At 45.7% G+C, this 288,358-nt stretch overlaps 1 protein-coding gene across 1 annotated transcript; it reads right to left on the reverse strand.

Annotated features, from left to right (window-relative positions):
• Positions 1–89,767: 89,767 nt before the first annotated feature.
• On the reverse strand, positions 89,768–215,790 carry SLC6A3 (solute carrier family 6 member 3). The gene is made up of 15 exons (XM_083188114.1): positions 215,543–215,790; positions 188,826–189,169; positions 174,946–175,077; positions 169,971–170,208; positions 155,311–155,449; positions 148,221–148,355; positions 146,317–146,420; positions 132,760–132,884; positions 123,312–123,424; positions 120,635–120,763; positions 113,479–113,578; positions 111,742–111,842; positions 107,666–107,833; positions 105,336–105,407; positions 89,768–94,788 (listed from the first exon to the last, which is right to left on the reverse strand). Exons 2-15 carry the CDS (start codon positions 189,109–189,111, stop codon positions 94,765–94,767), a joined length of 1,866 nt encoding a protein of 621 aa, XP_083044240.1. The 5' UTR covers positions 189,112–189,169; positions 215,543–215,790; the 3' UTR covers positions 89,768–94,764.
• Between the last annotated feature and the right edge of the window lie 72,568 nt (positions 215,791–288,358).

Consider the following 288,358-nt stretch of genomic DNA (forward strand, 5'->3'; position numbering starts at 1 on the left):
ACTGGATATATGTCGTCACACTGGACAATGGATATATGTCGTCTCACTGGACAATGGATATATGTCACGCTGGACACAGGATATATGCCGGCACACATTACATGTCACACTGGACACAGGATATATGTTGTGACTTGTGACACTTGACACAGGATATATTGTCGTCACACTGGCTACTGGATATATGTCGTCACACTGGACACAGGATATATGTCGTCACACTGGACACAGGATATATGTCGTCACACTGGACACAGGATATATGTCGTCACACTGGACACAGGATATGTGTCGTCACACTGGAGACTGGATATATGTCGTCACACTGGACACAGGATATATGTCGTCACACTGGACACAGGATATATGTCGTCACACTGGACACTGGATATATGTTGTCACAGTGGACACAGGATATATATCGTCACACTGGACAATGGATATATGTCACGCTGGACACAGGATATATGCCGGCATACATTACATGTCACACTGGACACAGGATATATGTTGTGACACTGGACACAGGATATATTGTCATCACACTGGACACTGGATATATGTCGTCACACTGGACACATGATATATGTCGTCACACTGGACACTGGATATATGTCGTCACACTGGACAATGGATATATGTCACGCTGGACACAGGATATATGCCGGCACACATTACATGTCACACTGGACACAGAATATATGTTGTGACTTGTGACACTGGACACAGGATATATGTCATCACACTGGACACAGGATATATGTCGTCACACTGGACACAGGATATATGTCTTCACACTGGACACAGGATATGTCGTCAGTCGTCACACAGGACAGGACACAGTATATATGTCGTGAGTGACTCGTGACACTGGACAATGGATAAGATATAGGCCGTCACACTGGACACAGCCCCTTGTATTACTGCAGCCCCTGTACACAGTGTACTACTCAGCAGCACTGCAGCCCCTGCGTGTGAGCACTGCAGCACTGAGTTAGTTAGTTAAATCACAAAAAACACAGGGTTCAGGGCTAAATAAATCACAACACAGGGCTTAGGGCTAAATAAATCACAACAGGGCACGGGCCACAGGACAGCCCCTGGACAGTGGACACTGCAGCCCCTGCGTGTGAGCACTGCAGCACCTAGTTAGTTAAATCACACTACAGGGCTCAGGCCTATAAACAGTCACTGACTCTCAAGTCTACAACACAGGGCAGTGAGGGCAGGTCACGGAGCACAGCACAGCACGGAGCACATGGCACGGAGCACAGCACAGGGCAGTGAGGGCACAGGTCAGGTCACGGAGCACATGGCACAGAGCACAGCACGGAGCACACGGAGCTTCCCAACCACCCTCTTCCTTTTCCAAGATTGGAATGAAGATGGCGGGGCGCGCGTGCGTCTTTTATAAGATCCCGCTCCCGCGAGAATCCGACAGCGCGATGACGACGTTCGGCCTCGTTATTGGTCCGGAATTCAGGCGGGAACTCCCGAGCCGGCTCGGATCTGGCCCGGATCCCCGATATTCGGATCTGTCGGATCTCAGGGATCCGGACCTGCTCATCTCTAATTTGGAGGGCCGGTGTTGCCCAGCCCTGTTCAAGACCTTTTACTAGCTTAGTCGTCCTTCTCTGTACCTGTTCCAAATCATTTATGTGCTTTTTAAGGTGCGACGCCCAGAACTGAACACAACCACAACATAAAGGTGCATCGCAACATAAATACTGTCACTGATACATCTTAACGTACATAGCAGCTTGGCAATAATCTGTACTCAAAATACAATTTCAAGGTATAGATTACTAAAATGCTGGTTTACAGAGGTGGAGATGTTGGCAACTAATTCGATTCTAGATACCGTAATATATTCTAAAAGGTACAAGATTAATAACTTGAATCTGATTGGTTGCTATGGGCAACATCTCCACTTCTATAAAATCGCAGTTTAATAAAAAATACCCAATAAGGTGTGTGATCTTAATAACTTACAAAGCAATCCTGAAAGCTGAGGGTCCCCTCTTTCCATGGGTACAAGAATTAAAAAAATCGGCCCTTGGAAACCGGAGATATCTGACTTCAAATCAATGGTCCCCATCCAAGCCTGTTACTTGCTCTTCCCAGTCAGATATTTCAGGTTCTGTCTGACTTAGAGTTTTTCTAAATGTATATTCCAAAAGCTGGGACTCTCCCATTTTGATGAACACTAGTAGCTTGTCTCTACTGTGCCCAGAACCAGAGATATCAGCCTTCCAGCAGCTGGTTACTGCTCCAGCTCCACATACCTGGTATGTAGTTTTATATTCTCGTTGGCGGATTGCTCTGCCTCCTGAACTCTGATCCCCTAGTCCATAATACCATTTGGTAGGTGGGATTCTCTAGTTTTTAATTTCATTAAAATCTAAGAAATATCTGCAGTCAAGCAAGCTGTCCTCCCACCAGAAAATTATGAATAATAAGCCCACTCCACTATACACCCCTCCTTTGCGTATTAAACATCCTCTACCACACTGGAAGTTATGTATCAGGGCCCCTTCATTCAGCCCAATGCCCCCTTCTCCCACCCCATATCCCACCATCTGTACAGTAAAGGGGTAATTAGTGGAAATCACTGATTCAGGCAATACATGCTGAGTGGTTGATATAATACCCCCTACCACCCGGGGGACATCAAAGCTTCCCCCACCCCCTACCGCTGGAGGATCGGTAGGGGACCTAATACATTGCTATGCCCAGGGGTCTACACTGCTGTTGACACCCCTGTATGTGTATATATATATATATATATGTATGTATGTATATGTGTGTGTATATGTGTGTGTGTGTGTGTATATATATAGCCTCCAGAAACACGGGCGTCACTCCGGGACTTGTGTACCAAAAGGTGAAGTTTATTTTCTTCTAAACGGTCTATGCCGTTTCGGGTATTAACCCTTCGTAAGGACCAGAAGAATTCAAAAGTGCAACAACAAAGTGTAAAGACAAAATGAACTTACATATAGGGGACCCGCCGTGTAGCATCCTCCTCCGTCTGGGACTCCTGATGACGACTTCCGGGATCTCCCGGAAGTGACCCGTCCGTCCTGGCAGGAGGCCACACTAGGGAAAAGTGATAACATGCCAGTACAATTATTAAAGTGCTTAGTGCTTGTCAATAAGTAAATACAATAATATACAGTGCTAGTATACATGTGAATTTGTGACAAAACAACAATTATTAAAATATCTTTTGTGGATGACTTCCGGTGGGTGGTGCATCTAAGATGGCCGCATTTTAACACAGCTTCGCTGCCCCAGAGAACATCCATTGCCATCCTAGCCTCTGAGCATCCATATCCCTCATAACACCACAAGCACCAACCTCCTCTTACCTAGGGGAACGTGCAGGTGTTTTTATTTTGAGCTGATACCTTGCCTTTAACCCCGGAGTCGGGCTCTATAGCTGGAGCCGTGTGGTGCGACTATTGTGGCGTGCCGTTAATTGACCTGCTCGACCAGGCACAGAGAGAATATCTGGGACAACCAGCACCCCACTGGAACTATAGCTGGTAATCCGACGGAGTAGAGGGAGAGCGGGGAAACCCGTTTCCGCCTTGACGCATCACTACCCCTGAAGGGGTGAGGGTGCTGGAAGCGCCATAGCCCTACCGTGCTCCCTGCCCTGGTGTTCGGTCGGGTGGTGGGGAGACCCGCGTCCTCTTGCTCACCTGCTTGTTGCGGAGGAAGTGAAACCGCCGTGAAGCCTGGACACCCTGCTGAGCGGCTGTGAGGCGGGGAGGGAAGCGCCTTCCTATATCAAGGCCGCGGAGAAACCCCTGCTGGAATCGCGCTGCCTGGAACCTGCTGAGCGGCTGTGAGGTGGGGAGGGAAGCGCCTCTCTACATTGCCGCTGCGGAGGAACGCCAACCTTGGCCGCAGGGAGCCATCCGGAGGAGACAGCAATGACCCACTGATCGGCAGAGTGACGGGGGGATTGGGGGCTCCCAGCGCGGGGTGCCTGTGTTGAATCCCGGACGCCGACTGCTGACCCGCTGTGCTGGGTACTCTGGGGAGTATTCCCCCCCCTCTTGTGTCTACTGTGGAGCCGCGCCTGGCACTCTACAACACCTGCCACAGCTGGGAAACCAGAGTTTGCCTGTGTGCGCTGCGAGCCAGCCACTGCCACTGCAGGAGGGCTGGTGAACTCTCTCAGTGCCTACACGACCGGGCATCTGTAGCACCTGAAGACAGGAGGATGTGCCCACCGTACTGAAGGCTAAGGTGGTCGTGAGTATTTCCTCCTCAAGAACACTGCTGGTCATCTCCCATACATTACTCTGCCCATACTCCCCCCCACATCCAGGTACACTGTCCTTTGTTGCCCCCCCCTTGTGTAGCCCTAGCGGAGGCTCTTAAACATGTACTATTGTTGAACACTCCCTTGCTATATGGCTACTGCTTCTTGCTGTGGACACACTCACTACTTGTGAGAACCCCTTTTGCCCACCAGGCTCAGTATACTCCTTTAGGGAGCACTGACAATGACCTTGATCACTCAGGAGCTCTTAGGGATAATAGGAGGTACTGGCACCCCAAATCTTGATACTGATTGGGTATTGTGGAACTTTGGAGTGGGTCCCTGCTCCTCATTATAGTTATTTCAAATCCACCTGTTAATGTGGAGGTCACTTAGCCCTCTTCTCTCATGGGGATCATCTCCTCATAATATTGCAACTCTCTGGACAACTGAACGTCTTAAGGATCACTGTGGCTCTAATGATTTGCCTCCAATTCTGATAAACCAGTGCCGCCTTCTGGCTTCATTACGCAGAACTGTAGCTTACAGTTTTATTACGTCTGTATCGCTGATACTTTACTTGTCATACTTACAGTACATTGTTTTATTGTAAATCCTCCCGTTAATAATTACCTCACTGTTGATTGTACTGCAGCTGCACTGGCTAGTGACCTCCATTGCTAGGGGTTGCCGTGGAAACCGTTATTTTTACACTTATAACACTATTGTGCTAAGAAACAGAGCAACATTCCTTATCCCTCTGTATGTGTTGCTTGCCACTTAGGGTTAATGGTAACTTGTACACATATCTAAATCCATAAGATTCCACCTATCGCTCGCTAACAGATTAATCTGCCTGCATCGTACTACAATTACCTAGTCTACTACTGCATACCTGGTGAATTTCTGCTTTATTGGACAGAAGTATGCTACATTATACTTTTACACGTCAATTACTCATTGCTACACCTTTAGAAGGTTTGACATGTCATCTTAAAAATGTAACTTCTCTTTCTTCGGTACTCCGGGGGAATTTATTACCCTACAACCTAGGATTGTTTACTTAACCTTTGTAACTCTTGGGAGACTCACTTTGTATGGAAAAATTTATCAACAGGGCCTTATCTCCATTGCCCCCTAGGTCTTCAGCCCGTAACATGGTTAAACCATCCAAAACACCGGCCAAGGGAGGCCCCTCCCCATCCTCCTCACAGGGATCACCAACACGGGAGGGCCCAGATATGTGTAGAGGAGATACCCACCCAGACCGCCATGACATGGCGGCAGCATTATTAAATGCCATAATGCCAAAAATTTGAATCCCTCAGGCCCCTGATTGATGAAAAACTTCAATCATTCCTGCCTAGAATTGAGGAGAATCTTGATCAGTTGGTACCCAGAATTGATAAGAGACTGGATAAGTTACAGACCTCGTTAGATTCAGCACTGACTCGGCTGACTGACCATGCCAAAAGGCTAGATGAGGTAGAACAAAAGGTTAGCGATGTCGAGGATATTGTGCTCGCTATACAGGCGGCATGCACATCCAACACCGCTTCCTGTCAATCCCTGCTTTACAAAGTGGATGATTTGGAAAATCGTCATAGACGGAACAATTTACGCTTTGTCGCCATACCTGAACAAATTAGAGGGCCAGCCTTGATAGATTTTTTGAGTAAGCAATTGGTTGAATCTCTCCTCCTCTCAGAGGATATAGGTATACCAAATATTGAAAGGGCCCACAGATTGGGTCCTGAGCGTGATAGACCCAATAGTAGCCCCCGCCCAGTGATTGCGAAGTTTTTGGACTACCGCGACAAGGAGAGGATCCTGACGGCATTTAAAAGACAGAGAGAGCTACTCATTGACGAACGCCGTATTCTCATCTTTCAGGATTACTCTGCCGTGGTGGCCCAAAAGAGAAAAGAATTCTCACCGCTTTGCAAATACCTGGTCGATAATAACAAGAGGTTTGCACTTTTGTACCCGGCTAGATTAAAGCTTACTGATAATGGGCAAACATTCTTATTTGACAGCCCGGAGGCTGCACGGGCACATGTCATGTCAAGAGGTACACCCAGGGGCTCTCCTGCCCGCATTCCGTCAAGTTCCCCCCCCCCCACAACATGAGTCTCCCTGACTCTCTAGTTTGATATAACTTCTCACTAAACCTCCCCCCGGAGTTGTATTTGATTTCTGTACAGCTATTTATGTACGGAACGTTCAATTGTTATTACAAATCTCAACTACTTGTTTTATGTGTTATAACTGTTTTGAAACATTTGTCACTCACTCCCTGAGATACAAACCAGGGACTGGCACAAAATCTTTTTGGTAAGGAAAATTTCTGAAAATGTGTTGAAGCATGTGATTTTTCATTCGTCTTGTTTATGTAATGTGTTATCTATTGTTGTTGACTTGGATCCGCGTCTGTTAAGAGTAACTTTTGGGTTTGCCCCTGCTAGCTGGGACTGTGGTACACCCATCTCCACTGCACATACTGTTGCACGCCGTCCGGGTGTCCCTGCACCCGGACGGATGGCAAGCACAGGGTCATCTGACGCTGCAGACGCAGCGTCATCTGACGCGGCGGGGGACGCTGCCGAGCAGCGTCCCAAGCCTCGCTCGGAGGCTAAGCGTTGGGGCGTTGCTAGGCAACGTCCCCGAGCTTCCGCCCGGCAGCCAGCAATGCGCGCGCCTGACGTCAGTCAGGCGGCGCGAGATTTGAATAAATAGCCGGCGTCTGCTGGGCACAGACGCCGGTTATAGCTTTGTGCATTTGTTGCTATCTGCTTCTTCCCTCCGGTCCCCTGGGTCCTTGGTCCCAGTCCTCCTGGCTGCAAATCTCCATTGCAGCCTGTTTTGTCTCCCAGCCTGTCAGCTGTGTGTTCCTGTGGATCCCTTGTTTCCAGCACTTCACCGGACTCCCCTGCTGTATTCCTCCATCAGCCTGTGAGCCTGCAGCGGACCCACTGTCTCCATCTTTCGTGGGTCATGTAAGTGCTCCAGTGGAGCTCTGGTCTTTATCTTCCTTGGTTCTCTGGCCCTCCGTGGCTAGCCCCTCCGTGGGACTGTCCTTTGTTATCTTCTTTGTTTCCTTGTCCCCGTCCTTTTGTATGTGTTCCCTGGCCCCCCGTCTGCCATTAGTGTTCTGTTTAGGCAGGAGTGTCACCGTTCTTCCAGATCCCTGCTTTGGGAGTCACGGTCCCTTTGGAGTATTCTTGGGGACTCCCTTCTATCCGCTGGTGTCTGCGACTAGGTCGCACTCCCCGTCTTGGCCTGGTGCCGGCAGTTAGGGGCCAGTTTCCAGTTAGGTCCAGTAGTCAGCTTATCCTCTTGAGTGTTCCCCGTGGCGGTCGCTTACCCCTTGTCACCACATAAGACCTGGCTGCATCGGGGTCGGAGCGGGCTTAACTCGCTCCTTCGAACGCGGCGGCCACAGGTGAAGCCTAGCTCCGCAGGGGTTTGCCACCTGCCTCGGGGACTCAACAGAGAGAGTGCAGGACCCGCTGTAGCCGTCCTAACCGGCGGTCCCGGCTGTGGGCTCACGCCTTATCATCTCTCCGTCTGGAACCCGTATTGTCCCTGGTGCCCAGGCCAGGGCAACGTAACATTATAACCGGCCAGAATAAAGACAGGTCTCCCCTGTCAAATACTTGGAGGGGTAGTTGTTTGTGTCGTTGGATATTATGAGTACCCCTTCTCAGACGTTTTCTGATCAGCTTCAAGGGCTTACTCAGATGGTTCGGGAATTGTCCTTGAAGGTAGCGTCCCAAGAGCAGAGGTCGCGACCTCCAGACTCAGGGGGTTCTGATCCCAAAATGAACTTGCCTGATCGGTTCTCTGGAGACCGCAAAACCTTCTTTAATTTTCGTGAGAGTTGCAAATTGTATTTTCGGCTCAAAACACGCTCCTTCTTATCCGAGGCCCAGCGTATTGGACTAGTTATCTCGTTGCTCCAGGGTGACCCCCAGACCTGGGCCTTTGGATTGCCTTCGGATAGCCCAGCCCTGGCTTCCGTAGACAGCTTCTTTAGTTCCCTAGGGTTGTTGTATGATGATCCTGACCGCGAAGCCTCAGCAGAGACCCATCTTAGAGCCCTTAGGCAAGGGAAAGACCCAGCCGAGGTTTATTGTACCGAGTTCCGCCGATGGGCGAATGATTGCGGGTGGAACGACCCTGCATTACGCAGTCAGTTTCGTTGTGGTCTTTCCGATGAGATCAAGGATTGCCTCATCCAATACCCGGCACCTAAAACATTGGACAAGTTAATGGAATTAGCCATTAAAATTGACCGTCGCCTCTGTGAGCGGAGGTCGGAGCGGGGCTCGCTCACTCGGGTGGTTCCCTATGTTCCGATGACCCCTGAGGAAAGTGAGGAGCCCATGCAACTTGGGGCAGCTCGCATTTCCCCGGAGGAAAGGGCTCGTCGATTAACTTCAGGTCTGTGTTTATACTGTGGCTGTAAAGGTCACATCTTGAGAAATTGCCCCAATAGGCCAGTAAAAGGCCGGGCCAAGTGAACGAAGAGAGGGTTCACTTTGGCCTCCAGCTCTTTTCCTCTCTAGATTCATTACTTATCCCGGGGCATATTTCCTTTCAAGGGGGTAATTTTTCGGGGTCAGTATTTATTGACAGCGGCGCGGCTAGTAATTTCTTGGACTCTTCCCTCGCCCAGAGCTTGGGGATTCCGCAACTCCAGCTACCTATCCCCATTACCTTACGGGGCTTAGATGGTGGGGTTCTGTCCAATGGGGCCGTTACTTTTCAGACTCCACCCATACAGTTGACCATTGGTCTATTTTACCAGGAGGAGATCACTTTCTTGTTAACCTCATGTCCTTCGGTACCCATCGTGTTGGGTTTCCCCTGGTTGAGAAAACACAATCCCATCATTGATTGGCGCCTTGGGGAGATTACCCAGTGGAACCCCAATTGTCAGCAGAAGTGCCTTCATATTTCGCTCCCTGTGAAATCCACCTCTTTAGCGGGGATTCCCATTCCCTACCGGGATTACGCAGACGTGTTTTCTAAAGGTAAGGCCGACAGTTTACCTCCACATCGGCCATACGACTGTGCCATACAATTGGTCCCCAACGCGCCATTGCCCAAGAGTAGACTTTATGCATTGTCTCTCCCGGAGACAAAGGCCATGGATGACTACATCCAAGAAAGTTTGGCCAAGGGGTTTATTCGGCCCTCTAAATCTCCGCTCAGCGCTGGCTTCTTCTTTGTGGAAAAGAAGGATGGTTCTTTGAGGCCGTGCATAGATTTCCGTGCCCTTAATAAAATTACGGTGAAAAACACCTATCCCCTGCCTTTAATTACGGTTCTGTTTGACCAACTGCGTTCCGCTACCATTTTTTCTAAAATAGACCTTAGGGGGGCTTATAACCTCATAAGAATCCTGGAATGGGACGAGTGGAAAACGGCATTCAGTACTCAGACGGGGCACTATGAGTACCTGGTAATGCCGTTCGGGTTATCCAATGCCCCAGCCGTTTTTCAGGATTTTATTAACGATGTCCTTCGGGAATTCTTGGGAAAATTCGTAGTTGTCTATTTAGATGATATTTTAATTTTTTCCCAAGACTTGGACTCGAATAGGACACAAGTTCGTCAGGTTCTGCAAAAATTACGCGAGAATCAGTTATTCGCTAAATTAGAGAAATGCGAATTTGAGGTGACCCAGGTGTCTTTCTTGGGATATATAATTTCTTCACAAGGGTTCCAAATGGACCCCAAGAAATTACAAGCCATTTTAGATTGGGTGCGACCCACCAATTTAAAAGCAGTCCAGCGATTTCTTGGGTTCGCCAATTATTATAGGCGATTCATTCATGCCTTTTCTTCAATTGTGGCACCCTTGGTGGCGTTGACCAAGAAAGGTGCGGATCCATCAGCATGGTCTCCTCAGGTAGAACAAGCTTTCAAGACCTTAAAGCAAGCCTTCATCTCGGCTCCAGTTCTTAGACATCCCAACCCTGAGCTGCCATTTGTGGTAGAAGTCGACGCCTCCGAAGTTGGGGCCGGGGCGGTTCTCTCTCAGAGAGACCCGGAGTCTTCACAATTCCACCCCTGTGCCTACATGTCCAGAAAATTTTCTCAAGCTGAGTCCAATTATGATGTGGGCAACAGGGAGTTACTTGCCATCAAGTGGGCCTTTGATGAATGGCGTCAGTGGCTGGAAGGAGCTGTTCATCAGATTCTGGTCTTAACCGATCATAAGAATCTACAATACATTGAGTCAGCCAAAAGACTGAACGCTCGCCAAGCCCGGTGGGCACTCTTCTTTATGAGATTTAATTTCATTATTTCTTATGTCCCTGGATCAAAAAACATTAAGGCAGACGCCCTTTCCAGATGTTTTGTTCCTCAACAAGAAGGTGGGATCAAGTCTGGGTCCATCATTCCTTCATCCTGTATCCATGCCGGAGTTAGCCAGACCTTGGAGGGTCTTCTCCGGCAAGCTCAAGGGCAAGCTCCAGCCCAAACTCCGGAGAATAAACTGTTTGTTCCGCCTTCATTGAGACGCAGAGTGTTGGCAGAATGCCATGATACTAAGATTTCGGGTCACCCAGGAGTATATAAAACCCTTGCTTTATTATCCCGAGTGGTCTGGTGGCCAGGGATGGCCAGGGACAGCAAGGACTTTGTCTTGTCTTGTCCGGAGTGTGCCCGACATAAAGTTCCTCGTTCTCGACCATGGGGAGAGTTGTTGCCTTTGTCCGTCCCAGGCAGGCCTTGGTCCCATCTGGCCATGGATTTTATTGTGGGTCTTCCAGTCTCATCACACTGTCAAGTCATTTGGGTCGTCATCGATAGATTTTCTAAGATGGCTCATTTCGTGGCTTTAAGGCAGTTACCCTCGGCTAAAGAGCTGGCCACGCTATTCCTTCAACACATTTTTCGTCTGCACGGATTTCCCAGTGATATTGTGTCCGACCGGGGTCCACAGTTTGTGGCTCAGTTTTGGAGAATGTTCTGTGCTGCCTTAAAGGTGAAGATCAGCCTTACTTCTGCATTCCATCCACGCCTTAATCAGTCTCTTAAACAATATCTGAGGATTTTTGTTTCCAAACTTCAAAATGACTGGGTTAGTTTCTTGCCGTTAGCCGAATTTGCGTATAATAACGCACATCATTCGGCCTCTAAGATGTCGCCCTTTTTTGCAGTCTACGGATTCCATCCACGGGCTAATTCTCTGGGACCGAATGCCTCTGGCTCTTCTTCGTCAGCTGCCTCTCGCCTCAAAGTCGTATGGAGGAAAGTCCACTTGGCCCTTAAAGAAGCTGCTTTCAGAGAGAAGGTATTCTCTGACAAATCCAGACGGCCTTGCTCTTTCAAAGTTGGTGACTGGGTGTGGCTATCCACCCGTAATATAAAGCTTCACCAACCATCAGCAAGGTTAGGGCCTCGGTTCATTGGGCCTTTTCGGATTGTCAGGAGGGTTAATCCGGTAGCATTCCGTCTTGCTTTACCTAAGTCCCTCAGGATTTCGAGTACCTTTCATGCTTCGCTTCTTAAGCCGGTGGTATTTTCACAGAGATTTCCTCGCAGACTGAGGAATGGCTCCGCCCCAGTGATGGTGCAGGGGCAACAGGAGTTCCGCGTGGAAAAGATCCTCGATTCTAGACTTGTGAGAGGTTCCTTGCAGTTTCTGGTACACTGGAGGGGATTTGGTCCCGAAGAGAGGTCCTGGGTTTCCGATGTAGATTTGCATTCACCCAATCTTAGGAGGGCCTTTTTTCGTCAATTCCCGGATAAACCTGGTGGGAAAGGGTTGTTAACCCTTCCTCAAGGGGGGGGTACTGTTGCACGCCGTCCGGGTGTCCCTGCACCCGGACGGACGGCGAGCACAGGGTCATCTGACGCTGCAGACGCAGCGTCATCTGACGCGGCGGGGGACGCTGCCGAGCAGCGTCCCAAGCCTCGCTCGGAGGCTAAGCGTTGGGGCGTTGCTAGGCAACGTCCCCGAGCTTCCGCCCGGCAGCCAGCAATGCGCGCGCCTGACGTCAGTCAGGCGGCGCGAGATTTGAATAAATAGCCGGCGTCTGCTGGGCACAGACGCCGGTTATAGCTTTGTGCATTTGTTGCTATCTGCTTCTTCCCTCCGGTCCCCTGGGTCCTTGGTCCCAGTCCTCCTGGCTGCAAATCTCCATTGCAGCCTGTTTTGTCTCCCAGCCTGTCAGCTGTGTGTTCCTGTGGATCCCTTGTTTCCAGCACTTCACCGGACTCCTCTGCTGTATTCCTCCATCAGCCTGTGAGCCTGCAGCGGACCCACTGTCTCCATCTTTCGTGGGTCACGTAAGTGCTCCAGTGGAGCTCTGGTCTTTATCTTCCTTGGTTCTCTGGCCCTCCGTGGCTAGCCCCTCCGTGGGACTGTCCTTTGTTATCTTCTTTGTTTCCTTGTCCCCGTCCTTTTGTATGTGTTCCCTGGCCCCCCGTCTGCCATTAGTGTTCTGTTTAGGCAGGAGTGTCACCGTTCTTCCAGATCCCTGCTTTGGGAGTCACGGTCCCTTTGGAGTATTCTTGGGGACTCCCTTCTATCCGCTGGTGTCTGCGACTAGGTCGCACTCCCCGTCTTGGCCTGGTGCTGGCAGTTAGGGGCCAGTTTCCAGTTAGGTCCAGTAGTCAGCTTATCCTCTTGAGTGTTCCCCATGGCGGTCGCTTACCCCTTGTCACCACATAAGACCTGGCTGCATCGGGGTCGGAGCGGGCTTAACTCGCTCCTTCGAACGCGGCGGCCACAGGTGAAGCCTAGCTCCGCAGGGGTTTGCCACCTGCCTCGGGGACTCAACAGAGAGAGTGTAGGACCCGCTGTGGCCATCCTAACCGGCGGTCCCGGCTGTGGGCTCACGCCTTATCATCTCTCCGTCTGGAACCCGTATTGTCCCTGGTGCCCAGGCCAGGGCAACGTAACACATACTCTAGTACTGAAATTCCCATTGACAGGTATAGGATGACATCAGTAGCCCAATTGCCCTGCAGTCCTGACTCACAATTATTACCCACACTAAAAATAGTCACTTGGAACGCAGGTGGCCTGAATACACCAATTAAGCGCAAGAGAATCACTTCATCTCTTAAAAAGCTTCAACCCGACATAGTTTACTTGTAGGAAACTCATTGGAAGCGGGAGGACAACTCCACACTACGTGAAGGCTGGATTGGCAACTGTGTATCGGCTTCTTATTATTCTAAATCACGAGGTGTGGCAATCCTTTTTGCACGCCGCCTACCATACACTATCCTGGATACTGTTCTTGATCCAGGGGGTCGATACATATTGATAGATGTCCAAATTCATGACACTAAATTCACATTACTAAATATTTATGCACCAAATAACGAACAACAAGCTTTTTACCAATCTATCTCCCAACTCCTACTTAGTAGACACAATTATAACCTAATACTTGGAGGTGATTTCAACACTGTTTTGGACCCTTCTAAAGATAAATCCCTTACACCCACGAATATACATAGTCCTCATTGGCAATATATTTCTAATCTGCTGGCCGACCATTCCTTGGTGGATCCATGGAGACTTTTTAATCCCACTGACCGTTCCTACACATTCCATTCCGCGGTCCATGGGTCCTTCTCACGCATCGATTATTTACTACTTTCGTCCACACTTCTCTCAAATGTTACAAAAACTCTCCTCGGAGATATAGTCGTCTCTGACCATGCCCCTGTGTCTGTTACCCTGAACATAGGCTCAGCCGGACCTCACCCTGTATCTTGGCGTTTCCCGTCATATCTTTATTGGTCTGAACAATTTAAAACATTTCTCAAACAAAAATGGGCAGAATTCTCTAATGATAACCTGGAGCATTGGGACAACCCTGTCTTGTTTTGGGAAACCTCAAAAGTGGTTATGAGGGGACATATCATTTCATACGTAGCGAAGCGAAACAGGGACATAAACTCTCAGTATAGAACACTACAAAGTACCATGCAAACTCACTTAACGGATTATATCAACAACCCTACTGACGACACCCATAACAAATACATCGACTCCAGACGCCTATTAGATAGTTTCTTAGCAACCCAAGCCCAGACGAAACTCGATTATACCAAAGAAAAATACTTTAGATGGGGAAACAAAACCGGGACACTACTGGCCAACATGACTAAAAGTTTTAAAAGACGACACCACATAGCCGCCGTCACAGATAATCGCTCCAATGTTTTACACACTAGGACTGTAGACATTGCTAAAACTTTCCAGGATTATTTTCGCCAGCTGTACACAGCTACCCCTAGTGACCCCATCTTAATGACAAAATTATTGGATGAAGCACATCTCCCGTGCATTACAACCTCACAACGTGAAATGCTAGAATCTGAAATTTCTGAGGAGGAGATTGCTAAAGCGATAACTTCCATGCACCTAAACAAGGCACCGGGGCCGGATGGTTACTCCATAGAATATTACAAAATCCAGCACCATGATATAGTACCGACACTTCATACCCTTTACACTGACATAACAACAAACCACCCTGTGTATCCTGATTTTAACCGAGCATTCACTACACTCATACCTAAGACGGACAGGGACCTGACTCAAACATCATCTTACTGCCCTATTACATTATTAAATGTAGATTTCAAATTGCTTGCCAAAGTACTGGCAGATAGGCTCCAAACTTTCCTAGCTACCATGTTAACGGACCACCAACTAGGCTTCACTAAGGGCAGACACTCCGTAAAGGGGATACATACAGCAATAGTGGCTGTGATGGGGCCAGCCTCCAATCCACTACTCAAAACATGCTTTTGAGACTCAAAGGCATTTGATATGGTGTCTTGGCCATACTTTTATGAAATATTGGAGAGGAGAGGATTTGGCTCAAAATTCCAGAACACTATCAAGTTCTTTTATTGTCTGTACCATTCACCAACAGAGCTGTAGATGGCTGTCGGGGAGAGGATCGTAATGACTAGGGGAACAAGACAGGGTTGTCTCCTCTCACCTTTGCTCTTTAACTTGGCATTAGACCCCATGCTTCGAGTATTACAGAGCTGGACACAATTTAAGGGCATTAACTTGGGGGATAAAGAGATTAAGATATCGGCTTTTGCAGACAATGTTCTTTTATTTATTTCCAGACCTAGGAGGGCCCTTGGACCGTTGATGGACCGTATCAGGGAATTTGGATCGGTATCCGGGTTCGAGGTTAACTTTGATAAATCCACCGCTATTTATTTAAAACCGGGCTACAAATTCCCCACATGGCATAGGGACACTCCCATTAAATGGGCGACTAAAGCCATCACTTATCTAGGGATACAGCTCCCCAAAAACCTGGCTTCCCTGTACACTCTTAATTTAAAAAACATAATACGCATTATGCGGGAAGACACAGAATGCTGGCGACACTTAACCCTCTCGTATTTAGGACGAGCAAATTTGGTCAAAATGATCCTGTTTCCCAGAATATTATACCCATTACAATCCCTTCCAATTTTGCTAACCAAAAAAGACGCCTTAGAGATTAATAAAATTATCCGCACATTCATTTGGAATGGTAAAAGGGCTAGAATTAGTATGGTCAAATTACAACAGCAAAGATCCAATGGTGGTGTTAACTTGCCTAACATAAGTGAATATAGTTATGCCTCTCACCTACGTTACCTCCACGACTGGATACATGGAGAAAACATCTACTCCAATACGGCTCTAGAGGGTGCTTTCCTGACTGGTATCAATATAATCTCTTTTTTACATCTTCTTGATGAAGAAATTCCTGTACACTCTTAATGACCACCCGAAAAGTGTGGCACATATTACGTCATAAACATACAATAAACTCACATACATCATTATTCCTCCCCTTTGTATGTAACCCTTCTTTCCAAAATGGGCTTGCTTGCCACCCCTTCTCATTATGGGACAGACAGGGTTTGAAAACTGTCAGGCAACTAATGGATTGTGAGACTAAAAAACCGCTACAGTTTGCGCAGGCTGTGGAGAAATTCCCAATGCTAGAACCTTTCCCCATGGCTTATTTACAAGCCCAACACTATGTAGCTAGCCTCTCCAGGACACTTTCCCCGAAAGATTATAACAACCCACTGGATACATTATTAGCGACACCGAACCCTTCTTTCAAGGCGATTTCTGTGCATTACCTATTCCTCCATGTCCCCATCAATTACGAGACCTAGCAAACAGGATTAGCACAATGGAAAAGCCAATTCCCATCCCTTACCTTTAAAAAAATATTGTGAATATTTGATATGTCGGTTAAGCTAGTATCAGCAACATCCTATACAGAGTTATTTTTAAATGTACTCCACAAAACATATTTATCACCACACCGTAGATATCTTATGGGAACACTAGCGAATCATTCCTGTCCTAGATGTGGCTCCCCAAGGGCAGACATATTCCACTGCTTGTGGGACTGCCCGATAATAAGGAGGTTTTGGATCCAGGTTTGGAGATTCGTTACTCAACATCTAGTAAATTGCCTACCTCTGACACCTGAATGGGCGATATTCGGCATAACACCGGAACGTACTCGAATAGCATTGGGGGTCAAAAAGTTACTAATAATAATATCTGCAGCTGCAAAAAAATGCATCCTCCAATTATGGATTCAACCCACTGCCCCCCCCCCCCCTGTTTTCAATGTTTTTGGATAAATTGTCCCATATTTTTAGAATTTTAGAATGGAGTGGTTGGAGGCTTCATTACAAAAAGAAAAATTTACGGAGAAATTTTTCGAAACGTGGGAAAGCTACATAGAGACCCTGTCAGATTCTATGAAGGAACAAATATGGAAGTGTTTCAAGAACACCCTGTGGTATGAAACACAAGTGTGTGTTCAGGACCCCCCAATATTACTTGCTGTACATGATGTGCTCCCTTAGTTGGGACTAGGAAGGGTATAGGCACGGATCCAAAAGTACTACCTTACCTTTTCTGCGTTATGTCGATTGTATGTAACAAAAGACACTACTGCTAAATGTTTGTAACAACTTGTTTATTCTCTTTATGTAAAAATATATGTGATTGCAGATCATGATATACACAATGGAAACGCATTTACGATGCACATTTATTGTATGTCATGCTTCAATAAAGAAAAATATTGTTAAAATATCTTTTGTATGAATCGGGTGCACTTTCCCTAGACTTGTTTCAGAGCGGCCACCAGATGGCAGTGTGGCACAACATATTCCGAATATAGGGGGAAATTTACCAATATGAAAAACCTAGTTTTTCGTATTGGTATTTCCCCTACGGCTGCATACGACTGTTTGAGTCGTATGCAAAGTCGTGTTCCGGAGGGGAAATTACAAAGCAGTCAGATACGACTGCTTTGTAACCCTCCGATGGTGTAACCATTCGTATTAGCTGGCCATATATACGGCCGCTAATACAAATTTTTCTAGCAGTCTGCACGGATCAGTCAGATCCGTGCAGGCTGCAGTGTGTAAAAAAAAAATAGAAAAAAAAAAAAAAATCGGCGTGGGGTCCCCCCCACAGCAGTAACCAGCACCAGGCTGAAGGAGCCGGGGCCGGTAATTAAAAATCAGGGAACCCGACAAATAGGGGTTCCCCAATTTTTAACAACCAGCCCCAGGCTCCAGGTCCGGGGCTGGTTCCCAAAATACGGGGGACAAAATGACTAGGGGTCCCCCGTATTTCAAGAACCAGCCCCAGGCACAACCAGCCAGCAGGGTAATGTCACAGGCGGGGGACACTTATGATATAAGGTCCCGCGGCCAAAACATTAACCCCCTGACCGGTCAGCCTGGCCAGGGGCCCTGGGGGAGTGGGGACCCCCCCCAATGAAGGGGTCCCCCCCCTCCAGGACTTACCTGACCAGGCTGAAGCCTGGTACTGTCCCCGATGCCCCTGGGCGGTGGGCATCGGGCTGATTATGGTGTAAAAAATAGATTAAACTATTGTTTTTTACTGTGGCACTACAAGTGCCAGCAAGCCTCCCAGCAAGCTGGGACTTGGAGAACCACAAGTCCCAGCCTGCTGGGCATTAAAGGGGGTGCTGGCACTTGTAGTTCCACAGTTAAAAAAAATAGTACACAAAACACACTGACACATTTAAAATAAAAATTTAATACATACAAAGCCCACACATACTAATACTTACCTATCTTCTTTCCGTAGGTAGCCCTGGTCCTGATGTCCTGCAGTCCTGTGTCATCTTCGGGATCCATGTCGACGTCCTTCTTCATGTCGACGTCACTGTCGGCGATGGCGTCCCCGTCCGGATCCGACAAAATCCATGGAGGAAGCTGTGGAAGGAAACCATACTCACCTGTCCCAGCGCGACGTAGTCCAGGTAAGGGTCTTGGCAAAAAAACAAACCGACACCAAAAAACAGCCGGACAGAGAGCCGCACGGTGTTTGTTTACATCGTGCGGCTACGCCTCCCGAATGCCGCTATTGGCCGCCTTGCGGCCTAGTGGCCAATTAGGAGCCGCTAGGCCGCAAGGCGGCCAATAGCGGCATTCGGGAGCCGGAGCCGCACGATGTACACAAACACTGTGCGGCTCTCTGTCCGGCTGGTTTCGGGTGTCGGTTTGTTTTTTTGCCAAGACCCTTACCTGGACTACGTCGCGCTGGGACAGGTGAGTATGGTTTCCTTCTACAGCTTCCTCCATGGATTTAGTTGGATCCGGACTGGGACGCCATCGCCGACAGCGACGTCGACATGAAGAAGGACGTCAACATGGATCCCGAAGACGACACAGGACTGCAGGACATCAGGACCAGGGCTACCTACGGAAAGAAGATAGGTAAGTATTAGTATGTGTGGGCTTTGTATGTATTAAAGTTTTATTTTAAATGTGTGTCAGTGTGTTTTGTGTACTATTTTTTTAACTGTGGAACTACAAGTGCCAGCGGGCCCTTTAATGCCCAGCAGGCTGGGACTTGTGGTTCTCCAAGTCCCAGCTTGCTGGCACTTATAGTGCCACAGTAAAAAACAATAGTTTAATCTATTTTTTACACTTGAATCAGCCCGATGCCCACCGCCCAGGGGCATCGGGGACAGTACCAGGCTTCAGCCTGGTCAGGTAAGTCCTGGAGGGGGGGGACCGCTTCATTGGGGGGGTCCCCACTCCCCCAGGGCCCCTGGCCAGGCTGACTGGTCGGTAGGGTTAATGCTTTGGCCGGGGGGACTTGTATAAAAAGTCTCCCCCCGGCTGTGGCATTACCCTGCTGGCTGGTTGTGCCTGGGGCTGGTTCTTGAAATACGGGGGACCCCTAGTCATTTTGTCCCCCGTATTTTGGGAACCAGCCCCGGACCTGGAGCTGGTTGTTAAAAATCGGGGAACCCCTATTTGTCGGGTTCCCTGATTTTTAATTACCGGCCCCGGCTCCTTCAGCCTGGTGCTGGTTACAGCTGTGGGGGGGACCCCACGCCGATTTTTTTTTTTATTTATTTAATTTTTCTATTTTTTTACACTGAAGCCTGCACAGATCTGACTGATCCGTGCAGGCTTAAAGCAAATACGACAGGGAAAGCAAGGTGTATTTTCCTGTCGTATTTGCGTGCCTATTTCACACCACTTAGCAGCCGTATTATCAGTACGGCTGCTTAGTACATCAGGAACCACCATTCTTTTGAATGGTGATTTCTGTCGTATTCTATCGATGGTGTAGACATTCGTATTTGTAAATACAAATACAAATGTTCCATCTTTAGGAATACGAATTGTTGTATTTTCGGGATTGTAAATCCCGAAAATACAAATTCGGAAAAAAAAAAGGTGTATTTCTCCCTACGAATACACCTTTTTTCTACGAATCCATTTTGGTAAATGTCCCCCATACTGTCAATTCTGCATTTTAACCCCTTCCCGACATATGACGTACATTTACGTCATATGTCGGGTGCGGGGGAATCAAGCCAGCTCACGGAGTGAGCTGGCTTGACAGAGAGCAGGTAATGGCTGTATATTACAGCCAGGCACCTGCTCTCACGGCCACGAGCGGCGAGTTCGCCGATCGTGGCCGTTTAACCCTTTAAGCACCGCGGGCAAAGCGACCGCAGTGCTTAAATAGCTGATCGGAGGGGGGGCGCCCCCCTCCGGCGCCGATCGGGGCCCCCCGCAGCGAGATCGGAGGGTGCCGATCGGTTGCCATGGTAGCCAGGGGTCTAATGTAGACCCCTGTGCTGGCCGTGTATGCATACCTATTACATCCTGCCTCAGGCAGGATGTAATAGGAAGTGCATAAAATCACTACGTTCGGCCATAGATCTATGGCTGAACCTAGTACAGGCGATCGCGCCCCCTAGTGGTCAAGTACACTAGGGGGCCTTGTAGTAAAAGTAAAAAAAAAAAAAAAATAAAGTTTAAAAATAAAAAAAAATAAAAAAATATTAAAAGTTCAAATCACCCCCCTTTCCCCATTTCACAAATAAAAATAAATAAAAAAAAAAAAAAAAACATATTTGGTATCGCCGCGTTCCTAAAAGTCCGATCTATTAAAATATAACATTAGTTATCCCGCACGGTTAAAGGCGTAAACGGAAAATAATTCCAAACGCCAAAACTACGTTTTTTGGTCGCATCGCGTACCCAAAAAAAAATAACTAAAAGAGATCAGAAAGTCGCCCATATCCCATAATTAAATTAATTAAAAAGTACACTTCAGCCCGCAAAAAATGAGCCCTCACCCAGGTCCGTAGGTGGAAAAATAAAAAAGTTATAAGCCGCAGAACATGGTGACGCAACGCAAATTAGAAAAAACGTAAAAGTTGCGATTTTTTTTTTTAGTGGTAAAACATAACGAAAACTATATAAGTTTGGTATCACCAGAATCGTAAGGACCCATAGAATAAAGATAACCCATCATTTTAAACGAACTATGAACTCCAAAAAAACCGTAACCAGCGCAAAATTGTGGAATGGCGTTTTTTTTTTTTTTTACCCCACATTGAATTATTTCCTGATTCCCCAGAATATTATACGGTATAGTAAATGGTACCATTACAAAGTACAACTTGTCCCGCAAAAAAAAAGCCCTCATGTGTCTATATAGCCGGAAAATTAAAAAAGTTACGCTTATTTGAACGCAAGGAGGAAAAAAAAAAAAAAATTAGCATAAAAGGCAATGTCGGGAAGGGGTTAATAGCTCTGTAAGCTAATTTTATCGGATCTATAAGTCAGGGATTGTATGTGGACATATGAAACACTGTTCCTACTGATATTCGGCATAGACTAACATATATATATATATGCCCGAACATATGTATTTCTATGTCCCCCAATGTTCCTTTGTTTTTCTCAATTAATTGACACACACTACAAGAAGCTACCCAAATTCATGGTTTCATTGAGGCCTCCAGGTTTTAAGGTCCCCAGTGTATGGATCCACTGAGATGGCCATTACATATTATGGTACATAAGTGCAGCTTACCTACATGCTCATTGCTAGTGGCAGGGCCGGCGCTACCCACTCAGCAGCTCCTGCAAAGCAGGGAGGCGCCATGCTGGAAAGCCGCTGTCTCCCTCCCTGCTCTGCTAAAGCTGCCTCAGCCCTCACTGTCACTGCCTCCTGCACGCCGCCCACGGGCGGGCGGCAGTATAAAGATTTGCTCCCTGCACCGCGAGTGCACACAGCCTGCATGCCGCCCGCAGTGCATGTCTGACAGCGGGCGGCAGTATGGAGAGACTGAGCAGCTCCCTGCACCGCGCACACACTGTCCTCCTCCTGCGACCTGCCCCCTCTTGCTCACGGACACTTGCGCTGAGGCATGTAGTGCTGTCTGTGAATGCCTGGATCTCATGTCCGGATCCACCCCCTACCCATTGCTCCCTGCGCCACTCAACTGTCAATCAAATGACGAACAGGCAGCAGCGCCGCCTCCACCTTCATTCCCACTTCTCAGTGTGCTGTGCCAGTGCCACTGCCAGTCCTCAACACTCCAACCCCTCTATCTCCTCCCCTCTTCTTTCATCTCCTCCTTCTTTCCCCTCCTTTCCCCCTCAGTCACGAGTACTGCTTTCGGATCGCATTGCGCACACATTGCATGCATGTCGTGCAATGCGATCTACCCCATAACGTATGCGATTCTCGCAGCGCATATGGGCACCTTTAGTGCCAGCAACATTTTGCGGACACAGCACTGAGATGGTGTATGCATACATGTACCCGAGATCCTCCATAGGATTACGCTCCCACAATCGGGCTGCAGCTTGTTGCAATGGCAATGTGAAAGGGCGCAAAATGTATGGTTTGCAGGAGGGCGCCGGACACCCTAGCTACCAAGGGGTAGCAAGCTGACAGCCAGGCAGAGACTGGTGGGCTGCCCGGCTGTCTTCAGAGCAGGTCTGCAGTGGCAGCACTGAAACAGTGTGACAGTCGGGCAGGAGCAGTAGGCTGCCCGGCTGGCTTTAGAGCAGGTCCATGGCTGTTTGAAATCTCGCACCAGGTCGCCAGCCAACACTGCTCCTGATTAGCTGCCAGGCTGCGAGCTCTTATTGGCTGGAAGCCCGTGCAAGTTTTCAAACAGCCATTGAGTGGACCCACTCTGAAGACAGTCGGGTAGCCCACCGCATCTGTCCAGCTGTCACACTGTTTTAGTGCTGCTGCAGTGCAGACAATAAAATTAAATTCCGGGGGGGGGGGGGGGGTTAATGTACAGTCACGCTACCGAGAGGCTGTGTCTCAGCAGCCCAACCGTCCATTACCCCCAGGAATTTTATTTTTACACCATTTTAATTAATTTACCCCTGTTCCCCGACACTGCTTTAAAAACACATCTTGAAACCAATTATTTCTAGTATATAGAACTGCCTGGTAATCAGGGGCGGGCTGGGCCGGGGGGCAGAGTGCCATTTGCCCCCCGGGCCGCTTACCCACCCACTGGCTGCGGGCCGCACTGGATTAGCTCCTCCAGCGCTGGCCGCGGCTTCCTGAACACGGCCGCGGCTTCCTGAACACGGCCGCGGCTACAGGAAAATGGCCGCCGGCCTCCTGCACAGAGGATGTCCTCAGTGCAGGAGGCCGGCGGCCATTTTCCTGTAGCCGCGGCCGTGTTCTGGAAGCCACGGCCAGCGCAGGAACCAGGAAGCCGCGGCCAGCGCTGGAGGAGCTGATCCAGCGCGGCCCGCAGCCAGTGGGTGGGTAAGCGCTCCCCCCCCCTCCCCGCAGCATATGTGTTTCTGGCACTCTGTGGGGGCATATGTGCCTCTGGCACTCTCTGGGGGCATATGTGCTTCTGGCACTCTGTGGGGGCATATGTGCCTCTGGCACTCTGTGGGGGCATATGTGCCTCTGGCACTCTGTGGGGGCATATGTGCCTCTGGCACTCTGTGGGGGCATATGTGCCTCTGGCACTCTGTGGGGGCATATGTGCCTCTGGCACTCTGTGGGGGCATATGTGCCTCTGGCACTCTGTGGGGGCATATGTGCCTCTGGCACTCTGTGGGGGCATATGTGGCTCTGGCACTCTGTGGGGGCATATGTGGCTCTGGCACTCTGGGGGCATATCTGGCACTGTGGAGGAATATGTGTATTTGGCACTGTGGCGGAATATCTGGCACTGTGGGGGCATATCTGGCACTGTGGGGGCATATCTGGCACTGTGGGGGCATATCTGGCACTGTGGGGGCATATGTGTATTTGGCACTGTGGCGGAATATCTGGCACTGTGGGGGCATATCTGGCACTGTGGACATCACATTGTGCGGTGTAATGGGCATCATGGTATGGGGCGTAATGGGCATTACGGTGTGGAGAGCATTGGGTAATTGCCATCACAGTATGGGGTGTAATGGGCATCAAGGTGTGCGGCATAATGTGTAATTAAGCATCACAGTGTGCGGTGTATTGAATAATTAGCATCGCAGTTTTGGGCGTAATGTGTAACTGGCATCATGGTGTTCAGCATAATGTGTAATTGGCATTACGGCATGTGGCTTTATGTGTAATGGGTATTACAAGGTTCGCTAAAATGTGCAATCTGCAGGTAGACAATATAATCATGGTACAGGCCACGTCCCCTTATGATAGGCCTCGCCCCTAATTTTCCAGCGCGCCTTCGGCGCGCAAAAGCATTCCGTCTGCCGTAAAGTTGGCAGATTATGGGCCAGTGCTCTGGACTTGCCCCCTAGGCTAAAAGTTGCCAGCCAGCCCCTGCTGGTAATAATCCTTACTGCAGAACTTGCTAAAATGTGTACATTAGGGATGGATTGTGCATAAATATTTGATACTGTTTGATAGAAATAGCTCACACACAAAATCCTTCCAATTTATTCATGAATAATAACAAAGCTCACTTTTAATTAAAAAGTTTATTTTTCATTTCTTCAATAGAACTTTATTTATTTTTCTCTGTTTTAAATGTTTATTAACCCATCAAGGGTGTATTAAACTTTTTCTGCACTTGCAATCGAGAACACAAGCAATAAAGAGCATATTATTTATAAAATCTTCTCTACTCTTAGTGGACGAATGCCAGCACTCACAAGCTACGCTGGGCTCATCGTGTCTGCAGCACGCCGCGCCGACCGGCTTGGAGCCGTCCTCATCTACACCCTGAGTCTCCCTCCCCTCCTTTTGTCATCACTTCCATTACCTCTCTTGTATGCCGACTCTTGTGTTCCGGATTGTGTGGAATAAAGTGTCAAGTTATTTGTACATCTGGCTGTTCATCATTGACAAAGAAACCTTTGAGGGAACACGTGACAGAATTCTCAAGTAAGTTGAGTGCCTGTCATATGCCATAACTGCTATTTGAGGGAAGCGCAAACTCTACACAGGAATGGTGGTAAAGAAACCGTTATGTGCATGCGAGAATAGTATACTAATGTGAGTTCACTGCCAGTAAGACTCCGGTCCTGCTTAGACGGTGGAGATCACACTCACTTTTTAAGATAGAGTTTATTCTCTATCCCATATCAGCGCTGGTTACCTTATTCTATTTCTATATATCTGTAAAATTGAAGTTGGGCGTTCTTTCTTCCAAGGGATACCAGCTGCTACCTATTGGTGCAAGGATTAGGATTAACCCTATCCTCACAGTTGGAAGTGAACCACGGCTTTTGCCTGGCATTCTAGCCACATAACTCCCATTCTCTACTCCGTTCACTGGCTGCCCATAAAACCGTGAATCATTTTCAAGATCAACTTAGTGAGTTTCAAAGCTCTACATGACCAAGACCCAATCAGCTTCTGATTCTATACTGTCCCATCCAATTACTGCGATCTGTAGATAAAGGACTTTTAGCAGTTCCTAGGATTTCACTTAATTCATCTGGGGGTCGAACTTTTAGCCATGTGGCTCAGACTTTATGGAACTCACTTTGCGGCACAGTTCGAGAGGCCCCCAGAATGCTTAAAAAACAGACTCAATATTTTCCTGTTTACTCAATCATACCTTCATTCCCTTAAGTATAGTTTTTTTTTAAACGCTTTTCTGTACCTCATTGTTCCTGTACTGTATTACATTCATTCTATCTGTTAATCACATTGAGTCCTATTGGAGAAAGAACACTATATAAATACAATTATTATTATTATTATTATTATTATTATTAATAAAATATGGGCAGACACACAGGAATTCCCAAATACCCAGCATCTTGCAGGTCATAATATTTCACTTATGATATGGTGCTGACACTATAATCTTAAAGTCTTGTTCAAACTATCATATTTCTTTCAAATATAAGACAATGGGGGAAATTTAGTTAAATGTGTATTCAACTTCACATGTGCTGTTGATATGGTCAAACAAACAGAATCTACTTCTTATTTATTTAGCACCCTCTAGAACTGGGGTAGCCAACTCCAGTCCTCGAGAGCTACCAACAGTTAATCTCCTCACAGAATCACAAGTGATTAGCTCCACCTGTGGATCTTTGAAAATGTTTCAGCTAGTAATGAGTGCATCTGTGCAGCAGCTAGGTTGTCTGGAAAATGTGAACTGTTGGTAGCTCTCGAGGAGGGGAGTTGGCTACCACTGCTCTAGAAGATAGTAGACAGGATTTTATTGGTTGCCCATAGCAACATCACATGTGAAGTAGAATTCACATTTTAGTAAATTTCCCCCAATGTGTTTAGATTAAGCACTTGATACTGTGGAGATAGAATGGAGGCATTTGCCTCCCTGATGTAGTCATTTATCAACATTCATTTCTGTTTGGAGTAGTAGATTGGCTGTTGGGCCATAACATTTTTACACAACCATAACCAGTGGCGGCTCGTACCTTATTGGGGGCGGAGGGCTGCCTCTAGCCGCAGCGGAGGTACCACGATTCAGGCACCCCCTCCCCCTGTCACCGCTGCTGCCTCTGCCGCTACCTCCTCTCCTCCTGGCGCCTGTGCTATGATGACAGGTGCAAGGACTGGTGCATGCGCAGTACTACCATGTGTAATGCGCATGGGGCCAGCTTCTATGGGCTGCTTGGGTGCGTAACCTCAACTGGTGCTCTGGTGGTCCAGTCTGCACCTAATGAGATGTATCAGAACCTGTACAAAGATAAACCTGTACAATAACATTTAGAAGCTGATAGGATGGGACTTTATCGCTTTTCACTTTATCTTACTCCAAGCTTTGATACATTTCCCCCTTTGATACATCTCCCCCTATTATTATATTTTATTAATATATATTATATTAACACTGGGTCCCTGAAGCGATGCATGTGCATTGTATTTAAAAGGAAGCAGTCCCTTTTTTCACTGCCCTGGCTGATGTTTTCATAAATCCAGCACACAAAGTGTTAATGATAACATAACTGATAAATGTATGTACTGGTGCTACTGGACAAGGTTCCAATACACTTTCTTAAAATGTAAATAGCAGACAAGGTCTCAAGAGAAGCTAAGTCCATAGTCGGGCTCATGAGTTTGAAGGTCACCGTGATGTTCAGCCTTATGATTCTGAAATACAATAAGGATCACATTCACTTCTGTAAACATTCTCCTGTAAAAAAAAATATGTTTAATTTTAGATACTATGGAAGTCGAGTTACACACACGCCATTTTAGGATAGTATGGCCGCCATTTTGGTTCGCAGAGTTGCGCAAATAAAGTTTCCATACCCGAGTATGCGTGGCAAAGTGGACCAGAAGAGTAGCCATACTATCACACATAAATTCATATATACATACTGACACCAAGTAAAATATAGTTAAAGGTTTAGAACGCCACACATAGCCTAGTTAGCCCTGCATACATCTGTCTGTATCGTGTTTAGTACCGTTCCGTTCAGCTCATTATGCGAAGTATTCCGGTCATTGCGAATATTTCGCAATGTACACTGCCCGATAGTTATGGACATATTCCATATTCCAGAGACAGTTTCTGTTGAAAGTAGTTAACAAAGGAAACTTGATAAAACCGGTTCTTATCCTTGCTGACGCCGAAACCACCAAACAAAGGACTCTTAAAGTTCACTCCCCTGCACCTGGTCAGACCAGGTACAACGTCTAATCTCCAATCACAGTGGACCGGACATATGATCTCTGACCAATGAGAATGGCCTTTGACCTCCCCTTTCTGACCCTATAAGAAAGGTGACCCGGAGCAAGCTCGGTCACTTCGGCACATCTACTTTCCCTGGACCTTCCTACCGGACTATAGTTCATTCCTGAACGATAGTGAGCTCTGACCGGATCGCGCTTCGCATACTTGATGAGACGGGTAACGGTTGCATTTTCACGATATTTATTCTTATTGTATTGTTGGCTGATTGTGTCTTGTATCTGTATTCTTTCCCCTTAGCAGAGTCTGTTTAGCGTTCATTGTTAGTATATTGTATTACTTGTTATACCTGTTTATTCTTATTTCTGTAACCCCCTTTTGTCCATTAGGGACTCAAATACAACCTTTTTACGGAGCTCTTATCTCCATATTTCTATACAGTGGTCGTTGTCTGTTTATTCGCATAATAGCGATAAGGTATATTGCGGACACAGTCCGATAAGGTATATTCGCAGATTAGAGACAAAGTACTGCGAAGGAATCTCTGATTAAGGTATTGGTTCTTGGTATACATAATACAATAAAAGGTACGCTACGCTGCGCTACGCTTTGTTCACACGTAGCTAGGTATAAAGGGTACGTTGGTTGCGGACTTATTACGTAATCAAGGCTTTTCACTTATTGTCACTCTGGTTATATTTTAATCACCATTAACAATTGAGGGCTCGTCCGTCCGCTCCACAGTCCAGAACTCAGTACCAGGCGTGCGACCCGACCTATACCAGCAAAAGGGTGGAAGTATTTATTTGTTTCCATTGCTGGATAGGCCGAGTCCGCGGCGGTGCGGGGTTCGGGAAGTGCTAGCGCTGAACCCGGAGTACAATAAGTGAAAGCCACGTGTTTTAAAGCATATCATACCTAAGTGTTTAGTAAACTGTACTTCTGCCTGCCACAAGTAGTTTAACGGGGTATAGTGTCTTGGGCTGCTTGTTTATTATAGTATATGTACCACGTGCGATAAGGTTCGCACACGTGGAGTCTGTGTTTATTATAGTACATAGAGGATCCCCTCTGTGCAAAGCTATAACATTTTGTTAGTTACTGCAAAACCAGGGACTCAGCCACGTGGCGACAAGTCCTGGGCCTTTTGCAGTAACGTAAAGCGTCTATTGTGTATTACGCAAGGTGCGCGCGCACGTGCCCATATCGGGAAATTTTCGCATCTTTGTACGTGATTTACGGATTAAGTGCGGGATTTATTTCGCATCTTGATACGTAACTTTCGGACGGAGTTAAGGGATTTATTCCACATTTAAGCGCAATTACTGCGTATAGCGAAACCCGAGTGCAACCTTGCAAATACACTATAGAACACGTGGGTGGCCGATTCATCGGCGGCCTGTGAACAGTGCATGTACACACGTGGCTGTTCATTGGTACTGCACATGCAGCACACATAGGAACTCAAAGGTGAACAGTATTTAACCACTAGCTTTATTTACACAGTATAGCAATATACTGCGAATGAGGCGGTGATTAATAAAAGAAAATAAGTTTTTTTTTCTTTTTGTTCATTTTTTTTAAACAAGCAACTCAAGCATTATTTTAATAGATTCCTATAGAGTGTTATAAGGGATTTATACCTGCATAAGTATCTAGTGAAAAGCTACCGGCCTGGGAAAACTTTCTGTACAGAAATATTTCAAATATATGCATAAGACCAAGGTGTAACCAGCGCCCAGTGTGAAAAATAACTGAGGCGAACGGGTGTGTGACGACACGACTCAAGCGCAGTGTAGTCCAGTGTAGGACAGTCCAGGTAGGACAAGGTTAGGGTTCACGTGACGACGTGCCCATAGGAACTGCCCCTTCAGTGGAATTGATTCCGCTAGGAGGGTACAAGAAGATATATCGGAACGCACTTGTTTCCGATTAGCTACTTTAGAAATCCCATTTTTGGGGGTATAGGAAAACAAGTTTGTTATACCCTGGAAAAATTGTGCCGCATCAAGCAAGTTGGCTAGAAGTTCGCTGCTAGTCGAAAGACTTGGTGATTGAGTACGTTACCTCGCATTGTGGGCTCTTCGCTTGATTGCGTTGAAGTGTCGCTGTGTGGAGAAGTGAGTGGTTGGGGAGCTCTCAGATAAGTAATAACCCACCGATTATCTATTAAGCTGTGAACGCTTATTCCTGTAACTATGGGTAATAACGGGTCACGCTGTGATAACGTGCAGGATAGGGAGGAAGCAAGCCGACCAAGAGGATCGGCTGCTTTTATTATGTGCAGGAAGCACGGTGAACTCGCAGTTGTTTACCAAAGTAAATGGAGAAAAATGACACAAGGCAGCAAGTTAGAATTTCCCAGTGTTGGTAGCTTCGATCCGGAAATCTTATCAGCAGTAAAAGATGAAATATGCCTACTCTCCAGTCGTAAGGAGAGAGTGAAGCATATAAATATTCTTAAATTGTGGCAGAAGGAAGGACAGGAACAATGGGGAACCAGAGGTCTGGCAATATCGGATGCAATCAGCCACAATAAAAATGCAAATGCAACCGCTACCACAATAGAATCAGCTCCCCCACCCCCATATGTGCCGAAGGGGTTAATGACTCATAAGAAAGACTTGAGTAATAATGTATCTGTTACTAACTTGTACCCTGTCTTATCCCCTTATAAGGAAACCCGAGAGGAGAATGAGCAGCTGTTGGCACTGGCCGTCTCCCATGCAATTAATATGATTGAGGGAAAAGCTCAACCCGCTGTTGAAGCCCCAGCACAGGAGGAGGAGACGGCTGATGCCAACAGCATAGTATTGGACTCAGGTAATGATGCACCACACAGCACAGACACAAATGACTCCCAAGCAGGTCCCAGTAATGCGAATGTGGTACAAACATACCCTGTACGCACACTGGAGGTTCCCTATGGTAAGGCAGACAGAGAGGGTGTGATACCTACCAGAAAGATGACCATGCTAAACCCATGGACACGGTTAGAGCTGCGGTCCATCATTACAGATTTCCCTGACCCAAGGAAAGATCTAGCATCGTGCCGGAAATTTGTAAGGGATCTGGGAAACTCTGATGAGCCCACCAACAAGGATTGGAGAATCATGTTGAGGGCCTGTCTCCCCACTCACATTGACATCCCGAAATTCATTCAGGATAGTGGATTGAAAGTGGACAAGGAGATAAATGATGAGATCAACCAGGAGAATATACGCCTGATTAACTTACAGTTGGGAGTGTATTTTCCTGCAGCAGTGGAATATAGCAAGATATTCACTATCAAACAACAAGATGGTGAAGTAGCTAGCGAATATTTCAACCGGGGTTTGATGGCGGTATCAAAGTACACTGGTGTCTCCGAGCCTAAGGACGATCCCCACCTGAGGGAGCTGATTGTCTCTGTGCTGGTGGAAGGGCTTAACGAAAACCTGAGAGCCAGAGTCCAAACTTCTTTTCCAAATTGGCGTGGAATGACAGTGGATGCTCTACGGGAATCTGCTGTAGACCACGACCGTAACATCAAGAAACGCAGAGAACTGCAAACTGACAAACTGATGATGGTTAGCATCCAAGCCCTTACTAATGCCCCAAACAAAGCTGCATACCAACGAAACACCAGGGACACAGGTAGAAAGCCAGTTATCTGTTACAACTGCAATCAGGAGGGACACATTGCAGCTCATTGTAGGTTAGGAAACCACAGGAATTATCAGACACATAAGCGAGAATGGGAATCTCACAAAGGTGAGACACGGAGATACCCAGCCCCTAGACAATGGGAGGAGACAGACAGGTCACGCAACATGCCTCCTCCCCATCTGATGGCTGACACTGTGCTAAGGGCAACCCAGGTCAGACCATAGGAAACAGGTCACACCTGTATCCTACAGCCAGTTAGACTAACACAACACCTTGGAGAGGAACCTCAGGTGAAGGTTGATATAGCTGGAGTAAGGCAAACCTTTTTGGTTGATACAGGGGCGGCCAGATCTGTTCTCAACACTTCTCTTCACTTGGGTTTCACTAACCAATCAGTAGCGGCAATTGGGGTAACAGGAAAAATACAACATTACCCACTGACGAAACCAGCGGAGGTTACAATCGGGCCTCTGCATACCAAACACTCTTTTCTGTTGGCTGCAGCGGCCCCGACTAACCTCCTGGGTAGAGATTTACTATGTAAAATGGGATGTGTCATCTATTGTACTCCCGATGGGGTATTCCTAGATACTCCTAAAAATCTTACACAAGAAGTGCAAGATATGCTGGACAGTCCTCAGAGGCTAATGTTGTATTCCACTGTTGTAGAATCAAATCCATCTAGGGTAGCTGAAATTACAGCACAAATACCGAGTTCCCTTTGGACTAAAGATGGACAGGATGCTGGGCTGATGGCAAATGTAGCTCCAGTAGAGATCCGTTTAAAAGAAGGCAGGATAGCCCCAAAAATACCGCAATACCCTTTAAAACCTGAAGTTGAGCTAGGAATATTTCCAGTGATCCAACGATTGCTCCAACAGGAAATCCTAGTTCGAACTTCCAGCACGGCCAATAGTCCCATCTTTCCTGTGAAAAAGAGCGGGGGGAGGGGCTACAGACTAGTGCAGGATTTAAGAGGGGTAAACAAGGTAGTTGAGAGCCAATTCCCCGTAGTGCCAAACCCAGCTGTCATCCTAATGCAAATCCCACCTCACTGTACTCATTTCACAGTCATTGATTTGTGTTCAGCGTTCTTCTCCGTCCCTTTGCACCCCGACAGCCAGTATCTGTTCGCCTTTACATACAGAGGAGTACAGTATACCTGGACACGACTCCCCCAGGGATTCATAGACAGCCCCAGCATCTTCTCCCAGGCCTTGCATGATTGTTTACAATCTTTTCAACCCATGAGTGGTTCGATACTGATACAATATGTTGATGACTTATTGTTGTGTTCTGAGTCACTGGAGTCATCAGTGGATGACACTAGACAGCTACTGATGCATCTCTCAGAGACAGGACATAAAGTATCAAAGGATAAGCTGCAATTATGCCAGACCAGGGTTAAGTATCTGGGACACTGCCTTACCCAAGGGCTGAGACACCTCACCGACGACAGAATCCAAGCGATTCAGAACATGGTACTGCCACAGACCCAGCATCAGATCCGTACGTTCCTAGGCATGTGTGGATACTGTCGCAATTGGATCCCAGGATTCTCTATTCTGGCATTACCACTGCAAGAGATGGTTTCCTCAACTAAGCCTGATCGGGTCTCTCATACTGAGGAATCTGAACTGGCTTTCGAGGAACTAAAGGTGAGCCTAACCAAGGCCCCAGCACTGGGAATGCCAGATTATGGGAAACCCTTTGAACTGTACGGAACTGAATCAGGTGGGTGTGCGGCAGGAGTGCTTGTACAAAAACATGGTGATGCCAACCGACCAATAGCGTACTACAGTGGCCAGCTGGACACAGTAGCACGCTCACTCCCAACTTGCTTACGAAGTGTGGCTGCAATAGCACAACTAGTAAGTAAGAGTGAGGACGTAGTGTTGGGACACGATTTAACTGTTCATGCTCCCCATGCTGTCTCTGCCCTCCTAAATTCTGCCCAAACACGTCATGTGTCCTCAGCACGGCTCACTAAGTGGGAACTGGCGCTGATGGCCCCAGTAAATATTACCATCAAAAGATGCAACACACTAAACCCAGCCACATTCCTTCCTCATGTGCCTTCCAAGGCACAAAGGGTGGAGGGTGATGGGAATGTTGCTGAATATGGTAAAGCAGAGTTTAGTGAGAGTGAGGACAAACATGATTGCATGTCCTACCTGAATCAGACCTTCACAGCACGTCCTGACATAAGCGACAGCCCATTAAGTGAGGTAGACATAACCTTATTCACAGATGGTAGCTGTCATAGACAGACGGACACGGGAGAGCTGTGCACAGGTTACGCAGTAGTAGATGGAGAAGGTATTGTGGAAGCTGAACCCTTGGGACCACCTCACTCAGCACAAGTAGCGGAATTGGTGGCACTGACCAGAGCATGTGAACTGGCCCAAGGAAAATCAGTCAACATATATACCGACTCCAGATATGCTTTCGGAGTAGTCCATGATTTTGGAGCCCTATGGCGCCTCCGAAATTTCATGACGGCGGCTGGCACACCAGTGGCGCATGCGACATATATTAGGAGACTTCTGGGAGCTATTCAGCTTCCAGACAGAGTGGCTGTTATCAAGTGCAAAGCTCACACATCAGAGAAGGACCCGGTGTCATTCGGTAACAGCCGCGCTGATGAGGCAGCGAAAAGGGCCGCATGCCCTGTAAATATTTTCACCCATCCTACCAACCTTTGTACACTGAACATAGTATCCACATCCAAACTGATAGACATGCAGAATTTGTGTTCCCCACAGGAAAGAGCAGTATAGAAGTCGAAGGGATGTGGCCAAGAGTCTACCGGACTTTGGAGAGATGGACAAGGGAAACCAGTGGCCCCCAGAGCATACCTTCCTAGTCTAGCCGAGGCGGCCCATGGGCTGACACATCTTGGGAAGGAAGGTATGTGCAAGCTGGTAAAGGCCTACTGGTGTGCACCAGGGTTCGCTTCTCAAGCAGGTAGAGTGGCAATGTCATGCCTCACCTGTTTGAGGAAGAACGTTGGAAAAGCCATCCCAACAGAGCCATCCCACATCCCTCCTACAGAAGGCCCTTTCCAGGTAATACAAATCGACTTCATACAGTTACCACCCTGTAGGAATTTGAAATATGTATTAGTTTGTGTTGACATGTTTTCTAGCTGGGTGGAGGCTTTCCCCGCTGCCTCCAACACTGCTACCTTTACAGCAAAGAAAATATGTCAGGAGTTTGTCTGTAGGTATGGTATCCCAAAGGTCATTGAGAGTGACAGAGGCACTCATTTCACAGGAGAGGTCTTCCAAATCATGTGTAAACTCCTGGGGATTAATAGTAAACTTCATACTCCATATCGTCCCCAGGCGAGCGCCAAAGTTGAGAGAATGAATGGTACTATTAAGAACAAATTGGGTAAAGTGATGGCTGAAACAGGGTTGTTATGGCCAGAGGCACTGCCTATTGTGTTGTATAGCATTAGGACCACTCCCAGGACTCCGCTCAACTTGTCCCCCTTCGAGATATTGTTTGGTCGGCAGCCACACATCATGATAGACCCACAGGATGATCTCAAATGTAACAATGAGCTAACTGTACAGTATCTCCTAAAGCTAAACAAACAGCTAAGGGAGCAACAAAAGCAGCTGAAATTACTGAACCCTGATATGCCTACAGAGAATTGTCATAATCTTAAACCAGGAGACTTTGTTATGATCCGAAATTTTTTACGCTCAGGTTGTTTGATAGACCGTTGGGAAGGACCGTACCAAGTTTTGTTGACCAGCACTACATCAATTAAAGTCGCAGAGAGAGAGACTTGGATACATTCGTCCCACTGCAAGAAAGCCAGTAACCCAGAGTCCCAGTGTGCAGAGAGCGAAAGAGAAGAAGTGTCGCTAGAAGCATTGTTTCGGGAACACTGAGAAGCAGCCAAGGTCGAGCAACCTGAGCGAACAAAGGTCTAAGAGCAGAGCAAAATAAAAGTCCCCTGGTAGAGATGATGGAAGGACTCCAAGCAAAAGGTTCACAGCTATGCATATATGTCTTTGTTTTCTTTCTGTGTTCTTTTATTCACCCAAAGATACTCGGTGGCTGCCACATCCTAGAGCGATCGGAGCGGAGTTCTGACAGTGTAATAATGGACCCAGATATGGGTGAGGTAGAATCCCTAAACCAGCTTGACACTTTGCCCATGACAGGAGAAGGTAAAAGGTATGAGGGAAACGTAGTTCAAGGGCTATGTGATGAGTTATTGTCTGGTGAATACTGTGTCTGTAGATATTGTCAACCTAAAATGGAAGAAGAATGCATCCAGCGATGTCAGTCGACAAGTAAGGCAACTACCGGCCGACATCCCTTGAGTGATTACCACTCACTAGTGGGTAAGGTCTTAAACCAAACAGAATGCTGGGTGTGTTCACAAGTGTTACATAAAAGGAGTAGTGTAGGCCTAGTCCCATACCCGCTTAATATTTCAGAGATAAGCGTATTAAATAAGGGGAGGCCATTGGATAAGAGATACCTGTATACCAGGTCCCCTAGTCTTAGATTACACCCATACCAAGTGGATAAGTCCCTGGTATGTATGAACTTCTCGAGTTCCAGAGCGATTGGTACTTGGGAAGTGACATGGCATAACCAGACAATAACTTACTCCCAGCGTCCAGATGGAGAGCCTATTGATAAAGAATTGTTGTTAAAGATCCGAACCAGTGGGAGACATTATAAATATGTTTACACGGTGAAGAAAAGTAAGATGATGGCCGGCAGAGTATCAGCCGGCTACTGTAATGTAACCCTACAGCCAGAAACATGTGAGGAACGAGTCAGGGAGTAGGGGACGGGGATGTTCTTATGGATAATGTGTGACAAGATCATGAAATACTCTGTCCCCTATTTTCTCCCTGACGATGTTTATTATATTTGTGGTAGGAGGGTGTACAAATGGCTCTCCATGAACTACGTTGGTATTTGTTATCTAGGCAGAGTGTTACCGGAAGTGATGACCCTCACACATGATGAGATGATGAACATACACAGAGGTATTTCTCCTCCTTACACTCATACCCATTATGACCAAATCCATAAAAGGGATTTAACCATCAGGAAAGAACCCCTAGCTTCCGAAATGATACACGAGTCGTTCGGTATCCAACTCCTCATTGCTTTAGATATTACCCATACCGCCAGAGGAGTCATAAATTTTAAATATATACAGGCATTAGCCAGCTTGGTAGATAACATCACTGAGATTTATGATGACACCTTTAGATACACTGGGAAGGAGTTGCAAGCGTATAAAAGAGAGCTAGTCCAACATCGAATGGTGTTGAACTATCTGACAGCTATGACAGGAGGATATTGTGTCACCCTTTCTACACAGTTTGGGGTGAAATGTTGTACATATATCACCAACAATACTGAAGACCCAGAAGAAATCATCGATCACCGGATGGATGAGATTCTTCAGCTTAAATGGGAATTTAGAAGGGAACATAATATCAGCCTGGCAGAAATAGGTAACAAAGTTAGTGAATGGACCTCCTGGTTGAATCCAATGCACTGGTTCTCTGGTTTAGGAGAATGGGCGCAGGGGATCATAGCTAACATAGGAAAACTCCTCCTCTGTATCGGTGGTGCCATCATAGTCTTTGTGCTATTGTTCAAATGTTTAAAGGTGGTGACCCGGGGAAAGACAAAACGTACCGAAATCATGAGTGTAAGAACGAGAGATACAGAGGAAGACCAGGGTTTGGTATATGACCCTAAAATCGAAACCACCTCCCTTTAAAGAAACCATATTTGTGAACGTGTATATGTTGTAACCACCCCTGTTTTTATTTTTATCCCTAAATTGTACATTATCCTTCGTGACCCTGAGTAGATTGTTCGATAAATGCGGCCCATCGTTTATCCATGATCCTGGATCGGCCGAGAGCAGATGGTTTACTCCCCTTATATGTTTAATTCATGTATCCCAATTTCTCTGTTAGGATTATGAATTTCTGTATTGTCGTGTGAAATGTTTTGTATTGTAACAGTTTTATAATTACTGTTAAAGGGTGGACTATGGAAGTCGAGTTACACACACGCCATTTTAGGATAGTATGGCCGCCATTTTGGTTCGCAGAGTTGCGCAAATAAAGTTTCCATACCCGAGTATGCGTGGCAAAGTGGACCAGAAGAGTAGCCATACTATCACACATAAATTCATATATACATACTGACACCAAGTAAAATATAGTTAAAGGTTTAGAACGCCACACATAGCCTAGTTAGCCCTGCATACATCTGTCTGTATCGTGTTTAGTACCGTTCCGTTCAGCTCATTATGCGAAGTATTCCGGTCATTGCGAATATTTCGCAATGTACACTGCCCGATAGTTATGGACATATTCCATATTCCAGAGACAGTTTCTGTTGAAAGTAGTTAACAAAGGAAACTTGATAAAACCGGTTCTTATCCTTGCTGACGCCGAAACCACCAAACAAAGGACTCTTAAAGTTCACTCCCCTGCACCTGGTCAGACCAGGTACAACGTCTAATCTCCAATCACAGTGGACCGGACATATGATCTCTGACCAATGAGAATGGCCTTTGACCTCCCCTTTCTGACCCTATAAGAAAGGTGACCCGGAGCAAGCTCGGTCACTTCGGCACATCTACTTTCCCTGGACCTTCCTACCGGACTATAGTTCATTCCTGAACGATAGTGAGCTCTGACCGGATCGCGCTTCGCATACTTGATGAGACGGGTAACGGTTGCATTTTCACGATATTTATTCTTATTGTATTGTTGGCTGATTGTGTCTTGTATCTGTATTCTTTCCCCTTAGCAGAGTCTGTTTAGCGTTCATTGTTAGTATATTGTATTACTTGTTATACCTGTTTATTCTTATTTCTGTAACCCCCTTTTGTCCATTAGGGACTCAAATACAACCTTTTTACGGAGCTCTTATCTCCATATTTCTATACAGTGGTCGTTGTCTGTTTATTCGCATAATAGCGATAAGGTATATTGCGGACACAGTCCGATAAGGTATATTCGCAGATTAGAGACAAAGTACTGCGAAGGAATCTCTGATTAAGGTATTGGTTCTTGGTATACATAATACAATAAAAGGTACGCTACGCTGCGCTACGCTTTGTTCACACGTAGCTAGGTATAAAGGGTACGTTGGTTGCGGACTTATTACGTAATCAAGGCTTTTCACTTATTGTCACTCTGGTTATATTTTAATCACCATTAACAATACATACAATAAAATGTAAGAATAACAAGTAACAGAAACTATGCAGCCTGGAATAAAGTGACGGAATATATTTGCGTAGGATGTTTTCAGAATAATAACAATTTTCTTGGTATGTTCGCACAATGGCCCTTATTCTGATCGGTGCGGCCGGATCCGAATATGCGGCCAGGACCGTGCGTCCTAAACCCCGCCTTCCATTCGGATCGCCAACTCCGTCCGAACGCGGTAAGAAGCTGTCCGAACGGACCGCACGTGTATTTCTCATGAATACACCTCCTCCATCTCAGGGATGGTCGCAGAACATCGAATGCAGGACCGAGTGGTCCGTCAGCTCCCGCAACCTCAGACCACTCGGGCATTTCTCTGTTCAAAAGCAGGGATCTGGGCGGGCAGCTGACATCCGGGCAATGTCATATGTCCGCCCCCTACACGTGCGTCACGGCCGCATTACCATACGGGGCGTATGCATATGGTAATGAGCCCAAATAGCCCTTCACACCCCTCTCCACCCCCTGTTCGTAGTGTACACTTTTCATGCGGAATTTGGCCGTGCATCCCGTTCGCACATGCGCAGAGACGCCTCTGCACATGCGCAGACACAAAACATCGGCGGCACGAACGCACGCGGACATTACCGCACCAACCAGAATAAGGGCCAATATGATCCGTGCCACGGTATTGTTCATCCTGATTCATTTGCTATGTCTTCAAGCTCTTCACTGGAAGGACTACATGCAAAATATAACATATATACAGGTCTCCCATGTATGAATATTTCTATATTTTGGAATATTTGCACACCATAACCTGAAATCTTGGAGATGAGATGGTAGTCTAAACAGGAAATGCATTTATGTTTTATATACACCTTATACAAATAGCCTAAGTACTTTTATGCAATATGTTTTTTAGCAACAAGGGGGAGAGTATCGCAAAACGAAATTGCGCTCTTGTGGTGGAGCTGCCCAGTAGGTGAGGAATTGACTGGAAGGTTTTGCTATAAGCAAAAGTGGGTACTCGGCGCTTGTTAATGATACGGGATAATAAAGGAGCACAATACAAATAATTAGATAAAAAGATTGAGATAAAATGAGTAAAGAAATAAGGAGAAACTAAAACTAAATAAATAAAAATAAATAAAAATACAAAATAAAAAATTAAAATAGAAATAATAAAATAAAAATAATAAGGTTTAAAAATTATATTGCAAAATATGTTTTACAACTCTTTCTAGAGATCTTTGTGAGGACACAAGTCCAGATAAGAGACTGACTAGCTAACCCTAACGTCTTCCTGAGTTCTGATGTCAGGAGGCTGAGTGCGGCAGCGTGTTTGTCGATCAGCGGCTTCAGCACGTAGCCGCTTCTGGTGACATCACTCGTTTTCAGCGGCTTCTTGCCTTGCATTGGCGTCATGCAGTGGCGGGCGGTGTTGTCTCTTCTGGAGTCCCTCTATGTCAAACCAACGCATTTCGCATCCGTGGGATGCTTTATCAAATATCCTTGATAAAGCATCCCACAGACCCAATGACTGTATCCCTTGTGCATATCACTGAAAGTGAATGCACACTGTACGATACGTTCACCAACCAATTTTGTCAATAACTTCCCTTAGACAGCTGGGTGTGCCATATTCTGCTTACTTGCTAAACGGTATTGTTAACAATATCGTTCAGTGATGTCTTTGGGTCCCTGATGACATCACTGAAAAATTTTAATGGGATTTTGCTGAAATCATAATCTGGTAAACTTCAAAATCAAGTAAATTCAGCTCAATTCGACTTTATCGTCAATGACCACATATATGGACATGTAGTCATTGACGGTAAAATCAAATTGAGCTAAATTTAATTGATTTAGCAGTTTACAAGAGTATGATTTCAGCAAATGACTGTATAAATATTTTTCTAAACTAAAAAGTAACATATAATTGTGACAGATGCATGTTTCAGAAAAATCCGTCATTGAGCATCTGTTCCGACTGCATATGTGCACTTCTAATGAAAGCTAAAAGAAAAAACCCTTTTCCTTTTCTCTGATAGGTGTCCTTTCATTCACGTAACATCATTCACATGGCATGACCTTTAATACAATTTTACATTTTTATAGCAAGCATTGGTCTCATCCTAGGGATACAGGACATGTAGCCAGGTAATTCCTTTTTTATTAAATATGCTACATGACAGAAGCTATATTAAACAAAGTAAAGTACATGAATACTTAGCAGGATGTTACTGTTTAACAACCCATTCTCTCAGGAAAACACTACTTCTATTCTAGGAATCAAAGGTCAGTGAAATCCATACACACTAACTGCTGGTGTCATATGGAATGTGCGCACACTTGTATGTATATAGTGCCGGCAAGTCATGAATCATATGCAGTTACAGCCTGCAGGGCATGCACACCCTTCTAACGAAAGATCATAGAAATAGTCTAATAAGTAAAGATCATTTTTAATCCCTACATTTAATCTAATTATTTCATGAATTTCCATGACAATGACCATGGGACATTGCTGCACGCAGGTGGGACAGCAAGACAGGCACAAAAAAGTGCCTATACCGAGAAAATCGTGATAGCGGGGAAGTACTGTACGCCCACACACTCTTTCCACTTACCTAACAAATGAGCTTATTCAGACCTGAACGCGGGGCTGCTAACTTGTAGAGCCCTGAAATCACCACCCTGGAATCCCGCCCTGTGCAAGCCTGGGATATGCTTTTGAAAGTTTTGCACCCCTGCGATTAGCTGCAATTCCATTTGCAACTCACTCACAACAAGTGATTTTTCCACTGTGTGCAGTCAACCAGGTCTAAATGGGTGGCTGCGATAAAAGCAGAAAAATCGGGGCCAGAGCTGACTTCGTACGCCTTCCCCTCAAATGCCTGGGCATGGCTGCGGTTTCCCTGACACTCCCAGAACACAACCGATTACCACCCATAAACACGATCAACATGCGTACAGCAACTGATAAAAGTAGCAGGATTTAATCGCAGGATGGCTTCACGCATGCACATCATTCGATTATCAGCGGCCCTGCAAATTCGCAGTCGTGCGATCAGGTAAAATTTTGGCTGACCAGGTCTGTAGCAGCTCCTCCTCTCCCTCTGTCATACATCAGCATTGCTCACTCAAACCATGTAGCTCCACCCCCTTTTCAGCTCTGATCATTGATGCTTTCACAGGGGGTGGGGCCAGTTGCCTGCACCGCTGGCTGTCATATAGTTTGACAGGCGCAGTGGCAGCTACCAGCAACAATGGACAGCAGTGAGGTACCAGAGTGGAGAGAATGTATATCCAGCCAAAACCCTCTCTGCTTTGCATACTCTGTAGAGGGTGTTGCGCCGCCCCTGAATGGGATTATATCTTCTTTTTCTAGTGGGTATGGCTATATCCTGATGCTGAAAAGGTGTATGCAAATAAGAAAAATGCTGTAAAGTCACCACTGACTGACAACTGCAACAAATGTGGATAAAGGATGTTTTAAATTCTGTCTGGTTCTCTGTTCTTTTCTCTTTAATTTTTTTGACGGTTGATATTTTTTTATTCTTGCAATTTCAATCCTATTAGGATATTGATGTCTACAATCTGGGATATAAAAACAATGCCACAGATCAATTGTAAGAGCATAAAGTACATTAGACATTTGACAAATATGGTAGACCTGGGAACAAGAAGATTGAGTATGTGCTGAACCTGTATTGACATTGAGTTATGAAAACCAGCAACTCAAATTGAAATGTTTGTTTACTCAAAGAAGAAAAAAAAAATCAATTTTGTTTGCTATGTATTATTTACCGTGTTTCCCTAGCTATTGCTGTCTGTGCTCTGTCTTTTCTTTTGTTACTTATAGTCAGAAATTGCCTATAATTGCTTTAGTTTACACGGCGCAGTAATAGCTGCCCTTGGTTCTGCAAATTATTGGGCATAGAGTGCTGTGTAATTGGCTTGCCTGTCAACTCAGCTGTGAACCAAACAGGTTCCCAAACAATGGCGTACCAGCGCCACACTTTCAATGTAATACTGTAGGTTAGGTAGCGGGCCCATGATAACATTAAACGGTACTTGTGAGTTATCCGGGCTGCCGATTTTTTCATCGCGCCCGAAATCGTGGGCATCGCGTCGGTCGTGGCCGTTATAAGGAGCCGCGACGCGATGCCCGCGATTTCCCATAGACAGTAATGTTAAAAGACACGATGGACACGATTTCCGACACGATTTCCCATAGACAGTAATGTTAAAAGACGCGATGGACCCGATTTCCCATAGACAACAATGTTAAAATAAAATGACAATGTGAAATTGGCCAATATGGGCATTTCACATTGGATATGTTTTGAAATAAAATGTTTCATGGCCCCCACCACCGTTAACGCCACCCCGCTATTGACGCCAACCCGAAGCGTGGCGAGCGCAGCGAGCCCGCGAGGGGCGGCGGTACGCGTCCTCCGACCTTTTTTTATACCCCTACTATCCACTAGGGCGTGGAGTGAGAATAGAATAGTGTGGCGAGCGCAGCGAGCCACCGAGCCCGTAGCGTGGCGAGGGGACGCGGACACCTGTGAAGCCCACAAGGGCACGTGGATACCTTCTCTGCGCTCGCCACGCTTCGGGCTCGGTGGCTCGCTGCGCTCGCCACACTATTCTATTCTCACTCCACGCCCTAGTGGATAGTAGGGGTATGAAAAGGTCGGAGGACGCGTACCGCCGCCCCTCGCGGGCTCGCTGCGCTCGCCACGCTTCGGGTTGGCGTCAATAGCGGGGTGGCGTTAACGGTGGTGGGGGGCCATGAAACATTTTTTTTTAAAACATATCCAATGTGAAATCGCCATATTGGCCAATTTCACATTGTCATTTTATTTTAACATTGTTGTCTATGGGAAATCGGGTCCATCGCGTCTTTTAACATTACTGTCTATGGGAAATCGTGTCGGAAATCGTGTCCATCGTGTCTTTTAACATTACTGTCTATGGGAAATCGCGGGCATCGCGTCGCGGCTACTTATAACGGCCACGACCGACGCGATGCCCCCGATTTCGGCTAAATCGCGGGCATCGCGTCGGTCGGGTGTCCTTAAGTTAAGGACAAAATCGGCAGCCCGGATAACTCACAAGTACCCATTAAACAAATGAGAACCTGTGTATCCACAGGTGATGTAGAGCCACTTCCATCATGGTCTGTCAGTGACTGGATTATAACAACTGAATCTTAGAGCTGATTCATAGGTGGAGGCTAATGGAACAGCAACTATGTCTTTGTATGCAACTGAGTGAGCATCAGACATCTGATGCTGGGGCCACACATAGCGACCAAGTTGGACCCACTTGGCAGCAAGTCATACACAGCGGTGTGGCTGGATCAAGCGCTGCTGGTTGGATTTCAGGGATGCATTCAGCAGTAGGACCAGGCAGATGCAGCCCCACCACAACTGTGTGGGCGGCCACATAGGCAGAGGCGCTGGAACGTTTTTAGGTTGGGGGGGCAAGATATAATCTCATTTTGGCGCCCCCTAAATTGCTATATGTTACCCCCGGGCACTATACACACTGGCAGCGGCATATATGCATGGGCATTATACACAGGGCAGCGGCATATATGCGTGGGCATTATACACAAGGCAGCGGCATTTACGTATGGGCATTATACACAGGGCAGCGGCATATACACGTGGGCATTATACACCGGGCAGCGGCATATATGCGTGGGCATTATACACAGGGCAGCGGCATATACACATGGGCATTATACACAGGGCAGCGGCATATACACGTGGGCACTATACACACTGGCAGCGGCATATATGCGTGGGCATTATACACAGGGCAGCGGCATATATGCATGGGCATTATACACAGGGCAGCGGCATATACACGTGGGCATTATACACCGGGCAGCGGCATATACATGTGGCCAGAGACACCAGGACTGACATTAATCCAGGGGTTGTCATTTACTCGTAAAAAGTGGAAAAAGTGGCAGTGTCACCCCCAAACAGATTTATGTGATTATGTCTGATTATGATAATCAGACATAATTACATAAACCTGTTTGGGTGTGAATCCAGGGGTAAATGACAACCCCTGGATGTGTCAGTCACTGGGGAAGGGAGGGTGAGAGAAGCAGCATTGGCAGGCGCACATCTTCCCTGCCACCCGCCCGGCTATATTACTGATTAATCAGCTGCCCACCCGCCCGCCAGGCTATATAACTGATTTATTATCAGCCGCCCGCCCGCCCCTATATTACTTATGTATTATCATCCGCCCGCCCGCCCGCCCTCCTATATTACATACCAGGCGCCGGGGATGGCTGCTGCTGCTGCCGCCGGGGAGATGTGTAGAAGACGCGCCCGCCAATCACAGTGTATGTGGAGGGGATGCGCCGGCAGTGATTGGCTGGCGCGTCTTATGCACATCTCCCCGGCGGCAGCAGCAGCAGCCATCCCCGGCGGCTGGTATGAAATATAGGCGGCCCGGCGGATGATACTTCTTTAATATAGGCGGGCGGGCGGCTGTAATATAGGCGGGCGGGCCGGACATACTGGCGCCTCAGTAATTTTGGGGGGGGCAAGCTGCCCCCTCGCCCCCCCCGTTCCGGCGCCACTGCACATAGGCACCTGTTTGCAGGGAGGTGGGGAGCTCCCCCCAAAATAAAGAATGTCCTCCAGCTCGAGGGCACCTCAGGCCTGGGCTAAAGCCCGGGGCTATCCCCCGCACCCCAGGGCGGAGGGTGCGGGGCTGATAGCTGGTTTTAAACTGTAATACTGTCGTTTACAGTAGGACTACAGGTCCCAGCAAGCCTGTCCCACATGCTGGTACTTGGGAGAACCACAGGTACCAGCATGTGGTACATTAAATGCCCGCTGGTACCTATACCCCCGTAAAGAAAATATAGAATATAGATAGCCGCCGCATATGTGTAAACTGCCACATACAGATGGAACCCCCTTCATTCTTGCAGTGGCTGGCGGTAGATTCGCCAGCCGTTAGCCCCCTGCCAGCCACCAAAATGGGACATGTGCGCACGAGACACATGTTCGTCCCCTTACTATGGAGCTCCCCACCGGTCCTAACTGCTTTGCCGCCAGTCCCTGATGCCCGATCCCACCTCCCCGCCCCCTAACCCCTCCGACGGGCATAGACATTAAGAGCAGCACGGATTGGTGTATAAAGTCTCAAGGGGGTGGAGAGGGAGGAACGGGAAGCCTAGCCAATAGGGAAAAGCAATTGGTAAAGCCAATAAGTAAAAATATCCGTACACACGGGGCCATTTCAGCCAGGGATATGGTCGCTGAGCGTGCTCCCACAACCAGCCCTGGGGTGGTCCCCACCACGGGTATCCCTGCTGTCATCCTGTTATAGAAGCACTCAGCCCTTATTGGCTGTAGGCGTCTCAATGGAGATGCTTTCAGCTGTCACGGTGAACATGGTATGGCCGGGGACCTTACTTGAAAAGTGGCCCCCAGTTTTTTGTCCCCCGAAGAGTCTGGGGCTGTTTTCAGAAATACGGAGGATCCCTACGCTTTTTGCCCCCATATTTTTTAAACCAATGAGCCCGGAGCTGGTTATGCTCAGGAGGGGGGACCCCATGCCATTATTTATTTTTACTTTTACACATTTTTAAGACAGAACCATGCACAGATCACACTAGTCTGTACATGGTTCTGTCAAATTCATCTGTCAGAACCTGGTCTGTTTATGATGCGATTTTTGGTAACATTTTTCCAAAATCGCATCCTATTACATTTGCAAGTTGTATACTTTTTAAGGGGAAAACATCTGGATGCGAATTAATGTAGGGGCCGGACTTGAGGCAAAGCCTAGAGGTAGGCCTTCCCTGACAGGGTTTGTAGGGAGCTGATTAGTGGGGAAGTTATAGAAGGGGTTTCAAAAGAAAGGGTCATAGTGGGAGGGGTTTAACAGGGTGTTGGAGGGGTTTATAAGCAGGGTTCAGGCGGGAAAAGGGGACACTGGGAGTTTTTACAGCAGCTTGCAGCTTCCATGGCTTCCCCAGGCGCTGCTGACTTGGAGGTATCCGCTGCGCTGGCTGCGCTTAGGGAAGCAGCGGGCACCAGAGGGGCGGAATGGCTGCAGCAGCAGATGTCCGGTCTGCTGGGGGGACTGGGAGCAGCGGCGCGAGAGGCTGCTCCAGCGGGCGCATGGCCTCGGAGGTCCCGGCCTCCGGAGCGCTTCAGCCCATCTGTGTCCCCCAGGGTTCAGCGCCGTTCACGGAGCCCCGCCAGGGACCCTCCAGGCCGGGCTGCGGGACGGGCACCTTCCGCCCGCAGGACCCGGTCTGGGAGGAATCCGGCCAGGAGGCGGAACTCTCTGCGCGGGGGGGATCCACCCCCCGTGCAAGAAGATCCGGCGGTGCGGGGTACGGGACCTGGAGCGGTGGGGCATGCGGAACATGCTGCTGCCCGGCGCGCGGTGGGCCGTGCCAGGGGGGCAAAAGAGCGTGCAGATGGGAGCAGGACTGGTGTCCGGAACGAGCAGCGCCCAGCGGGCTCCGCCTCCGATGATGTCACGCCGGCTGGCGCTGTCCCTGATGGTTGTGATGCCAGGGGAAGCGGGATGCCACCTACAGTGGGTGATGGAGAGGTACCTGGTCCTTCCACTGATGTCGTGGCTCGTCGGGACGCTGGAACTGCGGCTGCTGGGTCCACAGCCCCCAGGCAGCCTGGTGAGTCTGTCTCTATGTCTGTTAATACCTTAGCGCAGAGTCAGGGGGGGGGGGGGGTCAGATGAGCAGAGGTTTTACTGATTTATTGAGTGGTTTTGCAGATTGGTTGGCTGGTTTGCGGCAGGGGGCGGGGCCGTCCCCGGCGGCGGCGTGGGTTCCGCAGAATGCGAGCACGCCAGTTAGCAGTAGTGTGTCAGTTAGCAGCGGGGTGCCTGTGGCCAGTAGTGTACCAGTTAGCAGTAGTGTAGGGGCTCAAGGGAGCAGTGGGGAGACACAGGAGGAGGTAGGGAGGCTCAGTGACACTGCGAAAGGGGAGGTGTATGTCTGTTTTGAGGGGCCTTTGGGGGCCCACTTAAAGCAGGAAGTGAAGGAGAGGATTTGGAAAGGGGAGTATGTTGATATATTTTCATTGCTCCCTTTGGAGCGTTTTAATCTGGATAGGCCCCGTAAGGAGGAGAAGAAAGAGGAGGAGGAGCGGCGGCGGTATCGGCTGATACCGCGGTCGTTCACGAACTGGTTGCAAGCATTTGCTATTTTGGCTAGTGTGATTGGGGAAAAAGCACCTGAAAATTGTTCGGCTTTGTTTTGTTACATGGATGCGGTAGGGGAGGCGTACCGGGTTTATGGGGGCCTGGCCTGGCTGCGGTACGATGAGCAGTTTAGGCAGAGGAAGGCGGTGCATCCCAATTTGCGCTCGGACCATAAGGACATTGCTTTGTGGTTAAAGGTTACGGCGCCCATCAAAATGGGGCAGCCCTTTCGTGGGGATGGGGGGGGGCCGAGAGAGGCTACAAATGGTACGGCCATGCAGAAGGGACTCTGTTTTGCCTTCAACGACGGGTCGTGCCGGTTTGGGGCAAAATGTAAATTTAAGCATGAATGTTCCTCGTGTGGGGGTACCCATGGTGCAAATAAATGCTTTAGGGGGAAGTCACGGGATGGTACTTCAAAAGGGGGAGACGCCGGTGCGGCTGGAAAGAATGCTGGGGTACCTGCGTAGATACCCTGACCAGCGGACAGCCACGTTGTTGGAAGAGGGTTTTAGGGAAGGTTTCAAGATACCTTCCGAGGTGCGGGTGTCATTGACACCGAGAATATGGAGTGCCGTTTGCCCGAGGATAAATTGCTGGGGCTGAAGGCTGAGGTGGGGAGGGCTTTGCTGTTGAAGAAAATTAGATTGCAGGAGTTGCAGTCCTTGCTGGGTAAATTGAATTTCGCATGTCGCATTATGCCTATGGGCCGCATATTCAGCAGGAGGCTGGCGGCAGCGACAGCGGGGGTGGTTCTTCCTCATCATTTTGTCAGACTGGGCAGAGAATTGAAAGGGGACTTGCGAGTCTGGGCAGCATTTTTGGAGGCTTTTAATGGCAGAGCGTTGTGGATGTCAGACGCGTGTGTGGCCACGGAGCTAGACCTCTTCACGGACGCGGCTGGGAGTGTCGGTTTTGGGGCGTATTTCCAAGGACATTGGTGTGCGGGCCGGTGGCCGGAGTCTTGGGTACAGAGAGGCATGGTGAAAAACCTGGCATTGTTGGAGTTGTTTCCTATTCTAGTTGCAGTGGTGATTTGGGGGAAGTTGTTCCGCAACAGGAAGGTATGTTTTCATTGTGATAACTTAGGAGTCGTCATGGGCATCAACCAATTGTCGGCATCTTCCCCGCCGGTGGTCACGATTTTGCAGCAGTTAGTGTTGGAATGTCTGGCGTTGAATTTGTGGGTGGTGGCGAGGCATGTCTCTGGTGTCTCTAACGGTGTTGCGGATTCTTTTTCTCGTTCACAGTGGGAGCGTTTTCGGGATTTGGCGCCAGACGCGGACAGGGAGGGGACCGCGTGCCCGAGCCAGCTCTGGGATCTGCTGGACGGGTAGTTGACCAGCTCATCAGGGAATCTCTGGCCCCGAACACATGGTCGGCGTATAATCAGGACTGGCGGAATTGGTTGGAATGGCGTGAGGTAGCAGGTTTGCCGGAGGATGATGATGAGTTGGCTGTCCTGTTATATATTGGCCATTGTAAGGAGGTTGGTTGGTCAGTTGCAAAAATTACTCGCTGCATGGCGGGTTTGGCTTTTGGGTTTCGTTCATGTGGTAGGTCTGATGTCACAAAGAATTTTCTGATTTCGCAAGCATTGAAGGGGTGGAGGAGAGGTCATGTGGTCCAGGATCAGAGAAGGCCGGTTTCTTTTCAGTTATTGCAGAGTATGGGCAAGAAGTTAGGGGCGGTTTGCAGCTCCAATTTTGAGGAAAGGTTGTTTGGTGTAGCCTTTTCTCTTGCGTTTTTCGGGGCATTGCGGATAGGGGAGCTTGTGAGTCCAAGCGTGTCCAGGCCGGGGGGCTTGTTAGAAGAGGATGTGGATTTATACTCGGATAGGTTGGAGCTGTTGGTTAGGAGGTCAAAGACGGATCAGTTGGGAAGGGGGAAGCGGGTGGTCCTCTTCTCTGTACCAGGGTCGGATATGTGCCCGGTGGCACGACTAAGGAAGTTTAGGGAAATCAGAGTTGGCAGGGGAGGTGATCCTTTGTTGTTGCATGCAAATGGGTCTTTTCTGTCGCGATTCCAGTTCATAAGTGTGTTCAGGGCAGTGCTGCGGACGTTGGGCCTAAAGGGGGAGGAATATGCTGGTCACTCTTTCCGGATTGGGGCCGCAACTGAGGCTGCTAGGATGGGGTTTGGTGATGAGTTGATTAAGCGTATTGGGCGGTGGGAGTCGTCTCGTTTTCGTTCTTATGTTCGCTTAGGGGATTGTTGATGTTTGATTGCGTGTTTTTTCTGTTTTAGGGCAGCCTCCGTGCCTGATTTGGATTTTAGGACATTCATATGTCTTTTGGGGAGCGTTACGGGCGGATGTGAGACCGAATGGCCGCCAGCTGGGTTTGGCTAGAGAGGAGGCGTTGGTCCGCTGGCTGGGGAAGCGCGGTATGGTATGGAGCGGAGTATTGCGGGAGTTCCACCGCTTTGTTTGGCTCGATAGGGCACCCGATATATTGGTTTTACACGTTGGGGGAAATGACCTTGGGGGCAGACCATTTAGGGAACTGATACGGGATATCAAGTTTGATCTCCTGCGTTTGTGGGCTATGTTCCTGAGGTGATCACGGTATGGTCGGATATTGTGCCACGTCAATTTTGGAGGGATGCAAGGTCGGCTGACAAGATCAATAAGGCAAGGATTAAGGTCAACAGGGCGATTGGGCGTTTTATGGCCAGGAATGGGGCAGTGGTGGTGAGGCACAGGGAGCTTGAATCCGGTGCTGGTGCGTTTTGGAGAGGGGACGGTGTACATCTGAATGCTGTAGGGATAGATATTTGGTCTTTGGGTCTACAAGAGGGAGTGGAAACAGCGGTCCGGATGTGGGGAGGGGGGCGCACGGGGTTAAGGGATTAATCCCGTGCTTAGTGGCGGAGGGGGGTCCTCGAGGTTAGTGGCATTGAGGCTTAATTATGTGGCGGGGAGGGCCCCATGAGGGGGCTGGACTCCCCTGGGTGAGGTTAAGTAATGAGCACTGGGTGTTGACAATTGGTGCCCCCGAGCCAATCGCTATCGGCTGGGGGTAAGAACTCCTGGAAGTGCTTGAATGTGTGGATAGGTTTATTGGGGCCTCGGGGACCACCTCCGTTGGGAATGTTTTTGGTTATTGTTAAAATTGTATTGTTTTAATAAAGATGGCCGCTGTGGCCAATTTTATCCAACAGGAAGTGTTGTGTCATTTTTGGGTAAGCGGGGTCAAGGAAGTATGGGTCACAGCGATTAGACAATACCCTGTCATGTAGGGGCCGGACTTGAGGCAAAGCCTAGAGGTAGGCCTTCCCTGACAGGGTTTGTAGGGAGCTGATTAGTGGGGAAGTTATAGAAGGGGTTTCAAAAGAAAGGGTCATAGTGGGAGGGGTTTAACAGGGTGTTGGAGGGGTTTATAAGCAGGGTTCAGGCGGGAAAAGGGGACACTGGGAGTTTTTACAGCAGCTCCCACCCACCCTCCCTGTTTTATAGGGATTAGGTAGATGATTGTAATATTATGTCCTTTTTGTCACAGTGGCCTGTGCGGAGGGGGGTCCTCGAGGTTAGTGGCATTGAGGCTTAATTATGTGGCGGGGAGGGCCCCATGAGGGGGCTGGACTCCCCTGGGTGAGGTTAAGTAATGAGCACTGGGTGTTGACAATTGGTGCCCCCGAGCCAATCGCTATCGGCTGGGGGTAAGAACTCCTGGAAGTGCTTGAATGTGTGGATAGGTTTATTGGGGCCTCGGGGACCACCTCCGTTGGGAATGTTTTTGGTTATTGTTAAAATTGTATTGTTTTAATAAAGATGGCCGCTGTGGCCAATTTTATCCAACAGGAGGTGTTGTGTCATTTTTGGGTAAGCGGGGTCAAGGAAGTATGGGTCACAGCGATTAGACAATACCCTGTCAAGTGTGTTAAAAAATCGACAGTTCAGAATGAGTGATTTTCACCGCGATTTCGGATAAATGTGCGAATTCGGATGTTTTTTGACAAATAATCGAGATTTCTTATATCATTAAATTTCACCCGAGATGTCAGTTTTGGGGTGAAATAGTGCTGAGTGATAAAAATGTGGATAAAATGTATGGAACAGGTTTATTTGAGTGTTTTTTAGGTTTGCAGGTGGGACTAATCAGTCTTTTTTGCAAGGTTTTTGAATGTGCCTTTCAAATTAACCAAATATATACTTACTAGTAAGCAGTGGCATGCGGTAGGGTGAGGCAGGTGAGGCACAGCCTTTCCTGTCATACTAACGTATATGCCGGTGTTTTTTAAAGATCCTTTTTATTCAATTTCTTATGCATATAAAAATAACATAGACATTATACATTTCACAATAAAATAACATAGACATTATACATTTCACAATAAAATAACATAGACATTATACATTATACATTTCACAATTAAATAACAATACATTATCACTGGGAAGTTGCGCCTGGTCACGTTATATCACTCATTTTGTTAATTCTATCCCGCTATTCCAAGTGAAACAACATCATACAACATAAAACATCACAATACTAACAACAATAATTGCCCGCTCATACCCACCCTTTCCCATTCCCTTCCTATGTACCTATTTGGCCCTTTTCCATTTCATACTGCTTTGCCGAGTTTATACATTCCTTTTAAAGCCATGCTTGATCAAAAGGAAATCTGATGTTTACTATGCTTTGGTCACCCGGCTCGTTTTATTTTCACTTTCCTTTAATAAGTTTATGCTGTCCTTCATTCATTGTGCCTTTATGGCCTTGTTTCTTGACCTGGCAGGATATCTATGGGCAGTATTCAATGAGCATTTTGGCGATGTGCAGCGAATCCTGTTTAGGATTCGCTGCACATTCGCCACTGCTCGCCGCGTTCCGGAGCCTCGCCGGTTCCAGTATTCAACGAGTCAGGAGCTCGCTGCCCCTGACCGGCGAATTTTAACTCCTGCGGCGATGCCGCAGGGAGCCTGAGGATGGCGGCAGGCAGGGAGATGGAAGTCTCCCTGCCTGCCCCAGAATGTTTGTGGGGGGGGGGGGGGGGGAGGTGCCTGCAGGGGACCGGGTATATTCACTACACCCGATCATGCATATGTAATGATCGGGTGCAGTGAATATATCTAATGAGCGGCTCGGCTCCGGGCCCCCTGCTGGCTGGTCTGTGTAAAAAAAAAATATATATATATTTTTTAAATTAAATATATATTCATGTGCTTACAGCACATGAATAAAAATAGCATGCCCCTCCTCAGAATAAAATTCCTGATTTTTTGACACCAAATGTAAAAAACAAAACACTTTGGGCGAAATGTAATAGGGTGGGATTTTTTAGACTTTTGCGATTTTTGATTCTAAAAATTGCACATGTAATAGGGTGCGTTTCGCGGGAAAAATCGCATTTTTTCCAGTGAATTCGCACATTTAAAAGATGCGATTTTCAGTCACACTGAAAATCGCATCCAGATGTTTTCCCATAGGAAACTATAGAACTCGCATATGTAATAGGATGCGAGTTCTATAGTCGCATATGGGACATTACCAAAAAGCGCAAAAAAAATAGACCAGCTTCTTGCTGGCGATTTTTACAGAAACATGCACAGATCATTGAGATCTGTGCATGCTTCTGTTGTAAAAAAAATAGTTAAAACAAAAAAGAAAAAGAAAAAATGGCGTGCGGTCCCCCCTCCTAATCATAACCAGCCCCGGGCTCAAAAAGCCGGTGCTGGTATAATAAAATCAAAGGAACAATCAAGTTGGGGTTCCCTGGATTTTATAAAACCAGCACCAGACTCAAGGTCCGGCGCTGGTTCCCAAAATACGGGGGACAAAATGACTAGGGGTCCCCCGTATTTTAAGAACCAGCACCAGACCCAACCAGCCAGCAGGGTAATGCCACAGCCGGGGGACACTTATTATATAAGGTCCCGCGGCCAAAGCATTAACCCCCTGGCTGGTCAGTATGGGCAGGGGTCCTGGGGAAGTGGGGACCCCCCCAAAGAAGGGGTCCCCCCCTCCAGGACTTACCAGCCCATGCTGAAAGTCCGGGGCTGTCCCCGATGCCCCTGGGCGGTGGGCATCGGGCTGATGTAAAGTGTAAAAAAAAGAATATAGCCTACCCCGCATGCGGGGCATTAAAGGGCCCGCTGGCACTTGTAGTTCTACAGTACAAAAAATAGTTAAATAAAACACACTGACACCCTGAAAAATAAAAGTTTAATACATACACAGCCCACACATACTGATACTTACCTACCTTGAGCCCGGAAGTCGGTCCCTGGATCCTTGGTCCGGGCTCCGGGGCTCCAGGGCAGAAGAGTCCGGTTCCGGGGCCTTGGTCCTGGTTCCGGGGCTGGTCCGTGCTCCGGGGCTCCAGGGCTGAAGAGTCCGGTTCCGGGGCCTTGGTCCTGGTTCCGGGGCTGGTCCGGGCTCCGGGGCTCCAGGGCTGAAGAGTCCGGTTCCGGGGCCTTGGTCCTGGTTCCGGGGCTGGTCCGGGGTTCCGGGGCTCCTGGGCTGAAGAATCCGGGGTCCAGGATCCGAAGTAGTCCACAGGGGTACCTGAGGAAGGAAATCCTACTCACCTGGTCCCCGGCGACGACCTCGGCATCTTCTCCGGCAGACGCGCTGCTCCCGGCTGGTACCCGCTCACGGACTGGAGAGGCGCAGAGATTTTCATCTTCCGCGCCTTTCCTCCGGATGATTCCATTGGCCGCCTAGCAGCCAATCAGGAGCCGACTTTCTGACCTAGGCGGCCAATGAAATCATTCTGAGGAGAGGCGCGGAAGATGAAACATCTCTGCGCCTCTCCAGTCCGTGAGCGGGTACCACAGCAGCCGGGGACCAGGTGAGTAGGATTTCCTTCCTCAGGTACCCCTGTGGACTACTTCGGATCCTGGACCCCGGATTCTTCAGCCCAGGAGCCCCGGAACCCCGGACCAGCCCCGGAACCAGGACCAAGGCCCCGGAACCGGACTCTTCAGCCCTGGAGCCCCGGAGCCCGGACCAGCCCCGGAACCAGGACCAAGGCCCCGGAACCGGACTCTTCAGCCCTGGAGCCCCGGAGCCCGAACCAGCCCCGGAACCAGGACCAAGGCTCCCGGAACCGGACTCTTCTGCCCTGGAGCCCGGACCCAGGATCCAGGGACCGACCTACGGGCTCAAGGTAGGTAAGTATCAGTATGTGTGGGCTGTGTATGTTTTAAACTTTTATTTTTCAGGGTGTCAGTGTGTTTTATTTAACTATTTTTTGTACTGTAGAACTACAAGTGCCAGCGGGCCCTTTAATGCCCCACATGCTGGGACTTGTGGTTCTCCAAGTCCCAGCATGCGGGGTAGGCTTGCTGGGACTCATAGTTCTACAGTAGAAAACAATAGTTTATATTCTTTTTTTTACACTTTACATCAGCCCGATGCCCACCACCCAGGGGCATCGGGGACAGCCCCGGACTTTCAGCATGGGCTGGTAAGTCCTGGAGGGGGGGGACCCCTTCTTTGGTGGGGTCCCCACTTCCCCAGGACCCCTGCCCATGCTGACCAGCCAGGGGGTTAATGCTTTGGCCGCGGGACCTTATATAATATGTGCTTCCCCCGGCTGTGGCATTACCCTGCTGGCTGGTTGGGTCTGGTGCTGTTCTTAAAATACGGGAGACCCCTAGTCAATTTGTCCCCCGTATTTTGGGAACCAGCGCCGGACCTTGAGCCTGGTGCTGGTTTTATAAAATCCAGGGAACCCCAACTTGATTGTTCCTTTGATTTTATTATACCAGCACCGGCTTTTTGAGCCCGGGGCTGGTTATGCTTAGGGGGGGGGGACCGCACGCCGTTTTTTTTTCTTTTTTTTTTTTTACAACACAGCGCACTGTACTGAAAATGTACCGATTTTCATGACTGAAAATCGCACATTTTCAGGACTAAAAAAGCGCCCGAAATCTCACCATATCGCACTTTTTTGCCGCAAATTCGCATCTCATTACATATGCGAATTCGCTGCAAAAAATGCGATTTTTAAAGGTGCGATTTGGTGCGATTTTTTTCTTGCGAAAAAAATCGCACCCTATTACATTTCGCCCCCTATTTTAAAAGTTCACATTCCACTTCACCATAAAAAGATAGCGATTGCTACTCGGTGAATTATGGCGAAAAAACCTTGAAATGTATTTGCCATCTGGTCATTGAATAGGGTGATTCACCGTTTTAGTCAAAAATTCGCCTTACAGCACAAAATCGCCATAAAAACCTGGCGAATCAGCCTCATTGAATACCGCCCTATATCTCACTATGTGTATCCAGTGCTTTTTAGTGAATGCGATTTCTATTTTTCATCTAATAATAATAGGGGAAGAAAAGAAAAAAAAAAGGGGGAAGGGGGAAGTCAGTGTTTTCTTTTATTTGTGTAATCTATATTTTCCATTTATGTAATTCCATTATGGTTTATCCATTGGTACTTATGTAATATCTGGGCTCCCATTTTTCTTATGAGACCGCGTCCCCTCGCCACGCTTCGGGCACGGTGGCTCGCTGTGCTCGCCACACTATATAAAATCAACTCCATGCGTAGTTGGATAGTAGGGGTATGAAAAAATGGGGTGCATTTAACATGGGAGCCCAGATAATACATAAGTACCTATCCATTTGCTCCGTACTTTATTAATTTTACTTATCGTGTCTCTGTGTATGTGAGTACATTTTTCATATGTGACTGTGTTTTCTACCTATGCATATTCATCTATATTTTCCGTTTATGTGATTCCATTCTGGTTTATCCATTTACTCCATACTTTATTAAATTTACTTATCGTGTTTCTATGTATGTGAATATATTTTTCATGTGTAACTGTATATTCTACCAGTCTTTTCCACCCTTCAAACTCCGGGCCAGTGTCTACCAGCCAGGTCCTAGCAATCATTACCTTGGCCAGAGCACATATATTAATAATAAAGGACTTATCCTCCCTACCCATACTTCCATCCCCTATCATATTCAAAAGACAGCTTTTAGATGTCAGGCTCTCCCTGTTAACCCCCATATCTACCAGAGTTTGTTTAACTTTTTCCCAAAATTCCTGTACCATTGGGCACTCCCAGGCCAGATGGTAAAATGAGCCCGTAGCTCTTAGGCACTTTGGACATTTATCACAGGACCTACCACCAAACTTACTCAATCATGTTGTTGTTAAATACGCCCTGTGTACCATGAACAGTTGTATTTGCTGTACTCTAATTGAGTTTGTAGCTTTTGGTACTGATGACATCGCGTTGGCCCATTCTTCGCTCTCTATTGGCCCTATATCGCTCTCCCATTTCTCCCTCAGCTCATCCAATCCACCCCCGTCCGACTACATTAGTTGGTTATATATTTTCAAAGTTAATTTAGTTTTTTTTACAGATTGGAGCAGTTTTTTAATTGGGGATGTCCCAAGTCTTGGAGGGGTTCCCAAAAAGTGAGTCTCCAAAGCACTCCTCAGCTGGAGGTATCTGAAGAAGTGCGTAGTAGGCACTGAGAACTCCTCCTGCAGCTGTTTAAATGATTTTAATATATCGCCACTATAAATCTGACCCAGCGTGCTTACCCCATACTGTTCCCATACCTTGGTTACTTGGAGATGCTTTATCTCTTTCATTCCCTGAGGGTCATTTAAGGGGTGTTCCAGATCTACTTCAGAGAATTTCATCAGTTTATTGGCTTCCCTCCATATTTTCACTGCTTGTGTTACCACTGGGGTATCCCCCTTATGCACTCGACCCTTTAACAATTTGTGCAGTGGGGTGGTCCCGCTCCCTCATTCATGCAGCTAGGCCCCAGCCATTCCACCAGTAATGTCAGCTGGCTCGCCATGTAGTACAATTTAAGATTGGGAAACGCCAATCACCCCTCATCCTTCCTTCTTATTAAGGTCTGTAGTCAGACCTTGGGGCGTGCATGGTTCCAAATGAAGGTGGAAAACGTACTATTTATTTTCCTAAAAAAGGAATCGGGGAAATATTGTGGAGCCTGTTGCAGTGCATATAAAAACTTAGGGAGCACAATCATCTTTATCATATTTACTCTACCCGTGCTTGTTAGTGGTAGCTTCCGCCACATTTTTATTTTCTGGTTAAGATATGATATTAATGGTTCCAGGTTCAGAGTCTTATATTCGGCGGGATCCCGGGAGACCCATATCCCCAGATATTTAAAGGATTGTACACACTTAAGGGGTGTATTCACTAATGGGGTTCCGGAGTCCCGGGGTCTCACCGACAGGATGCTTGATTTGCTCCAGTTTACTCTAAACCCAGAATAATCCCCAAATCTCCTAATCTCCTCCATCACTATCGGGGCTGCCCTCCCACCGTTGGATAGAAATATCAAATCGTCGGCATATAATGCCACCGCGTCTGTTGTGGCACCTGTCTTGAATCCTACTATCTCTGGGTGTCCACGCAAAATGCAAGCCAGAGGCTCGATGGCCAGTGCAAACAGGGATGGCGAAAGTGGGCACCCCTGTCTCGTACCTCTGTGAAGAGCGAATGGTTTTGAAACAAGCCCATTTATGGCCATTCTAGCACTCGGGGTCGCAGAGAGCAATTGCAGCCATTTTATAAATTTTGGCCCGATCCCCAATACTCTCATTGCCTCCCATAAGTAATGCCACTCGATGGCATCGAGTGACATCACCACAGGCAAGGGGTCCTTTGTATGCGGGGCTTGCAAATGCATGTGGAGTTTCCATAAATTAATTGATGTTGATTTTCCCGGCATGAAGCCGGTTTGGTCAGCATGAACCACTTTACAGATAGTTCAGTCTAGCAGCTAGGACCTTCGCGATAATTTTCGCTTCTGTAGCTATCAGAGAGATTGGTCTATACGATACTAATAATAGCGTGTCTTTTTCTGCATTCAGTAGTACAATTATTTTTGCTTCTGGCACGGAGTTGGGAAAACTACAATTTTTATAGCTCGCATTAAATGTCTCCATTAAGATGGGGGCCAGAATTTCTGAGTATCGCTTATATATCTCAGCTGGGATGCTGTCGAGGCCAGGAGACTTACCGCCTGGGAGGGAACTAATTGCCACTTTTAATTCTTGCAAATTAAGTGGTTCCTCAAGCTCTAACATGGCTTCCAATGGTAGGGTTGGTATGTCTATGTTGCCCAATAGCTCCCTTATTTCACTCTGGTTATATTTTACTCTGGACTCATAAATCCCCTTAAAATAATCACTAAACGTATTCACAATTTCCATATTCTCATATACCACTCTCCCGGTCATGTCTGTGATTTTTATGATAGTATTCGGGGGGCTATCTGCTTGGGCTAGATTGGCTAGTAATCTACCAGTTCTATCTGCAGTCGCATATCTGATCTAGGAACTATGGAGCATCATCCTGGAGTTCTTCTCCTTTACGGAGTTCAGCCACTTCCCCTGTGCTTCTATCCATTCTCCTTTTGACGCCTCATCTCCATTTACTAAATATATGCCGGTGTTTTGAATTTTTATGTAAAAAATACAAAGAATATATTTAAAAAATCTTATTTTTCTTATTCTAATAATTTTTATAGTCAAAACTGGAGTAAAAAGTCTATGGCAGGTGAGGCAGTGCCTCGCCTGGCTACCTTTTCTGCACATCTCTTATCAAAACTCATTGAATCTTCAGCAATGTATACTGCTGCACATGTGTATAATGCTGCATGTACCCCATGGCTCATATATTGTATACAAATCTGGCTCTGATACTTGCCAGGGACTCCTCAGCCATTAACGTCACTGCACGTCCCTGCTAGTAAGCCCGCTCGAAGCAAATGTTTCAAAAGTTAGTCTGCTATCTTGCCATTGCCCAATTTACATACACTTGCGCAAGGAAATCGCATTGCATGTCCCGTTTTTGTGCCGTGTGATCCATGCGATGCAATCTCAGTAGTTTATATGGATGGAGTATGGATGGACGTTTGTCAGTTACCATAGCTATGCTTTCAGAATAATCTTAAGCAGGGCCGGTGCTAGGGTGTCCGGCGCCCTCCTGCAAACCGTAAAATTTGCGCCCTCTTACAAATACTGATGTGGTCAGTCTCATCTGCATTGTGCTTATGCCTAGCCATGGTCTGGGAGCATACTCACCATGTGATCTTATGAATTGTGGGTGCATGGGTGTGCTTATCGAGGCAAACAAGTCAGGTTTGCTGCAATAAGCATTTAAGTTGAGAAGGGGAGAGGGAGAAAGAGTCAGAGGGTGACAGGAGAGAGGGTTGACAGGCAGTCAGTGGGTGAGAGGAGAAAGAAGAGAAGGGGAGAGAGTCAGCAGTTTACAGGAGAGAGAGGTGACAGAGTGGGTGAGAGGGAGAGTCAGCAGGTGACAGGGAGAGAGTCAGTGGGTGACAGGAAAGAGATAGAGGTGTTAGGGAGAGAGTCAGCAGGTGACAGGAGAGAGAGGTGAAATGGAGAGAGTCAGCTCATCACAGGAAAGAGGTGACAGGGAGAGTCAGCAGGTGACAGGAGAGGCAAAGAGTTAGAAGGTGACAAGAGAAAGGTGACGGGGAGAGGGACAAAGAGTCAGAGGGTGACAAGAGAGAGAGTGGTGACGGGAGAGAGTCAGTGGGTCACAGGAGAGAGAGGTGACAGGGAGAGAGTCAGCAGGTGACAGGGAGAGAGTCAGTGGGTGACAGGAGAGAGATGTAAAAGGGAGAGCCAGTGGGAGACAGGATAGAGGTCATTGGGTGACAAACAGAGCTATGCCCCCCCCCCCCAACAAAAAAATAGCAATATAACATTGACTCCCCCACACATTGTTAGTATGGCATTACCCTCCTTCTTCCTCCCTGTTTATTTGCAGCAGAACTGACCTGAGGCATGACCTGACCTGAGGCATTGCTAAGCAGCTGCTCTTCTGTGTGCAGGTGGTGTGGGAGCTCCTGCTGCAGGGGGCTGCTACACTGTCCGGGCTGCTCAGCTCCCCTAATGCCTGCCTGCTGGTTCCTCCAGTACAGTCATGTGACTTCCTGTTCTCGTCACACCAGGAAGTAGAACACGCAGCACAGCATTAGGACAGGAGGAGCTGCCCGGTGTCTGCTGTGCTGTTAGAGCAGAATAGGGCTTCAAAAGAGGTAGAGTAGTCACAGCTTCCCCTCCCCCCTCACCAATCTGCCACTGATGGGGGGTTGCCGCGGTGCTGCTGCCCGTTTTGTAGTTTGACAGGACAGCAGGGTGGGTATGGAGCAAAGGGAAGCGGAGGACACAGCATCGGACTAAAGAACTTAGAAGCCTTCATGCTTTTTGTCACAGTGTATCAGGCGCAGCAGCAGGGATGCAGAGGAGGGAGAGGCGCCTCTAGGGCCCGGCGCCTACCTGCTTTGCAGGTCTTGCTGAGCGGGTAGCGCCGGCCCTGATCTTAAGCTACGGAAATAGCGTAGTCAGTCAGAACTTGCGTAAGTGTTCCCGGTCACTGTCAGAATCATTCTGAGGTGAATAGCTGACAGAAATGGCTGCTTCTCTGAGTTCTCCGAATGTGACAGAGGTGACAAGCGTGGCAGGTGAACAACTGACCATGTTCACCTTGCCTAATTCTGAGGAGGAGGAGGTGCTGTTTTTTCAGCGACACAAGTTGCTGCCCATCACGCAGAATTGGGTGAACGGCCATCCAATGCGTCTGTACATGAAGGAGAGCATGTGGCGCTGCCACATTAAGTCATGCAGGAAAAAGGTCAGTCTTCGAGCGTCCCACTGTTTCCCGGGGTGCCGGTTACCCTTCGTGACCCTGGTCCAGTTCATATACTCATGGGCAGAGGAGATGACCAGTGTGCAGTACTGCGAAAGGGAACTGCACATGTCCATAAAAACAACTGTGCAGTACAACAGTTTGATGAGGGAGGCATGTGCAATGGATCTGCTGTCCCAGCCACAGAGGCAAATTGGCAGCCCTGGCATGGTGGTAGAGGTTGACAAAGCCTCTTCGCCAAGAGAAAAAAACATGTGGGGAGGATGCTGCCTCAGCATTGGGTTTTTGGCGGGATCTGCAGGGAGACAGGTGCCTGCTTTCTAACTGCAGTGGAAAGGAGAGACGCCACTACGCTGATGGCTGCGATCAACTCACATGTCGCTCCCAGATCTATCATGTTCTCTGATTGCTGGAGGGCATACCGTACAGACCAACTCCAGCAGGCAGGTTATGACCATGCAAGGATCAACAAACGGCATAGAGGAACCTCCAAGCAACATTTGCAATCATATCTCCAAGAGTTTATGTGGAGGAAGAGTTTGGGCCCTGCCTATCCCTTTGGCCGTATTCTTTACCCTCTGACAGTCCTGCCAAAGGCAAATTCACTGCCTTCACAGTGACTGATTATTTTTGTTCTTTCTTCTTTCATTATAATTATTATTGTTACTTATCTTGATTATTGTTTATATATGTAATTATTGTCTTTCATTGATTAATCATGACTAAGTAAATTTACAGTTTACCGTTAACACATGTCCTCATTACTGTGTCAGATGTATTGTATGGCTGGTGTGAATGTGTTCCTAAACCCCCCCCCCCCACTATCCACGCCACCCCGAAGTGTGCTGAGGGGTGGCGGAATGTGTCCTCCCGACCATTTCATACCCCCACTATCAACGTCGGCGTGGAGTTGTTTTTATATAGTGTGGCGAGCGCAGCGAGCCCCGCGAGGGGATGCGGAAAACATGTAATCTGGGTACTGTCGCCAGGCTTCGGGCTCGGTGGCTCGCCACATTATATATGATCAACTCCACGTCGACGTGGATAGTGGGGGTATGAAAAGGTCGGGAGGACGCGTTCCGCCGCCGCTTGCCTCGCTTCGGGGTGGCGTGGATAGTGGGGTCTCGCTGCGCTCTCAACACTTTGGGGTGGTGGCTAAAAATGGTAGTACATTTAATGCCATCGCACCCTAAAAAATCGCATGCAATTGCTTGCGATTTTACATGAGATACAATGGCATGCGATGCGATAAGCCCACGGCAAAAGAGCAGTGAATAAATTACTTAGTAAGATCGCATCGCACGCATCGTATGGCACTAAATCGTGTCATGCGATGCGATCTCCGTACACAGAATAGCCCACTAAGCAAACACCCGGGTACTACATAAGTACCAAGAGATGTAGTTTCTCTCACTACCGACAGATGGCAGTGTTTTGGAGACACACAATCAGACACTAGCCATATATAAGATTATACTACTTTTCATGTACCCAAATTTAATGAGAGCATTTTATTTTTCAAAAAAAATTACTTTTTTAACATTTTATTCAGTGGTTTTTAAAAAATGCATGTTGCAGCTATTTAGCACATTTTAGGTCTCCAAAATGTTTTGATTATGCCCACTAATATACTTCTATACTGTTATACTAGGTTACTTTGCCATTTTTGGGGGTATAGGATGAATCCCCCATTTTCACCTGTACTTTTCACTGACCATTTTTGACCTGTGATAAATTGCTGCCCTCTGTCTACTTAAGTTGTTATTATTGTTTACGAAAAAGCTGCGTTTCATAATAAATATGAATAGTAGGTTCTTGTGTAATAGGACGGCGCCCGGCAACGCTATGTTTTCAGCATAGGCTAAGCTACGCTGTCAGCCTAGTCCAATGGCTGCCTAGCATAGTTAGCGTAGTGACTCCGCAGCAGCCCAACGGCTGCCTAGCGTAGTTAACGTACTTAGCGTAGTGACTCTGCAGTAGCCCGGCTCTGTCCCCGGCGTCCATGGCACTGTCCCCGGCACCCATGGCAAGCCTCATGGTGCGTCTCAGGCGCTCTTGCGTCTCAATAATTATTGCGGCAGGGTATGGCAACCCTGCCCGTGTCCACTTCAGGGAGACGGGGTTAGGGGGTTTGGTAGCACGTCCGTCTCGTGCACAAAGGGGGAATGCGGGCGCAAGTGCGTCTTATGCACAATGAAGGAGGCATTGGTAGTGCTCCATGTTACATACTGGCAAATCCCTCCTTTTCAAAACCCCCACTATCAACGCCAGCCCGAAGCATGGCGAGCGGACGTCTCACGCTTCCCCCCGACCTGTTCATATCCCCACTATCCAAGTCGGTGTGGAGTTAATTTTATAAAGTGTAGCAAACGCAGCGAGCCACCAAGCCTGAAGCGTGGTGAGCGGACGCGGAATACATGTAAAGTAATCCGCACCCGCTCGCCACACTTTATAAAATCAAATCCATGCCGACGTGGATAGTGGGGGTATGAACAAGTCGGGGAGACGCATAATGCGTCCCCTCGCCGGGCTCGCTGTGCTCGCCGTGCTTCGGGCTGCTGTGGATTGTGGGGGTGTTTCAGGAACACATTCACACCTGCCATATCATACATCTGAGACAATAATGACGACATGTGTTACCAGGTAACTGGATTTTAGTGAATAAAAAGGAAGAAAAAAAACACTTAACAAAGTCCAATAATATGAAATAACAAGACCAAAGGAAATAATAAAACAGTTACTCTTCAGCTTCGGTAACTGCGTAACACTGATTACGCTGGCCGCGCGAACACTACGCTACTTCTGACAGGGACGCTGACTACGCTGGCCGTGGAAACACTACGCTACTTTTGACTGGCTATGCTAACTACGCTGGCCGTACGAACACTACGCTGATTCTGACAGAGACGCTACGCTAACTACGTAACGGGCGCCGTACTATTACACAAGTACCGAATAGTATAGTGATAAAACTGTAACAATAAACAATAACAACTAATATTTTATTATTATTTATTATTTTATGAAAACCTATTTGACTTGTTTATTTGTTTGTTTGTTTGGTTTATAGATCATTATGGTTTGATTCCCATGGAGCATTATATGTTTATAAACTCTAAATTGGGAAATAGATTTCTAACATATTGCCTCTAGTGTTTTGAAGTTCAAATCTAATGTCTAAAATTGGCCTAGGTGTCACCCTCCACAAAACATACTGTAAATACCATACAATTAATGAAAGCAATGTATTCAGTATCATGACTGCTATTTGTACTTATCTCAAGCTTATTGTGATGAAATTGGCTATGCACTTGGATGTTAGGACAGCTTGTATTAGACTGCAGGTATTTACATTTGCAGCATTTTCAGACAAAGGTAAATTAATATTATAGAAAATCTTTGTATTGCAAAATGCTTTCCTCCAGATGATGTAATCGTGGCTTACAGTTTAAACCAGGAGATGATGGGGACATTTACTAATTTACTAATTTATTTGAATAAAAATGTTTGCTTGCCAATTTTCTCACCTATTTTGTCAAATTCACTTGACACTCAAAGGGTTAAAGGAAGGTGTGCAACTATGATTTGTTTGTACACCTGTTTTTTGCAGACTCATCGGGGGAAATTTACTAAGACATGGTTTTGTCCATCTAAGAAGGAATTTGTCAGGAGTGAACCAGAATAACCCCCAATGTCTCCAATATGAGACTAAGCATTCTTTGTCACTATACAATAGAGGAGAGAGAATAAATATACCTCAACATTTGTTGTGAGCTATAATAATACCCATGGTCTAGTGGGCTAATGCCCCCCATTAGTATATAGGGAGACATAAACACACAGAAGTCATTCTATTACAAGCGGGAGACTTGCCCACCTTCTCGGCCATTCTGGGACGGTAGGCAAGCCTGGCTAAAACTATGGCAAGGCATGCTGGGATGTGTAGTTTCACAACAGCTCTTGGGCCATACAGCTCTATGTGAAATCACATCTGCTTTCTCATTGTCCAAAAAATCTGTTCTGTAATTAAACTTTTTACAGCCTAAACTGATGTAACTTAAACCTGTATCACCGGCCCTATTTCTGTTTGACAGCTTATATTACTGAGGTTTCAAGTCAGGAGAAATCTGCTAGAAAGTGCAATTAGATTTTAATTGCAACATATGGCTTAGCCACAGCTGTACATTTTCTTCAATTGATTATTCCATCTTCAAAACCTTTAACAATCCAGACAAATCTCTTCAAAAGGTGGATGTGTAGAGTTCCCCACCTCTATATTTTATTTCACTTTAAGTGTTATCACTACATTATTTGCACAGGCATGCTGGCTTTCAAGAAATCAGATAATCACTTTGCACTGAAGCCAGAAGGCATACACTGTTTTCTGGCAGACTCAACAAATACATCTTTGGCTAATAACCGCAGCGAGACTGGACTTTAAGTACAAAATAAAACTGAAATCACATTACAGACTATTAATCTTCATTGAACTGTGCATCATTTCTGTATAGCACGCTGAGCCTATTGATCAGTAAGGTTGAGCACTTGAATGAAAAAATATTTATTTTATATATCAGAAAAAATTCCCTCGCTCAGTTTTACCCATATCATACATGGTATCAGTTGGGAACAGTTATATAATAGATAGGTATTCCTTTTAAATTGTAAACGGGGCCTGATTAAAGGTACCAGGTGCCCTAGGCTAACACATATGTAACTGCCCTTACTTGGAGGAGCATGGCAGGCGGCAGTGGTGCAGCAGGTGGAGGCAGTCGTCAGGTGTGGCTCTGAGCGGCAGTGCTGCTGAAGTAGTAGGGGTGGAGCTGCTGAAGTGGTGGTGTGAGCAGGTAGTGAGAGGTTTCCAGTAACTGAGATAAAGCGGTGTGGCCTGTGCAGCGTGATCTATGACCTAGCCACGCTGCGCAGGCCACACACCGGGATCAGGAACAGCCGGGCATTAGACTAGGATTGGATTGTCCAATCCTGGTTTCCAAATCCCAGACATTTTGGACCAAGTCCCGGGATCTTGCTGATATCGATCCCTGATTGGCCACCTTAATACTGTCCATGATCATGTAACAAAGATAGAACTCGCTTGTAGGATCTAATGCTTGTGGTGTGAGAAGACGTTTGCTGTAGGCTACAAAGCAGGTGTTGATGCACAATGTACACAAAGTAATAATTTAATCAGTAAGTTACAATGGCACAGCCATCTGGCAGTCACCTTAAGAACTTTAACTCTCCTCCGCACAGTAGATCGGGACTGGTGATAGCTAAAGGGACAAACATACATTGATGTGTACTAAGCGATTTAGACTATGCAATTTGCCATGAAATCACCGGTGTCTGGATCTCCCATACACACATAGCAATGTGTGCTAAGCGATCTGTGCTAACTAATGTTTTGTATGCACTTACTAGACGATCTATCTAGATTTTGCCTGCATGTGCTAAAGATCTGAGCCGGCTATGGCAACGCATGGGACCATGCATTGTCATTGCTATGAGGTGTACACACTGAGCGATTTGTGCTTGATTTCTAAGCGATCTAGACAGCATGCTTGAAAATAGGCAAAAATTGCCCCATGTGTATGCCCCAGACCCTTTTTTTTTTGGTAAGCAAACATAGATTTTAGCGCCCCTCATAGTGTATAGCTACAATGTGGGTGAAGTATCAATTGATATAGGGACAGTGCGCATAGGAGGCGAGCGGCAAAAAAAAATGGGATGTGGCCACATAATAGTACCAATTCACATTACATCATACAGTAGTGCCCCTTAGACACACTGCGCCAGCTAGAGCCACTTAGACAGAGGCGTAGCTAAGGTGGAGCCGGCGGAGCTTGTGCTCCGGGCGGCAGCACCTCGCATTGGCGCACACAGGGGATTTCAATTAATGTTGTGGCTGCCTGCAGCCACAAGAAAGCCCCATTATGTCCCTTAAAACCCAGCACAGCCAGTCAGTGTTATACTAGACACTGAGCTAGCGCTGGCTGTCATCGCAGCTTACCCACAGTGGAAGTTATCCAAGCTCAGCCCGGCTACTGCCTGACTGTACGGCTGTCACTCAGCGCTTCCGTGTCAGGTGGCTTCCTTTAGCAAACCACCTGATGCGGAGCAGTGACAGGCAGTAGCCGGGCTGAGCTTACTGACTTCCCCTGTTGAGCTGAGATGAAATCCAGCGCCCCCCCCCCCCCCCCAGAGACGAGACAGGTTGGGGAGACCTCTGCGGCACATATACACTGCGAGAGAACAGCTGACTGCTGCTCCTCTCTGCAGTGAGTTCATTTCCGGGTGACACAGCAGGGAGAGAGCTACTGAGTAACAGCTACAGAAACCTCACCCTGTCCTCATCATCTGCTGGTGGTATGTGCTTTGTTTATGTTGTTTGTGTATGCTTATTTGTAAGCTATGTATGTATGCTGTGTGTATCATATATGTGTGCTATGTATGTATGTATGTATGTTGTGTGTTTGTATGATGTGTGTTATGTATGCATCATGCTGTGTGTATGTGTGTATATGTCTTATGCATGTACTGTATGTATGTATGTATGTATTTATTTGTTGTGTGTGTGTGTGTGTGTGTGTATGTCAGGGACGTGCAGTCAGGGGAGGCAGTGGGAGGGATTGGGCAGCCGGCTGCACAAGCCCATTTAAAAAAGGTGCATATACGGCACCTATAGAGATGCCTCAGTGACAGGGACGTGCTATCTGCCTACATGAAAGCACGCCCCTGTCACTGAGGCAGATGTGATTGGGGTCAGTGGTGCCTCCTCAGTGACAGGGGCGTGCTTTCATGTAAGCAGAAAACACGTCTCTTACTGTCACAGAGCGGGGCTCTATCTATAAAGTAAGTGCCGCTTATATTGCACTTGTATTGCTGTGATGGGGGGGGGGGAGGGGCGCGCGGAGCCAGGCTGCTAGCTCCCACTGTTATCTGGGCACCGGCACCGCTTATATAGGCGGACGAGCCGCACGGGGTGCCGTTGGGGGGGGGGGGGTGGGCACGCGGAGCTTGGCTGTGGCTGATAGCGCCAGCTATTATCTGCCCACCGGCACACACGCGATCTCTCAGCCGGCACCATCCCCTGTCCTATTTCTGTCTCACTGCTGCCCAGGGACGTGTTGTGCTGCTTAGGTAAGCAGTATCTGTGAAAAAGGGTGCTGTGTGTGGCAATTGTGGAGGGTGTGAGCTGTGTATATGTTAAGTGAAAGAGGTGTGTGTATGTGTAAAGTAATAGAGGTGTGTGTATGTTTAAAGTAATAGAGGTGTGTATATGTGTAAAGTAATAGAAGTGTGTGTATGTGTAACGTAATAGAGGTGTGTGTATGTGTAAAGTAATAGAGGTGTGTGTATGTGTAAAGTAATAGAGGTGTGTGTATGTGTAAAGTAATAGAGGTGTGTGTATGTGTAAAGTAATAGAGGTGTGTGTATGTGTAAAGTAATAGAGGTGTGTGTATGTGTAAAGTAATAGAGTTGTGCACTGTATCTATGTGTTTCTGTAAAATAAGTGAAGTATATGGGCCAAATGTACTAGCCTCTGCGTTCAGTAGTTGTGCAGGATGCCGGCTGAACTCGAGGTTCTTTTAAAGAGGCAGACATTTACAAGGCAAACCCATCCCTTGTAAATGATTGCCCTCTTAAAAAAACCTAGGAGTTCAGTCGGCATCTTCACAATCACTGAACACAGTCTAGTACATTTGGCCACAAGTGTGTTTTTTTTTTTTTTTTAAGTAGAAGAGGTATGTGGGCAGACCAATGGGCAGACCCTGTGACAGCTTGGTGGAGCCAGCGATGAGGGGGTATGTGGCAAGTGCTGGGTCCGGGTTGCTTCTGTGCTGTCAGGCAGGAGCTGCTCTGCCGGTCTCTCTGCTGCTTATGCAGACGGCAGCTCCCACACCTGCCTGTCAGCACAGAAGCAACCCGGACCCAGCTCTCCCCACAGACACCCTCGTCAATGACTCCACCAAGCCAGCGCCTCACCAACCCCTAACCTCACCGCACGTCACTGGTATATGTATCTATGTATGCTGTGTGTTGGGTATGTATAAATAAATTATGTTGTGCACCTGATATTATTAAAAAGTGACTTATGCAAAAAACAATGACCCTTTAATTTTTAGAATTTAATATGATCTTGGATCTAGGCTGTGGGGAGGTTCAGGAACTTAAAAGAGGGGGGCTATGGATTAGACAGTGGGGCATTAGGGTTAAGTACTAGCAGTTAGGGAGGGATAGCTTGCAGGGGGGAGGGTTAAGGTGCGTACACACAGGGGCGATTTTGTGCAAGATCGCGGGAAATATGGTCGCTGAGCGACCATATTGCCCGCAATGGGAGTGTGCACCGGCGATATATCGCCGGGTGCGCGCTCCCGTTTTTGCCCCTGTGGTTATCGCTGGTCGCAGGAACATGCTCCTGCGACCAGCTGATTACCTCTGCGGCTCCCCCGGCAGTTTCTTTTTCAACAGCGACCATCTCTGGTCGCTGATGTAAAGGAGAAACTGAGCAATATATCTCCCCCGTGTGTACACAGTATTAGTGTTAGGCTGCTTAGGGGGAAGTTGAGTATACTTACCTGACCCCTGCCTGTATTCCCTCCTTTGAGAAGGGATATATATATGTGTGTGTGTGTGTTATATATATATATATATACAGTATATATTACACACATACATATGGAAACTCCCCTATAAAATTCCTGCATTTGCCCCTGGGTGCTGGCACCACGCATGAAAATATGGAAGGGGGGGCGGGCGCCATGACATGAGCTTGCTGCGGGTGCTATAGCTTCATGCTACACCACTGCACTTAGACACACAGGTATGTCCAAAGTCTGGCCCGTTGGCCAATTGTGGCCCATGATGTCACTTCAAGCGGCCCGCAGCCTCCAGCCAGAAGCGGGTGGCTGGAGGCTGACGTGGGACGCACAGCACAGGACCCTGGTGAGCGCGCCTTTACCTTGCTGGCTTGCTGGCTTGCTGTCTGCATTGGTGAGGGGGTGCCGGCTGCCACTGTGAGTCCTGTTTGCTGCCTTTCATATGAGTATGTGTCCAACTCCTGCTGCTGCAATTATATATCACCCTCCACTGCGAACACAGTGACAGCAGTGTGCGGGGAGGGGGGAGCAGCAAAGGGGAAGCTTGCTCCTGCAATATGCGGAACAGAAAAGGGCAATGGCGGGAGCCCAAGCATCTGTCTCCTGCAGGGGAATATACAGTGAAGGGAGGCAGTATGTGGTACATTCAGAGAAGGGTGGGCAGGCTGGGAGACATAGTGAATGGGGGCAGAGTTGGTGGCATACAGTGAATGGGGTACATACAGCGAAGGAGGGGCAGTTTATGGGAATATACAGTGAATATACAGTGAATGGGGCAGGCTGTGGGACATACAGTGAATAGGTGCAGGCTGGGGGACATACAGTGAATGGGGGCATGCTGGGGCACACACAGTGAATGGGGGCACGCTGGGGGACACACAGTGAATGGGGGCACGCTGGGGCACATACAGTGAATGGGGGCAGGCTGGGGGAAATACAGAGAAAGGCGGTCAGGCAGGGGAATAGACAGTGAAGGAGGGGCATGCTGGGGGGGATACAGTGAATGGGGGAAGATTGGGGGGCATACAGTGAATGGGGTAGAGTGGGGGGCATACAGTGAATGGTGCAGAGTGGGGGGCATACAGTGAATGGGGGCATGCTGTGGGACATACAGTGAATGGGTGCAGGCTGTGGGACATACAGTGAATGGGGGCAGCCTGGGGGAAATACAGAGAAAGGCGGTCAGGCAGGGGAATATACAGTGTAGGAGGGGCATGCTGGGGGGGATACAGTGAATGGGGCAGAGTGAATGGGGGCAGAGTGGGGGACATGCAGTGAATGGGGCAGAGTGGGGGCATACAGTGAATGGGGGCAGAGTGGGGGACATAAAGGGAATGGGGGCAGGCTGGGGGAAATATGGAGAAGGGGGGTCAGGCGGGGAATATACAGTGAGTCAGGGAACGGTGGGGGACATAGAGTGAATGGGGGCAGAGTGGGGGACCATTCTGATGTGATTAATGGTTCAAAGAATGTCAGGCTGAATGGTCAGCCCCCACACATTTTCACGTCACCATATCTGGCCCTCGTCGCAAAAAGTTTGGACCCTGCCTTAGACACACTGCGCCAGCTGGAGCCCCTTAGACACACTGCACCATTACAAATTGTGCCACACATCGTAATGCCATTACATATTGTGCCACACACCGAAAAGATGATTACACATTGTGCCACACACCATAATGCCCATTACTCATTGTGCTACACACCATAATGCCCATTAAACATTGAGCAACACACCATGATGCTCATTATATATTATGCCACAGAAATGCCTCTTACCTATTTGCTCATTGCTAGAGGTTTCTTGCTCAATGATAGGGGTTACATACCCGATGCCAGGAGCTTCATGCTCAATGCCAAGGGGGTTTTATGCTTGTTGCCAAGTTGGAGTGAAATGATCATTGCCAAGGGGGAGTGAAATGCTCATTGCCAAGGGGGAGTGAAATGTTCATTGCCATGGGGGGGGGGGGGGGGGGGAGTGAAATGTTGACACTCAGGGTAACAGGGACAGCCACCAACCGGGCAGAATTGAAAGCAGTGACAGCCAGGGCAGAGAGTGGTGGGCTGTCCGGCTGTATTCAGAGCAGGTACGTGGCTATTTGCACTGGCTTGCGAGCCAATCAGAGCTTGCGGTCTGGCACCCACTCAGGAGCGGCAGTGGTGGCTCCAGATTGGCTGCCAGACAGCTAGCTCTGATTGGCTCGTGAGCCGGCAGCACACAGTAAGGCGTTATAGTAATCAGGGTGCTGACAGCAATGAAGGAGACACTGTCAGCGCCCTAATTACTATGCCTGCGTACTCTGAGTAATGGGCAAGCTGACCCTGGTATGCCCATATTAAGCATGGAATAAATTAGGCCTACATTTTAAGGCCCCTATACACTACTCCGATTTGAGCTGATTTGACCTGATGATTACGAGAAATCGCCCCAAGTCAGATGTGTTTGACATCCGATCCGAAGGTCCCAGGTGGCTCAAGGGAGTTTGGATGGCAATACACTGCTGCAATACATCGCAGTAGTGTATGACCAGCTTTATTCCTCAGCTGTCACCTGCAAAGCACCCCCCAATCCAGGCTCCATAGGCTGCAACCTAATCAAACAACAAGAATTGGGCAGCCCTGTTTAGTAAATTATCAAGAATATCAAGGGATTGCCTGAAAATATTACATTTATTAATAAAACATAATTAATATGATAAAACACATTAAAAAACATATATTTAAGAAAACAAGTAGGTAACCCTCTCTGGCAAATAATAGGTTCACTGGTATGGCAATTCGCCTTTGGATAAATGCAATGTATGGCAATAGTATAATTGATGTAAAGTCTCACCACTTAGGAAAGAAATTATTTCTGGGGTTGGGTCCTTGATCCTCACTATTCTGCGGAAACACAGGTATTAGGAGTAGAGCCGCTGGAGGAGTAACGGGCCTTGTGGAGCTTACCAAGATTGGGTCCGTAATCCTCGCTATTCCGCGGAGACACAAGTGTTGAAAAATGGAGCCGCTGGAGGAAATTCGGGGACCTTGTAAAGCTTCCCATTGGGTGGTGTCCTTTACCTTGTAAGGCTTTTCAGTTTGGTGGTGTCCTTTTGTGGATGAAACAAGGCTGGATAACAATTGGCAATTGAGATTTAAGCTGCTAAACGCTGGTTTGCTCCTGAAATGCCAATGGAGTCACTGCCAGTTCTCTTTAGGCCAGATGAGGGGTATTTGTGGGTCCTACCGACGCGTTTCGCTCAGTATATCAGCTTTTTCAAGGTGCAACCTAATCAGCCTGTTGGTTAATCAGGTACTGGTTGTCATCTGAGACTTTGCTATAACGACCTCCTGTTCCTCAGCTGAAATAGTAGCAGGGCAAACTACATTAAGCTGCTCAACTGACAATGACAGCTCCCTTAGGCCCTTATTCTGGTTCACTCGCAAAGGCAAATTCCTTCTCAAATGGACAAAACCATGTGCACTGTGTTGTTTTAATGGCTTATACTGTGTTTCTATGCCACTACTTGCAGTACTTGCAGTACTAGGGAGCATGTGCAATATTGTTGGGAGATCTATCCCAAAAGCAGAAAACTGAAATGCACAAAACTGAAGAATGTACAAGTGTCAAACTCAAAATTTTCCATCCTGCATTATTTGTTTAAGGCTTAAAAAAAGGGATTTGCTGCACTAATAATAATGGTTTAGGAATGGAAGAATATCGCGCCCAGATCCTGCAGCCATCCCAGCTGCCTTTAAAAAACCTGATCTCTTTAATAATAATCTACAGTGTGCGCAATTGTTGGTAATAATGGCCCTTCACATTGTCATAAATTGATTATATAACCACACCCTAACAAAGAACTAGGTTTAACATACTGTACCTTCGAATAATATTTCATTAGATGTAGTAGCATCAAGAAATCATATTTTACACAGAGACATTGATGATGTCTTGATATGTTGCTGGATCTTTGTTAACAGCTGTAGATTTAATAGTGTGTTCACATGGTAAGATTTGGCTTCCGATGTTCCCGATATAGTGAACATCGGAAGCTGCAAATCGCATGCTTTTTTAGGGCTTGCGAGCCCGATGCGCTGACGATGCGCGCTCCCGTGTGAGCGCAAATCGGCAGCCAGATAAAGATGGCAGCCAAGACTATATAGTGCAGATCTGCCCTATATAGTGTAAATTGTGCCTCTCTAGCATGCCGTGGGATGTGTGTCCCGATGCAATCTGATCGCATCGGGACTCGCATCTCATGGCAGGATCTGCCGTGTGTACACACTTTAAGTGTGATCACAATACTGTTATTTTGCTTCTAATCATCTTTCATGCAATTAAACCTAAAGCATTACCTGGATTGTGGCAACATCAGACATTTCTGGAATAAGACTACAGTATTCATTTTTTATCCACACACCTACAAATCAGGCTATCGCCCGATCACCTTGCCTGTTTATGTGCAGATTTCTCTAACTGGCAATTAGGTCTGAATAAATCTTCACTGACCCCATTATTAACCATCATTGTCACAGTAGCCAAGAAATTGATCTTGACCCACTGGGTGGCCAAAACCTCACCTTCACTAACCGAATTACAGCTCAAAATCCTACAAATTATGTATTTTGACAGGAAATCGGCCATGCTAACGGCAGAGTTGGGCGTATTGAGGTTTTACAAAAAATGGGGGGCCTACATTGACTCTCTACCTCAAAATATTCAATCCCAGATCTTCTCAGTCTTTGATGCCACCGAATGGTTCCTCCATAGACAACTGATAACAGCCCAAATTTGATTCACGTGCTGAGGAATGACCCGCTTTTGTATATTTAATCCATGAAATTTATACTTACATGCATGGAATCAACCCCCCCCCCTGTCCTCGTGTCTCTTTCTCACTCATTATTATTATTAATGTTACCATAATTATGGTTTTTCGTTATTCTTAACTCTGATAATGTTCTACTTCAAGTCATGGATCTATTTCTTTTAGACCAACAAGATGAGTCATGGAAAGCGCACGCTCTTTTTTCAAAAAGATCGCACTTTACTTTGTTATTACCGGTTGTTTTTGATGTCTCCAAACCTGTTATCAGACATGACTCTCATTATTGGAGAATATTGTTAATTAATAAAAAAAAAAAAAAATCTTTATAGAATGTGAATTATCTACAGAAAGCACATTAGGCTGAGTCATGCAATTTATTATCTGCTGAATTTATGGTCTGTAATAATTTATAATTGGTATTGACTTGACCTGTGTGATGTTGTTAACCAATAAAAAGATTTTTTTTTTTAAAACAAACCCTAAAGCATTACCTGATGAGCAATACTACAAGTGGTGCTGATAACTGGCATAGCACAAGCCAAGTGAATTTGCCAAGCAAACATTTTTGTTCATCATCATTTGGTACTTGTTTCCTAGCACAGCCACAATCTTGTCCATCGTGTACCTTAAAGTTAAGGTACACGATGGACGCGATGAACCCGATTTCCTTTGAAATCAGGTCCATTTTGCCGGCAAAGGCAAAATCGGGGCATCGCGTCGGTCGCGTGCATTAACATGGCCACCGACGCGACCGACGCGATGGACGCGATTTTGCCATAGGCTTCAATGTTAAAATATTTTTAACATTGAAATCGGGAGCATCGCGTCGGTCTTGTGCCATTATAATGGCACAAGATGAGATGGACTTGATTAAGTCCATTTTACACAGGAAACAATGTGAAATGGGCTAATATGACCCATTTCACATTGTATATGGCCCTGTCATGGTTAAAAAGTTACGCAACCCCATTGTGAGCGTCACTCCACGATTGACGCCAACCCGAAGCGTGGCGAGCGCAGCGGTGCGCGTCCTCCGACCTTTTCATACCCCTACTATCCACGTCGGTGCCTACTCTCTCTGTCAGGTGCCTTGCTGGGACTGGCAGCACTCCCCACATGTGCTGTGAGGGGCTCTCACAGAGGCTGCATTCTCCTCATATTTCTCTGCAGCCCACCCACATGTGCTGCCGCTCTCTCCATAGAAGGGGTGCAACTCATGACTGCTGTTTCCAAAGCTGGGGACCATGGAAATGACAGCTAGCCATTCCATGGTCCCAGCAACCATCCATGCACCTTCTCCTTCACTCCAGACTTGTCCTGAATCTGCTTGCTAACTAATACGACCTACACACATGCCGATATTAAGGCATTTTCTAAGCGATTTTGCTTAGTTTGGCAAAGTCGCTTAGAAAATGGGGGGTCAGTGGTTTTAATGAATAAAACAGATTATGTTGCAGAAATTTGTAGACAAATAAATGTCGGTGTGACATATAAAAAGTTGAAGTCAGATCCAACGTCCAAAATAGAGAAAGCACTTCTTGTATTGACACAGAAAGCTTTGGAAGACAAGGTCATAAGTAAAAAAGGATTTGATTTTATAAATATTAAAAACCCCTCTACACCCACGATGTAAATCTTACCAAAGATACATAAAAATCCCACGCACCCACCGGGAAGGCCACTTATATCGGGTTGCAATAGTATTACCTCCAATTTATCCGCTTTTATTGATTTTTATTTACAACCCCTAGTGCGTAAAACAAGAGCCTTTTTAAAAGATACCGATGACATGTTAAGAAAAATTTCGGAGATTGAATGGGAAGAAGGGATGTTTTTAGTCAGTGCTGATGTAAGCACTCTTTATACCATTATAAACAAGGAAAAGGGTATAAATGCTGTTTCATTCTTTTTAACTCAATCGGACCTATCTCCCATTTTACAAGCTTTTATTATCGATGGCATAAACTCGACAACAATTATTTTGTTTTTAATGGGAGTTTTTACCTACAAGTGGTTGGAACAGCTATGGGTACCAGGTTAACCCCTAGTTATGCAAATCTGTTCATGGCGCATTGGGAGGAGGAACAGATTTGGACTGGGGGCAACATGGGGGCGAACCTGGTATCCTGGCAACATTTTATAGATGATGTTTTATTTATTTGGAGTGGTTCCCAAATTGAATTGGATGTCTTTTGCCAACAACTTAACATTAATGACCGTTCTATTAAATTGTTTTTTTAATATCAGTCAGATGGAATTATCCTTTTTAGATTTATTAATTTATATTGACAACAACCAAATATGTACTAAGTGCTTTCGTAAACCGACTGATTCAAATGGTTTTATCAATTGCTCCAGTGAACACCATGCAAACTGGCTGGAGGGAATCCCTTTCAGCCAGTTTGCAAGGATAAAAAGAAATTGTAGTGATGTCACTGTATGTGATAATCAGATACAAGAACTAACAGAGAGATTTGTTAGCAAAGGATATGAGCCATCAACCATTGGAAAAGCAAAGGACAAACTCCAACAAATTGAGAGGTGCAGACCTTTTAGTAGAAAAGCCAAAAAGGGATACCAGTGATAATTTTAAGTGGTCTTTTATATCACAATACAGCTCCTCTTTTAAAATTATTGAAAAGATATTTAGAAGTAACTGGAAATTACTCCTACAGGACCCTGTTCTTATCTACCATATCCCTGAGCGTCCAAATTTCATATATAACGAAGAGCACCCTCCCTCAGGGACAAACTAGTGAAAAGTAGTATAGAAGAAGAACCCCGACAAAGCATTCATACCAAGGGTTTTCATAGGTGCTGTAACGATCAGATCAGGTGATCGATCAAATTAACGTATGCCTCCTGTTATGATTATCTGTCCGGTGAATGTATGTCTGATATTGGTGTAATAGTTATGTCTCCTGTAAGTATTGGAATCAGGACATGTCTTGTATGTAAACTGTAGGTGACCCTGGTCTAAGTTTGAGGCCTGTATTTCCTCAGTGTGACATCTGTGGGCTCCTCCGGAGTCAGGATGTAAGATAAGATCTGAGCCCTCATAAACCATGGTCCAGAAGAAGAGGTTAGAGTTTGTCCCCGTCCTTAACATCTCTTATCAGTGGGTCTGCTATGCAAGGAAAGAGGATCAATCACTTTGAAAACAGCAGACTGTACATTGCCAGGGACCTTCCACACTCCTTCAGCATGGAAAGAGTGGAATCCCAAGGGTGGGAGGGATGAGGGAGTCTGCAAGGTATAACTAAGACCTTCTCCCTATAGTCAGTGTCACTACCTGGGGGTCTAGCAAAACAGGCTGTAGGCGACGAGAGATTTCTTGTGGAGGACCCCCCCACTTCAGGATCTGTATTTAAGTGTAAGATAGGTTCTGTCTTTTTTCCCTTTTTATTTTTGAAATTGCATTTAAAACTTGTGTGTACTTTTAAAATCATTGTAAAATCTTGTAATTATTTTCTAAAGCTCTGTAGTATTTCTAGGAATAAATAATACATATTCCCAGTTCTGGCTCTGTGTTCCTAAGACTCATTAGCCTCAGAAGAGAAAGGCTGGAAAGCGTTACCATTGTTATATTGTATTGTGTGGTCAGGGGCGAGCCAAGCCGCCCCTTGCGCAGTTTCAGGCGCTAAAATCAGGTTTTGGCTGGTGGCAGTGTACCTCAAGGAAAGGACCCGAGTGTCCTGAGTGAACCCCAGTCACGGCCGGCGCTGCTCAGATTGACGTATCGGAGCAGGCGACCGGTGGGTCCGTGACATTTGGTGGCAAGCGGTGGGGTGGAGAATTCATTTTTCTCTTTAAGAACTTAAGTGAGTGTGGGTAGAATTTTGTGAGAAATACCCACATCACCAGAATCAGAACTCAGAGCTTTACTATAGTTTTAAAAGTCACACAGTGGATGCAATTTCTGTTCCCTCCCTTCTCTTGTTTTTCTTTCCTATCATTTTATTTGACAAGTGTGAGACTCAGGATGGCTGATTACCAGCAGATGAGGAGAGATGACCTGGCGGTCGTGTGTGTGCAGAGGAATATCCCTTGGTCTGGCCAGAGTAGAAAACGTATGATTCAGGCACTAGTGGATGCCGATCGGACTCTAGCTGCTGGAGGAAACCAGTCCATGGACAATCCTACCCCAGGGGCTCCGTCAGCACTGGACAGTACAAACGATTCCGCGCCAGGGTCAAACACTTCTGCTGGACCCAGCAAGTCTACACTGCAGAGCGACCTTCTAGCTGCTAGCAGGCAATTGAAGGATGTGAACCCCGTATTCGCTTTGCAGCTGGTGCAGTTCTGCCAAGGCATTGTCGACAGAGAGGCTGCGGAGCGCAAAGCCATTGTCGACAGAGAGGCTGCGGAGTGCAAAGCCAGACGAGAGGCTGAGGAGCGCAAAGCCGTACGAGAGGCTGCAGAGCGTCATGCCGAGCGTGTGTACCAGTTGGAACTGGTGAGGCTCAGGGGGCTGATCGCTGTTGGTGAACCAGTGGAGGATGATACAGGGCATCATGATGGCGAACCTTTACGTGAGACTTTATCTGCCGTGGCTACTGAGTTAGCAGGAGATGGGCTTCGTACTGAACTTTTACTGTCTGCGGAAGTAAATAATGTGTTGGATCATGGTGTGGACTCTGTTATCAATCATGGGGAGCCTAACAAGGGACAGAGGTCCCAAATGACCGCTGACGCGAATTTCACCGGACCGCGTCATGCACAGTTCCCTGTCTTGGAAGCAGACAGAGGAAGCCAAGTGAGTGTCAGCTTGGTTGTGAGTAATGAGCTGGCCCTGGACACTACAGCCGATGCTCAGAGAGCTGACATCTCTGCTAGCACCAGGGAGACTGTAGGATGTGTGGCAGTCAGGGAGACTGCAGAGTACCAATCCCCTACAGCACCAGAAGAGCCCAGTGGGTATATTGACCCAGTGGAGGATGATGATGTGTTTACCCTACTGAGCACAGAGGAACTAACGGAAGAATGCCAGCTGCAAGGTATCTCCTGCCACAACCATACTCGTGGGGAGATGATCATGCAGCTCATCCAGGCCAGTTATGATGAGTGCAATGCCTTCAGCCAGTATCGTGCAGCATTTCGTTTCTGGGGTCCATCCGCGTCTCCTTGGGTGCTGCTGAGAGAACTGGGACAATGTTACAAATTTGCGCAGCAGGAGGTCGATGCTTGGAGAAAGCTGGATACCCCATTTTGGGGGGATCAGTGCCGCCGGATAGGTGTGGAGTGGCGTCGCCTAGAACAGCTGTTGCTACCAGCTCTGGAAGCAGAGTTCCAGTTTAAACGGTTGGGAGAAGCAGAATCTGAGGATGTCAGCAGCTTGCTCTCACCAGGGGTGCCCCACCAGGGCAAGGTGCCTCTGCCTACTACAGCAATCGGTGTGGAACCTGTTCCAGAGACCTCACATCACAAGGTCCAGTTTAAACTGCTGGAAGATGTGAGCAGCATGTTCCCTCCCGTTGCTCCAGATTTGTTGCCGGAAGCGGCTGGCTGCATAGTGAAAGTATGCATGGGAGAGACTATGTCGGAAATAGGAATGGGACTTTCTGACTGTATGCACACAAGTATGTGTGGGACTACTGATGTGGGACTTTTATTAACTCCACACATATCTGTCGCTAACCCTTCTGAACCATATGATGCATCTCAGGTAGTATGTAACCATGCTGAACATTGCAATGTTGTTATTTTGTGTGAAGCCCCTGGGATGATCTGCGATAGTGCCGTACCTTCGGTACAGGTGGAGGGTGAGTTAGAGACAGGTATAGTGGGTAATCCTTGCCAGTTTGTGGGGTTAAATGAATGCCCTAATCTAGTTGGGAATGAGACACCCTCACTCACCAGTGGTAGGAGTGCTGATGGTGATGTCATTAAGGTTGCTGTGCTAGAAGTTAACCCTGTTCCTCCAGTGATGTCTGGTTGTGACATCGGGCATGGGGTCGCTAACTGCACAAATGGGACCGATCTGAGTTGGTTGCAGGCAGCGCATGTACCTGCCAATAAGTTAGTGGTGACAACATGCTCAGATAACCCCATTCCTACTCAGAGACAATGGGACCCAGATATAGAGTTTTTGCCACGGTGCAATTGTAAGCCAGCAGGATGGGCCCCATGTGTTGTGGAAGATGCACAGGCTAATTTGCAGGTATTGCAGGATGTCTCCCCAGGTTATGATATTGATGTTACTGTTGATAATGTGATGTCTTGCGCTACTGTGGGAAATGTGGTACCAGGTATAATAAGTGACCCGGTGGGTCCTGTGTGCACTGTAGAACTGTCAGATAGGGAGAGAGTGTCCCTTACTGCAGCTTTCCCCTCAAACCCCCCTCCTTACTGTAGCCACACAAGAACAGATACAGGAACACAGCAGGAGTTCCCTCCAGACACTGAGAACCCTCCAGAGAGTGCATTTTTCCAGCATCACTGGATAACGGATGCCTCTCCTGAGAACCTCAGTGGCACCACCCCAGCCACAGAACCTGCGGGTCTGGGAGGGAAGGTCAGGCTCAGGAAGGTGTCCTGGACTGCCATGGAAAGCTTGGCTTTCCACGCAGAACTGAGAATCGACCCTGCACAGGCTGCCCCATACCTGGGAAGTGGGAAAGATACCCCTGGGTACAGTGAGAGGGTTGTGTCAGGAATAGAGCCAGTGGCTAGTAGGGAAGCTGCTGTGTGTAACCAGAAGGGTGGGAGGGCCCGTGAAGCACAGGTAAACTCAGCTCCATTAACCTCAGAAAAGCTGAGCTGGGATGTTCCCAAGACAGGGGACAATGACCTGCTGGTATTCCCCCTTGCAGAAACGTGCCCCCCTTCACAATTCACACACACAGACAAAGAGGGAGAATCTCCTCACAAAAGGATGAGGTGTGAGGTGTTGAGTGAGTGGACCTTCCCCCCAGTGAAGGGGAGGGGGGGTCAGTCAGCTCAGGAGAGGTGCTGGGAAGACATGTTTAAGTCTGTATATAGTGCTGGGAGAATGCCCCACACCTGTGGTATAGTTAAACGTGCCGAGTTACGAGTCCCAGGGGGATGGCCGTTTGGGGTGTGGCGGAATGGTCTGGTACTGATCTCAGTGAGTAAGGCCAAACTGCCAGCTGCAGGGGAGAATCCGTGCCCAGGAGTCCGACGCACAGCTGTGGTGGGCTGTGTCAATATCAGCCGGGATGGACACAGCTCCCACTGTATCAGTGTGCTCACAGACTATGGGTTCGAGGACACTTGTGTGCTTTTAGTTTGCCATCTCCTGCGAGAGGGACAGGGACTATGCCCATTGCCCACCCTAGCCACGGCTATGGCGTCAGGTGGTGCCAGGACAGACGTCAAGTATAGTGAAGTGTTAGTACAGATCCCGCAGAATCAGTGGCAGTCTGTCTCAGCACAGAGACCACTGCTACCTGTCCAGGTGATGTAGTGAATAGCGCACTGAGGAGATGGTGACGTGGGTCACCACCTCTGTGCGCCATTTTAAAAGGGGGAGGTGTAACGATCAGATCAGGTGATCGATCAAATTAACGTATGCCTCCTGTTATGATTATCTGTCCGGTGAATGTATGTCTGATATTGGTGTAATAGTTATGTCTCCTGTAAGTATTGGAATCAGGACATGTCTTGTATGTAAACTGTAGGTGACCCTGGTCTAAGTTTGAGGCCTGTATTTCCTCAGTGTGACATCTGTGGACTCCTCCGGAGTCAGGATGTAAGATAAGATCTGAGCCCTCATAAACCATGGTCCAGAAGAAGAGGTTAGAGTTTGTCCCCGTCCTTAACATCTCTTATCAGTGGGTCTGCTATGCAAGGAAAGAGGATCAATCACTTTGAAAACAGCAGACTGTACATTGCCAGGGACCTTCCACACTCCTTCAGCATGGAAAGAGTGGAATCCCAAGGGTGGGAGGGATGAGGGAGTCTGCAAGGTATAACTAAGACCTTCTCCCTATAGTCAGTGTCACTACCTGGGGGTCTAGCAAAACAGGCTGTAGGCGACGAGAGATTTCTTGTGGAGGACCCCCCCACTTCAGGATCTGTATTTAAGTGTAAGATAGGTTCTGTCTTTTTTCCCTTTTTATTTTTGAAATTGCATTTAAAACTTGTGTGTACTTTTAAAATCATTGTAAAATCTTGTAATTATTTTCTAAAGCTCTGTAGTATTTCTAGGAATAAATAATACATATTCCCAGTTCTGGCTCTGTGTTCCTAAGACTCATTAGCCTCAGAAGAGAAAGGCTGGAAAGCGTTACCATTGTTATATTGTATTGTGTGGTCAGGGGCGAGCCAAGCCGCCCCTTGCGCAGTTTCAGGCGCTAAAATCAGGTTTTGGCTGGTGGCAGTGTACCTCAAGGAAAGGACCCGAGTGTCCTGAGTGAACCCCAGTCACGGCCGGCGCTGCTCAGATTGACGTATCGGAGCAGGCGACCGGTGGGTCCGTGACAGGTGCGGGTCCTGTTTAATGTGCAGAACTGTAAAGAGTGACACATCCAAATTTTCAACCTTTAATGTAAAAGGGACTAATTATAAGATTAACAATTTTATCACGTGCAATTCCAGGAATGTTATACATGTGCTGGAATGCACTTGTAATCTTTTTTATGTGGGTAAGACATCCAGAAATATGAAAGTACGGATGTCTGAACATGTTTACAATATCAGAAAAGGAGTTGAAACACATTCTGTTTCCTCCCATTTTAAACAGACCCACAACAAGAATGAATGTTTTATTAAAACATTTTGGGGCATTGTACAAATCCTTCCAAAGTCCAGAACCAGAGATATTGAAAAGAGACTTTCAAAAACTGAGATGGAATGGATTTTTAAACTTAAAACTTTAGCCCCATCTGGTCTTAACACTGAGTTTGAACTCAAATGCTTTTTAGAATAAATTGTCACTCATTGCAGATCTTAATTTTTTATGTAAATTAATGTTCTTATTAGTGTATTTATTGATATGTTATTACTGTTTTATATCCCCATGTATCTGATTACTGCACATTTTTTCTGCTAAATAATTTATAGATATTTATTATGGACATGGACAGTTCATTATAACCCATTGAGGCTTCAACAAAATGGTGGATTCAATAAGGAGTAATGGCCTCTTTGTAGCTACACGGAGTTTCGGTCGCCATGGTGACCGACAAACGCTGTTGTCACCTCCGGCGGAAGGAAAGTTGAAGCTGGGACTTGGCCTCTGTGTAGTTCCACGGAGCTCTGGTTACCATGACGACTACCAAACATTGGCGTCACCTCCGGCAGAAGGAGAAGCCGGGATCTGGCAGCATCATCATAAAAGACACGGAGGTGCGGACGGAAGTGACGCGGACCGCTACTTCCGGTTATCGCGGCCAGGACACCGTGAGAACGATGTTTCATTTAGTTTATTGCGGACACATGGTAACCATTTTGAACTACCAATGGGGTTAGTGCATTTGTAACTGGCCGGGGGATATAAGGACTTCCTATACCAGCATGCTTCACACTTCTGACGAAGGACAAAGGAGTCCGAAATGCATTAAGTGTGATACATGCTGTAAATACCCTGTGGCAGAGCTGCGACCCTCCAGTGATTCTGGGCTTGCTGAGGACTGGGGATACCGGTGCCTGGACCCTCTATCAGAACAACTAAAGTCCTGGATCTGACTGGATGGACGTTTCTGCAGCCGTGCCATAAGGATGTGATTATATGCCTTTTTTTCAATTATTCTTGTGAGTTTCCTGTATATAAATAAAAATTGATGTTCATTTTGGATACTGCACAATGAGCTGTTTTTGGTGATATACCCCGACCTCCAAAAAATCCCATTCAATTGGGATCAGGGGATATCATTACTATCATTTCAGGTGCCCAGAGAACTGTGAAAAATCTTTGGATCATCGCTTCAATATAAGTTATGTGATTTTATCAAACATACAAGGGTAGCGCTATATGGTTTCACCGTTTTTTATCTTTGCACAAATTGTCACAACCTTTGAGTGTCTATTTGACAGGACACTTGGTGTTTATCATAAGCTGCTGTATCTTGGTAATCTGCGCTTTTTTGGATAATAACCCTCTTCTGGAACTAATACGACCTACACACATGCCGATATTAAGGCATTTTCTAAGCGATTTTGCTTAGTTTGGCAAAGTCGCTTAGAAAATGCCCTCACATCGGTGTGTGTGTGGGGGCTATATCGACAGCAATGCACGTCCCCCGCGCGTCTTTGTTGCTGGCCGAGATTGATGAACAGTGTCCATCAATATCGGCATCGGCAGGGTTCTCCCACCGGAGAACACTGTCGCTGTCTGCTCGCTTAGCACACAGAGCTGACCGCTCGCTCTGTGTGTGGGCTGTCAGCTCTGTGTGCTGAGCAGAACGGCCCGACATAGCACAGATTGGTCACCCTACACACATCGGCATGTGAGTAGGGCCCATTACACTTCCTGTCTTCCCCCTCTGCAGGAGGCTTCCATGTGATCACTGCCTGATCTCCAAACTTCTCCCAATTAGTGCACAGGAAATAGCCCTTTTGTCAACCATGACCCTGTGCATGTCAACCTAGACATGTACTGTAAGCCATTCGGATACCCACACAATTTACAGCTTATTACATTTTAGTCATAACAAATAGAGCATTCAATTATTTAAAAAAAAAAAATACATGCATATTAAGTTAAAATTAAGTTATAATTGAAATTAGAAGGTGCTACTAAAAATACATGCTCACATAATGGCTCTTATTCAGATCTGATTGCAGTACACATTTGTGAAAATGGGCAAAACCATGTGCACTGCAGGTGGGGCAGATGTAAAAGGTGCAGAGAGAGTTAAATTTGGATGGGGTGTGTTGAAACTGAAATCTAAATTGCAGTGTAAAAATAATGCAGCCAGTATTTACCCTGCACAGAAACAAAATAACTCATAAAAATCTAACTCTATTTGCACATGTTACATCTGCCCCACCTGCATGTGCACATGGTTTTGCCCATTTTCCAAACAAATTTGTACAGCAATCAGATCTGAATAAAGGCCAATGTACCTAGATGTCTTTATTTTATGTCAATTAGTTGACTATATCAAAATGTCGACATTGAAAAAATAAGCATTTATATATTTTTCATGTCGACATTTTGATTGTCTGTATTTGATAGGGTCAAAATGTGAACATGTAAAATATAGACATGCCTATATTATGAGTGTTTCTCTTGTAGTTCATGTTAAGAAAATAATGCATGGTAGCAGTGGTGTAAGTTCGTTACAGTTAGAATAAGGGCCACAGTTCCTGCTAGAGCCTGCACAAAAATAGCCCTGCATATTGGTGCCCCCCCCCCACACACACACACATACGCACACACAACCCTATATAACCTTATATAAATTATATATTTCTGTTAAGAAATATAGATAGATAGATAACACATTTATCTTTAAGAACTCAGCCACAGAAGCAATATTGGTGGCTTTTAAATAACGGATTTAAACTTGCAGGGGGATTAGAGGTGCCCCCTTGGGAGCAGGAGCCTGGCGGCAGATGACTCCATTGCCTCCCAGAGTTCTGCCATTGCATGGTAGCTATCAATGGCAATAGTGCAACTAGCTATCGATAGTGGCATACTATGCAATGGATGACCATCAATGTTTTTACCTATCGATGGTCATCCATTTTCTTTGACTGATTAGTCAGTGGGCCAATCAAAACATGGGGGTGGGGTTTCACAGGTGTTGGGGGCAGAGTTATGCGCCGTGTCCCGGTCCCTTGGGGAAAAAAAGGGAAACCATCTATCAAAACTATTCTACATCAACCGTAAACCATCAATGATTTTGAATCAACGATGGTCGATGACCATCCCTACCTTAGTGTCCCTGCTCCCCCACAGCTCCTGCATAGTTGTGGCCGGTGAGCTCTCACCGCTGCTCCGACATCACACTGCTGCTGCCTCCCCAGGCACCATTCCTCCTCATCTCCCAGACAGTGCTTTCATGCACTGCTCCCTGCAGCTGCACTCTTTGGCTCCTGCATTTACAGGTACTGTGGATGGGTTATTAACTATATGCAACACTGCTGGTCCTGCCATCACACAACAATAATCCTCCTGCTCCCTATAAAGCAGGTGCTTTGGTCCTGACATGATGGGCCCTAACTTGTGGTTCCACAAGTGCCATGATGCTGGGGCAGGCTTGAAGGCCACCTTTAAAAAACAATATCATTAACTTTATCAACCAGTACCACGGCACACACTGCCAATCAGGGTGCAGGAGCAGAATGGGATGGAAAACCAGACTGGGACGTTTCAGGAAGCAGCCTCCAGGGAGACAGGTCTGTTGAGGGGGTGAAATCTCTCTCTTCATAGGGCCTGATTCTGAGTTTTATGCAGTTGCAGTCATCCTTTTGTCCTTTTCTGCAGTTGTGTCTGTGTCTTTATGTTAATTCCATTATAATAACCTTCCCTGGTATCATCAGGGCCGGCTCTACCATTAGGCAGCTTTAGGCATTTGCCTAGGGCGCCGGGATCTGGGGGGGCGCCACCAAGTCTGCAAATCAAAAAATCAAGGATGTCTATGAGAATCCTTGTTGTACTTAATGCAGGTTGCGACTGTGGAACGTCTAAGACCTCACCTCCATACTTTCCCTTGAGTCATACTTCCCTACATTGCTGCCCCCCCCCCCTCCTTGTACTCTGTTGTGGGTGGCAAAGGGGAGGGCGCAGATGGCCTCTAGGGAAAGCAGGGTACTTGCCCACCTTCCCGGTTGGGGATGAGAAGACCGCATGATTTTAAAAAAATAATAATTTGGGGGGGGGGGGGGGGGGGGAGTAGGTTGAAGTTTTGCCTAGGGTGTTGAGAAGCCTTACACCGGCCCTGGGTATCATGGGTGGACTGGTAATTTAAAGTGGCCTGGAAAAATTTCCAAAATTTCCCTCACATGACCACATTGCCAACCTGACACCTTCAACCCCAAACACACCTACACCAGCATGTTAGCCTCTGCCTCCTAATACAACCACAAAATTGGTCTGTGACCCGCTACCCTCCCCCAGCCACAGGTAGCCTCGCAGGTGCATCGGCCCAATGGTTATCTTCTCTGTGGCTTTTATTACTAATCCGCCTCTGCCCAGGTGCAAAGAAGAGCTTTTAGTTCCGGTCTGGATACTCATCCGGAAGGGGAACCCAGGGCCAGGGCCGGTCCACAGGTGGATAGAGGGAAACCCCCTTGTGGGCCCCACTGCCTGTGGCCTTACTTCCTCTCATGACCAGGATCCATATTCAATACTATTACTATTGCACCTGAATTATACATTATACATATGTTACATGACAATGCAGAGGACTATGGTGTATTTTCTACACTGTATTTAATAATAAACACTTATGCACACTACACTCACATATATACACACACTTACATGTACTTACCTACATCCCCTTTACACCGAAGAAGACCAATCTATACTGAATTAGATGGGTATGTTTTTTTTTAAAGGTGCCTGTAATGTTTTGCACAGTGACTCTCACTTAGAGCCACATTGCAGTTCTCCCCCCATGCAGCTCGGTGGCTGCTATCCCCCGTTGTGAGTTTCAGCGGTTTCCTAGCAACTGGGACATTGCACCGGCATCTTGCTGGGACTGCTGTGTGCCACCTGCTAATGGCAACGGAGACCCCACAGCGGGTCCGCGTCCCTGGTTGCCGGCAAACTCAGCAGCCAAATACAGATTAAAACACCACTGGAAAACACAAATCCTACAGGCTTAGTAACATATCAGAATAAAGAAAAATGACTGGCAGTCAGAAAACGAAGGAGGAAATCCTGACAGGGGTCAGGTAATTATACTTACTTACTTACCCCTTCCCACCAACACTTGCTCCCTGCAGCCTAACCCTACCCATACACACACCCCTCTGCAGCCAGACCCTAGCCCTCCCTGTTAGTGCCTAGCTTCCTAACACACATGCCCTACAGCCTGACCCTTTATGTGCCTAAACCCAGGGCTATTTTTGTGCAGGCTCCAGCAGGAACTGTGGCCCTTATTCTAGCTCACTCTTTCTGACAAAATATTTCTTAGATGGACAAAACCATGTGCACTGCAGGTGAGGCAGGTGTTACTTGTGCAGAGATAATTAGATTTGGGTGGGGTTTTACATCTGCCTCACCTGCAGTGCACATGGTTTTGTCCATCTAAGAAATATTTTGTCAGAAAGAGTGAGCTAGAATAAGGGCCACAGTTCCTGCTGGAGCCTGCACAAAAATAGCCCTGCCTAAACCTAACCCTTCCTCCCCGCAGCTTAACCCTTAACCCCTCCCTAGTGTTTAATCCTATCCCACCCCCTTCTCGGCCTAATCATAACCTGCCCCAGCATACTTACTTTTGGCATCCCGGCTGCCGTGCCCTCATCGATGTTGGGATTCTGGCGCCAGTCTCCTAATGGCAATCAGCATACTGGCATTGGTATTGAGAACACTGGCATCCCAACCACTGCAAATTACTGGCACAGTTTCAAAATCACCCAGCAAGTCGTGTGTTGCATGCCAGCCAGCACGTGCACCAACTGTCTCAATGGTGATGCATTGTGATTGGCTGGTAGATGTTTTGCCACATAACTCCGCATTAAGCAGTCAATTACAACACCAATATAATTCTGTAAATCTACGGACAAGACCTACAGTATAACTTGGTACGTGACAACGGCTCAGACATCGGCATCATAGAAATACATTACTCATCCTTCTGATATTTATATCTAGCCGTTCAGATATTAATTAGGAACATACTCACAAATAGTGACAGCTGACAGATTGCATAAAACAAGAATTTTATTTGATATTTCATTTAAAAGTACAGTCTTTTTTCAGAACAATGCATTTAAACAACATTTAATTAATTGATTTAAAAATACAAATATGAAATAAATTGGTAAATGTAATTATATGTTATATTTTAAGAGAGATAAAATATAAAATGATACTTTTAAATATGCAAATAAGCTGATTCCTCTGACTCCATAATATTTTGGTCTATTTCCTTGCACTGGACTTACATCTTATTTTGCAAGTACAGGTTGAGTATCCCGTATCCAAAATGCTCAGGACCAGGAGAATTTTGGATAACGGATTATTCCGTATTTGGGAAAATTTTAATATTTCAATTATGTATTTTGAAGTATCTTGCATGTATGCTGTATAAACACATAAATACACACAAATATATTTTATTACCACATAAAATACACACAAATATATTTTATTTGTTCAAAAAAACAAGGTTTCAAAACATGAAACAAAATTTGTGTACTATCTCAGATATTGAATTTGAATGCCAAGCAATCATTTTCTTGCACATATATAGTGCCAGATACATATCATGTCACCTTTAGTGCTGTTACAAATGTCCCCAGTGAGTTTTTAGCAAAAAAAATATTTTTTTTTCACTTTCTGGAATGTATGGTTTTCGGAATAATTCGGATAACGGATACTCGGATACGGGATACTCAACCTGTACTGACTGCTTATATTAGACAGATCCAATAATATACCCCAAACATATCCAAACTAACTGCAAATATTTTTGTTTAACATACATTTAATATATCATTTGTGAGTTACCAGTGGATCCTGGTTACTGCAGGTTTCACATTTTACTCACGTCTCTAATCTCCAGTCTAAAACATAAAAAAAAGTCGCATTGTACAGTGTTATCAAAGCAATAGCAGTTCTATTACACTGTAGTTGATTAACATTAACATTTTCCTTTTATAGGAACTGAGTTTCGCTGCACATAAGAGCTTACGTGTTATCCGTACATACAGCACTATATCAAATATAAACAAGTTGTCATGAATTATATAATGTGATGTTCACGTATAAGTAAAGAACAAGACAAAGACAAGACAACGATATGCTATATATTTATTCAAAATTAACAGTCAGTTATGCAACAGTTCAATATGAATGTTTGGGTTTCCAGACTACTGTGTGAAACAGCATGGCAACCTTTATCAGCAGCACTTACATCATTGTTGCATTGCATGGTATGTTTAACTTTTTTAAATTGAGCTTTATAAACTTCTATTATCTCCAATAAAATAAGGTAATCATAAACCTTTATGTAATACACATTTCAGGTGTTCAGATATACATGGTGCAGGAGCCTTTTCATAATGGCAACTTTTTTCACCCTAGCAAGGTGTCTGCTCTGACTTGTAGTCAGCCACCTCCGTACTTGTCTAACTATCCACGAGCACTTAATCAGCATCAATAGAAAGGTCAAATATTTCCACCCAAAAACATAATAGGCCATAATGTTTTGATACTATGCATACCTCCCAAAATCTGTGCTCCTGGAAACGAGACACTGGCATGCCCGAGAAGGGGGCGTGACCTATAAAAAGGGGATGTGGCCCAGCAGGGTGATGCATCCTCAGGCCACGCCCCCATTTTCCGCCCTTCTACAGCTCTGAAAAAACACTGCATGCGCACAGCGTCTATTCCTTCAGGCTAGGGGCACTCCCAATTGTCCCCCACACCGTGGGATCCCCAAAAACCGGAATGTTCCTGCGGAAAGCGGGAAAGTTGGGAGGTATGCTATGTTTTTATGCAAATCTAGCATGATCATTCATAAGGCTTGACGAGATTCAGAATAGTATATATATTGGGAAACGGTAACCTGCTAAATAACTAAGGACAATGGGCCGAATTCAGCATGGATCGCTAATAAAAGAATTCTAGGTGGACTGCGGAGAGAAAGCCACTGTTCAGTATGAAAGAACAAACACCCCATGTAAAATTCTAAATGATTTGCAAATGGATCGCCAACCGCTATCCACTCGCTGATTCATATGAAAATTCAAAACATCGAAGAATATTTGCTGTCTAAGCAAATCTGAATAGGTCTAAGGCTGCCACTAATCTGCAACTGAGACTGGAAGTGGTCATCGCTGACGGCAGAGTCCCTTCCTAAAATCGCCTGGGCAAGTCTTCGACACACTCAGACCGCCCCCAAAAAACAGCTTCTTGTCAGTCAAACTGCAGCTACATTGCAATTACAATCCATTGTCAGTTGCTATTTACCCTCAATTTGCAAATCCTCTAATTAACGATCCAATGTTTGAAATTCATGATGCACTAGATATTGACCCCATTAAGTCTAAATCAACGGTTCAGAACAGTAATTCCCCCTACTTATACCACCTTCAGACAGAATAGCCCCAAGATCCTGGCTTTTACTTGGCATTTGAGTGCCGGTTTGTTTTGTGGTCCAAGCCTGACCCCCTCTTTTTACCTCTTTTTTAAAATTACTAGGTCAAGCATTTCTATTTGGTAAATTTCTGATTAACATGGGTATTTCTTCTGTGTGAAAAAATCAAAATATACCTGTGTAGAAGACCTGGGAATTGACCATTTGGACACAAGAAAAGAGCATATGTTGAATGGCACAATATTGGTTAGAACAGTTTGACCCAGTAATTTGCTTTTCTGTGTGAAAGGTGTATTAGTTGCAATTAGGAATATGTGGCAGTTCCACCATCGGGGGTTGGTTGGATACAATTATAATGGGCCTGGCTAGGGAAGGAACCCATTGGTGCAGATGATCCTGGCCACAAACTGCTATAAATTAGAAGCAGTTTACAGCTGACTTACACACAGAGTGGCCAGGCAGCTTTCACTACCTTCCGGCTAGCCTGCAGCCAGACAGTGGGGTATATTCAATGCTTTTTGTGAGCTGTTACAGTGAGCAGCACTGACTGCTCACTGTCACAGTTTGCACAGTCAGTATTCAACTGACCCCCTGCACATGCCATTTCCCCGCCGCTAGGTTTTTGCAGTGACGTGGAAACAGCGTGTGCGGCCGCTAAAACAGCGAGGCTCATGGCTAAATGCAGCAGGCTCCCTACATTAGCCACAAGCCTCGCTGTTTTGGGGGAATCCTCGCCATCCTCGGACAGTGAGGATTCACCAACAATGTTGAATAGGGTGAGTGGCCGGTGTGGGGATAAGGACCCATAAGTAGCTGTCTGCATTCTGATTGTTGCATGGATGGAGCTATCCCCCAGCCAGAGCGCTGACAGCCATTAGACATAAATGAAGCATGTGGAGAGATGGAGCAGGAGAGGTAATTTATTTTAATTTATTCCTGTGGATGGGGCCCTTATAACAGATGTGCCCTCATGCAACTACTATAGTATCTGTATGCCATAAAATACGAAGCACCCAATGTTACTGAGATTCCCAAGAGGAGTATTGCACCATCATTTTCTTTCAATTTTGCAGCTTGCTTTAATCGCAGGTGCAGCGAAACATCAGTCACAATGTTCTAGGTACTAATGGAGTTTTAGTCGCAGATGTAACACAATGGAACTTGGAAACCAATAGAGTACTCCTTACACAGATGTAGACTACTGTAGATGTCAGATGCATACAGATGTACATTGCTGCACACCAAATTGATAATAATAATCTAGGAATGTCATTTTGTCAACCTTATCCTCTAACTTGATTCTGATTGTTTAACACCTCTCCTGACCTAATGACTTTCTACTGACACGGTCTTTACCTGAAATGTTGTGCTAAATGACCTTGCATTTTATGACCTGAATTACTTGCCTATTTCTTTCTACTTCCTGCTGGCTGCCAAAAGTCTCATAATCTCCTTTATCTGCCCTATTATCATCACTGTTTGCATGGTTGTTAAATGCAGACAAAACAGGTCATTATTAGAGAGAATACCATCTTTTCCTGAGGCATATACACATATTTCTTCATTCTGAAAATCAATGTGTATTAAGGGGACTATCTGACTATAAACCATATTTCTTAACTGCAATATACTATAGCTATAGCAGCTATGCAATTATTAAGTAACAGCAAAGCCATTGCTGCAGAACCCGTGCCAGTTTTTTCGGCACTTAGACAAAAGCTCAGCTTGCAGCTTCCACCTCCACCTACAAACCAAAACTGACTTTTCAGAACCTCAGGTGAAAGTCTGTAGGTGGCAATTTTACCACCTGCTGTTTGCATTAAGTGTAACAAGAGTCACCTTTAATTTTGTGACTCTAGGATGCCCCCCAGATTCCAGAGCTGTCTGAGTGTATTGTATAAAAACATTGTTGGTCGAGTCAATAATGTGCCATAGAAACAAAAGTAAGATTTTTTTTTTTTTTAAATAAAACAAAAGAAAAAGAAAATATCAGAGGAGGTCACTCAGCTATGAATAGTATTATAGAGGACATTAGGAGGACCTCAGTTATTGTCTCCACATGTAAACTGATACTTATATATCTGTTATAATTTTATATCTATAAAACAGTCTGTAATAGTCATTAGAACATTTACCATATAACATATAATATCACTGTAGACCATAATTTCAATTGTTTCTGTAACACGTCTAATACTAATATTCTTACATTTAAATCAATAAATATAAGTAACAGACTTTTTGGTGAAAAAAATATATTTGTAGTTCTTAAGTTTACTAGAACCACATTTACTGTATTTATTTTAGAGTTTACTGCGGAAAAGAGTAGAGAAAATATAGTTCCCAAAAAAATCCTAGCTGAGGTGAAGTTATGTCTGTATGTCTCATGGTTATCAGTAAACATAGCGTGATATTTATTCTTTTTGGGTTTTGATATACTGGAAGTTTCTTTCTGTATCTAAACATTTAAGTCTGAATACTTTGATTAACACTTTATACTATAAAAAGGTTCCGATTACCAAAAACAGGACATTACCAAAACAAGACAGTAATAATACTGATATGCTTTCCCGCATACACTGTGGAAACAATTTGAAGAGGAACACTGTTTCTGGCAGGTACAATAAAGCCACTCCACATATAATAATGCTTTTCTTTTCTTCTTCACTTCACTTCACTTGTGAACCTTCTGTAAATGTGTCAGACATCTTTTATCTTGTTTCTTATACACTTAGCCAATGATGAAGCTGGAGGAAAAAATAATAGAGATCATTTTAATTAGCACAGACAAAATGTCATCAATGATGCTGGGAATACATTGAAAGGGGTAAGGGTGATTGGCTCGGCCCAATGTAGGTCGACATACATTGGGTCGATAGACCAAAGGTCAACACCTATAAAAGGTCAAAATGGCTTAGGTCAACATAGACTATAGGTCAACAGGGACCTTAGATCAACATGTGCAAAGGTCGACATGAAAAAGGTCAGCATGGTAAATTTTTTGGGTGTCTATGTGGATCTACATCGACATGGACACCGTATAAGTGTACGGCACACTATTTTATTCTCTGTATACATCCTAGTGGATGGTAGGGTATGAAAAACCACCTTTTGGAAAAAAAATAATGTTAAAAACCATGTTGATTCTTTTCATGTCGACCTTGGCATGTCGCTCTTTTATAGGTTGATCTTTTATAGGTATCGACCTAAGGGTGTCGAACAAATGTATATGGTCAAAATATAGGTCGACCCAATGACCACAATTTCCAGTGAAAGTGCCTATATTTCAGTTCAAATTGGAGGGAACAAATTAGTTTGTTTCGTCTGAGGGATGAGTACCCAAAGCTATTCATCTACCTGCTTCACACCCAAAGTTGGAGATGAGGCTTTAACTGTGCCTTATGCCTAATGGGCTTACTAAAGCTTTCAAAAATTTAAAGTGGTGATGTTGCACACAGCAACCAATAACATTCTGTATATCATATCTCTATTGTATCCAAGAAAATCATAAACAAAGTCTTATTGGTTGCTATGGGAAACATCACTTGTTTTCATTTTAAGAAGATAAAGTACAACCCTTAGGGTGGGAACACATCAGGCTGATATCGAAACGACTAAGGGGGATATTCAATCTCCGGCGAGCACCTCCCGTTGGGGGTATGCCCACCGGGCCCTATTCAATGGCCGTCTTCCCCAACAGCATTGAGCAGGGTATCTCGGCAGAACGAGCCCGACATCACTAGCTGTCGGGCACGTTCTGCCGAGAACAGCCGGGAAGTGGCGGCCACGCCCCCTTCAAGCTCCCCGGCAGGCGGGACATTGAATCCCGCCTGCATGTTCTTGGTTGTGGTGACCGAGAACGGGACTGGGTCACGGCGGTCGAGCAAGCTCGACTGCCATGACCCTAACATTGAATATCCCCCTTAACCTGCAATTTGTTCTGATATGAACTCTCAATTGCATTCCACTGCAGAACGTATGTGACATACGACCTGCAGTAGAATGCAATGGAGAGTTCATATCAGAACAAATTGCAGACGCCTTCCGATTGCCCATGCTTTAAGCTTCCAGGTTGGCATAAGGCTGTGCATGTGCTAACTGGGATCTGGATGGTAGTTCAGCAATGTCTAGGTTGAAACCATGCTTGACATACATTTCGCTGACATGGTCAAAATGACAACACAAACAAAAAAGTCTACATACTGTGGTGGACACATGAAAAGGTTGACATTGTATTTTTACATTTTGGAACTTTGTCCTATATTAACCTCCACATGGACTATGATTGGAAATGGTAAAGCGTAGCAGATGTAGAGCAAGATGGACCATGTGCTCAGGTGTAGACATTGACACCGAACATACCTGAAAAACTTGTGTTAACCTTTTCATGGGTCAACCTATCCCATCTTGACCTTTTGCTTATGTCAAACTTTTTCATTGTAGACGTTGTGCACATTGTCGGAAGATCCCTCTATGGCCAGGCTTCCCCATTAGAGAAGACTTAGGGGCATTTTCTAAGCGCTCTCACTAGAATGCTTAGAAAATGCCGCTACATCACTCCATGTGTATTGATAGCGATGCGCGACCCCCGCGCGTCACTACCATCCGACAATTAATATCCAGCATGCTGGTTATTAATCGGTTAGGGCCAGTGTTCTCTCCGGAGAACACTGGCCGCAACACATCGTTGTGTGCTGAGCGATCTAGTATCGCTCAAAAAGCTCAGCCCATCTCCACGTGTGTAGGCCCCTTAACACATCAGTCCACAGCAATAAGGGATATTTCAGATTAAGTTTCTAAAAGGTAAGGTGGCAAATGATTGTTTGTATTGATATGAACTTAAATACTTTAATTTTTTATTTGCTTGTTGCTTTCATTTTTGTGGTGTATATATTAAATGAGACTTTACATTGTCCAGCCAGGTTCTCTATTGTGAATACATTTTGAATGTAATTTTACCATTGAATATTCCACATCTCCTGGAGTAACCCAGGCACATAACCAACTGTTAGTTCAAGGAATAAACCAGGAGCATATGCTGACCACACCAAGCTCAAACAGCGTAGCTATAGTAGGTGCAGGGGGTGTGGCTTCTATATCTTCCTTTCCCCCTACACTCAATGGTACCGCCTGCAGCTTCTCAATGTCTCCTGTCCTCACCGCCTCCCAGCATCACTGATTGACTACAGAAATATAGCAAAGGAGAAGAAAATAATTCCTACAAGGGGCACACAAAGCTGATGATTTTGGCTTGTTCAGCAATCAATTGATTCGTTATAGTGTCCCAAGAAAATGTTAAAATTTAACTTTTATTATTCCAGTTTATAAATATTAAAAACATTGTGAAAAAAGTGCATGATAAGTGATAATACATGTAAAATAGAACTGACCGTTGTGTGTGTATTATTATAGTACAATGACTATTTGGCCTCTGTGTGTTAATATAGTTGTAGTGTGTGTACGAAGTACCTGTTATCCACCACACTGATACTGTAGGTCAGTTCTATTTTAAACACACAGAGGCCAAATAGTCATTGTACTATAATAATACACACACAACGGTCAGTTCTATTTTTAATTTAATTTATTATCACTTTTTTCACAATGTTTTTAATATTTCGCAGCTTTTTAAACTGGAAAAATACAAGTAAAATTTTAACATTTTCTTGGGACACTATAACGAATCAATTGATTGCTGAACAAGCCAAAATCATCAGCTTTGAGTGCCCCTTGTAGGAATTCTTTTCTTCTCCTTTGCTATATGAATATACCAATTCCTGGGTAGCACCTCCCTACATATACCTTGCCACCACAAGGCAATATATTATAAATAATAGGGAACAGTTGTTAAATTATCATTGTTATCTACAGATTGTGCGGATTATTTCTCTATGTTCGAATGACTACAGAAATAGACAGAGCAGCAACAGATCTAAGGGGGTTGGGGGAGGGACGCAATCACATACACACGGATGACAGCCTTACATTAATGTATATGTAGCATCAGTATGCCTTACAGTGTATTTATGAGGCCAGATTAACAATGGGTCGGGAGCCGCAGGTGTGTGCTTTTTTGCAAGAGATGCTGGTGTGTGCTTTTTGTGGGAGCCGCGGGATTGCCTATTGTGGGAGCAGAGAGCTGGAAGGTCTTGCACGGCATAGAATGCAGCTGTGTAACCCACACACACCAGGAGCTGCAGCGCCTCCAAGGGACAGTGGGACCCTTAACATTATCTTCTCCCCTTTCTCTCATGAACAGCGCACATGAAGTTATGATTTTTTTTTTACTTAAGTAGGGGCCAAAATGCCGTTAAGGCGGTACTGGGTGGGGTCAATGACATCGAGCATTTGCTCTAAAAGAGGCATGTCAAATGCATTTTGTAGGTGTGCTGAGGCCATTATCTGCGTCTTCCATTGCAGATTTACTGTCCTCTGCGACGCAGTTCTGGTTTCCTGTCTGGGTAACTGAGATTGCCGATGCCTGCCCAATGCTTCCGACAGATACTGTACAGCAGTGGCTATTACTAGCCAGCAGTGGGTGTCTTTACTTTTGCTTAATACTATCTATTATCTTCTATTGTCCCGTTGTGCCTCCTGCGGGATGGACAATGGGACAGTCTCCACATAGTGGGACTGCCCAGCTGTAATCAGGGCAGTTGAGAGGTATGCTAACACCTGCAATAGGGGACAGGACAACTCCCACCAGGGCCGCCGATAAGTAAGCAAGGCCCTGGTAAAATGTGAGGGTGTGGCCTAATCGCGGGATGCATGACCACCTCCCACGATTAGGCCACACCCACTAAATGTTTAGGGGGTGAAAAACACTATAAAGTCAAAGGGGGGCGTGTTATTGTTCCCCCCTCCCCGCGGCAGCAGCAGCACGCACATACAGCATGTGCTGACAGCAGGCTCAGCATGAGCTGTCACGCAATCAGTGAGATGCTCATGCTGAGCCTGCTGTCAGCAGAGCACATGGTGTAGGTGTGTGCTGCTGCTGCCTGGGAGGAACAAAGGGGGAAGGGGGTCGGTCCATGGCCGCCGCCAGGCCCCTCCAGCAAGCCCGGGTAATTATTACCCCCCCCCCCCATCTCAGCGGCCCTGCTCCCTCCTGGTACTGTACCACTGCAGTCACTGAATCTTGTGAGTTTGACCCTGACCCGCTGGCCATTGTAACACAGCGTAACTGAAGCCCTGCAAATTCACTGTGGGCTCTGGTCCCTGTAAACTGGCTGAAAGTGCTATCTATATAATTCTGGTTTTGATTTGTTTAAGAGAAGGGGGGGGGGGGGGCGACACCCAGTGGCACTACTGTAAGGCAGCCCCAGCTGCTGCTTGGGGGAGCAAGCAGCAGTGGGGTTTGTGTGGGTGACGGCACCCGCTCGACACACTGACATGCTATTGCCTGCCACTGCCCACTGACTGAGCACCGGAGGCGAGCCATCCGCAGTACGGGTGCAGCCATGGCAGAGACGACAAATCCCCCCACTGATTCAATTGACTGTACACAGAGCCGGCTATCGGCTACTGTGTACAGGATGATGGGCGGGCAGGTGGGCGTGCTAGGGTGGCCTGGGATGCGTTGAAGCCAAGGGAAGCAGCAGTGTCTGCTGGTCTCTCTTCCTCTCTCCTGCTTCAGCTTCTCTGTTATGCGTGTAATGTCATCACTTCACACGCTGGGGAGGAGCCCGAGGGGGACAAACTTTTTGGCAGGGGGGAGAAAAATTTATAGTTACGCCACTGGCGACACCAAACTACAACTTTCCACTGAGCAACTAGGATGAATTTACGCCTCATACTATAAGAAAATCATAAACAGTATGTGCCAAGATTACAAACGTCTGCTCTGTTGTTTCTAATTTAGCTAGTTAGTTAATGAAATATTCCACCCTCTATACATTATTATATAGTCTTCACTGGTCACATATCTCTACTCAGATGCACACATTTAGCCTTATTTATCTGTTATGGTCAGTAATCCCATATAAAGTGGTACAGTGTTTATTCTCCATAATAGTCAGAGCCATGGTAAGCATCTATTTATCTCTTATACTGATCTCCCAAATATATTTGATGTATGCTGAGTAGCTCTGGATGTGACATTATTTAAGCTATCAAATGTGGCATAAATGAAGGCAATAACAGGGTTGAATGTCCAGATTAGGCATGTGGCCGGCAGTAGCATGCTCTCCTAATTATACTGTCAGACCTATTATTTGCATGCTCCACTGCGTCACTAAATAGCACAGCAACAATAATGACAGAACAAACAAAAGTCACTCGCATTTGCTATTTCCTCTTCAATACATTTAGTGCAATAATAATGTGTTTCTGGTATAACATTAAAATTAACACAAATGGGAAATCTCATTTCACATGTAAATTAATAATTAGTTTTGTTAGAACTCTTGTTTTCATGATGTTTGATTTCATAAATGGAAATGTTTTATTTTTCATTAATAACAGATTGTAAATTGACTGATAACTGATTATAAATAACTGAGTGTAAATTGACTGATGAGTAAATAATTAGTTAACTAATGCTGCTTTCACATTGCAAAATGAAGGTTCGCACCGTGACTTTAAAACGGTTCAGTCCCGGCACAAACCTGCATTTTGGGACGTTCACATCCCCAGAGCGAACTGGCAACGGCTGACGTCATCCAGGGGCACGGTGGGGAGTCGGCGCATCATTGGGGTGGGGGCTTGCGCTGCTCCAAGCTCTGCCACCTTCATAGTGTGAATGGGAATTGGGTCGCTCAACCCTTTCACACTGCCAAGCAACACAGCAACGAACTAGTCAGAACTGCTTTCTTACCGGTCTTATTGTCGTGTTGCTACCCGTTTAAGGAACACCAGGGATGTGCGGTGAGGTAAATGGCTCAAGAGTTCCTGGCAAGTACCAGAGCCAGATATGCACACAATATATGAGCCATGGGGTACATGCCGGCATTATACACATGTGCAGCAGTATACACTGCTGGAGTTTTGATAAGAGATGTGCAGAAAAGGTAGCCAGGTGAGGCACTGCCTCACCTGCCATAGACTTTTTACTCCAGAGTTTTGACTATAAAAATGATTAGAATAATAAAAATAAGATTTTTTTTTATAAATTAGTTGTATTTTTGACATACTTTATCAATTCAAAATGCCGGTAGATACGCTAGTATGACAGGAAAGGCTGTGCCTCACCTGCCTCACCCCACCGCACGCCACTCAGGGACACACTAGCCCCTTTCACATCGCACTAAGTACCGGATCAAATCGGCTTGTACCCGGTAATTAGCTGCGATGTGAAAGGGTTATTAAGGCCTATACACGCACTGGGAGATTTTGAACTGAAAGCAGCTCAGTTTTGCTGTTTGAGCTGCTTTCAGATCAGAAGCCGCCCAGTGTGTAAAGGGCAGTAATAAGTGGTGAGCACTGATGCACATCCTGCTATGGAAAGCTGCCCACCCCCAGGAAAATCGCTTAGACAAAAATTGCTCACTGTGTATGCACCCTAAGGTAATGTGTTTGATTCCCACAATGGCCAAATCTGTGTGGAATCTTCATGATCTTTCTGTGTTTGTGTAGGTTTCCCCAAGAGCTCAGATTTCCTTCCTTAATCTCTAATGACATACTACTAGGTTAGTACAGTATATAGAATAAAGAGCGCTAAATGAGTAAATATGATATTATCATAGATTATCATATTTATTCCTTTAGCTCTCTTTTTTATATATACTAAATATTTCCAATTATAAGAGCTGCTTATCTTTAGCACGGGACCATTATACCTTCTCCAAAACTGCTATATACAATACTAGGTTAATTGACTTCTGATGAAAATCTACCTTATATCCCTTTCACATTGATTAGCCGGATACAAAGCAGTGGGTGTGGTTTTATTTGGGTTTTGCATGTATTAAAAACACACATACAGAACAATAACTCACCTATTTCTGAATAGCAAATTATTTCCATTATCTAAAACAGAAAATCACTACCACATTAATTATATATACCCCCTTTGGTCACTATGGGGGAAATTTACTAAGCAAAACATGCCTATTTTAGGCCTATTCATATTCTCTTGCGGTATTTATAGGAATGGATCCACTCATTGCCCATTCATTAATTTACCCTAAGTGTTAAAGGTGCCTTGTGCTTTTCATGGTTTACTGTGCTATTTTTATAATATTAAACTATTGTTTAAAAAAAAAAAAAATGTACTACTTATTTCCCATTTTGTATCTTTGTTGTTTGAGGGATCACTCCCTCCCTCTAAGTAGCTGCTCCATAACTCATGCCCTTCCAGTACCCAGTTTTGTTCCCTAGGAAACTATATATCTATTTATAAACATACACAAGCTATAGACACTCACATAGCACACATACACAGCAAACATGCACATGACATGACGTATACTTACAGTGCATTCATACACAAAGCATAATTTCAAACGACTTTATTAAAGCAAAGAGTGCAACAGGGACTTTGCTTGGCATAACGTCTAATTGGGACTTTGCCTGGCATAATGTGTAGCGGGGGTCTGCATGTCGTAATGTGTGTAACGGGGGTCTGCATGCCGTAATGTGTGTAACGGGGGCATTGCATGTCATAATAAGTGTAACAGGGACTGTACCTAGCGTTATATGTCTAAGGGTCTCTAGCTGGTGCAGCGTGTCTAAGGGGCTCCACCTGGTGCAGTGTGTCTAAAGGGCTCCACCTGGTGCAGTGTGTCTAAAGGGCTCCACCTGGTACAGTGTGTCTAAAGGGCTCTACCTTGGCCAGTGTGTCTAAGGGGCTCTACCTGGTGCAATGTACATAAGGGGCTTTACCTGGTGCAATGTACATAAGGGGCTCTACCTGGTCCAGTGTTTCTATGGGGCTCTACTTGGCACAAAATCCCCAAGAGGCTCTACCTGGAACAGTGTGTACAAGTGGCATGCCCCATCACCATGAAGCTACACCCCTAAATTTTTGGTGTGTGCATACAGAGCGAACTGTCCTTATTTTCCGTAAGAGGGGGGGGGGGGGGGGTGACCAATTCCCTATCTTGCACAGGGCACCAAAATGTCTAGCTACTGCACTGCCAGGCAGCATTCCTGAAAACTTGGGAATGTCCCTCCTGTTTTTTTGGGGAGTGTCAACTACAGATCTGAGATGTTCCCATAACCATAAGCAATCTTATGCTGCTTCTTTGTAGGCAGCTAGCTGCGGATCACAGAAGCCAGCAAGAGGCATCCATGTACACAAGCACAATTTAGCAGTAGCAGCAACCCAACAGCATATACTTAAGCCTCTCTTTCCAGCAGGTTTTTCCTCACATGCCCATATGCCTGGCTGCTTTTATGTTACATCCCACTTTATAAGCTTTTCATCACATGCCCCTCTGTCAGCTAACGTTTCCCCATGAGTTTTCCTCTCTTCCCACACATCACACACATACTGGGCACATTTAAAAGTGTGCATGTGCAAATTGAAAATGTTTATCATTTATGATATATGGTGATATACCCATTCCTCTACTGTGTCAGTCATCCTTACCACTATATATGTACCATAAAGGCACACACACCAACATCTGACCTACTGGGCACACTTAGCTACCCCTCCCCCAACTGGCACAGGTACCTCCTGCATCATCTATCCCCTCTCTTGTGCACTTGGCACTAAACAACCCCTTATAGCATAAACCAATGGGAGTAATTCAGCTATAGCTGCAATGTTGCGAAGATTTGGCTGCCTCGCGATTTAATCGCTACATTTTTCAATAGCATTGCTGCTATAGTATATAGTGAAGTGCTTGCATGTTATTGGTAGCCCCTTGGTTGCCCACACTAGCTGAAAAGCCAAACGGTCTGTACACACTTGCGTTGTCCGGAATGTATCCACACAACACCGAGCCAATGCTCCCTGCAATACCGAGTCAACACTATCGTGCCAGCCCTTAGACTGCGGTCTCATTCTTCTCAATGCGAACGCAGTTCCAGGCTTGCACATACCAGTTCCAAACATTGCAGGTAAATTATTTCCTACAATAAGTGTGGCCTACTGAATTACTGGACACACAGCACCAGAAAACCCTGTCTGGGTGCACTTACTATCAGCAAACCCAAGCCCCCCACTGGGCCTCCTAATGGCACTTTGTGCATCCCCCCTCATACTGGTATACACCCACATAAAGATGGAAATTTACTAAGATGGAAGTTCTATTTCAGATGGGATGTTGCTATGGGCAACCAATCAGAGACTATTATCTTCTAGAAGGTGCTAAATAATTATATTCTGATTGGTTGCCCCATAGCAACTTCCCCTGCGAAATAGAACTCCTATCTTAGTAAATTTCCCCCAAAGTATTTACTTGGCACTAGGAACCCCCCTTCTTACTGGACACACTTACCACATACCCCTACTGGGCACACTGAGCATTCACACCCATACAAGACCACCCTTGTGTCACTACTTGCCAGACAGACTTAGCACACCCAGACCTTCCCTTACTGGGCTCACTTAGCATCTCTTCCCCTTTTGCCAAGCAAACTTTGTACCCCACCCCATCTTGTGTTCACTAAGGTTAACTCCCCACCATACTGGAAACACAAGACTAGTTTCCTTTTTCACATGGGGCACCCGCCAGCTGCTATCAATGGTGGTCATTGGGGCACCATATGGTTAGCACCACTGGCCGCACCATACCCTCCGCAGCTACAGTACTCATCTTCAGGGGAGCGCAGGCTTCCCGCGGCCCTCAGCAATTTGAAATGCAGCGATGTCTCATGATCCAATAATAGCTCATGTACCAGCACTGTTAATGATGCAAGCGCCTGGGCATCTTTAACGACCCCCCTCCCTTGTCCTGCATGTTCTGATTAAGCAGGTCCTCGCATCATGGCCCTTGCTTCAACCATCGCCCACCCTCGCTCCTTTCTCTGCCAGCATCAGCAAGTTTCTAGGTACTTGCCAATGCTGGCAACCCGCTGGGTACCCAGGCGTCGGCGGAGATGGTCATGTGAGTATGAGGCTTATCGTGGCAGAGATTGATTGGCACTTTATTACTCTAATTTATCGCTTTTGAAGCTTAGTACATCTGTCCCTGTGCATGCTCTAAATCTATATACATGTGTATATGGGCAACGCTGTCTCATACACAAGGGCATGAAAGTTTAGTGAGAGTGCACCAATGCATTAGATGTGTACATCTCAGCAAACAGGCTAATATAATGTGGGTATTCTTTTAACTGCTGCCATCTTGTTTTTGATTATGCACCAGCCCCTTTGTGTTCAAATATAAGATAAAGAAAAACTTACAGTAAATTGACGCACTTCTCCACTTTCTATCAGGTGGTATTCTTTTTCAGGTGTTATTGCATATGCAATTTTCTGAAATGCAAACATTACACATTGTATACAGGAAAGTATATGTTAGTCGTAAGTCCACAAACATGTAACATACATAAGTGGAGATGTGTCAAGCCTTGGAGAGAAATAAAGTTGCCTGGGCTGTGTCTCTACAGCAGTAGGTGGAACATCCCTTTCCCATATCTCCCTCTAAATCTTAGCAGCAGCCTGTGTTTGTATTATTCCTCCCCCCACCATCAGAGCTAACTATTTGGTTGGGCTCAATGTACAGTTTCCCAACGGCCCTACTATCCCTGGACACCGGGCCATGTTAACCAGTAAACCACCCCCAAGCTTGTACCTTTATGAGTTTATGCTTGAAACCCCTACTGCCATGGGCAGCAGTGGAGTGGTGTAACAATAGCCCTTCCTATTCAGAGTTTGTTTACTGGCAGCCACAACTTAGTGATTGGTTGCCAGATCGCAAGCTCTGATTGGCTCACAAATTGGCACCATATTTTAAATGGTTACCGGACTCAGTGAGGGACAGGAGTGTCGAGCTGCACTCTCTTCCCAACAGAGATGGATGGCGCCAACATCAACAGTAACAGCAGCAGTATCCCAGCAGCAGCAGAGGTGAGTGATACTAAGGGCATTATAAGTTCATGGTACTATTAGGGGCATTATGTGTATAGGTGGCACTAATGGGGACATTATGTGTATAGCTGGCACTACTGGGGGCATTATGTTTAGAGGCGTTACTACTGGGGACATTAACAGGAGATTTACTAAGATGGGAATTAGACTTCACATGTGATGTGGCTATGGGGAACCAAACTCCCATCTTAGTAAATTTCCCTCTATGTGTATAGGCAACATAGGCACACCCTATGTTCAAGGCACTCTCAGGTAAAGAAGAAAAAAAAAAGGGTACTTGTTTCCTAGCACGGCGCCCATCGCATCGCATACCATAAGCCATACAATGATATAAGATGCGATGTTACGCGATGTTATACAATTTTAAATCGTATACCATCGCATTGTATGCCATATACAAATGGTATATGATTTAAAATTGTATAAGCACCCTAATGGGTGTTTTCAATGGTAAATGGGCCCCCTATAAGATTATTAATTGTATAAGCACCGTAAGGGGTACTTACAATGTTAAAAGCACCCCCACTTGCAATGCCAACCCGAAGCGTGGCGAGCCCACGAGGGGCAGCGGTACGTGTCCTCCGACCTTTTCATACCCCCACTATCCACGTCGACGTGGATTTGATTTTAGATAGTGTGGCGAGCGTAGTGAGCCACCGAGCCCGAAGCGTGGCGAGCCCCACGAAGGGACGCGGAAAACATGTAAAGTAATACGCGTCCGCTTGCCACACTATCTAAAATCAACTCCACGCCGACGTGGATAGTGGGGGTATTAAAAGGTCGGAAGACGCATACCGCTGCGCTTCGGGTTGGCGTTGATAGTGGGGGTGCATTTAACATTGTAAGCACCCATTAGGGTGCTTATACAATAAAAAATCGTATAAGGTGCTTAAATCGCATCGCATGCGGCTATATGGCATGCTATGCGATACAATGCATAAGATGCCATACGACTGAAAATCGTGGGTGCCGTGCTAGGAAACAAGTACCAAAAAAAAAAACTGTAGAAAATAAATATTAAATTAATTTGATTGTGTTTATATGTCATACTTCAGTTCAATTTATGTGGTGATGGGCAGGGCTGTGTTTCTGTTTGTACACATTTTATGGTTGGCAACAACAAGCACTAGTTTTGTCTATTATATTGACCATAAATCATTTTAATTGGTTCTGGACCACCAACCCAGTGCACCCCTGCAAGGATTCCAAGCCACTTTTTCTTTGTTTACATATTTCAGGTTTGACCAACCTGAAACCCCAGCAGCTGCTTAGTGAGACACCTCTCCCTCTCCCCTACCCCCTCGGTAAGTATTTTTCTTATATCTGATATCTGGTCACAAGCCTACTGTACCTTTACTATAGCATGCTTCCAACTCATCTGGAGTCTCCTACTTCCAACTCATTTAGGGTCTCCTGTCTCTGACCATATTGAGGTCTGCACAAATCTGGCACCTGGGAAATGTGCCCACCCAGTTGCCCAAATCAGCTTCCGTCATTTATCTAGCACAGTCTATGAAATGCCAGTTAGAAACTAATTATTTGCTATTAGCAACATCTCCATGTTATCTTTTTCAAAGGTTTGATACATCTTCATCATGAGTATAAAAATAAAAACATTTGAAATGTAACATTTTTACACGCACCTGTCGAAAGGACCCAGGAATTGTGCAAAATTTATAAATGGCATAAATAGGTACCATAGCCATGGATGATATGGCAATCAACCAGCCAATGACATTTGCCCATTCTGGGAATGTGTAATTTCCATATTTTGGAGACCTGTAAGTTACAATGCTAACAACAACCACAAACTGAAAGAAAGGAAGACAAATGTATATTAAGTTATAGTGTGTTTTAATTAGTAAACTGAATAAATAAACACAATTAGGAGAAATATAGTTTGCACATTGAAAAAACAGTAATAGCATCAGTTGACATTACGGTCATAAAAAATGGAATTCAAATTTAGTTTAAGCATTGGTGCCCCTACCTGGGCTGACACCTGATGTGAAGGTATCGTCCATTGGTGGCAAAGAAAGGTGTGGCCTTGCAGGTAGGGGGTGTCATTATTTTAGGTCTTAAACAAATGTTACTTTTTGCAAAGGACTATAGTGACTTTTTACAAAGGACTGTAGTGATCAGGTCTCAGATTACATTATAACTGGACATCATTTTTCTTGTATTTTTTTCCAGTGCTAGAGGTGTTTATGCAAAAATGATAATCGTCACAAAAAGACTATTGTTGATTAACAATTCAATGTGTAATTATAAAAAAAAGTGTTAATAAAGGATGACATTGATTCAACAGAACAGCTATTCACAAATTATTTCGAGAGTCTAAAAATGAAAATGAAACAGACACGACTACAGAAAAAAAATTATATTTCTGGGACGCGAAGACGGCAGCGACATGTTCTGTTTGGAAAAATTACAGTGTTTATGGTGATTGGAAGAGGCCAGCAGGGCGGTGTAAGGCTTCTCAGCACCCTAGGCAAAACTTAAACCTACTCCCCCCCCCCCCCCCCCATACTGCCACCTATACCCACTTTCCAACCCCTTAAGGCACACTTCCCTAACATTCCGGAATGCCAGGAAGGCTCCCATAAATTGGGTGGTCCACCCAGCCCCTTGGGGAGGTGGGCATCCCCTGCTTTCCCGGGAGGCCCCCATTTGCCATTCACATGGAGGAAGAGGCAGCAAAGTAGGGAAGTATGCCTCAAGGGAAAGTATGGAGGTGAGGTCTTAGAAGTTCCACAGCAGCCACTTTCATTAAGTACAACAAGGATCTTCATAGACATACTTGATTTTTTGATGGGTAGATTTTGTGGTGTCCCCCCAAACCCTGGCAACCTAGGCAGCTGCCTAAAGTTGCCTGGTAGAGCCAGCCCTGGGGGCCAGAGATAGCAATGTATGTAAATGCAGCAGGAGGCGTGTATTACATGCAGACACCACCTGCTGCACTAGAGATGTGCCCTAGGCAGCAGCATCAGATCCAAGCGTGTGGCTTGTGGGATCCATTGTGCTGCCCAAGCTATTCATCACTGAGGCGAGAAAATCTTGGTCCTTCACGCTATCCACAAAACTGTCCGCACATGAATGACCAAGACTATGGGGGGTATTCAATCTGTGCCGATATTTCCCAACAGGGCACTCACCTATTCAATGCTGCTGTTAATGACAGCATTGGAAGGTGTCAGATTCGGCTATTTTTAAAGTCAGATCTGTTATGTCGGAAACGGCTGCAGATTGTAAAGTTCACAGCCGTTTTCCGACAATTTACGGATTTTCGGGCATTCTGAACATTGATTTCGGACTGTCAAGTTAGTGTCAGATCAGATAAAAACTGCTGGGATTCCGACTATCAGGATGCCCCGAATGAATCCCAGATTAAATGCCCCCCATATGACTATTGGGCATGATTTATAAAAATATTTTCTAAATAAAGTTTCCTCATCCATTAAAAAAAATAAACTTTTAACTGATTAGTAATCCTAAATTAGAAAGGTTGAGAAAGATGGCTGCTCGAGCAGATACAATCACTGTAGGATTTCCTTCCTATATAACTAAACACTATTTGGCACACTGAGTTTCTGCTCTTTTATCCAGATAACCAGGGCTATTTTTCTGCAGGCTCCAGCAGGAACTGAGGCCCTTATTCTAGTTCACCCTTTCTGACAAAATATTTCTTAGATGGACAAAACCATGTGCACTGCAGGTGAGGCAGGTGTTACTTGTGCAGAGATAATTAGATTTGGGTGGGGTTTTACACCTGCCTCACCTGCAGTGCACATGGTTTTGTCCATCTAAGAAATATTTTGTCAGAAAGAGTGAACTAGAATAAGGGCCACAGTTCCTGCTGGAGCCTGCAGAGAAATAGCCCTGCAGATAACTTGTGATTGAATCCATTACAGAAAAAAAAAATATTCATTACAATGAGTGGTTTTTATTTTTTAACCCTTTCAAGTCTAACGTCTAGTCAGGCCTCACAGCCCTAGCGCTAGAAGAAGATCCAATAGTGAGCCACTTTAAAATAAGAACGTTAACATACTGTAGTTCAACATTTAATGTAGACCATTTTTGAATGAAAACAAAATTACAATTAATTTAAACATTTAGACTATTTGAATTGTAAAAAATTTTGAACTGCAAAAGGTTAAAAGTTTTTAGTTTGTTAAAGGAGAAAAGGCTAATACAGTTTATACATTATTGAAGAAACATCCTTTATGATATACATTACAATGCATCCGTCGTCAGGGCAGGCGACAGGGGGGGTCAAGGGGGACAAGTGTGATGGGCCCCAGCGATCTGAAGGGCCCCAGAGCTTCCATGCCCCATCACGGCCACCGTTTGTTCTAGCTGGCCTGTCAGTGACCCTCGCAGCCCGGCCGTCTACTGTGCACCATCTGTGTGTGGCTGAGTCTGATTGACACTGTGTGCCACTGTTGTCTACTGTGTATGTGCGCCCTGCCGTTCGGTGCTCAGAGCCATCTACTCTGTGTGTGCACATGGCCTGTGGCCGCAGGTGCACAGCCATACCCGCCGCTGGCACTGTAGCCTCAGTCTCTGGCTCCTGTACTTTAATGCACATGCGCGGGTCATCTGTTCTATGCCTGCTTGTAGTGCTTGGCGTTCTTTTGTGAAAGTGACAGGCCAGCAGAAGGCAGCAGCCAGGAGCCAGGCCAACAGGACTGAGAACAAGAGAAGTCTGCACCTGAAAGCAGGATCTGGGGCAGCGAAAGGTTAAATGAGGCTCGTGCAGAAGAGGGTTGTGTGGATTTGGGATTAGGTGGGGGCCGCAGAAATATAATTGTACAGGGCCCCAAGATTTCCGTTGCCAGCCCTGTCCGTCGTGAGGCTTTATACTGTATTTGGAATATTTTATGACAACTGTGCTTAAAGCAGGCATGTCCAAAGTCAGGCCCAGGGGCCAATTGTGGCCCGTGCTGTCATTTCAAGCGGCCCACAGCCTCCAGTTGGAAGCGGGCAGAGCATCAGATGTGGGAAGCACAGCACAGGACACTTAAGGTGGGGCCCCGGCGAGCGCGCCTTTACCTTGCTGTCTGCTGCAGTGAGGAGGTGGCAGCCGCCACAGTCAGATGTGTTTGGTGTCCTACCCGTGCTGCTGCAATCGTATATCACCCTTTTTCACAATCACAGTGACAGCAGTGTTTGGGGAGGGGTGCAGCAAGGGGAAGCTTGCTCCCGTAACATGCAGAGTGGAGAAGGGCAGCAGTGGGAGCCCAAGCATCTCCTGTCCTGGCAGTGCCTGCTTTGCCTCTCCTTCCTCTGGCTCACACAAGGGGCTGGGAAACATACAGAGAATGGAGGGGGCAGAGTGGGGGACATACAGTGAAGGAGGGTCAGGCTGGGGTACATACAGTGAATAGAAGCAGTGATGGCCATTCAGAGAAGGGGGGCAGGCTGGGGGACAGAGTGAATGGGTGCAGCGTGGGGAACATACAGTGAATGGGGTACATACAGTGAATGGGGGCAGAGTGGGGGACCATTCTGATGTGATTAATGATTCAAATAATGTCAGGCTGAATGGTCGGCCCCCACACATTTACACCTCACCAAATCTGGCCCTCGTCGCAAAAAGTTTGGACACCCCTGGCTTAAAGTGTTTTACTGTCCACCCAAGTACAGTTTACGCCATTTTAATAATTAGAAATTGCGGTTTAGGATAGTATAGATAACTTTATTAACTAGACCAATTTACCAGGAGAAAGCAAGGACTGACAAACTTCCAGCACAGTCTCCAGTACAATCCTGGTCGTTTTCCAATCATCTGCTCAATGTCATCACTAAACCGACCAACACCTGGTAAAAACATGAGCACTCATTATGCAACTTTTGTAAAATTCTAAATAAAATCTAAATATAGCAAGTAAAGATACAGTAAAGGCCCATACACACTGGGTGATTTTGAACTGAATATCGCTCAAAACACCCAATTTGAGCAGCTTTAAACTCAAAGCCACCCAGTGTGTGTGCCCCAGCGGCGAGCACTGCTGCGCGCTCCCGCATCATCGCTGGGAAAGCCGCTCATCTGCTGGTAATACACATACGTGTGTGTGTATGCACTGAGCGGCTTTTACCCCAGCGATGATAGCGATGTTCATACATGCTGGGCATAGTCGCCCAGTGTGTATGGACCTTTATGCGGTGTACACACGGGGGCGATAGGGGCTGAAATCGCTGGGAATATGGTCGCTGAGCGACCATATTGCCAGTGATTGGAGTGTGCACCAGCGATAAATCGCCGGGTGCGCGCTCCCGTTTTCAACCCTTGAATGGTCGCTGGTCGGAGGAGCATGCTCCTCCGACCAGCGACATCCCCTGCCTCTTCACCCAGCAGTGTTTACATTTTCATCTGCGACCATCTCTGGTCGCAGATGAAAACGGGACACGGGGCAATATGATTGCTGAGCAATATATTGCTAGCAATATATTGCCAGCGATTATATTGCCCCGTGTGTACGCACCGTTAGGCATCAATTTACTCAGTTTTCATGATAACTATATTGACAAATAGCAACTACAATGTCCTTTGTACAATAAATAGTTTACAAACAACTTTAATAGTTGTTTGGATATATTACTAGATGGCTTCATAAAGTGTAACTTATCAGTTGGGGGCCATGAAATTTGTTTATTGCGTGGAATTATAGTTTATTCGTCCTTGTATTTTTTAGTTTAGAACGTTTATTAAATACAAAATTAAACTAATTAAAAATGAATCTCACAAATTGAAACTAAATGAATTTTGAGGCATTGTTCTTTGGGAGAGAGTTTGGATGTGGCTGTGGACTCTAATACCCCTTTTCTACTGCCTGAGCTTGCTGAAAAAGGGTCCTTAAATGATAACCTGGATTCAGTTACCTGGGACACTAACTCAGCTGCTATGGTCAAACCCGGGTAGCCTTCTGTGTAAATGCCGCGACCTATTGTAGGTCATACAATCCAGGCAATACCGGCCCTCCAGATGTTGAGGAACTACACATCCCAGCATGCCTTGCATCAGTTTCAGCATGGCCACATAGCAAAACTAATGCAAAGCATCCTGGGATGTGTAGTTCCTCAACATCTGGAGGGCCGCAATTGGCCAGCCCTGCTCCAGAGAGAGCTGGATCACCAGTACTTGGAGATGATGTCATCTTCAAGCATCAGCAGAACAGTAAAAATGCACACAGGTGCAGTCTGAAAGGGGTCCACCCGCTAATATGTTGCGTTGCACCAAGAAAAAAAAATGGAATCAAATTGCAAATTCAATTTGCGCTGATTTGCAGGACACAACTCTCTCCTAATCTAAATTACTCCATATTGTCTACTGTTAGTTAAAACAAAGTGAACCAATAGCTCCTACTACTTTTCAATCAATCAATCTACCTTAAGGTAAGATGCAGAGCACATAGATATAATATTATAGTGTGTTATAGATACAATTTATCCTTACCATAAAACCATGCAATTCCAATTGCTTCAATGAGAACTCCAAATAAAATTGATGTACCTGCAGCAAAATGGTCAAGCAAAGTGAAAACATAGATTCCACCCTGCAATGAAAGTTAGACAATAATGAGTATAAAGAGTGTCTTATTGATATAAACATACTCATTTGTGCCTTATACATGGGGTATTGGTCTTAGAGTCTACAGCACTAAGGTAGACATGCATTGGGTTGACCACTGAAGGCCTACATGAGCCTAGGTGAACATATGGGAAGGTTGACATGGGCTTAGGTTGACATGTCATTGGGTCGACACAATCATTATATCGACATGGGCTAGGTCGACAGTCAAAATGTCGACATGGGGTTTTCACATTTCTCAATTTTTTTCTTCCAAATGTTGACATAGTCGACATGGACACCATATCAGTGCACCACGTTCCCTTCTTCGGGAGCAGTGTCTCGCTACACTCAAACTATTTTATTCTTCCATCATGCCCTATTGGATGGTAGGGCATAAAATGCAAGTTGTCACATGTCAGCTCAAAAACAAAGTGAAAAACTCCATGTTCATTTTTGACTGACGACCTAGCACATGTTGACCTAATGCTTGTGTTGACTTAATGAAATGTTGACCTAAGCTCATGTTGACCTTCCCATGTGACAACCTTGCCTCAAATCGACCTTCATTGGCAACCCAATTCATGTCAACCTAACGACCATATACCCATACATTACATCTGTTTCAATACCAAGTAGGTCATGTGGTCAGTATCGGATTAATAAATAAGCAGTGTAGGCACCAGCCTGTCACTGATCAAGATAATGTTAATTTAATGTTGAAAGAAAATTACAAATCAAGCGTTCTTAAATTATTTCCAAAAGATATAGAAAATGAATCCACTCAAAGAAAAAAATACTTAACATTAAACACTCTATAGAGAAAATACTATATTGTTGTTTTATTACAGCTGATTATTTTCACTTAAATTACAGTAGAATAAATGTAAATAATAAGTATCATACATAGGGAGGATTGGCAAGTGGGGCTGGAAATCAATTGGCCCTGGTCCCCACTGGGGCTACAGTTTCAGCCAGGGCAAGCCATAACGGGTGTGGTATGGGACTCCAACAGTCGGGATCCTGACAGTCATTATCACGACTGCCCGGAGTCAGATAGCATGGCGAGCACAAAAAAGCCCCTTGTGGCCTTGCTGCGCTCGCCACGCTGCAGGCTTTGCAGGAAAGACTACCTTACACACGGTCTTTCAACCCACACACCCAGCATCCACATAAAACACATTCAAAAAGCGAAATCCACGTAAAAAAAAACCAACATATTGACAAGAGGACATTATACCTCCAGGGTACCCTCCTAATCCCTAACAGTCAGGCATTTGGTGGCAGGGCAGTGCTGGCTAGGTGAGTTCCTGCCATCAGACCCTCCGGCTGAGTAGCTTCATCAGTCAATAGTAGTGACAATGATGAGCTCACTGCCAGTATTCACCAGTGCCCAGATCATCCAACATTCCAATTGTACCTGCACCCAGAACAGAGAGGTCTCTGCTTGGGATACCCCCGCAGCCACCATGCTGCATTTTTCCGCGACTGCAATACATCGGCTTTCCCTGTTTCTGGCAGTCCTGTCGCACATGACCAGGCTTGCCGCACTCCTGTCTTTCAGCCAGTTGCTGCTGACTGGCAGCCATCTTCTGCTGCCCCTCATACAGTACATCTAAGAACCTGAGCCTGCTCTTGTGTGTTTGCAGTGCATAAGCCGCAGTGCATAAGCCATATTCTGCTGCCTAGCTGTCAGTTCAGCAAACTTTTTGAGTACTGTAATTCCTCCATTGTACCCTGCTCTTCCCCTTTAAGGGCCAACTTAGGAGGCCCAATATATGTGCCAGACTTATCAAACAGACCCAGCTGACACCCACCTGTTTTTCTGGATATTTAATACACAGCAGAAAACAATCTGCCAATAATTAGATAGCCCTTTAAGCATACCTCCCAACATAACCCTCTCCAGGAGGGACACGTTGCTCTGTTTCTGGACTTCTCTCTTAATTTATGATTACCATCACCTCTGTTGAAACACCTTTCTTCTCAAATAACCTGTTTAAAACAGGTGATGGCAATCATTAATTAAGAGTTAAGTCCAGAAACAGAGCATTCTGTCCCTCCTGGAGAGGGTCATGTTGGGAGGTATGCTTTAAGACTGCCTCTTGCACTGCATAACCAGAGAGAGAGAGAAAAAAAAGAGAGAGAGAGAGAGAGAAAAAAGAGAGAGAGAGAGAGAGAGAGAGAGAGAGAGAGAGAGAGAGAGAGAGAGAGAGAGAAAAAAAAGAGAGAGAAAAGAGAGAGAGAGAGAGAGAGAGAAAAAAAAGAGAGAGAAAAAAAAGAGAGAGAAAAAAGAGAGAGAGAGAGAGAAAAAGAGAGAGAAAAAAGAGAGAGAGAGAGAGAGAGAGAGAGAGAGAGAGAGAGAGAGAAAAGAGAGAGAGAAAAAAAAACCTTGCAGTTTAAACACCGGTAGCTTACCCAAGGTTTATGGTGGGTATATTCTTTGATTGCATTCTCCACCACTTGTGACAATGATCACAAACACATGGACTCAGAGGAAGGCTTTGTTGTTTAATTTGAACAGCAGGTCACAGCATCTCAGGTAAATCCATTTACAATCGTTATTACAGGCAGTAGCATACAGGCAATCTCAGCATCACAGAGTTTTGCAAAGACTTCAGTGGTCCCCATAATAGCCCACACCCCCAACCTATCACTTGGGTGCAGGGCCGGTGCTAGCTATCACAACGCCCCAGGCGGGGGGGACTGCTCCGACGCTAACCCGACCCCCACCCGCCGCTCACCCGCCGGGGGGGGGGGGGTGATGCGTCCACCGCCGCTGCCGGGTCACTCCAGGGGGGGAGATTCTCCTGGGTGGCAATTGACAGCGGGGGCTCAGGAAGCGCTGCTCTGCTATGATGGTGAGACAGCGCAAGTTCAGTGTCCCCACGCGCTGTGTGTCCGATGGCACCATCATAGCACAGCAGCGCTTCCTGATCCCTTGCTGTCAATCACCGCCCGGGAGAGTTCCTGCACAAAGCCGCCAGGGATAGCCACCTTGGTCCAGCAGGGTGGAAAGGGGGGGTACACTCTGTCACCTGCTCCGTCAAAGTGCCGCCCTCCAGTGGCCGGTGCCCTAGGCAAATGCCTAGAGCTGCCTAGTGGTGGCGCCGGCCCTGCTTGGGTGGCTAATCCACCATCAGAGGTGACTCTGCCCTGCAAACCTTTATATCAAGAAATCCCAGGTGCTGCTGATTACTTACCTGGGATTCTGCTACTGCTTCCAAAACCTGGTCTGAATCCTCCACATAATGCTGCTTTCACATTGCCTAAACCAGGGCTGGGCAACACCTAGGGTTTAATTCCGGACACATATTAATTACACAGGTTCTGTGGCTGGCTGACTTCAAGACTCCATTTCATGGTTTTAAAGTTCCACAAAACCTGTGTAATTAATATGTGTCCGGAATTAAAGGGGAAAGGTGGTAACCCTAGCAACACCTGCCCTCCAGATGTTGATGAACTACACATCCCAGCATGCCTTGCATCAGTTTCAGCATGGCCACATAGCAAAACTAATGCAAAGCATCCTGGGATGTGTAGTTCATTAACATCTGGAGGGCCGGTGTTGCCCAGCCCTGGCCTAAACATTTGAGACCTGGTATTGTGAAATGGTATTTAAAACGGTATATGAACGTTTTAAACCCCTTCACACTGCACATAAATACTGGGTCTCAAGCAGGTTTACAGTGTGAAAGCAGGACAGACAGAAGCTATAAGACAGCGTAGGGCTGGGTTAGCCAACCCTAGTCCTCGAGAGCTACCAACAGTGCATGTTTTGCAGGTCTCCTCACAGAATCACAAGTGAGCTAATTAGCTCCATCTGTGTATCTTTTAAAATGTGTCAGTGATTAATGAGTGCAGCTGTGCAGCAGCTAGGTTGTCTGGAAAATGTGAACTGTTGGTAGCTCTCGAGGGCTAGGGTTGGCTACCACTGGCGTAGGGCATATGTAATGAGCCACTCATTACATATGCGCATATGTAATGAGTGCAGTGCATATGAATGAGATGCTCATTACATATGTGCATATGTAATGAACAGCTCATTATACATGCACTGCACTCATTACATTGAGTGGCTCATTACATATGCACTGCGCTCTCATAGCTACTGCCTGAGTCCTATATTCCGATTCAGAGCCATTCACACTGCGTAAAAAAACATCTCTGAACCGTGTAGGACCTTGCTTTTTACCCGTTTGCAAATACCGGTTATTTGTAACCGGTAAATGAAGACTGGAGCTTTCACACTGCAGCTCTAACCATTTTAATAGGCTAAAAAATCAGCAATATACCGGTTAAGAGCTGCAGTGTGAAAGGGGTATTAGTTTCATGTGGGGAGATGCTGTCTCTGTCACAGTTTTTAGAAAATATGATGAATATATAAAATTTGCTCATCTAAATTTCAGGGAGACTCGGTGAAATGGTAGCAATCTCCCAGACTCCCTGAAAAGTCCGGCAATCTCCCTGATTGTACCTTACCCACATTATGTTATATGCTTGAACATTGATTACAGTATATGCCCATTGATCCCTATGGCCACATGGGGAAGAGGCCTGGACAGTGTGTGCATATGGGCCCCTTTTCTTTTAAAACTTCCAAAGTACACACCCACTTTAACACAGTGCTTATACAAGCTCAGATGTTGCTTATACAAGCTCCCTGAATTGCTTTTTCAAAAGAAGGCAAGTGTGGCTTTATTTGCTTCATGTTCTATCAAACCAGTGCATTAATCCCACATTTTTAAGGTGCCATCTTAGGGGCCGTTTCAGATACCCACACAGGGCTACGAATTTGCAGCCCTGCCAATTAATGTTTTGCAGTGCGCATGCGTGAGCCCTACGTGTGCCACAGACAGTGACGGCCTGTGAGCGCAGGATGATTGACAGCCAGCCGGCATTTGTGGGCGGCACTTCAACATTTTCTGGGGGTGCCGCAAAAACAAAAAACACAGATGGGCCCTGTCGCTGGGAGGAGGGAGATCTCCCCAGGGCCATCGCATCCCAGTTTATGCAGCATTGAACGAGGGGGGTAGGGGGAAATTGATTTGATGGTGAGTCATTGTGAATCCATTTCCACCTCTCCGCACGGCTGAGAAGCAATTTAAAAATGGCAACTCTACATACAGAAGTCTCGTTTGAAGTAAGGATTGGAATTTGAAAACAAATATTAGATACGTTCTATAAAAACACAAAAAACACAAGAACACACATTTATATCATTTTCAAAGGATTAAATGAAGTATTCTATTTAATAAAACATTTCTGATTTGAAGCACTGAAACTGTTAGCAATATACCACTCAACAAATTGCTGCTGTGGCAGGGTCAGCATACTACCAAATGAAGGTATTGTGGAAGAACCAGCTCAGGATTTAGAAAAGCAGCAGCAGCAATAGGGCTGCCGCTAGAGAGATCCAGTCTGGATTTTTTAAGATGTACAGTATTGTGAATCGATCTCTGGTGCTTAACAGCATCTGCGTTATTTACTGTTATCTGTTTGTCCAGAGCAAGGGGTCATTGCTCCCAATGCCTAAAAGAGGCTGGGTGATAGGTTGGGAATATGGGGATTATATTAGGTGTTCTCTGGAGAGTATTTTTACTTTATAAAACCTGCGATGCTGTAACTGAACAATTGCCATGCTGTTACCTTGTATGCTGTTTTTCTGCTGCAAATAATGAACAAGACTTTGGTTCTCTACAAGAATAAGGGGGATATTCAATCTGTGCCTATATTTCCCAACAGGCAGTGCTACTTTGGTACTCTTTACCTAGCACGGCGCCCACGATGTCCATCGCGGTCATCGGGGGTAAAAAATCGCGGGCATCCTGAACCTCTAATTCAATATTACATCATCAGGAACTGGTTCTGGGCCATTTTCCATAAGATAAGATTTATTTTAAAGTCCCCTGTGAGTCCCAACGTTTCTAAATAATATATATATATATATATATATATATATATATATATATTAACAGGGGCGTAACTTCAAATTTTGCGCCCCCAAGCCAAAAAATCTGTGGCGCTCCCCCTCCACCCCATCACACCCCCGGCCACGGCACACAGCCCTCCACCCCATCACACCCCCAGCCATGGCACACAGCCGCCATGGTACCTGGTCACAGGGCTCCTTCTCCAAGATCCAGCGACTTCCTGCGGCGAAAGTAGCTCCAAGCCTGGACCAGCTGCTCCATGTCCAGCCCGTTGCGTATCCCTGGCAACGGTTCCGGCGTTTTCTCGATGCGACAGTGAGGTCCTCCGGGAGGGAAGGGTTTCGCCCCTGCTTCCTGCTGCTGGTGCTGCTGCCTGTCAGTGTGAGAAGTGCAGAGGCGGCCGGCTGCAAGATCAACAAGGTCCCTCTCTGCACCTTGCTGATCTTGCCGCCGGCCGCCTCTACACTTCTCACACTGACAGCACCTGTACTGCATCGAACCCGGCACCCCCAGCAGCGCTTGCTCCTCCAAGCAGTGGCGGGGGCTGCCACACGGTGGCTACGCCACTGATATGTAAGCTGTTTTGAAAAAAGCCTTGATAAAGGCTGAAACGTCAACTACTAAGAGCTGGTTGTTGTGTGAGTTATTTACCAGTCCCCAGTGCCGCAGACGATCGAGTATACACACACATCTCTCTCTCTCTCTCTCTCTCTCTCTCTCTCTCTCTCTCTCTATATATATATATATATATATATATATATATATATATATATATATATACAGTATATATATATATATTTATTTATTTTTTATGTCATCGACTCACCCCAACGACAGCATTGAAGGCTGTCAGATCTGACTTTTATTAAAGTCGGATCTGTTTTGTCGGAAATGGCTGCGGATTGTCTAATTCACAGTCATTTTCCGACAATCTGCAGGCGTGAATTCGTCAATCCATGCAGTTTCCAAAATGACTATCGGAATCCTGGATTGTATAAGACCATTTGTAAAAACTGATGATGTGCTGAATTACAGTATATCAAAATGAGTCTGATATTGCTCTTTGTTCAATTTTAGACCAAAAAAGCATTAAAGATAAAAAAACTTACATTGGTTACACAAGAGAGGGATATGAAGAATGTACAAAGTACAATGAAAAGCGTAAAGAGCTCTCGATGTTTGTGTAAGAATTTGAATTCATCAATAAGACCTGTGATTACAGATTCCATTCCGCCCATCTGGAAATAAAAACAAAACATTAATTTAGACCACAGGTGCTAAAAGTTGGTCCTCAGGACCCCACACAGTGCATGTTTTGCAGGTCTCCTCACAGAATCAAGGAAAATAATTAGCTCCACCTGTGTATCTTTTAAAATGTGTCTGTCAGTAATAAGTGCACCTGCCGGGTGACCTGAGGACCAAGTTTGAGAACCTCTGCTTTAGAGTATTGATAAGGAAATTCTAAAAGTCACTCACATCATAGCATACCTCCCAATGTGACACAATGACCTGTTCCTGGACTTCCCTGTTAATGGATGATTGCCATTACCTGTGTTGAAACACCTTTCTTATCAAATAACCTGTTTAAAACAGGTGATGAGAATCCTAAATGAATAGGGAAGTCCAGAAACAGAACATTCTGTCCATTCTGGAGAAGATTATGTTGGGAGGTATTTCATAGACTTCCGAAAAAACCCAGCTTGTAAAAGAAAGGACTAGAAGAAAAGATAATCTAGAACTGGTGAATGGATTGCACTACAGTACATCACACAAACATACTGTGATTAAATGCACAATAGCTCATACATTGAATGTAAAAATCACAATCTTTTATCTGTTGTCTATTCTCACAAATACCTATCACAGTTGTGTATAAATGCTAAAGAGACACTATAATGAATAAAATGACTTGTGATCACTGTGTTTAATTCAGGGTTGCCTACCCTCCCAGAATGGCTGGGAGGCTCCCAAAAACCCTCCTGGATTCTGGGGGACCCCCACTCCGTCCCCCAATCGCAGCATCTTCCCCCCGACCTCTGCATTTAAATGCCACAATCCGCGGGTCTCAGGGGATGGGGCAGAGCTAAAATGTCACAATCATGTCATTTTAGCCCCGCCCCCTCCACAGAGATCCGTGAATTAGGTTATTTTACATCCTGGAGCGGGGCTTAATGATGTCACGCTAAAGCCCCACCGCCCAAACTGTTGCTGAAAGTCTCATCTCTGGGCTTCTCCCAGAGAGGAGACTGGAAAAGATGTCAACCCTGGTTTAATTTACAGTATAAAGTCCTTTAGTCAGTAATATAACAATAATGTGTTTCGATCCTTTTTTTCTTTGTTTTACAGATCTGCAATCACACTCAAGATCAAGGCTGGTGGGGGCCCAGGGACATTGACTTTGTGAGGGCCCCACAAGTGACAGTCAGCCCTGTCCCCATTTTCCTCAGTGTCAGCCCTGTCCCAATTCCCACAGTAATATAAACCTCTGAACACCTCACAGCTCTCAGTATTATTTTAGGCAAAAAGGTTGCACTGCAGTAACTGGATGACTAAAAGCCAGGGCCAGATTAACAATGGGGCCCTGGCCTTTAGTCAGGCCTGGCTGCAGTACCTAAAAATAGGCCCATCACCATGACAACATAATCCTCTCCAGCTGGTCACATGGTTAGGCCATTATCATGAGTATTAAAATTGCATTACTATTTTACACATTTAGTACTTTTATATATTTAGTGAGACATTGTGTTGTGTAGTGTATGGGTTCTACATGCATCGGCCTCACCTCCACCACATCTCATAATAGGCCCATGACACCCTTAATCCGGCCCAGCTAAAGGCCATCGCTCCCCCCACCACCCCCCTGCTATCGCTCACCTCGGAACTGGCATCAGAAAGTGTGCATGCAGAATTTACACACAAATGTCAATGTACAGTATGTGTTCTGTTAAGTGGAGTATGAGTATGGAGATCTTTGTAGCAACGATACACTTTACATAGAAATCAGTCATCTCAGTCCAATCAAGTATAACTCTTCCAGGTACTTATATGTTAGTTGGGCGCCCACTATAGTTAATACGCTCATACCCCCACTATCCATGTCGGCATGGAGTTGATTTTATATAGTGTGGCGAGCCACCAAGCCCGAAGCATGGCGAGCCCCGCGAGGGGACGCGGAAAACTAAGCAAATAGATTAGTGGGCGCCCAACTAACATATAAGTACCCTCTTCCATTTGACAAGTCAAATGCAGAACAGAGAAAATATGGAAAGACAGATTTCCATGTGCACAAACCCTAACACTAATAGAGCATACACACGGTGAGATATGCACTCTTTTTCTATTCGATTTTCTTATAGAAGCAAAATCGAACAGAAAATTGATTGGGCATTGAATGGTTTTTCTACATTTAATGCACATTCGATCCCAATGCGCGCTCCAGTGTAGTGTAAATTGAATAGAAAAATAGTTTTGGCAGCCAAGACTATATAATGGAAATCTAATAATCTAATAGTAGATAGAGCAAATCTAATGTGTTCACTGCAGCATTCGATTCGATGTCCATCTACTGTCTGAAGCCAGTGTTGATCTAATAGCAAATTGAATAGCAAATCGAATGAACATCGAATAGAAAAGGAGTAGAAAAAACTTCAGAGCAGGTCAAATACTCCATCTATAATAGAAATCATATCGAAAATCTAATCGAACCATGTTTACACACCTTGATTCTACCAAGGCATAGAAGAAAAAGTAACCTTAGAAATAGAAATAATTCGCAATGTTACTTACAGCACTGTCAATTCCAAGAGTAAGGAGCATAATAAAAAATATGACAGCCCACACTGAAGAAAGTGGAAGTGTAGCAATAGCTTCTGGATATATGATAAATATTAGTCCAGGCCCTGAAAATAAATAAACAATATATGGCAGCATTGTAGATCATAAAATAGCATAAACATTATGATGCAGCCCATACACGGTCCGTTTAACGGATCCGCTTGGGACTTAATTAGCACACATCGGATCGGATCGGATCCCAAATGCATGCAGTGTGCATGCACTGCGATCCGATCCGATGTGTACCTAGTACAAAAAGTATGTGCAGCACATACTTTTTGTACCGTACTATGTGATGCGCGGGAGCGCGCATCGCATAGTACAGAACGGAGCCATACACAACGGACCGTGTATAGGCTCCTTGAGTCTGATTCTGAGTGGCATGCTAGTTTCAATGAACATGGATCTTGCAGATTTGAGAATACTATACATGATCCATATAAAGAAATTTGCACATGGTCTGGATCTGTTATTTACATATGGACCAAAATTTCTAGTGTGTACAGATTGATGGGATACGGTCATTGGGTCACCAGCATGTTGGTCGACAGCCATTAGGTAGACACCATTAGGTCGACATGTATTTAGGTCGACATGACTCTAGGTCGACATGGGTTAGGTCAACAGGGTCATTAGGTCGGCAGGGTCATTAGGTCGACATGGGTTAGGTTCATATGGAGTCAAAGTTTCCAGTCATCACAATAACCTATTGTGATGACTGGAAACTTTGACTCCATATGAATTACTGAATGAAACAACGCTGTGATTTGTTTTAATAAATTGTTTAATCATCTTGTAATACTCAAACGAGTGATTGATTGCCCTCTAAATCAAAGGTGGTGGTGGTGACACATAAGAAGGCGCACTCTATATCCTTGTTGTCTAGACTCATGTCAACCTTCCTGCATGTCCACCTAATGGTGTCGACATAATGACTGTAGCCTAACATGCTTGTAACCTAATGATCCCCACCCAGATTGATCAGCCCATCAATGGCACACAATTTCCATAAAATGGGCATTTCTGAGTGGTAAAGGGGCAGCAACAGCCATGGATCTCTTGTGTATCATGGGAGCAGTGGTGTAACTCCTGTAGACAGGAGAAGTACTGGGCAATGGGCTCCAACTGTCAGTGGAGCACCAAGTGTGACATCCCAGAAATGCATAAATATTATAATAAGTATGTACAATTATTTATTTGATGAATATCCCTCACAGAGGGAACATATAGGGATTAAATCCCCTCATAGGGTGGAAGTTTAGTAATATATAAGAAACCACTTCTGGAGGGGAGGTGGGTGAATCTCAAACTGTCTTGATGGATAAACTTCAACACCACAAGGCGGCAGACTGTGCAAATCTCCTAAAGGGAGAGGGGAGGCTGATAGGTGACAGTTAATCTGAAGGGGGCTCACAGGCAGAGTGAGAGCCCTACAAGCCTAGGATGAGAGGGGTTAAAAAGAAGAGCTGCATGTGACAGTTTGAGCAGTTGCTGAGGAGAGAGACACAGAGCAGGGGTGTGCGCTTTGATGAGAGCTGCAGAGGCACTAAATGTGCCAAGAATTACCAAAAGGTGACTCCCGTTGATGCACCACGGTTGCACTGTGTTCCTCCCCATCAGGAAGCATCCTGCTGGTCAAAAATACCATAGAGGTGCTTCAGTATTGGGTTGTGTCAGAGGCCCGACCTAGCTGAAGGAGGCCGGTGATGTGCAGTGATGCAGAGCCCCTCTATTACAGAAAAAGAGCGAGTCAAGCCCTGGAAATCTCTGAATGGCAATAGGGGTGGACCCAAAAGTATTCCCTAGGGCTTAAGAACAGACTTGGGATAGAGAAGCAGACTTTGCAGCTTCATTATAGGGCCCCACACGACATTCATTGCTAATTAAACTAGGATCTATAATACAGCAGCAGGAAAGAACAGCAAAAAGGAACAATAAACAGAGTTGTCAGCACAAGAAACTCTAAAAGTTAAACTCAGAATTTTAACTGTGAATACAGAGAGAAGATCTGTTTATGTGCACATAATAGAAATTTCCCTTAAGAGCTAAATTGTGCAATTTAGAGAAAAAGACTTGATTTTTAATGTTATAGTAATATTGATATTTTAGTTATTTATTTGAATAATTTATTAGTTGTGCAAAACCGACTGTTAAATGTAACATTTACATATTGTCAAACTGGATTGTTGTAATATAATAAACCCTGTTAACCTTTATCTTAGCCTTTGTAAAATTACCTGAAAAGAAAGATCTGAGCTAATACTTAATAGAGTGTTACAAATTTGGCATCACGAACAGGATTGAATATGAATGTGCCAGAAGCCAACCCCACCGCAGATGAAAACAGGATCAGGATCCTTAATGACAAGATCGATGAACTCACCCAAAGTCTTGCTGAGATAAAAAAGAGCTAAGAGACCTAAGACAGGAACGGCCAGTAACAACTAACCATTATGATTCAAAAGGGAGGCCTATATGTCGAGGATGCAAGTGAAGTGGTCATATCAAAAGGAATTGTCGACAACCCACGAAAAAGCGAAGAGAGTAGGTTCACCCTGGGAAAGACGACCCAGAGATATTGGGGGAAATTTACCAAAATGGATTCGTACCTGTAAAAAATAGGTGTATTCGTAGGCAGAAATACACCTATTTTTTACACATTTGTATTTTCGGGATTTACAATCCCGAAAATACAACAATTCGTATTCCTAATGATGGGACATTCGTATTTGTATTTACAAATACGAATGTCTACCCCATCGATAGGATACGACAGGAATCACCATTCAAAAGAATGGTGGTTCCTGATGTACTAAGCAGCCGTATTGAAAATACGGCTGCTAATTGGTGTAAAACAGGCACGCAAATACGACAGGAAAATACACCTTGCTTTCCCTGTCGTATTTGCTTTAAGCCTGCACGGATCAGTCAGATCCATGCAGGCTTCAGTGTAAAAAAATAGAAAAAAAAAATAAATAGAAAAAAAAACAGCATGGGGTCCCCCCCCACAGCTGTAACCAGCACCAGGCCAGAGCCGGGGCCAGTAATTAAAAATCAGGGAACCCAACAAATAGGGGTTCCCCGATTTTTAACAACCAGCCCAGGCTCCAGGTCCGGAGCTGGTTCCCAAAATACGGGGGACAAAATGACTAGGGGTCCCCTGTATTTTAAGAACCAGCCCCAGGCCAAACCAGCCAGCAGGGTAATGCCACAGCCGGGGGGAGACTTTTTATACAAGTCCCCCCCGGCCAAAGCATTCAGCCCTACCGACCAGTCAGCCTGGCCAGGGGCCCTGGGGGAGTGGGGACCCCCCCAATAAAGGGGTCCGCCCCCTCCAAGACTTACCTGACCAAGCTGAAGCCTGGTGCTGTCCCCGGTGGCCCTGTGCGGTGGCCACCGGGCTGATCTTGGTGTAAAAAATAGAACAATAAACTATTGTTTTAAACTGTGGAACTATGAGTCCCAGCAAGCCTCCCCTGCAAGCTGGGACTTGGAGAACCACACGTCCCAGCCTGCAGGGCATTAAAGGGCCCGCTGGGTTTTGTAGTTCCACAGTAAAAAAAATAGTTAAATAAATACACACTGACACCTGAAAAATAAAAGTTTAATACATACATTACACACACACTGATACTTACCTATCTTGAGCCCATAGGTAGGTCCCAGAGTCTTGATCCGGTGCCTTGTCCTGGTTCCGGATCATGTCGTCTTTCTTCACCATGTCGATCTTCATGTCGGCGTCAGGTCCGGGTCCGAAGAAATCCATGGTGGACCTGTGGAAGGAAATCCAACTCACCCAGGTCCTCCATGGAAGTTCTTCTGGCTTGGTCCGACGTAGTCCAGGCATTCTTCCATCTTCTTCCATCTTCTGGCTTCTTTTTCAAGCTGCCGAGCGACTCCGGCAGCTCCCCGACTGTCAGAGCTGCAGAGATGTTTCCTCCTCGGCGTCTGGACTAAGAATGAATTCTGGCCAATCAGGAGCCGACTTTCCGGGCTCCTGATTGGCCGCTAGGCGGCTTCTGATTGGCCAGAATTCTATTAACTTTAATGTTACAGGTTCTAATAGTGTTCCGATGCAAGGCAACAAATATGCCACAAATTGCAGCCAATATTGGCGCTGTCCACACTGTAAAGATTCTCCACGCACCTGTCCACAGGACATTTGACACAATGGAGGTGGAGAGGAACCAGGAGAAGCTCACAGTGCTGAAGAAAATACTAATCCTCCGCAGACTTATTGCCACTTGAGAACAGAAGCATCTGGACAGCAAGAACACGATTTTCCTAAGCAAAGTGAATTGTTGAGACGAACAGACAAACAAACTGTGGAGAAACAGAATGAGACAGTGCAGCAACGCCTGCAGAATGTGGTCAAACCATAACCGCCTCCAGAGCTGGTTTGTGACAGTAACTTAAAAGATGAAGACACCAATTTCAGTATGGCTGACCCAAGTCGAGCAGATTCAAGCACATCTGATCAGGAAAAAGACACAGAAGAAGTGATTTGCATGGCTGTGGCTGAGGGATTGGGAACCCTTAGACCCAATTCCCTAGATGCTGTTGTGTAAAACTCTGAATCTAAGGTTCCTAGAGATCCCTTAGCATAGCTAAAGATTCCGAGACATATTTTTCTTCCAGACTGGTATCACCCAGACCTCAAGCTCACCACTATAACCTCTGAGGAGATAAAACTGATATACCAGCAGGCTTTGAAGAGGTCTAAGGTATATAACCAAGGTACCTCATGTATGCAGCATAGATATTAGCCATGATGTAGAGTGTAATTTGTTATCTGATGTATTGTTGGTCCAGAATTTTAGTTTTGCAGAAATTGTGAAGATGAAAATGTAAATAATGTAATGAAACTATTTAAATGTTTTATGTCATTGTTGGTGAAATGCGTGAGACCACGCATATTTCTAGAGGAGAAACATGGGTACTTGTGTATTATAGCGGTGCCCCCGATGTACATCGCGCAATGTTTTTATTGACTCGCATCGCATGCCATGCACCTGATGGCATGCGATGCGACGCGATTTTTGCCCCCTATGCGATGAAACATTGTATAAGCACCCTAAAGGGTGCTTTTAAGCACTCAAATGGGTGCTTACAATGTTAAATGCACCCCCACGCCACCCCCCCCACTATAAAGTGAACCCGAAGCGTGGCGAGCGCAGCGAGCCCGCGAGGGGCGGCGGTACGCGTCCTCCGACCTTTTCATACCCCCACTATCCACGTCGGCGTGGAGTTGAGAATAGAAAGTGTGGCGAGTGCAGCAAGCCACCGAGCCCCAAGCGTGGCGATCGGACGCGGATACCTGTGAAGCCCGCGAGGGGACGCCAATACCTGTGAAGGTATCCGCGTCCCCTCGCGGGGCTCGCTGCGCACGCCACGCTTTGGGCTCGGTGGCTCGCTGCGCTCGCCACACTTTCTATTCTCAACTCCACGCCAACGTGGATAGTGGGGGTATGAAAAGGTCGGAGGATGCGTACCGCCGCCCCTCGCGGGCTCGCTGCGCTCGCCATGCTTCGGGTTCACGTTTATAGTGGGGGGGTGGCGTGGGGGTGCATTTCACATTGTAAGCGCCCATTAGGGTGCTTATACAATTTTTATTTGCATCGCATTGTATGGCATTGTATGCCATACACAATGTCATACAATTTTAAAATTGTATGACATTGTACAATATCGCGCGATATCGCGTTGCATCACATACCATCGCATGCCTTATGATATGCAGAGATGCATGTGACAGTTTGAGCAGTTGCTGAGGAGAGAGGTGTGCGCTGTGCAGGGCCAGCACTAGCCACTCAGCAGCTCCTGCAGTGCAGGGAGGCGCCGAGCTGCAGTGACTGCCACTCTGTGCAGGGAGGTGGTGTACACGGGACTGAGCACAACGATTTCCACATAGGATAACATGTGACCCACTAATTACGAGCCCCACCCAGTTACAACGGCTGCCAGTTCCCCCTCCGGCATCATAGAAGCTCGTGGTTTACCAAATCGCTGGACCTTCAATCTGATACCAGGCTGGTCCATATGGGTTCATTGGTTCCAGAGATATTGCAGATAAACCAATTTTTTTTAATTTCTGAAATTTTATTTCATGGCTGTTCATATTATTTGAGTGCAGGCTTCTCTGTAACCAAACGGCCCAGTTTCATGGTGCCAAAATCATTCGAAGCCCACTCAAAAGTTCTTCAATATGATACTTGTCTCATGTAAATGGGTCAGTTGGTTCCAAAGATATAGCTGGTTGGTTAAAGGAGGGTGGTTTTCTCTCCCTCTCACACCAGAAAAAGAAAGGACTAGGCTGGTGTTTGGCATAATACATAATGGACATTATGGTGTGTGGCTTAACATGTAATGGGCGTTATGGTGTAAATTTTTAATCCGCACCTCTGGAGCGCAATTTACCTTTTTATGTGACAAAATTAGAATTTTGCTTTAATCTGTGTGGCATAACGTGAATTTTGACTCAATACATGTGTAAATTTTGGCTCAGTCGGTGTGAATTTTGGCTCATTCCATGTGGCATAATGTGTAAGAGGCAGGCACAGTATAAGGGGGTTACTATTGTGCTGCATGATTTACATAAGGGGTATATGGTGGGGTAAATTTAGGTGACCACATAAAAGGTGCTGAAATGTTGTCTACCAAGTTTTGGGTTTCAGTATTTTTTTTATGACTGGAGTGCCGCTTCACCCTGCAAGTATCTTAGGACATCGGCATCCTGCGGGTGCACCTTTGGAGGGCACCTGCCAATATATTTCCCTGCATTTTTCCTATGCCAGCTCCCTGCCTTTTCCAGGCATATATAATTAGTTAAAAGTATATACATGAATAGAGACACACCCATGAGCAGACCACCCAAACAGAGCACTGGACACACCCCACATTATTAGGTGCTGGCCACAACCCCTATTATTGTGCATAATAGGCCCTTGATAATTTTCAGCTCCATGCCCATTTAGACCTTAATCTGACACTGACTCTACCAGTTTTCACTGTAGTGGTGGGGCAGTCACCAATTGCCAAAGGGCACCATAATGACTAGTTACAGCACTGGTGCTGTGTAATGTGAATAAGATTATGCAACCGTGTGGTGTTATTTGGAATGGGGCACTATGTGTGGCCATGCGCTGTCCCTTTGTGGAAATATGAGAATAGTTTATTAGTTGTGCAAAACCGACTGTTAAATGTAACATTTACATATTGTCAAACTGGATTGTTGTAATATTATAAACCCTGTTAACCTTTATCTTTGCCTTTGTAAAATTACCTGAAAAGAAAGATCTGAGCTAATACTTAATAGAGTGTTACACAAGGAGGAAAGATCAAGGGGGCAGCTGATCTAGGACAAATTTCTCTCCATTTTTTTTCATAGTTAGGGGTTGATCCTATTAGTCCCAAAGGGTGCGAGTTGCCATTCAGGTGCAGTTTTAACACTGAAAAGGGGACCCAAATTAAGACTAACTTCACAGTGCCAAATTCACTTAAAATTGCTTGCACCCTTATGGAGGTGCGAGCACTATTAAGCGAATTTGGCGCACTGCAAAGTGTGCCAGGTGTCGTGATGATTCGCAATCGCGAATCATCCTCAACCTTCAGAACTCATAGGATTAACCCATCAGAGGCACAGCTGATTTCTGTCCTTGTTTACAAGCCCCCTTAGTAGCACCCTGAAGAGCCTTGGAATGTGTGATAGCAGCAGTGGGGCACATGAAAGTTCATGTATATTGAGAGCTACAGCTAGAAAAGAGAGCAGAAGTTATTTCAAGGAAGTGCACTAATTGTTAAATTTAAAGGTTTGGACATAAATAAAATTGTGGGTACTTCTTTACTTTCACGGCGCCACTAGAAATCGCGGTCATCGCGGGCATTGAATGCACTAAAAATCGGGTGCGACGCGATGCCCGCGATGCCCCCGATTTCCCATAGGGACCAATGTTAAATTTCTCAATGGACACGATTTTCTGTTCAATGCCTCAATTGACACGATTTTTCCATAGGAAACAATGTTAAATGGCCCACAGAGGCCAAATAGGCACCCTCAAGTGTGAAATGACCCCCACAATTGTTAACGCCACCCCACGATCAACGTCAACCCGAAGCGTGGCGAGCGCAGCGACCCCGCGAGGGGCGGCGGTACGCGTCCTCCGACCTTTTCATGCCCTACTATCCACTAGGGCGTGGAGTGAGAATAGAATAGTGTGGCGAGCGCAGCGAGCCACCGAGCCCGAAGCGTGGCGAGCGGACGCGGATACCTTCACAGGTAAACGCGTCCCTTCGCGGGCTTCACAGGTATCCGCGGCCCCTCGCGGGGCTCGCTGCGCTCGCCACGCTTCGGGCTCGGTGGCTCGCTGCGCTCGCCACACTATTCTATTCTCACTCCACGCCCTAGTGGATAGTAGGGCATGAAAAGGTCGGAGGACGCGTACCGCCGCCCCTCGCGGGCTCGCTGCGCTCGCCACGCTTCGGGTTGACGTTGATCGTGGGGTGGCGTTAACAACTTGAGGGTGCCTATTTGGCCTCTGTGGGCCATTTAACATTGTTTCCTATGGAAAAATCGTGTCAATTGAGGCATTCAACAGAAAATCGTGTCCATTGAGAAATTTAACATTGGTCCCTATGGGAAATCGCGGGCATCGCGGGCATCGCGTCGCACCCGATTTTTTAGTGCATTCAATGCCCGCGATGACCGCGATTTCCTATCTGTCCTAATCTAGTGGCGCCGTGAAAGTAAAGAAGTACCAAATTGTGAGACACTTATATTTGCCTCCAGGTGTCTCTTAGGTAAATTACACCCATGTGTCATGAGATTGTTTTGAGTGTGTAAGCCAACTTTTGCTTGATCATATCATGAAGATGGTCATGGAGGGCTTTTTCAGACAGATATTTTGCACTCAACAAGGAGCTGGTGTTCTAATGATGTCATCCATGGTTGTACATTGAAAGGAAAAGCTTACAAACACTAACATATTCCAGACGTTTGTATACAAAGGTCTGATTTTGATATTAGATTAAACTAGCAAACAGATTGCCATAGCTGCACGGAAATGGATCTAATTCCAAATCATGTCCTGTATCTTCAAAAAGTAACACAGTGGAAACGTTTCTCTTTTACACCAATACATTCAGTTGTATTTTCTCTCTAAGGGCCAGATGTATCAAGCTTCACAAGTGATAAAATGGAGAGTGATAAACAACTAGCCAATCAGCTCATGTCTGTCATTTTTCAAACCCAGCCTGTGGAGTCAGCTAGGAGCTGATTGTCTGATTGTGTATCACTCCCCATGTTATTCATTTGTGAAGCTTGATACATCTAGCCGTAGTGACTAAAAACAGACATGTGAATAATTTGGAACATTAACTTTTATGGAGACATGTATATACTTACCATCCTTAGCTACATCACCAATAGCCACATTGTGCTTTTGGGACATATAGCCAAGGAATGAGAAGATGACAAATCCAGAGAAAAAACTTGTCAGAGAATTTACTGAGGTAGTAATAATTGCATCTCTGTGAAAATAAAACAACAGGTTAAATACATGTCTGTACAAAAGTGTCAGAATGTTTACTCAGTAGTGTCATGCATGGGGTTTTGGACTAAGGGCGAGATGTACTAAAGGGAAAATGCGGTAAAACCCCTGTTTTACTGCATTTTCCTATGTACTATTACCCGGCTGCACCGTTATCGCAGGCCACCTTTGGGTGGCGATACCCTATAGAAGCCTATGGGCTTCTTTTCGCCGCCCGCCGCCGCAACCCCGCCGCCCGCCGCGTCGCCGCAACCCCGCCGCCTCGCCGACCCCCCCTTTCCCCCCTCCCTTGGGCTTACCTTCTTGCAGGTCCTCCTGGACCCCGGAAGGTAAGCCCTTCCTCCCCCTATCAACGCAGCCGGACGTCCTTCCGGCTGCAGGGGGGAGGAGGCGGCGCCGGGGACAGCCTGCTTAACTGTCCCTGGCGTGTAGGCAGCAGAAGCCGGCTGGGAGGTGACGGAGACCCCCCGCAGACCAGAATAAAGGTATCGCGGGGGGGGCTCCGTTACCGCACCACGATGCCAGCCGCATATGTTAGTACATATGCGCTGGCATCGCGGCGGGGGGGGGGGGGGGGCGCGAAGGGCGACGATGTATTTTAATACATCTCGCCCTATCTGAGGTGCTGGACTACATTCATGTCTACATACAGTACTTATAATTAAAAACCAGAGGCTGATACGGAGTTGAACATACTCCTATTTGCCCTGGGTATCTTGTTTATGTTCCAGGCACACCACAAGCCATGTATCAGCCTCTGGTTTTTCAATGTTATGCCAAGCTTTGTCTCCCTGTATTGTTCCTTTGTACGGTGCTGCGAAACACTTGTGGCACCTTATAAATAAAATTATAATAATAATAATAATAATAATAATAATAATACAGGTTCCAATGAGACAGTAATGCTGTTATCCCTCTAGCCTAGTGCCGTTTGGCATTGGCACCAGTCACACACCCTTTGCTATGGCTCTGCTCACAGATATTATTTATTTATTAACAGGTTTATATATAGCGCACACATATTCCGCAGCGCTTTACAGAGCATAGTTATAAGCAAAAAAACACATATCAAATTACAGTACAAGACAGTTTAGGAGAAGTACATGGTAAATATGGATAGTTGCATCAGGGGACAGGACACTGAAGCAATCATCAGGGTGGTAGTGGTTTATATATTCTAAGAAAGGCACATGAGGGGAGAGGGCCCTGCTCGTGAGAGCTTACATTCTAAAGGGGAAGCGCTGGGTCATCCAAGAGTAGATAGCAGAGAGACAGTTGGAGATATGAGTGAGGATAGAGGGAAAGAGATCAGGAAAGGAGCGGTAGATTTCAGTATTATCAGAATAGAGGTGAGGAAGTCAAGTGAACAAATAAGCTCACCCAGAGAGAACGTATAGAGATAGAGAAGAAGAGGGCCAAGAATAAAATGTTGGGGGACACCTACAGTACTATCAATGGAAGAGCAGGAGAGGTGAAGTCATTAGAGGTACAGCTGTGCATTTTCAAAAAAGACAGTACAAATACAAGCATAAAGAGTGATAGTCAAAGTTTTAGCAGTTGTAGAAATGGTGATATTACGGATAAATAGCCAGATTAAGCAGCCAGGAGTAGTATGTTGTGAGTATGAAGGGAGCTCACTCAAAGCATTCCCTTGGTTTTCTGAGTTGCTGTTGGTTTCTGGGTTTCTGTGTCACTTTGATACCAAGATACCAAGTTGGTTGGCAGGTTCTATCCAGTTTAAGTCCAGTTTAAGTCCAGGCTTAAGCTATGTAACGGTTTTCTCCATACTTAAAAATTTTCCTACTTTAAAATCTGACAAAATATCCATAGTCAGCTTTCAATGGTCAGCCTGGTATCCTCAATAAATACTAAAAGCTGTTTCTAAGTTAATTGATTGAGACCCCACCCAGCCAGTGCCCCTCTCCTCTAGCAATAAACCTAAGATAAACAAATGGTAAGAGGTTACATACCATCCCAGCCACTAATACATTCTAACTCACTTTAATTCTTAATACAAGTGCACAATGAATTACCTATGATAATGCAGTATGCAAGGCAGAGCCAGAGCCATTGTTAGGGTTTTCAGCACCCCTGCAAACTATATATTTGTAAAAAGTGTACAGTAAAACTGTATAGAGCGCTCGGTCAGGTCTGTCTACTCAACAGGAGCAGCTGCAAGAGGGGCTAGTCAGACCCCTAGAAAAGCAACAAGGACCAAAAGAGTATGCAGCGCTCAGTTAATGATCCAAACAATAATATGATTATAAGTGAACATTTAATAAATGGAATAAAAACACAATTAGTAATAAAAACAACATAATTCGCTGCCACTTGGGGGGCAACTTTTTTAAGGTGACTGTTGGAGGCCTGAGGCGAGGTATAACTATGCTCACTAATTGATGCTGTATGACCTTTTATTTCTTTTATATCTTTATTTCTTTAATCCTATACAATTGATGGTCATGTATATGCATGTATATGCACTTAATCAATTTGCTTGGCGGGTGCCCGCTATCCGCTGGCGTAATGTCAGCAATACACAGTTCCAAAATTCAGCCGCACTCCAGCCTTGAAAAAACGTGTCTTTTATTAGAACAGCAACGTTTCAATACTTAGTAGTATTTTCCTCAGGCTAGTGATAAAACCAAATGACTGACCTTTTATGTGTACCACACAGCATCTGTCCAGCGGCGTGGACGCCGGGACCCATGACGCAACCCTGTGATGTCATTAGAATGCGGCCCGGTGTACGGCATGCGACGTCACCCGCCGTTGCCATAGTAACGTGTAAGGACATTTATGCGTATGGTTAATCATGAAGTGGTCCCCCTGATATGAACACCGAAACCCCATAAAAACAACTACAGCAAAGTGGAACATCAGATTGTGAAAAACCTGGCAGATAATCCAGCTTTAACTTTTCGCACGGCAGACAAGGGTGGAGCCCTTGTGATCCAGGACTCCCCCAAATATCATGCACAAGTGATGAAACACTTAGATGACAAAGAAACATACTGCCAGTTACCAGCTGACCCGTCAGCCAGATTTCACAGAGAATTGAAAACTTTCCTACTACGAGCTACAGAAGACAAAAAAAAAAAATCCATAAAGACCTTATGGACAAATTGTTTCCCCCTTTTCCCTTAGTAGCTACATTTTGCTGTATCCCGAAGATACATAAGTCGCTACAAGATCCCCCCGGATGGCCCATAGTGGCAGCTAGAGATTCATTGACACATCAAATATCAGTGTTTATAGACAGTCTCTTACAACCGTGTATAAGAGCCCACCCCAAGTTTCTGCTAGACACCACATCACTGTTAAACTGATTAAAAGATGTTCCTAAACTAGAGGGTGAAGTGTGGCTGTTCACCATCGATGTGAGCAGCCTTTACACAGTGATTCCGCAAAAGGAAGGGTTGGAGTCAGTGAGGAGATTTATCGCTGACAACAATCTCTACACAGGTCCTGATAAATCACTCATTATTGATCTATTACAATTCGTGTTGGAAAAGAATTTTTTCATTTACAGAGATTTATTTTTTCTTCAAAAGACTGGTTGCTTAATGGGATCGGCGGTGTCGCCATCGCTGGCAAACATTTTTATGTTTGAGGTAGAGCAACAAGTGTTTTTTGATCAAATCGATGTGGCAGAGAAGATTGTTTTCTTCTCTCGCTACATCGATGATCTGCTTTTGTTTTGGCAGGGGCCAGCAGCCATGTTAGAACAGCTGCTTGAAGATCATAATAGGGGTTCTAGCCCCATTAAATTTACATATGAAAAAAGCAGATCCACAATAAATTTTTTGGATGTAAAAATCTCTGTGAATGAGGGAATGTTAAGTTCCAGCCTATATTCAAAAGCAACAGATAGGAACAATCTCCTATATGCCACGAGTTGTCACCCTAAAGGAACTATTTGTGGACTCAAAAGATCACAATTGATGAGAGTCAAGCGTATCAATTCGAACAGTGACATGGCAGATGTCCAAATGTCTGAGATGGTGGAAAAATTCACTAAAAGGGGTTATAATAGAAAAGCTCTGAATATAGCCAAAAGTCAGGTACAGGCGTTAGATCGAACATCCCTACTGACCCCTAAACCTAAACCTGTCACAGTCGACAACCAGAGTATATTGCCGTGGGTTAGCACCTACACTAACTCAAGTCCTGAGATTACAAAAGTAGTTAAGATGCACTGGCATCTAATTAAATCAGATCCAGATTTAAAGTTATCTAATAGCAGATTATTACCATGCTATAAATGTTCTAAAAATCTACGTGACATGCTGGTTAAAACCTATACCCCGGCAGAAAAAACTAATCTGAGAAAAAAAGCTTTAGGGTGTATTAGGTGCAAATGTGTTACATGTAAATTTCTGATCCCCGGCAATACGTTCTACCATCCCCAATCTGGAAAAACTCTAGATATCAGACATACATTGAGTTGTAATTCTAATTTTGTGGTATACCAAATCTTGTGTCCCTGCGGAAAAAGCTACATAGGTAAGACAGAGCGCACTTTTAAAGAGCGCATGAGTGCACATCGTTCGGCCATCAAAGCTGCTCTAGTAACAGGTTCTAGTCCGCAACCTGTGGCTCGTCATTTTGCACAGATGAGTCACAGTACCACCAGCATTAAGTACCGCATGATCGATCATGTAGAAGCCTCGATACGAGAGGGCAACAGGGGCTTGCGCCTGTTGCAATTAGAAAGTAAGTGGATCATGCATTTGGGTACTCTGGCCCCTGGGGGGTTAAATGAAGCCTCAGGGATAGGTGTTCTTACTTGAATTAAATAAAAAGTGAAACTGTATAATATTATGAACAGTAGAGATTATTTGTAAAGGCTCAGCAGTTTTCAGTACGTTTTAGATAACCATCATATGCTGCTAATTGTTAGTACATGTAAATGAAACATATTGTGTCAGTTATGTATTATTTGTAAATTTGTATTGGTATTTGTAATTGTGGATATTTGCACAGTGGTATTTACACATTACTATGGCAACGGCGGGTGACGGCGCACGCCGTACACCGGGCCGCATTCTAATGACATCACAGGGTTGCGTCATGGGTCCCGGCGTCCACGCCGCTGGACAGACGCTGTGTGGTACACATAAAAGGTCAGTCATTTGGTTTTATCACTAGCCTGAGGAAAATACTACTAAGTATTGAAACGTTGCTGTTTGCTGTGTTCTAATAAAAGACACGTTTTTTCAAGGCTGGAGTGCGGCTGAATTTTGGAACTGTATATATATATATATATATATATATATATATATATATATATACACAAGTCCAGAATGACAGGCACCCTCCTGCAGCTTAAGACATCCACCGTGGTGCTCAAGCCTAATGTAGTAATACAGCAGTTCCAGATGGCGAGCACCCACGGATTCTTCAACGGCAATAAATCACTCCAACAACATGAAGTTGCACAAGCTTTCGGGCTTTATTATGCCCTTCGTCAGGCAGCAATAGACAAACAAACATACACAGTGCTCACCTTATATACACTATATGCAGACGTGAAATTCAAGGCGCGCGGCGGGAGCTCCGGCGTGCGTTCCAGCAGGAGCTTCCGGGTACGTCCTTCCCAGCAAGCTCTACTGCAAGGAATGCATCAGCCGTTGCTATAGCAGCGCGGCTATACACCGTTAAAGACAAACTAACAAATATAGACATACAATGTTACAGTAAAGATACAACAAGTTTACATTAAGAATGCATAATCATACATCAACAGTTGTTATTACAATATAGGAATTGTGCGATCAGAGCAAAAAGGCAGGTATTACATGAGAGTTATAATGGCATATTATAGATACATAGTTAATTTAGAAATATGTTGAGATTAAGATGGTCATTTAACCCTTTAGGGCGAACAGTATCTAATTCATGAATCCATTTAGATTCTAATCTCAGCAAACTCTTATGCCGATCACCTCGTCTCATGCTCTCAGGAATGTGATCTATAATTGTATGTTTAAAATTTGCTAAGGTATGTTTATGCTCAGCAAAATGTCTGGCAAGAGGTTGGTCCAATGGTTTGCCCGATAAAGCAGCTCTTGTAGATGTGCGATGCATCGCCATTCGCTCCTTAAAGGGGCGAATGGTTTTGCCAATGTAGCGCAACCCACACGGGCATTTGACCATATATACAACGTAAGGAGTACTGCAAGTTAATGCATGTCTAATCATATACTTCTTACCCGTATGCGGGTGAAAGAAGTATTTAGTGGCTACCATGTGTCGACAGGTCTCACAGCCGACACATTTAAAACAGCCTGGTTCTCTTTTACGAATTCTGGCATCGATGTTAATATGTTCGCTAATGTCAGTATGGACTAACCAGTCACGTATGCTCTTGCCTCTTTTGTAACTAGGCATGATTTTAGTATGTTTTAAACATTTGAGATCCCTGTCATTTTGCCCAATAGGCCACAATTTCCTGGACCAAAAGTTAACATCTTTTTGGGCTCGTGAGTAGTTTTGTACCCAATGTATGCATTCATTTTGATTAGATTCACTACTTTTAGATGTCTATATCTATATATAGATTATTGAACCCGGAAGTGAGCTTTTATATCCGGTTCATGGGTCAAAATGTCATTTTTCTAAGGGTATAATATATGGTTTCCCTGTTTAAAGTTTTATTTTATTGCACTTACATGTATTGTTCTATAAACATAGGTCTGTCTCCGAGTTTATTCATTCATTTTAAAATGTCCAAAATGCATTTTGATTTACAATGAGGTCATACAGCATCAATTAGTGAGGGTATTTATACCTGGCCTCAGGCCTCCAACAGTCACCTTGAAAAAGCTGCCCCCCAAGTAGCAGCTAAACTTTGGTGAGCCCTGAGATCTGTGCTTACATCTTGCACTTCTCCTGCACAATCATCTGGTCCTGCTGCCACTTCCATCTTCCACCTGGAGCACTTTATATTCCCAAGTACGGACGCATTTCAGAGAGGATCCCTCAATTCAGCTAGACCTCTCTGGACTTGGACACCTCCAGCGGACACCTTGGAATTACAATTATTGCTTCCAGTTATCACCTTGGCATTGGACCCCATTGGTACAATCAAGTACCCAAACAATGTAAGAGGATCCCCCATACATCTGCACCGGATACCTCCAAAGTTCATCTTGGACTACCACCTTGTCCAGGGGCTACCATTGACCTACAAGTGGGTAATATATTGGCCATTTTTGACTGACCAGAGCAGGTTACTTACCATCAATTATCCAGGTCTCAGTCACTCAATGATTTTATTACATGTACATGTATTTTGTTTTTATTACTAATTGTGTTTTTATGCCATTTATTAAATTTTCACTTATAATCATATTATTGTTTGGATCATTAACTGAGCGCTGCATACTCTTTTGAAACTATATATTTGTGCATTACCTCTCATACTTTTTAAAAGGAAAGTCCCACAAGGCATGGGTAAGAGCATAATAAAACAATAGTACCTCTATTTTACATTACGCCACACAGTACCACAATCTTCTTTACATAACACCACATATAATTCCCTTAATTCATATTACACCACATAATAGTGCCCCTTATTCACGTTTCATCACACAGTAGTGCCCTTATTTATGTTATTTTACACAGTAGTATCCTTTTACATGTTATGCCACACAGTAGTGTCCATTACACACAATTCCCACAGTAGAAGTGCCCCTTACACATAATGCCCAAAGAAGTAGTGCTGCTTATACAAAAAATACCCACAGTAGTCGTACCCTGACACATAGGGGGACATTTACCAAAATGGATTCGTAGAAAAAAGGTGTATTCGTAGGGAGAAATACACCTTTTTTTTACGAATTTGTATTTTCGGGATTTACAATCCCAAAAATACAACAATTCGTAGTCCTAAAGATGGAACATTCGTATTTGTATTTACAAATACGAATGTCCTACACCATCGATAGGATACGACAAAAATCACCATTCAAAAGAATGGTGATTCCTGATGTACTAAGCAGCCGTACTGACAATACGGCTGCTAAGTGGTGTGAAACACCCACGCAAATACAACAGGAAAATAGAACACCATTTTCCTGTTCTATTTGCGTTTAAGCCTGCACGGATCAGTCAGATCCGTGCAGGCTGCAAGGTGTAAAAAAAATAGAAAAATAAATAAATAAAAAAAAAAAACGACGTGGGGTCCCCCCCACAGCTGTAACCAGCACCAGGCTGAAGGAGCCGGGGCCGGTAATTAAAAATCAGGGAACCCGACAAATAGGGGTTCCCCGATTTTTAACAACCAGCCCCAGGCTCCAGGTCCGGGGCTGGTTCCCAAAATACGGGGGACAAAATGACTAGGGGTCCCCCGTATTTCAAGAACCAGTCCCAGGCACAACCAGCCAGCAGGGTAATGTCACAGCCGGGGGGAGACTTTTTATACAAGTCCCCCCGGCCAAAACATTAACCCCCTGACCGGTCAGTCTGGACAGGGGCCCTGGGGGAGTGGGGACCCCCCAATGAAGGGGTCCCCCCCTCCAGGACTTACCTGACCAGGCTGAAGCCTGGTACTGTCCCCGATGCCCCTGGGCGGTGGGAATCGGGCTGATTATGGTGTAAAAAAAAGACTAATCTATTGTTTTTTACTGTGGCACTACAAGTGCCAGCAAGCCTCCCCAGCAAGCTGGGACTTGGAGAACCACAAGTCCCAGCCTGCTGGGCATTAAAGGGCCTGCTGGCACTTGTAGTTCCACAGTTAAAAAAATAGTACACAAAACACACTGACACACTTTTAAAATAAAACTTTAATACATACAAAGCCCACACATACTAATACTTACCTATCTTCTACCTGTAGGTATCCCTGGTCCTGTGTCGTCTTCTGGTCCTCCTGTGTCGTCTTCTGGTCCATGTCGATGTCTTCTGGATCCATGTCGTCCTCGCTGTCGGCGGTACGGAGTCCGACGAAATCCATGAAGGAAGCTGTGGAAGGAAACCATACTCACCTGTCCCAGCGCGACGTAGTCCAGGTAAGTGTCTTGGCAAAAAAACAAACCGAACACCCCGAAACCAGCCGGACAGGGAGACGCACGGTGTTTGTGTACATCGTGCGGCTCCGCCTCCCGAATGCCGCTATTGGCCGCCTTGGGGCCTAGCGGCTCCTGATTGGCCGCTAGGCGGCCAATAGCGGCATTCGGGAGGCGGAGCCGCACGATGTACACAGAGTACCGTGCGTCTCCCTGTCCGGCTGGTTTCGGGGTGTTCGGTTTGTATTTTTGCCAAGACACTTACCTGGACTACGTCGCGCTGGGACAGGTGAGTATGGTTTCCTTCCACAGCTTCCTTCATGGATTTCGTCGGACTCCGGACTGCCGACAGCGAGGACGACATGGATCCAGAAGATGTCGACATGGACCAGAAGACGACACAGGAGGACCAGAAGACGACACAGGACCAGGGATACCTACGGGAAGAAGATAGGTAAGTATTAGTATGTGTGGGCTTTGTATGTATTAAAGTTTTATTTTAAAAGTGTGTCAGTGTGTTTTGTGTACTATTTTTTTAACTGTGGAACTACAAGTGCCAGCGGGCCCTTTAATGCCCCGCAGGCTGGGACTTGTGCTTCTCCAAGTCCCAGCTTGCTGGCACTTTAAGTGCCACAGTAAAAAACAATAGATTAGTCTTTTTTTTACACCATAATCAGCCCGATGCCCACCGCCCAGGGTCACCGGGGACAGCACCAGGCTTCAGCCAGGTCAGGTAAGTCCTGGAGGGGGGGGACCCCTTCATTGGGGGGGTCCCCACTCCCCCAGGGCCCCTGGCCAGGCTGACCGGTCAGGGGGTTAATGTTTTGGCCGGGGGGACTTGTATAAAAAGTCTCCCCCCGGCTGTGACATTACCCTGCTGGCTGGTTGTGCCTGGGGCTGGTTCTTAAAATACGGGGGACCCCTAGTCATTTTGTCCCCCGTATTTTGGGAACCAGCCCCGGACCTGGAGCCTGGGGCTGGTTGTTAAAAATCGGGGAACCCCTATTTGTCGGGTTCCCTGATTTTTAATTACCGGCCCCGGCTCCTTCAGCCTGGTGCTGGTTACAGCTGTGGGGGGGACCCCACGCTGTTTTTTTTTAAATTTATTTATTTTTCTATTTTTTTTACACCTTGCAGCCTGCACGGATCTGACTGATCCGTGCAGACTGCTACAAATAATTTGTATTAGCGGCCGTATATACGGACGCTAATACGAATTGTTACACCATCGGAGGGTTACAAAGCAGTCGTATCTGACTGCTTTGTAATTTCCCCTCCGGAACACGACTTTGCATACGACTCAAACAGTCGTATGCAGCCGTAGGGGAAATACTAATACGAAAAACTAGGTTTTTCGTATTGGTAAATTTTCCCCATAATACCCAAATACCCCAGCTTATACAAAAAATGTCAACAAAAGAGTAGCTTATACACAATATGCCCTTATACACATAAACATAATGTAATCTATGTCCCCCCAGCAGCTCCCAAACCTCTGTCTTCAACATACTGTACACAGAGCTTGCTTCTCTTAATGGCCCTTCTTCACTTCTGTGATGGTGATGTGATGACATCACATATGCCATAATGGAAAAGCAAGCAGCTGTAGTGAAACTAGTTCCACCACCACCACCACCATTTTAACCCTAAATACCATGTAAAAAATGTTTTTAACACTGCCGCAATTTTGATTATGACAAAAAGATATCTGATGTAAAGTTAGCGTCATTCTGGAGTTTCTCCAAACAGTCTGTAAATTAAAAGCTCTGTCCAGAGGGCTTTTAATTCTGAACAGGAAGGGGGGGGGGGTAAGGGGTGCTCTGCTATACATCTCCCCTTAAGTACTGAGACTTACATTGACTTCTGTTCCAGAACAAGCACTGCTACTGCATCCTAGAGACAACCACTGGCAGGGGAGGCTTGCTGGGACTCATAGTTCCACAGTTTTAAACAATAGTTTTTTCATCTTTTTTTTTTACACCACTATCAGCCCGGTGACCACAGCCCAGGGTCACCGGGGACAGCACCAGGCTTCAGCCTGGTCAGGTAAGTCCTGGAGGGGGCAGACCCCTTTATTGGGGGGGGTCCCCACTCCCCCAGCGCCCCTGGCCAGGCTGACCGGTCAGGGGGTTAATGTTTTGGCCACGGGACCTTATATAATAAATGTACCCCGGCTGTGACATTACCCTGCTGGCTGGTTGTGCCTAGGGCTGGTTCTTAAAATACGGGGGACCCCTAGTCATTTTGTCCCCCGTATTTTGGGAACCAGCCCCGGACCTGGAGCCTGGGGCTGGTTGTTAAAAATCGGGGAACCCCTATTTGTCGGGTTCCCTGATTTTTAATTACCGGCCCTGGCTCTTTCAACCTGGTGCTGGTTACAGCTGTGGGGGGACCCCACGCTGTTTTTTTTTAAAACTTTATTTATTTTTCTAATTTTTTTTACACTCTGCAGCCTGACTGATCCGTGCAGACTGCCTGTACGAATTCGTATTAGCGACCGTATATATGGCCAGCTAATACGAATTCCTACGACATTGGAGGGTTACAAAGCAGTCGTATATGACTGCTTTGTACATTCCCCTCCGGAACACGACTTTGCATACGACTGAAACAGTCGTATGCAGTCGTAGGGAAAATACTAATACGAAAAACTAGGTTTTTCATATTAGTAAATTTCCCCCATAGTGTTTGGGTGAAGCCATTTATTGCCAAACAACTGTGTTTACTATTTTTAAATCATAATGACAACAGAAACTACCCAAATTACCCTGATCAAAAGTTTACATTCCCCAGTTCTTAATACCGTGTATTTCCCCCTTTAACATCAATGACAGCTTGAAGTCTTTTGTGGTAGTTGTGGATGAGGCTCTTTATTTTCTCAGATGGTAAATCTGCCCATTCTCCTTGGCAAAAAGCCTCCAGTTCCTGTAAATTCTTAGGCTGTCTTGCATGAACTGCACATTTGAGATCTCCCATAGTGGCTCAATGATCTTGTCAGTAGACTGAGATGGGCACTCCAGAACCTTCACTTTATTCTGCTGTATCCAATGACAGGTTGACTGGCCTTGCGTTTTGGATCATTGTCATGTTGGAACGTCCAAGTACGTCCCATGCGCAGCTTCCGGGCTAAAGCGCAAATTTTCCACCGGTATTTTCTGATAACATGCTGCATTCATCTTGCCATCAATTTTGAGCAAGTTTCCAGTGCCTTTGTAGCTCACACATCCCCAAAACATCAGCGATCCACCTCCGTGTTTCACAGCAGGAATGGTGTACCTTTCATCATAGGCTTTGTTGAATCCTCTCCAAATGTAACATTTATGGTTGTGGACAAAAAGTTTAATTTTGGTCTCATCACTCCAAATGACTTTGTTCCAGAAGTTTTGAGGCTTGTCTCTGTGCTGTTTGGAGTATTGTATTTGGGATGCTTTGTGGCATTTGCTTAGTAATGGCTTTCTTCTGGCGACCATGCAGCCCATTTTTCTTCAAATGCCTCCTTATTGTGCATCTTGAAACAACCACACCACTTTTTTTCAGAGAGTCCTGTATTTCAGCTGAAGTTATTTTTGGATTTTTCTTTGCATCCCGACCAATTTTCCTGGCAGTAGTGACTGAAATTTTTGTTTCCACAGAATCCCTCATTTTCCACTTCTTAATTAGAGTTTGAACACTGCTGATTGGCATTCTCAATTGCTTGGATATCTTTTTATAGCCCTTTCCTGTTTTATACAGTTAAATTACCTTTTCCCGCAGATCCTTTGACAATTCTTTTGCTTTCCCCATGACTCAGAATCCATACACGTCAGTGCAGCACTGGATGAAAGATGGATGAAAGAAGCAAGGGTCTTTCAGAAGACCAGAAACTCACTGACCTTTTATACACACACACTGATTACAAGCAAACAGATCACAGGTGAGGATGGTTACCTTTAGTAGCCATTCAAACCCCTTTTTCTCAACTTGTGTGCATGTTATCAGCCCAAAATCTCAAGGGTATGTACATTTTTGATCAGGGTCATTTGGATAGTTTCTGTTGTCATTATGATTCAGAAACTGTAAACACAGTTGTTTGACAATAAATGGCTTCACCCAACCACTAACCACGAGTAAACGAAAAGTTTGTGAGCAAATCATTCATATTCTCTGACAAATGGCCAGAAAATCACAAATTCTGCTAGAGTGTGTAAATTTATGAGCACAACTGTATGTGCAAAGTCTAGTTATGTAATACATGCAGACATTGGCTGCAACATTTATTACAAAGAAGTTTTAAGAAGTGTAACATAAAACAATCATAACATATGTGCAGAGAAAGTCATTGTATTGTATAACACAGTTCTCCCAGTTTGGTAGAACTGAGAACAGTGTAACATAACAAATAATGTGTTTCTTGCTTACCTGTAGCAGTTGTTAGTAAACTTATTGTAGCTGGAAAAAGCGATGAGCACACCAAACCCAACACCGAGTGAGAAGCAGATTTGAGTGGCAGCATCAATCCAAACCTTAAACAATCCACAGAACCAAGCAGACAAAGAATGGTGGTAGGAGGAGGGAGAGAGAGAAGAGCTGTTATTAGAGATAATTGCAGGAAACTCATTCAGCATAAAGATGAAAGATACTGTTGAATACAAGGTAATTTCACCAATTACTGAGCCCAATTCCAATTTCTCAGATTATTGCTTTGAGTTGTTAAGTCGTGAGCTCACGGAGAGGGAAATTGTGCCTCTGCGGCTCTTTCTTATGGAAAATAAAACATTGGTTCAAATTGATTGTACATTAAAAGAAGCGACTCAATAGCAGCTTTGTTTGTCTATTATATTCATTTTATGTCAGGAATCTTTAAAGGCACATTTAACATAATAAAATCATTGTTTAGTTAATTCAAAGTAAGCACTGAGTAGATCTTTATAAAAAAATACAAATCTGCAATAAGAGGACTTATCGTTAAACAATTGCACCCGGCAAGTGTTTTATATTGTATTTTCTAATAGCAATCTATTTTATTTACGATTCAGAAGCACAAGATATTGGAGGACCATCCACTTTTAATGCCACACAACTATTTATTTTATTAAATCATTAGGGCTTTTTCCAAACTATTAAAAATGAGGGTCACGTGGGAGGTCTGAGGGAATGAAGGAAGATCTTGGGTACACATGGAGATTTATTTATAGCAGCACTACACTACATGTGCTGCGTTCCAACCCGTCTACAAGCAGTGTGTACACCAGCTAGGCAGGCACTGGGGTGTTGACAGTTAGAAAAATGATACTTTGAGCATTTTACAAGCGCCCACAGAGTAACTGTGGTAATTCATTATGTTTACAGTTGCATTGCCAGCGTATGCAAAGTGCTCTAGATACAGTAGCATTGCCAACAGGGTCACATTTTAATTGTGAACAAGCACACTACTTCCCTTTTAGCATGCACTTGCTCTGAGTACCTTTGCCACATCTCTGAGTTCACCGGACATTTGAGTGGAGGGAACAGATAAAGTGTCTTTTCCATTTGTACTATGCCACATAATTTATGATGGCAGGCCTGCAGGTCAGAGACTTGAACATTACCAAAACATTTTAGAAATTGAGAGGAAACATCTGATTGGCTGCTAGTGGACATAGAACATCTCCTACACAGTAACATGTAGCGCAGTTTTCATAAATGGCCCCCATTGTTGGAATCGACATCTTTTTCACTGTACTGTAATTCAATGGTATTTATTTATTATTTATTTATTAACAGTTTCTTATATAGCGCATACATATTCCGCAGCACTTTACATAGTATAGTTGAACATTCACATCAGTCCCTGCCCCAGTGGAGCTTACAATCTATATTCCCTACCACATGTACAGGCACACAGACATTCTAGGGTTAATTTTTTTGGAAGCCAATTAGCCTACCTGGATATTTTTGGATTGTGGGAAGAAACCGGAGTACCCGGAGGAAACCCATGCAAGTACGGGGAGAATATACAAACTCTGTACAGTTAGAGCCATGGTGGGGATCAAACCCATGGGATCAGTGCTGTGAGGCAGTAATGCTAACCATTACACCATCCGTACTGCCAATGTTAGACAAGACACCAAGATATAAATGATCAAGGTTACTCAATGTGTATCTCTCTATCTACTGTGGAACTACATATCCCAGCATACCCTGCCACAGTTTTGCTATTAGATTATGCTGTCTGTGGTAGGGCATTCTGCTTTGTGTAATTCCACAGCAAGTGGGAAGCTGAATGTTGCAGATGCATTACATCAATTTAGGAATTGTTGAGGACAGCTCATATTTACACTTACCGAAGCCTCACAGAGTTTGAGAAAATCCACACTTAAATATGCTTTTATTCCATCAATTGCTCCTGGGAGAGTAATACCACGAATTAACAGTGCTGTCAAGACAACATAAGGCATTGTGGCTGTGATCCAAACTACCTAAAAACAGAGTCAGACATAAAGCCAACACAAAAATGTGAGCAAAACAAGGGATGACAGTGTGTACAACATCAGGTGCTTTTACAATTTGGAGTCTATTCAGGAAGCAGTGAAAAGAGTGGCAAAGTCAGTCAGTGAAGATGTTGTCCATGAAAACCAATCAGCTTTGAGGTAAAATGTATCAAGAGCATTCTATAACATTATACATACCGCAGCAGCTGATTGGTTACCATGGGTAACTTCTCCCCTGGCGCACTTCACTCTTTTCATTGCTTCATGGATAGTCCCTTTTATATTTTTTAAAGAGAAAATCGAAACAAATTAAAGATGTGTCTTAAAAGTAACCCATAAACCTATCATTTATACTATGGCTTTGGAATAAGGTCCAATAAATGTAGTATAAATACATGGTATATAAAGATAAAATACAACTATTAATATACATGTTAAAATATTTCATGAAATAAAATATACAATTTTCATAAATTGTTTACATTTTTATTTATTACATTTAGGACTATAAAGATTGCCAGAGGCACCTTCATTACAATGCGTGTCTTATGCACAGTATACAAATACTGGGGGAACCTCATGCGTCACGCGTGCACCATACTTCTTCCCTAGTTGAACTGTTTTGAATATACAGTAAGCCAGTGATTTTCAACCTTTTTACCTTGCGGCACACTAAATAAGACTTTAAAATTGCCAAGGCACACCCTGAGATCCCCACAGGGCAAAACACATTGGCCACCACAGGAGAAAAACAAACCTATTGGCCCCCACATTAAAAACAATCACACTGGTTCCCACAGGTAACAAAAATAAAATACATTGGCCCTTTACATGAAAAGAAGAGACCAGTAAATAACATTTAAACTGGTAGTGGCTGTAAATGGGTTTGGGAATCTCTAGATGTGGGGGGCACACTTGAGAACAGCTCAAGGCACACTAGTGTGCCACGGCACACTGGTTGAAAAACACTGCAGTAAGCATTAGTTTTTTTGTACTTTAACCAGACAGCAATGTGAAGACATATTAGCATTTACAAAATAATTAATTTATATTATCCATACAATGATTACAACTATTTGTTTTCTGTGTTCAGCCCAGTGCTTGTCCCATATGCTGTATAGTTTCAGCTCAATGTGAAAGCTACATTTGGTATGTCAGCCCTCCAGCTAGTGCCTAACCCTCACACACCATCGCCTACACCTAACCCCCAACCTGCAGCCTAACTTATATACATACTTCTAAGTACCTAGCCCTAAGCCCCTCCCCCTCCGTTGCCAGTCTCTTGCTGGTAGTCAGGATGCTACCTATATATATATATATATATATATATACTGTGGTAGAATTCCACGAGGTTTGAGAATTACAAAAAATCCCACATCAGGCTTTGATGACCCTAAATTCATGAAAGAGTGGAACCAGATCTTAGATGAATGTTCATTTGGTTTAATACGTTTATTAGTGATCGAAAAGAAAAAGACCCTTGCAAATATAGAGAAAGATCTGGAAACTCTAAAACCAGATATTGACCTGATAAAAGAAAATGAGTCATTTAAAAAGAAAAAAAGTGAAATTGACCAAAAAGTCACAAAAATAGAGTAAAAAATTATTGAGACCAAACACAAGAAATATATTTGTGACAAAGCAGATTATGATAGTGACCAGGTTAGGACCTGGCACATAGCCCGAAAAGGGGATAATAATGAAATTGCCAAAAGGAATGCTAACAATTCATATAAAAAAAACCCAAAAGAGATCCCATAAGGAATAAAACCTTTAATGAAAGACGTATCCCTAGGGATAATAACCAAGAGGTTTTTGAAACGTGGAGAGAAGTCCAACATAGAAAACCTAGAACTCCACGGCCTTTTAATAAACAACGTTTCAATAAAAACCCGGAAAGGGATAATTCAACTCGAAGAAGGGGTTATGTTCATAATAACCGCTTTGAGAGACTAAGATCCGTCAATGATGAGACGTACTCAGAGAGGAATTTTTTAGGACAAGACCCGATCCAGTATGGCCACAGGCCTCCCTCTGTAATAACTCAAACCCCAGTAGGCCAAAAAAGACGACGAGGGGAAAGAGAGGAAGTGGACATAATAGAAAGAGAGCCGAAAGTTCGGAACGTACGTTAGAACAGGAGGCCACTAATATTTTCAACTTGTCTAAAAAAATCCTAAACCCTGTCGAAACTAAAGTGTTAAAAAAGGGATTGTCTTTTGCCCCATCAAGACAACCTACAAAATTTGATCTATATATTGATCTTAATCTTTTCATAAGAAAACTGACTATAAAAAGACATTTCTTAAGAAAATCAGATGCCCCTATTAGGAACTGGGGAAATGATGACCAACCAGTAAAAGTGGCAAACACTTCAGGTCTTAAACCTAGATCAACCTTCTACCCGGTAGAGTCAAAGGGTACACATATAGACATGTTCTCCCAACTCGTTAAACGAGATTTTGAGAGTTTATATGAGAAAGGAACATCTTCTAAAAACCATATATCTTCTCATCAAAATTATTTAAGTAGGCGAGAATATGAAGCCCTTAAAAACCTATCCCTAGACACTAATATTGTCATAAAATGTGCCGACAAGGGGGGGGGGATAGTTCTGATTGACCGTGAGTTCTATGTGAATGAGGCATATAAATTGTTGAATGATGAGGTCTCATACAAGAGATTGGGGAACAATCCCACTAAAGTGTATATAGAAGAGTTGTATACTTTGTTGAAAAGGGGGAAAGACCAAAAGGTTATTACCCTAGATGAATTTAACTACTTGTATAATACTGCACCTTACTATGCAACCTTCTATCACTTACCAAAAGTGCACAAAGACCCGCTAGCACCACCTGGGCGACCAATTATCGCCGGAATAGGGTCTTTAACGTCGAGAGTTTCTGAGTACGTCGATGTGTTCATTAAGAGATATGTTCCAAAACTCAAATCATATGTGAGAGATTCCACACATCTTCTACAAATTTTAAAAGATGTGAAATGGGAAGCTGGTTTCAGGTGGGTCACGATTGATGTCGCCTCCCTGTACACCTCGATACCCCATAAAAAAGGGATCGAGGTGATCCGGGGTGTGCTCAGTGGTGACCCAGATATTTCCGATGAAAAAAGGGATTTTATCTGTGATTGTTTGGCTTTTGCTTTGGATCATAATTATTTTGAGTTCTTGGATGAATGGTTTGTCCAGGTTTGGGGTACGGCGATGGGGACGATTTGTGCCCCAAGCCTGGCAAACCTCTACATGGGTGACTGGGAAACCACCACCCTGGTCGGTTCGAAAAAAGATAACATAAAGATGTTTAAACGGTACATTGATGATATCTTAATTGTTTGGGGGGGAGGAGACTCAGATTTTACAACTTTCATGGAGGAATTAAACTCCAATCAGTATAACCTTAAATTCACCTCAAACATTCAACCGACCAAAAAAGAATTCTTGGATTTGATGATCAGTGTTGAAAATTTCCCAGAGATCACTAATATAGAAACTTCCACGTACTTCAAGAAAGTAGACAGTAATAGTTATTTAGAGTATTCTAGCTGTCACTTGGAGTCGTGGAAAAATAACATCCCCTTCTCCCAATTCTTACGTCTTAGACGCAATTGTACGAATATGGTCACCTTTGATGAACAAGCTGAAATATATGTAACAAGGTTTAGAGAACGGGGTTATCCACCCAGCTTGGTTCAGTCTGCACTGATGAGAGCTAAATCAGGGGACCGGGATGAAATTCTTAAGTACAAAAAGAAAGGGGAGATAAAAGAGTCAGATAAGGTGGATTGTCTATTTGTAACAAAATATAATGACAAACAGAAGGAGATCAAGCAAATTATGGAACATAATTGGCACATTTTAAAATTAGATCCAATTCTACAGGGACATCTTGAAGATAAACCCAGAATTGTGTATAAGAGATCTAATACAATAAAATCAATGGTGGCAAAGAGCCAGCTTGAGAATCCCAGGAATACCCAGACCACTAGAAATATGCTTGACATAAAAGGTTGTTATCCCTGTGGAAAATGTAAAGTTTGTACGCATATTGATAAGGGGTCACTAATTAAAGACAATATGCGTATAAAACAATTTATTAACTGTAATTCTGTATTTGTCGTATATATGTTAACCTGTGGCTGCGGGCAGGTTTATATTGGAAAGACCAAACGGATGTTAAAAATCCGAGTTTTGGAACATATAAGGAATATCAAAAATAATGTCTTGAATCATAGTGTCCCGCGCCACTTTAAATTATTCCATAACAGTGATCCTGCGAGCCTAAAAGTGAAAGGCATTGAAATGGTGTTCCCTAACAGAAGAGGGGGTGATAGAGATCAGGATCTGATTAAAAGGGAAACCTTTTGGATTCTAAATCTCAACACACTAGCTCCGGTAGGGTTAAACGAGGGGTACGAAATAACTCCATTTTTAAAAGTATGAAATCTACATTTTTATATATACATTTGATGTCTTTTTAAAAGAAACTGAAATATGTAGTTTTTCACGTTTTTTTATGTTTTTTAAATATGCACATTTTGCACTTTATGTACCATATAATGATTGTAATTATGTATGATTGTACTATGAAGGCAAAAGCAAATGTTGGAAACATACAGAGAGCCAGCAATTATGAGTTTTGTGCGCTGACTTTTCTCTAAAATCATCCTGTCAGCAGCGCTTACAGTGAAAAAGACGCTACCTATGTTTAACATAGAAACATGGAGATTGGCTAAGTGACCAGTCCATCAAGCGATAGAAGTAATTCTATTGAGTTCAGTGAGAGAGAACTCTTGTGGACGGAGCTTCAAGGCACGTCGTAGATATGCCTTAGGGCTGAGTTCTGATAGGACACTAGTATTGTCAATCATAGTGGCGGCTTATGGATTGGCCGGCTATTTTTAAGCAATGTTTGTTGAGAGACAGTGTTTCTATTGGCTGATGCCGATGTCTGTCATCCTTGTGTTTAAGCTCATTGGATGTTTCCAGCTTTTTCTATGGGTCAGCGAGCGCACCTAGACCACGCCCTCTGACGAAGTGTTATCACGAAACGCGTAGGGGCGTGGCTACGGTGACGCTCGCTGTCTGCTCCAGGCTGTCCTCCCTCCGTCTGTCCTCAGAAGGACCCGGCACGCTGTGTATCCCCTAAAGAGAAGCAGCGTGGGCCGCGTGTATCCTGACTGTGCTCCGGATGGTGTGCTGAACCTGCCTGGTAACATTTCTAAAATCTTGTGGTATCCAGCCCACTGCCGATGTATTATTTGGTACGAGCATTTCCTATGACTTGTACTCTGTGCTGTTTGCCTTTAAAATATTAAATTGTTTTATGCACTATGGAGTGCCCCTCTGTTCCTCTTTTCTGCCTAGATATATATATATATATATATATATATATATATATATATATAGATAGATAGATAGATAGATAGATAGATAGATAGATAGATAGATAGAATATACATATGTGTGTGTGTGTATACATATATATATTTATTGTATATACAGTATGGTGCAGAATGTACACTTGGACAGAATGTAGTAGAAGAGAGCTATCCACACTTCTAATAAAACATCTCATTTTTTTTTAAATATCCTCATATTGGCATTAGCCTAATTGTTCAATGGTCCAAAAACATTTAGACTGAACACATTATAAAGATCAAATTAGACACATTTCATAAAGGCGCCATCTTAATTGGATGACTTAAAATAGTCCCAAATAATAAGAATTTGCAATGTAGAGCCACTGTTGCTTTATGGATTGTGTAAATGATAATAAGCCTGACGTCATATGTTTATGTTGCTCATATATTTGTTTGCAAGAAGCAGAAGGGGCCGATTTAGACATGTCCGTTTGCATCCAAATTCGGGCCCTGTTTACGATGGTTGGGGTCGGCACATGCGCAACTGCGCATATGCATACCCTCTGTGTGAACGCATTCGGCAAGTATCACACTCGCTGAGGCATTCACCCTGTGGGGGTTATTCTGTTTCACTCTCTAACGGACAAAACCATGTGCACTGCAGGTGGGGCTGATGTAACAGGTGCAGAGAGAGTTAGATTTGGGTGGGGGGTGTACTTCAAACTGATTTCTATATTGCAGTGTAAAAATAAAGCAGCCAGTATTTAGCCTGCACAGATACAATAAAACACCCAAATCTAACTCTCTCTGCACATGTTACATCTGCCCCACCTGCAGTGCACATGGTTTTGCTCATTAGAGAGTGATTGTGCCTTTCCGAGTGAATCAGAATAACCCCCTGTGAGGGGAGGGAAGGGGGCCGGAGCAGGGGAAAACCCAGTATTTTATGAGCGTCCCCATAAAAACACTGGCCACTCCCCTGCAAACGCAAGCGTGGTGATGCCTGTCTGGGGCGGGCAGCTGACGCTCCCTTTATGTTGATAGTGTATGACCACCAAATGATTTCTCTCCCGTTCAGCCACATACAAGGGGATGTGTTAGGGAACACATCCTCTCGCATGTTACAGAGAGGATTTGTGCAGTGGGAGGGGGTCATACCTCCCAACTTGAAGTTTCACCGAGGATGGACAGTTGCGCACGCCCGAAATTAGGGGGCGCGGCTTGCTGCTGGAGGGCCACGCCCCATTTTACGCAGTGGGGGCATGGCCCTGAGGCTCTGTGAGCCTCTAGCCAAGCCCCCAGCCCCTCTGGATGCAGACAGCATCTATTTTCTGCTTGCGGCTCACCAGCAACTAATGGGGGGACTCCGAACTGTGTACCCCCCCCTGCCGCAGGACGCTGCCGGTGGTGGGAGGGACGCAGTAACGTCTCCGAAAACCGGGACGTTCTCGCGCTTATCAGGATGGTTGGGAGGTATGGAGGGGGTGGGCCTACCGAACAGGCCTGAATCAGACCCTTAATACATAAATTAATAACAAGCATTAGCTTAGACCAGAATAATTCTCACCTTTCCCGAAGTCTTTACCCCCTTCCATAAGCTGAAGTAGAGGAACACAATTACAACAATAAGACAGGATGTCAATTCCCAGCGTGGTAGGCCTAAATCTTGAATTCCTCTGCTTTCATGAAGATGCAAAACACCCCGTCTAGAAATAGAAGGAATACAAATGCAAAAACTACATCATCTGCCATACACGGGTGCAATATATCGTTACATGCCAGTAGCGCACGCAGGGGGGTTTATGAGTACCCAGAAAGCCCTCCAGGAGCCTAAGGGCACAAGTCTGAAAGCTGAGGGTCCCCTCTTTCCAGGGGTACAAGAATTTTAAAAATCGGCCCGCGGGAACCGGAGATATCTGACTTCAAAGCAGTGGTCCCCATCCAAGCCTGTTAATTGCTCTGCCCAGTCAGATATTACAGGTCCTGTCTGACTTAGAGTTTTTCTGAGGGTATATTCCAAAAGCTGGGACTCTCCCCCTTTGATGAACACTAGTAGCTTGTCTCTACTGTTCCCAGAACCAGAGATATCAGCCTTCCAGCAGCTGGTTACTGCTCCAGCTCCACACACCTGGTATATAGTTTTATATACTCGTTGGTAGATTGCTCTGCCTCCTGAACTCTGATCCCCTAGTCCCCAACACCATTTGGTAGTTCTAGTTTTTAATTCCATTAAAATCTAAGAAATCTATTTCTGGGAACTGGAGATATCTGCAGTCAAGCAAGTTGAAAATTATGAATAATAAGCCCACTCCACTATACACCCCTCCTCTGCGTATTAAACATCCTCTACCACCCTGGAAGTTATGTATCAGGGCCCCTTCATTCAGCCCAATGCCCCCTTCTCCCACCCCATCTCCCAACATCTGTGCAGTAAAGGGGTAATTAGTGAAAATTACTGATCCAGGCCCTACATGCTGAGCGGTTGATATAATACCCCCTACCACCCGCGGGACATCAAAGCTTCCCCCACCCCTACCGCTGGAGGATCGGTAGGTGCCCCAATACATTGCTATGCCCAGGGGTCTACACTGCTGTTGACACCCCTGTATGTATGTATGTATGTATGTATGTATGTATGTATGTAATTATGTATATACATTTGGTCTATCTATAATACTTTAACTGACCCAGCATATACTCGGTCACCTAAGTGTCCATCTCCGTGCTTTGCTCCGCCCCTCTGGAAACCCCCTTCTGAAAATCCTGCGTTTGCCCCTGCATGCTTAGTGTAACAACACCGCAGTATCTGTGGCATCCTACTATCTGATGTGCAATATATCAGAGGGCACAATGCTCATTAAACGGTGAGTTAGGTGGATTTTCCGGCACACACTATACACAGGGATGTTGAGAGCAAATGTCCCTGTCTTGGCGAATGGTGTGTGCCGATATAGTGCGCTGGTCATATGAACAAGCGTGACTCCATCTGTATGGCACAAAAAAAAAAAAAAAACATTCATATTATATAACTTTACAGTGTCCTTTAGTTCATATTATGTCACACTACAGTGCCAGGGAAAATGTTATTCTGCTGTATATATAAAATCTACAGCTACCATTGTAGCCTATGTGCTACACTCTGCAAATATAACAAGAATACACATTCAGAATCTGGGGTCCATTTATTAACCCCCTGAGTGCCAACATCTCTGTGAAAATATCCACTAAATTTACCCCCATCGCTCACATTTGTTATATAATTTTGAAAAAAAAGTTGGAGAAAAAAAAGGTTACATTTCCTATATAAGCATTATAATTATAAAATTGCTTGCTTGGCAATATTCACACCTATTTTTGACAAATTCATTTGGCATCCAAAGGGTTCATATAAATTGATTTTATAAAAACAATGTGAAAAAAAGGTGTTTCCATTTCCATTTCACATATTTTAGTTTCACCTGCCTGCATGAAAATGCTTTTGGAGTAGTTTTCATGAAAAATACTCAAAATCCTTTAATTCAATTTTTTTTAAAGTACGATCTGTAGAGGTGTGGGCGTGGCTTCAGGCCATGCCAGTGGTGGTAGCAGTGATGTTTACTGCAGCGGAGCATGTGCAAACACATGGATGGGGTATGTAAATACTTGATAGTGCTGTGGAGAACCATCTCAGGGACAAAGCTTTCATGTAAGCTCTGCCCCTGCATGCGAGATTTGATATATCCATGTAGTCAATTATTGCATTGCGAGTTGGGCTGATATTATCATATACCTCCAATCCAACTTCATCAAGCTCTCTGGTGGGACGTCTGCACCTGAAATTTGTAGGCGTGGCCTGTCGGCAAGGGTGGATTTGCATACAAATTGCATCATCCCGCAAGGCCACGCCCCACATTTTGCTGTTGTGTGGGGAATAGTCAGAGGCTCTGAGAGCTTCTAGCCATGAAGCCCCTTCTGGCTGCAGCAATAGAGGCTGTGTCTATTCACCGCTGTTAATCGGATAACGGGGAAATCCCAACTGCCCCCCCCCCCCAAAAAAAAAACCCCTAAAAAAACGTGACAATCCTGCGAAAGCAGGGCAGTTGGGAGGTGTGTTATCACAGCACATTGCTGTGGTGATACATTGACCCCTCAGTCACACACAGATCAGTGCAGTCTCATGAAGTAGTTTTGTTGTGATTAAAATCGACAGTTGTGCACTGTCTTGAGCAGTTAAACAGGACCTGGCACACCTGGCACAGTTGTGCACTGTCTTGAGCAGTTAAACTGTCTTGAGCAGTTAAACAGGACCTGGCACACCTGGCACGACTGCAGCAACTGTGTTTGAGTATACATCTGTAATTTTCAGATTTATGGCTAAATTTATTTATCAAAAAAACAAGTCATTTTGTGCCTGGAACACACCATGGCTGCTATTCTTAATGGTTCGCTCCCCTGCGTGTTGAGCATCTGCGCAATTATGGGCATGTGCAGACGCTTGGTGCAAGCGGACACGGTCACCTGCTAGTTTGTTGTCCCTCTCACACCTAGCAGTGTGGGCAGGGGGTGTGAGGCAGCGGCGACAGGGTGCGTTTCCCATGAAAACTCTGGGTGTTCCCATGGTGATTGCCCAATGGTGCGGGGAGTATGCAGCTGATCTCAGCGGATGTCAGCTGTCCGTCCGTCACCAGACAGGGCAGATTGGGGACTAAAAGTGGCCCTGGAAAATATCTGGAAGTGGCCTCATGTGGGCGGCAGCAAATCATTAATGGGCGGAGCAGCATAACAGTAGGCGGAGCTGCATCCAAGAGCACTGGACCTTATATTTACTGCAGTGTATGGGCAGAAGGAGGTGGGGTGGGATGAGGTGGGGCAGTGGCCTGGAGCAGGCAGGAGGACAGCGGGTGGGAGATGAGGCCCTGTGGGCTTTGCCGTCACTGATACAGTGCCCGGCAGGGGTGGATCCAGAACAAAATGACAGTGGGGCACCATAACAGGGAATGGAGGGGGTTTATTTGCACATGTTCCCAAAACAAAGGCATGGCCTCAAAGGGAATGATAAGGAGAGACAGTGGGTAACAGTTAACAGATGATTGAGAGAGGCAGAGGGTGATGTCTTGGAAAGGTAACGTGACAGGAGAGAGAGGAAAATGGGGAGATAGTGCCACAGGGGAGAGGTAGATTTTGATGCAGTGGGTGATGGGGAGAGATAGAGAAACAAAGGTGGCTACAGGGAGAGACATAGGGAGCTAGGGAAGGTGGATGGAGGGATGTGAGTGAGAGTGGGTGAGATGTACAGGAGAAAGGGACAGTGAGAGGGGAGAGGAGTGAGTCAGTGAGGCACAGAGAGCAAGGGTAGAGTGAGATAGAGGGGAGTGGGGAGGTGAGTAGAAGAGAGAGAGAGAGGAGGAGAGAAATAGGCAGGGCAAGGGGACGGGGGGATGTGATGATTTAGAGACAAAGAGAGGGGGTGAGAGTAAGTGAGAGACATAAAAATAGGGGGGGAGAGGGAAGACAGAGAGACTGTAGAGAGTGAGAAGGTGCATGAGAGGGGATAGTAAGTGAGAAGGGGTGAGAGAGATGGCAATAGAAAGAGGGTGTAGGTGAGAGGAGGAGAGAGAGAGGGGAGAGAGGGATTGGGTGAGAGGGGAAAATGAGTGACAGGGATAATGGGGGGAGGGGAAGTCAGAGAGAGGAGGGATACTGAGAAAGGGAAGATAGAGAGAGAAAGAGAGAGGGGATGAATGAGAGGGGTGAGTAAGGGAGATGGCGTAATAGTGGTGGCCAAAGAAAGAGAGGGGTGGATGAGAGGGGAATGTGAGTGACGGGAGGATAGTAAGGGAAGGGGAGAGTGAGAGATAGGCAGAATGAGAAAGGGAAGAGAGAGGGAGGGAGAGTGTGTGAGGGGGAGAGAGAGGGAGAGGAGGGTGACAGTGAGTGACAGAGGGAAAGAGAGTGGGGGGAAGGGAGAGTGGGTGAGAGAGAGAGAAAGTGGGGAAGAGTGAGAGGGAAGGGAGATAAAGAGTGTGTGAGATGGGGAGTGAAAAAGAGATGGGAGGAGAGAGGGAGGGGCCGCAGGGCCGGTACAAGGTATCTCCGCACCCTAGGCAAACTATCTGCCTACTCCCCCCCCCCCCCATATTCCCACATACACAAGCCAATACCCCCAGGAGACACGGGTTAGAGGAGGAGAAGAGGTGGTAGAGGAGGAGATGGGGTTGTAGAGGAGGAGACAGGTCATACACAAGCCAATACCCCCAGGAGACACGGGCAGTGGCGTAAGTTTGATGAAGAAGCCCGGGGGCAAGACTAAAGTTGGTGCCCCCCCCAGCACACACACACACAAAGAGAGAGGGGGGGGGGAGGGGGGGGGGAGAGAGAGAGAGAAAAGAAATATAAAGAATGAATTATGGAGAAAGACAAAGAAAGGATGTCAGGGTGACATAGACTCACCCTCCTGCGCTGCAGCATCTCTCACCCAGCTGCCGGCTCTTTCTTGACAGTCACCTCACATGCACACTGGCTGTGTGAGGTGGGCTGTCTCCGCGGCGCGACCTCCCGGCTCCTTGTCACTGACAGTGACACTGATGGCTCAGTCCTCTTCATGCGACTTCTGTCGCGCTGCCAGGCGGCAGGGAGGAGCGGCGATGCGGCCGCTACACACAAGTGAACGGGGAGCTGCGGGGGGGCTGCCCACCCGCAAACGGGGAGGGGGGCTGCCCACCTGCAACACTACACGCACGGGTACGGGGGAGGGGGGGGGTCGCCCGCCCGAATGCACGCCGCACAGGGCTACGGGGGAGGGGGGATCGCCCGCCTGATTGCACGCCGCACAGGGCTACGGGGGAGGGAGGATCGCCCGCCTGATTGCACGCGGCACAGGGCTACGGGGGAGGGGGGCTTCCCACCTGGAACACTGCACGCACGGGGGAGGGGGGGTCTCCCGCCCGCCCGAACACTGCGCACACGGGGATGCACGCCGCACACAAGGCTAGGGGGGGAACATCGGAGGCAATGGAGCCAGTGCCCCCTTTAAGCCTGGCGCCCGGCGACAGATGACTCCATTGTCTCCGGGAGTTCCGCCACTGGACACGGGTTAGAGGAGGAGAAGAGGTGGTAGAGGAGGAGATGGTGTTGTAGAGGAGGAGACAGGTTAGAGGAGGAGAGAGGGTTGTATAGGAGGACAGGAGGTGGTAGAGGAGGAGAGGGGGCAGAGAAGGGGAGGGGGTTTTATAGGAGGAGAGGGGATAAAGAAGGAGAGGGGGTGTAGGGGAGGAGACGGCGGTGGTAAAGGAGGAGACTATGGTACTATAGGAGCATAGGAGGTGGTAGAGGATGACAAGGGGGTGGTAGATGAGGAGAGTGGTGGTATAGGGGGAGAGAGGATGGTATAGGAGGAGAGGGGGTGTAGAGAAGGGGAAGGGGGTGGTAGAGGAGGAGAGGGGTGGTATAGGGTAGAGGGGATGTTATAGGAGGAGATGGGGGTGGTAGAGAAGAGGGGTGGTATAGGGGGAGAGGGGATGTAGAGGAGGAGAGGTTGTGGTAAAGGAGGTGAAGGGGAGTGGTAGAGGAGGAGAAGGGGATGGTATAGGGGGAGAGGAGATGGTATAAGAGGAGAGGGGGGTGGTAGAGAAGAGGGGTGTTATAGTGGGAGAGGGGATGGTAGAGGAGGAGGCGGGGTGGTAGTGGAGGAGAAGGTGTTGGTAGTGGAGGAAAAGGCAGTGGAAGAGGAGGAGAAGGGGGGTGGTAGAGGAGGAGAGGGGACTTTAGGAGGAGAGGGGCGTGTAGAGGAGGGGAGGGGGGAGGTAGAGGAGGGGAAAAGGGTGGTAGAGGCAGAAGATGGGGGTGGTAGAGCAGGTGGAGAAGGGGGTGGTAGCGGAGGAGAGGGGTGCTATGGGGGGAGGAGATTGTATAAGAGGAGACAGGGGTGGTAGAGGAGAAGAGGGGTGGTATAGGGGAGAGGGTGGAAGTACAGAAGACAGAAGGGAGAGCAGGCATGTGTTTTAAAGTTATAGAAAGCCTAATCCTTCCTCCCCCTCAATAAAACTGGCAAGTGTACCTCAGGCACCTCTCCATCTCTCCAGCAATGGGCCTCCTCTTCCTGCTCACCAGCGCGCCGGCCTCTTGTCTGCTGTCCCATGGTGCAGAGCCTCATCCTCCTATCTGCGGTGCCAGGTTTTTTTTAAGATCCCTGGCGATGGGTCTCCTCCTTCCAATCCACGGTGACAGGCTTCCTCCCCGCCATCCACAGCAACGGGCCTCCTCCTGATCCACGGCACTGGCAGCAGAGGGCTGCATCTCCTTGGTGCAGGGCCTCCCACTCAGCAGGTTGGTTGCTACTCATGGCAGGGAAGGGAGGGAGTGCGCTGCGAGGGGCAGAAGGGGGAGCAAGGGGACGAGAGTGGGGGGTGGGGTGAATGAGAGGAAAGAGTGATTGAGTCATCTCCCGGCTTCTTTGCACAAGGCCTCCGGAACCCTCTGTGCAAAGCCTTCGGCTCCCTGTTCCTTTGTGGAGTCCTCTGGCCTTTGAAGATTTGGGGTTCCCGAAATAAGTATACTGCAGACTGCAGGTCCCAGCATGTGTCTTGGTGCGCGCCTCCCAGGGGATCTATGGTACTATATGGAGAGGAGGAAGCGGGGCAGCGGTGGGAGAGGAGGACAGCGGGTGACAGGACATCGGCTGGAAGGAGGCTGAGCTTTATCCAGCCGCGGCACTGCTTCTGATTGATACACGGCCCAGGGGAGGGGATGGCCCGGCCAGAGAGTGGATGACTGACAGTCAGAGTCAGTATATAATTTACTGTATTTCGGCCTCAATGTCGTCGGCCTCCCGGGAAACTTCCCGGTGAATATAATGGCCAATCCGCCCCTGACTGTAGAAATCATTTGATGATCGGCAAAATCATTCTGGCTTGTCAACCAGAATAAGGGCATATAAGGGCCTATGTTGCAATGAAATGTTAGCAAATACATTTATAATTTTTTTCTGTGTAGGGTAATTACTGGCTGCTTCTGCATGTAGCCAACAGATAGTACAGCTTTATTTTAACACTGCAATCTAGGGGCCTGATGCAGACCTGCTCACTTGGCTGCGTATATTGCGCAGACGCAAAATATTGGTCCCCTGTGCGAATGCAGCACACTTGGCCCCAGCAGTGTGCCGGATTATCCATTTGCAGGATTATCGGTGGTATCCGTCGAAGAGTGATTACCCACCAACCTGGTCTCCTTCCCCCCAGGGGCGGATTTAGGGATGACTGAACCCCTAGGCACAACAATAACGCCCTCCCACTCCTGTTCGCCCAGTGCCTGATATGAACAGATTGAAAGAAGCTCTAGATCATCAGGTGCCAGAAAAATGATGGAGTATTTCTAATCTAAATACCGATACCCTAGAAAGAGTAACTGGCTACACAGTGGAGAGGGATGCGGAAATTACTGTCAACTAGAAAAAATCATGCAAGGCGGGCAATAGGCAGGAAATTTCCTACCATAGCAAATCACACACAGCAAATAAAACATTCACAAAATGATCTGAAATGCTTAAATACATGAAACTATTTGACACCACAGTAGATTCACGTTTACAATTATTTTCTAACATTTGTCATCTATATATATTGATCTTTAAGAAATAAAGATATCCTATGCAGGCTTGCGACAGCTGATAAGGAAACATTTTTCTTTCAAATGTTTTTATGTAGTATGAGCATTTCTCGCACATTTGTTTGCTCACTTTTACTTGTGCACATTTTGTTGACATGGTCACTAAGCTAACAATTTAGCAGCTATCAAAGTCAAACAGCTCCCAGCAAAAACAAGGGAAAAACATTAATGCCTCAAAAGAACTTCTCCACCTCTCTAAATCAGACATGATGGTAAACAAGAAGCAGCTACACATCAAAACCTCATGACAGCTGCAACATCTGCTGCGGGAGAGGATTAGCACAACAATAGCACATCGTTCTGGGCATAAAAGACCAGATGTCAAAAGTAACCATCTTACCTTGGATAGAAGACTGACGATGTTTTCCAGGCCTTACAAAAAGTTTTATGAATGCGTAGTAATATAAGCATACCAACTGTCCTGATTTCTGCCTTCCTAGTTTTTTGGGACTGTCCTGCGTCCACCCCGGGCTGGTGTCTATTCCCCACTGCTTAGCAGAGCAGTGGAGAACAGATGCTGTGCACACGCCTAGTGTCTATTCACTATGAGAAGGGAGCATGGCCAACAGTTCTCACATCGCTGGCTATGCTCACCCAGCGGCATGGCCTCATGATCACAAACATTTCCGCAAAGCCATGCCCCATTTTTGCAAGGCCACGCCCCCTTCATGGGACTGCATCAGCAAAGCAAAATGTTGGTAGGTATGATAGAAGTAAATATGTGGCTGTGGTTACTTTTGTAAAGGTTTATGCATCATCTTTACCACCCTGAGAGCAGACACTTCAGATTTCAGGAGGTGGCGGAGGCTTGGCTCATCGTAAGGCCCTGCCCCCAAACACAGGATCACCTGTGATTCATGGGTTCATCACTAGGGGGCAGGGCCAAATGATACAATATGTAATTTAGTCCTGCCCCATTCAGAAGGATGCTGCGCTACCAGTAAATGTCCCACCATCCTGCCAACTTCACTAAGAAGCGGGCAATATGTGGAAGAGTCGCTTAATTTTTGAGGGCTACAGGGGACTATAATAACAATCATATGTGGGTCATTTCAGGTACAAGACCAGAGTTTGTTGCCTGAAGGCATGACCAATGATGGAGGAAACTGGTAGTAAAACATAACTAGCCAGAATGGGACTGGTACGGATTGGTGAATCAGCAGGAACTGAAGGGTGGATGTCATCAGAATTGTCCAATGATGAGCTTCGATGGTAGAAGAGGTGAGTATCCAGGAGATGATATGCTGTAAATCAGGGATGTCAAAACTATGGCCCTCCAGATGTTGTGAAACTGCAAGTCCCATGCCTTGCCACAGTTTTGCTATTAGGGAATGCTAAAATGATTGCAGGGCATGCTGGGATGTGTAGTTTCACAACAGCTTGAGGGCCATAGTTTGGACATGCCTGCTGTAAGTATATGCTGGTATTCACACTGCTCAAGTTGGGTACCAATAACTCAGGAACTGAGTGGAGTACACCTGGTGATGACAGTTACTGATGCAAAGCACCAATGGTGGTTGGTATTGGCAATGAATCTCTGAAGTTGCACTGTCCTCATATTTATACCAAAACACAAATTGTAGAAATGGGATTGGTACTAAATCCCGGCGGTCAGAATCCCGGTGATCAAAATCCCGACGCCGGAATCCAGACCGCCAAAATCCCGAAAAGGGGGGGGGGGGCGTGGGTCGCCCCCCCTTGCGGGCTCGCTGCGCTCACCACGCAGCGGGCCCGGTGCCTCGCTACGCTCGGCACACTAATTTATTCTCCCTCTATCGGTGTCGTGGACACCGATAGAGGGAGAAAGTGTCGGGAGATTGTAACTGCATCCCGTAGAAATGAGGGGGTGTGACCGGAAACGATCCTTCAGTCACCTGTCTGTTACTTTCAAGCAATAAATAAATACCTGAATACATACTTATATAACCTACCAATGCAGATTTTTTTTTTGGCAAGGGAAAGAAAAATTTCTAGCTACACCACTGGTATCTATACTTACTTCCACTATACACTTACATGCTGCTCTGTCTTCCCCAAACCCTATTGCTGTGTTCTCCCATCTGTGCTAGTCTGTACTAAATTATCTGCACCATCTGTCATTCCCCATCTGTACCTTGTCCGCACCACCGTTTCTTCTCTCTGCACTGCTCAGTGTTTCCCCTCTTCAACCTCACTCTGCCTCCTCCCATACATGCCACATTGTCTTCTCTCCCATCTTCACCAGTTTTCTACCGATCCATGCCAGTGTTTTCAATCTATCTGCATCTTTACCCCTCATCCACGCTACTCTGTCTTCCTTCTGCATATTCTCCCCCCTATCCTCACCACACTTACCCCATTCATTTAGCTGACATTGGCAGCAAGGTAAGCATTTTCTAAAAGGGTAGCAGAACAGCCTGTTGCTAAACATTGGTTAGCAGCAGGGCATACAGCAGCTAACCGCCAAACTAAAATTATTGATCATGTTCCAACCCCTAAAAAAGGAGGGGATCGGGGGAGAATACTGCTACAAATGGAAAGCCGGTGGATCCACAGATTAGATATCTTATCACCTAAAGGTTTAAATGAAAATCTGGGTTTATACTACTTCCTATAGATATAGTAAATAGTCATCTGGCAGTTAGTATATTTGATTGTTATAAGATCACAGGCAGGGCTATTTTTGTGCAGGCTCCAGCAGGAACTGAGGCCCTTATTCTAGTTCACTCTTTCAGACAAAATATTTCTTAGATGGACAAAACCATGTGCACTGCAGGTGAGGCAGGTGTAAAACCCCACCCAAATCTAATTATCTCTGCACAAGTAACACCTGCCTCACCTGCAGTGCACATGATTTTGTCCGTTAATCGGATCCGTTGTGTGCTTAAACAGCACACATCGGATCGGATCGCATGCCTAGCTAGTACAAAGAGTATGCGCAGCACATACTTTTTGTACCGTACTATGTGATGCGCGGGAGCGCGCATCGCATAGTACAGAACGGAGCCATACACAACGGACCGTGTATGGGCTCCTTAAGAAATATTTTGTCTGAAAGAGTGAACTAGAATAAAGGCCTCAGTTCCTGCTGGAGCCTGCACAAAAATAGCCCTGATCACAGGTATCCACTATATTGATTAACATGTGTATTGACATCTTGAATAATATGCAATTGTCATTGAATAGTTTATTTTTAATTTTAATATGTTGCAGTAAATTGTGTTTGTATTATTGTTTACAGGGTTGTCACAGAGATCGAGTGGGCAGGCCCGTCATCTGTCCGGAAGTCTGCACACGATATTTGATAGAAATGTATTTAATATTTGATATAAATGTATTCAATTATTGCATTGCGAATTGGCCCAATATTTTCAAAGCACAGGCAATTCTGAGGATGTGCATGGTGATAAATCAGCACCTGGCGAGCATCTGAAACCAGGATCCATTTACAGTACATTACTGACTTACTACAAATCTTGGTACTTGTTAACTAGCACGGCGCCTGCGATTTTGATTGTATCCATCAGGTCCTAAAAAATCGCCTTGATCGCATTGCATGCAACCAAATCGCATGTGATGCGATCGATGCGATTTTTACATCGGAATCAATGTAAAATGGTCCCTGAGACACGATTTTACATTGGGCCCAATGTTAAATGCCCCCCAGACCCCAATTTTAATTGTATAACCACCCTGATGGGTCAAATGCCCCCCCCCCCATTGTTAACGCCAACCCACGATGAATGCCAACCCGAAGTGTGGCGAGGGGCGGCGGTATACATTCTCCGACCTTTTCATACCCCCACTATCCACGTCGGCGTGGAGTTGATTTTATATAGTGTGGCGAGCACAGCGAGCCACCGAGCCCGAAGCGTGGTGAGCGCAGCGAGCCCCGCGAGGGGCCGCGCATTACTTCACATGTATTACGCGTCCCCGTGCATTAACTTAAGGCATGCGATGGACGCGATGGACGCGATTTTTTAATTGTCGGGGAAAAGGCTAAAAATAGCCCTGAAATCGCGTCGGTCGCGTCAATTAAGTTAAGGTATGCGATCACCTGCGACGGGCGCCGTGCTAGGAAACAAGTACCCAAATCTTTTCTACAGTATTATAAGTTGTATTTTTATTTAAAATAATTGGCTCAAATAACCACTGTGTTTTTTTTTCTTTAGTAATGTTCTTGTTTATAAGGAAACCCCTAAAGCAGTGGTTCCCAAACTGTGTGCCTACCCACGAGGCTCTTGCTGGGGGCCACGTGTTGGTAGTGCAGGAAAGAAATCTATTTTCTGTATTGACGAAATCAGTCCAAGTGGCTAGCAGTCATAAAATGTGGACAATCAGAAGCATAACTATACACCACCACATAGCTGGCCCTAAGGTGACAAGTAGGCGCAATTTTTTAAATAACATTTTTTTTTAAATCTTTTAAATAAAAATTTAATCCTAGGGGTGTCATGAAAAAATTCAGATACATCGTTTTTAATTTAGTCCAACCTGTTTACTTTTACTGAACCAAGCTGGATATTAATATGTGCCTATTTTTTGCATAAAAAGATGGATTATCACTGTGGGTATATGGATATTTAAGGATTATTTGTAACAATTTTTTATTGTATTTTGCAATAAAATATAATACAATACCGTTTTATGCATAGAAATAGACACAGCCATTAAGAAATCAAGATAACCGGCAAGCAGCCCAATGCTCGACTATCTGAATGACTATAAAAGCAATGTTATAAAGTGAAGGACATTGATTAAATTATATTCTTATATAGGACAATAAATCTGATTTCAGCAGTCCTACGTCTCAGAGCTATCAGTGTTTCTGTGGGTCTGTAGTCCCACAAGGGGAGCCAAGCCTATCGTAGGGCGTCAGGGCAGATTCTAGCGACCTATATCATTCTGTAGAATATTATCGGCTGCACATCTACCTATTCATACATATATACTAAACCATTATTAACATATATTAAAGACAAGGGTAAGAAGGGTAGGAAAAATATGTAGGAAAAAGGAAGGGGAGACAAACAAAAGAACCTATTAAAATAAGTAAAGATTAATAGAATTAAAAGATCTCTCAGGTCGGATTATGACGCATCAGGGTTGATCCAATTCAAGATCTTGGGTGTTTTTTTTCATAAAAGTAAGATGACATTACCATGATGATCAACATGTCTTTACCTATCAGATGGCTATCTTTCTCAAAAGATACCAGGTGGTGGACAAAATTTTTTTTGTATACGTGTTTGGACCTGTTGGTCCAGGCTCAGAATATAAAGTTCCCACTCTTTGTAAAAGTGGGGGGCTCCCTTTTCCAGATCCGACATCAAGGCCTGTCTCTCATAAAACCATGTATTCAACACTGCTTTCTTGAGTTCCATGATAGAGGGGGAACCCCCATGTATCCAATGCAAAAGGATCAATTTTTTGGCCAACGTCAGTATAATAGTGAGGACCGGGATTGTCTGTGTCTTTTTAGGACCAAGGTCCCACACTTGCAAGTGCAGAAAAAGACATGTGACCTGGTGCTTTTGGATTTAGAAAATAGACACTATTAATTTAACCATTCAGTATATTCCAAAAGTTCCTAATCCTCCTACACTCCCAGAAGTTATGGTAATAGGAATCATTAGATTTTTGGGTACTTATGTAGTATCTGGGCTGCCGATTTTTTGATTGTATGCCTTAAGTTAAGGCATACAATCAGATGCGATGCAATGCGATATCGCATCGCATCGCATGCTACCATCGGATGCGATGACCCGATTTTTCCATAGGAATCAATGTTAAAATGGACTGAGTCCATTTTAACATGGAATTCAATGGGAAAAAGGGGTCCTTTTCATACCCCTACTATCCAAGTGGGCATGGAGTTGGATATAAACCTGTGGCGAGCGTAGCGAGCCACCGAGCCCGAAGCGTGGCGAGCGAAGCGAGCCCCGCGAGGGGACGGTATTCTGTGTCCCCTCGCGGGGCTCGCTACGCTCGCCACGCTTCGGGCTCGGTGGCTCGCTACGCTCGCCACAGGTTTATATCCAACTCCATGCCCACTTGGATAGTAGGGGTATGAAAAGGACCCCTTTTTCCCATTGAATTCCATGTTAAAATGGACTCAGTCCATTTTAACATTGATTCCTATGGAAAAATCGGGTCATCGCATCGCATCCGATGGTCGCATGCGATGCGATGTACCCGATTTAGAAATCGGCAGCCCAGATACTACATAAGTACCGATTTTTGACACTTGTCTGACACCTCTGTAGTGGAGCTGTATATGCACTACTCAAAAATTTGATATGAGTCTCCTGTAAAGCCACAGACTGCAGATATGTCATTGTAAAGGGAAGCTTGGTAAACAGGCATTTAAGGATTATTTGATACACATGTATTCATGTATGTGGCACATGTACTATCTTTATGCTGTATTACAATCATTATATAGGGGGGAGCTGTAGTCTACATATTTTTTGTTTAGATTTGTTATTTATGTGAATAAGGCAGCACACAAGTGCTTTAATAGTTCTCATACTTTTAAATATACACATTATTATTCTACAACTTTATACAGCATTGGTCTTTACAAATCATTTTATCAGTACTTACTCAAAATATTCTGCAGCAGGTGTGGTTTTGTAAGAATCATTGATATAGGAAAATCCAGAGTCATTGTTATAGTTGTATCTTATTTCAGAGCAGTTAAGACTATTCCATGAATTGTTGCAGTGAATCCATGGCAATTCTGATGTGAATGAGGAGAACAGGTAATGTATGGCCCATGCAATGATAACATTGTAAAAAAAGCCCACATACAATGATATGAGAATGACTGTAAATCCAACTCCTAGAAAGAAAGACACAAATATATTTCAATTCAAAGATTCATTCATAGATAAGTCATCATCGTAATTAGAGGATCTCAAAACGTTCATCTTAGATGGGATTATATTCATCCTGAGAAATAATTCCTCCTATTTTGAAGGCACTTATTACATCCAGCGGATTTGGACTGCTATGGGAACCAGATTTGCCCCTAGTTATGCGAACCTCTTCATGGCCTACTGGGAAGATCTTGTAGTGTGGCACAGAGGGGTTCTGGGGTGAATCTAGTGCTCTGGTGTTGCTACATAGATGATATTTTATTTTTTTGGAGGGGAACACCTGAGAAATTGGATAATTTCTGTAGATCCCTATATTCAATGACTTCAATATTAACCTGTTTTTTCCACTAGTAAGGAATCGATTACTTTCCTAGATCTTGATCTCTATTAAAAATAATAAATTAGAGACTAAAATGTATAGAAAATGACTGTAATATATATATCGAGAGAATCGACACCATGATAACTGGCTTGAAGGTATCCGTTACAAACAATTCATAAGATCAAACAGAAATTGCACAGAACAAGAAGAATGTGAAGTTCAGATAAAGGAAATTAGTCAGAGATTTATTAATAAAGGATAAAAAAAATTATAGAAAAGGCTGAAGATAAAATCTCTTTGATACCATGTAAAGTCTTAGTATTAGAAGGTAACAAAAAATCTCAGAAAACTACTGAAAACACCAAGTAGGCATTCATTAGCCAATTTAATGCTCTATGAAATGCCATCAATTGGTGTCCACCTTCCTTCCGTCTGGGTAGAATACAAACCTACACTGTACCAGTTCCGCATCTGTGGAACGCAATCCATTGAAGTCCACCTCCCTTCCGTCTTGGTGGAAAGCAAATGTCCTAATACTTCCGGATCCAGTTGCAATATTTATCAAGACGGAACTTCCATCTCCGTTTTTTTAAGTGATTGTGGATATTAGTGATCGTTTTTAATATATAACCTAAGCTTTTTATACTATTATTATGTTTATGTATTATTGTATTGACATATCCCTATACATAAGTATGTATTGAATAGTCCATTACGTACGAACCGGTCACTTCTGGCGGATGTCCCTCCCTCCATCATGGGTCGGACTCTGTTAATCATTTTATCATTTAAAGGGGGCTCCATGGAGATAGTGTCCCACAGCTTCTGATGAAGGAACTTTGAGGTCTGAAAATGTGTTTAATCTGCCAGGAACATCATCTCACTGGACCTCGTGGAGCATCTGATAGCCATGGGAGGAGCCAGCACCCCAGGCTTGTCATTAGCAATTATTGTCCTAAGCAGTTCTTCACACCTATCATGGTGTTACATGCTTTTATTATCTTCTTTTATGTGAGTGCACAACTGTAAGGAAAGTTGTATCCTTCAAATATACAGTGGTGGACTATTGCATATATTTTTGAGTTTCAGAAGAGTTTTGGAAGGTATCATCTGGACAAAATTTATCCATACAGGACCTCAGTGTCCATACAATGCTTTCTGATGTTTGAGATTTCTATACACAGATGTAGCTACACTGAACTGGAACCCGTGTGCGCCTCACATGCACACGTGTCCCAATCTCTTGACAGCGGCGCTGTGGGTCCGTGCCCGTCTCCGCTTCAGGGAGATGGGCAGGGTTATGGGGGGGTCATGGTGGCAAGGGGGATCGGCGGCGGGGACCCAGGGCAAACTCCGTTGCCACAGGGCACGCAAGCGTCTTGCTGGCGGAGGCTGGTGATACTTTCGCCAGCCCCTGCAATGAAGAGGCCGGCTCCATCTGTATTGCACCATGGTGGTGCCACAGACTTTGCCCAAAGTATAGCCCAACACTGCATGTCCCAGGACATTTCTGATACCATGCTATTCTGCATATATTCTGTGTACCGCATGTGCAGATACAAAGGGGGGCAATCTCCCCTCTAGGATACTGCCACTCCTGTCACTACTCCCTGCAGCAGAATCCAGCAGCTGGCTCCCCCATCCCCTCTCCTACTTGTGTCTGCTACTCCCCTCTCCCCATGCAGATGAGATTGACCTCACCAACCCCAGCATCCAGCACTCTCTGCAGCTGCCAGTTGGACTCAACAAGTTTAAAGTAAAGAGCCGCGAGTGAGAGCGTCTGAGGCGGGGGCATTGTGTGGGGTGCAGGGCAGAGCTAGGTGTGCTGAGAGTCAGGGGTACAGCCCAGGCAGAGAGAGCCACGAACAAGCCTGACTCTTTTTAAACGGGTCAGTCCACACAGTCTCTCCCCCTGCAGCTGCTGGATCCCAAGTGGAAATATTCAATCTGGGGTTATTTCAATAAACAATTTTTGTGCAAAGTAGGGATTATCTGCAGCGCTGGGTAAATATGTAATCTATATGGGATATGCAGGGTTTCAGAAAAAAGTTATTCCAGAATTTTCTTCTTTTTCTTAAAAATAACCTTTTATTTGTGAAGTCAATATATGCAAAAAAGATTGCCAAAAATATGAAAAAAAGTTGTACAAAATATAAAAAATGCAGCAAATGCAATACAAAATATAGTTTCTTGCAGAAAAAAGTTTTAAATAGGCTCACCGAACCTCTCGGGGGCAGAATCTCCTATCACTTTAGATGTTTCTCAGTGGGATTTCTTTTAGCAGGACAAGTGCTGCTCCTTCACTGGTACTCTTCCCTTCAGGCACCACACTGCCACTGTGGTGACCCTTCGGGTTTTCCCTGTGTCTGGATGAAGTATTCCCTAGTGTGTAGGAGACAGGAACGGTAATCCTTAGAGCAAAGAACACAGCCTGCGTTGCTCTCACCGGCCAGTGCCTGCCTGCGCTCGCAGTCTGGCGGGTCACAGAGACGCTGATCTTTACATTTTTGCTGTGGGGCTCCGATGTTGTCCGGATACCTTTCCAAGGTTCACTTAGGTGTCTGTGAGCCTCTCGGGGTAGATGGTATGCACCCCGGTACTGCTCCCTTGTGTCTGGCGGCTATTACTCTTGTGCGAGCTCCAAGAGTAATAGCCGCCAGACACAAGGGAGCAGTACCGGGGTGCATACCATCTACCCCGAGAGGCTCACAGACACCTAAGTGAACCTTGGAAAGGTATCCGGACAACATCGGAGCCCCACAGCAAAAATGTAAAGATCAGCGTCTCTGTGACCCGCCAGACTGCGAGCGCAGGCAGGCACTGGCCGGTGAGAGCAACGTAGGCTGTGTTCTTTGCTCTAAGGATTACCGTTCCTGTCTCCTACACACTAGGGAATACTTCATCCAGACACAGGGAAAACCCGAAGGGTCACCACAGTGGCAGTGTGGTGCCTGAAGGGAAGAGTACCAATGAAGGAGCAGCACTTGTACTGCTAAAAGAAATCCCACTAAGAAACATCTAAAGTGATAGGAGATTCTGCCCCCGAGAGGTCCGGTGAGCCTATTTAAAACTTTTTTTCTGCAAGAAACTATATTTTGTATTGCATTTGCTGCATTTTTTATATTTTTGTACAACTTTTTTCATATTTTTGGCAATCTTTTTTGCATATATTGACTTCACAAATAAAAGGTTATTTTTAAGAAAAAGAAGAAAATTCTGGAATAACTTTTTTCTGAAACCCTGCAAATCCCATATAGATTACATATTTACCCAGCGCTGCAGATAATCCCTACTTTGCACAAAAGCCTGACTCTTTGTGTGGGGTCCTCTGCTCTTGCTGGCACTAAACGGGTCCCCAAGATGCCTCTGCACAGCACAGCACATAATAATGCTCCTGAGAGCCCCAGCTCATCTTCGCAGCAGATGATGGTGGAGAGTGGTTGAGCATTAACCCCTTGCACATTGAGAGTACATTGGTACTTATTCAGATCTGATCGCAGTACAAATGTGTTTCCAAAATGTGAAAAACCATGTGCACTGCACGTGGGGCAGATATAACATGTGCAGAGAGAGTGGGGTGGATGTGTTGAAACTGAAATCTACATTTCAGTGTAAAAATAATGCTGCCAGTATTTACCCTGCGCAGAAACAAAATAACTCAAACAAATATAACTCTCTCTATACATGTTACTTCTGCCCCACCTGCAGTGCACACGGTTTTGCCCATTTTGAGAACAAATTTGTACTGCGATCAGATCTGAATAAGGGCCATTGTGTGTCCAAAAACACTAATTCTCTGCTGGGGGGATTGAAGGGAAATCTAGACACAATCATGATTGTGAGCAGGTCTTTAATAGATATGGACAGCTTTTTAACTACCGCTGGGTATGGGGATACATTGTATTTCTTCCTTTAGAATCTAATTAGTATTTACTTAAGTAAATAAGATATGACGACAGAATACATAAAGGGGAATATTAAATTGCTAAGCAAATGTTTACATACGGGATAAATAAATCACTATATATAAAGAAACAGTTTTGAAATGCCCTAAAGACAACCAGATATTTAACCCTTTGCGTGCCAACATCTCTATAAGAAAGATGCAAAATATCCACTAAAAACACCATTATTGCTCACACGCTTTGCATAAATCCAAATAACAAAATGTCGTGCACAAAAAAGATTATATTTCCTATATAAGGTAAACAGTACAGGTCATTATGATGAATAACTATGTTTACTTGCCAATTTTCACACCTATTTTGACAAATTCACTTGACACTCAGGGTTAAATATTGGTACACATGAAGTGTACATACTAGTTATATCAGTTCTATTTTGAATCACCATAATAATATTTTAAAATATTTCTTACCTTTTAATATAGGACATATCTTCCAGACTCCTGCAGCTCCCTCTCGGTTAAATTGCCCTATTGCAAGCTCCATATAGAAGAGGGGCATGCCAGCAATAATCATGAAAAACAAATAAGGCACCAGAAAAGCACCTGAAAATATAAGAAATGACACTACTTAATGTCTTGAATTAAGAAATCTTCATTTATGGATGGAAAATGTGTTCTGTATGCATGAACCTTACTGAAGGGGACAGAGTTGATGGCAGGGAAAACAGGGCAATATTAGGGGCCACAGGGTCCCCAATGCTCTAATTTTTACATTTTAAAAAAAAAAGTTTCTGCTGATTGGCCACCACCTCTGACCAGTCGCTGCTTGTCCTCATCTCATGTTTCAAACTGGTATCAGCCTTCTTGATCACTGTACAGATTGATGTCATTCACTGCTCTATAATCGATTGCTGTGGCTGAGCACAGATCAGAAAACATTGCTATCAGCCAGTCAAAGCTGGCGGAACCGGGTAAGCGGGGATAGCACCGCAGAGGGGTGCCAAGCCAGAGAGAAGCTGGCTATCCCCCACTCACAGGAACTCATCTCCGCTGGAGAGTCCATTCCCCAGCATGTCGCAGGTAGCCAAAACCCCTGCATGGTATGGATGGCCATCTACCATCGTTGATTCAAAATCCTTGATGATTCATGGCCGAATACTTTTGCCATCAATGGGGGAGATCCAGATGGTTTCCCTCCATCGATCACACAGCAGTACCGATATTTGTTCTTTTTTTTCCAAGGTGCCGGGACACGGAGCATAGCCCCACCCCCAAAAACCCTGAAGCCCCATCCCCAAATTTTAATTGGCTTACTGGCCAGTCAGTCAAAGAAAATGGCTGACCATCAAAAGCTAAATCTATTGATGCCATCACATGTAGTTTATTATCATCGATGGCTGGTTGCAGTATCTCCATTGATGACAACCATCAATGGTGACTGCACCAATGGCCATCCCTACTGTGTGGTGCAGGACAGCCCAATCAAAGGCTTGGTGATGGCTAGCTCAGAATGGCTGCCTGGACAAAGAGCATGTAACTGCCCATGGCAACTAGCATGAAGCCCCTGGCACGGAGCATGTCACCCCCCCTCATTTATCCCACTGGCAAAAAGCATGTAACCCCTGGTATTAAGCAAGAAACCCCTGGCAATTTGTAACTCCTGGCAATGAGCATGTACTGTTACCGTGGTATAATATGTAATAGGCATTACGGCATGTGGCATAATATGTAATGGGCATTAAGGTGTGTGGCATAATATGTAAATATTATTATTATTCTATTATTTAAATATCACTTATGAATTGACCTACATTACCAGTATATTTTGGAGCATGGGAGGAAACTGTAGTTCCCAGAGGAAATCCACACAAACTGGCACAGTGTGTTTAAGGGGCTCTACTAGTCACAGTGTGCCTAAGGAGCTCCAGCTGGCACAATGTGTATAATTGGCACTACTGTGTGTTGCAATTTGAATAGTGGATACTACTGTGTGATATGAATTGGTGCTATTATGTGGCCATGCCCTTTCTCCAGGAAGCCACGCCCTAAATAATTTATGCACACCTTTAACACACTGTCCATATTTTTGGTGTGTGTGTGTGTGTGTTGGTGGGGCACTAACTCCTTTTCTGGCACAGGGTATCAAAAAGTCTAGTAATGGCACTGCTGCTACGGGGGCACATTATGTTTATAAATAGCACTACTATTGGGCATTTTACTAATTTTTCTCAGCATGCACCTTCAGCATCTCTTTGTATAGTATGGGAGGGTGCAAATTTAGTTTGCAGGGGTATGGCAAACCTCGTAGTACTGGCCCTGAAGCGAATACACTGATAGTAACAAGGGGATCAGAGGGACATGTGTTGGATTCTACAAATACTGGCAAATTATATTTAGGTGTACTAAGGTAAGTCAGACTCCATATCTAACACATGCTCAGCCTACTGGGTCTAGATTATTAAATATATATGAGAATACTATGGTAAGTCAGACTCAGTACAGAAGTTATTCAAGAAAAAAGAAGAAAAAAGAAAGACCTACTGGTGCTCTCTTTATAACTATGTTTTCTGGACTCCAATGAAAAAAAAATCATTAAAAATTAACCTTTATTATAATGTCCATAAAATTCCCATTAAGTTGGGTATGATCCTCAATGTTTTACTAATATGGTTTTAAAAATATTTTTTATATACCCTGGGCTAATATTGCCTCAAATATTGCGTTAAAATCAATCAGAGCACACTTGCAGTAGCCTCTCCCCACTCTGCCGGTCTTAGTATGTCATTAATTTGCCAGAGCCGCCAATTCGTTCTATGTCTGCCGTTCTAGCGGCTTCAATACAATCTCCCCCTGCTGTTATTAAGTTTCCCTTTTTGTCATGCTTTAGAACAAACACACTTTAATTTCATCATAGACACCATCGGTCAATCAAGCGATGCAATATCAGAAGAAAACCAGAGTCGTCTATACTAAACTTATAAAAACCTACTGGCACTATTAAGCTCAATTAAGCAATCCCAGTTTACTATTAAAATAGTAACACAATCCCATAGAGACCTGAGTGACAGTACATTCTCTACAGATGATACAATAACAGTACATTGTAACAACCTCAAGACAACCCAACACAAGGGATTTGATACTTTTTTTTACATAAATTGTTACAACTTGCTAGTAATCTCCCCAGACACAACCCTCCAGCAGAAATGAAAACAATTTAATAAATTAGAACAAACAACACACAGACCGAATAAAACTGAAAAATCATCTATTTGAGGCAATATTAGCCCAGAGTATATAACTATAAATAAGAATAAGACACCATTGCTAAACAGTGTATAACTGTTTTTTTTATCACTATTATTTATTTGTATGTTTTATTTTATTTTTCAACTTTTCAGACATTCTTTCTGACCAACATATTTTTAAAACCATATGAGTAAAACATTGAGGATCATACCCAATTTAATGGGAATTTTATGGGAATAATAAGAATTTTTTTCATTAGAGTCCAGAAAACATAGGGCCTTATTCTGATTCACTCTCAGAGGCAAATTCCTTCTGAAATGGACAAAACCTTGTGCACTGCAGGTGGGGCAGATGTAACATGTGCAGATAGAATTAGATTTAGGTGGGATTTTTCTTCAAAGAGAGAGCTATATTGCAGTGTAAACATAAAGCAATCAGTGTTTTCCCTGCACAGAAACAAAATAATTCACCCAAACCTAATTTTCTCTGCATGTTTTACATCTGCTCCCCGCCCCCCCCCCCTGCAGTGCACATGGTCTTGTTCATTTGAGAAGGAATTTGCCTCTTAGAGTGAATCAGAATAAGGCCCATAGTTATAAAGAGTGCAAAGTAGGTGTCTTTCTTTTTTCTTCTTTTTTCTTAAATGATACATACCTAGAGAGTGGGAGCCCCACAATATGAAGCACCAATACCATAGGTGCAATAAATGACATACATATAAACTTTTTTGCAAGTGATTGGTGCGGACTAAATAATCCCTATGTGAGATCACTTGCCATTTGGATACTGGAGAGCAGACATGCACGGGCCAAATTGAGGGGAACCTAAACTTTGATTCAAGCTTAAATTTAAAAAGCGATTTTTCCATCTATTTGGAGGCTAGAAACTAAAGGCCTTCACCATTATTGACACCCTTATTTATATAAACATAGTCTTTCTGCCCTGAGTACCACTCTCCTATGGAATTAATTAAATAATGAGATAACAATTTACCTACAAATGTAAAAAAAATTCTATTATTTTGCTCTGAACATCTATTGTGGAGAAATTCATTTGAACTCCATTAAAAGTTAAACATCATCTTCCTGAAGAAGTGGTGTCGGCAGACACTATAAATACGTTTAAAATAAGGTTGGATAAAGATTTATTGGTTAAAAACATCCACTGGTACGAATAAGTAACATAATCTGTCTTTAAAATATCGGAACATACTTTACAACAAGGGATAAACTATTATAAACATAGGTTGAACTAGATGGACGCAAGTCTTTATTCAGCCTCACCTACTATGTAACTATATGTAACTATGGCCCTTATTCTGGTTGGTGCGGTAATGTCCGCGTGCGGTCGGTCCGCCGATGTTTTGTGTCTGCGCATGTGCAGAGGCGTCTCTGCGCATGTGCAAATGGGACGCACGTCCAAATTCCGCATGAAATGTGTACACTACGAACAGGGGGTGGAAAGGGGCGTGAAGGGCTGTTTGGGCTCATTACCATATGTTTACACCCCGCGTTTCATGGGCGTTCCCATGAAAACGCTGGGCGTACGTATGGTAATGCGGTCGTGACGCACGTGTAGGGGGCGGACATATGACATTGCCGGATGTCAGCTGCCCGCCCAGATCCCTGCTTTTGCACGGAGAAATGCCCGTGTGGTCTGAGGTTGCGGGAGCTGCCTGGCCACTCGGTCCTGCATTCGATGGTCTGCGACCATCGAATGATGGGGGAGGTTCCCTGAGATGGAGGAGGTGTATTCATGAGAAATACACGTGCGGTCGTTCGGACAGCTTCTTACCGCTTACGGACGGAGTTGGCGATCCGTATGGAAGGCGGGGTTTAAGACGCATGGTGCTGGCCGCATATTCGGATCCGGCCGCACCGATCAGAATAAGGCCCTATGTAACTAAAAATCCTTAAAGATTCATACTAAAAGTATCAAACCCCTGATGAAGTCTCATAAAGAGACGAAAAGCGTCAGTACTTGGTATGATTCCTAATCCCAAGAAAATACTTCCATTTCAAAACGATTTGTTTTTATGGATTTTATAATAAATGTTTTATATTTGAGAAGAAATCTTGGTTGACTATAATTACAAAAGAAGTAGGAAAGACATAAATTATTTCATTACGACAAATTGTCCATTTATGGGCGCTGTATAACACTATTGGGTTTTACATTGGATTGCGTGGATCCCACTAGTAGGGGATCTAGTGTTATTAGCGACCTTTCTCATCTAGCGCAAAAATTCTAGTGATATTGTATAGATATATATATATATATATATATATATATATATATATATATATATATATATGAATGATGAATTCTGATGAAAATTCCTGTGAGAATTGAAACGTTAAGCTAATCCCTTGCGTTTGTGATTATTTCCGTGAGTGCCGCCTGCCTCGCAACTATCTATGTATATATATAGCAGACACATCCTCATATCAGGCAAGCAGAACATAAGGATAAACCAGCACCAGTCTCATAAGATAAACGTGAATCATATTTAATGAAGCTAGCAGGCTTCAATGGTACATGGCAAACAACAGCTTAGCAGACATGTAGATACATTACTGTGCTGGTCCCATTCTGGACGGCAGCCATTTTGGTGTATGCACACCTTTCTCAGCAGAATATAGCCATTACCTATATATATATCCACATTCACTGTTATTTATCACCTTGACAAAGGGGCGTCAGGGCCCCGAAACGTTGGTGTCTCATCCTAATACAAAAGTTTTGTGAAAATCCTTGGAGTGCCGCCTATTATTGTTCTACCTACTTCGATCCTGTGGAGGGCACCGAGGTTATCTGTTTGGAAAGGGTAGAGTGCCGGACCGCACGCAGTCTGTATATATATATATATATATATATATATATATATATATATATATATATATTTATATATATCCATCCAGGTGTTTCACCCTGATGAAAAATGTCTAAATACATTTGAAACGTTGGTACACCTGATTGGTTTCCGAGTTCTTTTCTACTGGAGTGCCACCCTCATGCACCTGGATATATAGGAGTCTTCTTTTCTCCCAGGAGGGCACCCAGTCCATTTCCCATGATTAGCCACCCCCATCTTGTTTATATATATATATATAAATATCTAGAGGCAGAGGCAGTATCTCCCGACATCAAAGTAATGTGGAGGATCCAGACCAGGTTTTAGAGCAGTTGCAGAACCCAGGTGTCTAATCAGCAGCACCTGGGATTTTCTGATATAAGGTTGATTAGCTACCCGGGGGTGTTCTATTGTAGGGACCATTGAAGCCTTTCAAGAGGCTGTTATGCTGAGAGTGCCTGTATGCTATGTTACTACCTGTAATAACGACTGCTTATGGATTTAACCAGCTATGCTGTGACCTGCTGTTCAGAATAAACAACAAAGTCTTCATCTCCCCGTGTTTGTGATCTTTGTCACAATTGGTGGAGAATGCAAGCAAGGACACTGTGTACAGCAGAAACTGTTGATAAGCTACCGGTGTTTAATCTGTTTTTTTCATCTCTCTCTGGTTATGCAGAGCAGGAGGCAGCCTTAAAGGGCCTTCACATTATAGGCAGACTGTTTGCTGTTGTGTGTTAAATAGCCATAAAAGCAGCCGGGTGTCGGCTTGGTCTGTTTGATAAGCCCGGCACATTATATTAAGCCTCCTAAGTTTGCACTTAAAGGGGAAGCACAGGGTAAGATGGAGTAATTACTGGAAAATGTGCTGAACTGGCAGCTGGACAGCAGAAAATGGCTGAAAAACAGCAAACTCAGATGCAAACCCAGCAGACTCAAATTCTAATATTGTGTGATGAGTTAAAATCGCAAAAAAAGTGAGCCAGACCGGGAAAGGCTACTGAAGCTCACCCAAGCTAATGAGATTGGGGCATTCCCTTGTATGTTTGAGTGCACGGTCATGTGGTTGGGATGGGCTGTGGAGGAATGGTCTGACAGGCTGGCTCCCTGTTTAACAGGGGATGCACAGCGCGCGTATGTGGATATGACTGTGGCTGAGGCATGCTCCTAACCTAGCCTGAAAAAGGCTATACTTGACAGGATTGGAGTGACGGGGCCCAGCAAAGCCCAGGAGTTCCATGACTGGAAGCTGGAGGGCTCTGAGCCTCCCAGGATCAGCTGGCTAAACTAGCCTGGCTGGCAGAGGACTGGTTGCAGCTGGATAAAAACTCTGTAGTGAAGATTGTGGAGATAGTCACACTGGACCAGGCTATGTGGGTGTTAGACCGCTCGGTACAGCAGTGGGCTAGTCAGGCTAACCACCAGACATTTGAGGAGTTGGCAGTGGTGAGTGGCACCTGGTGCTGGGAAAGCTGAATAAAGCCAGGTCAGGATACGTGCCAATAACGAAGCCTTATACTCAGGTCCCAGTGGATAAACCAAAGGCTCCACCTCCCTTGGTAAGCTTTGAGTGCGGCGAGCCTGGCCATGTGTGGCGAGATTGCCTGAAACAAGGAGAGCCAGTGGATTGCAGCTTGGCGGATGTGGGTGTATCCCAAGCAGAGTCCTCCCTGTTCTTGGTGCTGGTACAGTTTGAAGGCCAACATATTGGTGATAGTTGATTATGCCACCAGGTACCCGGAGGCTATACCCCCTGCACAATATGAAATTGCCAGAGAGCTATTAACCATGTATACCCACTTAGGAATACCAAAAGAGGTTTATATGGACCAAGGTACACCTTTTAATTCTACAAAAAAAGTAGACAGGATTACCACCTCAGTGTACCAGCCACAAACAGATGGCCTAGTAGAAAGGTGTCACAGTGTCACAAGAAAAAGGAGATTGGGAACTGCTTCTACCTCAGAGAGGTACCCCAATCATCCTTTATGGGAGACAGCCTTTCTGGATTCTAGATTTCTTAAACGAAAGGTGGTAAGAACAACTATGCCAGGACCCTATTGTCATTCAGTTTGAGGCCCAGTTATATGGTGTCTAAGGCAGATTGCGCCACTCCTGAATGAACACATAGAAAGCGGCCAACAATGTCAGAAACAAAGGTATGATGTTACCTCAGTCAACCGATCCTTTAACAGAGGATATAAAGTTTTAGTGCTATACCCACCACAGAAAGCAAGATGTATTCACAATGGCGGGGCCCTTATGAGATCATAGAGGTGATGGGACCGGTCATTTACAGGGTTCTACAGGAGGGTAGAAGGAGGGAGGTACAAATCTACCATGTAAACCTGTTAAAACCCTGTAAGGAAACTGCCAGTCAGCCCTCTTTGGTAGCTAAAAAGGTTCTAGAATGCCAGGAAAGGCCATATCGCATTCCCAAATCAAATCGGGCAGCAGTAAAGCAAGAGGTGGAAGAGATGTTACACATAGGCATTATAGAGGAATCCATTAGTGAGTGGAATAATCCAATTCTCTTAGTATGTAAGCCTTCAAGTGCTTTAAAGTTCTGCGGTGACTTCCGTAAACTAAATGAAGTGTCCCAGTTTGATTCTTACCCTATGCCCAGGGTGATGAATTGGTAGAAAATGTAGCCAATAGTCAGTATCTCACTACACTTGATTTGACAAAAGGGTATTAGCATATTCCATTAACAGAAACTGCTAAGGCAAAAACAGCCTTCTCTACCCCAGTAAAAAGTTCTCCCATTTGGTTTACATGGTGCCCCAGCAATCTTCCAGAGTACTATGAATAAGTTGCTGCGGCCCCACAGGGAATATGCAGCTGCATATTTAGACGACTTTGGGCCTTATTCTGGTCTGTGCGGACGGAGCCGAATATGCGGGCAGGACCGTGCGTCCTAAACCCCGCCTTTCGTACGGATCGCTCACTCCGTCCGAATGCGGTAAGAAGCTGTCCGAACGGACCGCAAGCGTATTTCTCATGAATACACCTCCTCCATCTCAGGGAACCTCCCCCATCATTCGATGGTCGCAGACCATCGAATGCAGGACCGAGTGGTCAGGCAGCTCCCGCAACCTCAGACCACACAGGCATTTCTCCGTGCAAAAGCAGGGATCTGGGCGGGCAGCTGACATCCGGCAATGTCATATGTCCGCCCCCTACACGTGCGTCACGACCGCATTACCATACGTACGCCCAGCGTTTTCATGGGAACGCCCATGAAACGCGGGGCGTATGCATATGTTAATGAGCCCAAACAGCCCTTCACGCCCCTCTCCACCCCCTGTTCGTAGTGTACACATTTCATGCGGAATTTGGACGTGCGTCCCGTTCGCACATGCGCAGAGACGCCTCTGCACATGCGCAGACACTAAACATCGGTGGACCGACCGCACGCGGCTATTACTGCACCAACCAGAATAAGTTATTTTCAGTAATAAGTCGTCAATGTAGCAACTAAAGAAAACTGTATGCTCTGCTACACTGGAATCTGAAAAGAATAACTCAGTTTCAACATTGAACATAAAAATATTGGCGAATGAGGGGGCTACTTCTGTCCCCATGACCTCTCTGACAAGCTGTAAAAAAAATTGTCATTCTAAAAATTAAAAAATGTTTTTTATTAACGCCAGTCTCAATACCAATACTCAATACCAATACCAGGTCAAGTCAATACCAGGGCCAGAATATGATGGTACACTTTTCAGGAACTTCATCACAGAAGTCAGTTCATGTGGGATTGCTGTGTACAAACTTTGTACTTCGATGGTAAAAAGACAAATGTCTGCATCCAGCAATGGTAATTGGGATAATTTTTTTAGCAGAGTAGAGGTGTCCAAAAAAATAACAAGGAGTTTCACAAATGTATGGCTGTAATATACTATCCACAAAAATTGATGTGGGTTGAAGTAAAGCAGGCATTCCCAACCACGGTCCTCAAGGCACACCAACAGTGCAGGTTTTAGTGATATCCAGGCTTCAGCATAGATGGTTTAATCATAATCCCTCATATACTAATTAAGTCACATGTGCTCAAGCCTGCATATCTAAAAAAAACCTGCACTGTTGGTGTGCCTTGAGGACCATGGTTGGGAATGCCTGAAGTAAAGACTTCCTTGCTGCCACTATAGGGCGCCCTGGGGATCCACCATCCATTTATGAATTTTTGGAATACAATATAAGATTGGGACCATTGGTATGCGGATAACAGGGCATCCATCAGTTCCTCTGAGCAGTCAAACACCTTACATATGGGTATTTAAGGTGAGTGTATTGCTGTGTTGTTTAAGCCTGATGACAATGCTTTGCTAATTGAATAAATTCATATTTTCCTTGGACAGAGTGATGCTTATTTACGTTTGGATATATATATATATTGTATCTATGTGTGCTGATATATGATGGTGTGTCATACTAGCACTTCAGGCACTGATTGTTTTTATTTTTGTTTCTTCCCCTGAGTCACGATCACTGTGGCCAGCAGTGATCAGGTGGTATATAGGGGTTTTGGCATGCTCTGTGACCCCACTCCAGTAGCGCACGCAGAGGGGGTTTCTGAGTACCCAGAACCCCCCCAGGAATCTGAGGGCCCTAGTTTGAAAGCTGAGGGTCTCCTCTTTCCATGGGTACAAGAATTTTAAAAATCGGCCCTGGGGAACCGGAGATATCTGACTTCAAAGCAGTGGTCCCCATCCAAGCCTCTTAATTGCTCTCCCCAGTCAGATATTCGGGGTTTCTGTCTGACTTAGAGTTTTTCTGAGGGTATATTCCAAAAGCTGGGACTCTCCCCCTTTGAGGGACACTAGAAGCTTGCCTCTACTGTTCCCAGAACCAGAGATATCAGCCTTCCAGCAGCTGGTTACTGCTCCAGCTCCACACACCTGGTATGTACTTTTATATACTTGTTGGCAGATTGCTCTGCCTCCTGAACTCTGATCCCCTAGTCCCCAGTACCATTTGGTAGGTGGGATTCTCTAGTTTTAGTTCCATTAAAAGCTAAGAAATCTAGTTCCGGAAACTGGAGATATCTGCAGTCAAGCAAGCTGTCCTCCCACCAGAAAATTATGAATAATAAGCCCACTCAACTATACACCCCTCCTCTGCATATTAAACATCCTCTACCACCCTGGAAGTTATGTATTGGGACCCCTTTATTCAGCCCACTGCCCCCTTCTCCCACCTCATATCCCACCATCTGTGCAGTAAAGGGGTAATTAGTGGAAATCTGGTTGATATAATACCCCCTACCTCCTGCAGGACATCAAACTTCCGCTCACAGCACCCCCCACCCCTACCGCTGGAGCATAGGTAGGGGCCCCAATACATTGTTATGCCCAGGGGTCTACACTGCTGTTATATATATATATATATATATATATATATATATATATATATATATATATGGAATCGGTACATCTGTCAGAATGAACTTAGGTCTACAGTCATTAGGTCGACCCCACTAGGTCGACTGGCAGGAAGGTCGACCTGACTTAAGGTCGACATGGGCCAAGGTCGACATGACTTAAGGTCGAATTTGCATAAAGATCGACATGAGGAATGTCGACTGGTCATAAGGTCGACATGGGTTTTTCACTGTTTTTTTTATCCGAATGTCGACACAGTCGACATGGACACAGTTGGCAATGAGAATCGGACCCTCGCTTATATCAGATCAGCAGGTAACAAATTGGCTTTACATCACAGTCACTTAAACCAGCACTAGCAATAGGCTGCTTTTGTATATATAGCATTCATATGAACCCAGTAAACAGGTAACAAATGCTAGTTGGCTTTACATCACAGTCACTTTAACCAACACTAGACATAGGCTCCTTTTTATATACTGTATATATAGGTGAACGGTGATCAAGTAACAAATATCCGCTAAAAATACCAGCATCGCTCAACGTGACTATTCTTTTAGTAGAAATAAATACAAATACAGCCAAGTCAATTAATCAAAGTTGCAGATATTTTGAGGATCTCTCACAAAAACATTGGCACTCAAAGGGTTAATAGAAAAGTTTTGCTTGGCAATTTTCACACCTATTTTGACAAATTCCCATGGCACTCAAAGCGTTAATGTCTTGGGGGAAGCATAGATACTATCAAAGACCAGTAGTGAATTATTATTATTATTATGTGTTTATTGCATGGCAGTATTTTTGCTATATGTCTCTATTGAACATTTTGTGATGTATAGTACAATAAATCCAGGATTATAGTAATGAGTGCATCAAATTTCAGATTACAATAATAAGTTTTGTTGTTGGGACTTTTTCACATGTATGTAACTAACTGGCTGCACTAAAATTTTATTTTTTATTTGAACCATTTCATTGCACCCACTGTAGTTTTCATGTTACTCATGAATTGATTAGAAATATCTAGTATTAACAGATGTTAGATGTCTGATTTGTACAAGTTATGTGTTTTTCTTCATTTTTAAGCCTCCATTGGGGTTTATAGCTTTCAATCTGGTGTGTAATTGACTTGTTTCCATGAAAAATCTATTTATTTGGAATTCTGTACCATATATGAAACTGTTTACTGCAGTACCCAGAGTTGCCCGGGATTTTTTTTTTTGAGAACATTTTTTATTGAGTTTTTCAAGACAAATTTTCAATAAACATTACAAACCATTAAAACAGAAATATTGTTAAGTAAAATTGAGTGCGGTTTGTTATTTGAGAGAGGTCTGAGGAGAAACATTTCTATAAGAAGCTAAATAGACCTCTTCGCGTATAGTAGTTGCCCAGGATTTTAAGAATGCTTGTTTACAAAAATCTATTTAAATATTAAACACACAGTATAAATAACATAGTATAAAAAAGCATGCGATAAGTTATACACATCAATCAAATTAAAACCCAATTTAAAAATATATAAATTTATAATAAATCATAATATCCACCATATCCAGCTCTTTTCTTTGGTGGCATAATATGTGGAATGCAATTCAAAATTGCACAACTTCTAACATGTTTCTTAATTAAAACAAAAACAAATGTACACCTGTATATAAAATGTCACGATTTTCAAAACATTGTGAAAATCATTTCTGAAGTAATGTTGGCAACAAAGAAAGTTTGTTTACATACAAAGAGCTGAGAATGCTGGCAAAGCCCGCTATAGTTTTCTTCGATAATAAATATTCTATCATGAAAAAACATGACAACACGAAACGAGGTCCTACCCATATGCCATAAGGCCCCACAATGAGCAAACAGCAAAAACTGTGGTTTATAATTAGTTAAAAATGAACAATCTTTAATTTTGATTTCAAATTTTTGGGTTGCGTCGGCCATGTTTTAATACGCTCTTATGTAAAATGTCACGATTGTAAACTGTGGATTTGTATAGAAAGACAAAATTTTCACTTTTTTATATTAGATGTGCAATAAATGTTTTACTGTAAACTTAAAATCCTTGTCATGATCATTTATTACAGCATATCTCTTTGGTATACCCATCCTTTGCCACTCAGAAATGAGCAGATGGCGGAATATGTGTCATGCTGCTTTCAGACCGCAAAACTGGCTTTGACCCTGTATTTGGAAACGGTTCCAAAAACGGGTCTGCCAGGTAAAACCCCTTTCACACCGCATCTCTTAAACGGTATATTACCGTTCAAGTGCGTTTTTTTTTTTACACTGGCAGACCCGTTTTTGGAAACTTTCCAAATACAGGGTCAAAGCCAGTCTTTTACGGAGGTACCGGCTGCACAGGGGGGGGTTTCTTAACACATTGTGGGAGGGTGGGGGATGTTAACCCACGCATGGGGGGGGCAGCGGGGCGGCAGCTCCAGTGCTATGAATATTTAATGAGCACTCATTAAATATTCACTGCGCTAAATACCGTTTCAGACCCGATTTTGATGCCAAAATACTGGGTCTGAAACGGGTAGGACCCTCCATTTTAAAAAACCGGCTTTTGTAAAACGGTAAAGTGGTCCTGTACCTTTCAGACTGCACAGATTACCATTTTAAAACGGTTAAAAATCAGCAAAATACCGGTTTTTAAGTGTGGTCTGAAAGGGGCATCAGAGTCCAACTATTCAATATACTCAAACAGTTATTCTTTACTGCTCCAAATAACTTCACCAGCTCTATGAAACAGAAATACATAATGCCAAAGACAATAGTAAAAAAAAATAAAAAAGTATTTTTAACAGATTCAAACACTACTGAACTGCTTGTGCATAATAATTAATATGTTTTAATCTTACCTCCTCCATTTTTGTAACATAGGTATGGAAACCTCCAAACATTGGCTAAGTCCACTGCAAATCCAATAACAGAGAGAAGAAAATCAATCTTCTTACTCCAAGTTTCTCTCTCTTCAATGTCAACGTTAGTCTGTGATGGATTTACTAATGTTGAGTTAGTAAACTGGACTCCATTTTGCTCCTTTACAAGTATAAGCTCCACTTCCTTAGGTCCAGTTGCATTGGATTCTTTGGCAGGAGCAACCACTGAAGACATCTGTCCTACCGGTGGTCTAGATTTGATCATTAGGTGTTATCGACAATGTATTCTGCCAGCAGTTTTACAGAAAACAATTGTTTTATACCTATAATAAATATAAATTGTCATTAAAATTAACATAGTGCAAATGTGAAAATGTAAAATAAATCTGAAATATATTTAAACCTTTATGAGTTTGTCAAAATAAAAATAAAAACTAACAGTGATATGATACAAAAACTGTAGTTTTTTTTAGCTATTTATCTAGTTTTATACAAAAGGGGACCCACTGTAGATAAACTACAATTGCTGCAGAATGCAGGCGGCTGCCCAGCACACGGCAAGATCACCTCACATGCCGGGTCCCCCCTCGCATTGTTTATATGCGAACACTACGCTATAAAGCAAAGCGCGTTCATAACTAGGGTAGCCCCTGCCTGTGCAGCATAGTTGCCTAGGCAGGTTGCAGCTGCTACAGTATGTGTGACATCACGAATCCTCTGAAAATGGTCCGGACACTACTTTGTTTTCTGGACCTCACCCTCCCAACGCTGCCCCAACCAGTGACTGCAGTCACAATTTCCAGAATTGAATACTCAAAGAACAGGCCTAGCTTAAAATACCACTTATTAATATGTTTCCTTACATACAGCGGGGCAAGTATGGCAGTACGGGGTGGTACGGCGTACCGGTAAAACATATTGTGCCGGTACCACGTACCACCATAACAAATACCCCCGGATTGCTTACTGTGCATGCGCGCATATGTAAGTGGCAGGGGCATGGCCTCTGCTGCCCTACCACAGCTGATTCCCTTTGGAGGGGAGAAGATGGGAGCGCATTGCGCGTCTCTCCTTCCCCTCCCTGTGTCACTGTGACTGGGTTGCCTGTCAGCCAGTCAGAGCTCATGGGCCGGCAGCCAATCAGGAGCCAGCCTGCGAGATATGATTGGCTGACAGACAGTCACATCCAGGGACACAGTGAAGCCGGGGAAAGAGAGATGCGCTCCCCTCCCCACCGAAGGGAAGCACAGAAGCAAGCGGCAGCAGCAGGGGACTGGAGGGGGAGAGGACACCCAGACACAAGAAGAAAGCCAGATGCTGCTGCTGCTGGCTTACTCTGGCAATGTGGGGGCATTTATGTGCGGCACTGTGGGCAGGGCAGTCGAGAGGAATGCTGGGCCCCGGTAAAAATTTTGAGGCGTGGCCTAAGTGTGGGAGGTGTGGGCACCTCCCGCACTTAGGCCACGCCCCCAAAATGTTTAAAGGAGGGTGAAAGAAAACTCTAAAAACTGTAATTTCAGCAGCAGCACACACCTACAGCCTGTGCTGTGCTGACAGCAGGCTCAGCGTGACCACTCACGCTGTCAGTGAGACACTCATGCTGAGCCTGCTGTCAGCACAGCACATGCTGTAGAAGTGTGTGCTGCTGCTGCTACCCGGGAGGGATGGAGGGGGAAGGGAGGGGTCGGACCAGGGCCCCTGTGGGGCCCCCCCAGCAAGCCTGGGCCCGGGTAATTTGTACCCGCTCCCCCCCTCTCTCGGCTGCCCTGACTGTGGGGGCATATCTGGCACTGGGGGCGTACCTAGCACTGTGGGGGCATATGTGTGGCACTGTAGGGGCATACCTGGCACTGTAGGGGCATATGTGTGACACTGTGGGGGCATATATGTGGCACTGTGGGGGCATGTCTGGCACTGGGGGCATACCTAGCACTGTGGAGGCATATGTGTGTCACTTTGGGAGCATACTTAGCACTCTGGGGGCATACTTAGCACTGTGGGGGTATATGTGTGGCACAGTGGGAGCATATCTGGCACTGGGTGCAACACTGCTTGCGGCAGTGCAGGCCGAGGGGTACCAGAAGGCCCTGTTCATTCCCCTAATGCAGATGTTAGCAGGGCTCATGGGACAGAGCTGATTAACTCTGCAGCAACAAGTGCACCACTGAGCTCCATTGGAAGAGCTGTGCTCACTATTGGATCCCGCTGTGAAGCTCACCGGTGCTGCTGTACATGCAGGTGCCCCTTCAGGGCTTGTAGCCCAGAGGCAGGTGACTCCATTGCCTCTGGGAGTTATGCTTCTGATGGTAATGCTTTTAAGAAATGTTGTTATTACAACTCACGTGAAACTGTTACGTTAAGTTGGTGGAGGCAGACCAGTGATTTTGTGATTTTACAGATCATCAATACTGTCCCCACCCAAATTAAAAAAAATGATGGGAGATCCCCTCTTTAAAATAAAAATAGTAAACAATAATAAAAAAAAGAAGAAAAAGAAATCACAACCTGATATAGGGGGTTATTCAGATCTGAACACTGCTCTGCAAAATTGCAGAGCCCTGTGATCAGATGTTTATGGTATAGGGGGTTATTCTGATTCACTCGGAAAGGCAAAATCACTCTCTAATGGACAAAACCATATGCACTGCAGGTGGGGCAGATGTAACTTGTGCAGAGATAGTTAGGTTTGGGTGGGGTTTTACTTCAAACTGATATCTATATTGCAGTGTAAAAATAAAGCAGCCAGTATTTACCCTGCACAGAAACAATAAAACACCCAAATCAGTCTCAACAGTTTTATCCATTAGATAGTGATTGTGCCTTTCCAAGTGAATCAGAATAACCCCCAGTAGTGGGTAGACAATGGCTAGTTCGACATTCACTAGGTTCACAGCTAAAAATGGTCGATATACCATAGTACGACACTGCCAGAAGGTCGACACAAGCTTAAGGTTACATAGTCGATACTAAAAAAGTCACTGTCGACCATTAGTGGTCGCTTCCCTTCCAGAATTGCTTATTAAAATCATGAGCTGCAAATCCAATGATTTTTTTTCAGTCTCTGCATTGCGGGGCCCAGAACCTACTACGCCTGTCTAATAGAAGTAGTCGGATGTGGGCCGGAGCTGACGTCACACCCCTTCCCCTCAAACACCTGGGCATGCCTTCATTTCTCTGATACTCCCAGAAAATGGCGGGTTGCAACCAACCAAACGATGGCTTTCTGTCAAACAACTTGCAATCACAAAAGATGCTGGACTTTTTTCACTGAATGGTCAAGGTGCATGCATGCTGCAATCCATATGCATGTACAGTCATTCAATAATCGCCCACCAAAATCGCAGGGATGCAATCATGTCTGAATAACTGTGGTTATTCGGACATGATCGCTGGTCCTCTGAAGCCCTGCCTTGACCATCTCTGCCTGCTTACATCCTGCTATCAAGCCACCGCCCACTTGCTTGCCCTTCACTTCACCTTTCACATACAGCTCTCCCATACTCAAACACTAAGCAACCATCTTCGTCTGACTGCTCATCTCCATATTTGGCCACCAGCCCCTAGTAGTACATTGATACCATCCTCGCTGCTTATAGATGTAGCGCAGCTCAATCAGTCCTCCCACCATCCGCCACAAGGGGGTGCAAGTTCGCATGAGACGCTTGCGTGCCCCATTCCGATGGAGATCTCCACTGCCTCCCCATCACTCCCTGCCGATCTCCTCTGGTCCCCCCCGCCTCAATGCACCCCTCCCCCTAACCCTGCCCATCTCCCTGAAGTGGAGACGGGCAGGGTTTCCACTCCCCACCATGAATGAGTGGGACACGCATGCGTGGAAGATGCTCGCACGTCCCAGTCAGATGGAGAGCCTCTCCGCCGGCGATCGCCAGGGGGGCAATCTGCCGATTTATGGCACTGCATGAGGGGTGCTCCATCTGTACATCTAAGCTGTAGTGTGCATTGAATTGTGTTGCTCTTTTTACCTGCACTGTATTTTTGTTATTTATTTACTGTAATGTTGTTTTGTCTCCCTGTACTGTTGTATGGCCATTGTATGGCGCTGTGAAACACTTGTGGCGCCTTATAAATAAAATATAATAATAAGGGGCAGGGACTGATGTGACTGGTCAAATATTCTCCATAAAACGCTGCGGTATATGTGATGCTGATTGGTTGCCCATAGCAACATCACATGTGAAGTAGAAAACACATCTTGGTACTTGTGTATTATAGCGGCACCCCCCGATGTACATCGTGCGATGTTTTTATCGCATCGCATGCCATGCACCCAATGGCATGCGATGCAATTTTTGCCCCCTATGCGATAAAACATTGTATAAGCACCCTAAAGGTCCGCGAGGGGACGCCGATACCTGCGCTCGCCACACTTTCTATTCTCAACTCCGCGCCGACGTGGATAGTGGGGGTATGAAAAGGTCGGAGGACGCGTACCGCCGCCCCTCGCAGGCTCGCTACGCTCGCCACGCTTCGGGTTCACGTTTATAGTGGGGGGGTGGCGTGGGGGTGCATTTCACATTGTAAGCACCCATTAGGGTGCTTATACAATTTTTAATCGCATCGCACAATACAATGTCATACAATTTTAAAATTGTATGACATTGTACAATATCGCGCGATATATCGTCGCATCGCATGCCTTATGGTATGCGATGCGATGGGCGCCGCTATAATACACAAGTACCCAAATCTTAGTAAATTTCCCCCATTGTGCGAGGTCACTATGGAACATCGATCCGGCAGCCAGGACATGGATGCACGAGTGTCTCAAATACCCGTGCGTCCATTGATAAGAATGGGGCGCGTAAGTGTCTTGTGCGTGCGAGCCCTATTCTGGCACACGACACGAGTGGACAGAGTGATGGGAGCTGCTCTGATGACAGGGGCGCCATCTGTATCAAGGCTCCCCCTCTGACTCAAAACAAATTACAGTAAATCTATATTTATTCACGTGTGCACATAGCGATTCTGTAAGTGATATTTTAGGAAATGTTCTAGATATACTATTTCTTATATAGGCAGGTACAAACACTTACATGCAGAGGCAGAACTTTGGGAGGCAATGGAGTCATCTGCCGCCGGGCTCCTGCTCCCAAGGGAGCACCTCTACTCCCTGCAAGTTTAAATCAGTTCATTGATGTCACGCTAGGGGTACCTTGTGGATCTGTCTGAGATCTGGAGGTCAGGGGTTCATGGCTTGAAGGAGACTGGAGAACAGCAGGTTTAATATAACGCTTTATTGTAGTACCAACACTGGAAGGTAAGACCATTTAGGGAAACTGCAGGACAAAGAACCCATTGGATACTTGGGCAACAAGGGAATGTCCACAATAACAAGGAATTTTCACCATAACAAGGAATGTCCAAGAGTCTCTGTCAGAGTGCCGAGAGGGACACTGACGACTGACCGCGGGTGCGGACGGCAGATAGCAGCGGTGGTTGAGTGTCGACAGACACCGATGACTGGCAGCAAGTGCAGTTGGCCAACAGCTAGAGTGGAGAGGCGTCAGCAGGCACGGATGACTGGCAGCAAGTGCAGATGGCCGACAGCTGGAGTGGAGAGGCGTCAGCAGGCTTGGATGACTGGCAGCAAGTGCAGATGGCTGACAGCTGGGATGGAGAGGTGTCAGCAGGCACGGATGACTGGCAGCAGGTGCAGCTGGTCGAAAGCAGGAGTGAGGAAGTGTCAACAGGCACGGGGGACTGGCAGCAGGTGCAGCTGGTCGACAGCAGGAGTGGAGAAGTGTCAACAGGCACGGAGGACTGGCAGCAGGTGCAGCTGGTCGACAGCAGGAGTGGAGAAGTGTCAACAGGCACGGAGGGCTGGCAGCAGGTGCAGCTGGTCAACAGCAGGAGTTGAGAAGTGTCAACAGGCACAGAGGGCTGGCAGCAGGTGCAGCTGGTCGACAGCAGGAGTGAAGAAGTGTCAACAGGCACGGAGGGCTGGCAGCAGGTGCAGCTGGTCGACAGCAGGAGTGGAGACGACCTGAGAAAGCTGGAAGCAGGATGCAATTGCGATGTCCAGGAAACAGGTGTTGAACTGTAAGGACTGGAGGCAGAATGCAAATGCAGGGATCCAGGTAACAGGTGCTGATTAGAAGATAATGAATACAGGATACAGGTGTGGACTGCAGACAGGGAACACTGTAATCAAGGATTTCACAGAGCAAGGGCAGGAGCACAGGCAGAAGCTTCCTCCCAAGGGATTGTCAACAAAGCACTGGCGATTGTATGCCCCAGAGGGCTCTGCTTTATCCCCCAGGGCAGATCTTGATTGGAGGAGCTGAACTGGGGATCCGGGCCATTGGTTGGCTACCACAAGATGGCGGCGCCCGGACTGGAGACAAACAACTTTGGCTGGTTCTCATACTGGATGTGCACGCTACAGGTCCCAGGAAGATGGTCGCGGCCGGGAGACCCAAATGCCGCGCTCCCCGTCCTGCACCCGGACAGATGGCCCGCAGGCCCCGCCACCGGAGATGAACAGGTGAGCGGCGCATCTTAGCAGCGGCCGTGACAACTGAAAGCCATCAATATCGCTTTTGTGGCTGACGCCCCCTCCATAGACGTCACACTCTCATTATTTTAAACATAATATACATGCATACATACACACATGCATACATATATTTATATAAGGTGCTGTGTGTGTGTGTGTGTGTTGGTGGGGGGGGGGCACCAATATTTATTTTGCCTCCGGGCAACTGGGAAGAACTTACGCCACTGCTTACATGGTAATTAACTCTCGCATGCATGTAGCAGTTTCATTCACAATCCAACAGGAGGATACTTTTTAAATGTTATTTTAGTATAACTCTAAGACTTTGAACAGATCTTCAATCATAAAAAATATAGATGAAAGATATCTAGGTAAAAAAAACAGTAGCAAGAATTGAGGTACAGATGGAGTGCTGGGGCTCTCCAGAATGCCCATAGATAGATCAATATAGATAGCATATAGATAGATATAGATATACACTATATATATATATATATATATATATATATATATATATATATATATATATATATATATACTGTAGAAACTTTTTGGCAGGGGGGAGCAAAGTTTACAGTTATGTCACTGTGCAGGATGCGAGAAGGTAGGCAACTATGGGTAAATGTAAGGGGTATATTAATATTCAAATCCAGAGCAAATGATTCCTCAGCCATACTAACAGTGAGCTTGTGCAGATTTAATATTTGGAGAATGGGCAAGTACTGTAAATAATAATAATAATAATTATTATTATTATTATTATTATTTGTTCTTGTTGCTGTATTAAGTTGGTTGATCTAATAGTACATATCTGAGGATTTGCACTAAGATGGACTGATTTAGCAAATGCCACAATTGGGAACTAAAAGTGGCCCTGGAAAAAATTCTAGAAGTGGCAGCACCAAATAAAATGTAGGCGGAACCAACATCAAACTAGGCAGGATTAATATATTACTACACCTGTGTGGATGCTGTTGGTTTCAATATGCTTGTCAAACTAGTAGCCCTGAGACCTTTAAACAGCTGTGACAAACCACAAACCTCCCCACATTTCAAAACATTTCCCATCGCTAAGATGGTGTTGTTACCTAAACTGATATATCTCTTCCGTGCCATTCCATGATCTATTCCCAAACCCCTTAGTTTTAGAGCCAATCAGGTGTTTTCATTAAATATATTTGAAAGGGTTCTAGGCCCCATATTGCCAGGCACATTTTAGTATTGCCAAAACCTTCCCGGAGGTGTTGCTTTTACCGACCTTGACAGTTACCATTCTGCCTGTATCCTCAGTCAAGTCCGTGATTGGTTAATCGTTACATTTGCGTGTCTGGCATACTGTGATTTTGATGGACCCTGATGTGTCTTTACGGGCCCCCACTCTTCCTATTAAGACTCTGGCTAGTTTATGTTTGAGACAGCTGGCTGTAGATATTCTTCCTCGCTCACCCTCCTCAATTCATTTAAAATGGTTTAAGGCCCTTATTCTGGTTCACTCCCAAAGGCAAAATCACAAATGGACAAAACCATGTGCACTGCGGGGGGGGGGGATGTAAAATGTGAAGAAAAACCCCACCCAATGCTAATTCTCTCTGCACAAGTTACATCTGCCCCCCTGCAGTGCACATGGTTTTGTCCATTTGAGAAGGTATTTGCCTTTGCGAGTGAACCAGAATAAGAGCCTAAGTGAATTAAATACCAGGAGAGACAGGGACATTCTATCATTTATAGCGACCCCATTGATATATCTGTTTTACATTCCCCTGAGCTTGGGGATTCCTCTTAATTGAATTTGATGTCAGTCTTTGATGCAAGATCTTTGCGTCCCCTTCTCTTTTTATTTTAATTCCAAAGAAAAAGGGAAAAGAAGTACTCACAATTCACACACTACAAATTCAAACTTAAAATAGCGGATGGGTAAAACCTATTCCACAGCCAACTAGTACAGTAACCTAAGCACCTATAACATTTCCCAGTGGGCAACAGGGAGAAAAGAGAATAACAAGGATGGCTAGAAACTAAAAAGATTTTATTAGCCTTAACTTTTCCCCTTTTTACAAAAATATCTGCCATCCTAGGCAAGTCAGGGATTGCCATCCTAGGCATTGGTCCATGACTTTTTCTGCGGCCTTAACTATCCTATCTAGGGATCTATGATTGGAACAATTAGAATTCCTGAACCATAACGCAATGGCATAAGTCAACAGACTCTCAATTACACAGCAATAGAAATTCATAAGTATTCATAAGTATCAATTACCAATGTTATAGAACATCTGGGAAACAGTGAACACAAAATGGATTCACTGGAGATCAGATTTTGTAAACAACAATATAAGAGACCACCTAAAATACTTAGCTTCAGGAAAGCTAATTTTGAATCTTTAAAATGAATAGAATGAGATGCTCTGTTTAAGGGGGAAATTTAGAGGACATGCGGGAAACTATCAAGAAGCTGGTTCTTGTGATCATTAAGTGGTTCTTGTGATCATATCCCCCATTTTTATGTCTCCACTGCCGTACTATATCATTATGCTGTGCACTGTCTTATATGCTATCTGGTTTGGCTGTACTTTTCCCTTAGAAACAAAAGTGTTATCATGATCGCATTTTATAAGGAAGGAAAATAATTTTTATGTATTTTTTATGTAATTTTTCATGTTTTTTTAGATGTGTGTACCACTTTAAGACAACCCCGGAAACTGTATAATGCATAAGAACGCCCTGTAATGAGGAAACCGGACTTCCTGGAGAGGTATAAATTAGGGAGGGCTGCAATCCCCAGCTGCACCTTGAGAAAGACCAATTAATGGTAGAAACGAGTTGGTGAGCAGCTGGAGACTGGAGCCTGTGGGAGAGAGAGTCACTGCACACAAGGGGAGCAGTCTGTAGCCGCCAAGCGAAAGCCTGAGACATCTGCGGCACTGACCGGCTTTATAAAGATCCCAAGCCTGCTAAAGCACTCCTGAGCGCCGGCATTATAATAATCTTGGCCGTGAGACCCCGCTGACCTGCAGGCGCTAGCGGGACAGACGGGAGGGTGACACGTGTGCTTCCAATAGCCGTGCACCTAGCTCGGAGACATCAGCCCCCTGTCCACTATCCCTAACACACAGAAGGTAATCTGAAGGACAGCCGCAGTGGCAGTGCGACGTCCAGAAGAGGAGTCCTAGTGTGAAAAGTGGATTTATAACATCAGGTGGAGAGGAGAGAAAAATTGCTTCCCCTGGAGGTTCGGTGAGCTCAAAGTAAAACTCTGTTTGTTCAAGTGGAAATAACTGTTTTTAAATGTGTATTGCAATTTTTGCATTTTTTATTATTTTAAGAGGAAAATTTTTCTCTGATTTGGTTGGTGGAAATAAAGTATTGGATGTTTTAAGAAAAGTGCAAGGATCCTATATATATATATATATATATATATATATATATATATATATATATATATATATATATATATATATATATATATATATATATATATATCATGCAGGAATCCCAGAGACCAGGAGACGACACGGCACTGTGGTAAAAAGTTACTTCTTTATTGCATCATCAGCCTCAACGGCTCGTTTCGGGGTCACTACCCCTTTCTCAAGAGGGATGCAGATACAACATACACAAGTCACATACCTTAAATAGAGCAGGTGAATTGGCGCCGTCTCCTCCCCTCCGCTCAAGCATGCACAGCACACGCACCTGTGTCACTGGCGCCCGATGCTGACGTCCACAGCTCTCACCTGCGGATCAGTCACCATGGTAACCAGCGTACACAACGAGCGGCTGGATGCAGATGCGTCGCTCACATGTGATGCGTCATTGGTCAGTGCCCGTGTTGACGCATACCATGACTCCCACTCACGGACGCGTCACCACGGCAACCAACAACCAGCGCATACAATCATGGAGCTCCGGGGCAGCAGACTGACAACAGTAATAAATCAACATAACCACATTTCTATGCAAAAAATAAAACAGCAACCACCCACGGTTCTCTCACCACCGGGGAAGTCGACGTACAAGTACAAACAATCAAAATGATAGTACGGGGTAGGCGGACACAGCTCAAAGCGTCACTGCTCACACCAGCGACCCCCCCAGTAGGTCAGCCCCCCCCGCACTAATCATAGATACATAAGACATAATGTCAAATAGAAAGAGCACATACAGTTTATAGCTGGCATGATCAGGAACATATATATTTAAAAATGTATTCACATGAAAGAACTCCAAACGATCCTCTCATTAAGACCCCTAGGGGCAACTGTATCTAAACGATAAATCCAAGTAGCCTCTAACTTCAACAATTTTTTCATGCGATTACCACCTCTATTGGAGGGTGGAACATGATCGATCATTATATATCTCAACGACTCCTGCGGATGGCAGAGGTCTCTGAAATGTACTGCAACAGGTTGATCAGCCTTCTTGCCTGCCAAAGCAGACTTGATGGATGACCTGTGCATGGCCATCCTTTCCTTGAACTTCCTAGAAGTCATCCCAATATAGTACAGTCCACAGGGACAAATGACCGCGTATACAACAAATTGTGTATCGCATGTCAAGACATGTTTAATACGGAATACCTGGGAACTATGGGGATGCATAAAGGAGTCGGCTGTGATCAATAATTTACAGGTAGCACATTTTGGACATTTATAACATCCGGGTTTTTTAAACACTGTATTGGGGGGAGTGGTCCCGAACCCCGAGATATCTGTACGTACAAGAATATCCCGGAGATTGCGGCCACGGGTATAGCAAGTAAGGGGCCTCAGATCTTTAAAGCCGGGGAGACTGTGGTCAGTTTTTAAAATCGGCCACAGTGCCCTACTGGCAATAGGTACTACAGCACTTGAAGTATCGTACCGTGTAATAAAAGGGAAAACTTTATCTCTTAAGTTTTTTGGTAGGTACCAATAAATTGGCCCTATCCAATTTGAGAGCCCTCTCTTTAGATGCCAAAAGTTTGTTCAATGCATACCCTCGGCTATGAAATTTCTCGACAATGAGGTCCAATTCAGCATGGATCATGTTAGGGTCACTACAAATTCGCCGGGCACGAACCATCTGCGAATGGGGCAACCCATTTTTAAGTATATATATATATATATATATATATTTTTTTTTCCGCAAGAACTGTTTAATATTCCTCTGCATACCCTACAGAAAATCTGGGACATATACTCACCAGCGCTGCAGTTAGCCCTTTATTACACTGCTTCACTTATCAAGAAGCTGTTAGATACATTAGCGAATAAATTTATACCAAAGGGAAACAAGGGTAACATTAGCTGAACAAGAAAGTAACGGAGGCAAAAGACAATAAAAAGAAAGTGTTTAAAGAATACAATATAGGAAGATATGGTACTGTGCTCTGTCCTAATGGAGAAAATATGAGGAAATGAAGGAATCTGAGATGGTTGTTGTGAACAAAAGTGTTTTATTTTAATTCATAATACACTGAGGTAAAGTATACAAGGCTAAAGGGGATGAGGAGGCATTCATAAAGTACAAAGACGTAAATAAAATTTGTAAACGGAAAATCAAAGCAGCCAAAAGGGAAACAGAAAAGAAAAGAATCATGGAAAGCAAAACAAATCCCTAAAAGTTTTTTAAATACAATAATAATAAATGTTTAGTAAAAGAGAACATAGGCACTTTAACTAAAGCTAATGGAAATAACATTCACCTAAAAGGAGATCCTCAAGAGCTTTTTCAAATTTAAAACAAACAAATAACCAGGTCCAGATGGTATCCATCCCAGGGTTCCAATGGAATTAAGGGAGGAGGTAGCAAAGCCTCAGCATTATATTTTTTAAAAACCTTTTTCATCTGGTATAGTACCTAAGGACTGGAGAATTGTGGAAGTTGTAGCAATATTTAAAAAAAGAAAGAGAGATGACCCAGAGAACGTCAAACCTGTGAGCTTAACATCAATTGTGGGGAAAATATTTGAGGGCATTTTAAATGATAGAATCCTCGAACACCTAGAGGTGAATAAAATAATCAGTGGATTATTTTATCTGCCTGGATTCTGGAATTTGGTGTGCAATTCTGGGCTCCACACTAAGACTTCCTGGATTCTGGAATTTGGCATGCAATTCTGGGCTCCACACTACATAAAGGACATGACAGAACTGGAAAAAGTTCAGAGAAGGGCAAGGGCAACCAAGTTAATAAAAGGAATGAAGACTTGAAGTTACAAGGATAGATTATCAAAATTACAGTGGGAATGTTGACGCTGGAAAAGAGAAAATTAAAAGTTTGGGTCACTTAAAAATGTCCTTATTTTTTAAAGAAAAGAAAAGTTTAATGATGATAACATTAAATTGATCAGAAATACACTATAATAGTGGTAAATAACTATACTAGCTGCAAACATCTGTTTTTTAAGGGAATATGTATTTATAGAGGCCCATTTCCAGAAACCATCACTCCAGTGTTTTCATGGTACATTGTGTTTGCTAATCGTGTTAGAAGATGAATGGATGATTAGAAAACCTTTGAAAACCCTTGTGCAATTATTTTAGTACAGCTGCAAATTAGTTTGCTCATTAGAAAAGCTATAAAATTGGCCTTCCTTTGAGCAATATGAGTATCTGGAGTATCACATTTGTGTTGATTATACTCTAAAAATGGAGAGAAACAGAGAACTTTCATGTAAAACTTTACAGTCTACTGTTGTTCTTCAAAATGAAGGCTATTCCATGTGAGAAATTGCCAGAAAACTGAAAATTTCCTACAACGGTGTTTACTACTCCCTTTAGAGAACATCACAAACAGGCTCTAATCATAGTTACATAGTTACTGTACATAGTAGGTGAGGCTGAATGAGACTTGCGTCCATCTAGTTCAACCTCTATTTATAATAGTTTATCTCTTGTTGTATAGTATGTTCTGATATTTTAAAGACAGATTGGGGGAAATTTACTAAAGGAAATTTGTAAAAAAAATAGGTGTATTTGTATCCAGAAATACACTTATTTTTGACATTTACTATCCCGAAAATACGGCAATTCGTAGTCGTATTGATGTGCTATCAATACGAATACGAATGGCCATATTTTCGGGATAGTAAATGTCAAAAATAAGTGTATTTCTGGATACAAATACACCTATTTTTTACAAATTTCCTTTAGTAAATTTCCCCCATTATGTTTCTTATTCGTACCCATGGATGTTTTTAACCAATAAATGTTTATCCAACCTTATTTTAAATGTATTTATTGTGTCTACCGACACCACTTCTCCGGGAAGAGGAGATCCAAAGTTTGACTGCTCTGACCGTAAAGAATTTTTTTCATCTTATTTCGGTACTTATGTAGTATCTGGGCTGCCGATTTCTAAATCGGGTACATCGCATCGCATCGCATGCGACCATCGGATGCGATGCGATGCGATGCGATGCGATGACCCGATTTTTCCATAGGAATCAATGTTAAAATGGACTGAGTCCATTTTAACATGGAATTCAATGGGAAAAAGGGGTCCTTTTCATACCCCTACTATCCAAGTGGGCATGGAGTTGGATATAAACCTGTGGCGAGCGTAGCGAGCCACCGAGCCCGAAGCGTGGCGAGCGTAGCGAGCCCCGCGAGGGGACACAGAATACCGTCCCCTCGCGGGGCTCGCTTCGCTCGCCACGCTTCGGGCTCGGTGGCTCGCTGCGCTCGCCACAGGTTTATATCCAACTCCATGCCCACTTGGATAGTAGGGGTATGAAAAGGACCCCTTTTTCCCATTGAATTCCATGTTAAAATGGACTCAGTCCATTTTAACATTGATTCCTATGGAAAAATCGGGTCATCGCATCCGATGGTCGCATGCGATGCGATGCGATGCGATGCGATGCGATGCGATATCGCATCGCATCGCATCTGATTGTATGCCTTAACTTAAGGCATACAATCAAAAAATCGGCAGCCCAGATACTACATAAGTACCCTTATTTCTTCTAATCTAAACTCGTGCTCTTGCGTCCTAGATTCATTTCTACCAGAAAAAAAGGGTGTTTGACAGTTCCTTATATTGGCCCCTGATATATTTGTACATGTTGAGCATGTCCCCCCTTAAACGTCTCTTCTCTAGTGTAAATAGTCCCAAATTGCTTAATCTTTCCTCGTAGCTTAAATTCTCCATTCCCCTATTAAGCTTTGTTGCTCTTCTTTGGATTTTTTCTAATCTATGATGTCATTTTTATAGTGTGGGGCCCGGAATTGTACTCCGTATTCGAGGTGTGGTCTAACCAATGATTTGTACAGAGGCATAATTACTTTTGAGTGCCCAGTTTCAATGCCCCTTTTAATACATGCTAGATTTTTATTGGCCTTTTTTGTTGCTATATTACATTGAGCACTACACCCCAGTTTGTTGTCTGTTTGGAATCCTAGATACTACTTGAGTACTGAATTACCCAATTATAACTAGCACACTGGTTATGTCTCCCAAGGTGCATGACCTTGCATTTGTCCACATTGAACCTCATCTTCCACTTTTTGCCCACTCATCTAGATTGTCAAGATCAAGCGTGGTGACATCTTCTAATGATTTAATAACTCTGCTCCATTTTGTATCATCCGCAAAGATGGATACATTGCTAAGTAACCGCATCCCAATATCGTTAATAAAAATGTTAAATAAAATGGGCCCTAGAACCGAACCCTGTGGCAATCCACTTAGTACTGGTATCACATTTGATACAGCACTGTTCACAACCACTCTTTGTTCTCTATTACACAGCCAGTTCCCTACCCATCTACAGATATTTGCTCCTAATCACAGGTCCTCCATTGTATTTATCAACCTCTTGTGTGGTACTGTGTCGAAGGCTTTAGAAAAAATCTAGAAAAATCACATCTACAGTATTTCCATTATCAAGGTTTTTGCTAACCTCTTCATTAGAAACCAAGTAGATTGGTTTGGCATGAACGATTTTTCATGAACCCATGCTGATTATTACTGAGTAAACTATGAAGGTATAAATATTCCTGGATACCATCTCTTAAAAATCCTTCCAATAGTTTACCCACTATTGATGTTAAACTAACAGGTCTGTAATTAGCGGGATCCTTCTTTTTTCCTTTTTTGAATAATGGCACTACCTCTGCTATTCTCTAGTCTTTTGGTACCCTTCCTGATGATAGTGAATTATCAAAGATATAATGTAAAGGGGTAGCTAGTTCCTCCCTTAATTCCATTAGTACCCTAGGACGAATCCCATCTGGCCATGGTGATTTAGTTGTCTTGATTTTGCTGAGCCTCAATATTATTTCGTCGGTCGAGAAATTAATATTGAGGTCCGGCTTGTTCATCCCATTTTTGGTATGTGTGCGTTCTACAGTCTGCTCTCCCTTAGTAAACACTGATGAGAACAACTCATTTAACAGTTCTGCTTTTCCCTTATCCTCTGTAAAACTTTTTCCAGTGATATCGGTTAGTGGGCCTATGTTCTCCTTAATTATACTGTATGTTTACTATTTATGTATTTAAAAAACTTCTTGGGGTTAGTTTTGCTTTCAGTGGCTATGCGCACTTCATAATCCCTTTTAGCTACTTTGATAACCCCTTTGCAAATTTTGTTTGATTCTTTATTTTGGTGAACGCCTCCTCATTTAAGTTTTTTATAGAATTTAAATGCTCTTGTTTTATTGTTGATTGCTGATCTAACTTTTTTGTCCAACCATGGTGGCTTTTTTTTTTATTGAATTTACCCTTATTTACTTTAGGAATGTATTTAATAGTTAATGATTCGAGTACATTTTTTTAGAGTATCTCACATTTCCTCAGCATTTGTCCCCTCAAAAACCATTTCCCACACAATTCTTTTAAGGGCTTCTTTGAATAATTTGAAGTTAGCTTTTCTGAAGTTTAGTATTTTTGCAGATCCTTTATGATATAATTTACTGAAGTTGATTTCCAGTGAAACCATATTGTGGTTCCCTAGATGTTCAATTACTTTTGTGTTTGAAACTAGAGTAGAAAGAGAAGTGGGGGCCCCTGGTGCGCAACTGAGCAAGAAGACAAGTACATTAGAGTAGAGCTACAAGGTGGGGGTTGGAACCGCACTGACAAGTAATAATCAAGTAGCAATTTATGGAGAAACCAATATTAAGACTATGACGAGTGTATTCTAATAGTCATGTGATTGGTGGTGCACCCACGGTTTCAGTATAGCAACTGAAGAAATATTTTTTGTTTGCTCAAGAGAGGGCAAACACAAAAAAGAAAAAAGGCTTTGTGGGCGCACTCTTATTTATGTATATATATATATATATATATATATATATATATAGTTAATTTAAAACATAGCTTTTAATTCGATCTGTTAATATAAGATAGCAGAATTTTTTTAAAGAATTTTTGTAGAGAAAAGTGTGATAGAAATATATCAGGTTAGGTACCAATTAATAATGGCAAAAAGGGTTTTTGCATAAAAATGTTGTGTGATGGTCCTATTGGCTTTTCACACTTTATTCTCCATTCAGCGCATCACGTCCTTATCGACATTGATATATGGACAATGCGACTTTGGGCGAAAATGAATGGTATGGGTCCCTCTTCGGTTTAAATAACCCGTAGGCAGGGGCGTAACTACACTAAGGCAGCCACCGCCACCGCTTGGGGGAGCGAGTGGCAGCGCTGTCTGTGTGGGCGCCGGCATCCAGCACTTTATACTGCCGCTGCCCACCCCGCCCGCCGCCCGCGCTGGTGGCACCCATATTGATGTGACGCGCTGGCGTCACACCGCGCTCCCCCTCCCTCTCCCCCGCCCTGCGCTGCCCTCCTCCCGAGTCCGTACAGAGCAGGGCTGGCGTCTAGGCTGAGGGAGCTGCAGCGCGCAGCTCCTCTCATCATCTCCCTTCCCATGGGGCTTAGCAGCAGATCCGGGGCTGGACGCGGCCAGAGGCAGAGCTGGGCTGGCTGGAGGAAGAGACGGGCTGGCTGGAGGAAGAGAGGGGCTGAACGGAGGCAGAGACAGGCTGGGCAGAGACATCCTCCTGACTGACAGCTGGTCTGAATAGCGGCTGGTGGTGGAGCAGCGCGGGCATCTTTAATCCTGGATGGGTGAGCTTAAAGTACATGTCGGCTGTGTGTACTGTAGTGTATGTATATTGTGTGAGTCTTTATGCTGCAGCTGTGTGTATGGATGTGTGCACCTGCTGTGTGTATGTATGCTAAAGTTTGTTTGTGCATGTGGGTGTCTCCTGTGTGTGTGTGCAGGGCCGGCCCTAGGCATAGGCATTAGGCATACTAGGCAATTGCCTAGGCCCTAGGGGCGGCAACGTCCTTTACTATTGGTGGCCAGGGCAACCTCTGCAAAGCAGGGAGGAGCAGTACTGAAGAGGCTCTCTCCCTGCTGTGATTATGATGCCCCCCCCCGGTAGGTACCTTGCGGGGATCGGTGCTGCGCTGGGTCCCTTTGGCGGATGTGAGGTCAGCAGTGAGGTCCCTGCGGCGGATGGGAATTGGGAACTACTAGTCCCCATCCGCCGCAGGGACCTCGCTGCGGACTTCACATCCACTGCAGGGACCGGGTGCCTATAACACAGGGCCGTATTTCTGCTGCTGGGTCTCCACCAGAAGACAGCCAGGGTCCCGGAGCTTGCTGACCGTGCCAGGAACCGGCCACGCATGGCGTCTCCTGAGGTTGCAGCGCGGAGCACCACTTCCTCCTGCACACTGTTTGGACCGGGTGTCAGCTCATCCAGTGCTCCCCAGACATCAGCAGCCTGCTGCGGGCCCCAGAGCATGGCCACCAGCGAGTACGTAGCTGGGATGCGACTGGCCGGGAGTGGGAGACGGACTGTTCAAATTGTCTAAGCAGGAGCCAGGGGATATCATAAGGTAGTGGTCTGAATGTGCCTTGACTTGTAGTGTGGTGGGATGTATATATGTATGTGTATGTATATATGTTTGAGAGCGCCAGTGTGTGTAGTATGTATGACAGCGGCAGTGTGTGTTGTATGTATGAATGACAGCGGCAGTGTGTGTAGTATGTATGAATGACAGCGGCAGTGTGTGTTGTATGTATGAATGACAGCGCCAGTGTGTGTAGTATGTATGAATGACAGCGGCAGTGTGTGTAGTATGTATGCATGACAGCGGCAGTGTGTGTAGTATGTATGCATGACAGCGGCAGTGTGTGTAGTATGTATGCATGACAGCGGCAGTGTGTGTAGTATGTATGCATGACAGCGGCAGTGTGTGTAGTATGTATGCATGACAGCGGCAGTGTGTGTAGTATGTATGCATGACAGCGCCAGTGTGTGTAGTATGTATGAATGACAGCGGCAGTGTGTGTAGTATGTATGCATGACAGCGGCAGTGTGTGTAGTATGTATGAATGACAGCGCCAGTGTGTGTAGTATGTATGAATGACAGCGCCAGTGTGTGTAGTATGTATGCATGACAGCGGCAGTGTGTGTAGTATGTATGCATGACAGCGCCAGTGTGTGTAGTATGTATGCATGACAGCGGCAGTGTGTGTAGTATGTATGCATGACAGCGCCAGTGTGTGTAGTATGTATGCATGTTAGCGGCAGTGTGTGTAGTATGTATGCATGACAGCGGCAGTGTGTGTAGTATGTATGCATGACAGCGTCGGTGTGTGTAGTATGTATGCATGACAGTGTCGGTGTGTGTAGTATGTATGCATGACAGCGGCAGTGTGTGTAGTATGTATGTATGAATGACAGCGCCAGTGTGTGTAGTATGTATGAATGACAGCGGCAGTGTGTGTAGTATGTATGCATGACAGCGGCAGTGTGTGTAGTATGTATGTATGAATGACAGCGTCGGTGTGTGTAGTATGTATGAATGACAGCGCCAGTGTGTGTAGTATCTGTGGTAGAAGATGGTGCTATCTGTGTCCTGGGGAGAGGGGATGTAAAATGGAGGTAGATTTTAACCTCCATTTTACATTTTAATTTGATTGCTCTGCATCAGATGAAAACATTCCAAAGTGCACTAGTGGATGGGGCCTTAACACTTGAAGAGACCCCCTCCCACCACATAACAGAATTTAGCATTATGCTGTAATGTGAATTTTTGCACAATCTGGGTGCCATAACGTGAATTTTGGATCATTTTGTATGGCATAACGTGAATTTTGACTCATTCCATGTGATTTTTGGCTTATTCTATGTGGCATAATATGAACTTTAGCACATTGTGTGGCATAATGTGACTTTTGGCTCAATCTGTGCGGCATAATATGTAAGGGGCAAGTATAAGGGGCCTGCTATTGGGTTGCATGATGTGTAAAAGGGGTATATGGTGTGCTACAATACATTGAAAGACACACCCCCTTTTGAGTGACCACACCTTCTATTGCTGGAGTGCGCCCCTCGAATATTTGCTGGAAGTGTTAAGTGGTGCCCCAGCTGATATAATTGCCCACCCGTGGTATGTACATGTATAAAATGTCATTAACCAGCATGTTATTTTTGGTGTCTAACCACTAAAGTTTGATGGTATTATCACCTGCTAGGGGGCACCAACAAAAATCTTGCCTGGGGCATCAAATTGGATAAGTAATTGTAAAAAGTAAGTACAGACATTCCTCACTTAACGACCAGGTTCCGTTCCTACGACCCGGTCGTTAAGCGAATTGGTTGTTAAACGAGCCTATATAAAACCCCTTAAGACTTCTGAGACGCTGGTCGTTAAACAGGCTGGGCAGGTCGTAACTGCGAGAGGGTAGGCGGGCCGGTCGTAAATCAGAGCAGACGGGGTCGTAAGTCTGAGGAGTCACAGCACGGACGCTAAACGAAGGCACAGGTCGTAAGTCCGGGTGGTCGGTAAACAGGTAGGTCGTTAAGTGAGGAATGTCTGTAAGTAAAAGTATACAAATTGTAAGTATACTGTGTATACAGTATATGCTACTGTATACAGTATGTGTGTATGTATGTATGTACAGGTATACAGTATGTATATTCACCAACTACCAGTAGGCAACATGCTGTGAGTTTTATTATTAAGATAAATCTCTTTGGAGTGCTGGCTACTGTTGTCACTGAATAGAATATATATATATATATATATAAATATGTGTGTGTGTACGTTAGGGATACACTCAGGGTAACCCTCTCCCCCAATCCCTCTAACCCTTCTCCCCACGCAGCCTGAACCTATCCCTCCCCTCTAGTGCTTACCCGTGAAGCCACTCCCCTATTGTTTTGGCTTGAGCACCCACCAGCAAAAACATAAATCGGCACCTATGGTCCCACCGACCGTCGAGTCAACTGGTGGCTGGCTCAGCCCACCCATATCAATGCTCGTCTGGCCGGCTCACGATGTGACGTGCTGGCGTCACACCATGCTCTCCCCCGCCCTGCGCTGTACTCCTCCTGAGTCAGTACAGCGCAGGGCGGGGGAGAGCGCGGTGTGATGCCAGCACGTCACATCCCAAGCCGGCAGAGTACAGGAGGAGGCAGGAGAAGATGCAGCCGGGACCCACAGCCACTTGCTGAAGGAGAAGGGGGCACAGGAGCAGGGGCGCCGGAAGGTCTGCTCCCTAATGTGATGCCCTGCTTCCCACTGCAGCCTCCACGGGGCAATGGCCGCTGCCTCTACGGTACACTGATTGTCTAAATGATTGCTGTCCTTATCTCTGCTGTCTTTATCTCTCTCTGCTGTCCTTATCTCTCTCTCTGCTGTCCTTATCTCTCTCTCTGCTGTCCTTATCTCTCTCTCTCTGCTGTCCTTATCTCTCTCTCTCTCTGCTGTCCTTATCTCTCTCTCTCTCTGCTGTCCTTATCTCTCTCTCTCTCTCTCTGCTGTCCTTATCTCTCTCTCTCTCTCTCTGCTGTCCTTATCTCTCTCTCTCTCTGCTGTCCTTATCTCTCTCTCTCTCTGCTGTCCTTATCTCTCTCTCTCTCTCTGCTGTCCTTATCTCTCTCTCTGCTGTCCTTATCTCTCTCTCTGCTGTCCTTATCTCTCTCTCTCTCTCTCTGCTGTCCTTATCTCTCTCTCTCTCTCTCTCTCTCTCTCTGCTCTTTCTGCTGTCCCGCTCTCCCATGTCTTTTCTCTTTCTGTTGTCCTTTTGTCTCTTTCCACTCTTAGTGAGTACATGCATCCTGGCAAAATATATATATATATATTTTTTTTTTGTGTGGGAGGGGGGGGGGGGGGCGCCACAAATTTTTTAGCAGGGGGGAGCAAAATTTATAGTTACGCCACTGCCCGTAGGGATATGTGTTGCCCCAGCAACTATTGTGATGGTATTCTTGCAGCTTGTATTGCTTATGCAGTAGGCGTGTCCAGTACAATTTAATTAGGGATACCTCTATTGATACCACACCAGGGGTTCTTCTGGGGTCACCCACAGGAATACTAGTCTGGCCCGTCACTGCTTAGCTTCCAAGTTTGGGAAGTTTTTGGGCAGTTCCAGTGAGGTATGGTGGTATTTTATTGAGGATTTCCTCAATAAAATACCACCATACCTCACTGGAACTGCCCAAAAACTTCCCGAACTTAGAAGCTAAGCAGTGACGGGCCAGACTAGTATTCCTGTGGGTGACCCCAGAAGAACCCCTGGTGTGGTATCAATAGAGGTATCCCTAATTAAATTGTACTGGACACGTCTACTGCATAAGCAATACAAGCTGCAAGAATACCATCACAATAGTTGCTGAGGCAACACATATCCCTACGGGTTATTTAAACCGAATAGGGACCCAAACCATTCATTTTCGCCCAAAGTCGCATTGTCCATATATCAATGTCGATAAGGACGTGATGCGCCGAATGGAGAATAAAGTGTGAAAAGCCAATAGGACCATCACACAACATTTTTATGCAAAAACCCTTTTTGCCATTATTAATTGGTACCTAACCTGATATATTTCTATCACACTTTTCTCTACAAAAATTCTTAAAAAAAATTCTGCTATCTTATATTAACAGATCGAATTAAAAGTTATGTTTTAAATTAACTATATATATATATACATAAATAAGAGTGCGCCCACAAAGCCTTTTTTCTTACTTGTGTTTGCCCTCTCTTAAACAAACAAAAAACATTTCTTCAAGTACATTAGAGTATCTAGTTTGATAAATAGATGCCCCACAGATCCTCAACTGGCAGCTTCATGAAATGGTACCCGGAAAATGCCACTGTCAATGTCTACAGTTAAGAGGTGACTCCGGGATGCTGACCTTCTAGGCAGAGTGGCAATGAAAAAGCCAAGTCATAGACTGGATAATAAAAGGAAAAGATAGATATGGGCAAAATAACACAGACATTAGGCAGAGGAAGATTCGAAAAAAGTGTTATGGACAGAGAAAACGAAGTTTGAAGAGTTTGGATAACACAGAAGAACATTTGCAAAAGCAAAGTTTGAAGGACAAAATTATTAGTTCAAATACAAATCATTATTTCTAACATATCAATGTATTGACTATATGTTCTATTCATTTCGTAAGTCATTTGATAAATAAATGTCAGTTTTCATGTAAAACATGAAATTGTCTGGGTGACCCCAAACTTTAGAACGGTAGTGTATACATATATCATAGAACAATACTCTGAACTATTGGGCAACCTCTTTGCTTTGAGGTCAGAGACTAGGACACATGGACATGTGTTCAGACTAGAGGAAAAAAAATCCTGCACCCTTAAAAGAAAAGGTTTTTTTACATTCAGGGCAATAAGAGTATAGATCTCTCCTCCAGAAGAGGTGGTGAAAGCAGATACATTGAATACATTTAAAATAACATGTTCAGGAGCATAAAGGTTAAACCATGTAAAAAAAAAAAAAAGTAAAACAAAGAATGCTCCGAAGTCTTCTCAATAGTAATAAATTAAATTAACCATACAATATTCTTGGTATTCAGTATGAAATAGCAAATGAATAGATAGACTCTATATCAGGGCTGGACAACACCGGCCCTCCAGATGTTAATGAACTACACATCCCAGGATGCTTTGCATTAGTTTTGCTATGTGGCCATGCTGAAACTGATGCATGGCATGCTGGGATGTGTAGTTCATCAACATCTGGAGGGTCGGTGTTGCCCAGCCCTGCTCTATATGGTTGAAATGAAAAAAGGTCAACAGGGTCAAATATTGACAGTAAAAAAAAGTCGACTGTGTCCATGGTCGACAAAGTTAAAAAGTCAACATGAAAATAGTTGGCACAAAAGGGCAGACAAGTTTTTTTGGGCCAAAATTCTGTCCATTTCACAGTGTGTGTGTGTGTGTGTATGTGACCATTATTGGTGAAAACGTAGACCCTTCCGTGCTTGCTATGCTTCGGCAAGGTGCTGCACTCCACTGCTGCGTTGATTGGCACAGGTTACTGTTCGCAATCAAGTCAACATGGATGGTAAAGGAAGCAAAAGTAGAAATGAAATAAAAATGAAATAGAAATAAAGTTGAAAAAAATGTGTTGACCATTTGTGTGTTTACCATTGTCATGTTGACCTTTTGAACTTGCTGACATTTGACCATGGCTACCAAAATATTAGCGCAACAAGGATATGCAAGGATATGCAGCCCAAGTATCTCGAACTAGTGTTTGTCAATCACCATACATAAGCTCATGTGAAAAAAGAATATAGTGTAACAATGATGGCGCTCCCTTTTGAATCAACCCACACAACAACAATTTTGGTGATGTTAATAGAGATAAATGATACAATGGCCTTTTACATCTTAGAGTAGCATTAACTCCTTCACTTGTTTCTCCATAAGATCATTCTATATGCCTGAAAAAGACACCAGTCTCCTTTCCCCATATGCCCAGGGCTAATAGGAGACCATCAAGCAGAAAAGATAGAACAATGATAGTGCAGCACCTTTGATAAACAAAAAGGTTTCATTTATACAATGCACTTACAAAATGAAGATGAGAAAAATGCATAATCCTAGCACACAGCAACAGTGCAAAGGACTTAATCCAGTTCCTATTTGGTTGGTAAGAAGTGAGAACTTTTCACCATGCCCACATATTGCCCATATGGGGTCGACATACATTTTATACTGTTTAACTAGACAATGTATCTCAATTGACAGGAGCCCTTTAAATACATATACACAGCGAGCCTCTACAATGTCCTACCTCCCCGCTAACCTAGCCATACAGTACTTCTAGTTTTCATTTTAGCCAATGTTTATGTTATACTGGGGCAGATGTATTAAGCCTTAACAAGAGATAAATGCAAGGGTGATAAAGAGAGATAAATGTCCAGCCAATCAGCTCCTAACTGACTTTTTTCAAACACAGGCTGTAACATGGCAGTTAGCAGGTAATTGGCTGGACGTTTATCTCTCCTTATCACACTTGTATTTATCTCTTGTTAAAGCTTAATACATCTGCCCCATAGTCACTAAATGAGTTCAAATTCAGAAAGTAGCATCAACATCACTAATTAGTTGCATTTACTGTACTGTAATCTAAATTGGATCCTAATTTTTCTAGTTCTTCAATCATTAGGCCAGATGTATTAAGCTTCAAAAGTGATAAAATGGAGAGTGATAAACAGCCAGCCAATCAGCTCCTACCTGCCATGTCACAGGCAGGGTTTGAAAAATAACAGAGAGGAGTTTATTTGCTGGTGGTTTATCACTCTCCATTTTATCACTTTTGAAGCTTAATACATCTGGGCCATTGTACAGTATGTAAACACGACCTTCTGTATGTATGCAGTTATAGCACCATTTACACTTTCCAAATAAAGTTAACAGCTGCAAAATATTACCTTCGGTATATTATGTTAAATTCAACCGGATTGCAATTGAAAATTTTCGATACCATGTTATTTGTTTGGTTCTTGGTATTTCCACTGAATAGTAGGGGAAAAAATATGTTCACTTATATGTGAAGTTAAATACTTTGAAATATTCAGATTTAAATATTGATAGCTTATTCTTCATTTAACAAACATATAGGAGTTAATGATGGATTATATAAAGTTCTTTCACTTCTACATAACTGGGGGGAGGGGAAGTATAACAAGAATTGTGTATGTACCTGGTTAGGGAGGACTATTACACCAAATAATTACTAATATTGTGTATCGACATAAACTGGCCAGTTATTACAGAACTATTAATACTGAATGAAAAGACGTTTCAGGACTATTTACTGGTGAACAGCGACCGTCAGCATCTCCCAACTGTGACACAGACTTCACCCAGTGAGACCGCTAAACACTATCCACACCATCCACAGTAATAATCCATGAAAGTACAAATCACATATGGAATTACAGTAGTCAGCAATAATACATATGTGACATATTCCACCAGTAATTGCATAGTATATTACATAATTACACAATAATAAACTTATTGTTGTGTTATACAGTTACTTTAAAATGTACAAATTCATTGAGAGGTGATCCAAAAATATTATTTATTCTGATTTATAATTTTATATATAAAATAAATATTACCAAATGGAAATTTTTTAAAGCAATACACATTCCTTTTCAATGTAATTAGAACAGATAATAATAATTATTAATATTATTATCATTATTATTTTAGAAAACGACTATAAAAAAACTGTAAATGCCAGCCTGACATTTTGTAAATCAATTTGGTTACAAGGGCAGTCTGTAGCTGTCATTAGTGCTGCCGGGCTCAAGCTCCCAGTATAGCACGGGGAGGAAATCAGCAATCAGTGATACCACCTGCAGAGTGAGATCAGCCGGCCTTATACAGTAACTACTGCAGATAGACGAAGTTGTACTGAATGCATGGCAGCTATTGTAACTATCACATAAATAAAAGAGCTACTGTACAGTATTTACTGCTCTATATTAAATAGTAAAATTACATGTTTCACTCACTTTCTCTACAAGATACCTACAGTGCATTTGTTGCTAAACTGTCCAGAAAAAAGTTTTGCAACGTGATATAATACAGTATGGCTGCAGCAACAGTTTATACCAAGGGTATCTGGCAAATAAAAGTAAACTTGTCAATAAAGTATCATATATGAAGCAGATATAATGAACAATACAAATACCACATTGACAATATACTGTACTAAGGTTATGATTTCCTAGCCTTAGGTTTAGCAGGTTTGTATATTAAATGTAAAGTGTGTGTAAAATAAATATTACAACGTTTATAGCAATAATTTTGCAATGCCAACTATTTTACCATATTGAATTAATATGGAACCTTTTACAGATTGGCAAATAAAAAAAAGAAAAGAAAAATATTACTTACTTTGTTTAAATTTAAAGCATTGACTTTAAAGAATATTTGAAATGTTGCAGCTTTTATCAGACAGTGACATTCTTCGGATTGAAGGTCGCCTGTGCTGGAATAATTCTGGTTATGATCTTCTCATACTGTACTGAGGATCCTCCTTGTTGGTTGGGGAGATCAGGATGTGCCTTGAACTCTACAAAAAGCCAGACTGACTGGTGTGAGGATCTGCTGCTTAGGCTATTGGCAGTGATGAGCTGCTAGAACATAATAGGCACTAGCCCTCCCTCATCTGCTCATCCCTACAATGATTCTTCAGCTCAACCCAAAATCAACAGAAACCAACCTATGCCCTCTCTATTTTATTCCTTTCTCAAATAGGCACTTGCTGGATATTGGTCCTTTCATGCTGATAATGGCATTTTCCAGTTCCAGTGAAAAATATGATTGTTGGGATCAATAAATCAATGTATTTCATATATTGCTATTTTTTATTAGTGGACATTGCTGGTTTTTTTTTCTTTCAAAGCATTACTGAGTGCTAGGAAAATCCTTACCTGAGATTAGCTACAAGTGTTTGCTGGCATTTTATACATGTAGTCTTTAAAAAAAAAAAAAAAAAAAAAAAAAAAGATTCATACTTTTACTTACACATGCCGTTAAAATACTACAGTATATTCACATTATAACAAAACAGTAGTAGACGAGATTTATTTTTATAAAGGGACTAACAAGGCATCTGTCAATCAATATACCTACTAATGTATTTTAGAAGAAAACATGTACCATCAAGTTCAAATGTTAAAACTAGATCTGTCTGCTCCATGTAAACTTTGTTACAAAACTATTTATTTCTAGGGCTAGATTTGAGGCCAGAAATAGGCTGTGTAGCAAATTTATATTCTGCAGCAGAGCCGCTGATTTATGTTTTTGCTGGTGAGTGCTCAAGGGGGCATGTTGGCTGGGTCCCAGCAGCGGATGGGCAATCAGCGGTGGGGTCCGTGCGGTGGATGGGAACTAGGAGCAGTATTAATACCGCTCTTAGGGGGTTATTCTAGTTCACTCTTTCTTAGATGGACAAAACCATGTGCACTGCAAGGGGCAGATGTTACTTGTGCAGAGAGAGTTAGATTTGGGTGGGGTTTTACTTCAAAGTGAGATCTATATTGCAGTGTAAAAATAAAGCATCCAGTATTTACCCTGCACAGAAACAAAATAACTCACCCAAATCTAATTCTCTCATTACATGTTACATCTGCCCCCCTGCAGTGCACATGTTTTTTTCCATCTAAGAAGGATTTTGTCAGAAAGAGTGAACTACAGTAGAATAAGGCCCTTAGTTCCCATTCACCACAAGGACCCCGCCGTTGACTTCCCCTCCACTTGAGGGACCCCGCCGCTGACTGTGTTTTCAGACTCGGTGGCACAGGTTGGTGGCGAGTTGCGGGTGAGTGCCGGCCATGTCCTGTGGGTGCTTATAATTTTTTATGGGTGCTCGGGACCAGGAGCACCCACTGTTTCGATGCCTATGTTCTGCAGAGAGGCGAAAGGATCTGTGATGTTGTTGGTAACCTGCACATGTGCAGGATCAGAACTGTGTATTGTGTACTGCAAGATTGCTTGCTTTGACCCCTTATTGGCAGCATGATAGACATACATGGAAGGACAAGCCATGGTGATCCAAAATGTTTTGAATAGATCCGAAATAGAGGATAATAATATATAATGAGTGCAGGGAATCGGTACATCTATCAGAATGAACTTAGGTCTACAGTCATTAGGTCGACCCCATTAGGTCGACTGGCTGGAAGGTCGACCTGATTTAAGGTCGACATGGGCCAAGGTCGACATGACTTAAGGTCGAATTTGCATAAAGGTCGACATGAGGAAGGTCGACTGGTCATAAGGTCGACATGGGTTTTTTGCTGTTTTTTGATCCGAATGTCGACACAGTCGACATGGACACAGTTGGCAATGAGAATCGGACCCTCGCATCGTTCGCTTCGCTCGCAATGCATCGGGCAGGGCTTTAATAACCTCCTCCACGCCCTAGTGGATGGTAGGGCATGAAATACCGCCTGTCGGCACATGTCGGCTCAAAAAACAGTGAAAAACTCCATGTCGACCTTATGACCAGTCGACGTTCCTCATGTCGACCTTTATGCAAATTCGACCTTAAGTCGTGTCGACCTTGACCCATGTCGACCTTAAGTCAGGTTGACCTTCCTGCCAGTCGACCTAGTGGGGTCGACCTAATGACTGTAGACCTAAGTTCATTCTAATAGATGACCGCTTCCCGAGTGCAGAATATGCAGTACACATGGTCTGTATATACTGTGCCATCACTGCATCACTTCAGAAATCACATGGAAAATGGTGTGTGTGTGTGTGTGTGTGGGGGGGGGGGGGGGGGGGGGTTAGTGGGTGAGAGGGAGGGAGCATGGAGACTAATCAAAGGCACCTTATTCTCTCTCTTATAGCCCCATGATCCTGGATAGGACTGGTATAAATGCACTCTGAAATAACAATGGCGATGAAACAGAAGAGTACAGATAGGGGTGTACTCATAAAACTCATGGTGAAGCAGGTAGGATTGTGTAACAATCACCAGCAGTTGCAGGGTCTGTGTGAAGCGGGTGTGGCTAAATGACCAGTTTATGCCATTGAGCTATGCCTCTGCACTGCGGGCCCATCAGTTATGGTTGTTTCCCTGCGTTGGGGTCGGGCATAAGGACAAGACACTTTGGCCCCACCCCCAAGTAGCTTGACGTTTCTTCTATCCAAAAGTCTTAAAAAGTAGGTAAGTATGTAAAATAGGGCGATGAATCACTGTCAATGTATCTCCGGCCTGTTCACCTGTCTTCTAGTACGGTTATCGTGTCAGTACCTCAATCCTGCTTTTTTTTTGTTTGTTTTGGTTAGTAAGGGCCAGATGCATCAAGCTTCAAAAAGTGATACAGTGGAGGGTGATAAACATCCAGCCAATCAGCTCCTACCTGTCATTTATCAAACCCAGCCTGTAACATGACAGTTGGTTTTTATCACTCTCCACTTTATCACTTTTGAAGCTTGATACGGGATGCAGTTAAAATCCCGGAGGTCGGGATCCCGGCGTTCAGAATCCCGACCGCCGAAATGCCGACACATTCTCCGTCCTGGGGTGTCCACGACACCCCTGGAGGGAGAATAAATTAGTGTGCCGAGCGTAGCGAGGCACCGGGCCCGCTGCGTGGCGAGCGCAGTGAGCCCGCAAGGGGGGGGGCGATCCACGTCCCCCCCTTGTCGGCATTTCGGCTGTCGGGATTCCGAACGCCGGGATCCCGACCGCCGGGATTCAATACTGAATCCCTTGATACATCTGGCCCTATTAGTCTGTGACTCAGGGGGGAGTGATAAAGGTCTTCACAAGAATAAAACACGTTGACAAGAGAGGAGTGTGAACAGCCAAGAAATAATTTTTCCATCATCCACATCCATAACCCATTCTGTATGTATATTATATTATGGAACTATTGTTTTTATGGACTTTTCTACTTATTTAAATCATGTTTAATTGTACTTTGTTTTAACTTGTTTGTTTTATACTAGAACACCATTGTTGATTCCTTTTTGAAATGATAAGAACTCGTTTGATTTGATTTACTTGAGGAATAAGTAATTTTCTTTGATGATACACATACTGTATGTCTGGAATATTAACGGATTTGCTTTGAGTAGGGTACGCCCTTTGACCCCCTTACCATCATATCAAAGGAAACCATTATATGCTTATCCTGCACATACTGAGCAGAGCCAGATTAAGGTCTAAATGGTACACAATACAAAGAAAAAAAATCAGTTTATTTAGACGCACTCCACATCCACACAGTCTAATGCGACTTAAAAACACAGTTGTGTGATACCTTAAAGGTGTATATTTTAATAAATTGTTACACTTAACTCTATAGCTAACAGGCCATCAACTTTAGTCTTTGTTGTGTAATTTTATAAATTATGTGTGACCTGATAGTCTAATACCCTGTGACAGGGATTGATATAGCGAAAATTATTAAAAAAAGAAAATAGTAGGTATAGGGAAAAAGAAAATTAGAAAGATTAAAATTGATCTCTGTAGTCCGTTTATATCAATATTAGGAGGAAGGCTTTCTTGATGCCTTATTCAATTAGATGTGCCAAATGTATATATTCATATATAGATGCTATATAGCTTTAATCAGAAAGAGGTGTATGTCAGGTCTGATCCCAATTCTTCTGATGAATATGGGTCTCTCCGTGAGCTTATCCTCTGTTCTACTCAGTGTGTATGTCTCTCATTTGCAACATTTATGTTTCTGTATTTATGCACAGGCTAGGTATTTGGTAACTTGCACAAAAGTCTATTGCAAGTGCAATTGTATCCTATGTTGTTTTAGACTGGTCTATCTGTCATGCCCCTTTCCCACTGCAGCCTTAAAACGGTATTTTGCCGATTTTTGAGGGCAAAATACCATTTAAGGCTGCAGTGGGAAAGCGCCAGAGTTGAAATACCGTTTAAAGTTAAACGGTATTTCAACCCGTTTTCAGAGCAGGGTTTTGCACGGTAATCTACCGTTTAAGATGCAATGGGAATGCATCTTTAAACGGTAGAGATGATTGCTGATTTTTTTCAGCAATCATCTCCGTGTGTGTACGCTGCCGGGCTGAAAGATTAACCACTTTCAGCCCGGCGGTACGCCCCGCTGCCCCCCGCCCCCCCCCTCCCCCTCGCCCCCGTCCTGTTATACCCCTTTTACACCTTTTACACGGGTCCCGTGTAAATGGCGGTGTACATGGTCCCGCTGCAGGTGCAGGCACCCGCAGCGGGTCCACAGCGTGCAGCGCTGGGCAAGATTTACCCAGGTGCTGCGGGAGGAGGGGGGTCCCTGCTGCTGCTGAGGGGAGAGGGGGTACCTGTCAGCCTGACACGGCGCTGCCGCTGCTGTATCTCCCCCCCGGCGGCCGCTGCCGCTGCTGTATCTCCCCCCCGGTGGCCGCTGCCGCTGCTGTATCTCCCCCCCCGGCGGCCGCTGCCGCTGCTGTATCTCCCCCCCGGCGGCCGGTTCTTGCGGCGGATGTACAGTCAGTGTCGGCGGTCCCTCTGGCGCAGGGGAAATAGTACTTATTTCCCCTGCGCCAGAGGGACCGCCGACACTGACTGTACATACGCCGCAAGGACCGGCCGCCGGGGGGGAGATACAGCAGCGGCAGCGCCGTGTCAGGCTGACAGGTACCCCCTCTCCCCTCAGCAGCAGCAGGGACCACCCCCTCCTCCCGCAGCACATGGGGACAGCTTCCCCCCTCTACCCCCACAGCACCCGGGGACAGCTTCCCCCCTCTACCCCCTCCAAGCTGCCTGTCTATCCTTGTTGATAGATATATATCTATCTATATATATATATCAACAAGGAAAGACAGGCCTGACCCATTGTCACAGGCACTAAACGTTTTGAAGAGCTAAAACGTTTTACCTGCAATGGGAATGGTACTTAAATGGCATTTGAAACTGTAATCTGCTGCAGTGGGAATGCTAAATACCATTTAAGATTACCTGTAAACTAAAACGGGTCTGCAGTGGGAAAGCAGCATCAGTCTTATAGTTCCTATTGAAAAATTCACCAGAGTCCTGTTCTTGTGCTTTACAGTGTATACTTTGTAGACAGTAACAATATACTTTACTTTTGATGTTACTACATTCAAATTTATGATAGGTTGTCAGTGTGTCTGGCATAAATTACATTATTCGTATGCAATATAACCATCCCAGGTTTATGTTTTGTATACCTCCCTTACATCAAAACTCAGATAGGAGGTGTGTTTGCCGCCAAGCCTATCACTTTCCCCTTTATATCTGATGTGTCACCATTGTGTACACACTGTGCAATTACAGAATTGTATCATGTGTATGTATATATATATATGCCCTGTGCAGGATTTAAATCAGGTAGTATCCGCACTAAGTGGCTTTATGACATTTATAAATTAATGTCCAGGTATCAAATTTACATTATTATAGTGCACTGTCATATATAGTCGCACAGTGGTAGGTGATGATGTATAGGGTTTTGCCGGGGTATGGTTAACAAATATGTAGTTCATTCAATCTCTATCAAAGATTGTGCTGACCTAAATTTATATACACACTGAGCGATTTGATCTATGTAATAGACAGATCACTGTTTTATTCATCACAGGTTTTACACTCTGAGCCGTTCAATCTTTATAGTGGATACCGCACTGCAGTTATGTCACACACTTTATTATAAATGTTGCAAATTGGTATTTTTCAGCAGGGGTTTTGTTTCAAACAGTGTGTGTCCAATCACTAGTACTAACTCTCACATAGATATGTGTCTAGGATGCTGCCCCTATCAATATCTCTGGGCAGAACATATATTAATCTTATTTCAACACGAGTACTAGTGTGGGTATTCTGCTGTTGAGGCGAGGTGGCAAGCTTTAGCCAGAGTCTGCACACAGCACTATCCGGCTAGGTTACACACACAGCCTCAGCCTGGGTCTGCACACAGCGCTGTCGGGCTGGGTTACACACACAGCCTCAGCCGGGGTCTGCACACAGCGCTATCCGGCTAGGTTACACACATAGCCTCAGCCTGGGTCTGCACACAGCGCTATCTGGCTGGGTTACACACACAGCCTCAGCCGGGGTCTGCACACAGCGCTGTCCGGCTTGGTTACATACTGTACACAACCTCAGCCGGGGTCTGCACACAGCGCTATCCGGCTGGATTACACATACAGAGCCTCAGCCGGAGTCTGCACACTGCATTGTCCGGCTAAGTTACCACGTTGTCAGGCGTTTACTGTGTCACTGACAGCATGTGCCAGCGCTGGTATGGGTGCGCTCTGCTTACAAGGCTCTCCGCTGCTGATAACACACTGCGTGTGGGGGGTAAGCTGACTATACACAATTACAACAAATATACATTTGGCTACATCTTTTAATCGGATTTACAGAGAAACATTGCCGATGCGCATTTCGCCCTTGCAGGCTTTTTCGAGGCTCTACCTAGGTCTACCTACCTAGGGCTTTTTAGGCTCTACCTAGGTCTGCCTACCTAGGGCTTTTTCAGGGCTCTACCTGACATTTTTGCCATCCACAATTTGTAAATTTTCAGTATAAGTTTATGGTGCTGGTCCCTCCCCCTTTCCTAAGGTCTAAATGGGTCTGGAGCTGAAAATGATCAAGGGCCTATTATGCGCAATAATAGGGGTTGTGGCCAGCACCTAATAATGTGGGTGGCATGACCAGTGTTCTGTTTGGGTGGTCTGCATTTGTGTAAATACTTTCAACTAATTATATATCCCTGGAAAAGACAGGGTGCTGGCATAAGAAAAATGCAGGGAGATATATTGGTGGGTGCACTCCAAAGGTGCACCCACAGGATGACGATGTCCTAAGATACTTGTGGGGTGAGGCGGCACTCCAGTCATAAAAAATATACTGAAAGCCGAAACTTGGTAGACAACATTTCAGCACCTTTTATGTGGTCACCTAAGTTTACCACACCATATACCCCTTATACAAATCATGCAACACAATAGTAACCCCCTTATACTGTACTTGCCTCTTACACATTATGCCACATGGAATGAGCCAAAATTCACACCGACTGAGCCAAAATTCACACTATGGCACATGGATTGAGTCAAAATTCACGTTATGCCACACAGATTAAGGCAAAATTCACATTTTGCCACATGGATTGAACCAAAATACACACTATACCAAGCATGTCCAAACAGTGGCCCTCCAGCTGTTGTGAAACTACACGTCCCAGCATGCCTTGACATAGTTTTAGCATTCCCTAATGGCAAAACTGTGGCAATGCATGATGGGACTTGTAGTTTCACAACAGCTGGAGGGACATAGTTTGGACATACCTGCACTATACCAGACAGATTGAGCATTAATACACAATATGCTTCATAAATAGGGGCATTGTGTGCCAAAGGCGCGCATTAAAAATGTACACCATAACCCATTACATGTTAAGCCACACACCATAATGTCCATTACGTATTATGCCAAACACCATAATGCCTATGAAAAATTATGCTACATAAGTGTTGCTTACCTACCTTACCAGGGGTTCCATGTTCATTGCCAGGGGTTGGATGCTCATTGCCAGGGGTTCCATGCTCGTTGCCATGTGGGATTACATGCTCATTGCCAAGGGGGAGTAAATGCTCGTGGTAACTGGGGTACAGCCGCCGCCGGGCAGAAATGACAGCCATTGACAGCCGGGCAGGGAGCACTGCATGTCCTGGCTATTTGAAATAATACCCCATTCACACCAGAAAATGCAGGGATTTACCCGGGAATATGGTCCCAGGATTATGCAGGGACATTCCCGGACTGGCCCATTTTACACCAGCCTAGTCTCTGCATTTTCTGGTGTGAGGGGGAGAGAAAACCACCGCCGCCCCCCCTTTAAACAAACAGCTATATCTTCGGAACTAACTGACCATTTACATGTAGGCTTCAAATGATTTTGGTTCCGTGGAACTGGGCCGTTTGGTTCCAGAGAAATCTGTCCTCAAACATGAACAGCCATGAAATTACATTTCAGAAATGAAAAAAAAATTGGTTTACCCGCAATATCTCTAGAACCAATGAACCCATATGGGCCAGGTATCAGATTGAAGGTTCGACTGAGATCAACCTCGAGCTTCTGTGATGCCGGAGGGGGAACTGGCAGCCGTTGGAACCGGGTGGAGGTCGGAATTAGCGGGTCCCATGTTATTCTATGGGGACAACATTCCAGGTTTGCCTGGCAGTATCTCCGGTTCCCGGGGGGCTAGCGACGCGGGGCTGGGCTCGTTGGAAAACCCTGGCCCTCAGCTAAAAAATGGGCCTATTTGGAGAGTGGGCCTGGAGCTGTAGCTCCATCAGGCCCATTGTTAATCCGGCCCTGATACTGAGTGTGAGTGAGATTATGCCCACCACATAAAGATTTAAAGGGTGAAGGCAGACTCGTATTACACAGTTGATACCCCTTTCACACTGCAGCTCTGAAGCCGATTTTTTAGCCTTGTAAAACAGTTAGAGCTGCAGTGTGAAAGCACCAGTTGTAATTACCGGTTCAAGAAAACCGGTAATTCAAAATGGGTAAAAAGAAGGATCCCCCCTTGCCAGCACTCCCCCCCCCCCCCTCCCCTGGTACTAAGCAGTGCATCCCCTGCCCCTCCTCCCCTAGTAGTAAGCAGCGCAATTTTTTTTAATTAATATGATTATATTCTCACAACAATGGGGGTTATTCTGGTTCACTCACAAATGCACAATCACTCTCTAATGGAAAAAACCATGTGCAATGCAGGTGGGGTTGATGTAACATGTGCAGAGAGAGTTATGCCCCTTTCAGACCGCACAAACAAAAAAACGGTATTTTGCCGATTTTTAACCATTTTAAAACGGTTATATGTGCGGTCTGAAAGGTGAAGAGTGATTATACCGTTTAAAAAAAACAGTTTTTGGAAAGGGTAAAAAAGCAGGGTCCTACCCGTTTCAGACCCGTTTTTTTGGTGTCTGAACGGGTCTGAAACGGTATTTAGGACCCCGCCACTCCGCTGCCCTATAGCTAAGCTGCAATCTCCAGTCACCTGTCATATAGCTGAAAGAGGCTGTGGGGAGCAGGCAGCTGGCACCGGGAGGTGCGGGCACTGCAGTCTCCGCTGCTGCTGCTAGTAATGACAGCAGTGTCGTGGTCCCCACAAGCCCCCAGCCGCGGTTACCTTAGAATTTGAGCTTGAGCGGCGGGTCGAGCACCAGGACCCACTCGTGCTTGCACATGTTGGCCCCGCCCGCGGCTGCACGCTAGAGCGCAGGAGAAGAACAGATGCGGGAGGAGGCCTCGGAGGTGAGGTGCTGAAGCGAGCCCGGCGGAGGATGAAACCAGGCCGGGTGTTGAAGGAGACGCCGCACAGGGGGGTAACGGGCTGTGCGGGGTGGCTAGAATGGTTGAGTAGTGCCAGAGCGGGTAGCCAGGCTCCCAGAGTGCAGACTGGCACAACCCAGAGCGTCCCAGCAGCAGCAGCACCACCCTCACTGCCCGGAGCATTCAGCAGCTCTGTGCCCGGCACACAGGAGAGAGCGGCATCAGGCGCAGATCGGGAGGGGGTGCGAGGCTGTCCGGGGGGGGAGGGAGCAGTGAATTTTACCGTTTTCACTATCGCTTTCACACCGCAAACCTGCTTTAGACCAGGTATTTACATGCGGTGTGAAAGGGGTAAAAACTTCCTCTGACCCGTTTAAAAAAAATGTTTTAAATACCTGGTCTAAGCAGGTTTTGTGGTGTGAAAGCAGCATTAGATTTGGGTGGGGGTTGTCCTACAAACTGATATCTATATTGCAGTACGGAAGAGGGGGATTTGTCACTATGCACAGGCAAGAAAAAAATTATTGTAAACCAGAGATTTTAAGAAAGAGAAAATATATCAAAGTTGCTATGGAAACCCTATCCATGCTCAGTTTCATGAGTTGTATAACATTTCTGGTGGTGCTCCCATAGAGTTTGTATTAGGTATAAAGAAGTAGAGAGAAAGAAACTCTTTTTGGCTGGGGCACTGCTTACTAAGTCGATTCAATAAAGTATTAAAATATTTTATTCAAATTGGATAAAAGGACATACAGAACATATAACAAAAAGGGACACACAGTGTTAGACCATGACACTCATTTTTTATACACTCAACTGGAGTGTGTAGTGCATGTCTCAAAGAGATAACCGTGCTGGCGAAGAATATATAGATTTAATTTGAACAATATGGGTGGAGGTTTATACCACTTTAATGTGTTGAGATGTCCCTATACTCTGGTATGTTTGGTGTTCAATATATTGTATCTATTACTCAGACATACGTACAAAATGTACGTATGTCTGAGTAATAGATACAGGGGGTGACATTCTATGTGATGAGATAAAATCGCTTTTTTTTTATCGCACCACTTCGCACTTTTGCAAATCGCAAGATTGGCCCGTTTTTTGCATATTTAATGAGATGCGAAAAACGGGCCAAATAGTGCGAATAGGTGCGAGGTGGTGCGATGTCTTTAGTCCTGAAAATGTGCGATTTTCATGTCTGAAAATCGCACGTTTGCAGGAAAGCGCAAATTAAAAAAAAAAAAAACGAGCGCATAACCAGCCCTGGGCTCATTGAGCCGGTGCTGGTGACATAAAATCAGGGTCCCCGACAAATAGGGGTCCCCTTGATTTAATAAAACCAGCACCAGGCTCAAGGTCCGGCGCTGGTTCCCAAAATACGGGGGACAAAATGACTAGGGGTCCCCCCGTATTTTAAGAACCAGCACCGGACCCAACCAGCCAGCAGGGTAATGCCACAGCCGGGGGACACTTATTATATAAGGTCCCGCGGCCAAAGCATTATCCCCGTGGCTGGTCAGCATGGGCAGGGGTCCTGGGGAAGTGGGGACCCCCCCAATGAAGGGGTCCCCCCCCTCCAGGACTTACCAGCCCATGCTGAAAGTCCAGGGCTGTCCCCGATGCCCCTGGGCGGTGGGCATCGGGCTGATGGATTGTGTAAAAAAAAGAAGATAAACTATTGTTTTCTACTGGCGAACTAGGAGTCCCAGCAAGCCTACCCCGCATGCTGGGACTTGGAGAACCACAAGTCCCAGCATGAGGGGCATTAAAGGGCCCGCTGGTACTTGTAGTTCTACAGTACAAAAAATAGTTAAATAAAACACACTGACATCCTGAAAAATAAAAGTTTAATACACACATAACACACACACACACTGATACTTACCTACCTTGAGCCTGTAGGTCGGTCCCTGGATCCTGGGTCCGGGCTCCGGGGCTCCACGGCTGAAGAGTCCGGTTCCGGGGGCCTTGGTCCTGGTTCCGGAGCTGGTCCGGGGTCCAGGATCCGATGAAGTCCACAGGGGTACCTGAGGAAGGAAATCCTACTCACCTGGTCCCCGGCGACGACATCGGCATCCTCTCCGGCAGACGCGCTGCTCCCGGCTGCTGTGGTACCCGCTCTCGGACTGAAGAGGCGCAGAGATGTTTCATCTTCCGCGCCTCTTCTCAGAATGATTCCATTGGCCGCCTAGCAGCCAATCAGGAGCCGAGAAAGTCGGCTCCTGATTGGCCGCTAGGCGGCCAATAGAATCATCCGGAGGAAAGGCGCGGAAGATGAAAATCTCTGCGCCTCTCCGGTCCGAGAGCGGGTACCACAGCAGCCGGGAGCAGCGCATCTGCCGGAGAGGATGCCGATGTCTTCGCCGGGGACCAGGTGAGTAGGATTTCCTTCCTCAGGTACCCCTGTGGACTTCATCGGATCCTGGACCCCGGACCAGCCCCGGAACAAGGACCAAGGCCCCGGAACCGGACTCTTCAGCCGTGGAGCCCCGGAACCCCCGGACCAGCCCCGGAACCAGGACCAAGGCCCCGGAACCGGACTCTTCAGCCCTAGAGCCCCGGAGCCCGGACCCAGGGACCGACCTACAGGCTCAAGGTAGGTAAGTATCAGTGTGTGTGTGTTATGTGTGTATTAAACTTTTATTTTTCAGGGTGTCAGTGTGTTTTATTTAACTATTTTTTGTACTGTAGAACTACAAGTGCCAGCGGGCCCTTTAATGCCCCGCATGCTGGGACTTGTGGTTCTCCAAGTCCCAGCATGCGGGGTAGGCTTGCTGGGACTCATAGTTCGCCAGTAGAAAACAATAGTTTATCTTCTTTTTTTTACACAATCCATCAGCCCGATGCCCACCGCCCAAGGGCATCGGGGACAGCCCCGGACTTTCAGCATGGGCTGGTAAGTCCTGGAGGGGGGGACCCCTTCATTGGGGGGGTCCCCACTTCCCCTGCCCATGCTGACCAGCCACGGGGATAATGCTTTGGCCGCGGGACCTTATATAATAAGTGTCCCCCGGCTGTGGCATTACCCTGCTGGCTGGTTGGGTCCGGTGCTGGTTCTTAAAATACGGGGGACCCCTAGTCATTTTGTCCCCCGTATTTTGGGAACCAGCGCCGGACCTTGAGCCTGGTGCTGGTTTCATTAAATCAAGGGGACCCCTATTTGTCGGGGACCCTGATTTTATGTCACCAGCACCGGCTCAATGAGCCCGGGGCTGATTATGCTCTTGCGGGGGACCCCGCGCTCGTTTTTTTTTATTTTAACTGTTTAATTTTTTTTTTACAACAGAACCCTGCACAGAACATTGCGATCTGTGCAGGGTTCTGGCTAATTCGCCCATCAGAACCTGGTCTGAATTTTGGGCGAATTATAGACACACTTTATACAAATTGCATACCATTAAATATGCGATTTGTATACTTTTCCATGTGAAAACATCTGGATGCGATGTGCTGCGAAAAGCAGCCATCGCATTTACAGTGTGTCCAACTTGTTGGCAAAAATCGCACTTTTTTCACATTTTCGGAGCTCATTAAATATGCGAAAATGGAAAAAAATGCGATTTCGGCCGTTTTTGCGAAAAAATTCGCAAAAGTCTCTTTATCTCACCCCATAGAATGTCACCCAATATATTGAACACCAAACATTCCAGAGTATAGGGACATCTCAACACATTAAAGTGGTATAAACCTCCACCCATATTGTTCAAATTAAATCTATATATTCTTCGCCAGCACTGTTATCTATATTGCAGTGTAAGAAATAAAGCAGTCAATATTTACCCTGCACAGAAACAATAAAACACCCAAATGTAACTCTCTCTGCACATGTTACATCAGTCCCACCTGCAGTGCATATGGTTTTGTCCATTAGATAGTGATTGTGCCTTTGCGAGTGAACCAGAATAACTCCTAAAATAATAATGTATTAAAACATATTTTTGTTGCAGTTTTAGGTTGTGTACTAATGGAGTAAATCCACTCCTGCACTAAGTAATAATACCTAACTCTAATTCCCCCCCTCTTCCCCAGCCTAACCTTAATCAGCCCCTGGGATGATAAATGGCTGAACAAAATCCTTCTTAGATCGACAAAACCATGTGCACTGCGGGTGGGGCAGATGTAACTTGTGCAGAGAGAATTAGATTTGGGTGGGGTTTTTCTTCAAAGTGAGATCTATATTGAAGTGTAAAATCATGCAGTCAGTATTTTCCCTGCACAGAAACAAAATAACTCAACCAAATCGAATTCTCTCTGCACATGTTACATCTGCCCCCCTGCAGTGCACATGGTTTTGTCAATCTAAGAAGGATTTTGTCAGAAAGAATGAACTAGAATAAACCCCTTAGTCTTGTATGGGTCTTACTCTATGTAAATTCAAGCCACATATTGTTTAAATGTAAAAGCGTATTTTTTTTTTTTAAATCCATGGGGACATGCAGATCTCAAGAAAAGGGGCTTGGCTTTTCAGAATGCCCATGATTTTGATCTCATGCCCTCTGTTTCACCACTATGGGGGCATTGGCAGTGCTTTGTGAGCTGCTGGCCATGCCCTGTACCCTCTGTCTTCTGAATAGATGCTGTGCACATTCTAAGCAGTTACCTACTTTTTAGCCAGTGGGCAGCCAGCTCCAGGAAGCGGGGGCCAGCTTAATGCAAAATAAGGCAGAGTGGGGTGGAGCTTATAATGAAATACTATATTGGGGGCGTGGCCAACAAAATTGCGTCAATGTGGCCCTGCCCCTAATGTGCTATGCAGGTATAATGTAACCCTGATAAAGAGTAAATTGACATGATCAGAACTGTAACCCAATGAAGGGGTTAAATAATAAATCCATGTGTAAATATATGAACTAACAGTATGTATTTCATGTATATGTATATTTATGAACATATATATATATATATATATATATATATATATATCTGTACAGACAACAAGGGAGAGAAGGAGCGCTTGATATTGCATTAAACGATTTATTTTTAGAGTTAAAAACATCAATTCCAGGTGCAGATAGAATGAACCCGTACCAAGATAAAAAACACTGTGGGCTGGTTACCACACGGCATGTACACAAATACCACGGCAAATCAGCTGGGCACCCGGGGATTCCACTGTCTCTCACAGACGCCGTCCTTTCCACACGCTGGCTTGCGATGCAGCAGAGGCGAGGGTGTTGAGAAGCGAGGGGATCACCGGCATCAGCGAGTGAACAGCGTGAACGTCAGCAGGCCACGCCCTAACGCGTTTCGTCAGGATGACTTCGTCAGAGGGCGTGGCTAATGCTTGACGTTCACTAAACTTTATACTCATGTTGCTGTCAATCAGCTTACAGAGGCCGGACCTATTTGTCCAATGGCAATGGAGTGGGATGCATCTCACACGCCCAGTCCCAGGTTGCCTGTTAGAATACATCAATACTACGGAGTCCCCGCTATATTTTTCTCAAAGGGCATTGATGCTTCCCACAGCATAATTATATAAGCCGCTTGTGGGTTACCTGCACCTAAGAGGATACACATATGTATATATAAACAGATATAAAAAAACAATATATAAAAAAACAATTAATAAACGACATTTATATATAATGAAATTAATGTCACAAAAATTATGAATTAAAACATATCCTTCTAATGACATGTATATGTTCAGAAAATTAATAGATTATTCAAATCTGGACATATATCCAATAATAAAATCACGAAAGGGAGTGAGAAATGCATCACACTGTACAATCAATGTTCAGTACCCCCGATCACAATAAAAAAGCACTATAATGACCTAAAAGCACTTAGAAAAAAAGACAATATTGATATATAAATAAAATAGTAGATTTATACTAAAAGACATAAAAAATCAATAGACATCAATTAATTAATGAAAGGCGTAATCTCGTAGCCTTCATTAAGACCTGCTGGGATAAGTGTACCCAACTGTAGGATCCAATGTGTTTCCCTTTTAACCCCTTCCTGACACAGCATGTTTTTGCCTTCCTGACAGAGCCCTTTTTTTCAAATCTGACATGTATCACTTAAGTGGGGATAACTTTTTTTTGCTTTTACTTATCCCAGTGATTTTGAGATTGTTTTTTCGTGACACATTGTACTTCAAGTTAGTGGTAAATTTTCGTCGATACAGTCTGTGTTTTTTTGTGAAAAATACCAAAATGTCGGAACAAAATGGAAAATTTAGCAATTTGCAAAATGTTAAATTTTCTGCTTGTGAGACAAATAATCATACCACTCAAAATAGTTAATAACTAACATAGACCATATGTCTACTTTATGTTTCCATCATTATTTCAACTTCCTTTTAATTTTTTTGGACACTAGGAGGCTTACAATATGAATAGCAAATTTTCAAATTTTCAAGAAAATTTCAAACACTGATTTTTTAGGGACCAGTTCAGTTCTGATGTGACTTTGAGGGACTTGTATGTGAGACACCCCCATAAATGATGCCATTTCAAAAACTGCACCCCTCACAGTATTCAAAACAGCATTTTGGAAGTTTGTTAACCCTTTAGGTGTTTCACAGGAATTAAAACAAAGTGTAGGTGAAATTTCAAAATTTCATTTTTTTTGCAGATTTGCAATTTTAATACATTTTTCTAAGGAACACAGTACATTTTACTAGAGAATTGTGACTAAAAATTGATTCCCCCAATTCTTTTGTTTTCATAAATATCCTATATGTGGCCCTAGTGTGCACGTTGACCAAACCACAGGCTTCATAATAGAAGGAGCACCTACTTGATTTTGAAGCCTCCTTTTTATGAGATTATTTTTTAGGCACCATGTAGGTTCTAGGCACCATAAGATGCTAAAAGTTAGGAACCCCCCCCACAAGTGACCCCATTTTGCAAACTACACCCCTCAGGGAATTCATCTAGGGGTATAGTGTACATTTCAAACCCCCAGGGGTTTCACCAATTGTGGTACAACTGGGCAGTGAAAATGAAAAATTAATTTTTTTACACAAAAATGCAGTTCTGGCTCCAAATTTGTCATTTTCACAAGGAATGAAGGAGACAAAGCACCCCAAAATCTGTGCCCCAATTTCTCCCGAGTACGGCAATGCCTCACATGTGACCAAAAAATACCAGTTGGGTGCATGGCAGGACTCAGAAGGGAAGGAGTGATTTTTGGATTTTGCAGCTCAGATTCTGGTGGAATGTTGGTGGGTGCTATGTCGCATTAGCAAGACCCCCGAAGCACCAATACAGTGGAACCCCCCCACAAGTGACCCCATTTTGCAAACTACACCCCTCAGGGAATTCATCTAGGGGTATAGTGTACATTTCAAACCCCCAGGGGTTTCACCAATTTTGATACAACTGGGCTGTGCAAATGAAAAATTACATTTTTTACACAAAAATGCAGTTCTGGCTCAAAATTTTTCATTTTCACAAGGAATGAAGGAGACAAAGCACCCCAAAATCTGTGCCCCAATTTCTCCCGAGTATGGCAATGCCTCACATGTGACCAAAAAATACCAGTTGGGTGCATGGCAGGACTCAGAAGGGAAGGAGTGATTTTTGGATTTTGCAGCACAGATTCTGGTGGAATGTTGGTGGGTGCTATGTCGCATTAGCAAGACTCCCAAAGCACCAATACAGTGGAACCCCCCCACAAGTGACCCCATTTTGCAAACTACACCCCTCAGGGAATTCATCTAGGGGTATAGTGTACATTTCAAACCCCCAGGGGTTTCACCAATTTTGATACAACTGGGCAGTGAAAATGAAAAATTACATTTTTTTACACAAAAATGCAGTTCTGGCTCCAAATTTGTCATTTTCACAAGGAATGAAGGAGACAAAGCACCCCAAAATCTGTGCCCCAATTTCTCCCGAGTACGGCAATGCCTCACATGTGACCAAAAAATACCAGTTGGGTGCATGGCAGGACTCAGAAGGGAAGGAGTGATTTTTGGATTTTGCAGCTCAGATTCTGGTGGAATGTTGGTGGGTGCTATGTCGCATTAGCAAGACCCCCGAAGCACCAATATAGTGGAACCCCCCCCACAAGTGACCCCATTTTGCAAACTACACCCCTCAGGGAATTCATCTAGGGGTATAGTGTACATTTCAAACCCCCAGGGGTTTCACCAATTTTGATACAACTGGGCAGTGAAAATGAAAAGTTACATTTTTTTTACACAAAAATGCAGTTCTGGCTCAAAATTTTTCATTTTCATAAGGTATGAAGGAGAAAAAGCACCCCAAAATCTGTGCCCCAATTTCTCCCGAGTATGGCAATGCCTCACATGTGACCAAAAAATACCAGTTGGGTGCATGGCAGGACTCAGAAGGGAAGGAGTGATTTTTGGATTTTGCAGCTCAGATTCTGGTGGAATGTTGGTGGGTGCTATGTCGCATTAGCAAGACCCCCGAAGCACCAATACAGTGGAACCCCCCCACAAGTGACCCCATTTTGCAAACTACACCCCTCAGGGAATTCATCTAGGGGTATAGTGTACATTTCAAACCCCCAGGGGTTTCACCAATTTTGATACAACTGGGCAGTGAAAATGAAAAGTTACATTTTTTTTACACAAAAATGCAGTTCTGGCTCAAAATTTTTCATTTTCATAAGGTATGAAGGAGAAAAAGCACCCCAAAATCTGTGCCCCAATTTCTCCCGAGTACGGCAATGCTTCATGTGTGACCAAAAAATGGCAGGACTCAGAAGGGAAGGAGTGATATTTGGATTTTGCAGCTCAGATTCTGGTGGAATTTTGGTGGGTGCTATGTCGCATTAGCAAGACCCCCGAAGCACCAATACAGTGGAACCCCCCCACAAGTGACCCCATTTTGCAAACTACACCCCTCAGGGAATTCATCTAGGGGTATAGTGTACATTTCAAACCCCCAGGGGTTTCACCAATTTTGATACAACTGGGCAGTGAAAATGAAAAATTACATTTTTTTACACAAAAATGCAGTTCTGGCTCAAAATTTTTCATTTTCATAAGGTATGAAGGAGAAAAAGCACCCCAAAATCTGTACCCCAATTTCTCCCGAGTACGGCAATGCCTCACATGTGACCAAAAAATACCAGTTGGGTGCATGGCAGGACTCAGAAGGGAAGGAGTGATTTTTGGATTTTGCGGCTCAGATTCTGGTGGAATGAATGGTGGGTGCTATGTGGCATTAGCAAGACCCCCGAAGCATGGTGAAATTATGAACCTAATAATCCATAGATGTGTGGTATATTTTAAAACACTCCTTTATACATAGGCCGGGTTTGTCGGGGCAAGTGTCACACTGGAAAATAGTTTGCTTTCTTATTCCCTTTTTATAGCAAACTTTGCACCTTTTTTGTGTCCTGCCCTTTTTTCCAGTGGAGGGGATTTCATCAGGAAAATGCTGCCCTGGTACAATACGGGGGCCAGTACTAGAAGTACTGGGGCCCTCTGCCTGCTGGTTCCCAAATATTAGGCCCTTTATGACTTCCTCTTGAAAGTGCATAAATGTCCCCCTTCTGGCTGGTAGAACGGAATAGCACGTAAGCGTTATACAGTGCCATCTGGATGATATACACGGCCAGCTTCTTGTACCAGATTTTTGTTTTCCGCAGGGCACTGTACGGCTTCAGTACCTGATCTGAAAGATCCACTCCGCCCATGTACCTATTGTAATCCAGGATACAATTAGGTTTTGAGGTGTGGGTACTGGTACCTCGTACAGGGACGGAGGTGGTACTGTCTCCGTGAATTGTTGTCAGTATAAGGACATCCCTCTTGTCCTTATATTTGACCAACAACATATTTTCGGTGCATATTCCCCTGCTTTCACCCCTTCTCATTACTTGGGCAATGTGCGTTTTTGGGAGGCCTCTTTGGTTCTTGCGCACAGTACCGCAAGCTGCTGTACCTCTTGAACCAAGGGCCTTAAACAGGGGGATGCTGGTGTAAAAGTTATCCACATAGAGGTGATAACCTTTATCCAGGAAGGGGTGCACTAAATCCCAGACAATTTTTCCACTAACACCTACGAGGGAGGGGGGGCATTCTGGCGGTTCAATTCTTGAATCCTTCCCTTCATATACCCTAAACCTGTGGGTGTACCCTGAGGTGCTTTCACACAGCTTATACATTTTTATGCCATACCTTGCCCTCTTACTGGGAAGGTACTGGCGGAATTTAACCCTTCCTTTAAAATGTATAAGGGACTCGTCTATGCAAATGAATTTATCTGGGATGTACATCTCTTCAAATTTGGCACTGAAGTGATCAATGACCGGCCTGACTTTGAATAGCCGGTCAAAGGTGGGATCATCTCTGGTTGGGCACTGTGCATTATCGTTGTAATGCAAAAATTTAAGGATTAACTCAAAACGATTCCGGGTCATGGCCATACGGTAAAGTGGGGTGCTGTACAGAACATCTGTACTCCAATATTGCCTAATTTCTGGCTTTTTTACTATGCCCATATGAAACACCAGACCCCAAAACGTCATCATCTCTACTGCATCTACAGGGGTCCACCTAGCAAATGATGACATGGGGTTTTGAGCAATAAACTGCTGGGCATATAAATTACTTTGGTCCACCATTAAATTTATAAAATCATCAGAGAAAAATAATTTGAAAAAGTCAATTTCTCTGAGACCTGTTGAATCAAATTGGATTCCTGGGATGGCCAAAAACTCAGGAACCTGGGGCTCAAAATTGTCTGGTGGTGGGGTCCATACGAGATCAATTATTGGGGGGGGGGGTCTTAGCTGCTCTACGGGGGCGTCTTTGAGGGGGTCCCTCATCACTAGAGGAGGAAGAGGAGCTTAAGATGAATCCTTCAAATTCCCCGCTTGCCTCACTGGCTGTGTCAGAGTCAGAGGCAAGCATGGCATATGCCTCCTCCGCTGAATACATTCTTCTGGATGACTGGGATGACATTTGGGATGACATTTGGGATGACATTTGGGATGACATTTGGGATGACATTTTTATTTTTGTGTTTCTGGTAGTGAAATGTTTCAACACGTGTATAGTGTAGGGGGGGTACAAACTTTATTTCAATGTAGTATGTAGTGTGTAGTGTGTATGTAGTGCAAAAAAAAAAAAAAAAAAAAAAGGTCCTGCGCCAAAAATTGAGCACAGATGTTGGTCAGTAACGTCCGTCACTGAACAGCGCTCAAAGGCAACAGGAATTTGATCAAAAAAATTTGATCAAAACAAATTTAAAAAAGACCCCACAGCACCCTCAAAAAAAAAAAAAAAAAAAAGGTGATCAGTGATGCGACACTGATTACCAGTGAGGGGCAGCAGGTGCACAACCTTTGGTGCAACTGACAGTGCAACTGGCAGGTATATATATAAAAAAAACCTCTGCACCCCCAAAAAGTTGCTGATCACCTCAGATATAGTGATCAGCACAAAAGGGGGGGGGCAGCAGACACAAAATATAGCACTCTCTATCACTCTCTGTCACTATCTCTCTATCTCTCTCTATCTCTCTCTATCTCTCTCTATCTATCACTCTATGACACTGCAGCAGCAGCACTGACAGTTATATATATAAAAAATAACCCCTGCACCCCCAAAAAGTTGCTGGGGGTGCACAAAAAGGGGGCAGCAGACACAAAATATAGCACTTTCTATCACTATCTCTCTCTATCTCTCTATCTCTCACTATCTACCACTCTATGACACTGCAGCAGCACTGGTATATATATAAAAAAAAACCCTGTGCCCCCAAAAAGTTGCTGATCAGTTAATTTATACTGATCAGCACAAAAGGGGGGGGCAGCAGTCAGTTGCACACGCAGTACAGCTGTATATATATAAAAAATATATAGCACAATCTGTCACTATCTCTCTATCTCTCTCTATCTCTCTCTATCTCTCTATCTATAACTCTATCACACTGCAGCAGCACAAAATGTAACACTCTCTGTCACTAGCCCTCTCTATCTCTCTCTATCTCTCTCTCTCTATCTCTCTCTATCTATAACTGGAACACACTGCAGCAGCACAGCAGCACAACACAGCACAGCACAACACAGGAAGTCACAAGCTCCAGGAACGCTACAAGCTGTGATCAGGTAAGTATTTTGCAAGGATCAGGTCAGTAAAACGGCAGATTGGCACAGTGACCGCACTGCACGCAATTCCAGACCGGAATGGCGTCTGCAGTGCAGTCACCGTTAGTTTAAATCCCCCTCCATGGCTGTGATTGGTCCGTCGGTCCGACGAACCAATCACGGCCTTTGGGGGCGGGTTGGGTGAGGTGGGGTGACACCAGTGTCACCCTTACACCCCGTGGTGATTGGTGCTGTACTTTACAGCACCAATCACCACCGATCCCTGTGTCACCGGCGAACGTTATTCGCCGGTGACACAGAAAACGCTGTAATTGGCTGTTCACACTGAACAGCCAATCACAGCGATCGCCGACGGGGGGGCGGCATCGCAGCCCCCCCTGGGCATGCAGGGACATGTCTGCTGTCAGGGACAGCAGACATGTTTAAACTGTCACCGCGTCTATAGACGCGGTGACAGTTAAATGGCATGACGTACATTTATGCCATGTGTCGGGAAGTACATCCCGGCCATGACGTAAATGTACGTCAAATGTCGGGAAGGGGTTAATAAGGAACTTATCCCAATCACCTCCTCTTTTGTTTTTCTTAACTAATTCTATACCTTTAATGGTTAGACTGGATGGGTCACAATTGTGATGATCTTCGAAGTGTCGTGGTACGCTATGATTGGTGACTCCATGCTTTATATTTCTAAGATGTTCAAAAATCCTGATTTTAAGTGATCTTTTAGTCTTCCCAATATAGCGTAATCCACATGCACACTTCAATATGTAAACTACATGTGTAGAATTACAGTTAATGAAGTCCCTGACTTTCAGCTTAGATCCATCAATGTCTGCACCTCTATTGACGTATTGGCAGGCTTTGCAGCTATTGCAGGGAAAGCAGTCCTTAATGTCTAGAAAGGTATTAGACGTAGGTCTAACTTCAAGATTCTGTAGCTGACTTTTGGAAACTAAGGATTTAACATCCTTACGAAACGCGTTAGGGCGTGGCCTGCTGACGGTCACGCTGTTCACTCGCTGATGCCTGTGATCCCCTCGCTTCTCAACACCCTCGCCTCTGCTGCATCGCAAGCCAGCGTGTGGAAAGGACGGAGTCTGTGAGAGACAGTGGAATCCCCGGGTGCCCAGCTGATTTGCCATGGTATTTGTGTACATGCCGTGTGGTAACCAGCCCACAGTGTTTTTTATCTTGGTACGGGTTCATTCTATCTGCACCTGGAATTGATGTTTTTAACTCTAAAAATAAATCGTTAAATGCACTATCAAGCGCTCCTTCTCTCCCTTGTTGTCTGTACAGATTGTTAACTCCTTGGATCCTGGAGTTTGTTGCTATTTGAGAAGGAAGTTTGTTGCTATTTGAGAAGGAAGCAGCGGCTGCATGTCAGTCTAAGTGCAAATATACCCCTGTTACTTTGAATAGGAGGTTCCCTGGACTGCTGGTTCTGAGAGCATTTGGACATTCAGCGCCTATTCAGTACTGTATTTGTGTGAAATATATATATATATATATATATATATATATGTGGCATAGGGAGATGCCGTAGTGTATAAATACCTATATACATTAGAGGCAGTTATTTTAGGGTTAAATCAATTACGATGTACATTGATGACAGTGAGAGAAAGTACTAGATTCTTCATGTGCACAGCTGACTGTGAGGCTGTCAATCATCCAGTCAGCTGCAGTGAGAGGGAGGCAGAAGGCGGGAAAGATGTGTGGGTGTGGCCAGCTGAGGAGGGGTATAAATAGAGCAACTGGCACAGTCTGAGAGACTGCTGATCCCCTGGCCAGTGTTGTACACCTTGTCTGTCCCCGCTGCTGCTTGCAAAGTAGCTGGCTGTAAACACAGCAGCAGCGGCGGGGGACAGTGGAAGTGAAGGAGCAGGTGAATGGAGAGATCCTCCTGATCTGCTGGCAGTGTCTTTGTGAGCCAGCTTTCAGAAGGGGGAGCAGGAGCAGTTGCCGTAGTGATCGTAGAGGCCTGTTCATGATTTAGCAGTGAGTGTCAGGCCTGAGATAGGAGGAGATAAAGTGACAGAGGAGCAGAGCAGAGATAACCCCAGGAGGGGAGGAAGTGTCTGGAGTGGTGAGCCTGCTGGGTTGTGATAGAGGTCAGCACACATCACCCCTACATATATGTGTACTTCACAACTGAGCACTAATTGTCATTAATATAGACTTACAGCAGGAGTGGGTTGTGCTGCGGGGCCTAGTACAGTAAGGAATAGCCACAACAGCAGCCTGTCAGAGAGTCTGGGGGAGTGGCTGCCTGTCAGGAGCTGAGCTGAGGAGACAGAGCAGGCAGCCGAGTAAAGGGAGCCAGAGCCTTATATTACACAGCTTGCTGCCCCAAGCATTTCAGTTTTTTCCCAAGTGACCAGATAAATACTCACTCTCAGTTGAGGGAAAAGATTTCATTAATGAATATACTTGATACTGCACATAGTAAATTCATTTACAGTTGAATGTATCCACTTCATGAGCAAAGTTGCCTGCTAAAAAGAGACTTTGTATACAGTATGTATAAGTGGAAATTAATACAATACCCAGCTGCTTGGTAAAGACTACTGAGGAAAAGTGGATAACCTATCCCTGTTATACCTTGGTGCAAGTAAAAAGAGATTGCTGAGGAAAAGCTACAACCTGGTTGCTGCATATAAGGCCTGCTTTATGACACTTTAGTGGGACAAGCTGCAGTTAGAGAGAGAAAGGATATCCCTGCTATGAACTTTCAGCTGACATAGACAATACGTTCTTTACTGCTCTGTAGAGATTGAATATCACTTAGTATAGACAACCTGTGCTCTATACTATGGTCAGCTGCATCTATATGGTGATATAAGACAGTGCAGATTCAAAGGCAGAATATCAAGGTACACAGCAGAGAGCCTTATTCACGTTCACCTTGTTTTCAATCGAAAGAAATGGGGACTATTTGAAATTGGATACAGAGTGTGCTTGTTTTATTATTATTGTAATACTGAATAGACTACATAGCTGGTAGAAGAAGGGCAGTATAATTGAAATACTAAAGCTCCATTCCAGGTAGGAATCATCTTGGGGAAGGTTATTAACATTAACCACTGGAACCGCTTGCTATAATCCCACCGTATTTCTTAGTCAGACCATTCCTAGAGAGGATTACAAATTCATTGTTAAAGTTTCAGCGATTAAACACCTCACCTTACAGGACTCAGGTGGGAACTTTACCATCTAAGGAACGTCAGGACATACCCCTTTGGAACTCTAAAAAATAAACCCAAAGCACTTAGGGATTTCCTCTTTGACTAACTAGTGTACACTGGTGAGGAAAAAAAGCCATATTATTGCGCAATAATAAGTTATTGTTCATTACTAGTAGGTTTCATTGTTGATATAAAATGTGTGCAAACATTTAAAGTATAATTTCTCTTGTACATGTAATACAATGTATTATTGGTTGTAGCCAACTAAGGTAGGAGGGTATAATCTTTGTATTTAAAGGAGGCATCCAAGAAGTCTGACGGAGCTTGACTATCATTCTTCCGTTCCAGTCAAATAAAACTGTGTTTGGGTTATTTATGCCATGGTTTCACCTATTTGTGCTGTGTGGAATTGCCTATGTACACATTTATAATATTATTGTTAGGTAACTAAATTTATTGGTTACTAGATAATTCAATGGGCATTTCCCCAAGCCCGCCCTCTTGAAATATAAAACTATCTATATACCACCAAAGCTTGGGGTGGAGGCACTTAAACTCACATACATATACTCAGTGTTGAAGACAGCGTTACAATAACATACATTGCACAGTCGGGGGGAGGGCTACAATGATTTGATTAACAACATTTGGTCCCCATAGACCACTTTTCCAGGGGCCGGGATGTGAATCCATTTTCTGGGAGCCTCCTGGCTATTCTGGGAGGGTAGGCAAGTATGATGCTAAGCAGAGTAGCATGTGACAGGTGCAGGGGTGGATTTACCCATCGGGACTTTGGGCCAGTTTCCAGAGGGCCGGTCTAATAGTCCCCTTGGTGGGCTGGTCCGATAGACCCTAGGCTGGCTCTGGCTGTCAGTGTCAAAAAGAAGGGCTGCTGTTCCGTGGCAGCTTGCGGAAACTGGAAGCTGCTCCAGCCGGGAGAAGCACTGCAGCAGCCAGAGTAAAAAGCAAAGACCACGGGCAATGGGCAGGGGCAGCTGAGGGGGGGAACGGGTGGACGGAAGGACCATTCAGTGGATCGGGGTCTGAGCAAGAAGGGTAAGTAGCTTAAAGTGTCCACAGAATCCCAGCTGGCGCCCGGCCCCATCTGCTGCAGCGAGAAGGGAGCTGCTTGCTGCGGGATGGAGAGGGTTTGCCGGGTGGTGAGGTGCTGTGGGGAGAAAGAGCCAATGTGTGCTGGAGATTGGATGTTGGGCAATACAGGGAGAATTGAGCCACTTTTTGGGGGGTTAGAGGTTGCTGGCTGCTGCGGGGGGACAGTGGGGAGATGCCGGCAGCTGCTACATATTGCAGGGTGTGAGAGGAGGTTAGTATTTGCTGGCTGATTATGTGTGTTGAGTGGAGGAGTTCTGTTTGTATGTAAGCGTCTGCTTATCTGTTTGGGTGTCAGCATTTTGTGTCAGCATTTGTGTTTGTCGGCATCTGTGTATGTCAGTATGTCAGCTTCTATTTGTGCATGCTAGCGTCTGTCACCATCTCTGGTGGCATTTGTGTATGTCACCGTCTGTTTGTCAGCATGTATGTGTCGGCATTTGTGTGTCGTGTCTGTCAGTGCCACATCCTATGTTTGTTTGTCAACGTCTGTTTGTATTTGTCAGCATCTTTGTTTCATCATTTGTGTGTGTCAGTGTATTAGCATCTGTTTGTGTGTCAGCGCCTGTTTGCGTGTGTCAGCGTCTTTGTGTTTGTATATGTCGGCATCTGTTTGTTTCAGTGTGCTTTTGTGTGTCTGTGTGTCAGCATCTGTCTGCCATTGTGTCAGCCCCCTAGACACAGTACCCCCTAACCTAGAGTCATAGACTATGCACGTTTTTTTTTATTATTGTGGAGGGCAGTGTCATTTCATTCTTTCCTGTTTGGGCTAATGTGTGTGGGTGTGTGTTTGTTCAATTTCCTGTGGGTGCCACTGTCTTTTTATTGTTCTCTGTGGGCACCAAAATATTTTTTCTGTGATGCCAATGCAGGGGCATCCATGAGGGGGAGGCAGCTCGCTCTCTACAAACATGAGAAGGCACCAACACTGAATGCAGTGCAGGGAGGTGTTGGGCTGGAGAGGCACTGTCCCTGCTCTGCTACACCCTGCTGTTGTGTTCACCAATATTGTCAGCTATCACTGCTGTACCAGCAGTGTGAAGAGCGGCGTGTCCTAAATGCTGGGCATAGGTCTCTCTGGCAGGCTGCTGACAGTGCTGTGGCATCGTTCCCATAGTGTACAGGAGACAGAGCCCTGAGCAGCATCAAGTTAAGGATGCAGGAAGAGAACAGGAGGAGGCAGTTCTCCTGCTGTGGATGCCCCTTGGTGGGATGTCATTCACAGTCCTGGCCTGGACTCTGCTGAAGCTGAGGCTGCAGATGAGAGTGGCTGCAGTGTGCAATGTGGGCTCACCTTGCTGTTTGCAAATGGTCTCTACCTGGCGTAGTGTGTATAAGCGGCTCTACCTAGCATAATGTGTGTACGCGGCTCTACATGGCATAATGGGCCTTATTCTAGTTCACTCTTTCTGACAAAATCCTTCTTAGATGGACAAAACCATGTGCACTGTAGGGGGGCAGCTGTAAAATGTGCAGAGAGAATTAGATTTGGGTGAGTTATTTTGTTTTTGTGCAGGGTAAATACTGGCTGCTTTATTTTTACACTGCAATATAGATCTCACTTTTAAGTAAAACCCCACCCAAATCTAATTCTCTCTGCACAAGTAACATCTGCCCCACCTGCAGTGCACATGGGGCCTTATTCTGGTTGATGCAGTCCGTTCCGAATTCTTTCGGAGGGCGATTTTTAGCTACCTGCGCATGCGCAAGCAACTCAATGCACATGTGCAACACAGTGTCTTCGCAGTCATTCTCAGCAATACTGTCTACAAATGTGCACCAAACTCCCTCGGGAAATATGGGTGTAATATGGATGGAAAAGGAACAACAGTGAGGTAGCGGGGCAGCAACAGCAGAGAAGGTGGTGAGAGCCTGGAGGAAAGTCCAGCACAGAGCAAACCACGGGGCTGCTGCTCAGTAGCGAATCTGCACAGATGCTAAATGGCTGCCCGCCCTGTGCATGAACATGGCCTACGCATCCCCCTACCTCTGCTGTACTTACTAATAGCCGCCACTGAGAGTCTTCCTCATTCTCTAGCTGCACGTGCAGGTGCAGATAATAATAGTCCCAGTGGCGTAAGTTCGCTCCAGTTGCCCGGAGGCAAGATATATATTGTGCCCGCCCCCCCTCCCCCACAACCTAATATATGTCTGTTCTGAAATTTATACTGTATGTGTTCAATCTATATCGCTCTCTATATATGTTTGTATCTCTATATATATAGAGAGAGAGATAGCGAGAAAGAACACACATTTCTCAGAAGTGATATAATTGGCTTTCAATTAACTTATTTAACCTTGCAGGGGAGGAGAGGTGCCCCCTTGAGAGCAGGAGCCCGGTGGCAGATGACTCCATTGCCTCCTAGAGTTTTGCCTCTGAATAGTCCCCCCTTCCTGGAGAGCAGTGGCAGCATAACTGATCCTGATGCGGTTGCCAGCACTGGGGTTTGCTGTTTCCGGCTGTGACCGTGGTGGACCAGTGGAGGGCGCTGGGAACCAGAAGGATGGTAGTTTAATATATGGTGAGGTCATACACTGGGATATCAGGGAATAGCTGGACCAAAGTGTTGGCAGAGACCAGGAACAGGGGCGTGAAGCAGGGGCTGGCTGGCAACTTTTAGCCTGGGGGCAAATCCAGAGCACTGGCCCATTAGTAACAGCATTAAATGGAGGTTGTTGGTATGAATAAAAAGGATTAGGCCTAGAGTTGATTATACAGACTGGAGTGTATATTTAAAAAGAGTTTTTTGACAATAAATGGCAATAAATTTGACAATAAATGGCTTCACCCAACCTTTGACCATGAGTGAAAGAAAAGTTTGTGAGTTATCATTCATATCCTCTGACAAATGGCCAGAAAATCACAAATTCTGCTAGGGTATGTAAACTGAGCACCACTGTATACTGAAGTATAATAATACTCCAGAGGCTGTTCCCCCTCTATAATAAAAAGAACAGGACACTGCAGGTGCTCACCATGTGTAATAACACCACAGGCTGCTCCCCTTGTATTATAATAATAATAATAATAATAATAATAATAATAATAATAATAATAACAACAACAAGATATCACATGCTGCTCCTGCTTTATAATATCAGAACACCACAGGCTGCTCCCCCTGTATAATAATAGGACACCAAAGGCTGCTTCCCCTGTATAATAATAATACCATGTCACCACAGGCCTGCTACCCCTGCATAATAATAACAACAGGAGGACACCACAGGCTGCTCCTCCTGCATAATATTACCAGGACACCACAGGTCTGCTCCCACTGCATAATAATAACAGGATGACATCACAGGCTGCTCCACCCTCACCTACTGCATAATAACAGGAGGACACCACAGGCTGCTCCCCGTGTAAAATAATAATACCAGAACACTACACACAGGCTGCATAATAATAAAAACAGGAGAACACTACATGCTGCCCCCCCCTCCACCTGCATAATTACAGGAGGAGACTACAGGGTGCTCCCCCTGGCTGCTCCCCCTGTATAATAATAATAATACCAGCACACCACAGGCCTGCTCCCCCTGCATAATAATGACATGTGCCTTTGAACCCAGATCCGTGCATGCTGCAGCTCCCGCCTCCACAGCCTGTCTCAACCTCCATCCTCCGCCGCCAGCCAGGGCCGGCGCCACCACTAGGCAAGGTTAGGCATTTGCCTAGGGCGCCGGCCACTGGAGGGCGGTAGTGAGCTGGCCTGGCAGAAGCGTTACAATAACATACATTGCACAGTCGGGGGGGAGGGCTACAATGATGCGATTAACAACATTTGGTCCCCATAGACCACTTTTCCAGGGGCCGGGATGTGAATCCATTTTCTGGGAGCCTCCTGGCTATTCTGGGAGGGTAGGCAAGTATGATGCTAAGCAGAGTAGCATGTGACAGGTGCAGGGGTGGATTTACCCATTGGGACTTTGGGCCAGTTTCCAGAGGGCCGGTCTAATAGTCCCCTTGGTGGGCTGGTCCGATAGACCCTAGGCTGGCTCTGGCTGTCAGTGTCAAAAAGAAGGGCTGCTGTTCCGTGGCAGCTCGCGGAAACTGGAAGCTGCTCCAGCCCGGAGAAGCACTGCAGCAGCCAGAGTAGAAAGCAAAGACCACGGGCAATGGGCAGGGGCAGCTGAGGGGGGAAACGGGTGGAAGGAAGGACCATTCAGTGGATCGGGGGCTGAGCAAGAAGGGTAAGAGACTACAGGGTGCTTTCCCTGGCTGCTCCCCCTGTATAATAATAATAATACCAGCATACCACAGGCCTGCTCCCCCTGCATAATAATGACATGTGCCTTTGAACTTTTGAACCCAGATCCGTGCATGCTGCAGCTCCCGCCTCCACAGCCTGGCTCAACCTCCATCCTCCGCCGCCAGCCAGGGCCGGCACCACCACTAGGCAAGGTTAGGCATTTGCCTAGGGCGCCGGCCACTGGAGGGCGGTAGTGAGCTGGCCTGGCCAGCAGCAGCAGCAGGAGGATGCTACTACGCACGTCGCTACCGCAGTCCGCAGAGGAGAGAGGAGGAACTAGAAGAAGGCGACGCTGCCGGCTGCAGACTCCACACACAGCAACAAGTGTGCAGCTTGTGACTTTGTGAGTAATTATTCGGACCCCCGTCCCCCCCCTCCGCCCCCGCCGGAGCCCGCCCATGTACATCATGGCTGCACTGACAGACAGTAGTCAGTCAGTCTCCCGGCGGGTCATCAGGCCTACAGCAGCTGAGCCAGCGGGAAACTTCGGCGGTGCGCTTGGACACCGACACAGGCCTGCAAATCTTCGGCGGGAGGAGGAGCCCCCCCCCCCTCCTACCCACCCAGCTACTCAGTGTCATAGTCTGATCTGATTATCTGCCAGTCATCTGGATGGTGGTGTGGCAGTCATTATTTTACAAGGTGGCACACTGGCGCTTCCTCCCTCTATGGGGGGGGGGGCATCTCCTATAGGATGGTGGTAGTAATTTTTTTTTACAAGGTGTCGCTTCCTCTATAGGGGGGGGGGGGTCATCTCCTATAGCAGGGGTTGGGAACCTACGGCCCCCGCACCCAGTATGTACGGCCCGCCCGCCTATATTACAGCCGCCCGCCTATATTACAGAAGTATCATCCGCCCGGCCGCCTATATTTCATACCAGCTGCCGGGGATGGCTTCTGCTGCCACCGGGGAGATGTGCATAAGACGGGCCCGCCAATCACTGCCGGCGCATCCCCTCCACAGCCACTGTGATTGGCGGGCGCATCTTCTACACATCTCCCCGGCGGCAGCAGCACCAGCCATCCCCGGCGCCTGGTATGTAATATAGGAGGGCGGGCGGGCGGCTGATACATCAGTAATATAGGCGGGCGGGTAGCTGATTAATCGGTAATATAGCCGGGCGGGTGGCAGGGGAGATATGCAGAAGACGCGCCCGCCAATGCTGCTTCTCTCACCCTCCCTTCCCCAGTGACTGACACATCCAGGGGTTGTCTTTTACCCCTGGATTCACCCCCACACAGGTTAATGTGATTATGTCTGATTCTCATAATCAGACATAATCACATTAACCTGTTTGGGGGTGACACCCCCCCTTCCTCCACACTGTCACTTTTTATGGTGTCTCTGCCCACATGTATATGTCGCTGCCCGTGTGTATAATGCCCACATGTATATGCCGCTGCCCGTGTGTATAATGCCCACATGTATATGCCGCTGCCCTGTGTATAATACCCACATGTATATGCCACTGCCAGTGTGTATAAGCCCACATGTATATGCCGCTGCCAGTGTGTATAATGCCCACATGTCTATGTCGCTGCCCTTGTGTATAATGCCCACATGTATATGCCGTGCCCGGTGTATAATGCCCACATGTATATGTCCCTACCCGTGTGTATAATGCCCACATGTATATGCCGCTGCCCTGTGTATAATGCCCACATGTATATGCCGCTGCCAGTGTGTATAAGCCCACATGTATATGCCGCTGCCAGTGTGTATAATGCCCAAATGTATATGCCGCTGCCCTTGTGTATTATGCCCACATGTATATGCCGAGGTGCCCTGTGAATAATGCCCACATGTATATGCCGCTGCCAGTGTTTATAATGCCCACATGTATATGCCGCTGCCCTTGTGTATTATGCCCACATGTATATGCCGGTGCCCTGTGTATAATGCCCACATGTATATGCCGCTGACCTGTGTATAATACCCACATGTATATGCCGCTGCCCTTGTGTATTATGCCCACATGTACATGTCGCTGCCCGTGTGTATAATGCCCACATGTATACGCCGCTGCCCTGTGTATAACACCCACATGTATATGCCGCTGCCAGTGTGTATAAGCCCACATGTATATGCCGCTGCCAGTGTGTATAATGCCCACATGTCTATGTCGCTGCCCTTGTGTATAATGCCCACATGTATATGCCGTGCCCGGTGTATAATGCCCACATGTATATGTCGCTGCCCGTGTGTATAATGCCCACATGTATATGCCGCTGCCCTGTGTATAATGCCCACATGTATATGCCGCTGCCAGTGTGTATAAGCCCACATGTATATGCCGCTGCCAGTGTGTATAATGCCCACATGTATATGCCGCTGCCCTTGTGTATTATGCCCACATGTATATGCCGAGGTGCCCTGTGTATAATGCCCACATGTATATGCCGCTGCCAGTGTGTATAATGCCCACATGTATATGCCGCTGCCCTTGTGTATTATGCCCACATGTATATGCCGGTGCCCTGTGTATAATGCCCACATGTATATGCCGCTGCCCTGTGTATAATGCCCACATGTATATGCCGCTGCCCTGTGTATAACACCCACATGTATATGCCGCTGCCAGTGTGTATAAGCCCACATGTATATGCCGCTGCCAGTGTGTATAATGCCCACATGTCTATGTCGCTGCCCTTGTGTATAATGCCCACATGTATATGCCGTGCCCGGTGTATAATGCCCACATGTATATGTCGCTGCCCGTGTGTATAATGCCCACATGTATATGCCGCTGCCCTGTGTATAATGCCCACATGTATATGCCGCTGCCAGTGTGTATAAGCCCACATGTATATGCCGCTGCCAGTGTGTATAATGCCCACATGTATATGCCGCTGCCCTTGTGTATTATGCCCACATGTATATGCCGAGGTGCCCTGTGTATAATGCCCACATGTATATGCCGCTGCCAGTGTGTATAATGCCCACATGTATATGCCGCTGCCCTTGTGTATTATGCCCACATGTATATGCCGGTGCCCTGTGTATAATGCCCACATGTATATGCCGCTGCCCTGTGTATAATGCCCACATGTATATGCCGCTGCCCTGTGTATAATGCCCACGCGTATATGCCGATAATTGATAATTTTTATATGGCCCCCGAAGGGTTTTCAAATTTTCCAAATGGCCCTCGGTAGAAAAAAGGTTCCCCACCCCTGTCCTATCAGGGGCAAACGCAGGATTTTCAGAAGGGGGTTTCCAGAGGGGCGGAGCAAAGTACGGAGATGGACACTCAGGTGACCCAGTATATGTTTTGATGTCCCGCGGGTGGTAGGGGGTATTATATCAACCGCTCAGCATGTAGGGCCTGGATCAGTAATTTCCACTAATTACCCCTTTACTGCACAGATGAGGTGGGAGAAGGGGGCATTGGGCTGAATGAAGGGGCCCTGATACATAACTTCCAGGGTGGTAGAGGATGTTTAATATGCAGAGGAGGGGTGTATAGTGGAGTGGGCTTATTATTCATAATTTTCTGGTGGGAGGACAGCTTGCTTGACTGCAGATATCTCCAGTTCCCGGAAATAGATTTCTTAGATAAAATTGAACTAATAACTAGAGAATCCCACCTACCAAATGGTATTGGGGACTAGGGGATCAGAGTTCAGGAGGCAGAGCAATCTGCCAAGGAGTATATAAAACTACATCCCAGATGTGTGGAGCTGGAGCAGTAGCCAGCTGCTGGAAGGCTGATATCTCTGGTTCTGGGAACAGTAGAGACAAACTTCTAGTGTCCTTCAAAGGGGGAGAGTCACAGATTTTGGAATATGTCCTCAGAAAAACTCTACGTCAGACAGAACCTGAAATATCTGACTGGGAACAGCAATTAACAGGCTTGGATGGGGACCACTGCTTTGAAGTCAGATATCTCCAGTTCCCAAGGTCCGATTTTTAAAAATTCTTGTACTCTTGGAAAGAGGGGACCCTCAGCTTTCAGACAATGTCCCTTAGACTCCTGGGGGGGTTTCTGGGTACTCGGAAACCCCCCCCTGCGTGCGCTACTGCCTATAGGATGGTGGCAGTATTTTTTTGTGTCGCTTCCTCCCTCTATAGGGGGGGGGAAGCGGTATCCTGTAGGTTTGCCTAGGGCGCCTAGATGCCTTGCACCGGCCCTGCCACCAGCTCTTCCTCCATGGCAGATCTATGGGTGGGTGGTGTCGGCGTCATGATGTCACTTACATGGCGTCAGTTACTGCCAGGAGGAACTTAATTTAACACACATGGCCCTCCCCTATTTACCCTGGACATGTCCTCATGCAGAAGGCCGGCGGCCATGTTACTGTAGCCACGGCCATGGTCTTAAAACTGCAGCTTACTATGCTTCTTTTTAAAATCCCATATGCAGTATGATTGAATTGATTGAATCACACATCGTGGCCCTTATTCTAGCTCACTTGCAAAGGCAAATTCCTTCTCAAATGGCCAAAACCATGTGCACTGCAGGTAACATGTAGAGAGAATTAGATTTGGGTGGGGTTTTACTTCAACGTGAGATCTATATTGCAGTATAAAAATAAAGCAGTTATAAACCACATATAAAAATACAAATTATATTAATAAAAGACAAGTGGCTAACTATGGAAAATAATATATTAAATATTCTTAATGTCGGCAATGAGCAGAATCTGTTTTGTCAAGCAATGATTAATAAAAGGTTTTTATTATTGTTTCAACAGTATTATTTGTTTGTCCTTTCGTGTTATATCCGATAGTGTAGAATATATCATTTTAATTTTTATGTGGTTTATCATTGTTTATTATTTTTTTTACTATTATTCCTAGATTTGCAATTTTATTGCTTACTTCTAAATAATTACGAACAGTAATTGTACTAAGTTGCTTTTGAAATACAGGGTGTGATTCAATCAATTCAGTCATACTGCACATGGGATTTGGTACTTGTTTCCTAGCACGGCGCCCATCGCATCGCATACCATAACACTAAATAACGTATACGATGGTATGCGATGCGATGTGACGTTGTACAATAAAATATTGCATCGCATCGAATGCCATACAATGGCATACGATGCGATTGTATATGATTTTTGATTGTACAACCACCCTGATGGGTCCTTATAATGTTAAATGGCCCCCTATACTCAACGCCACCCCCACGATCAACACCAACCCGAAGCGTGGCGAGCCCGCGAGGGGCGGCCGTACGCGTCCTCCGACCTTTTCATACCCCCACTATCCATGTCAGCATGGAGTTGATTCTATATAGTGTGGCGAGCGCAGCGAGCCTGAAGCGTGGCACGCGCAGCGTGCCCCGCTAGGGGACGCGGAATACGAGCCTGATGCGTGGCGAGCGAATACATGTAAACTAATCTGTGTCCACTCGCCACGCTTCAGGCTCGGTGGCTCGCTGCGCTCGCCACACTATCTAAAATCAACTCCACGCCAACATGGATAGTGGGGGTATGAAAAGGTCGGAGGACGCGTACCGCCGCCCCTCGCGGGCTCGCTGCGCTTGCTACGCTTCCGGTTGGCGTTGATCGTGGGGGTGGCCTTGAGCATGGGGGGCCATTTAACATTGTAAGGACCCATCAGGGTGGTTGTACAATAAAAAATCGTATACCATCGCATCGCATGCATTGTGTGCGGCTATATGGCATGCGATGCGATGACATAAGATGAAAATATTGGGCGCCGTGCTAGGAAACAAGTACCTGGGATTTAAATAAGAAGTGCAGTACCCAGGGCCGTTTCTAGAGGCGGACAAGCCGTGCAGCAGCCCGGGGCGCCGCACAGCTTGTCCGTCTCTAATAAACAGCCGGGGCGCCCGGCAGCTCCCTCCAGCGCCGCCTCCCTTCCTCCCCCTCTCGGCTCGCCTCAGGCTCTCACCGTCCGCCACCGGCGCCGCTGATTAATTTCCCAGGGGAGGGGAGGGGAGCGCATCGTGCGTCCCTCCTTCCCCTCTCTCACTATGTCACTGGGCTGTCAGCCAATCAGGAGACAGCCCGCGATGTATGAATGGCTGACAGCTCAGTGAAGGGGAAGGAGAGACATGCGATGCGCTCCCCTCCCCTCCCCAAGGAAGATGGAGAGGCAGCAGCAGAGGCGATGGCAGCAGGGGGAGACGCAGAGAGTGAGACAGTGAGTCACTGTATGCTGCTTCCGGCACTGTGGGGCATATTTGGCACTGTGGGGCATATATCTGTGGCACTGTGGGGGCATATATCTGTGGCACTGTGGGGGCATATATCTATGGCACTGTGGGGGGGGGGGGCATATTTGGCACTGTGGGGGCATATATCTGTGGCACTGTGGGGGCATATTTGGCACTGTGGGGGCATATATCTGTGGCAAAGTGGGGGCATATATCTGTGGCACTGTGGGTGCATATATCTGTGGCACTATGGTGGCATATTTGGCACTGTGGGGGCATATATCTGTGGCACTGTGGGGCATATCTGGCACTGTTGGGGCATAGCTGTCACTTGGGGCATATATGTGTGGCACTGTTAAAGCTGTCACTGTGGGGGCATATATGTGTGGTGCTGTGGGGGGCATATCCAGCACTGTGGAGGCATATATGTGTGGCACTGTGGGGCATATTTGGCACTGTTGGGGCATAGCTGTCACTGTGGGGGGATATATGTGTGGCACTGTGGGGGCATATGTGTGGCCTTTGGGGGAATAGCTGTCACTGTGGGGGCATATATGTGTGGCACTGTGGGGGGCATATCCAGCACTGTGGGGGCATATATGTGTGGCACTGTGGGGGCATATATGTGTGGCACTGTGGGGGCATATTTGGCACTGTGAGGGCATACCTGTGGGGCATATTTGGCCCTGTGGGGGCATATTTGGCACTGTGGGGCATATGTGTGGCACTGTGGGGGCATAGCTGTCACTGTGGGGGCATATATGTGTGGCACTGTGGGGGCATATCTGGCACTGTGGGGGCATATTAGTAAACGGCATCAGTTGTGCAGCAGCGGCTCGTGGGGCATAATGTGTAATGGGCATTACGGTGTGGGGAGTATTGCGTAATTGCCATCCCAGTGTGGGGTGTAATGGGCATCACAGTGTGGGGTCTAATGGGCATCATGGTGTGCGACATAATGTGTAATTGTCATCATGGTGTGCAACAAAAATGTGTAATTTTTATCACGGTGTGCGGCGTAATATGTAATTGGCATCACAGTGTGCGGCATAATGTGTACTTGTCATCACGGTGTGCGATGTAATGTGTCTTTGTCATCACAGTGTGCGGCGTCACGTGTAATTGGCATCATGGATAAATAGTGTATAATGATTTAAGTAGCCTGTCATTGTTTGGCCTTGATCTGTGAGGCGTACTAGGTCACTGTGTGGGCCTTTATATTTTTTATGTCACTATGTGGCCTTCAGCCCGCCAACTTAAGTGCGGGAGGACAATGACAACTCCTGCATTAACCAATGTCTGGTCATGCAGGTCGCAAAAGTGTGATGTAAGGTAATTGTTTTCCTGCTAGGCCACGCCTTTATATTAAACCACACCCCCTTTTAAATTAAGCCACACCCCCTATTTCGGCGCGCGCTTCCGGCGCGCGCAATTTCTTCTATTCCCTGTTATGTATTTGGGGGTGGGGGGAAAAATTTTTTTCTTCGCCCTGGAAGCTAAATTGTCTAGAAACGGCCCTGGCAGTACCTCACTTGAAATTTTATTGTTGTTACAATACCCGGAGAAGTCTGCCAACTGTGGGGACTTCAAGGCTATTGTTTTGTGGGTGTACAGACAGCCGTTGGTATCACTTACCTAATCACAGCCACAAGCTACAGTGATGCAGTTTAAATCTTTGATTAGAGCATATCATAATAGAAATAAAGTATCATTTAATTAGTTCTATAATAGTCTTAAATGTTCAGTTTCTGCATAAATTAAAGCAAGATAAAATGACAAAACTCACATACTAACTCTCTCTGCACATGTTACATCTGCCCCACCTGCAGTGCACATGGTTTTGCCCATTTTCCAAACATATTTGTACTGCGATCAGATCTGAATAAGGGCCTTTGTCTGAGGCTAAAGCAGGCCAGACCTGGATCCTGATAACTGGGTTCAGGAAGTTTGCACCCAGCAATGCAGACCCTGGATCCCGCCATCCCTACAAGTGGGGCAACACTTCCCTGTTTTGAAGAACAAAGAATGCTACTGGGTGCTGCCCCCCAAACTCTAAAGCATTTCAATAATGCTGTGGCTGACAGGACTGCGAGCGATATCACAAGACCCATACTGCACATACACAGAACGGGTCTTGTATCTGCGTAGCCCCACAACCATCATTTGTATGTAAATCATTTTATGTACAATATGAATTAGACCCTTAGTACACAGGTTTCCTTCTCTAGACAATGAATTGTGGGGAGTATTCTGATACAATCGGTCCCCTTAGGGTTTGCACGGGGGGACCGATTGTTTGCGACTGGTTGCGACTTGCGCATAGGTTTTTATGTGCATGTGCAGCCGCTGTTGGCGAGCACCTACAGCACTTGCACATGTGTGTGGGGTGACGGGCCGGGCAATTTCAATATGGGAACGCCCAGCGTTTCATGGGAGCGAGTCAACCAGAATAAGGCTTTTGAAAGTCTGCAGTATGCATGTTTATGGATACTAGCAAAGTTCTGATATTTATTTCTTTGTATTCTTGATAAAGCAAACAGCATGAGTATACATTTTTTAGCTGCAACTTCTATTGCATTTGACAATGAATTAAATCCTTCTGAGAGAACAATGGAATGTCAACTATGGAGTGCCCTCTGCTGGTCCAATATGAGCATTACCATGCTTCAAGATGCAAAATGTCAAGAATATAGTGTATGTACACTACACCTCTAGACAGTCTCCGTCGCCCCATGCAAAGACAACCAATCTTTACTGGTTACAGATAAGAAAGGACTTATCTATATAGGAGATGAGTGTCCTTCCTCCCCAAAACACACACGGTGTCCATAAACAAGGCTGGTACCAGAAAAAAAGGTAAAAAAAAAAAAAAAGCATGTGGTCTCTCAGTCCCCATCCCCCTCCTAAAAATATCACTCCCGGCAATTAGCTATACCTGCAGTGGCACCACTGGGAGGAGCAGAACACAAGGTGGTGGCACCAATAATACTTGCTCCTCCTCAATGACGGGAGAGGTGTGCTGCAATGTGGCATTATCATACAGAACCTGGCTCCTGTCACTGAAGCATACTTGCCTGCTCCCCAAAATCCGGTGGTGCTCCCGGACCCCTGAAAGGCAGGCAAGTCACCTGGAGCTGGGGCTTGCTGCTAAAATTAATAAATATAACTTTTAAAGTTTTTCAAGTGTGGTGTGTCAGAAGAAATGTTTATTTTCACATAACCATATACCTACCTGAAACATCAGAATTTGTGTACTTGTAAAGCAATTCATTTTTACAGCATATTTTCTGCATTTCAATAAAAAAAAAAATAATAATAATTGTACAGAGAAATTCTAAGGGTACTTGTTTCCTAGCACGGCGCCCATCTTATGCCATCGCATACCACTAATTAAGGTATGCGAGGGGATCCGATTTTCGGGTCCTAAGACCCGCACTGTATAATTTTAATATTGCGTCGCATCGCATGCCATTACAATGGCATGCGATGCGATTTTTAATTGTACAGGCACCCTGATGGGTGATTACTATGTTAAATACACCCCCATTGTTAACGCCACCCCCCACACGTGGTGAGCGCAGGTAATCACCCATCAGGGTGCCTGTACAATTAACAAATCGGGTCTGTTCGCATCGCATGCGATGTGATCAAAACGATTGCATAAGATGAAAATCGTGGGCGCCGTGCTAGGAAACAAGTACCATTATAAGTCTATGGGTCAGATGCACCAAGATTCAAAATGCGATAAAGGGGAAAATGATCAGCCAATCAGCTCTTAACTGCAATAGTACAGGCTGGGTTTGGAAAATGACAGGAATGGATTAGCTGGTTGTTTATCACTCTCCACTTTATCACTTTTTACCAAGTTTGGTGCATCTGACCCTTTGGACCTAATTCTGGTCATGCGCTCCCATGAAAATTTACACGGGAGCGCAATGTTTTTGTATTGGAAATGTCTATGCAAAACACCCATTCCCAGCTGTGCGGGTGAATTCACCCTGCAAAGGGGGGCGGGCGGCAATGCGTGCAGCGGGTGTGTTAAAAAAAAAACATGCAGCGCTGCAAACTTCGCATTGCTGCTTGTCAACCAGAATGAGGTCCTTTATGTCCATACAAAATTGTGCTTTATGAGAAATAATGTAATATCACTACAACTTGCTTTGGAGAACACATACTTATATAATAATTTCTAACAGAATATATAAATGTAAGCAATAAATGTAATGGCTTACCTTTCCTAAGTTGCCACAAAATCTGTTTATCACAGAATTTTGCTTAAAATTCGCCTGTCCTCCCAACTTGCTGCTGTCTGTGAAATGGGTGTCTGAGCTTCAGAGTGTCCAGGACTTTGGCCAAAACACAGCACAGTAATATCTGGTCTGTGTAAGCATTCTTTTGTCGTATAACATAACAGCTTTTCTTTCACTCTTCTGTGCAGTCTGTATCAGCCACAGAAGCTCACGTTCTTCCACATGAAGGCTCAAAGCAGAAAGCACCGGATCAGTCCCATAATGCTTTGTGCTCATTTTCAGTCTCTTATCTTCACATTTGCAAAATCCTGCCGAGATACACCAGAAATTTGAATGTAGACCGATAAATAAACTAAACTGAGACACAAATGAGGATAGAGGGCGGCTATACTGTTTAAAGTCGAGAAACAGTCTGCATGCTTTGCTAGGAGTTATGGCACTTCAACCCCTTCTACACCAGTGCTGTCTCAGAGAATACATGTCAGGGGCTGCACACAATGGCTCCTGGAGATGGTCATGTTGGGAGGTATGCATTAGGCAGAGCTCCTGATGGCAGTTATTGTTACATAGCTACATACTTACATAGTAGGTGAGGCTGAATAAAGACTTGCGTCCATCTAGTTCAGCCTATGTTTATAGTAGCTTATCCCTTGTTGTATAGTATGTTCTGATATTTTAAAGACAGATTATGTTACTTATTCGTACCCATGGATGTTTTTAACCAATAAATGTTTATCCAACCTTATTTTAAATGTATTTATAGTGTCTGCCGACACCACTTCTCCAGGAAGAGAGTTCCAAAGTTTGACTGCTCTGACTGTAAAGAATTTTTTTCTTCTAGATGAACAAAATCTTTTTTATTCTAATCTAAACTCATGCCCTCGCGTCCTAGATTCCTTTCTAGAAGAAAAAAGGGTGTTTGACAGTTCCTTATATTGGCCCCTGATATATTTTAGGGGGAAAATGTTGAGCATGTCCCCCCTTAAACGTCTTTTCTCTAGTGTGAATAGTCCCAAATTGTTTAATCTTTCCTCATAGCTTAAATTCTCCATTCCCCTAATAAGCTTTGTTGCTCTTCTTTGGAATTTTCTAATTCTATGATGTCCTTTTTATAGTGTGGGGCCTAGAACTGCATTGCGTATTCGAGGTGCGGTCTAACAAATGATTTGTACAGCTAAAGAGGCATAATTACTTTTGAGTCCGTAGTTTCCATGCCCCTTTTAATACATGCAAGAATTTTGTTGGCCTTTTTTGTTGCTATATTACACCCCAGTTTGTTGTCTATTTGGACTCCTAGATCCTTTTCGAGTACTGATTTACCCAATTCATCCCCACTTGGGTTATAACTAGCACACTGGTTATGTCCTTGCATTTGTTCACATTGAACCTCATCTTCCACTTTTTTGCCCACTCATCTAGATTGTCAAGATCATTTTGAAGCGTGGTGACATCTTCTGATGATTTAATAACTCTGCTCAGTTTTGTATCGTCCGCAAAGATGGATACATTGCTGAGTAACCCCATCCCAATATTGTTAATAAAAATGTTAAATAAAATGGGCCCTAGAACCGAACCCTGTGGCACTCCACTTAGTACTGGTATCACATTTGATACAGCACTGTTCACAACCACTCTTTGTTCTCTATTACACAGCCAGTTCCCTACCCATCTACAGATATTTGCCCCTAATCCCATGTCCTCCATTTTATTTATCATCCTCTTGTGTGGTACTGTGTCAAAGGCTTTAGCAAAATCTAGGAAAATCACATCTACAGCATTTCCATTATCAAGGGTTTTGCTAACCTCTTCATAGAAACCAAGTAGATTAGTTTGGCATCCACTTTTTTACACGAACCCATGCTGGTTATTACTGAGTAAACTATGAAGGTCTAAATATTCCTGGATTCCATCTCTTAAAAATCCTTCAAATTTGTTTACCCACTATTAATGCTAAACTAACAGGTCTGTAATTAGCGGGATCCTCCTTTTTTCCTTTTTTGAATAATGGCACTACCTCTACAATTCTCAAGTCTTTTGGTACCTTTCCTGATGATAGTGAATTATCAAAGATATAATGTAGAGGGGAAGCTAATTCCTCCCTTAATTCCATTAGTACCCTAGGATGAATCCCATCTGGCCCAGGTGATTTATTTGTTTTGATTTTGCTGAGCCTAGGATTGTCTAGGTGACAGTGGGATCCAGAAGACTGGGGCACTAATGTCAGGAATGGATGCCGGGACCTGAGGGATCCCTGATTAAGTGAAAGGGAGTGAGGCAGGGCCTAACCTCCTTAGTTGTTTATTTGTCACTTTGGGCCTTATTCTAGTTCACTCTGACAAAATCCTTCTTAGATGGACAAAACCATGTGCACTGCAGGGGGGGGCAGATGTAACATGTGCAGAGAGAATTAGATTTGGGTGAGTAATTTTGTTTCTGTGCAGGGTAAATACTGACTGCTTTATTTTTACACTGCAATATAGATCTCACTTTGAAGTTAAACACCACCCAAATCTAATTCTCTCTGCACAAGTAACACCTGCCCCACCTGCAGTGCACATGGTTTTGCCCATCTAAGAAGGATTTTGTCAGAAAGAATGAACCAAAATAAGGCCCAGAGTGAGATTGCTGTCACTCACACAATGGTGGAGCTGCTAATTCACAGATTTGTGTGCTCATTGGAATACACACATGCAGTCTATACAACTGATGGTCTAAGCAGTTAAGTGGTGCACCCATCCCACTCAGTACCCACACCCATCCTATATGGGCACCACAACATTCCCATCTTGTTCCAACATTCTTCTCACTCCATACATCCATCTAATTTGGAATACACATGTAGCACCCTCAAATATTTTGGTTACACTATAATACCCCATCTACGGTCTATGCATCTACAGTACACTTACTTCTATTATACGCTTCTGTGAAGGTCATGGTGTAGGGTGGGTAGGATTACCTTTTAGATGCTAGACAACTTCTCTTCACGCAGGTTCTTCACCGCGTCGGTTGGGAAGATCACACCTCCGTATGAACCAAAGCAAGGCGTTTGATCAGTTACACCTGCTTAACATTTATTTGGAAACACAGAAATGGTGCATAGATAAACAGTCTAGGACTGCAACGTTACCAACCAATATTGATCAATAGTATTTACTTCCACACCCGCTTAGCGGGGTAGACTCACAAAGACAATTTTACAGGACCTTAATCTAGCTTACATTCAGGGCCGCCAAGAGAAATCCTGAGCCCCAGTACAACAACTTTGTGGGGCCCCCATGGACGGAGCTCCCCACACACTCTGTTGACCCTTGTAAGTTCCACTTACCTAAATGCTCATTGCTATGGGCACCATGCTTGATGCCAGGGTTTAACATGCTCTACCAGGGGTTAACATGCTCTCTGCCATGGGATTAACCTGCTCTGCCATGGATCACATACTCTGCCATGAATTACATGCTCTGCCATGGGTTAACATGCTCTGCCCGGAGTTACATGCTCTGCCTGGGGTTACATGCTCTGCCAGGGGTTTACATGCTCTACCAGGGGTTAACATGCTCTTTGCCATGGGATTAACCTGCTCTTTGCCATGGATCACATGCTCTGCCATGAATTACATGCTCTGCCATGGGTTACATGCTCTACCAGGGGTTAACATGCTCTGCCCGGAGTTACATGCTCTGCCAGGGGTTTACATGCCCTGCCAGGGGTTAACATGCTCTTTGCCATGGGTTACATGCTCTGCTTGGGGTTACATTCTCTGCCAGGGGTTAACATGCTCTGCCCGGAGTTACCTGCTCTGCCAGGGGTTACCTGCTCTGCCAGGGGTTAACATGCTCTGCCAGGGGTTAACATGCTCTGCCCGGAGTTACATGCTCTAATAGGGGTCACACGCTCTGCCAGGGGTTAACCTGCTCTGCCCTGAAGTGTCTCTGTCCCTTTTGTTGGGGGACACATGCATAAATCACACACTTGCAAATCTTAACGCTATATACATTACACATATGTTCAATGATACATTCCTGTACTGATGGCACTATTGTCGGTACCGTAGGGGTGGCACCCCTTGCGTGCTCCTGACCGAACGCCTTGCCCCAGAGTGGTATGTTTGGAAGGGGAGGCGTGGACCAACCAACATTCAGCATCAGCACCCCCCACTAACCAACATTCAGCATCAGCCCCCCCCCCCCCCCCCACCAACCAACATTCAGCATCAGCCCCCCCCCCCCCCCCCCGAGGTTCGGGCCCTGGCCTCCGGTTGTTGAAGTTTAAAGATTCCGGACAGTAGCAGTTCTGCTCCACGTGTCCCGGTTCCTGACACCGCCTACATATGGTGCGTCCTTGCCCATCAAATTGGTCCGTGCTCCGCCGGCCGCTCTCTCTTGGGGAATCCCACCAGTTCCTCCCCGTCAGTCTGTCTTCCACCCAAATTCCCTGTCATTGTATGATGGTGGTCTAGATCGCTGGCGCATCTCCCTTTGTGTGTCACACACACACACAGACCCTGCATGTCACACCCTACAGTCCCCTGCACCTTGTGTGTCAACACCCCTACAGTCCCCTACACTGTGTGCCCCCTCCTACAGTCCCCTGCACCCTGTGTCACCCCCTACAATACCATGCACCCTGTGTGTCACACCCCCTACAGTACCCAGCACCCTGTGTGTCACCAGCTATACCGTCCCACCTGCGTGTCACCTCCTATACAGTCCACTGCACCCTGTGTGTCACACCCTACAGTCCCCTGCACCGTGTGTGTCACCACCTATTCAGTCCCCAGCATCCTGCGTGTCACCCCCTATTCAGTCCCCTGCACCCTGTGTGTTACCCCCTACTCCCCTGCACTCTGTGTGTCACCCACGCAGAACATGTTTTTCACCACCTATACAGTCCCCTGCACCCTGTGTGTCACCACCCCCCCACAGACCCTGCGTGTCTACAACTTTACAGTCCCCTGCACCTGTGTTTCAACCCCCCTACAGTAACTACACCCTGTGTGTCACCCCCCACAGACCCTGCGTGTCACCACCTTTACAGTCCCCTACACCCTGTGTGTCACTCCCTCACAGTCCCCTGCACCCATTGTCACCCACTACACCCTGTGTATCACCACCTATACAGTCCCCTGCACACTGTGTCTCACCATCCTGACAGTCCCCTGCATCCTGTGTGTCACCCCCTATAGTCCGCTGCATGCTGTGTGTCACCCCCTATAGTCCGCTGCATGCTGTGTGTCACCACCTATACAGTCCCCTGCATTCTACGTGTCACCCCCTACATCCCCCTGCACCCTGTATGTCACCCCCCCTACAGTCCCCTTCACCCTGTGTGTCACCACCTATACAGTCCTCCGCACCCAGTGTGTCACCACCTATTCAGTCCCCTACACCGTGTGTTACCCCCTACAGTCCCCTGCACCATGTCACCCCCCCCAGATCCTGCGTTTCACCCCCTACTGTCCCCTGCACCGTGTGTCACCACCTATACAGTTGCCTGCACCCTGTGTGACACCACCTATTTAGTCCCCTGCACCCTGTGTGTCACTCCCTTACAGTCCCCTGCACCCTGTGTGTCATACCTAAACAGTCCCTTCACCCTGTGTCTCACCATCTATACACCCGTGTTTCCGCCCCCTACAGTCCCCTGGGGATATGGTCGAATGATCGACCATAAGATTTTCAATGGTCATTAGGTCGACACCATTGGGTTTACATACAGGAAGGTTGACAGGGGTCTAGGTCGACAGGGGTCTAAGTCAACAAGGACTAGTTTGCCGCAGGCCGACAAATGCCGATAGGTGGTATTTCATGCCCTACCAACCACTAGGGAGAGGTGGGAGAATAAAATAGTGTGCCCAAAGCAATGCGAGCACAGTGATGGGATGCGGAGCATTTAAAATTGTGTCTATGTCAACTGTGCCGATATTTGGGTCAAAAAACAGTCAAAAACATATGCCGACCTTTTGACTGTTGACTTAACCCATGTCGACCTAATGCATGTGTCAACCTAGACCCCTTTAGACCTTGTCCTCTGTCGACCTTGCCCTATATCGACCTAGACCCCTGTCAACCTTGCTGTATGTCAGCCCAACGGTGTCAACCTAACGATCCCAGCCCGTCTCCTGGACCATGTGTGTCCCCCCCCTACAGTACCCTGCACCCTGTGTGTCACCCCCTACAGTACCCTGCACCCTGCGTGTCATACCCCCACAGACCCTGCGTGTCACCACCTATACAGTCCCCTGCACCCGGTGTATCACACCCATCACAGTCCCCTGCACCCTGTGCCACACCCCCTACAGTCGGCTGCACCCTGTGTGTCATCACCTATACAGTCCCCTGCACCCTGTGTGTCACCCTCCCACAGACCCTGCCTTTCACTCCCCTACAGTCCCATACACTCTGTGTGTCCCCCTCCTGCAGTCCCCTGCACCCAGTGTGAAACCCCCCATACAGTCCCCTGCACCCTGTGTGTCAGCACCTATATAGTCCTCTGTACCCTATGTGTCACCCCCCTACAGTCACTACACCCTGGTTCTGTCACCACCCCCCCCCCCACAGACCATGCATGTCACCACATATACAGTCTCCTGGACCCTGTGTGTCACCCCCCTACAGTCCCCTGCACCCTGTTTGTCACCCCCTACAGTCACAACACCCCCTACAGACCCTGCGTGTCACCACCTATACAATTGCCTGCACCCTGTGCATCACCACCTATACAGTCCCCTTCACCCTGTTATAAAAAGTAGGCAGGTATGCTTCACCCTGTCTGTCACCCCCCTACAGTCTCCTTCATCTACAGATACCTCCATTTTAACCTATAAGATCGGTTGATCTTAAATGTCTTTCTTGGAGACTTACATTTCTGTTAGCTATAGCCTCGGCTAGGCGGGTTTCAGAATTGGGGAACTTGTCTTGCAAGTCCCAGTTTCTGGTTTTTCATGATGACAGGGCCGAAGTTTTTACCTGAGGTAGTGTCAAATTTCCATTTAAACCAGGAAATTGTGCTCCAGAAGAGGCGAGAAATAGGGACAAGTTGAAGAAATTGGACGTGGTTTGTGCTCTACGCATTTATGTGGACAGAGTAAAGGATTTTCGCAAACCTGATTTGCTGTTGGTACTATATGATGTACATAAGAGAGGGTGGCCTTCTTCCAAGCAGACCATTTCCAGATGGTTATGGTCGGTGATTGCCTATGCATACACCAAGGTAGATTCCCTCCAGGATTAATGCCTGTTTGTGATAGGTAACAGAAACTTTGTCCATGAGCAGATTTCTCAGCAAAATGAAGGCACTGCCACAATTATTAATACATAGGCCCCTTCTGGCTAAGATAACAATTTGTCTTTTTTTTTTTTATCCTCTGTTCCATGTTTTAGCCTCTTCTTACATTCTTCGGTACTTATGTATTATCTGGACTCCCATGTTAAATGCACCCCATTTTTTCATACCCCTACTATCCAAATACGCATGGAGTTGATTTTATATAGTGTGGCGAGCGCAGCGAGCCACCGCGCCCGAAGCGTGGCGAGCGCAGCGAGCCCCGCGAGGGGACACGGTCTCATAAGAAAAACGGGAGCCCAGATATTACATAAGTACCCATTCTTCTTACACTTACATTTTATGATTTAAGTTTAACATGAGTATGACAGTGAGGAATAGCGGATTTTAACCTCTTGAGTGGAAGAAGTGTGCCAGTAGAAAAGTTGTCCATGGCAGCATACATATGATATCCCAGTATTCAGGATGCTGGTGGTCAAAAAACTGACCCCTTCTTTTTGATAAGGAGAAACCAGACAGGGGCTCCATATATACCCCAATCCTCCCATGCAGCCAACTAAACCTAGCCCCCTCTCTGTAGCCTAACCATAAGTGCACACTAGCACGCCATGCATATTCACAGAACAGGAGGCTGGCTGTCGGTATTCTGTATCGGCGTCCTGAACCTGTTTGAGGTTCTGGTGGCGATCTTCTGACAGCAGTTAGGATGCAGGATACTGAATGGCAGTCGGGATACAGGATACTAAATCCTAACCACAGGGATGCTGACAGCAATCCTCCATGGCAACCGGTCAGCATTGATTTATCAAGTCCTTCCAAACAATTTTATGTAAAGTAGCAGCTGATTGGTTCCCATGCTAAATGTCTGCATTTTTTTCACTGCTTCATACACCTGTTGCAATGGTCTTCTATGGCTTTTTATTTTTTTTACTATGTTGATTACATTTTTACATTTGTATGTTTGCCCCTGAAGGATCAGAAAGGACCAAAAATATTTTGGTTATTGAAATGGATGTTAGGTTATGTTATGCGTAGAACTACAGGTATATGGTACATATTAATGTTTTAATATTAGGACACTGCTGTTCAATACATACTGTGGACATTTTATGAATTTTTTTGTAAGTATGCACTTTTAAAACAACATATGCACAATGAGTGCTAGAAGTATTTAAGAACACACTAAATGATTTACTGCATGATTGACTGTAATGTCAACAGATGCACTAAGATTTGGCATGCGATCCATGCGATTGCGATAAATCAAAGTGACAAATTGCATGTCTTCACATGTGTCACCCAGCGCGATGCACGGCCCGCCGGTCAAATCTCACGTCAATAGATATTATGTGCTGCACATAATATCTATTGCAATGCATGTGTTTTTATCCACATGCAATTGCTTGCAATGCAATCTACAACGGGTGTAGTGGCGTGGGTGGAAGAAGGCAGCAGGAGGGCTGGCTGGCGGCAGTAGTCAGTGGAGCTGACAGTAAGCAGAAAAATTAAACACACAAAAAAAAGACTGGGCAGCCCTTCTGCAGCCCACCTCCAGCTCTGCCCACCAGCTCTCCTGCTACCCGCCAGCCCACTTCCAGCACCTGATGTGTCATCACAGGTAGCATGCAACATCAGGTGCTGGAAAAAGCACTTAAGATGCAATCGATGCGGTGGGATGTGGCATCGCATCACATCGCACAAGTGTATGCGCACATATAGGTTGATTTCGCTGTCATTCAATATGAAGCCTTGAAGGAGAGGTGTGATCTATTAATTTACCACTGACAGCGGTGTTACACATCATGATGTGACCAAGCCTCCAGTGGTGAAACGTAAACATTGATCGGATTGCACTTCCAGTGCAGATTGCATATGACACATGGCGCTCCTAAAAGGACTTTATTCGCGCCTGCAGTTGAATCTCCTGTATTGTTAATCCTTCAGGAAACCTCTCATCAGTGGTTCTGGTGCTGCATCCTGCAATGTCAATTGATATTCAAAGATCAGATACCATCTGACAGTAGAAGTGTCCACTGCCTCTATCGTTTTAGCTCAGCTACCTCCTCTGGCTCTCTCAAAATCTGATGTCTGGCATGACTATGTGACAGCACAAGACGGGGAACAGATTCTCTTATTCTCATACATAACACAAAAGGCATATCCTATATAATAAAAGCATAATGCTGATCCTTGAATTGATGGTAAGCTGGGTGCATGTGCACGCACACACATATAGTATATACAATTTAGTTATATAGATACTTCACAGTGGTAACACTGTACCTAGAAGATGTAGCTGTTCTCTTTCTTATTTACCACTAGATGGCAATCTTGTCATGTAGACAAATTACATGACTTCAAAGCAGAAATAAGGTAAATGGAGTTTTTGCTTGCAAAAAAGTGACTTCAAATACTGGAATAGATATGATTTATAAGCAAACATAAAAAAAATAAGAATAATGCTACAACCAAACTTTACAAAATGCCAGTTTTATAAGCAAACATAAAAAAAATAAGAATAATGCTACAACCAAACTTTACAAAATGCCAGTTTTGCAGTGATTATAATCTGAGATTCCACTGCAGCAGTGGTTAAATCTATATATTTCTGACCCACATCATTACAGACGGCTGACACTTCTGTCACAGTCTCGCACATCTTTATGACACTAGATCAAAAAAATAGACTGACTTTGCATATGAAGTAACTTATGTACAGTTTTGTATATATGCAGGCTCTACAGTGCTGTGCAGCAATGGAGCGAGAGGGGAAAGAGGGCATACATAAAACCAATGCCAGAGCGAAACATTTTACAGCACATTCAATGAGGAACTTTGTTACGATTGTTAGTATATTTTACATTTGGTTCAGTTTCTAAGTCTTTGACATACTGCTCCACTTTCCTGTTTTTCCGTAACATACTGTAAAAAGAATGTATTACAAAATATGGATGTCAACATTGTATAGACTGCAATATAAGTAAAAGGTAAAACAGCTGTTTGTATGCCCCTTACTTCAATGTGGCGGAACCTGTGATACCCTGAAGTTGAAGTTACAGACCTTTCTCAGCGCTTCCTTGTTTCCATTGTGTTTACGCTAGCCATACATCAGAATGATTCTAGGCCCGAACACATCATTTTGATGGATCATTCGATCAATTGTGTGCACATCGTGAGGTCATTTGGTACGATAACGATGCGATGTACAGTCTCGCGGATCATGAGGTCACTCCTATGATCTAATGTGCTACACATATGATCAGTTGGGATGGGTTGTGGTCGTAAGCAGATCGTATGTGTTTGTAGCATTGTATGCAGGTCGTTCTAATGTATGGTCAGCTTTAGACATAGCTTTAGGCTGGCCATACATTACAATGAGCTGCATATGATGCAGATCATATGATCGATCGATGTGCTAAAAACACATAACCTTTAGGAGCCACCTTTCCCGTTGGAGTTACGCACACCCAGTAGTCCGATGCCCCCAGGTCTTAAAAAGGGCAAGGCTGCTATTGGAGGTTGGGCAAGATAAAGGGATACCAAGGAAGGAAAACCCACAGAAAAGGACAAAGCTAAACAGAACCCCAAAATAACAGCATGCAAAACTACAATAAAAAAGGTTATAATAGGAGTGACTGAATGTGCAAGTTTAAGATGTGATAAAATGAGGAATCAGCGTATAATTACCATCTGAAAGTGCATGAGTTGCTGAAGCGTCCTTACTGGCCACAGACAAGCTCACATAATACTAGTAATAATATAATGGACAGAATCACACAAAGTGCAAATGAGCACGATACCACTAGCTTGAACCTGATCGAATGTCAGCATGAATCCAGAGCACTAAGGCGGACCACGGGAAACCAAATGGACACCACGAGGCAAGGGACCGGGAGCAGGATCAAGCATAAGCTAGAAGCTATAACTGGCATCTTAGTAGTGGTCACATGAAAATATAAAGGATCAACCACCAATCACTAAGACCCGAAAGACAGCTAATAGTGAACCATCAGCACGTGTGAGCAGCTATGTAACAGAACTTCCTGAATCATCAGGCGCTGCTGTCTTCTGGCGTCTGGGCTATTTAGCAGCACCTGGAAGTTCTTGCTGATTGTGCTCCCCTTTGATCGGTATGTAATGGTGTGCCCCGGTGCTGGGACAGCCCCTCTGCTCCCAGCACCGGAGCAGCAGCAGCAGGGACGAGGAGAGGGAGGGCTGGGTCCCACACGGGACACCACCTCCCCCGGCGCAGGGATCAGCTGTCTGATCCCTGTGCCAATAGTGCAGGCAGCGACGAGGAGGAACAGCGCTGGGATCAATGCACCGATCCCAGCGCTGACAGTGCGGGCGGCGAAGCGCCGCTCGCATCAGCTTAAATCTCCCGCCCTTCGGGAGCCAATCATGGCTTCCGAATCGGCGGCCAATGGCAGACGGCCGCGGCGAGCCAATCAGCGCTCGCCGCGCCGTCCAAAAGCCCGCCCCCGGCGTCTGACGTCAGACGCCGCCGGGAGGCGAAGGAGCAGGAAGGTCCCACGCCGGCGGAGCGCAGGAGCGCACCGGCTGAAGCGAGAAGACGCCGGAGGAGAGAGGACACAGCGGCGACGGACTGAAGAGTTCCGGCGGCCGCTGCAGAGAGAAGACGCCGGGATCAAGAAAGAAGATCTCCGGCGCCTCCTGGGAGAAGAACGGAAACGGCGCCGCCGCTGGCCAGGACAGGCCAGCGGCAGAAGAAAGAAGATGGCTGCCACCCACGGAGAGGCCAGCGGGGGTGGGAAGCATCAGAGCTGAGGAAGCTCCCCCCCGCGGCCTCTCCCAACCCCAGGTAGGCGGCCCCAGGCCACCTACCCCCTACCCTTGACCACCGGGAGTCGGGCACTAGGCCCGTGGGAACTTGCAGGCCCCTCCGGCCTGTGGGATTTGTAGTCGGGCTCTCTTGGCCCGTGGCCACTTGATTGTTGGGCCCTCCTGGCCCTTTTGGATTGTGCTGGGCCTCCTCCCCGTGGCCCCTGTCCAGATAGCCGGGCATTAGGCCCGTTGCACAGTAGCCGGGCGTAAGGCCCGAGGCCCCCATAGTTCGGGGGGGCTAATTGAATCAGGCCCCTAGGCCTGTGCCCCAGTAAGGCACTAAGCCTGTGGACCCAGACAGGCACTAGGCCTGAGCCGTCAGTTAGGAGCGATTGTAGTAGCGAACTGGTACTGTTTTGAGTGAGCATACGCTGGCCAGCTCTAGCCAGGAAGGGAGTACATCTGAATACAGGCAGAGGTTAAAAGGAGCAGTTAGTTGGTAAGGTCTTGTACTGTATTGTATGTTGTCCGTGCAGAGCAAAGTTGTTTAGATTTTCGTAGTTGTGTTGCACCACACACACTTAGTCAGTTCTAGGGCTTTGTGTTGTAGTTATGTAGTCGTGCCACGTTTAGGTTTGTTAGGCTCTGCACGGGTCTGGTGTTTGTCTCCTTACAGGGACCTGTGAGGAGAACCGTGGGTTAGAGTACAAGAGTGCGGACGCAGTACAAGAGTGAGGACGGTGAGTGTCGTCTTGTTTGTTTGTGTGTTCCTGCCTATCTCCCTTCCTTCCTCCATCCAGGGCGTACGCGGACCTTGTACCCCGTGCAAGGTCAAGGCCTCACCTAGGTGCGCAAGTGCCAATAGGTGACACTCCGGGCTCTGAGGCAGTGCGCCGATGATGATGTTTCCCGGAGCCCGGAGGGTGCCTCTGTAGAGACGTCGCGGGACGGAGGGCGCATCGGTCTTCATCAAGGAGGAACCGCTCTCACCTACTCTCCTTCCTCCTAGGCGTTCGTGTCCGGGTGCCGGAGAATTCCAGGACCGCGATTTGGCACGGCCTGAAGGTGAGAGGGTGCGGCACCAGGTAAGTGGTCCGACGACACCTGCACGGCAGCAGGCACCACACCGCCCTTACACCCATCTCACAGGTAGGTGAGGAGTGGTAATAACTGAGCTCATGGTTTGTTATAGCTGACTACACAGGCCACTCTGTGGCTCATAACAGGTATTAGATACATCTTGCAGTCCACTGTAAGCTGCACTTTCCACAGATTTCTGCTTGCAACTCAGGAAAAGTGGATGCTCCTCCCACATTCTGCCAACTTCCTGTTAAAAGATGCAAATGTGCTTCATTTCACCCAATCCCTGCACCTTGGATCCACAAATCGCAGCATTTTGCAATGGCATGGTTTAGAGCTTAATGAAGTCACATCCCAGCACACCAAAGAAAAAGGAAGTATGAAATGTTTGTTGTTATTGCAGTGTTCTAATCTAAGTAGGTGTATCTTAATTAATAAAACATGATTGCATATTGTGCACATTTTTTATTTCCTTTGTTTTTAAATTTGGTTTAAAGCAGTTAGAAAATATTTTGTTATGTTTATTTAACCGGTGCGCCATATCTGTGGGTAGTAACTTAGGCCCTTATTTTGATCGGCACGGTACGGCCCGCGTGCGGCCGTACCGCCGATGTTTTTTGTCTGCACATGCGCAGAGGTCATTCTGCGCATGTGCAGCCCCCTTCGCCGCAGACGGATTTCGTCCGCCGCAAAGGGGGCGTATAGGGGCGTGAGGGGCTTCAGCCCCTCATTTCCCTATGTGTACGCCCCGCGTTTCATGGGCGTTCCCATGCAAACGCGGGGCGTATGCATGGTAATGAGGGCATGACGCCCTCATTACCATGACATGGGGGCGGAAAGCTGACGTCGCCGGATGTCAGCTTTCAGCCCCCTTACAAGCTCCCACACGGACGATTGTCCGTGTGGTCTGAGCTTGCGGGAGCTGCCGCGGCGTGCGGGCCTGCCTTCGATGGTCGTCGACCATCGAAGGCAGGGGGCAGCTCCCACCATGGTGGAGGCGTAGCCTCCACCATTTTTGTGCGGATCGCCAGCCGTCCGTGTATGGACGGCCGTGGCGATCCGTCCGGTGGGCGGCCCTTGGTTTGTGCGGTCGGAGCCCCGTGTGCGGCTCTGACCGCACCAACCAGAATAAGGGCCTTAGTTGTAGATTACTTTCTTTTTATTTATAGATTAATAGCAGGAGGGTGACTTTTATGATGCCACTGTCTGAGCAGGGCACATCATATACCAAATTAAACTCTTGGTCTGTAGAGTGGAATAATCAGTGCTATTTTTCAGCAGGAACTCAGTTCCTGAACCTCTAATTAAATATGACATCATCAGGAAATAAAAGATAAGTTTTATTTCAAAGTCACCTGTGAGTGCCTTTGTTTCTAAATACAATATATACATCTATCTCTCCCTCCCTCTCTCTATTATATATGTTTTTTTTTTTTAATTAATTGATCCACCCAGTGGCGTAACAATAGAGGGTGCAGGGGATGCAGTTGCTATGGGGCCCGGCGGCTGGCGGGGCCCGGACCAAGCAAACATCCCCTGCACCCTTTCAATTTTTAAAGTAATGCTGCGGCAGGCTGACAGTGCCGCTGTCCCGTGTCTCAGGGACAGCGCAGCACTGTAAAAGCCGGTAGTCCAGACTCCAGCTAGTCTGTCCTGGCCGGCGCTTAACGTCACTCTAAGTGAACAGCCCCAGCGCGACTGTGCACAGTTTCCGGCGCTGAAGTGATGTAAGGTGTACAGACCAGCGCGGCTGTGAACTAAGACTCGGGAGACCCAGGGCGAGTGCAGCTCCCGGCTCAGCGGGACACAGAGACCCGGCGCGGCGGTGAAAAGGTGGCGTGCTGTGGAGCCCCGACGATGCGGAGACCCGGCAGGGTGAAGACTTGGTGTAGAAAACACACCATGCTGCCAGAGGTACCGTCATCTGCCCGGGGTGGGGTGGGGGGGGGGTTACACAGCGGCACCTGTAAGTAATGGGGGTTTGGTAGCATAGCAGTTATGTAGAGCCATCTATAGGGGTGGGGGGTGCCAGTCGTGCTCTCTCCCCCCTCTTTCTTCCCTGCTCTTTTTCCTACTGCACATGTTTCTCAGCCCAAACACTCACTCCACCTGTCTCTCTGCCCCTAGTCGTCTCCACTCTCTCCTACCCATGCTTTCTCTCTCTCTCTCTCTCCTACCCCCCACCCCTCTCTCTCTCTCTCTTATTTGTGCTCTCTCTCTAGCCCTGTCTCTTCCCTGCACCCTCTCTGACAGTCTATCTCCCCAACTCTACCCGGCACTGTTTCTCTCCTGACACCCTCTTTCTTCTGACAAATAGCAAAATCTTGGACGGCCCCCCCCCCCCCCCCATGTGGGGCGAGGGGGGGGGGGGGGCCATCCAAGATCTTGCTATGGGGCCCACATCGTTCTAGTTACGCCTCTGGATCCACCCCCAGACCTGCAGTTCCTGCACCTATTTTTCCAGAAAAATAGTACTGGGAATAATTATGTTTGCTTTGTAAAATACACCACTGAAAGGTAAGCTGGTGTAGTGCGGAGTTTGAACACATTACTGGGGTCTATTCAAGGTACAGTGAGCCAGATGCACTAAGATTCAAAATTGATAAAATGGAGAGTGATAAACAGCCAGCCAATCAGCTCCTACCTGCCATGTCACAGACTTGTGGTAAGGAGGATGAGTTGACACAGAGTTGTACTAAATAATTCCCCCATTCATTTATCAAAGGAAGCAAAATGCAGCTTCAATATACAGGCAATAAATCAGATCACACAAACAGATCAAATACTGTAAAATGTATTACGTTCAACAATAAATAACACATGAAATAAAGAATGATTTAATTTTACTGGATGTCTGTGAGCCTAGGTTTCTCTTTACAGGAATTGCATACCAATACCTGTATCGGATCATATAAACCTACTTTACCTGGTGGCACAGCGATATTTATACTTTTCAGCAGCTTTCACTTTAATAATAACACTGCATGGGCGGATTGGCCTGCCGTGAAACCGGGTATTTTACCGGTGGGCCGGCTCATTTAAGTTAATTTACGGCCGCCACCCTCCCTTGTGGGGCTCCATCTACGTGGTTAGCGGCGGCGGCCGCAGCACTATGCCCACTTTAAAGATGGCCACGGCCAGCCCTGGCTTGCCCAAAGTTAAAATGGCCGCGGGAGGGCTGGTACGCATGCGGGGCCGCACACAGCCTCTCCCGCGGCTCCCACTTGAACCCTCCCTGACCCCAGCAGGCAGCGCACAGGAGTAGGGATCCGATGGGCGGCGGCGGCGGGTGGCGCTGAAAACAGGAGAGTGAGTCATATAATATCCTGCTGTGCTTGGTCTAATATATATATATATATATATATATATATATATATATATATGTATGTGTGTTTTTGTGTGTGTGTGTGTATATATATATATATATATATATATATATATATATATACATACACTGTACCATGCTGTTATACTCTGTGCTGCTGTCACCTATAGGGTAAGGTGCTGTTATACTCCATGCAGCTGTCACCTACAGTGTGCGGTGCTGTTATACTTTGTGCTACGGTCACCTATATGTACAGCACTGTTATACTCTGTGCTGCTGTCACCTATAGTGTGCGGTGCTGTTATACTCTGTGAAACGCACAGTATATGTTTAATATCAAATGATCTACACAAAAATCAAGGAAATATTAAACATTTTACAAAATACAGATAACTAAAGGCTTTTAAAAGTACACAAAGTTATAATGTAAAAATCTTGCGTTCCCCTCTGGGATTACCAAGAACAGCCAGGTACCAGTGGCGTAACTATAGAGTATATATAGTATATATATACCCTCTAAAAAAAAAACAATATATATTTTTTCATTTGTGCCGCCGGCGCTACCCACTCAATTAGGTCCGCACGCTGCTACTGTTTGATCTACAGCTGCCACTGCCTGTCACACTATGACAGGCAGCGGTGCACCGGTAGCGTGAAGAGCAGATCCCACACTCCCCAGCGGCAGAGTTAACAGGAGCCACCACCTCTTCCGGCTCTGGCCGTACCTTCACGCCGCGGCCATCCGGCACCCATATCTATGTCCCGCGGCATCCTGTTCATGCCGAGTTTGCCGACCACGCTTCAGCACCCCTACCTCGGTGCTGTGGCTGCCTGCCCATACCACTCCTCGGTTCCTCTCCTGTTGGTGCCACGGCTGCCCGCCCCCTGCAGTACATACAAGCTGCAGGAAGCAGCTAGAAATTGTGCGCAGCTTCACTGCCGGCTGTGCAGCAACTCTCAGCCCTCCTGATATCTGCAGGCACAGACTGCAGGTAAGTCGGCAATTGCCTGCACTGTGTACTCATTGCTAGTTTTTTTCATGGGTTATTGAAAACAGGCCAACCCCCATGTCTGTTCACTCCTGCTGCTCCCCCCCCTCCCAGCTTGTTCGATAGCCCCCTACTCCCCTCCCCATAGTGTACACCCTATAGCCAGCCACAAACCCCTCTCCATGTACTGTGCTCACCTGTGGCCCATAGTGTGCACACATTTAGCCAGCCCCATTCCCCCCGCTCAATAGAGTGCTCCCCTGTAGCTGGCCCCATGCCATACCCCCCTGCCCCATAGTGTGCTCCCCTGTAGCTGGCCCCATACCCCCTGCCCCATAGTGTGCTCCCCTGTAGCTGGCCCCTTACCCCCAGCCCCATATTGTGCTCCCCTGTAGCTGGCTCCATAGTGTGCTCCCCTGTAGCTGGCCCCATAGTGTGCTCCCCTGTAGCTGGCCCCATACCCCCCCTGCCCCATAGTGTGCTCCCCTGTAGCTGGCCCCATACCCCCCTGCCCCATAGTGTGCTCCCCTGTAGCTGGCCCCATGCCCCCCTGCCCCATAGTGTGCTCCCATGTAGCTGGCCCCATACCCCCCTGCCCCATAGTGTGCTCCCCTGTAGCTGGCCCCATACCTCCCCTGCCCCATAGTGTGCTCCCCTGTAGCTGGCCCCATACCCCCCTGCCCCATAGTGTGCTCCCATGTAGCTGGACCCATACCCCCCTGCCCCATAGTGTGCTCCCATGTAGCTGGACCCATACCCCCCTGCCTCATAGTGTGCTCCCCTGTAGCTGGCCCCATACCTCCCTGCCCCATAGTGTGCTCCCCCGTAGCTGGCCCCATACCCCCCCTGCCCCATAGTGTGCTCCCATGTAGCTGGACCCACACCCCCCTGCCCCATAGTGTGCTCCCATGTAGCTGGACCCATACCCCCCTGCCCCATAGTGTGCTCCCATGTAGCTGGACCCATACCCCCCTGCCTCATAGTGTGCTCCCCTGTAGCTGGCCCCATACCTCCCTGCCCCATAGTGTGCTCCCCTGAAGCTGGCCCCATACCTCCCTGCCCCATAGTGTGCTCCCATGTAGCTGGACCCATACCCCCCCTGCCCCATAGTGTGCTCCCATGTAGCTGGACCCATACCCCCCTGCCTCATAGTGTGCTCCCCTGTAGCTGGCCCCATACCTCCCTGCCCCATAGTGTGCTCCCCTGAAGCTGGCCCCATACCCCCTGCCCCATAGTGTGCTCCCCTGTAGCTGGCCCCTTACCCCCAGCCCCATATTGTGCTCCCCTGTAGCTGGCTCCATAGTGTGCTCCCCTGTAGCTGGCCCCATAGTGTGCTCCCCTGTAGCTGGCCCCATACCCCCCCTGCCCCATAGTGTGCTCCCCTGTAGCTGGCCCCATACCCCCCTGCCCCATAGTGTGCTCCCCTGTAGCTGGCCCCATGCCCCCCTGCCCCATAGTGTGCTCCCATGTAGCTGGCCCCATACACCCCTGCCCCATAGTGTGCTCCCCTGTAGCTGGCCCCATACCTCCCCTGCCCCATAGTGTGCTCCCCTGTAGCTGGCCCCATACCCCCCTGCCCCATAGTGTGCTCCCATGTAGCTGGACCCATACCCCCCTGCCCCATAGTGTGCTCCCATGTAGCTGGACCCATACCCCCCTGCCTCATAGTGTGCTCCCCTGTAGCTGGCCCCATACCTCCCTGCCCCATAGTGTGCTCCCCTGTAGCTGGCCCCATACCCCCCTGCCCCATAGTGTGCTCCCATGTAGCTGGACCCACACCCCCCTGCCCCATAGTGTGCTCCCATGTAGCTGGACCCACACCCCCCTGCCCCATAGTGTGCTCCCATGTAGCTGGACCCATACCCCCCTGCCTCATAGTGTGTTCCCCTGTAGCTTGCCCCATACCTCCCTGCCCCATAGTGTGCTCCCCTGAAGCTGGCCCCATACCTCCAGCCCCATAGTGTGCTCCCATGTAGCTGGACCCATACCCCCCTGCCTCATAGTGTGCTCCCCTGTAGCTTGCCCCATACCTCCCTGCCCCATAGTGTGCTCCCCTGAAGCTGGCCCCATACCTCCAGCCCCATAGTGTGCTCCCATGTAGCTGGACCCATACCCCCCTGCCTCATAGTGTGCTCCCCTGTAGCTGGCCCCATACCTCCCTGCCCCATAGTGTGCTCCCCTGAAGCTGGCCCCATACCTCCCTGCCCCATAGTGTGCTCCCCTGAAGCTGGCCCCATACCTCCCTGCCCCATAGTGTGCTCCCCTGTAGCTGGCCCCATACCTCCCCTGCCCCATAGTGTGCTCCCCTGTAGCTGGCCCCATACCCCCCTGCCCCATAGTGTGCTCCCATGTAGCTGGACCCATACCCCCCTGCCCCATAGTGTGCTCCCATGTAGCTGGACCCATACCCCCCTGCCTCATAGTGTGCTCCCCTGTAGCTGGCCCCATACCTCCCTGCCCCATAGTGTGCTCCCCTGTAGCTGGCCCCATACCCCCCTGCCCCATAGTGTGCTCCCATGTAGCTGGACCCACACCCCCCTGCCCCATAGTGTGCTCCCATGTAGCTGGACCCACACCCCCCTGCCCCATAGTGTGCTCCCATGTAGCTGGACCCATACCCCCCTGCCTCATAGTGTGCTCCCCTGTAGCTTGCCCCATACCTCCCTGCCCCATAGTGTGCTCCCCTGAAGCTGGCCCCATACCTCCCTGCCCCATAGTGTGCTCCCATGTAGCTGGACCCATACCCCCCTGCCCCATAGTGTGCTCCCATGTAGCTGGACCCATACCCCCCTGCCTCATAGTGTGCTCCCCTGTAGCTGGCCCCATACCTCCCTGCCCCATAGTGTGCTCCCCTGAAGCTGGCCCCATACCTCCCTGCCCCATAGTGTGCTCCCCTGAAGCTGGCCCCATACCTCCCTGCCCCATAGTGTGCTCCCCTGTAGCTGGCCCCATACCTCCCTGCCCCATAGTGTGCTCCCCTGTAGCTGGCCCCATACCCCCTGCCCCATAGTTTGCTCCCATGTAGCTGGACCCATACCCCCCTGCCTCATAGTGTGCTCCCCTGTAGCTGGCCCCATACCTCCCTGGCCCATAGTGTGCTCCCATGTACCTGGACCCATACCCCCCTGCCTCATAGTGTGCTCCCCTGTAGCTGGCCCCATACCTCCCTGCCCCATAGTGTGCTCCCCTGAAGCTGGCCCCATACCTCCCTGCCCCATAGTGTGCTCCCCTGTAGCTGGCCCCATACCTCCCTGCCACATAGTGTGCTCCCCTGTAGCTGGCCCCATACCCCCCTGCCCCATAGTGTGCTCCCCTGTAGCCAGCCGCCAGCCACCCTCTGCATTATGCATCTCTGTAGTCAACACAAACTCCCCCCCCCCCCCAACCACCTGCCTAACCCTAATCCAAAACCTAATCCCTCACACCACATTCCTGGCCTAATGCTAACCTGCCGAATACTTCAGATCAGTAAGCCGACAGTGATGCCATTCCCTCCCATTCATTCATCTATGCCTCCACCTCAACCTGTGTTCTAGTTAAGTAGTGTCTCTCTTCCCATTCTGTCTCTCTCTCTCTCTCACTCCCTCTTCTTTAAGGAAAACTCTCTCCCCCTGACACACTCTTACTAAAAGCTGGGGGGGACCCTTTCAAGATTTTGCTATGGGGCCCACAAAGGTGTAGTTACGCCCCTGCCAGGTACCTTACAGGTGGTGCACTTAGATTTGTTCTCATACATTGTCCAGGGTAATCCTAATATATGCCTTTCTCTATCTGTATCCACTATCACAGTGGTTTTAAAAAGATTACTGAAGGCTAAGAAGCACCCCTTAAATAGCAATAAATAACTCTGCAGAGGCCTAGGTTGCCCCTCATAATGTCTATGCTGAGTATAGGGTTTACAGTTTTAGCGCTTTTAGTAGCACTTTATAGCTACATGTGCATTTATCACTGGCAAATGTCAGATGCTCCAGAACCTCGTGCTGCACAATCTATCCTTATTGATTGAGCTAGAAGAGTCCAATAACAGCTAGAAGTATTTTTGTTATGCTGTCTCCGCTAACTCTGCCAATGCTTTCAGATCCACTTGCTTTGTAAATCTGTATGTCCTTAGTCACTCATGAAGGTAATGTCTCACTGCAATTGAAGCAATAATCACTGGATAGTCTTTGGCTGCCTTATTTCACTCTAAAACAGTCTGCTGCAACATGGATCTGACAGTTGATAGAATGGAATATCTGTAATGAAGCAGACAGAGCGATGTGCTGTATCGGGTATTACAGTAACACTGACAGACCTGCTCTAGCAATGTGCAGTTCAGTACCAGAGGCAGAGACAGTGTACTCTCCTTCTCTACATACTTCTGGCCAGTAATAAAAATACAAGATTCAGGGATAGCCCCCTGTTATACAATGGGTGGAAGTCCTGGTATCTGACTTCCACAGCACTTAGGGACAGACCCTTGTTAGTCAATGGGAGATAGAACAAACAATATGCTATATTTTACAAAAAGTACATATTTAGTTTGAGTGTTGTCTCATAAAAAGGGGCCACTCATGTCCCTTACTGCCAATTTATAGGTTGTACATAGGAAAATAATGCAGGGTGCAAGTCATGCTGCCCCATTAAAACCCTATGGCACTGCTTATACTAAACCTTGGGTCACCCGGTCAGACTGCCACATAGTAATTTAGTGCCATTGAATGAAGCGGCCCCATGGTGGCTAGCAACAGTCTATTCCTGTGAAAAACCTCCTCTTTGCTGATTGGTGGCCATGATTGCAGGGAAAAGGAGCTCTGATGCTGGCTGTACCCGAGGGATAGTGGCCACTGAGAAAGTAGGGATACTGGAGATTTGGTGGGCTTGCAAGTGGATTACCATATAAAAGAAACAGCTGAGAAGAATGAAGAAATATGACAGATGGGAGCATACCGGTTCAGTAGTTTCATGATTTAGGAGTCTGTAGTGAAGCTGACCAATTGGTAGATGCCCAGCAGTGAGTAGGACAGAGACAGCAGAGATCTGGGGGTCAGCAGTTGTGACCAGCCATAGAGCTGCTGTAGCAAGAGAATCCCAAATGCGTGGAGTTGGCACAAGGACCCCAAGAAGAAGTAGAGGAAATCCTTGCTGGAACCCTCAATGAACACAGACATTGTCAATGACACCCCAATACCAGTATCAGGACCCTTTTAGCACTGCTGGGAAGGGAAGGCAGTACAGAAGACAAACTGCTTGCTTTTAAAGCTATAGAAGGACCTGGAGGAAATGGCCAGAGAGAACGCTGCTTTCAGACAGAAAGACCAGTGCTATGAATCAAGCAGAAAGTGCAGAAACAAGCAGGAAATGCCAGAGGAGAGCTGATTGGTCAGCAGGAAGACAGCAGATCTGGGAGAGGTGCATGAAAGAAAGGCACCCAAACCAGAAGGCACCCAACTTCCCTCACCTCTAACTTAAATGGGGCCTTGCCAGGGGCGGATTGGCCATTATATTTACCGGGAACTTTCCCGGGAGGCCGCTGCTTCTGAGTAGAGATGTGTCGTTCGCGAACGATCCGGTTCTTTTGAACGGATCCTTCAAAAGAACGAGCGAGCCGCCGATCCCAAAATGGTGATCCGGATCGGTTTCGGTTACCATTACATACAATACAATGCACATTGCATTGCTTGAGCTCAGCACTGCCCCCTTTGGCAGCTGAGATATTTTCTTCTAATTGGCTGCTTGTGCTGCTGCTGCTGCTGCTGCTGCTGCTGCTGTGTCACGTGCAGATCTAGATTCTTCTGAATCTGGAAGCCCTGAGGGAGGTCTGGTGACTACACATCAACACACAGCAGACTAAGCAGAGCAGAGGCATTGGCACTGGCAGGCATTTCAAGATTGCTTCACCTGAGTTCACCAGTAGTATCACAGAAAGGTGTGTAGTAGAAGTATGAACACACAGACACACAGACATAAATTAGGCAGTGCACATGTGTTTTTTTTTTTTTACTAGATCTCTGTTTGCTGGGCTGTGTAGTACATTTAACTTTAATTTGGAGGGGGAGGGGGCCTTCTTTTAACTTCCATTTGGGGGGGGGGAGGGGGGGCTCGGCAATGAGCAAATTTAGTCTCCCTTGGCAACGAGCAAATTAATACCCCTTTTACACCGCTGCAAAACCCCGGGTCTTCAGCAGGTCAGACCCCTGTCAGCGGCAGTGTAAATGGGACACGCCGTGTCCCTTTATACGGGACTTCTACCCAGGTCCTGGGAACTGGATTGTTCGTCAGACAAGCGTTGGTCAGACAGTCACTAGGTCGACATGCAGAAAGGTCGACATGGGAAAAGGTTGACATGGGAAAAGGTAGACATGGACGTTAGGATGACATGAGGAAGGTCATAAGGTCGACATGGGGTTTTCGCTGTTTTTTGACCCGAATGTCAACACAGTTGACATGGACACAGTTGGAAGTGAGAATCGGACCCTCGCATCGCTCGCAATGCTTTGGGCACAGTGTCTCACTTCGCTCGCCACACTATTATAATCTCACTCCATGCCCTAGTGGAAGGTAGGGCATGAAATACCGCCTGTCGGCACATGTCGGCTCAAAAAACAGTGAAAATCCCCATGTCGACCTTATGACCTGTCGACCTTCCTCATGTTGACCTATAACCATGTCGATCTTGTTCCACGTCGACCTTTCAGCATGTCGATCTAGTGTTGTTGACCTAATGTCGACCTAGATCAGTCGACCAAACGACTATCTATGTTAAGTGCACCACCTAGGTCAGGGTTAGAGAACCTTTGGCCCCAGCTGTTGTTGGACTACACATCCCAGCATTCCCTGCAACAGTGTTATCATGGCCAAATAGCAAATTGTAGCAGGGCATGCTGGGATGTGTAGTCCAACAACAGCTGGAGGGCCAAAGGTTCCCCATCTCTGACCTACGACTTTGCTCTGTTTCTGGACTTCCCTCTTAACGAATGATTGCTATTACCTGTTCTAAACAGGTAAATGGATAAGAAAGGTGTTTCCACACAGGTAATAACAATCAAACATTAAGAGGGAAGTCCAGAAACAGAGCATTGTGTCCCTCCTGGAAAGGGTCATGTTGGGAGGTATGGTACACTAACTCAAACCATAAATAACTGTCTTTTTTACACAAACTGATCCGTAGAGCCGCCCAAAGGATCTAGATCTTTTCACTGACCGACCCGGGTCCGCGAAAAGATCCGTTTTGCCCATCTCTACTTCTGAGGCCGAATTAGCCAGCAGGGGCAGCACTGAGCACAAATTACAGCTGAGCAGAGCTCAGTGCGGGGCCTGCACGCTAATCGTCACAGCCGGCCACCGCAGGGTTGTGGAGCTGCTGCCAGTCAGAGACAGGAAGTGTGTGGATGGGAGGAGCAGGGGAGTCAGCAGCAGCCAGGGCTTTCGAGGTTGGCCACGCCCACCACACTCCGTGCAACGTGCATCAGCCTGCCCTGCTGCTCTCCCTGCTCTGTCCTGTCACCCGGCTGCTTCCCCCACCACCACACAGACTGCTCCCACCACCCTGCAGGGTCCCTGCACTCCCATGGAAGGAGCAACACAGGCAAGTGCTTGGGAGTGGGTCTGTAATATGAGGGAGTAACTGTGAGCACATGGTGTAATGTGTTTGTGTGGGGGGTGGGGGGCTGTGTATATAATGTATTGTGTTTGTGTGGGGGGAGGGGGCTGTGTATAATGTAATGTGTTTGTGTGGGGGGAGGGGGCTGTGTATAATGTAATGTGTTTGTGTGGGGCGAGGGGGCTGTGTATAATGTATTGTGTAATGTGTTTGTGTGGGGAGAGGGGGCTGTGTATAATGTAATGTGTTTGTGTGGGGGGAGGGGGCTGTGTATAATGTATTGTGTAATGTGTTTGTGTGGGGGGAGGGGGCTGTGTATAATGTAATGTGTTTGTGTGGGGGGAGGGGGCTGTGTATAATGTAATGTGTTTGTGTGGGGCGAGGGGGCTGTGTATAATGTATTGTGTAATGTGTTTGTGTGGGGAGAGGGGGCTGTGTATAATGTAATGTGTTTGTGTGGGGGGAGGGGGCTGTGTATAATGTATTGTGTAATGTGTATTGTGTTTGTCTGGGGGGAGGGGGCTGTGTATAATGTATTGTGTAATGTGTTTGTGTGGGGGGAGGGGGCTGTGTATAATGTATTGTGTAATGTGTTTGTGTGGGGGGAGGGGGCTGTGTATAATGCAATAAAGCGTGGACTGTTTATAATGTAGTATGGGTTGAGCTGTGTATAATGTAATATTGGGGTGTGTATAATGTAATAATGTGCTGTGTGTTATATGGCGTGGCTGTGTATAATAGACTATGGGCCTGATTCAGACCTGTTCACCAGGTTGCATATATTTGCAGCCTAGCGAGCAGGTAGACGCGATCCAACATCACGCCAACCCCCCCCCCCCTCCCTCTGCGTGTGAATCCCCGCATTAGCATGAAAGTGGATGTGTACATTTACACATCCCCTCGCATGTGGGAGAGAAATCCCTCGATGGTCGCTCCCCATGAAATGATTTATTTTCCCCTTCTACTGACTGACTCATCCTGGCCGAATTCAGGGCGAGAGCTGATGTCAATCGTCTGCCCCAAGCAGGCATAGTCACTCTTGCGTTCACAGGGTTACGTCCAGCGGTTTTATTGGCACACCCATAAAACACTGGGCTTTCCCCTGCTAGTGCCCTGTGTCCTCCAATACTGGAGCGAACGCCCCAGCGAGTGTGAAAGTCAGCGAAGGCATTCTACCAGGGGGGTTGCACATGCGCAGACCCCAGCCTCATTGGTGCTGCAATTCTACTAGCGCCTGGAATCTCCCTGAAACTGGTTTTCAAAAGTAGGCAAGCATGGTGTGACGTCCATTGCCCCTCCTCCTTGAGGATCCTCTGCGCCGCCCATCGCCATTGCCAGTGATCACTAAAATACAAATATGAGAACAGTACCGCTGGGTCCCCGATCAGAGGCCGCCAACGCCACACCCTTTGCACTAATAATGTCTGTAGCTTTGCCTCCTCCCGCCCGCTGTTCTCTGAGTCCTCGAGAACAGCGGACGGGAGGAGGCAAAGCCACAGATAATATTAGTGCACTGGGTGCGGCGTCGGCGGCCGCCGATCGAGGACCTGGCGGTACTGTTCTCAAATTTTTAGTTTATAATCAGGCCAGGCCACCACCAGGATCACTCACAGGGTGGAATATATTTTATATTTTAAACAAGAGAGGACAGAGGGTGGAAGGAGGCAGGGCCGCTTAACAGGGCAGGTCAGGCACTAGTAGGCACTGTTCACCGGGCTTGGGAGTGTAAGGAGGCCTGTACTATTTAAGTCCCGAACGGATCCGTTGTATGGGCAGCTTTAGCAGCGCTACTACTGTCGGCAACGTGTGGGCATTAGGTATAAGAAGCGCTACTACTGTCAGACACTGGTGTGGGCATTAAGTAAAAGCAGAGCTACTACTGTCAGCAACTGGTGTGGGCATTAAGTAAAAGCAGCGCTACTACTGTCAGCAACTGGAGTGGGCATTGGGTATAAGCAGGGATACTACTGTCGGCAACTGGTGTGGGCATATGTATAGGCAGTGCTACTAATGTCAGCAACTGGTGTGGGCATTACGTATAATCAGCCCTAATACTTTCTGCAACTGCTGTGGGCATTACGTATAATCAGCCCTAATACTTTCTGCAACTGGTGTGGGCATTACGTATAGTCAGCTCTACTACTGAGGGCAACAGTGGGCATTATGTATAAGCAACACTACTACTGTGGCCAATAGGGGGCATTATGTTTAAGAGGCACAACTACTGTGGACATAATATGTGTGACTGTGGACATAATATGTGTGTGTGTGTGTAAGGGTTCTACTACTCTGGGCATAATATGTATAAGCAGAGCAACTACTGTGGACATTTTTTGTAATGGGCACTACTGTGAAGCGTAATGTGAGTAAGGGGCTCTAGGTGCTGTAAAGGGCAATAACTAGGTGTGTGCCAGTGGTGCCTTGCCCATTTGCACTGTGGGTACATCATGTGGTCCAGCAGCTGCAGTTATTGATTGCCTGTTGGACCAAAAGCTCTGATTGGCTCAAAACCTGGCGCCATATTTGAAAATCAATTCAGTGCCTCTGCAGGCTCTGCTGGGCTCAGGGCTAGACAGGACTGGATAACAGTGAGCAGTACTGAAGGCATACTGCAATGGGCACTTCTCTGGGCATTGTGTAAGGGGAACTACTGGTGGCATTATGTGTATAAGCAGTAGTACTTGGGACATTACGCACAGCATAATGTCATATGGGCATTAAAGTGTGCAGCATATTGTGTAAGGGGAATTATAGTGTGTGGCACAAAGTGTAATGGGCATTATGTTGTGTGGCATAACGTGTAAGCACATCACAATATGTGGCATAATGTGAAATTGGCAGTAATGTGTGACATAATGTGTTATTGGCATTACCACGTGTGCCATAATGTATAATGGGCATACTGGTACAATTTTTTTTTCACTTTATTGAAACTTTTTATAAGCATCTCCATGTCATATTGCTTATATACCAATTCCACCTTTGATTGTACACCCGATGCAGCTAGCGATCAACCTGATTGACCAAAACTCCCACTCCGGACTCTGAGAACCACACATAACGGAGGGATGATGATACAGAGGTTTGGAACTTGAGTGAAGCGCATACTTCCGGGTATAGTGCTCTCCATGGAACCACCTATGGAACGCATCCTTCTGGTTACTATGCGTCCCAGTGACTTGAGCCGTAGAGACGGAAGTGACATCATCAGGCTGGACATCGGCGCAACATCGGCGAAACGCTGCACCAGGTGAGTGTGATCTTCACTGTTTTAAGCCCTATTTAAAGCAGCTTTTACACTTTGTTATTACTGACAAAAAATCTGATAAAGATTTGAAACGTTGGAATCTACCACAGTTTGGTCGGTACTTGTGTATTATCACAGCGCCCAAGATTTTTATCGCAGGGCATCTCATGCGATGCGATCCGATTTTTAATTGTATGGATATGGCATGCAATTTTTTTATTGGACAAGCACCCTGATGGGTGCTTACTATGTTAAATGCACCCCCATTGTCAACGCCACCCCTACTATCAACGCCAACCCGAAGCATGGCGAGCGCAGCGGTACGCATCCTCCGACCTTTTCATACCCCCACTATCCACGTCGGCGTGGAGTTGATTTTAGATAGTGTGGCGAGCCACCGAGCCCGAATTGTGGCGAACACAGCGAGCCCGGCGAGGGGCGTGGATTACTTCACATGTATTCTGCGTCCGCTCGCCACGCTTCAGGCCCGCTGCGCTCGCCACACTATCTGAAATCATCTCCACGCTGACACGGATAGTGGGGGGTATGAAAAGGTCGGAGGATGCGTACCATTTTAAAGGTCGGAGGATGCGTGCCATTTTAAAGGTCGGAGGATGCGTGCCATTTTAACGGCATGCGATGCTATGCAATATTTTATTGTACTGTGCGGGTGTTTTGACCCGAAAATCGCATTGCATCGCATACCACTAATTAAGGTATGCAATGCGATGGGCTCCGTGATAATACACAAGTCCCGTTTGGTCTATTTATTTACTGACAAACTGGTTGAGTGCTTCCTGCTCCATATTGACTATTTTCAACAGACAAACAGCCTGGGAAAGGCATCGGGGCATGATTTCTGTCAAAAAAGGAGTGCCGGCCATATATATTTCATCCTCATATATGCGGCCACAGCTTATGCTACAGATCTTACGTAGGACTCTAGGCGTACTATGTCACTACCCTGGGTCCACGCCACTACCCTCCTGTGTCTATTACCTTTAGAAAAGTTGTGGCAAGTGAAGGTGATCTTGTCAGATCACTTAGAAAAGGGTCTGAAATCGCCCCATGTGTACGCCCCTTAAGGCTTTAGGAGGTGAGTTCATGAACATGTCCCCCCTCCCTGAGAGGTGCTCTCCCTCCTCCCATTATTCAGAATTATACATGGGCTGAAAACTTCATATACATATTTTTTAAGTGTATGTATTCAAAGTAATCAGCCCTGTTTCCTGCAGTGTCCATGGCTGAATTGCTTGGGCGGCGCAACACTAGTGATTAGGTAGAAACACGTGCAGCTTCAAGTTTGACAGGTATACTGATGTAGTAACCCCGCCTACTGTTATGCTGGACACGCCCATTTTGGTTTGGTGCCACCCACATGAGGCCGCATCCAGAAATTTTCCAGGGCCACTTTTGGTCCCCAATCCGCCCCTGGGCCTTGCCAATATGGAATTTCTCAGATTAGCATGTTGAGCTCCAGTACTAAATGGAAATAAGGGGCCAGGTGTATCAAGCTTCAAAAAGTGATCAAATGTAGAGAGATAAACAACCAGCTACTCAGTTCCTATCTGTCATGTTACAGGCTAGATTTGTAAAAAGTCAGGTAGGAGCTGATTGGCTGGTTGTTTACCACTCTCCACTTTTTGAAGCTTGATACATCTGGCCCAAGGTTTTGAATTACTGTTTAGGATGCCTCTCAGTGTACACTGTATAATTAGAGTTCCTACAGGTATGTAATCAAGCTATGGAGAAACCGGTCTGACTCACTGGTGGTCCTATCTGTACAGCCAAGACCCCAACCATCAACACAGCCCAAAGAGGCATTGATCTCTGTTTACTTTCCTTACTATTATTTTAGTCAGAGTATTGTCATATGCCTCCCCCTCTTCCTATCTCCTAAACTACTATTCATAGGAACTTTTTTTTTTTTTTTTCAAATATATTTATTGTTTTTTCCATCATTATAGTTATAAAGAGCATTTCGATATGCATATAATCAGACATTCAAATAAGGCATCAGTTGAGGCATTCAATAAGGCATTTGGGGGTAAATCAGCACTTTTGTGGTACATAACATTTTGACAGACGAACAGTAATGCAGAAACTTAATAACAACCTGCTTAGCGTCTGTTGTCTCAGATAAGTATGCTCGACCTCACCCTGTCGATGTGAGCGGGAAAAATGTTTGCTGAAAAGGGGAGGGGTGGGGGATGTTTCCCCGCACGTGCCTTCTAGTCTCAAAAGAATAACTGCAATGATCATTACATTTCAAGGGGTGTTAACAGATGGGAGGAAGGATGTTGGGGAGGATAAAAGGGGGGGGGGGGTTAAAGTGAAGCAAAAGAGAGAAGAAGGGGGGGGGAGAGAGAGGAGAGAGAAATAAGGGGGGGTAGTAAATTCTAGTCTCCTTTTTTCCGTGTTGTGTCACTTCAAGTCAAGTTAGGGCTCATCACTTCACAAAACATATACATTGAGGACGTCATAACATCACCTATATCTCAAGGAGTAATGGGCCGAACTAGGGAGCCCGCCAGCGGACCCCATCTATCTGCAAGCTTCGATGGTCTGGAGGCATGGAAATACACATCAAATTTGTCATAGTTTTGTATACGTGTTAGCATTCGGATTAAGCTGGTCATCTGTGGAGGGTTCTTCAGCAACCAGTGCTTCATAATAAGTTTCTTAGCCGCCGTTACTAATAAGGGCTGCCGGACGGGGTCACGACAGTCGGGTTCCCGACAGTCATTAACCCGACATCAGGATCCCGACTGTTAAAACACTGACGGCCGGGTTCCCGACGGCCGTCGGCTATTTTCCCTCGTGGGGGTCCACGACCCCCATAGAGGGAGAATAGAATAGGTGGCAAGCGTAGCTCGCCATCGTGCCCGCAGCGTGGCGCGGGGCTTTGTTGCGCTGGCCACGCTGTCTGAGACCAGGCAGTCGGGATCCCGACGTCGGGATAATGACTGTTGGGATCCCGACTGTCGGTGAATCATACCACACCCACTAATAAGGTGAGAAAAGGTATGTTCTTCTGTTGACCCTTGTTCAGTTCCCACACGTCAAAGTTGGCAATTGGGAGTGGGAAGGGATGTAGAGTTACCTTAATATCCAGTGTGGTATTGATATAGTTTATTATCTTATGCCAGAATTTCTTTATCCTTGCACAGGTCCACAAGTTGAGATATAGTGACGCTGAGGCTGAGCCGCACTTCAGGCAACAACCTGGGTCATCTGGGACAAAGTGGCTGCGTTGTGCCGGAGATATATATGCTCTATGAACTATTCTTGTGTGCGTCTCCTGTAACATGGAGGAGCGCAGTATGCGTAATGTGCTGTTCAAATGTTTGAATAATGTATCGCAAGATGACAATAAAGGAATGTCTTTACTCCACTGTCTTCTAGCCTGCTCCTGTATTTTGGGTAACTTGGGTTTTAGGAATTCACTATATAACATCTTAGTTTTAAAGCGGGCATTGTTAAATTTGGTTATGATAGAGTGTAATTTAATTGTGTCTTGCGTGTCTGGGGAGACCGGGGGCAGTGTGGCTACATAGTGCAGTAGTTGCATAATGGGAAATATGCTTTGAGCATTTAGGTTGTAGGTTGATTTCAGTTGGTCATAGCGAAGCACAT

This window comes from Crinia signifera, chromosome 5 (genome assembly GCF_055691185.1).
Source record: "Crinia signifera chromosome 5, ASM5569118v1, whole genome shotgun sequence".
NCBI classification, from domain to species: Eukaryota; Metazoa; Chordata; class Amphibia; order Anura; family Myobatrachidae; genus Crinia; species Crinia signifera.

What these genes read in the sequence shown, in the direction of transcription:
- SLC6A3 (XM_083188114.1), bottom strand. Translation starts at nt 189,111, where the DNA reads ATGATCAAATCTAGACCACCGGTAGGACAGATGTCTTCAGTGGTTGCT. An exon ending in TCAAACTCTGTGAGGCTTCG is followed by an intron (nt 146,421 to 148,220) that starts GTAAGTGTAAAT and finishes GGATTGTTTAAG; the next exon opens with GTTTGGATTGATGCTGCCAC. An exon ending in CCCTCTCTTGTGTAACCAAT is followed by an intron (nt 113,579 to 120,634) that starts GTAAGTTTTTTT and finishes CTTTCATTGCAG; the next exon opens with GGTGGAATCTATGTTTTCAC.